General features: G+C 43.7%; 14 protein-coding genes and 1 long non-coding RNA gene across 29 annotated transcripts; 8 read left to right on the top strand and 7 right to left on the bottom strand.

The window, feature by feature from the left end:
* Positions 1-31881: 31881 nt before the first annotated feature.
* On the bottom strand, positions 31882-52488 carry SLC4A1AP (solute carrier family 4 member 1 adaptor protein). Its single transcript, XM_016209710.2, has 14 exons — positions 51797-52488; positions 51378-51573; positions 49897-50019; positions 49041-49101; positions 48556-48695; positions 46616-46776; positions 45744-45813; positions 45224-45410; positions 41520-41631; positions 39354-39579; positions 37519-37605; positions 36857-36903; positions 34907-34976; positions 31882-32833 (listed from the first exon to the last, which is right to left on the bottom strand). Exons 1-14 carry the CDS (start codon positions 52454-52456, stop codon positions 32784-32786), a joined length of 2190 nt encoding a protein of 729 aa, XP_016065196.2. The 5' UTR covers positions 52457-52488; the 3' UTR covers positions 31882-32783.
* A 178-nt stretch (positions 52489-52666) lies between these two features.
* Positions 52667-61049, top strand: SUPT7L (SPT7 like, STAGA complex subunit gamma). 4 transcript variants are annotated; one of them, XM_016209757.2, is made up of 6 exons: positions 52667-53010; positions 53730-53830; positions 54429-55038; positions 57958-58282; positions 58941-59178; positions 60369-61049. In XM_016209757.2, the coding sequence occupies exons 3-6, from the start codon at positions 54626-54628 to the stop codon at positions 60629-60631; spliced, it is 1239 nt and encodes a 412-aa protein (XP_016065243.1). In that variant the 5' UTR covers positions 52667-53010; positions 53730-53830; positions 54429-54625; the 3' UTR covers positions 60632-61049. The 4 variants fall into 4 exon arrangements, with proteins under 4 accessions (XP_016065243.1, XP_016065269.1, XP_016065252.1 ...); XM_016209783.2 differs by lacking the exon at positions 53730-53830 and having other exon boundaries at positions 52667-52952; XM_016209766.2 differs by lacking the exon at positions 53730-53830.
* Positions 61050-62271: 1222 nt separating this feature from the next.
* On the bottom strand, positions 62272-78664 carry GPN1 (GPN-loop GTPase 1). The gene is made up of 14 exons (XM_016209788.2): positions 78525-78664; positions 77026-77119; positions 75620-75659; positions 74740-74806; positions 73999-74036; positions 71990-72068; positions 71697-71791; positions 70741-70786; positions 70015-70161; positions 69229-69311; positions 67941-67980; positions 66940-67030; positions 65094-65201; positions 62272-63588 (listed from the first exon to the last, which is right to left on the bottom strand). The coding sequence occupies exons 1-14, from the start codon at positions 78633-78635 to the stop codon at positions 63503-63505; spliced, it is 1125 nt and encodes a 374-aa protein (XP_016065274.2). The 5' UTR covers positions 78636-78664; the 3' UTR covers positions 62272-63502.
* Positions 78665-78920: 256 nt separating this feature from the next.
* Positions 78921-89259, top strand: LOC107534634 (uncharacterized). Its single transcript, XR_001602953.2, has 3 exons — positions 78921-79134; positions 80214-80326; positions 87870-89259. It is a non-coding gene; the product is annotated as an uncharacterized LOC107534634 (long non-coding RNA).
* Positions 82380-102253, bottom strand: ZNF512 (zinc finger protein 512). 4 transcript variants are annotated; one of them, XM_016209722.2, is made up of 14 exons: positions 102143-102253; positions 101571-101629; positions 93665-93852; positions 92902-92997; positions 92526-92609; positions 91737-91861; positions 91109-91195; positions 90597-90695; positions 89825-89992; positions 87856-88044; positions 86923-87024; positions 85970-86032; positions 84740-84838; positions 82380-84029 (listed from the first exon to the last, which is right to left on the bottom strand). In XM_016209722.2, exons 1-14 carry the CDS (start codon positions 102170-102172, stop codon positions 83718-83720), a joined length of 1701 nt encoding a protein of 566 aa, XP_016065208.2. In that variant the 5' UTR covers positions 102173-102253; the 3' UTR covers positions 82380-83717. The 4 variants fall into 4 exon arrangements, with proteins under 4 accessions (XP_016065208.2, XP_016065214.2, XP_016065223.2 ...); XM_016209728.2 differs by having other exon boundaries at positions 93665-93849; XM_016209737.2 differs by lacking the exon at positions 102143-102253 and adding an exon at positions 101737-101766.
* Positions 102254-102701: 448 nt separating this feature from the next.
* On the bottom strand, positions 102702-126170 carry SPATA31H1 (SPATA31 subfamily H member 1). The gene is given in 10 exon segments (XM_087823906.1): positions 102702-103149; positions 103507-106356; positions 107041-107562; positions 107887-112340; positions 113190-113217; positions 113473-115268; positions 115668-115748; positions 115967-116021; positions 116888-116966; positions 126021-126170. Coding segments are annotated over 10 exon segments (10380 nt in total). The 3' UTR covers positions 102702-102784.
* A 12017-nt stretch (positions 126171-138187) lies between these two features.
* Positions 138188-141065, top strand: FNDC4 (fibronectin type III domain containing 4). Its single transcript, XM_016210259.2, has 7 exons — positions 138188-138428; positions 138616-138760; positions 138846-138961; positions 139206-139410; positions 139886-139975; positions 140307-140431; positions 140595-141065. The coding sequence occupies exons 2-7, from the start codon at positions 138640-138642 to the stop codon at positions 140628-140630; spliced, it is 693 nt and encodes a 230-aa protein (XP_016065745.2). The 5' UTR covers positions 138188-138428; positions 138616-138639; the 3' UTR covers positions 140631-141065.
* Positions 141066-143067: 2002 nt separating this feature from the next.
* On the top strand, positions 143068-171466 carry IFT172 (intraflagellar transport 172). The gene is made up of 48 exons (XM_016209673.2): positions 143068-143155; positions 145881-146024; positions 146228-146340; positions 146753-146792; positions 147108-147173; positions 147370-147449; positions 147667-147754; positions 148569-148783; positions 149695-149818; positions 150209-150304; positions 151192-151353; positions 151714-151767; positions 152013-152116; positions 152287-152372; positions 154397-154509; positions 155348-155515; positions 156224-156360; positions 156518-156625; positions 158261-158345; positions 158634-158726; positions 159437-159514; positions 159748-159996; positions 160174-160252; positions 160444-160564; positions 160748-160892; positions 161358-161447; positions 162040-162137; positions 162313-162448; positions 162534-162650; positions 162975-163117; positions 163908-164001; positions 164159-164223; positions 164405-164585; positions 164823-164932; positions 165032-165161; positions 166980-167078; positions 167281-167390; positions 167527-167590; positions 167706-167792; positions 168028-168144; positions 168718-168828; positions 169018-169137; positions 169663-169758; positions 169978-170037; positions 170123-170221; positions 170531-170684; positions 170848-170939; positions 171146-171466. The coding sequence occupies exons 1-48, from the start codon at positions 143117-143119 to the stop codon at positions 171233-171235; spliced, it is 5250 nt and encodes a 1749-aa protein (XP_016065159.1). The 5' UTR covers positions 143068-143116; the 3' UTR covers positions 171236-171466.
* KRTCAP3 (keratinocyte associated protein 3) lies at positions 171031-173092 on the bottom strand. Its single transcript, XM_016209693.2, has 6 exons — positions 172847-173092; positions 172700-172759; positions 172323-172529; positions 172065-172199; positions 171846-171958; positions 171031-171722 (listed from the first exon to the last, which is right to left on the bottom strand). The coding sequence occupies exons 1-5, from the start codon at positions 173003-173005 to the stop codon at positions 171851-171853; spliced, it is 669 nt and encodes a 222-aa protein (XP_016065179.2). The 5' UTR covers positions 173006-173092; the 3' UTR covers positions 171031-171722; positions 171846-171850.
* A 274-nt stretch (positions 173093-173366) lies between these two features.
* NRBP1 (nuclear receptor binding protein 1) lies at positions 173367-184154 on the bottom strand. Its single transcript, XM_016209682.2, has 18 exons — positions 184058-184154; positions 181127-181356; positions 180817-180939; positions 180526-180627; positions 179962-180051; positions 179778-179818; positions 179313-179407; positions 177740-177823; positions 177517-177575; positions 177268-177366; positions 175346-175478; positions 175063-175168; positions 174868-174918; positions 174638-174773; positions 174460-174513; positions 174313-174376; positions 173995-174050; positions 173367-173919 (listed from the first exon to the last, which is right to left on the bottom strand). The coding sequence occupies exons 2-18, from the start codon at positions 181334-181336 to the stop codon at positions 173815-173817; spliced, it is 1608 nt and encodes a 535-aa protein (XP_016065168.1). The 5' UTR covers positions 181337-181356; positions 184058-184154; the 3' UTR covers positions 173367-173814.
* Positions 184155-194529: 10375 nt separating this feature from the next.
* On the top strand, positions 194530-213338 carry PPM1G (protein phosphatase, Mg2+/Mn2+ dependent 1G). Of its 4 annotated transcripts, none has more exons than XM_016209637.2 (10): positions 194533-194810; positions 208073-208142; positions 208632-208717; positions 209037-209169; positions 209845-210257; positions 210818-210955; positions 211301-211535; positions 211897-212026; positions 212246-212426; positions 212722-213338. In XM_016209637.2, exons 1-10 carry the CDS (start codon positions 194691-194693, stop codon positions 212926-212928), a joined length of 1713 nt encoding a protein of 570 aa, XP_016065123.1. In that variant the 5' UTR covers positions 194533-194690; the 3' UTR covers positions 212929-213338. The 4 variants fall into 4 exon arrangements, with proteins under 4 accessions (XP_016065148.1, XP_016065123.1, XP_016065132.1 ...); XM_016209646.2 differs by having other exon boundaries at positions 194534-194810; positions 212324-212426; XM_016209662.2 differs by lacking the exon at positions 212246-212426 and having other exon boundaries at positions 194530-194810; positions 212722-212870.
* A 962-nt stretch (positions 213339-214300) lies between these two features.
* On the top strand, positions 214301-217364 carry ZNF513 (zinc finger protein 513). Its single transcript, XM_016210248.2, has 3 exons — positions 214301-214521; positions 215467-216054; positions 216141-217364. The coding sequence occupies exons 1-3, from the start codon at positions 214311-214313 to the stop codon at positions 216965-216967; spliced, it is 1626 nt and encodes a 541-aa protein (XP_016065734.2). The 5' UTR covers positions 214301-214310; the 3' UTR covers positions 216968-217364.
* A 53-nt stretch (positions 217365-217417) lies between these two features.
* On the bottom strand, positions 217418-223052 carry SNX17 (sorting nexin 17). Its single transcript, XM_016209628.2, has 15 exons — positions 222880-223052; positions 222362-222436; positions 221234-221351; positions 220655-220719; positions 220298-220408; positions 220104-220194; positions 219869-219956; positions 219554-219623; positions 219161-219253; positions 218869-219072; positions 218595-218726; positions 218359-218436; positions 218146-218220; positions 218019-218060; positions 217418-217923 (listed from the first exon to the last, which is right to left on the bottom strand). The coding sequence occupies exons 1-15, from the start codon at positions 222940-222942 to the stop codon at positions 217810-217812; spliced, it is 1419 nt and encodes a 472-aa protein (XP_016065114.1). The 5' UTR covers positions 222943-223052; the 3' UTR covers positions 217418-217809.
* A 255-nt stretch (positions 223053-223307) lies between these two features.
* On the top strand, positions 223308-227672 carry EIF2B4 (eukaryotic translation initiation factor 2B subunit delta). Of its 5 annotated transcripts, none has more exons than XM_016209602.2 (13): positions 223308-223357; positions 223728-223771; positions 224052-224187; positions 224387-224593; positions 224824-224906; positions 225107-225198; positions 225429-225543; positions 225707-225783; positions 225963-226065; positions 226333-226460; positions 226581-226758; positions 227131-227311; positions 227429-227672. In XM_016209602.2, exons 1-13 carry the CDS (start codon positions 223327-223329, stop codon positions 227626-227628), a joined length of 1575 nt encoding a protein of 524 aa, XP_016065088.1. In that variant the 5' UTR covers positions 223308-223326; the 3' UTR covers positions 227629-227672. The 5 variants fall into 5 exon arrangements, with proteins under 5 accessions (XP_016065088.1, XP_016065095.1, XP_016065079.1 ...); XM_016209609.2 differs by having other exon boundaries at positions 223312-223357; positions 224390-224593; XM_016209593.2 differs by lacking the exon at positions 223308-223357 and having other exon boundaries at positions 223634-223771; positions 224390-224593.
* Positions 227673-230659: 2987 nt separating this feature from the next.
* On the top strand, positions 230660-253561 carry GTF3C2 (general transcription factor IIIC subunit 2). 2 transcript variants are annotated; one of them, XR_001602947.2, is made up of 20 exons: positions 230660-230948; positions 239198-239468; positions 239630-239951; positions 240528-240807; positions 242584-242678; positions 243274-243351; positions 243498-243596; positions 244685-244912; positions 245102-245213; positions 245431-245539; positions 246618-246643; positions 246829-246958; positions 248682-248826; positions 248932-249093; positions 249290-249377; positions 249642-249770; positions 250045-250197; positions 250349-250456; positions 250744-251272; positions 252071-253561. XR_001602947.2 is itself a non-coding variant. In XM_016209569.2 (19 exons), exons 2-19 carry the CDS (start codon positions 239222-239224, stop codon positions 250960-250962), a joined length of 2730 nt encoding a protein of 909 aa, XP_016065055.1. In that variant the 5' UTR covers positions 230660-230948; positions 239198-239221; the 3' UTR covers positions 250963-253561. The 2 variants fall into 2 exon arrangements, 1 of the variants encoding a protein (XP_016065055.1); XM_016209569.2 differs by having other exon boundaries at positions 250744-253561.
* The last annotated feature ends 1112 nt before the right edge of the window (positions 253562-254673 follow it).

The following is a 254673-nucleotide window of genomic DNA, read 5'->3' as shown; positions in this document are numbered from 1 at the left end:
GAACTAAAAATTCTTTGCCCTTTCCTAGATGATCCATATTTGCCAATTGCTGCTCTGTCTGGCTCATAATGTTGTGAGAACCAAATAATACACATGAGCGCTGGCCGGGTAGCTCAGTTGGTTAGAGCATCACCTGATACACCAAGGTTGAGGTTCGATACCCGGTCAGGGCACATACAAGAAATGAATGCATAGATAAGTGGAACAACACATCATTTTCTCTCTCTCTCTCTCTCTCTCTCTCTTTCTCTCTATTTTCCTCCCTCTCTAGAAAGAATCAATAAGTAAAAAATTAAAAAAAGAAAATAAATCATGCATATCAATATACCCTGTCCCCTCCCCTCAACACCCTCCTTTGCCCCAGGATGAACTTTCTAAAATTTAAAAATCATACACATGAAAAATTAAAAACAAAACAAAACAAATCATGCACATGAATGCCCTACATAGCTGAGCCATTCTCACAAAGCAGTTACCCAGCTTCCCCCAATGCCCCTGAGCCTAGGTGCTGCCCCTCCGTTCATTCCTAGAAACTGCTAGAGTGCTGGGCAAGCCCATCCAGGAAAAGGGTCGGCGAGCCTTCCAGGAGAGCCGAACAACTATCAGAGGGAGCGCCTGGCTCGAGGACGCCGACTGACTGGGCTGTGTCGTGATTTACGGACGATGACGGTTCTGGCCATCAGTTTTCACCATGTGCAGAAAGGCCAAACAGAGGAAACTGCTGCCAGAGGGGACTGTTCCAGCGCAGGGAGAGAAGCCAGGAAGGAGACACCAGCTAGACTGGCCAGAGGTCAGTGCCCCACACCGGGGAGCCCGGGGCCTCTCATCCCCCTGAGTTTCCTGGGGGATCATTGATCGGCCACTGTCTGTTCTGTGCTTTTGCAGGAGTGTGGCCTCTGCAGGGCCTCAGCCCAGAGCTGTGCAGCCCCGCTCGGACTCCGCTGTGGCCTGCGAGGCCCCAGACCTGGGTGGCCAGAGGTTTTCATTTGGTGTCCACATCTGCAGTCCACCCACCTGCTGCGGGGAGTGCCAACTGTCTGAGCAGGAGGGAGCCGCTGGGAATGCCAAGACCGTGGACCTGGAGGCAGATTAGATGGAGGATCTCAGCTCTGCCTCTCCCTGGCGATGACCCTGGGCGAGGGCTACTGACCTCTCCCTTGCTTTCTTCATGTATAAAATGGGGTTCATGTTCCGGGCCTCACAGGGGGGTGGTGAGGCCTAAATGAGATCACATGTGCCCCTGGGGAGCAGGCAGGTAATGGAACCGGGAGAGAGCTTCCACAGGGCTGCCAAATCTTTTTGTTTGTCTGTCAAGAAAAATCAGAAACCTGGATTTTTATGTGAACTTTTCCCAATTTCAAAAGCCTGTGAGGACAGAATGGGCCTGTCTGCGGGCCATCCGAGCACGAACTCCACCATGATGTTGCTGCAGGTCTGTCCCCACATTACGCTCTCAAGGTGGCTTCCTTCCTCCTCTCCCTGCTCTGCTCCTTTCTGGCTGGCTCCCTAAGGCTCTGCCTTTCCCCTGGTGGGGAGGGAGGGAGGCAGGGAGGCAGGAAGGAAGGAAGGAAGGAAGGAAGGAAGGAAGGAAGGAAGGAAGGAAGGAAGGAAGGGAGGGAGGGAGGGAGGGAGGGAGGAGGGAGGGAGGGAGGGAGGAGGGAGGGAGGAGGGAGGGAGGGAGGAAGGAAGGAAGGAAGGAAGGAAGGAAGGAAGGAAGGAAGGAAGGAAGGAAGGAAGGAAGGAAGGAAGGAAGGAAGGGAGGGAGGGAGGAAGGGGGGAAGGGAGGAAGGAGGGAAGGAGGGAAGGAGGGAAGGAGGGAAGGAGGGAAGGGCGGGAAGGAAGGAGGGAGGAGGGAAGGAAGGAAGGAAGGAAGGAAGGAAGGAAGGAAGGAAGGAAGGAAGGAAGGAAGGAAGGAAGGGAGGAAGGGAGGAAGGGAGGAGAGGAGGGAGGAGGAAGGGAGGAAGGGAGGAAGGGAGGAAGGAGGGAAGGAGGGAAGGAGGGAAGGAGGGAAGGAGGGAAGGGCGGGAAGGAAGGAGGGAGGGCGGGAAGGAAGGAAGGAAGGGAGGAAGAGATGGAAGGGAGGAAGGAAGGATGGAAGGAAGGAAGGAAGGAAGGAAGGAAGGAAGGAGGAAGGAAGGAAGGAAGGAAGGAAGGAAGGAAGGAAGGAAGGAAGGAAGGAAGGAAGGAAGTTGGGAGGGAGGGAGGGAGGGAGGGAGCGACCACTGCTCCTCAGGCAGAACTTTGCTTGGGGCGCAGGGCGGGATCTAAGGTCTCTCCTCGGCGGTGCCCACGGGCGCCCGGAGGCCTCTCGCGGAGCTCGGCGGGGCCTTGGCCGGCGCCCTGGCCGGCGAGCGGGCGCAGGGCCAAGCGCAGCGAGAGCCTCCCATCCAGCTCCCGGCCTGCAGCTCGCGCCCCGGCGTCGGTCGGGCCGAGCCTCCTCCCCCAGCGCCTCCCGGCCTCGGTGGGGCTGAGCCTCCTCCCCCAGCGCCTCCGGGAGCGGGCTGGGGCCGCGGGAAGCAGGAGCGCAGGGCGCGGGGAGGGGGTTTGCATCAAAATGCTTCCCAGAAAGGGGCAGCGCCTTCCTAGCACCGCGCCCGCGGGTCTCCCCGCCGCCCTTTCCCGGATCCCGGAGTCTCCGCGCCGCGGGGGGGGGGGGGGGGGGAGCCCCGGTCCAGCCACAGCAGGAAGCCCTGGGCCCTGAAACACACCCTCCCTCCCTCTCGGCCGTTCCCGGGAAGGGTGTGGAAGAAGCCCCCACAGGCCTCTCTCTCGGCGCTGCCCGTCAGCCCTCCAGGTGGGGAATTTCCACGGCAGCTCCCCTCCCCGCGCCCGGGTTTGGTCCCTTCAGATTCAGAGAACGCCCCTGGGTCCTCCCCAGCGGAAGGGACCAGGTGTGTGCCCGCCAGGTCTCCTCTGGTCTGCAGCTGCACAGCCTGACCTTGACCCCACTGCCCACCAAATGGACCATGGAGACTCATCCGTCCGAACGCCAGATAAATGCAAACTGAGGGACAGGACGAAACTACAGAAAAATAGAGAAGGGCGGGGGAACTGACCCAGACCGGAGGAGGCTAGAGACGGGACAGCTGAATGCAGCGTGTGAGCCTGGACTGCATCTTAGACCGGAGGGGACGGGGGAGATGGCTGCAAAGGACGGAACTGGAAAAAGTTAAATATGGATTACATAATAGATAGTAATATTGTATCGATGTTAAGGTTCCTAAATTAGATCATTGAAATGTGGTTATGAAAAGGAATGTCCCTGGTTTGTTTTCTCGGAAATATTTAGGGATAAAGGGGTATGTCTGCAATTTACTCTCAAATGACTCAGTAATAATAATAAGTACATTATTATTCTCAAGCATTTAAGTATATGTCCAAGATATACTTAATTTCTTCCTAGGTACATGTCCAAGAGGAATGAAAACGCGCACACAGAAACTTGTACACTAATGTTCATAGCAGCATTATTCATAACAGCCAAAATGTAGAAACAACTCACATGTCCATCAACTGATGAACAGATAAGTAAAATGTCATCTATATCTATATCCTGGAGTGTTATTTGGCTATAAATGCTACATATGTGCTACATATGGATGAACCTTGAAAACATGCTAAGTGAAAGAAGTGGGCCCAAAAATGGCATATTATATGATTCCTTTTCTATGTGATGTGCAGAATGGGTGAATCTACAGAGACGGAGAGTAGAGTCCTAATTTAGAGCTGGAGTGAGTGGGGTGGGGAGGAGATCACTAAAGGGTACAGGGTTTCTTTTTGAGATGATGGAATGTTCTAAAATTGAGTGTGGTGATAGTTGCACATATCTGTGAACACACTAAAAACCACTGAATTGGCCTGGCCTGGCGTGGCTCGGCGGTTGAGCATCGACCTAGGATCCTAGAGATAGCAGTTCGATTCCTGGTCAGGGCACATGCAGGGTTGCGGGCTCAATCCCCAGGCAGGGGACATGCAGGAGGCAGCCGATCAATGAGGACTCTCTCATCATTGATGTTTCCATCTCTCTCTCTTCTTCTCCCTTCCTCTCTCTGAAATCAATAAAGATATATTTTTAAAAAACACAACAACCATTGAGTTGTACACCTTCAATGGATGAATCGTATGGGATGTGAATTATATCTCAATAAAACTGTTAAAAAATAATATGTATCTATGTCAAGAGAGATAGTGAGTGATAAACCCAATGTGGCAAAACATTAATGATGCTGCATCTAAGAGAAGGATATTCCGAAGTTCATTGTACAGTTCTCACATCTCTTCTGAGTTTGAAATTATTTCAAAATTAAAAGTCGATTTTTAAAAAAGAGAGACATTTACCCATCTCTCCACCTTCCACCTAGAGGCTGGATGCAGAGAGGTTGCAGTACAGGCTCTGGAGTCTGACAAGCTGGGCTCCAAGGTCAACTCCAGTCTACTAATTGTGTCACCTTGAGTGAGGTACTTGGCCTCTCTGGACCTGTTTCCTCATCTGTAAAATGGTAATGAAGCCAATAGTACTTACCAAAGATAAGTGTTGTGAGGATGAGGGACAGTGCACATAAAGCTCTGAATCTTTTATGTGGTTAGGGCTCCATAAATATTAGGTATTATTATTCATTCATAAACAAATTTTAAATAATGTATTTTTCTTTTGTATTACAAAAGTAATACAGTTTATTATGGAAATTTTGAAAATGCACATATACAAACAAAGAAAAAATCACCTGTAGCCCTCAAAAATCTGTGAAAATCACTACTAACATTTTGGGACATATATGGGTTGTGATATATTTACAGTATGCATAATAAAATATTTAACATGTTGTACATATTATCTTATAACATGCTTTGTTCACTGTATATAACAGATTTCTACCTGCTAAGTATTTACCACATTTCAAGTGGTGGGCTTAGTGCTGAGGATTCTGAAATGAATCAGACAGACACCCATCCTGTCTGAGGAGTGAAATCTAGAATCTAGAGAGACAACTTAGCCAATAATTACAGGACAATTTGGTAAGAGCCACACTGAAAAAAAAATGGAGAAGGTCCTGACTGACTCAGCCTACAGATGTTGGAAAGGCTTTTCAGAGGTTCTCAGTGGGTAAAGAGACAGTTCAGACACAGAGATAGGGAGTGCTATCTGGAAAGAAGAAACAGTACATACAGACCAGCTGGGCATGTTCCTGGCAGGCAGGAATAGCAGTGTAGCTGGGACCAGATCATAAGGGGCCTTGAATGCCATGCCAATGTCTCTGGACTAGAGCACAGCCTTCAGGGTTAGAATAGACTTCCAACCTTCTAACTCTCCCTCTTGTAACACAGTATTTAGAGTCCCGACTTAAAAGGCAGATTGGCTGAGTTCAAATTCTTGCTGTGTAGCTTACCAGCTGTGTAACCTTAGGCAACTTACTTAACTTCTCTGAACCTTGATTTCTCATGTTGATAATGGAAAAATAAACCAAGCTCACTCGATTGTTGTGAGGATTACGTGACTTTACAGTAAATTGCTTAGAGCAATGTCTGGCACAGAGTCACCACTAAGTAGGTATCTGTTATTATTTTTCACCTAACATCTCCTCAAGCCTCTCTTCTAGCAGCTAATTCTTCCCGAATTTAACTCCAAGAAAGTGTAATAAAGAGCAAGGTAGATGCCCGGGTTTCTGGGGATCATAGGAGCCGACTGTTTGCCAAAGCTGGAGGCAGGAGCTCCCTTCTAGCCCAGCCCTGAGAGTGGGGAGAGGTCAAGAAAGGAGCCTTCTCAGCCAATAGATGTTTCTCTCTCACATGGATGTTTCTCTCTCTCCCTTCCTCTCTCTCTAGAATCAATGAAAAACATATCCTTGGAGAAGGATTAAAAAAAAGAAAAAAGAAAGGAGCTTTCTTACTTTGGGACTTCTCACTAATGTCTGATTCCCCCCTGTCAGGAAGTTGGCTCATGGGTCTGGGCCTGGACCCACACAGCTGCCTCTTCTCTTAAGGGGAAAGCTGTGATGGGAACACTTTTCTCTAGGGAGGAAATGGACAGGGAATGACATTCGTGTCCCCACCAGTATGCAAATCATCTTGTGAGACAAATGATTTTGCAGGAAAACACATCCTGTTCCTTCCAGAACATTTCCCTTGATGTCTGGAGGGAGCCAGTGGGTCAGGCTGAGAGCAATTATTCAGGGAGCTCCTCACCACTGACCCACATTGCACAAGAGCCTGAGGGGTGGTGGAGGAGAGAGGCCTATAGGCTAGAAAGCTCCAGGGTTGGCAGCTGAACAGGAGACTGGACCAGGTCCCCTGCCCAGCCAGGTTCTCCCAACCAACGAGGAAGGGAGAGGAGGCCTGGTGGAACAGTGTCTAAGGAGCCAGTAGTCTTGGCTTCTAGGGCTGGCTTAGCCTCTAACCCACTGTGTAACATTGAACAAGTCATTTGTCTCTCTAGGTCTTTCCTGGTCTATAAAATGAGGTTAAATTAGATCAAGTGTTTGCAACTTTGGGGACATAGACCCTTAAATCATAAATAGGCTTCAGGAGATTGGTGCTGCCCTCAATCAAATGTTAATTTATGTACATGCGTGTATTTTTCTGGGGATGTGTGCAAAATTATCATCAGTTTACATAGGGGCCTATTACCCAAACAAAAGTTTTGATGATATCTGTGGTCCCTTGAGCTGGCTGCTGGGTAGATGGAAGCTTCTTGAAAACAAGAATGTGTCTTATAACAACAGCATAACATAGTATCTGGTACACAGTAGATTCTCAATAAATATTTGTTGAATGAATGAATAAGTGACACTCATCAAATTCTGGGTAATGACTACAGCAAAGGTGTTTGCTGGTGCTGAAGCTCAGCCATGGGAGTCCAGGTGGCCAGTGATGACAGGGCTGGTGAGGGGACAGGGTGGTGGGAAGTGAAGAAAAGTATCTGAAATGGAGCCTGGAATCTACTCAGTTCGTGGGCTGTCTGGGTTGGATTTCTAGGCTCCACAGGGCGCGTACACCTCTAGCTCCCTTTGGCTCCTTATTGAAGACTCAGCCAAGCCAAACCCAGCCCAGTGTTCAGCAGCTACATCGGTTTGGTTGCAACAATGAAAATTCTCAAGTTACTCCAAACAGAAAATCTATTAAACCTGAATAATGTGGACTCACTGCATGGGGGGGGGGGGGGGGGCAGAAGGGGTGTCACTGGAGGGAGTGCAGGAGTGAGAATAAAAGCAGAAGGCAATCTGCCTCCTCACCCAGGACATCTCCAGCCCTGACCGCCCCAGCACCCTCCCTTCTGGCCCTGGCCCCACTTGGACTCTTGGCTGAACTCCTTCGCCCTAGAGCATCTTTGAGATCCTCTCTCCACTCTCACCTTCTTCTTACCTACAAATATACACTGGTCTCCCCTGGACTTAATTAAAATACCTTCACAAATTTTTGATCATCTGGAAAAATGCTTATGGTTGGTATTACATGAAGAAGAAAAAAAGAGGGAGATACAAATTGTTTATCGTGTGCCATCGTTTCTCCATTGTGGCCGTCTCCCACAGCTGATTGGTGAGGCCGTGACACCAGCTAAGGGAGCATTTGCACACACACAGGAGCCTGGAAAGGAAGCACCGATTAATCATGACAGCTGTGAGTGACTGGGCTGAAGACACACCCCCTACCCAGCCCCACCCAGGTCACTGTCAAACTGTCCCAGGTGTGTGACATAGTGACTCCCTGGCCTTGGGAGGAGTCCGGAGCCGGCCACTTGACTTCCCCTTCCTATCTCCCTTCTACCCCTGCTGAGAGCACTGGGAGAAGTTGTCCTGTCAGCTGTCCTTTTGTAGATTTCTATGAAGTAATCAGAGACTGTAGTAGTGGCGTCTCCATTCATTCAATATCTATTAAGCTGAGCACCTGTTTTCATGGGTTCTGGGGCTATAGCGGGGAGCAGAACAAATCCTGATCCTATATAATAATAGAAATGTATTAAGCACAGTTTTCATCCTTGGATGACATGTGTATAAGCACATTTACTGGCCCAAATGCTTTCATTATAGAGGAGATTTATCGTTTCGTCTGCCCCCTTCTTTTGGGGAACTGCTCCTTCCCTACTCTCCCATGTAATGGTAGGAGCTGCCAATCATGTGCACTGTTCCAGTGCTCACGGGGGTGAGTGTGTAACAGGTGGGGCCAGTCATAGAATCCTAGGGGCCCCCTGGCCTCATGGGTTGGGCTAGGAATCGTCACATGACCCAAGATGAACCAATCAGAATGTTTCCATAGCTTTTTCCTTTAAAATTCTATTTTTTTAAAAAATATATCTTTATTGATTTCAGAGAGAGGAAAGGAGAGGGAGAGAGAGAAACATCAATGATGAGAAAGTCATTGATCAGCTGCAGCCCCCAACCTGGGCATGTTCCCTGACCGGGAATCATACCCCGATCGCCTGGATCCTAGGTCAACGCTCAACTGCTGAGCCACGCCCAGCCGAGCTAAAATTCTAATTCTAAATATGTAAGTTATACAAAAATATGTTTGCATTCACACAGAAACTCCATTCTTTAACATGACCCTTTCTCCTTTCTGTCCTCCCACTCCCTTCCTTAATCATGAAGCCCTTAGGACATCGGATTCTGGTCAGTATCAAACTGTCTCAGGTCTGTTGACCACAGAAGCAGAGTTTCGGTCAAGCTAAAGATAACATCTTGACTTCAGTTGTGTCTCAGCCCCAGGCTCAAGAAAGCAGAAATGACCGTAGGGAGCACACTGTCTCAAAACCAGGCTGACTTCAGGACCCGATACGATGATCAGCTAATCCCTATCCTGGCCCCAACCAATCAATAGAGCCCATGACCCAAGCTCTCTTAGCCACCATGATTAATGATGTTTCCGCTATAACTCATCTCCTGGAGCCATCGGGAGCCAGTCTTTAAGCACTAGCTTACTTGTGGCTCCAGGCCTGGCGCCATTTCCTCAACTAATAAACCCTTACTTTCTTGGCTGCAAACTCTCATTTGATTTTGATAAAATTCAATCCTGACAGTCTCCTTCAAACCGCACCCCTAATCTTAGCTGTTCACCAGAACTTTCTCTCTACATTTGGATACATTTAGAAGTATATGTTATAAACATACGCAGACATGTATATGATTATTTCAAGGTTTTGTTTTTGTTTAAGCTTGAGTGATACCATATTGTATGTATCATTTTGAAAATTACTTTTTTCATTAGCAACATGTCTTAAGGTTTATGTCAGTACATATTCATTCTTTTTAACACTTTCCATATTTTCATAGCATGAAATATACCATGGTTTAAAGTTGGACATTTAAGTTATTTCTAATTTTGTGCTACAAATAACATTTAGATAACATCTTTGCCTGTATTTACTTATACACATATGTAAAAGTTACTGGTCTGGTTTTGAGAAGCAGCATCACCAAATCAATAATACTTTTTCCCCCCTCACCTAAGGATATTTTTTATTGATTTTAGAAAGGGAGGGAATAAGAAACATCAATGTGAGAAACATCGATCAGCTGCCTCCTGCACGCCCCCTACTGGGGATGGAGCCCGCATCCATCCCAGGCGTGTGCCCTGACCAGGAATTGAACCAGGGACCTTTTGTTGCAGGGGACGATACTCAACCCATTGAGCCACACCAGCCATAGCATGCAATATCCACATTTAAAATCATAATAGGTAGTGCCAAATTTCTCTCCAAAGTGGCTGGGATGATTTGCACCCCCTCCAGCAGTGTACCAGAGCATTAGAGTTCCCATTTTCCCATTCCTTCACCAATAGCTGAGAGTATCAAAATCTAACTTTTTTTTTTAAATCTACAACTAAAAAAATGGTATATTGCTATTTGTTGAAGCCTTCTAACTAGAGCTAGCGGGAAGAGGTCTCTACTCTCTGGCATGGTCCTGAGACCTGTGGAGAACCAACACCCAAGAGGGGAGGGTGAGTCCCTCCCAGCTGCTGGCTCTCTGCAGTCTCCAGTCAGCTATGTGAGCCAACACCTTCCCCTTAAGGCTCAAGCTAGTTCAGGTAGTGTTTCTATTCCTTTCAGCCAAACAACTGAACTCTAATTAAAATGTGTAAGTGCCCGGTTTCTGCCATTCTTGTCCCTGAGCTCACGAAGTTGTGCCGATTCTGCAGCCCCTCTCATTGTTCCTTCCCTTTCTTGCCTTTCTCTCTCTTTCCCTGGCTCCCCTCACTCGCACATCTCTCCCCCAGCAGCTGCTCAGTGCTCCAGATCACACCTGAGGTCCTTCTGGGGGGCGCAGGGCAGAGCAGGGAAAAGGGCCCCTGGGAGAAAGGATGGAGGGGCACTTCTCCGCCGCCCCAGTAAGAGTTCACGGAGAGAACACAGACTCTGAGCACCCCATTTCTCTGCCTTGGCCACGCCAGAGATGGCCAAGGTCAACCCTGAGGGACAGGTCAGCATCTGTTTTAAAGGAAAATTTAGAGAAAAGGAGGCGAAAGAGCAAGAATGAGAAGATAAAGAAGGCGGGGAGCAGCCCCCCTTTCTGTTTTCAATGATCATACCCCCCAACACTGAGTGAAAACTCATTTTGTCCAAAGGAGAAGCCTACGTAGCAGTTGCAGCTTCTTAGAGACAGACACAACATAAACACATAAGCACAGGCTGTCGACGTTCTCTTGATGGTAGTGCGTGTTCCTTTCACTTTATTAACGAGACTGAGAACAAGGTGCTAAATGACATCCAATCCCGAGGAAAAGGAGCCGCTCAGCCTTGGCTCCCACGGGAAACCATCTTAGCGTGTAAACACGGAGCCGGTCGTCCCCTGGCTGACACGACAGAGCAGGACTGACAGGACCCGTGGCGAGAGAGAGTTCTGAGGACAGCTCTTTTCAGGTATGGGCTCCTTTCACCCAGGAATGATTCTGAGAAGTAGAAATGGGATAGGGGCGACATCCCCATGTCAGAAAGTAGGGGTGTTGCGGAAAGAGACTGTCCTTCAAGGCCAAGCAGTGAGAGAAAGATACAGAAGGTTGAATGTCTGTGAGAAAACTGCTGGAGGAAGGCTGGCCAGGCTGGCAGCTTGGCAGGGAGGTGGGGGGGGGGAGGTGCACCCCAGGATGGCTGCAGGGACCAGGGAGACTCGGCAGACCGGTCACCTACAGTGAGGATTCACAGAGTGAGAGGCTGTGAGAGAAGCGATACGGCCTCTCATCACGACCCAGTAAATCTTCAGTAAAATTAATGCCCTCCACCCACCCACCCCCACCCCAGCCCCCACTCCATGTGTGGTGGGAAAGGTTTTTTATCTGGAAGCTGGTAAAGGGGCTGAATTTTACATTATATTTGCTGGAGTCAAAACAATCAACTCACAAGCAAGAGAGGGCAATCTGTGAGGCATCTGTGAGGGCATTTGTTCTATCCCGTGGTATCCCCCATGTCTAGAATGGCAACTGGCACGTAAGGGATACTCAGAAAATATGTGTGGAATAAATATATAGACAACTCCTCACATATGCAATTTCGGCCACACACACTGCTGTGTCATCCCCATTCAAAGTCTGGTTCAACATTCAACAGACTCTGTGATTGACCCAGATCCTCCAGGAAGGGGGGCAGGCTGTCTACCCAAGATCTCCACTGCCAGCTCCACGTCTGGGAAGGGGTAGAGATAACAGCGTCCTGAGGAAGCTCTTCAGGTTCTGCCAGTGAGAGCTGCCAGCCCGTCTCTTTTGCCTATGGCCAGGGCAAGGCTGTGGACTTGTCCACCTGGTTCTCAAACCAAGGCTTCAGGTCTGCCCCCTACTGTGTAAATGGAGGGACTTCACCCAGAGTGTCATCCCCTGGCTCCTTGGAGAGCAGCACTATCACTTTTCCCTGTGCTGTTGTTAGGATCTGTGACTCTGGGCAAAGACTTAACCTCTCTCAGCACCCGCTCATTCATCCGAAAAGGAGGGAGCAGCTGAAAACACCCTCCCTGCTCCCCTGACAAGGACATGGTGAGGGTCAAACGAGGTCAGACATGAGAAAGCACCTTGGGCTCTGTAAAACCCAGGCCAGGCGTGGCACCGCTTTTTTCTAACAGTAGGCCTCTGAACACACACACACACACACACATGCATACACACGCCCTTCATTCCCCAGCCCCCCGCAGAGCTCGCATTTCCCTTTTCCTCTGGTCCTTAGCCTGAGCCCCTTAGTGAAAGGTGTCAGCTGGCTGAGGACTACGGGCTCCCAGGCCGTATACCAGGCCTGGATGTGACACCCTGGCCACAGCAGGAGAGCGCTGGTCGCCTCGTTTGTTGGGCCTCATGATCAGAGGCATCAGGCTGTCTACACAGATAGGGAGCCATTGGCCTGTGGGAGGCCACAGGAGCTTTGGCCCGAGCCAGAAGCTGGAAGGCCATCAGAGACAGGGCTTGTCTCCCCATGCAACCCTGAGACCTGCACGAGGCCCCAGGGCAGGCTGAAGGATGCAGAGGCTGGGTCTTACCATGGCCTCAGACAAAGGAAAAATCTCCAAGGCCCCGAGATGCAGGGGCAGTGAGGCACCCCCGCTATGGGTTGTAAAATTTAGCAAATAAAAATACAGGACAGATACCCAAATAGACTTGAATTTTCAGATAATCATGAAATACTTTTTAAATACAAGTATGTCTCATGGAGTGTTTGGGATATACTCATACTAAAAATTATTTTCTGTTTGTCTGAAATTCACATTTAACGGGATATCCCATATTTTATCTGGAAACCACACCCTCTCCAATACCCTCCCAGGGCTAAAAGGGCTCAGAGAGCCCAGCCCCTTCCCAGAGCCTGCAGGCAGCCCACTAGAGGTTCTAGGAAATTTCCTGAGACCACTTCCTGGCTGCCTGCCAAGGCTGTGGCCTCAATTCCTGGGTGGTGACCCATGCAATCCAACACTGGGTGGAAGGAGAAGAGGGACCACAACCCAGGGAAGAATCAGGGGTCACCTTAGGTCATTTTACCCCTGAGCCTCTCTAAGGCAAGAGTAATCCGTCTCCTTTGCAGGGCCTTGTCCACACGGGCGGTGCTTTAACGTTGTGACGTGCCCACTTCCTGTCATGCCACACTTGCCTTTGCCAGCTCTTCAGTGTTCGTGTCCCTAGTGACTCTCCCTCTTCCCTGAGCCATCTCACCCACAGCCTGACTCCAGTCACCATCTATAGGAAGCTCTGGCCCCCTTTATAGCATAATACTCAGGGGTGTCACCATCCCGGGAGCCACTGCACACAGGCAGACCATCCACCCTCATCTGAGCTGCAAAAAAGTCCTTCCAGCCAGCCCTGCCCCAGTTCCCTGCCATACCACACCGAGGACCCCTGCTTAAAACCCCTCAGTGATTTCCCATTGGTCTTGGGATAAAGTCAAACACCTTTTCTGTCTTCTGCCCCATGCAGCCATACTTCTTGTCAGGCCCTTTCCCCAGCCCACTGGCCAACCAAGTGCCTTGCAGGTGCCTGGCAGCTCTGTCCTGCCCCAGCAGGCTTCTGTCCACCTCAGCCCTCAATGCCTTTCATCGCTCCCTTTACTAGTTCCTTCACTTCTTTGGCCTCCCTCGCCCTTCCCTGTAGAACAGTGATATTTGCTACCCTGCCAGGTTTCCTAAGGTCTCAGAGAGAATCAAATGAGAAATGGGATATAAAACTATTTTGTAAACTGGAAAGTTTTGTGAGAAGAACAGAATGAAAGGCTGTCCAGGAGAGTTTTATAAGCCCCTTATAAGCTGACCTCACATGCCCACAGGAAGCTCAAGGAACAACCAAGTGAAGGAACCAAGGAAATTATGGCCTTGATCAGGGTGGTGGGTGGGAAGTGCCTGGGTGGAACCCTCAGTGGAGCAGCCAGATCTGGGACTGCACGGGAAACTCTGGGGAGGTAGGGGTGGTAATGGGGGGAGGGGAGGGCAAGGCAGAAAGCTCTGGCCTCTTCCTTCCAGTTCAGCAGGGTGAGTCATCCAGAGGTGCTGGCCCAAATTTCTCCCTCCTCCACTCAAGGCTGAGCTGAAATAATCCAGAAGATGTACCCAGAGCATGGAGATGCAATACGAGAGTGAGTCATGGAGCTGAGTCAGAGCCCACTCAGCCCTTTTCAGGGCTCTGACGAAGACTGTGCCAGCCGAGTGGCATTCTTCCAGGCTTGCCCCTATACACGCGCACACACACACACACACACACACACGCACACACACCCCCTCCAGATCAATGAATCGCAAAATGCTTTCCCTGACTACTAACTAGCCTCACTCATTCACAGGTACAGTGAAATCCTACTGGGTCTCCCATGTAATGGGCTTTCTTCCCTTACTCACTGACTCATTCATTGTTCATGTACCAGGGATAAAATCCCAGTCCTGTCTTCAAGGAGCTCTCCATCCGGCAGAGGAAACAGATTCCACCCAGGCCCTGCACTCTGCAGGAGTGGGCCAGCACAGCTACGGGACAGCGGGGGAGCTGTACACACCAGTGGCACCCAGGGTCAGTCCCAGACAAAGCCCCTCAATGTTGGGATGAGCTAGGAAGTCACTGCCCAAAAACCAGTGTGCCATGACTCCCAAGCCTGGGGCCCACCAATCCTCAGTGTTCCCACTGAGCCTAACGGTGTGTTTGCAGAACGTTGTGTTTTCTTCCTCAGATTAACACAGAGGCTTTGACACATATAAGCAGACCCTGAGCTAATGGTCACAAAACAGGATCCAGTCCGACCTGTCCACTTTCAGTGTGAAGACTGAATTTTGGCTTTAAGTCTGTAACAGGAAGAATCACCAGCTTGCATCAGAGAATATACACTATCAAAACTGGGATGACTTAGAAATCACCTACTTCTAGTCTCACTGCTTCATTTACAGACGTAGAAACTCAAATCCAGAGAGGGGAAAGGAAGCAGAGTCCTTTGATCATTTCAATCTATTTTACAGTCTTTGAACAAATATAACTTTTACTAAAAAAAAACCACATTACAGAAAGAATGACAAAGAAAAACCACATTAATCCCAACACGCTAACATAACCATTGATACAATTTTACTACCATTTCTTTATGGTTTCTTCTTATGCAATTGTAATTATATGTGCATATAGTTTTGCATATTACTTTTTCCATTTGATCTTACCTTCTAAGCATTTCCATCATGTTTCTAGAGTCTGCATAACCATCATTTTTAATGACAATATAGTATTCCAGCACAGAGATGGCTATAATTTCTGTATAACTTATTTAAGCATTCCCTCATTGGCCATTTCAGTTATGACCAATGTTTACCTATTATAATGCTAAACATCACCTTTTCATTTATTTGTTTCTTTGGATTAGACAGACTTCCATAAGTGGAGTGGCTTAAAAAGTAACAAGTGTGAACATTTTTAAAAGTCTCTTGATATCCATTAACAAATTGCTTTCTTTAAGACTGTACTAATTAAACTGCTGCCAGCGATACAAGGGCCTACTCCCATTGCATTCTTACATTCCATTGTAGACCATGGCTCAAAAATAACTTGTCCATTTCAACAAGTGACCAAAATATAAATGTTTATGCCTTCTGACCCACCACGCCCCCTGTGAGAGTTAAGAAAATAATCATTGAGAGTGTACTGATACATGCAGAAATATTCCCAGAGAAGATGATGTGGTTCCAGGGATTTTAAAATGTGTGTTAAAGTCCACGGAAAGGGTCATTATGGGGAATATTTTTACTTTACACACTTCTGGATTGTTTTAATTCTTCACAGTAAGCAGGTATTACTTTTATAATTAGCAAAATAATGAAGATATTTCCATATCAAAGAAGAAAACTTGCAGAAACCAGCACCCCCTTTTCATTTGCAGTCAGGGTGCCGGTTCATATCATCAGAACCCCAGACCTAAGCCTCACGTGATCTTGAGTTTTCTGTCAAATGGTGGTGATACTACTATTGTCATAGGGTTGTTGCATCACTTAAATGAGATCATTCCTGTAAAATGCTTAGCACAAAGTCTTGTAATTAGTAACTATTAAAAAATGTTAATTCTATTATTGTTTTATACTGATATTTCTTTTAGTCACCTACCTACAATATTAGCCACTATTTCTTACCACTTACTCTAATAACTCCCAGCCTGTAGGGAACAAAGCCTGTGTGAAGCCACATTAGCCACAAACCTTTTCTGTGAATTCTGTTTGGCAAATCATAAGCCATTAACCCCAGAGTGACACAAAGACATGGGAGGGAGCTAGTAGTGTGTGTGTGTGTGTGTGTGTGTGTGCTGCGCGCGCGTACGTACACGCAGTACACTTGAGCATAAATGAAAGCCCATTTTATTCCAGATGGTGATGCTGATGCGCATTAAAATTGGCAAAAATGAGGGCACTTGTTTTTAGTACAGCAACAGCTGGGGGAGGGGGGAGGGAACACCCAGAGAAGTAAAAATAAGAACATCTGATTTTTTAAAAACTGAAATCTCCAAGCACCCACAATAGAATCTCAAATACCTTATGCTTATTTTCAGGGGGGGAAAAACTGTAACAAAACAAAAATCAGCTCTGGCCGGGTAGGTCAGCTGCTCAAATTTTCACCCTGGCACACCAGGGCTGCAAGCTTCAATCCCGGGTGAGGGCAGGTATGGGAGTCAATCAATGAATGCATGAATAGGTGGAATGACAAATCGATGTCTCGCTCTCCCTTTCTCTCTCTCCCCCTTCCTCTTTCTCTAAAAATCAATAAATAAAAATACAATTTTTAAAAAAATCACTTTTTAGAAAGAAAAGCTGAGTGGAAAGGTACTAAGCTGAGGCACCAGCCTGTGAAATTCAGCAGTAGGGCCCTGCAGTCAGGCCACTGGAGCCCAAATCCTGGTCCTCCACCTGACTAGCTCTGTGTACATGGCCAAGTTAATCTATCTTCTTGTGTCTCCATTTTTGTCATCTGTAAAATGGGATGATGAAAAAACCTACTTTAGGGGTTTGTTGTGAGGACTGATTTAGTATGTAATGCTCTCAGTGCTGGCGGGTCCTATTTTTGTGGATGGCTGTTTGCTCTTAGCTGGCATGTGTGGCAGTAGGCACCTTGCTTGGCAAACCTCACAGCCAGTCAGAGGACCTTTCTGAGGGTCTCCCAGTAGCCACGGCCCTGGAAGGAGGGCCAGCCCAGGTCTGCAGGCAGAGCCTTTGATTGCTCTTAGCCTCTCTGGAGGCAGGGGCCCAGGTGGAGGAACCCCTGCCCTCTGGCCTTTCCTCAGGCCCTGGCTTAGGCAGGCTCACAGAGGGAGGACGGTGCCAGGGTCATGGGTGAGGGGTTACAGTCAGGCAGCGGGAGGCTGCCCTGAAGGTTGCTTCTCCTGGACTGTGATGCCTAGGAAGGCACCAAGGGTCTCCAGGCAGCTTCCCATTGGAGCCCAAGGTGCTTTGAATGGAAGGCTTAGAGCAGAGGGGGCAGGGCCTGGAGAGAGGGTAGAAACAGAGGTGCTGGGGAGGGGAAAAACAGAGGGGGGATGGGAGGGAGAAAGAAGTGAGGGTTATAGGGCAGGCAGGAGGCTCAAGGGGAAGCCAAAGGCCATGGGGACGGTGAGACCAAATTTGGGTAGGGAGGAAGGGAGAGCCGCTTAGGGAGGGGAGCTTGTGGGGAGGAGGAAGGTGAGGGGACAGAAGGGAGACCAGCAGGGCCGCTGGCCAGAAGAGCAGCCCCTCCCTCCCTCCGAGTGTGACTGTTTACCGAGCATCCCTCCTTCCCCAGCAGAAATGCAGCCTCGGCCTTCCTGGCCTTTCCTGGCCCCACTGAATCCACAGCCTCTGACGCGCTTGTCAGGCCGCCTCTGGGGAGGACGCCGCAGGAGCCTCAAATGCCACCTACTCCCGGCCTCTCTCCCAGTTGATGCTTCTATTTTAAGCACCACATTATTTCCTGCTGTGATTTTTTCAGCCTTCTAATTCGGGCTCTGAGGTAAGCCATGACATCCGCTCGCCTCCCCTCCCGCTCCTGGAAAGTGCGACTCGACCCTTCTCTGGGGAGGGGCACCTTTGAGGCTCAGCGCTGCAATCTGGGGACTTCAGAGGCCCCAAAAAAAGGCTTTTGGGGGAGGGACTGTGCCCCCTGTGCAGGGTGAATCTAGCTAGGATATATTTCTAGGCAAGGATTTAGAAAAAAATGACAGGGGCTAGGTATAAATTATACCACTGTGTCCCAGATCCACCAAGGGGGCTGTAGATGCTTCCAAATCAATGGTTTTTCCACTGTTTTTTGGACAAGGCCCCTTTGAGAATCTGAAGAAAGATCTGTACCCTCTCCCCAGAAAGTATCCACATGCCCCCCCCCCCCCCCAACACACACACACACTGCAATTCTGCTTATAATGTCAGGGTTGTGCATGGCACTCTAGGGGCAGAGGACTCCAGGGGCGGAGGACACCAGGTTAAAAGCCCCAGCACAAAGGTCCAGGGAATCCCATAGATCCACCTCCTACAGCCAGTTTCCTCCCAATCAGATCCAGTACTCTCTTCCTCTCCCCCCTCGCCTGTGATCAGCCTCATTATATTTAATCAATGTCTTTGTGCAAGGATTTCACCCCCAAATGGGTAAAACGGAAGTTAGACTTACTTGGGGTAGTGGGTGTGCCCCCGAGCCTCCTGTCCAGTTGTCACCTGAGTCCTGCCTGACTTTGATGCTGGAAAGGACATGCACTTGGACTCCAAAGACTTGGATTCAAATCTAACACTTAGTAGTTCTGGTACCTTGACCTCCCTGCACCCCCATTTCACTTGCACAGTGGAAATGATTATAAGGCTGATGATAAAGCTCCCTCCAGGACTAAGTGAGGTAGTGCAATCTGAGGCCCCTTTCACAGGTATTTCTGTGTCAAGGGAAGGGGCCAGTTTACTTCTGAATCACTCACACCTTGCCTGTTACCCCTCAGAGTGGACAGCACCCAACAGTTTTTGGGTGTTTTTTTTAAAAATCCAGATAGATAAAATAGGGAATAGTCTAAAATAGGAAAGCAATGTCAGCTGACAGATCTCCAGAATGATGAGAGGTCAAGAGCCCACTCCCAGACAAACACAGAGCAGCTAACACAGGAATCAAGCCTTTGAAATCTGGCTGATCTTCACTCAGGATCTCCCCGCTTTCCGCAGGTGTTAAAAAGGGGTCCTCCGTCTCCTCCGTTGACCTCTGCTCTCCCACCTTCCATGTTCTCTAGGGGACCCTATGCTTACTTTGTTCTTTCTCCAGCCCTGTGAGATGTCTCTAGAGTGCCTAAAGACGCATTCTCCGCGTGCTGCCCTAATTGTCCAGTTCAGGGACCTTTCTTGTCCCCCCTCTCTTGACTTCTGGGACATAATTTCTGATACTCTTTGAGACTGTAAAGGGCTCTTCTCAAGCTCTCTCCTCCTGAGCTTCTCCAGTGATACCCAAGTTGGCTCTCTCCCTCCCTGACTGCCCCTTCCCTATTGTGGGCTCCTCTCCCTCTCCGCCTCATTAAGGATGGCTATTACCCAGGGTCATCCCGTTGCCTTCAGTTCGCCGTCCCCTGCCCTTTGGGAGAGGGATCTCACTGACTTGGTGGTTTCAGCTATCACCTCTAGGTTATGAGCTCTGACCTCTCTTGAGTTCCAGTCCCAATTTGAACTGCCCACCTGGACAACTGTAAGCCCTGTTGTCATCTCAAATTCAATGTATCTTCTCCCAAACCAGCTTTCCCTTTTCTGTTTGGGACATGACCATTCCCCTGATCACCCAGGCTCAAAGGATCCATCAACTTTGACTCTTCTCTTTTCTTCTCTTCCCACCTCTGTCCAGACACCAAATCCTGTCCATCTCCCCTTTGGGATCTCTCCCTGGCATCCATCTCTTCCCTCCCTTTCCCACTGCCATTCACCTAACCCTAGCTCTCAGTTCTAATGGCCACAATAGCTTCCTGGCTGGTTTTTCTGCCCCTGATCTCTCCATCCTTTAATATAGGTTAATTTCTGGGTGAAGACCCACCTCCACTGTAACGTCCTCGACCACCTGAACTGCTTTAACACCTCTCACCTGTTCCATTCACTTAGCCAGTGCATCTTATCTTGCCAAGTGGTATCTCTCCTATTGCTATTTAGCTTTTCATATTTGTCACCTAAATGGGAGCTCCTAGAGCCCCTTCTCTGTCCTTGACCTGAGTGTACCCAAGGCCAGTCGGGATCCCTGGTGCTGCACCCTGGCATTTAACACAAGTGCTCCTGATTCCTCATTGTCTCCCCTACTTTTCATTTGGGTTCACTTCAGCCCTTCTATTTGATTAACCAAGGAACACCCTTCACCAGAAAGCAGAGAGCCCAAATCCCAATGCCTAGAGGGATCAGCAGGTCATGAAATGGGTGAGGAGGGCCAGCAGTGCAATGACAGGAGTAGTGGGACATGACATCAAGATCCCATGTCCTCAGTCCAGAGGGGCTGCTGCAACTCAGCTGTCCTTTATTGCCATTGGGCCCTGTATGGCCAGATTATCCATTCTTTCAAAAGAAATGCCAAATTTTGATTTTTATAGGAAATGTCTCAATTTTTAAAAACATGGTGCAGGCCAAACAAAACACTGCTGCAAAGCTAAATTCAGCCTGCAGGTAGCCCTGGACTCAGAGGTTTCCTGCTTTGTAAGTATTCTTGATGTGGCACAAAGCACTGTGGACTGGGAGTTTCTCCCTATGGTTGTGTCAGTCAGGAGCTGTGTAACCTTGGGTAAGTTACATCCCCTCTCTGGGCCTCAGTTTCCTCACTTATACATTGAAGCATCCTATTAAATGATCCCCAAAGCCTTTCAACTTGGTAATTCTATGGTTCTATGGCCTATCCTAAGTGGTGGGGGAAATCCTGTTTAACTGAAGCATCTGATTATTGAGATTTACCGTAAGTACACAGTGAACATAGATTACCACACGTTTCAAAGAACCAGAATACAGTAAGGCACTGGTTAACTGAAATTTTCCAGGGTTAACTGGAAAATCCCCTTTTAATCAAGCTTATTGTTGACGTTCTAAAATATTGGAGTTCAATTTCCTGCCTTTCTAAGCACAGGAGATACAGCAGCCGGGCTAAGGGAAAAGATGAGTCAATGTCTGGGGATGGTGCTGCCACCTGGGCTGAAAGGGGGGCAGCAGAGGGAGCTGGGTCCTCTCAGGCCACTCCCAGCCAGGGGGCTGCTCACAGCCAAGGACCACCTGGCTGGGCCAGAAGATAACTACACTAAGGCCTCACCAGCCTCTTTGCAGGACTCGGGACTCCCGGGCTTAACATCCACTTTGGGAGAACACCTCACTTATAAGCTGGGGATTAGCTGGAAACAGGCACTGCCTGGGAACTGTGTCAAGACTGTGTAGTGACACAACCTAGAGCTCCTTCCCACTGAAAGAGCAAGAGCCTTGGAGCCCAGTAGACCTCTGAGTCAGAATCCAGACCCTTCCGGACTCTAGCTGTATGACCTTAGGCAAAAGCCATACCACTCTGAGTCAATTTCCTCACCTATAAATTGAAGATAACAACACTCTCACAGAGAGGTTATGCAGACTAAGTGGAATCTTACCTGCTATATGGCCCCTGTGGGGCTTGGGATTTAGTAGTGCTAGGTAAGTGGGAACCAATATTCCATTAGGAAGTAACATCTAGCATTTAAAATCCAGTTGGATTCTTTTTTTTTTCTCTGTAAGGTTAGAAAGTCAATACCAGCCTTCCATGATAGACACTTCCGAAACAAACTGTTTACAGTTAGATGTTGTCTCTTGTTCCCTCTTCCCTTCCATCCTACCCTATCATCCTGAAAACCAGCCTTAAACTCAGAACCAAGTTCTCAATTTTGCAACTGTCATGCTAATAACTGGTTCACTCAAGAATCATCAATGGATGGAAGAGTTTGATGAGGATCGGATATTCTCAGGCTTAAAATACCTACCCCTACATTCCTCGTTAATTACAAAGGGTGAAAACAGTAACTTTACAGTGCAGAGACCTGGCAGACACCCCCTTAACCAAATGATTTCAGTCAATGTCACCAATAGTGGGGCAACACAGGCGTGGGGCTCTGGATAGGGTGCACTGTGTTGAAAAATTTCAATGTTATGAAAGAAAAAGAAAGACTGAGGAACTGTTCTGAATTAAAAACTAAAGAAATATGACAGTTAATGAAATGTGTGCTCCTGAATTGGATCCTGGACTAGAAAAAAGTGTCATTATAAAGAAAATTATTGGAATAATTGGACAAAATTTAATATGGGTTGTACATTAAATAATCGTATGATGTTGTTAAATTCCCTGGTTTTGATTTTATAAAAAAGAATGTACTTGCTTTTGAGAAATTCACACCAAAGTATTTAAGGGTAAAGAGTTATAATACCTGGAACTTATTCTAAAATAGTTCAAAAAAGAAAATAAGTATAATCACCTAAAAAGACACACACAAGGAGAAAAAGGAAATATTCAAGCAAATGTAGCACAACGTTAACAGAACCTGAGTGAAGAGGACACCGGATCTCACTGAACGTGTCTTGCAGCTTTACGAAGTTCAGACTCAGCCCTGCCAACTGCAAGATACTTAACATCCCTCGATATCTGTCTTTTCACTCTGAAATGTAGATGATGATAGTAATGCATCTCTCGTGGTTGTCAAAAGGACTAAATGAGGTAGTCTATGTAAAAAATCTGGCACATGCCAAAATATTTCACATATTCTACAAGGATATGCTGCTAAGCATCCAGAAGTGATAAATACAAGCAGAATTCTTGCCCTCACTCAGCTTATGTTCTAGTCAAAAAGATGGAAAATCAATGACTAACCAAACAGGCAGACATATCATGACAAAGTGCCATAAATTCCAAGAGGATAATGGAGTGTGACAGGGAAGATGGGAGCCCTACCACATGTAGGGTGATCAGGGAAAGCCTTACTGAGGAAATAACATGTAAGCTGAGACAGGAACGAGGCAGAGAGAGGGGTGGGGACAGCAGGCGGGCCAGAGCTTTATGCAAACAAGGAACTGTTACGTTCTCTCTTCTGCTAGAGCACTCACAACTTCTTGTATGCTCCTGGAGGGAGAGGGCAGCACAGAGACCAGCACAGATTGGGCAGTGTGCTTGATGACTTTGGTTTCAATACATGCCAGGAGATATCCCCTCTCCGGGCCCTTAGCCACACTATGTAGTGCAAAGGAAGACCTCTTCTGAACTGGCAGCTCTGGAGTTTTCCCCTCTATGGGCAACTTGCTTAGATCACAGAGCTGGAAGGGACCCCAAAACTCCCACAGTCCTACCTCTCATGTTCGAAGGAATAAGCAGAGGCCCGGGCTCAGGACGGACTTGTGGGAACCCATGGTTCTGGTCAGGGGCCCATGTCTGGTGCTTTCCTCAGCCCTGCAGGCTGCTCCGTTTCTTGGTTGAACATGTTTGTTTCAGCCATGGCACAGCCTGTTCTGACTGGAACATTTAAGAGATGAGCCAAAAAAATCACAGAAAAATGGTTTGTTCTTGGAGCCAAGGTATGGGGCAGCCAGGGTGGGAGACAGGTGTCAGGCCAGCTCTGGGACAGAGTTTTGGAGTGTCCTTTACTGTCTTTTTCCCTTCTGCTCTTGGGAATCAAAGGGACTCCAGTGGGATTTCCTGGACCTTGGTTTCTCCAGGACCATAACATGGAAAGACTAGGACATTCAACCATAAGATAACTGGTTCTCATCTCCACCCTCATCACCTCCATTCCAAACCCAGCTTCCACCCACTGCGTTCAAGCCACAGCCTGACCCACTTGATCAGCCCAGTAAAGGAGGTGTTGGGCTTAGCACATGTCCTGCCCCTCTGCCTATAGCGACCCCTTTCTCTCTGCTTGTGACCTCTTGCTTATTCCTCAAAACCCAGCTGTTATGTCACTACCTTGAGCTGACCCCCAGGTAGTCAGCCAGCAACTTTTCAAATTTTAAAAAGCCCGACAAGGATAAACAGGACAGCTAAAATGCTGAATTTCTTTGCTTTTGTCTGACTGGATACTAACTCAGTGTAGTAATGCCACTTGTTATGTTCATAATATGCACTTATTTGCAGTATACTTAAATATTTGATTATAAAAAACTTGGAAATGAATGATTAATAAATGCATTTTTTTGGCTGACAAAGTAATTTATATAAACCTAAGTCCAGGGTGGTAGAGGGAAGAAAGAAAGGATAACAAAAGGAATTCTGGTGGTAAAAACTGACTCTAAGGTCTTATGCAGCCTTTGACACACATGGCTGCCTCATTTTCCCAAAAGGCCTGGTACATAGTAGGTCCTCAGAGTATTCACTGGATACCCCTGAGTGTGTGAGGATGTAGGAGTATGTAATGATGATGACACTCCCTGGCCCTTGTCAACCCTAGTTGGCTGTCCCATGGGGTCCAGGCTAAGAACCAATTCAAGAACTTTCTTAGTCTCAGACGCTTTTTCCCCAGCTGGGTGACATGCTAATCCTTAGCCCTCATTCAAGTAACACTGACACTGGTGAGAACCTGGGGACAGGGCCATGTATTCTGGAGCCCCTCCTAGGAGCAGGGGCAGCAGCCTGGATTCCAATGCCCATTGCAGCCCCCATGCCCCTTGCTCCAGGCACCTCTACAGTTGGCCAGCTGTGGGAGGTGCTGTTCTCCTTCACTTCCAAGATTAACTGAGACCTTAAAAATCACAGCCTGGCGCCTGTTCCTCTCATGCCAAGGAAAACAGTAGATGTCAGAAGCCTCCTTAGGTATCTGGAATAGAACAGCTCCTCTGCTCCCTCCCTTCCTTGTATGAGGTCATTGACTCAGGATGACAAAGCAAACAGTGCCATGTGTTGGGACTTGTTCCCACACTGATTCCAGGCTCTCTCCAACCTCTATCTCCTACCCATTTTCGGAATGGCAGACCCAGATCTGGACAACAAACAGCTGGACTCCGTCCTTGGGATCCTGGGAAATGGGAGGCATCCACTGTAGCAATGAAGAGTAGGTCCTGGATAGGCCTTGGTAAAGGAGGGAATCAGATATTAGCACCACCGGACATTTGCAGAGATTTCCCAGGCTTCAGCTTATTCTCATGTGAGTTAAGGAGGGTGAGAATTCTTTTCCGTCTTCTCAGATGAGAAAACTGATGTTTATTTAAGGTCAGCAACTTATTCAGGGTTACATGGCTTAAGGGTCACAGAGACAGACTTGAAATTAGTTTTGTGACTCTAGTTACATCTTCCCACCTCACCACAGTTCCTTGAACTTGCCAATCTTGGCCCTCGTCCAAGGAGCACTAACACTGGTGAGAACCTGGGGACAGGGCCATGTATTCCAGAGGCCCTCCTAGGAGCAGGGGCAGCATCCTGGATTCCAGTGCCCATTGCAGCCCCCGTGCCCCTTGCTCCAGGGGCATACCTGCTTCATACTTTTGCCTTGTTGCATAGCAACCTACTATTATTTCCTTCGTGTTTTTCTTTCAATAAAGTCACTTTAAAAACTGACCTATTCCAAGCCACATATTGTGTAAGTAGTAATGCACGTATTTGTGTATCGTTGCTAAAACTAAACACTCCCATTCTTCTCCTGAGTCAACTCTCGCAACACCAGGGAGACTACTGCGCACTCTGAGAAACTGTCCATTGCCCTGCACCCATCCTGCATTACTGAGACTGGCTCTTCACAGGCTGGCAGTCACTAAGTGGCTGCCAGTGTTGAAATGCTCAGCCAGCAGGGTCGCTTGGGGCCACCACTGTCGTTGTTAGGGCTGTGCCTCCAGACCACAGAATTACTGAATCCTGGAGGATAAGAGAGAGACCACGGAATCCAACTCCTAAAGGACAAGGCCTCATACGACATACCCAGTCACAGTCCTGAAGATTAAGGGGGCACCATTCAAAGATATAAAATGAATCAGACGAGTCCTTGCTCTTAAGAACTCACAAAAATTACAAACGTAAACAACTGAAAACTAGAGGAATAAACAAAGGATCTGGAATCAGAGAAACTCTAGACCTGGTTCTACCACAAACTCGCCTTTGAGCAAGTACCTTCGTGTTTCTGAGCCACCGTGTCCTAAACAGAGATGATAATATCTCTTCTTTTTACCTTTTGAGACAATAGGAGATTCAGGTTTTTTAAATGGGTGTGATATATCAAAACATCAAGTTTTGCATCTTAATTCAGTACAATTTTTGTCAATTATACCTCAATAAAGATAAGGGGGGAAATGGGTGTGAAAAATCCTCTGTAAAAAAACATAAAACTATAATATAGTGTGTAAATACTAAATAAGCAATGCCCCAAACCCCTGCATAGCCTGTCTGCATTATGACTGGAGAATGCCTTTCTCCAGGTGAAAACAAAGTACCAGAAACAACAGGTTGGGAAGAGATTTGGGGAGCACCGCATGGATGTGATCAGTGTCCCTAGCTTGCTGCTTCCAGGCCTTGGGCCCGGGCAGACGGTGTGAGCTGAGCCAGCTTGCTGCTCTTCACTCCGTCAGAATCCCGCTCTTCTCTGATTCTTACTGGTCTTTCAGCTTTGAAACACATCTTGCAGCTTCCCACCCCATGGCCCAGTTGCAGCATAATGATGGGTCTCTCCTGCCCTCTTGTGATCACTCTCTGTAATAGCTACACTGACTTTTTAAGGGTGTGCGTGACAGCCTGAGGAAACCAGAGCCAACCCTCAAGATCAAGATTTTCCATGGCTGGCAGAGGACTTAAAAAGCCCAATTACAGCCAGCTGCTGGAATCCAGAGTTCCTTGACGGGAAGGGGCAGTTCCACCTGGTTTTGCCCCACGCAGGACAGGAATCCAGGCCTCTGTCTGCATTAACCTCGCTAAAACATTCAGTTCTTTGACTGTCCAGCTTGTCTGGAAATGAAGATGGCTCTTCTTCCCTCTCTGCCTGGAAAACTCAAGGGTAGGAGGGCCAGGACTAAAGCCTGCCCTCCAACCCCCGCCCATTTAAAGCAACAGTTAACTGAGCACCTGTTTTGTGAAATGGTAGGTGCCATGGGGTACAAGGCAGGTGGGGTACAAAATAAGATATATAGTTCCTGTCCCCAACTCATTTTACAAGCATAAGTAACCTAAGCACACATATAACTTAACAGACACCAGGCCACTGCAGTAAGGGCTATCACAGAAGTAGAAATAGTGTGCTACAGGGCTGGTGGGGAAGGACAGGTCAGTGACAACCATGGGGATCATGGTTTCCTGAAAGTACAGTCACTCAAGTTGGACTTTGAAAGATGAGGAGGGCCTTACCTAGCAGACACGAGCAAGGAAGACCACAATGATACTAACAATAACTACCTTTGGGGGGAACTGTTCATGTGTCAAGCATGGTTAAGGGTTTTATAGCTATATCAGTTATTTAATCTCCAAAACAATATTATGAGGTAGCTATTATTTTCTCTAGTTAATAGACAAGGAAACCAAGGCTCAAGGTCATGTATACAGCAAGGATTAATAGAAAACATAAAAAGTAAACGCAAAAGGTGTGTTTGGGGCAAATAATCTATTATTATTGGAGTATCAGGTACACCTGGTCAGGTGGCAGAAAGGAAGGGACAGGGCATATGGTAGGGGGTGGTCACGATGATCAAAAAGTACAGGAACCCAAACGGTGAAGGGATTAAGAAGTACAAATTGGCCGTCATGGAAATGTAAAGTACAGCATAGGGAATATAGTGAATTATGTTGTAATAACTATGTATAGTGTCAGATAGGTACTAGATTTATCAGTGTGATCACTTAGTAAGTTATATAGTATCCAGTCACTGGGTTATACACCTGAAACTAATATAATATTGTGTGTCAACTGTAACTGAAATATATAATTTTTTTTTAAGTACAGAAACCTTATGATAAGGGATTTGAATGTCTCAAGTGAATTTAGACCTCACTCTTTGGATAGTGAAATCCTTTGAGATTTCAGAACAAAAGATTCTGCTCAGAGATGTACTTTAGGCTGAGACGTGTGGAGGAGAGCCTGATGAGGCAGAAACAAAAGGAAAAGAGATCTGTGCCAGGTCAGAGTTGAGGGGAGCTTGGGTCAGGGCAGTGGGCAATGCAGAGAGATGAATCTTAAAATACTCTATACAGAGAAACTGTTAAGATTGACTTGGGGAATGCAGAGGTGGAGCTACCCTTAGTCGGAAGGACTGTCCCCTCACATGCTGAGCCATCCAACCTGCCTCATCGATGCCAGGTCTGATGGGGAAGACTTCTGGTCTCCTGCGGACTGGAAGTCTCACTCTCGCCCTACTATAGCTGTGCCAAACCTCTAACACCAAAGCAAGGCAAAGTCTGTTCAGATTGCAAAGAAGAAATCTTGAAAATTGTTCTCAATGCCCGCATCAAGTGAGGAATCTCAAGATCAAAAAGCAGCCTGTCACACAAAGACACCATACCAGTTTGATGCTGTGACCTGCCTCCCCCAAAGGTCAAGGAGAGTTTTATGTCATTTCCCAGCAGTCCATCAAACGTGGTTGGGTCCAAACCCTGTATGGGAATTTAGCCTGTGCAGGGGCTTGGATTCCTGCTTCTGACTGCCACAGGACTGGCAGGCTTCCCTCTGGCTCCCACTCTCAGAAGCGGGCCACAACTGCTGGTCACTTGTCACACCCTATCTGGGAGGTGGCAGTATTTCAATGGTAAAGCAACAGATCCCTAGGCTGTGGCTAACGGTTTCAAAATTTGTTAGGAATTGTGTCATATTTCCCAAAAGAGCTAACTCCAATGAAGTCAGTAATGGGTAAAGGCTTGGGTTACGAGGTGGGAGGGCTTTATACTTCCTATCCTAGATTAGGACAATTCCAGAGAAAATATTTATAGCAGGCTCTCAACAAGCATTCCCCCCCCCCATTGCTTTTTAGAGAGAGTGGAAGGAAGGAAGGAAGGAAGGAAGGAAGGAAGGAAGGAAGGAAGGAAGGAAGGAAGGAAGGAAGGAAGGAAGGAAGGAAGGGAGGAGGGAGGAGGGAGCAGGGAGACAGGGAGGAACAGGAAAATGGGAGAAGAGGGAGAGGGAGAGGGAGAGAGTCGGGAGAGGGAGAGGGAGAGGGAGAGGGAGAGGGAGAGGGAGAGGGAGAGGGAGACATTGATGTGAGAGAGACACATCAACTGGTTGCTTTCCACAGGAGGGGGAGGAGGAGGGGAGGGGGAGGGGGAGGGGGAGGGGGAGGGGGAGGGGGAGGGGGAGGGGGAGGGGGAGGAGGAGGGGGAGGGGGAGGGGAGGGGGAGGGGGAGGGAGACATCGATGTGAGAGAGACACATCAATTGGTTGCCTTCCACATGTGCCCCAACCAGGGCCAGAAATCCCAGGAACGTGCCCTTGACTGGGAATAGAACCCTCGGTACACCAGCTGATGTTCCAACCACTGAGCAACACCGGCCAAGGCTCAACAAGCATATTTTAATGTACCAGGCACTGTATAAAATTCTTACAAATTTCCTAAACTAGAGGCCTGTCTTTTTTTTTTTTTTAATATATCTGTATCGATTTCAGAGAGAGGAAGGGAGAGGGAGAGAGAGAGACAGAAACATCAATGATGAGAGTCATTGGTTGGCTGCAGCCCGCAACCCGGGCATGTGCCCTGACCGGGAATCGAACCTCGATCACCTGGATCCCAGGTCGACGCTCAACCGCTGAGCCACGCCCGGCTGGGAGAGGCCTGTCTTAATGTTAAATACATACCCCTCACCTTTCTCTGCAGAGTGCTGCTAACTGTGGTCCTTACTTTACCTTTTCCCTCCAATAAATGAGAACCTATAGCCAAGAAAAACTTTGTTCCCAATGCCAAAGATATGGAGATCAGCTGCCCAAGACTGTGGTCTGCCTGCAGAATTCCTGCCTCCACCTGGTCTTCAGCCTCACTTGCAGGTGCCCGACTCTTAGATTCATCTGGTCGAAGACTAACTGTTCTCTAGCCCTCTTCCGAGGTCCAGACCTCTATATTCGACTGCTTTCTGGACATCTTTACTCAGATGTTCTCAAAGGACATCCAGCTAGACTTGTCCAAACTTGAACTTACAATACCCTCTGCCTCCACTCCCTTCTCTTCCAACGTCCCCTCACCTCAGTGAATGACGCATCCCCTGGGAAGATGTACAAGCCGGAAATCTAGGAATCACCCCCCACCCTTCCCTTCCTCTTTACTCCCAGACAATCCCTCACTCAGTCTCAGGCATTCTACTTCTAAAAATATTGTTAAACACCCATTTACTTCTTCGCCTCTCAATCTCCACCTAATACAAGCTGCCATAATCTCTCACCGAGACTTTGGTAGCAGACTTCTGACTGGTCTTCCTGCATTCTCCCACTTCTATCCTTCCTCCATGCTGCAGCTTGAATGTTCTTTTAAAATCCCAAATCTGATTATTTCACTACGACTAACACCCCAGTTGCTCTTTAAATAGAGAGGCGGGTATGAAACAGGTCTCCTAGGGAGTCCAGGAGAGCTCACCAGGGACATCTTGCTTTTAGTTAACCTACTGTGTTCTTGCTGTAACAATTTTTTTTGTCATGGCTAACAACCTTACGCTTGTTTCTGAGGAAGAAGGCTGAATTACCTTGATTTCTGGTAACCATAAACTGCAACCAACATCGTTCAGGAAGGGATCATAAGCCTTTTAAACAAAAACTTTTCCAATACCCATGAAAGGAGGCACACATTACTTCCTAAAGATCCTGGAAGGTAGATCTTTAACCAGATGAGACCTTGAAGAATTAGCCTACAGCAGGGGTTGACCAACTCTGGCCTGCGGGCCAACTCTGGCCTGCCCCTGCTTTTATAAGTATATATTTGTTGGAACACAGCCACACTCATTTGTTTATGAATTGTCTGTGCTGTTTGTACTCGAACAGCAGAGTTGAGTAGCTGCAACAGAGACTGTGTGGTTTGCAAAGCCTAAAATACTTGGCCATTAACAGAAAACGTTTGTTGACCATGCTCTAGAGGTTTTCCATATGGGCTGCACATTAAAATCACCTCAAGTGCTTTTAAAAGGGATTCCCTCAGAGATTCTGATTAAAATTATCATGTGGATCCAAGCATTGGAAGTAAAAACTTAAAAACTTTCCCTAGGTGACTCTAATATGTAGCCACAGCTGAGAATGGCTGATCTAATCCGGTCTCCTCCAATGTCAAGGTGTCTCCTTTTGGTAATGAGTAGCAACTGTTAAATCTACAAAACCCTGTACAGCATATCCACCCACATTATTGTATTTGATCCTTAGAGCAAATCTGAGGTTCCAAGAGCAAGCAGGATTGCTGTCCCTGCTTCACACATGAAAGAATTGAGGCTCGGGGAACTTAAGTCATATCCCCAAAGTCCCCTGTTCAGTAAAGGGGAGCCAAGACTCACGTACAGGTCTTCTGAATCAAGTCCACCGCATGGGACCATGTCTACCTCCCCAGAACATTGAAAAATCTGCCTTCCTATAGCAGACTATGTTCTGTGGAGCCCTAGGATTCTTCAGGGTTATTTTGAGGGTAGAGTGAGGAGGAGAGGACGTGCGCATGTGGGTGTGTGCAGACCCAATCTCCATGCCCTCACTTCCACCACAGCAGGTATATTTTTACGTGTTCCAGTATTAAGATTCCACATACAATTTTGTTTGAGTAAAGAATTTCGCCTTTGAAGACCACTGATCTGGCTCAGACCCTGGTCCACTGCTTCCATACAAGATGGCATGGTAACTCTGTCCCCAAATTCCTGTTACTTCTTACATCATCATCAAGTTCTTCCCTGTTGTTCTAAATGAAGTTCAAAATAATAGCTTCTCACAATACCGATCTTGGTATTTTTTCTGAGAAATGAAAGACATCACTCTTAGCAGACCAGACCTTAACTGAAGTTTCTTACTACTGCTTCTTGCCTACCTCATGCATGCCGTATGATCCACGTGGGGAAAGCATCGTCCTCTCCACTCTTGCTGGGCCACAGCACTGCTCCTGCCTGCTCATTATGTCTGCCTCCAGCCCAGTCCATGGGCTCTCTACCTGCTTCCACTCTTAGGCTTTCCTTTCCTGTAGAAGTGAGGTATTCATGATGGGGGTGTGGTGGGGTGGGGTGAGATATCTTCTTGCATTTCTTCATGCTTCCAGAGAGAAAGGAACCTCTATTCCCCTTTCCAGAGAGGTGAGAAGCCCCACACTGGGCAAGACACATCCAGCTTTTCACTCAATGGCCTTACTTGCACCTTTCCACTGGAGAAGGAGTAACCAATCTGATTGGTCAGGGTCCAGGACATTCAGAGGGCTGAGTTTTTATTAGGACTGTGCATGAAGTATGCTATGGTCCTGAACTGGGTCCTGGTAAGTCAGGGTCTGTTCTCAGACCGGGGAGGAGCACTGCAGTGGGAGGGAGGAAGTAAGAAATCCCCATCGTGCATCTATTTTTTAGTTCCAAGAATGACAGGGACCTCCAGGGTCACACCCATAGCATGACCTCATATTTTAACACTCTTTGAGGAGGCAACATCACTGAATCCTAGGGCCTAACTGTCAGAAGCACCTGACCACTCAGGAAAAGCACAGTCCCTAAAACTTAATGAAAAACATGTAGCCTTAAACATAAGACATCTTCATCTTCTCGCTTTAACAGAGAGTCATGTCTCTTACTTTACTAATTCTCAAAATATATGGTTCCTTTTTACATACATACACAAAACACATTTAAATATAAATACCAAAGTCATGGACAGACAAATTTAGGAAGCCAACAGTATAGAAGAAAAGGCAAGTCACCAGATTTTACAAATGATCATCTGAATTCCTTCTCTGGATATTCAACTTGATATGTTATCCTAAATGTCCCATGTCACATGGTCCACAAGGTCTTCCTTTAGGGTTCTGAAGCAATCAATAGCCATACTTGTCATTAAGATGGGTCCTGCCATCTCCACTTTGACCTACATCAGAGTATAAAGAAAGAATTATATTCAGTTTTCCAAAGTCAGGAGGGAAAAGACATCAGTGGGCCAAAAAGTAAAACAGATAAAGGTTTCTTCTGTGATAGAAATTTGACTTTTTGCATATAATTTGAAAATATGGTCCTCTTTTCATTTATACCCTAACATTAGCAGACAAAAGAGCAAACATTTCTAGTAATTAAATTTCTATTAATAACTAATATGTTAGAAACCCAATCTATAGAAAAAGCAACCTGTGATAAGCATATGGGGAAACAAACATCTGCTATGTTGCCTTAAGGATATATATGAATGTAAACCAGCACAATGTCTATAGAATGTGATTTATAATATCTTTAAAATGTTCATAGCCTTTGATCCAGCATGTTAACTTTTACAAATATTTTTCTACACCTATACCTCTGCAATTGCAAAATTGTGTATGTTAGAAGTTACTCATTGCACAGTTGTTTGTAATGGCAAGAGTGGAAATACAGCAAATATTCATTGAGGAAACTGGTTAAATAAGTAAAGGTATATCCAGACCATAAAAAAGAATTATGCCATCACAAACACGTGCACACACACACACACACACACACACACACAGAGAAATCTATAAATAACTATGGAAGGGTCTCTATATCGTGTTAAGTGCAAAACAGCAAGGCATAGAATATGCTTCTAATTCTGCAAATTACATTATTTGACTTACCCGAAAAACATTTGACTTACAAGAAAAACATTTATATGAATAAATATTCAAAGTGACATAATTAGAAAACATTTTACTGTAGGAAACCCCAGGTAACACCCTTTTCTGCCTTATTTGGAAAACATCACAACATTTCCTAATATAAATTTTGCATAGTGTAAAAAGAGAGGGTTGATTACAAGGGTAAACTTATTTCTATGATATCCTACTTGAGAAAAAGGCAACTATTCTTATTTTGACTAATATATACTTCTCTTAAATACCAGAACTAATTAAACTCTTAATTCAGTTAACACACAAATTAACACAATATAATTAACTGAAACTGCAGTGCTATCATCAAGGTAAATACTTGTACTAGGTATGTACTTGTACTTGGGAAATAATAAATTCACAAAATGCATGCTGTGGGTTTCATTTGATGTCTTCTATAATAGAGCCTACTACAGTTATGAATTTAGTTATTTTGAATGATAGATAATGCTCTTAAAAAGCTCTACAAGGGGGAAAAATATGCTTCCATTTGTGTAAAAAAAGTGGTGAAATATTACGCATGTTATTGCTTATGTAGACATTTTATGCATTTTATATTATATATATATATAAAAAGTCATAAGAAACTGATACTTGGCTGTCATTAGAGGAAGTAGTAAACTGACTAGCTGAGGAATAGCCAGAAGACTTTTTTTTTCACTTTAAAGAAAACTGAAAATACAATAGTAAAGAGAAAAATACAATGAACCTCCTTGTGCCCATCACCCAGCTTTAACAATTATCAATATACAGCAAATCCTGCTTTCTCTATCACCCCTCCCCCGCTAGCCCCCTTCTTCCACCACTGGATTATTTTAAGGCAAATCCCAGATATCATTCCATCTGTGAACACTTCTGTACATATTCCTAGAAGGACTCTTCCTAAAAATGAACTCAACACCATTCACACTTAAAAAAAAATTAACAATAATTCCTAGTCTCATCAGATATCTAGCTAGTGTTCAAATTATCTGGCTTATAATTTTTTTTACAGTAGTTTGTTTGAATAAGGATCCAGAGTCTACAAATTATATTTTGTTGATGTGTATCTTTAGGTCTTTTAATTTACCTGTTCCCCCAGAAGGGAGATTATTCCACTACATACTCTTGTAACTTTCTTATCCTAAACCTGAAATATACAAAGGTTGACAAAAGTAGGTTTACAGTTAAGGGTACACAAAACAGAGTTTATTCTTGTATGATTATTATTGAATTATTTATTTGTATTGCTACTGTAAACCTACTTTTGCCCAGCTCTATATATTACATGTTCATAAATATATATAACTAAGTCTCAGAGGAAAAGAAAAGTAAAAACAACTTACCTTCAGGTGGGACCCACACACAGTAGTCTGGGTCATCGTCTGGATATTTGGAGGAAACTGTTGGTGGAAGCTGCAAGTAAAGATAAGTTATTTTATTCAAAAAAATTTTAACTCTAAGAATTATTGTCCCTATACCTGTCAGCAAACAAACACTAAGAGAGAACAGTTTCCACCCTGGCCAGTGTGGCTCAATGGATTGAGCACTGTCCCATGCACCAAAAGGTTGCTAGTTCAATTCTTCATCAGGGCACATGCCCATGTTTAGGGCCCAATCCCTGGTGGGGGCAGAGGGTGCATGAGGTAGCTGATCAATGCTTCTCTTCCACATCAATGTTTCTCTCTCTCTCCCTCTCCCTTCCTCTCTCCAAAATCAATAAAATTTTTTTTTAAAAGAGAGAACAGTTTCCATTAATGATCTTGATATAAGTAATCAAAAAATGGGGAAACATTCTTTTTTTCTATAAAGCCTCAACAAGCTGATTTCAGTCAGTGAGAGTGAAGTGATATTTTTTAAAAGGGGCAGTTAACACAGGTCTGAGTTCTTTCCCATAGAGGGAAATTTGGCATTTGCCTCTTGCTCTAGGTGCAGGAATAAGTTAGCACAGCAAGCCTGATCGCTATCCTTTGAAAGGCCTGTTTGCAAGTTGGCCCTTAGCTGGCACCGGGGAACTTGGGTTTTGGGAGGGTTCCCACTATCCTGACTGATAAGAGGGCTCACTGTGCCTAAACTGTTAGTAAAAACAATGTGATTTATGCTGAACACCTGCTTTTCTTCTGGGAGAATGGAATTTGGGTATATGCCAGGCAGGGGATATGCCTCTGTGATCTCAGTCCTCAATAAAAATCCTGGGCACTGAGGCTCTAATAAGCTTCCCTGGTTAGCAACATTTCACAAATTGTCACAACTCGTTGTCAGGGGAATTAAACATCCTATGTGACTCCACTGGAAAAGGACCTTTGGGAGCTTGTGCCCCAGACTTCACCCCATGTGCCTTTCCCTTGCTGACTGTGCTTGGTATATACTTTTGCTGCAGTAAATCACAGCTGTGAGTACAACCACCTGCTGAGTCCTGTGAGGCCTCCTTCCTGTGAATTACATAGCCTGAGGGTGGTCTTAAGGATCTCCTGACATAACCCAGCAATCTCATTTCTGGAAACTTACTGCATCCACACAAAATTATGTACATACAAGGTTATTTACAGCACTGTTGTAATAAAAGACTAGAAACAACCCAGTGCCTATCTATAAGGAACTGGTTAACAAGAGTACATCCATACAGTAGGAAGCGCTTGGTGTACTGATAAACAGTGATTTACACGATAGGTTAAAATATCAAGACATAGAATGCAGTATATTACATTCTACCTTCTGTGTAATAAATGGAGGAAAATAAGAATATATTACTCAAATGTCTTGTTATGGCATACTAGAATATGAAGGGGTTTTTTGTTTGTTTTTTTGTTGTTCTTTTTAAAGATCTTCCTCATTTATTTTTTTAATATGTCTTTATTGATTTCAGAGAGAGGAAGGGAGAGGGAGAGAGAGAGAAACATCAATGATGAGAGAGTAGTCATTGATCGGCTGCCTCCCACACGCCCCTGACTGGGAATCAAGCCCGCAGCCCAGGCATGTGCCCTGACCGGGAATCAAACCGTGATCTCCTGGATCCTAGGTCGATGCTCAACCACTGAGCCATGCCCGGCCAGACGAATATGAAATTTCACAAATTAATAAAAGAAGTATGTGAGCAGTTATATGGATAGAGAATTCAAAAGGTAAAACTTCAAAAATAAAAATGGAGCCCAGGCTTCCAGAAGCAGGGGGTGGGGGCAGGGAATAAGGTAGTTGAGAACTCTGCTAAGACAATCTCTAAAGATTCACTTGTGGTCCATGACAAGGGGAGTCACTTTTACTTCCAGAGAAGTGAAGATTATGACTAAAGTACTTACTTTGCCTGGACCAGGAGCTTTCTTTTTCTTCAATTCATCCTTTGATGCTAGTTTAAGAAAAAAAAAGAGGCAATAGCTATTTCAGAATAAGTAAAATAGAAAAGAAATTCCTCCTAAGAGAATATTACATTTATTAAAGAAAACATGTAACAATCAAATTCTCAAAAATTCCTTCCACTATTGTAAAGACTACATATTAAGAGAATTTTCCCTTCACTAACAACCCTAGTTTTCAAATCCTAAGGCTATTCTACAAGCTTGAGTATAATCACACCATTTGAATAGGTGAAGGAAAACGGGGCTGACTTTACCATACATTACAGTTAAAAGCAGTAGAAAACCAGAAAAAAAGTTCTTTGAATAGGCCGAACTTTCAACCTATTTAATAGTTTCGAAGTCACTCCCATGATGGGCACATATTCAACTCTTGGAAATGTAAAATTGTGGAGGGCTTTGCATGGCCAGAGGAATAAAAAAGGGCAAATGGGATGGCATTAAACATAAACCTCTCATACACTCCAGTTCTCTCCAGGGCCTGGCAGCAGCATCTCCCCAGCGTCTCAAAGGCCATTCTCTGCTGCTTCATGTCAGCCGCCATCCTCCTCTAGAACACCAGTTGGCTGCTTGTGCAGAGCAGCAATAGAGTCGGCTGTGCTACTTGCCTGAGGGTTCCTCATGTGATGCAGCTGTTTCACTAATCTGTTGATAATCTTTATTCTGTTCTACTTGGCTGAGTTGAGACCAGTTTTCTGTAAAACACAGAACCAAAGCATATTGTTATTACTTAATTCATGGTGGGGAACCAGGAAAACAAAAACAGAAGCAAGGAAAGCTAAAGACATACACAATCATCCAGTTTACTATCATTAGCTTCAACTAAAATGAAGTTTTCAATAAATGTGCCTCCAGCTGTCTAACAGAGAATCACCAACTTTCCACTTAAAAGCTAGCCACCTCTGAAGTAAAACTCTTAGCAATATTTACCAAAGCCTTAAAAATGTACATATTCCTTGAAATGTATATACTCCTAGAAATTCTACTTCCCAGGAACAAATTCAAAGAAAATAATCAGAGATGAACACCAAGATTTATTATATACAAATATATTTAAAATAGCCAAAATTTAAAAATAACTTACATGTCTAACAACAGGAAGTTGATTAAACAAGTTGCAGCACATGCACACGATGGACCACTATGTCCCTTATTAAATCACATTTTAAAAGAATATTTTAAAACATAAAAAAACAGGTTACAAAAAAGCATGTACAATATGATCCCAATGCTGTAAAACAAACAAACAAAAATGCCTGAAGTAATCCTAATCAGCTGCAGATTTACTAATTAATGTATCTTATAAGCCGAATTTTAAAGTCTGCTATTTTTATACACACATATTTGCTTTGGTTCCCTAAACAAAAAACAAAAAAAAAACAAAAAATACAGTACTAACTGCTCCCCTTCCTGCTGTATGGATCAAATGTATGAATCAAAAACCAGATTCAGAAAAAGTATGTATAAGTACCTTTTTTGAAAAGGCCAAGCATTTTGCCAGTAACTAAACAAAGGAGAATGCAAAAAACAAAAGCTTTACCTCTCCCAGAGAAGGAAATGGTGACTTTTTAACAACTAAAGGTGATTCAAGAGAAGGTCTATGTAGCAGGCCTGGTGTTTTATGCAGACAAGCCTGGTTTGTGTTGGAAGAAGACATGCATACATTCTCATACACATTTAATGTCAGTTGTTTTTTTCCTCTCTTGCTCCCTATTTTCTGTGCAGACTTAATTTGCTAAGTATTTTGGCCAACCTGTAGGAAAATAACCCCTGCAATTGACAAGGGATAAGATACTAAAAAGATAAACAATCATCTTTCGGGGTGGGATCATGGGCGATTTCTCTCTTCTTCTTTGGACTCTATAATTCAGTTTCTAAATGAGCATATATGCCTTTTATAATCAGAAGAAAATACACTTAAAAACCAATCAATTCCCTTTTTCATCAAACCTTTGTTGTAGTGGGTAAATATGATGTGCCAGGTTCTCTGCTAGGCACCATGAACAGAAAAATGAATGTCATGATGCTTCCTGAGCAGTAAGTCCAGCGGGTACAATTATGCTTAGCATCTGCTTTAGGATGGGGTAAAAATGAGTAAGGGGAGGCTTATTCTGAGACCACCTGATCAGGCCTCATCATCTACCATATTCCACTGCCCTCCAATCAAACAATGGCAACAGCTCAGGACTGGCCACAGTAGCTCGGGTTTCAGATTCCATAGCTTTGATTTTCCACAATTTTGGAACAGACTGGAAATACTCGTCCTTATTTTGCAGTGAGGATGAAAAATGACTGGCAGTTAAAGGACGGGTGTTTCCACAGAGTCAGTTGTATCACATGTCACGAAGTATTTCAAAGTCAAAAAATGCACAGGCAAGAACTGGCTTTTCTTTTTCAAAGCTCCACAGTTAATGCAAATGCATTATATAAAGCAATGCCTCACCAGGCTGTCCTGTTTCTTCAGGACACGGGAGGTCTGTGGGAGGACTCGCTTCCTGCACTGCTGCTCCTGGGCCTCTGTCCTGCTCTGGCCCACAGCTTCCGGCCTCCAGGGTGCTCTTTCCCTCCCCCTCCTCCTCCTCTTCCTCCTCCTCCTCCTCCTCCTCTTCAGGCTCGTCCTTCATTTTCATTAGAGCTGGAGGGAGTTCAGGACGCTTGGGGGGTAACTTCTGTAAGGGAAACAAAACCGTGAGCAAGTCGTTCTACATAATGAGAAAGAAACAAATCTCTTCCAGGGATTCGAGCTAAATGTGTAGGATGTCTAACCTCTATATGTTGATAAACCCTGCAGGGATTTGCTGGAAGTAGGACTTTCACGTGAAGTTTTATCCATTTATGGACCCTTAAGGAGTATCTTTATTAGTTTCTAGGGTCAACAGAATATTAAGTACAAAACAATGGAAACAGCATGTAAGGAACTAAAACATTTATTCCAAGTGAGTATCAGCTACAGGAATTCTGTTACCTCCTCATGAGGTTACAGGACCTTAATTCACTACAAAATCTTCTAGGAAGTAAATTAGACACACATTTTAAGAAATAAATCAAGTCCAGCCGGGTGTTGCTCAGCGGCTGAGCATTGACCTGGGATCCAGGAGATCGGGATTCAATTTCCGGTCGGGGCACATGCCCGGGTTGCGGACTTGATCCCCAGTAGGGGCTGTGCGGGATCAATGACTCTCATCACTGATGTTTCTCTCTCTCCCTCTCCTTTGCTCTCTCTGAAATTAATATATTTTTTTAAAAAAGTTTTTCTTCTAACTAAAGCATAAGTATCCCCTACCACACACACACACACACACAAAACATAGAAAACCTTCCATCTCAGGTAAACCATATCCTCACTCAGAACATATGGCTGGGACTTCAGGCCTCTGCCACGAGGGGGCAGTTTTCCCTAATTCAAGGTGTTGGTGAATTAGGTGCCCCCAAGATTCATGTTGAAGTCCCAATCCCCAGTACCTCAGAATGTAACCGTATTTGGAGATAAGATCTTTAAAGAGGCAACTAAGTAAAAATAAGGCTGTCAGGATGGGGCCCTAATCCAGTATGCACTCCTTTATATGAGGAGTGCAAATGCACAGAGGGATGACCATGTAAAGACACAGCAAGAAGACAGCCATCTATAAGCCAAGAAAAGAGGCCTCAGAGGAAACCAATATTGCTGGCACCTTGATGTTGGACTCCTAGCCTCCAGAATTGTGAGAAAATAAGTGTATGTTGTTTAAGCCACACAGACTGTGGTATTTTGTTATGGCAGCCCTCTTTGGGGTGATGAATGCCTTTTAAAAGCTCAAACTACAAATAGGAATGTCTTAAAGCAAAAACATACATCAGTGAATTATTAGAGAATAGTAGAAAGATCACAAAACTCAATAGAGAGAAGACCTGGATTTGACTGCCAGCCTACCTTACTGATGGTGTAATCTTATATTTAACCTCTCTGACCCGGTTTCCTCACCTGTGCAAGGTAATAATTCCCATACATCACAAGGTTTTGGAAGGATTAAATAAAGGAAAAACCACATACAGAGCCAGGTACACAGACTATAACTAACAAACGTTAGCTGAGTCTGAGCATTACAACATCTATCCACCAGGAGAAAAACATTTAATGCAGGAGACCCTTTCTTAAATGTAACATTCATCACATTGCAACATTCATCAGCTGGTAAGATTAATTACAAATGTAACATTCATCAAATGGTAGCATCCATCACAAATTAATCAACTGATATTCTAATTTACAAATTAATTACATGCAAATTGATTGGCATGAATCAATTCATTCTTTTTGTTTCCTCTTTTTTGTTGTTAAGTTTCTTTTTTTTTATGCCTTTTTTATTCTTTTTTTTTTCCTTTTTCTTTTTTTCTCCGCCCCCCCCCCCCCCCCCCCCATTAACTCTTGATAACTCTAAACTGAAGAGGAAAATCCAAGAACGAAGACCTGGGAAAGGTGTGATCATGCCACGCCCACAGCCCTTTTTCACATTACTATGAAAAAAATGACTCATCCTATGGAATGAGCTTTGAGCTTTGAAAAGAAAAGAAAAAAATTAGCTCAGATAAGTGAACTGCTAGAAGTTTAACAGCCTTACCCACCACTTACCCCTACTGTCCCAGTTTTTAATTTGAATTTGCTTCCTCCTTTCATGGCACCAAAGAGAGGCAATGTTAGCTTTTTAGCTTTGTTTTCAGCATCTACAACGTGACTTTCAGTCCTAGAAAGAAAGAATAATTATACACACCTATTCCAGCGAGGCCAAGAATTTATCTAAAAACACCATGACACTGACAAAGAAACTTTTAGCAAAACAAAAATTTCTACAAAATGAATATTAAGCACATACCCATATGAAGAGATATTCAGGCCAGCAGAGTTTGAATGGACATGACACTACGATTGTTACAGACATAGAGTTATTAAGGGCAAGACGAGGCTCCTACTTAGTCATTTACACCATGCTACAGGATTTCACATTCATAAAATGATGCTTACAGAACAAAGGCCACTGGCAATATGTAAGCATGACCCCCTCCCCACTAAGTGCAGGAGATGGATCCATGGTGTAAAGCCCCATTTTCACAAACATATGAAGAGGACTCAAAAGGCCTTATTTACCTGGAGTCCACACTTATAAACACACATAACAGCTCTGAGCAAAGAAGTTTAAAAAAAAGTGTGTGTGTGTGTGTCTGTGAGTGTATGTAGGGAGTAGTAGGCAGGATACCCTTTGTAGGGAGTAATGACAAAAACATAATAATAGACCCTACAATGATGAGTTTATCAATGTCCTCATTGGCTAGACAAAGTTATAAAAGCTAAGCCCACTAGGGTGAAGCTGAGGAAGGGCAAAATGAAGAGATTGTAGAAATTAGAAGAAAAAAAAGACACACAGAGAAAAAAAAAAAAGAATGGCAGTTGAGTGGACAAGGCACTCAGAGAGTACACAGAGGTGACAATGACATCACAGGACAGCCCTGGCACTCCTGACTCCAAGTAACCCTTTCAAGAAACTGACGACGCTGCTCTGCCCGTGAAGCCCCATTTGCCACTACTGTCTTCTTTCACCTAAGTCTTACCCCTTCAGTGGTACTCCTGGGTCTAGTCTCAAGCCCTTTCTCTCTACCAGAGACAGACCATTGCCTTACTAAGGCCACAGGTCCTGCCTGCCTGGCCCTAAAGACCCTTTGCCGAATCATTATCCTTCACAACCTCTCCCCAGGCCTCAGGAAGGTGCTGACATAGAAAGACAAAGGCAAGAGCAACAGTCATTTCATTTTGCAGCTCCATTAATTAGCTTGACTGGCCGGCCTGGAGGAGGTACAAAGATGCCCAAAGGAGATAGCAAAGCAGAAGGTGGAATCACAGTCAAGAGTTGTTCCTGTGGGGGAGGGTGGAGTTTGATAAAGTTTGGAAGTTCACCCTCAAGTGATAAGAGGAGGGGAAGATCCACAGCACCTGAGGGCCACCTCGGAAAGTAGAAAAGGGAGGGGAAACTAGAAAGACACAGACAGCAGGGGGAGGCCCTGGAGGAAGCCCACACAGTCTCCTAGTCTGAACAACTGACGGCTGACTTACCAAGTTAAAGGGTTACAGAGTTGTAATTAAAACTCACTGTTAATTTGTTCACCCTGGACTATGTCGCCTGAGTTTTTACCCTTTTTCCACAAAAGTGATGTTACAAATAGTTGCTAGGTGTTAAAGAAACAGTAAAAATTACAGCAATGATGGCAACAATAATACATGCCAGCACTTTAAGTGCTATTCATTTCATCTTTGCAACATCACTACTTCTAGTTTACTGATGAGGAAAGCAAAACCCAAAAAAGTTAATTTGCCTCAAAATGCCCAAAAAGTAATCGACAGAGCTGAGGATGAAACCCAAGAAGTCTAACTCTAGTGCGAACCCACCACCTCAATATCGGTAAGGTAACTCAAATATCATTTGGGTCAAGTAGAATTTTGTGAGCTGATCTATGAATCACTGTATTAAATATCCAAACAACACATAAATCTTTGAATAAACCTGCTAGTAATTTGAGGATAGGTTTTCTGTATACAGATAGACATCAAGGGCTCCAGAAACATTCTCTCTCTACATCTCTATAAGAAGAGGTGCCTCTCAATATCTAGATACTCTTCTATGCAATGCCCCTAGTGCCAAGTGCAGGTTTTGTGCTCAGGGTTGAGGGGCTGAATAAATGCTGACAATATAAAGCAGCACTGTCCAATACAGAACTTTCTGCACTGATGGGCATGTTCTGTATCTGTGCTGTCCAATATGGCAGCCACTAGTCACACACGGCTACTGAGCACATGAAAGGGGCCTCGTGTGACCGAGGAACTGAATTTTGAATCTTATTTAACTGAAATATCACATGTGACTATTGGGTGCTAACCAGATGGCACAGATCTAACTACCCTCATGAGTGAGTGAACCCACCTAGGCAATGCCACTTTCTGAGATGTCCACCTGGTTTCTGCGCACTAGGGGTTGCTATTTCTAAAACAACCTACTCAACATTTTGAATATTTGTTGAGACCACACAGAATAAATCTTTCAAAAATACTGTCAACTTGAAAGACTGGAACAGAGACTTGACTTGGGGTGGTGAACACACAATACAGTGTACAGATGATGTGTTGTAGAATTGTGCACCTGAAACCTATATAATTTTGTTAACCAGTGTCACCCCAATAAATTCAATAAAAAGAAAAAACAACAATAAAGAAAGACTGGATCTCTTTCACACACACACACACACAAGCCAACTCTGGGAAAAATTAGTCTCAATTATAATTACTCAAAAATCTTCTAGATGTCTGCAAATGGATTTGGATTAATATCTTCCAATAATCTCCAAAAAATCAAAGGTCATAATAGAATCAGCTTCAGGGGATTATGCTTTCTCCCTTTTTAAAGGAAGAAATTACCCTTTTAAAAAAGTATTTTTATTAAACAGTTTTCATCTGGTTCTTAGGAATGAGAGACACAGGTGTTAAAATGACAATCTGTGTGAGCACACAATGCATTAAACAGATGATGTGTAATAGAACTGTACACTTGAAACTTACATTAATTTAATTTAGAAATACATTTTTAATAACAGTCTGAATTCATATTTTTCATCTATGGTTTTAAAATCATAGATATGGCATTACATTATAGTATTTGCATCTCTTATATGAGTAAGGTTGAGCATCTTTTTATATAGTTAAGAGCTATTTGTGTTTCTTTTTCAGTGGCCTGTCAGTTGACATCCTTTGCCCATTTTTCTGTTGGGTGAATGGTTGTCTGCTTATCATTCATTAGTCTTTACATATTAGGGAAATTAGCCTTTTGTACATGTTGCTCTTTAAAGAAGTTTACACTAAATGATGAAGTATAAAATTCAGAGCCTTCCAATGAAATAGGTATCAATAGTTTCCTCTAAAAACCTGTAGGAGTCTGTATTTCACAAATGAAATGGGTTTTTAGTTACTCTATGAAACCACTGCCGTCTGTGCTTTAAAGGGTTTCTTATATTCTATTTCTATTCAAAAATGATTATCTAAAAAGTTAAAAATGTAATTCAAAATGTTATCTATGCAAACATGCTTACTTAAAATTCCAAGTACATACCGTGGTGATCACCTCATAAAGTATATAAATGTTTAATCACTATGTGGTACACCTGAAATTAACCTAATATTGCATGTCAAGTGTAACTGAAAAATAAAAAAAAATTTTAAAACACAAATAAATAAATAATGATTATACAGAAAAATAAATTTTTTTAAATAACATTTCAAGTATAACTAACACTTACTTTTTTAGTTCTGGAATCTCTGCTGGCTTTACAATTTTTATCAACCCTTTAAGTCTCTGTTGTTCTTTCCTCAGTTCAAAAGTTCTCAGGTGAAGTTTCTTCCGGGACACACCATCTAATGCACTCCCTGATTTCATTTCCGACATGAACGCATCTAAAGAGTCCTGAGATGGTGACTCTGACAGAGCTGCCAGGAAAGGGATAATATATGTTTAGAAAGATGGTTGCAAATGTTTTAAAATTCAGACAAAGTTTCCATAGAAAAGCCACTAACATAGAGCTGGACAAAGGACATTACTGATACTAGGAATAAGGAAACAGTGGAATGTCACCTTACCTCATTCCTCTCATCTATTAAATAAAGAGGTTACACCAATTAACTTATAATGTTCTTTCTAGCTCCTTATAAAAGCTCCATATTCTGATATATCTTATTAACCAATGTAGCCCAGCGGCTAGCATAGTGCACTACATATGGCTGATGCTCAATAAATAACTGTTTAATGAGTCATTGCTTTACCTTTGCTTGAGGCTTTCAGTCTGTCAGAAATGTCAGAGAGTTCCCTTTCAGCATCATTTAACTTTGCAACCTGTAACGCCCAAAGCAACAGTGTTAGCAAATGTCTTTCTTTTTTCAAAATATGGTAGCTTTCTCCTCTTTTCACTACTGTTATACATTTTAAGAGGATTAATTTGAAGTCCAGTTAAGTCTGTTCTTTATGGAGTTAACATTTTTCATCTGTTTATTTAATTCTAATTGAATTAATTTCTGAATTAAAGAACTCACAATTAAACAGAATATATGTACAGAACACAGACTTTATTTTACTCAAAAGAAACGGCTCAAGGTATTTGCTTTCAATAATAAATCAAAAGGATAGATGCTGGGTAATGTTTAAAGCTCTAAATACTACTTAATATAGTGAAAACACCTGCTACCTTATAATAATTTCATGAAGGATACACTGTTTAAGACTATTATCAAATTACAAAAAAAAAAAAGAAAAAGACTATTATCAAATTACACTCCTCAAAATTCCTTTCATGATTTTTGACTGCCAGAAGCCTAAAGTCAATTTCACCTCAGAATGTTACAATTTAAAACTTTTTCCTTTCTTTTGTGGAGGGTAACATCATTTCCAAAGAATGCTCACTAATGGACCAATATTCACGCAGAGGTGGAGAGAAACTAGCAGCAAGCCAATCTTTTTCCCAACTTGCATAAGACTGATTATTTGTAACCATCAAATTTGCAGATAACAAAAGTTATACCTCAGTACCAGATTTCAATGCTGTTGCTTTAAAAGTTATAGTTAGAAAAAATTTTTAAATAATACATTATTTTATTTAAAAAATTAAACTACTGCAGCTACTTCTATAAATAAAACTTGCCAGCGATTCAAAGGTCTCTGGCTTCTCATCGATCTTCCCAGCCTTCTTCATTCGGTTCAGACGCTTCTTCTCAACCAGGCCAGTCCGATCAAGAAATGTGTCATCATCACTGTCATAAAAGTCTTCATCTTCCCAGTTCTTTGCTTTCCTTTTCCGAGATACTAGAGGTAGATAAAATAAATGGAAATAAAATAAGTTTTTTAAAAAAAGAAAAGAAAGAAGGCAAGTAGGCAAGCAGTTTAAAATATCGCTATCAATTATGAAAAGACAGGGTTCAACAAGGTGCCAAACTACATATGAAAACAAAGGACTACACCTGGGAGACACTATGCTAAGTGAAATAAACCAGACCCAAAAGGCATATATTACATGATTCCACTTATACGAGGCACCTAGAATAGTCAAATTCATACGAATAGGAAACAGAACAGTGGTTATCAGGGGCCAAGGGGGATGAAAAATGGGAAGTTCTTGTTTATTGGATACAAAGATTCGATGTGGCCCTAGCCAGTCTGGCTCAGTGGTTGGAGTACTGGCCCATGGAATGAAGGGTCCAGGGTTCGATTCTGGCCAAGGGCATATACCTTGGTTGCAGGCTCAATTCCCAACCCCAGTCAGGCACACGAGAGAAGCAACCGATCAATGTGTCCCTCTCACGTCAATGTTTCTCTCTCTCTCTCTCTCCTTCCACACTGAAAAGCAATGGAAAAAATATCCTCGGTGAGGATATTAAAAAAAAAACAAATCAAAGATTCAATATGGGATGATGAAAAAGTTCTGGAGATGGATAGTAGTGACAGTTGTACAACGTGAATGTATTTAATGCCACTGAACTTTTACTTAAAAATGCTTAAAATGGTAAATTTTATGGTATTTATATTTTACCACAATAAAAAATTAAAACAAAGGGCTACTTACTAAGCAAAAGGCTCTTAAAAAGCAGTTGAGTAAAAATGGAAAAAGATAAATAAGGAAAAGACCAATAATCCAAAAGAAAATTTGAAAAAAAATAACAATAGCAGTTCATATTAAAAAAAATACAAATGGTCAAGAAACATTTAAAAAGATATTAAACTTTTAAAAAATAATTTTAAAAAATAAAAATTAAAACAATGAGATACCACTTCTCACATATTAGACTAGAAAACAACATTAAAAGGTTAATAACCAATTTGGCAAGGGTATGGGGAGATGGACTCTCGGTGGAAGTGTACACTGATATAACCTTTTTCATGTTCAATCTTACAACATCTGTCAACATTAAAAATACATTGGTTCAGTAATTCCACTTCTAGGAATTTATACTGTAGATATCAAGCATCATTATTTGTAACAGTGAAACTCTGGAAAGCCCATCAACAGGGGACTATGCTAGCTATTTTTTGTCTACTCTAAACCACCTTGCTCCCCTTGTTATGGTAAAAGTACCCCCTTTCCTCTAGAAAACTCCTTCCCCATCCCATCTGAATTATGGGTAGTCATGTGACCCAAGGATCAGTAAGAATCCTTCCCTCATACTTATATTTAGATATAGGGAAAAAGAGGCTCTCTTTCCAATGAGGTTATTAAAGTGAGAGAATATAAATCCATGGGTAAATCTGTCTGCAAAATAAAACCACACACTCCTGAGACAGACTTGCTTACAGATACACACACAGCTTATATGTGTCCTAGTGATACTGAGCTCTGATTTGGTAGGACTAAGTTCTGGTTCCAGAACTTAAGGTCCTGGTTCTGAACACACACCTGTGTGCATAGAAAATGTCTGCAAGAATATAAACAATGGCTACCTTAGAGTTTTGAGATAGGGAGTTTTTCTTTTCACTTCATTGAAGTCTGTACAATTTACATTTTCCCCCTAAAAAAAGTTTTATCTTTTATGTTAAAATTTCCTTCCTTTTTTTTATTTTTAAAGAAAAAAAGTGTTCCCACATACTCACCTGCCTCCTGCCGCAGCAATCCCAAAGTATCAAGGATTCGACAAGCTTCCAGGGAGCACTGGATCATTGCTTCCTTTTTCTTTCCTGAGTGAATGGCCTCAGCCACCAGTTGTTTTCCAGTTGAATCATCCACAGGTAATCTGCATTGGTTTAGAGGGAATTATAGCACAGTACTAAGCTCCAATTCTCATACAAAAAGATTAATCTGTTATGGTAACAGTCATGTTTTTTTAAGATGGTTTTTCAAGTCTCTCGGTTCATTTCATTCTATCTGCCAAGGTTAGATTTCAAATCTTTTCTTTCCACCTCTTACCTATTCCACCCCACCCTCAATAATATAAGTGTTACTAAACTATCAAGAGCCCTAATCAGGAACAACCTAAAATTAAAACTAAAGCTACTCTTTGGCTTGTTGTCTATAACCATAAATTAAACCTGAAATTGGCCACTTTCCAGAAATGGACATTAATGAGAAGAGAACGTACCTCACCCTGCAGAGCCAAGTGCTATGTCCCTGTTCATCAAATTCATACTCTAATTCTTCTCCTTTGGGGGGAAGAAAGACAAGACAATTTTAATAGGATCTAAAAATTACTAGTTGATACAAAGGAAAAAGAGAACAAAAGTTAAGTAAGAATATCAAGTTCCCCTACCAGACTGAAAACTAAATTTCAAGTTCTCATTCCTAGGGATTATCATCTGATAATAAAATGAGGATGAGCTCGAGGCAGGAAAAAAGCAAACTCAAATCAAAACAATCAACTCTCCATGCACAGCTTTGCCCAATGTATAACAGCTTCCACATTTTTTATAAGTTGTGGACTTAAGTTGTTAAATTGTCACAATTGCCTGTTTTTAGAAGCATAAATTTAAGCACAGAATGCAACCATTCATATATATATTCATGCACTCTCACACACACACATCTATGCATACACACATACACTTAGATGTTCCTCAATGACTCTCTAATGAAACAATCCTCTGTGGAATTATTTTTAAACCCTATAAAATCAAAATCCATGCTAAGAATTAAAAAAGATCAGGTGAATTACAAAGAAAAAATTACAAGAAGTTGGCTCAACCACCCACCACCAAAATCTAGGATCTTTCCAGAAGAATGAGGCACGTCAGTAAAAAGAACTTCCTTTTTTCCAAGATAGGAAAGACTAACAAGATGTTTACTATTTTCAAAATACACATGAAACAATTGACCACAAGGGCAAGTACTGAACAAGGAAGACAGCAGATAAAATATGGCATTTCTAAAAACCTGAAGATCTAGAAAACAACATTGCTATGGACACATTCTACCAGGAGGGTCAGAATCTGTTTGCATACCTTCTCGGTCAAAAAAACCTTGGAGAGCCTTTTTCGGGTCCTTTATATAAAAGGCCTCCCTTTCCTGCTGAAACTCTAAAACAATGGGGTTCTCTTCAGCCTCATCCTCTACAGCATCTTCTCCTACAAAATATGGGGAAATAAGAAAAGACAATCAGATATAAGAAGAGACCATCTGAAAGACACCCACTATCCTTTCTTCATAAATATATGGTTATCAATGATGAAAAGAAGAGGTAGGGGCAAACAACCAAAAAAACCACCAGTATTGACATCTTTAGGTTTTCTGAATTGTGTGACAAGTTAAAACTTGTTTTTATGGCACTCCCCCTACCCACCCCCATCTCTATATTTTAAAAGCAAAATTACCTACTACATTTTCTATGAGAGAAAAAAAATTTAAGCTCCAGGTCTCATACTTTTCCTCCAATATAATTTCCTAATACTTCTTATCTGTCACATAGACTTGTCTATTCATTACTCCCTTCAAATCACCAGACCCTGCCCTGAACACCACTCCCAATGTTGAGCCTCCTAAGGGCTTCTTTTTTTCCTTCAAGTCCCAGCTCAAAACTCTTCTGCTTATAAACTTTCCCAAAGAGCTAAGTCAGTGCTGCCCAACAGAAATATAATAAAAGCCATGTATGTAAATCTAATATTTTCTAGTATTCACATTAAAAAAGAGAAATATGTTATCAATATAAAAATATCCTCAATATTTTACATTCTTTTTTCACACTAAGTCTTTGCTATCCAGTGTATTTTCTACATTTGCAGCACATGTTGATTTTGACTAGCCACACTTTGAGTGTCCAATAACCACATGTGGCTAATGGCTACCATACTGGACAGTACAGGTCTAAGTCCTCAGTGATTGCTCCCTTCTCTGAACCCTTCCTTACTCTAGCACGATTTGTAGATTTTGCTTGGCACTTACCACAGTAATTTCATATTTAGCCTGTCCTCCCAACAACATATTAGGGCCTTTTCTTTTTATATTCCTAGCTCCTGAATACCATTTCCAGCTCCTCTAGCTAAAGGACCAGCTTTCTCTCATTAGATATTTCACATTTCAGGATATTTACACAATATACAAAAAATTCAAGGGACTATCCTATATTGAATAATATTCCATTTTATTTATTTAAGTATAGTTCCAGCCCTTTCAGCGATAATCAAGGTCAGTAATTAATTTTTAAAAAATTTTAATGCTAAAAATACCAAATTAATTGTATGCTGAGGAAGAATTTCCAGCAAGGGAGTGAACTGTAAAACAAATTAAAAGAAATCCGTAGTACCCATAATTCAATTTCTTTACTTCAGCAAAGTAAATGAATCTCTCCGGGTTTTGGAAACCTCATGTGAAAATTGTGTTTGTCCTGTCTCTAGAGTCATGAAAACTTGCTTGATAAAAACATTTGAGGGTAGCACTAGGAATGATTTTAAAATATTAACCTCTGGTAGCAATTTTCATGTCTTACCCATTCCCCAGGTGCAACCCATTTCATCATCCTGACTACTAGCGCCTCTCTTCCTCTCAGCGGTACCCATTTCCTCATCTTCATCCGAGTCTTCTCCTAGCATCTTCTTCTCCAACATCATTTGTTGCTTCTTGCGCAATTCCTTCAGTTCCGTTACCGTCAACTCGGATTCTGCCTCTCGGTCTTCCTCTGGTCCCTGAAGAACCAAGAGAAAGAATTCTTTTAGAGTTCAGGATCGCTGCAGTCACTTCCAGATACACAGCAATGTGCCCTGAGGTTTGGAGACGAGGGGCCAAGGTTCCTCCACTTTTGTAATCACTGCTAGGGGGATCCGCTTCCTCAGCGAAAGCTTCAGGAGCTCAGGAAGGAACCCAGCCCCGCGCGCTCCAGAGATTTCAATTCTAGGTTTTTCTACCTACCTGAAGAAGAAAGAGCCGGGTGCTGCAGCCGAAGCGAAGAACATGCCCGACATGGACCCGACAATAGGTGCGGGGCGGGATGCGGCTTTTGTTAAGAAAGGTGCCGTGAGTGCTGCCCAGATCGTAGAGGTAGAAGCCGGGCCCGTGGCCGTCGCGTTCTCCGTCGGGGCCGGACGCCCCGTGCTGCAGCACGGCGTGGAACCGGGACACCGACGGGTGCTCCAGGCACACGTCGCAGCTCGGCAGCCTCCCGAAAAGGCAGCAACTGGTCCCTTGCAAGCTACGAGTGCCGAGGATCGTGCCGCCCTTCAGGGTCTCTAGGCTGTAGGGGCCCGCGGCGGGGCCGGCCCACGGCGGCTCTCGGTAAGGGGGGGCCCGGGCCGCGCCGTCAGGAGCAGGAGCCGCTGTGGGGCGCCGCGGCTGCCCCTCCGCTGGACCCCGGGTCTCCGCACTTTCCGGCTGAGCCGGAGGGGCGTCAGGCTCCCCGGAGTCTGGGTCCAGCAGTGCTGTGGGCCTCTCCTTCACCTCCTCAGGGTCTGAAGGACTGGTGGCCGGGAACTTGCCCCGCACCGCGGGGGGCACCGGCAGGGCTGGCTTTTTGAAGTCGCCATTGAGTTCCTGCGAAGCAGTCGGCTCGGCGGGAGCGGGGCTGTCAGCCATCCTTAAGCGGGTGCGCTCTCGAAATCAGTCCTGGGAAACCTCACCCTGCGGTCCCCACGTTCCTACCCTCGCCTCTCTCCCCAGCTCCCGGAGCCCGCTCTGGGCAGCGACGGCGCAGTTGCGTGAAGAGAGCGCGGTGAAGAGGCGCGTACAACCGGAAGGTCATAATAAGAGAAAAACTAAATAAGGCGGTCGGGATGCTGTCGGAGCGGGGACGTGTTTAGGGGTTGCACACCGGGTTGTAATGACTTCCCATGGCACAGCCGGATTCCAAGAAGCGCTTCCGGCAGCCTTGGACCACTAGTCCCTGAACCTCAGGCCTCCGGGAGTGGATCGCCGCGCAGCCCCGCGCCCCCGGCGCGGCAGTGAGGAGTGGCGCCTTCTTGCCTCCGCCCGGGTGCAGAGCCCCGCATCTCCCAGATGGCCCCGACGTCAGGCGACTCCAGGACCCCGTGACCTGTGCCTGCACCTGCCGAAGAGCTCCCGAGGCGCCTGGGTATTCCTTGGGCTTGGTGCCTGTTCTTCGTACTACTTTCGGTGACGTTAGGGAAAAGGTCGACTTTTTTATTCCTTCGTTAATTCGTTCATCCTTTTGTTCTTTCCAACACCAGTTATTGGGGCTGCATAGTGAAGTGGTTAAGAGTGCAGACTCGAGCCTGTCTGGATTTTTCCCCCTTGGCCATTTGTGACAGTGGCCACGACAGTGGGCCTCAGCTTCCAAATATGAAAAATGGGATAATAATAGTATCTACTTCGTTGGGTAGTTGGGAAAATTGAATTAAGGCAAATCCTGGAACATAGTAAGCACTCAGTAAATTCCAGATGTTACTGCGAGCCAGACACTGTATCTACTGAGATCGTGGTTTTGAGAGAGAGATGGGAGGGTAAGATCAGTTGATGTAAGTACTAGTTTAAATCCAGGGGAAATGCTGTGATGGAACTGGCAAAGCGCCGTGAGAATATAATGGCTTGAGATGTACCAGGGACATTATGGAGTGTGGTGACTTAAGCTATACTTAAGAATGAATACAAGCCTACCAGGGATGTGATGGGTGCAGGGAATTGCTGGCAGAGAAATCCCTTAAAGAGTCAACTGTGGAAATTCCTGGCATTCTTGAGAAACTGAGTATGATATTGTTGGAACTGAGAAGGTCATTTCCTCCAGGAAGCTCCTCTGGACTTGCACTGCCACAATGTCTGTGCTTCCAGAACAGCACTTACCACACATTTTCATATTGAAATGGTCTTTTTATGTTTCTCTCCCTCACCTCAGGTCAGGGATCTTGCATTGGTCTTTGTCTCCTCCCATAATGCCTCGCATTTGATAAATGTTTGTTGAATTTGAAGAGACATATGAGCAATGAATCTGGAAAGGTGGGTTGAAGCGAGATTGTGAATTTTGTTGAATGGTAAGCCAAAGAATTCTGACTGGTTTTTTCCAATAGGCAATGGCAAGCCATTAATCTGAGTTTTTAACAGTAAGTCTAGCAGCACTAGAGAATAGATTAAGACACAAGGAGAGAATGGAGGAAGGGAATACCAGTTAGGATTCAGCAGAAATCGCTCAGATTCTTATGTGTATGTCAGAAACTGAACGCATTGAGACCATTTAGATTACTGGTTCATACATTTTCCACCAGGACCAGTTAAAAGGTTCCCATACCTGACACACAGAATGAGAACTACCTCTTTCTGTTTTTAACCATACTCCCTTTTCTCCTGCTGATCCAGAACATATGTGCCAATATACTCTGAGAAATATTCCAGGTCTCATTTAAGTAACTGGCTTTGCAAATTGTTCAGGATTGGGAATGATGATAATTCTAGTAGTGAGTTAGTAGAGTGAGACAGAAAATAGAGTCCCAGATACTATAACCCAAATTCTACCTTATGGTTCAGTCCAGTAGGAATTGTCATCATGTGTGATTTGATGACTGTCATCTAACAGTTGTATTTCTCTTAATTTCTTAAGGGAGAACATCTTTGGTCCTACAGTGTTGCTGACGCTGACATTTTTCTAAGTGGCCTTGAACAACCTACTTTTTATGTAAATACCAACTAGACTTCATATTTTTCACTTCAGAAGCCTATAATCTACAGTTGCCAGATACCCTACTTTTAGGATATCATTTACATTTAACTTGAAAGCTCTTATTTTCTTATTCCAAAATGTTGAGATACTGGGGAGAGATACCAATCTCATCAAGCCAGACCAACAGAAGTTCCTTTGATTTGCTGCCACGGGAGTTCCGTCTGGTGGAAGTCCATGACCCACCCCTGCACCAACCCTCAGCCAACAAGCCCAAGCCCCCCACTATGCTGGATATCCCCTCAGAGCCATGCAGCCTCACCATCCATACCATTCAGCTGATCCAGCACAACCGACGTCTGCGCAACCTCATTGCTACAGCTCAGGCCCAGAATCAACAACAGACAGAAGGTGTAAAGACCGAAGAGAGTGAACCTCTTCCCTCTTGTCCTGGGTCACCTCCTCTTCCTGATGACCTCCTGCCTTTAGATTGTAAGAATCCCAATGCACCATTCCAGATTCGGCACAGTGACCCAGAGAGTAACTTTTATCGGTAAGGCTTGTATCTTCCATTTCTCAAAAAAAAATCTTTCCAACATTGCTATTAAGCATGTAATAACATTTCCGTGAGGAAACTGAGAATAAGAGTTACTGACTCAGCCAAAGTTGCTCAGGTAGTTAATGAGAAGTCCAAGACTTTAACCCTGATCTTCAAAAATCCAAAGTCTGTATTTTCTTATTTTTCTGATGCAACAAATATTTATTGAGTGCCAACTATGTACCAAGCACTTTACTAAGAGCAAAGCACTACAGTGATTTTTAAAACAGACCACGGCCTCATAGTCCTCAGGATCTAGTCTTTCTCTTTCATTTAAAATGTATATTATGGGTTTAGCTCAGTGTCCTCCAATTGAGATTCATAGACTTATTCTGGTATTATTAGGAACCCACAAGTTCTGTAAGAGAATTTTTAAATTGTATATGCTCATTTTGATAACATAGTTTAAGAAATAATAATAGAAAACCATTCTTGATCCTTGCTACTCAAAATCTGGCTGAAGACCAGCAGCAGCAGCACCTGGGAGCTTGTTAGAAATGCAGTCTCAGGCCCCACCCAGACCCACTGAATTAGAATTTCATTTTAACAAGTCTCCAGGAGATTCATGTGTGTGTTTAAGTTTGAGGAGCCCTGCTCCAGATGCTCTGAATGACTTATAACCTAGTGCTACCACTAGATTTCAGTGTGTAAGTTTGCACCTGAAGCCAAATAACTATTTTTTTTTCATTTTGAAATTCATCAGACCTTCAGAAAAGTTTAAAAATTGTACAGTGAACACCCAGGTACCATTAACTTGGATTCACTAATTGTTAACATTTTGCCATATGTACTTTCTCCCATACGTGTGTATACACACAAAGATACATACACACACACACTTTTTTGGCCAAATATTTAAAGTTGCAGACGTCACAATATTTCATGTCTAAATTCTTCACTTTATCCTATGAATAAGGAAATTTTCCTGCATAATCCCAATGTCATTACACCAAAATAAATGAACACTAATTAAATGATATCATATAATAAGGCCATATTCAGATGTCTCCAGTTTTCCCCAAAATATCTTTTGTAGATAAATTTTTCCCCAGTCTAGGACCTAACAAAAGATTCATGCATTGCATTTGATTTTATGCCTTTTTAGTGTCGTAAGCCAAAATAGCTTCCTCCTTTTAAAAAAATGTATTAATCTCTTTTTAAGAGTTCAGGTCATTTGTTTTGTAAAATGTGCCACTTACTGGATTTGCTGGTATTTCCTCAAGATTAGATTCAGGTTAAATTTGGCAAAAATTCTATAAGTAATATTGTGTATCACTTATTGAATCTGCCTATTGATGATAATAGTTCTATTTTTATTGTCCCAAACTAATGAGAAAAGAACAGAAATAGACTTACTATGTAAAGTCGCAGTTGGGCTAAATGAAGGCCAGATGATCATGGTGAAGTCTTTGGACTAGTGAATGTGGGAGGAATAACTAATTACCATTTATGGCACATATTCTTATAGAGATGTCCAACTTAGAAACACTTGCTCTGTAGTCATCAGTACCATTTTTAGGGCAATCTAGTTGTAACAAAATAATATCATCCATCATATTAAATTGATGCTGTTTAGAATTTTGCAGTTTTGTATCAAATTTCTAATTGTTAGGAAGAGCTATAGACATCAAAAGTTCATATCTACTCTTTTATACATATTTAAGAAACTAACAAAAATAATGTGCATTAGTTATGGGAGTGCCAAAAGAATTATTTTCCTTTGAAAACATATAGGTCCATATAGTACTCAAGAAAAGCAATACTGGTTTAGCTCTGTTTATTAGGCACTTCTGAGGCCTACAGCTTTTGGCGCAGAGATACTTATGGCCTGGGAAATGATGATGGAAATAGTAAATGGAAAGTTATTTGGCACTTGGTTTTCTTCTTTTCCAGCTATTAGTGAATTGCAGTAGTTGGTACTGAGCAAATAACAGTAAAATGGGTGGACAGTTCCTCAAACACTCTATACAGCAAGTGGAAACACATGCCAAGTATGGAGCAGGGAAGAGTAAATTTCTGTATCCTATTTTATTTTTCTTTATTGCAACTAGCAGAAGACAGATAGGAAATTTCAGGAAACAGGTAAATTATTAGAGACTTGTTAAAAGTTATTTTTAGGAGATCAGACAGCTTTTTCAAGTTTTTTCTTGGGAAGATTAAGTTTCCTACAATAGCGATTAGGTGCAGTTTGGTGTATTATGAAGAGCACGGGATCTGGAGTCCAAAGCTCCACGTGGCACTTACTAATAATACCTAAATGACTTCTGGCAAGTCAGCCCCTCTGAACCTGTTTCCTCAACTGCCAAATGAGAGTAATTTTGGATGCTACCTGTTGCACAGCACAGGACAGGATAAACTGCCTCGTGGGCTGTGTATGTTTTGAATTGCTGCTATAAAATTGAGTCGCTTTCCCAACTTTACAAATGCTCTGTTGCAGTTATAAAAGAATCTCCTAATTGGGACTGTAAATTTCTGAAAGGTCGTATGTTGCCCAGCATGTGAGGAAGCTGTTCTATTGAAATAACCTGAGCACAGTTGAGCAGTATCTGAGTTATACTGTTAATCAGATCCTAAAAGTGATCAAAATTGAGCAGTTGATGTAAGAAGGAAACGTCCTTTTTACTATATATATATGCCCTTTTATACTTTCTGAAACACATGTATTGCCTATTCAAGCTTTATGTAATTGGAGGAGCTCAGAAATAGGACTGTGGGTTGCTTATACATGCCCCAACAACAGCAAAGGTGACACTGGGCTATGTAACCTGCATAGAATTTTCTTGGAAAGCTGGGCCAGTGGGTTGATTGGAGGGAGACAGGACAGGTCACCCTTTTGCAGGAGCACTAATAACACTACCATATCTCCGCTTTCAGTGGGAAAGGGGAACCTGTTACTGAACTCAGCTGGCACTCCTGCCGGCAGCTCCTCTACCAGGCAGTGGCCACCATCCTGGCCCATGCAGGCTTTGAGTGTGCAAATGAAAGTGTCTTGGAGACCCTAACCGATGTGGCACATGAGTATTGCCTTAAGTTCACCAAGTTGCTGCGCTTTGCTGTGGATCGGGAGGCCCGGCTGGGGCAGACTCCTTTCCCTGATGTTATGGAGCAGGTATTCCATGAAGTGGGCATTGGCAGTGTGCTCTCCCTCCAGAAGTTCTGGCAGCACCGCATCAAGGACTATCACAGTTACATGCTACAGGTGAGGTGACCCTGTGGAGAACGTAAAGATGTGTGGTCTGGGGTGTTCAGCAGAATCCCACAATGGCTATAGAATGCAGAGCACAGGATCTTGGAACAGAGTGGACATAATCTACTTTCCTCATGACCCTAGCAGAGATTTGTTTGGCCTCATCACTGACCTGGCCAAACAAAACAGAGTGAGGTGCAGGGAGAGACACCATTTTGGGTTAGAACCAGAAATATCTCATCTCTTAAACACTTGCTGCCTTACGCAAATCATTTGTTCACTGTTTTGGTTTCCCCAAATCTAAAATAACATATGGAATTTTTAACAACCAACAAAAAAGGATTTACTAAGTGATCCAGATTTCCTACACCATTCATTATCCACCTAGGATACACAATGTTAACTGTTAGTTTTTACAGCCAAAATGTGATCTTTGTGTCAGTTCTGATTTATCTTTTCACTTTATGTAACTTTTAATTGACACATACACACACTCTCTGCAAACATATTTTCTTTACGTCTGTCATTTACAGATGCAAACTCAGCACCTTAAGCAGATTCCTTCCATTGGCAGAGGGAGCTTTATTCATATTCATATTCTGTTGGCTTTTCCATGACTGTCCAACGTGTTTCTAACATTTCCTTGAAAAATTGTCTTGCTTGCCAACAGATTAGTAAGCAACTCTCTGAAGAGTATGAAAGGATTGTCAATCCTGAGAAGGCCACAGAGGACACTAAACCTGTGAAGATCAAGGAGGAACCTGTGAGCGACATCACCTTCCCTGTCAGTGAGGAACTGGAGGCTGACCTTGCTTCTGGAGACCAGTCTCTGCCCATGGGAGTCCTCGGGGCTCAGAGCGAGCGCTTCCCGTCTAACCTGGAGGTTGAGGCTTCACCACAGGCTTCAAGTAAGAGAAACCAACTTACTTTGATTCTGGGAGATCTGCCAATCTCAGTACTTTTTATATCATGAAATTATACGCTGAAGGTGGAAGAACAAAAGGGTGGGCAGGAGAATGAAAAGTCTAAAAACACAGCTTCACTGATCTAGAGATACCAACATTCTTCTTTTTGTAATTAGAGGACTAATACAGCTTTACAAGCATTCTTTACAATACTTCCTAGTTAGGATATACATGCAATATGGGTTGTCCTGTTGATTACAAGTTAATGCAACTGACCCAGCTGGGAGGGCAAATGTCCTCTCCTTCCCTTAGTATCTGTATTGGACCTTCCTGGTGCTTGTTCTCAGTTAATTAAGACAACTTCCAGATGGATGGAGGAGTGTTAATTGCTCAAGGATATTTGAATAGTTGGGCTTACTTGCTAGAGTAATGCAACAAAATGGAGCTAAAAGCGATTGAAAAAGGGCTACACAGAGGCAGCTGGCCTCTTCTTCCAGATGACTCTGCGAGCACCTTACAAACCAGGATGACTTGATCCTTAAGTCAGTCAGACTGCAAATTAGCCTAGACACTTGGTTCTTTACAAATATAAATTGTCATTTCATCAATGCACACACAAAGAATTAGCAAATCCTCCAATGTGGCCTAAACAGAATTAGGCCACAGTTTTAAACTGTTGGGCAGAGCCTTTCACTATTGAATAATAACCACAGAACAGTATTGCTAGAACACAGAGAGCCAGGAGAGCCTTGTTGAAGACTTAGGGGCCATGTCTCTCTTCAGCAGTCTGGGAACTGCCAGCATTTTGGAGTGAACGTTAACTTTTCATAATGTGAGATAGGACGAGGGACCCAAACAAAAGGCAGGGAAATAAGACAGCCCCATTAAAGGAAGGGCAGGCAGACATAACTGAGCAAGAGCCTGTAGGTGTGCCTGCCTTTGGGCCATGAGACAGGGAATCTTTCCATTGCACACAGTCTTACTTCCCTGGTTCACGAAATGGGGGTGGGAGGGTAAAGTGGAAAGGAAGATATTCAGAGTTGGTCTGATTTTTTGAAGTAGAGAATTACAACCATAATCTCCAGCCAAGAAGAGTCAGAATATAAGCTGATTGCAAAGGCCCTGGATAGTATATTCATTCTACTTTGTTCCAGCCTTGGCTTACCAGCAGTTACATGTCCTTCCATTTTTAGGTACAGAGGTAAATGCTTCCCCTCTTTGGAATCTGGCCCACGTGAAAATGGAGCCTCAGGAGAGCGAAGAGGGCAACGTCTCTGGGCATGGTGTGCTGGGAAGTGACGTCTTCGAGGAGCCCATGTCAGGCATGAGTGAAGCTGGGATCCCCCAGAGCCCTGATGACTCGGACAGCAGCTACGGTTCCCACTCCACTGACAGCCTCATGGGGTCCTCCCCCGTTTTCAACCAGCGCTGCAAGAAGAGGATGAGGAAAATATAAAAGGGGAAGAGTTTCTGTCCACTCCTGCAAGCCCAGCAGAAAACCCCATATATTCAGATTCCGTGGTGATCTGACTCTTAACAGTGGATTTTCCTGGTTTCAGTAGAACTGGACTTAACCAAACAAGTCTGTATATTATTTTTGCATCCAGTTTTTGTAGTTTTCCACAACCACCAAGCCCTTTCACCAGTATGTCATGACGCTGGGATGGTATTCAGGAGACCAAAGCACTGCCTCTGATGGCTGTCCTTACCGTGACTGGACAAGTTGCTTAGCTTTTTTAGTGCCATTTCTCTTGCACAACTGAGAAGTCATACCACTTTGACCCACATTGCAGGGCTGCTGTGAAGACTCAGACACTTTTAAACCTTAAAGCTGTGCTTGAACAGACTCACAAGTAAATGTTTATGGTATCAGATGTGTTTTTTCATTTAACTTCATTTTCGGTTGTCATTGGGAATCCAGCACTAATACCTAACAGGAAATAGCTAAACTCTGTACAGCTTACCCATCAGTAGTCTTTGAAACTTTGGTTGCCCATGACGTCTCAGAAAATCAGGTCAGTGGTAACACTGCCTTTTTGCTTCAGACAGCCCTCTCCTACCTCATCCACGTAGTTTCTTCTTGCTTCTTTAGATTTATTCCATCTATCCTCATCTTTGTCTTTTATTTCCACTTAGATTTTTAAAGTACTTTCAATATGTACATTTATGCAATTGTTTCTTTCATTTTCTCCTTTGTGAATGAAACATAGACCTGTCCAAGGACAGGCTTGTGCTTATTTCATTTGTAGCATCTGCTTGACCATCAGAACAGCAGCCCATCCCTTTGCCAGAATTCTACATCTGCACATTGATTCTACTGGATGGGCAGCCTCTTAAAAAAGACTTTCTACTCTCCATCTTGTCCTGACCAACTTTACTGTTTTCACTCATCCATCACAGTACTGCCTGCTTGGCATCTGATAGTCTCAATCAGTATTATGTAAATGATGCAGCATTGGAATAATTGGGAATAACTAGGAAACGTGTGCCTTATGCTTTGGTAATAGGTGCCAGCATGTTAAATTCTGCTAAAATTTGTTTTATAGGTGCAGGTTACAAGTCTTGTGAAATTTAGAGCACTCTTTTAATGAAGACCAAAATAAGGCACAGCTTTAATTAGTGCTTTAAATGTCCCAGGCATTAATAAAGATGAATGCAATAGCAGCAAGGTTATAACCTAAACTGTTATCACATCATTTATAAATTTGCTAATTATACATCCTCAGCACACTTAAACACTTCCTGTTCCAGGCTAAGCTTCGCTTTCCCTTATGAAAGTGGGCATCAGTCAGTTTCCATAAAGTAGCCATCTAATATTTAATTCATTCAGTTGGGAAACATTTATTGAGTACCTATTATGTGCTAGGTCTTTTGCAAGGGATACGAAGATGAATAAGACTTTGTGCCTGCCCTTGTGAAGCTTATAGTGTAGGCCATACAAGTTATTCTTTTAAGGAAAAGGTGTACAAAGGCACTAAGGGAAAAACCAGGTATGTTTAGAATTTTGCTGTGTAAATGGTTTCCTCTTAAATAGGTTCAAATTTTTAGACCAGTGGTTCCCACTAGGTATAGAATATTGAAATTAATACTTCATGGTAAAATAAAATACTTTTATTTTTAGAATGTTAAAGTTGGAGAATAGGCACCAGATGGTCAAAGTTAGGGTACTCTGATAAAGCAGGTCAGATGAGGACTGATACTGAGACTCACCTGGTCTGGAATTATCACAGGCTGTTTGAGTTGTTAGAGCAGTGGTTCAGATTGCTGGGCCCCACCCCCAGTTTCTGACTCAGGTCTTCAGAGTCACTTTCTAACGATTGTCCAGGTGATGCTCATGCTTCTGGCCCAGAGACCACACTTTCAGAACCCTTGGAGGACACATTAGGCAGGGATAAAATTCCTTAAGAGAAATGTGCTACACTTTAAGACACTGTGAAGAGTGGAGGCAGGTAAACCATGGCTCTTATATGTGGAATGTACACCTGACTCAGATCCATGGCCTTTGAGTAAATCACCAAGGATACTTTGCGTTAAGTTCAAAGTAGAATACAGGGCCTGGCTCTATAACCTGATTACTAGGTTTGTGTACAGGGGAAATGTTAGTTAACATCACCTCACTGAGACAGGTTTGGACATGTGGCTTTAAACCTCTGATGAACAGAAGTGAATCTATTTGTGATTATATAATTTTCTTAAATTATGACAGGCAGGCTTACAACAAAGTTAAAATTAAAAACTCTTCACCCAAGTCACCATCAAAAGCAGGATTCTTATTAATTATATGTTTTCCCCACTTTCTTCAACAAACCCAGTGTCTTATAATGAGCTACCAAGCATGAGGCACATTTCATACCAACAGATTGGTTGCTAAGGAGACTCCACTGCCACCCTGTACAAGCTCATGTTTCCCTCCCATTCTGCTAAAAGGAGGGGAACTCATGGCTCAAGGGCAAGATATTAGGGAAATAGAGGCTATAGACCCAGCCTAATAATAGAGATCTGAAGTAAACAATATGTTCTCTATTCCATCCATCAGCAGCAAAAGTACTTGAGTTCAATGATAAAATGTGAAGTTTTACACACAGAATACCAGCATCCAAGAACAGTCAGAACATCTGTCCTTGCAAAAATCCAAGAGAAAGCAAAGCGGAATCAGTGTCTACCTGCCAGGTCCAAATTTCTTCTATCCCTGTCTTCACTGGCATCAGGAGATTTCCCTAATGAGAGAAACTGCTATTCTGAACAAAACTGTTCTTAATTATAGTAACCCCAATCAGAGGTAAGGATAGTTCCTTCACAGAGTTCCAAACTTTTGGGCTTCCAGAAACTATTTGTTGTTTCTCTTCCAGTACTGTGCCATTGATTCTTGCATAAAATTCTGGAATGCTGGCTCTTCATGGCTTTCCTCTGTAACTGCAAGAAAAAAGAAGCCAATTCTTTTTAAACTCTCCCATTACACAGGTAGATCAGACTTGCTGCCACCCATCCATCACACAGTATTCTCTAAGAAATAAAGTGTTCACTTCCCCCAGCAAGGACACCTCCCAGAGCATGCTCTATTTACCATGTTGCCCAAAATGTATAATATCTTTTAAGTGGGGAAAAAACCTCCCTCATAAAGTAACTAAAATGAGGTTCCACTCCTAAGTATTTTTATCCAAGGTAAATGAAAGCATATGTCCACACAAAGACCTATTGATGAATGTTAACAGCAGCTTTATTTGTAATAGCTAAAATCTGGAAAAAACCCAAATGTCAATCAGGTAGTGAATGCATAAACAAAATGTGGTACATCCACATAACGGAGTATTACTCAACTATAAAAAACACTACTGATACATGCAGCAATACAAGTGGATCACAAAAACATTATACTGAGTGAAAAAAGTTGAATGCAAATTAAATACTGTGATTCCAATTATATGACATTCTGGAAAAGGCAAAGTTATAGAAACAGAATGAGATCAGTGACTGCCAGGAACTAGGCATGCAGGAAGGGACTATAAAGACGGGCATGATAGAACTTTTGGGGTAATGGAAGTGTTCTGTATCTTGATTATGATGGTGGTTACAAGACTGTATTTATGTGTTAAAACTCATCAAGGTATTCTCTCTCTGTAGAGCATGCCTGCGCCTTTCCCACCAGGTGGGTGGGAGGTGCGTGTTCTCCCCAGACTCGTTACTTTTGCTTTTCTCTCTCCTAAGTTCTAAGGGCCCTTCTTTTGCTTCTGTAACTCGTTTCCTGAGCCACACAGCCCAGCTGGCTCACTTCTACTACCTCTGTAACTTTCTAAATAAATTGTCTCTTATATTTTGAAAGAAGAAAAAAAACCACAACTCATCAAACTATAAACTTTTAAAAGATGGGTTTTACTCTATAAATTATACTTCAATAAATCTGATTAAATGAGGCACTTTACATGTTAGCATCCAGTGCACTGGAGTAAATAGAGGTTTGGCTTCTGGTCACAGCTAGGACCTAAACGGATTGTCTCAAGAAACAGATTCTATCCAGTCCATTAAACTACGCCAAGCTGACCCTTTTGGGTTTCCAAAGTCATTCTATTCTCAAAGTGTTACAGTCTCTTCTGACTAGTTCAAATCTGCTGAGGCCTCCTTGTGTATTCTTAAGACAATTACAATAAACAAGATCCTAGATTCCTCAAACTGAGTTAGGACCTTCAGGTGAGAAGAAGACTAATAAAAGGCCTGTAATCAGCTCAATAGTAACCATTCAGCAGGAAGGCCAGGAACTCCCGGTGCATGGCAATCTCCCGGAGCTGTACCCTGCACCGTCTCCTCTCTCCCCTATTGCTGGCTGCATACTTAAGGTCTCCTCTCAACAAGAAGCTCCCGACCACCCAGTGGGAGGGTAAGCAGCTAGTCTGTTTCCGTGAGCCCCCTCAGCCGCCTCTCACCTCTGTGGTCAATGTCGTCAGTGTCGCTGTCCGCTTCCTCGTCCTCTTCATCCAAGGTTCCCCGAGTCAGGATCAGGTCGGAAGGGTCCCGCACAGGAGATAAGCTGTCTACAGAGGAAACACCAGTAACGTGTCATGAGCACGTGCCTCCTCAGAAAGGTGATTTTGAATCAGTAACTACGATTTTGAATTTGGCGAGATGAAAGTGGTCATAATAAAATGCAGGACCCTACTTCTTCCAAATATATTGTTAATGCCACTTAACATTTCTATAGTATAGTTCACAAAGTGCTTTCACTATCCTCATTTTTAAACTGAGAAACATAATTCTCAAGTAGCTTATCTTAGTAGGAACATCATTCATTTTTAATGGCTCACAGCTTGGAATAGACTATGGTTTTTCTTATGAAGGCTCAAGACATTTGGGCAGATCCAGAGTGCTGGTGAGTCAAGGGTAAGTGTGGAGCACTAAGGAAGCTTCCTGATGGAAATTAAGTTCAGAGAGGGTCTGAAGAAAACACAGGGTGAAATGATCCAAAGTAGAGAAGCCTGCGTATTATTCAGAAATAAGAGGAAGGGCCTGTACGGCACGGCTCAGCAGTTGAGCATCGACCTCTGATCCAGGAGATCGCAGTTCGATTCTCAGTCAGGGCACATGCCTGGGTTGCGGGCTTGATCCCCAGTGAGGGGCGTGCAGGAGGCAGCTGATCAATGACTCTCATCATTGATGTTTCCATCTCTCTCAATCTCTCTCTCTGAAATCAATAAAGATATATTATTTAAAAAAAAAAAAAGAAAGAAAGAAAGAAATAAGAGAGAGGAGAAGAAATGGAAAACTGAATATAGTAAAAGAAGTAAATTCCCTAATCAGGGAAACTGAATAGGGCCGAGCTCCAATAATCAGGAAAAAGTCTAATCCGGTAATTCCTAGGCAGGGGATTTGGACTGCAGGAGTCGGGTTCCAGGAGAACCTAAAACCATGCCAAGTAACCTAAAGCTATGGGAGGACAGGACTACTCTCTCTTCAGGGGCCTAAGAGGTTAAGCAAGGTCAGCTGGGGAACAGGGTGGCAAACAGCAGCATCATGGAACACAAAGCTCCGGACTGTGGCCCTGAGAAAGGACGATGACATGGGTGCTGACAGTCAATGCTTCATTCTGTGCCCAACTCAGAATTACATGGCTATCCTTGTGACTATCCCCAAATAATTTACTAAAACTCTCCAACCTTTAATAGGTTATCGTAGTACAGCAGACCCTTTGCAACAGATTTAACAGTTGCCATTTCATGTATTCACGAGTGATTCCAAAGACCACAGCACAGAAATTTATGTTGCTGAGGTGTTAAACAAGGATGGCATAGGCGAGTTCACATATCCAGCGTCTGTTCCTCCAAGCGGCTTTGCTGTTCTCTACTAGGTGTATAGCCATAGCTTTCATGAATAGAATTTCACTCCTTTAAAGACCAGCCCATCAGTAAGTGTGGATGGGTGGGACTGTATACACTTAACTATGCGCACCAACCTAGAAACCCCTAGAGGATCAATGACAAAACTAACTCAATATAAAATGTCAGTAAAGCAGCACAATAAAAAGACTAATGTACAGAAATTAAAAGCCTTCATATACACAAACATAACTAGTTAGAACAGATGATGATTCAGAAAAACCCATTTTCAACATTAACAGAGAAGAAAAACTCCTTGGAATAACTATAATAAGAAATATGCAAACCCCACATAACAAAAACACCCTCCTTTTCTCTTTCCTCTCTTAAATATATCTTCCTGCTGCATAGAAATAACGTACCCCCTTTTAGTTCCTTACACCATGAGACCCTCCAATACCTGTAGCAGCTCCTGTGTCCAAGTCCACAGAACCCATATCTTTCCGAAGGCGCTCCAGTTGTTCTTTCTGCTGCTGGCTCTGTGCACTGGCCTGTATATACAGAGAAAAATACCATCCGATTCAAAAAGGAGCCCCAAGTTAGATGCCAGACTTCTGACTAGTGATGACCAATTATACAAATGCTAGAGACTACTTAAACATTGATGCAGATAAGGGATGGCTAATATGAGGACAGAAACACTGAGCAGTAAGGACCCAGACCAGGAGTTCAGGCTGGAGGGCTCTGGAGACTGAATCAGAAGTTTCAGAAACTAGACACAAAACACATCAAAAGACCCCCTCAAGTACATATAGCAGGAGGGCTTGGTGATATAGAGCACAGTGTGGACGATGGGGACAGGACATTGATCGTTTGGGATAAGAGCGGTGAACCACCTCCTCTGTTCCTAAACAAAATTCTACAGCTAGCCTTTAAATGGACCGGGGGGGGGGGGAGGGGGCACAATAAGGGCTTAGCACATGTAACAGGAAAGTCTGACTTTTTTTAGAAGTCCTCACCAGAAGGTATGTTCTACTGATTTTTTTAGAGAGAGAGGAAAGGAGGGAAGGAAAAAGAGAGAGAGAGAGAGACATCAATGTAAGAAACACTGATCAGTTACCTCCCATACATGCCCTGACTAGGGATCAAACCCACAATCTAGGTATGTGCCCTGACCAGGAATCAAACCCGAAACCTTTTGGTGTACGGGATAACGCTCCAACCAACTGAGCTGCCAGGGCAGGAAAAATCTAATTTTTAAAACTTCAAATAAAGAGAAAAATAATTAAGGGGCCTTTTTGTATCCAGACAGCACACATAGAAATTTACAAATTTAAATTAACAAGTATCTAAAAAACACACTGATGGCCAAAACAAAGTATTAAGGGCAAGAGGATAAGTAAATGATTTGAGGTTATGTTTTGGGGGGCCCAAAAATACACAAACAGCCTCCTCTCTTACCAGTGATTTCTTCAGACGTTCATATTCAGGACGATACTCCCTGGAAAAGAAACACTTTCTAAATTCCTGTGCTTAATAATCTGTCCTGCCTGCCCCCACCTCACTTCTATTTTCCTAGGGCTCTGACAATAAAAAAGATCTTACTTCACTAAATTTTAGGCATAACAAGTATTATTCACTGAAATTCTACCCCTATGGAATTAAAAGCCAAGGTGCCTGACCCTGAAACTAGAAAAAAGAAAAATGTCTGACTGCTGAGCTAGAAAGATTAACTCGAGAGATCATGACTGATGAGCTTATCATTCATTTGGATAAACATTTGAGATGAGTAGAAGAAGCCAGGCCTGTTGGGTTCAGGAAACCCAATACATAATTATGTGGTTTAACAGGACAACAACGAAATGATACAAAACAGAGTCTATCCTGAGGCCTTGATAACACACACACACACACACACACACAACACAAAACACCCTATCTGATGAATCAAAATAAAAATAATGTGTCTGAAAACCACAACATGGTTGTTAGGATCTTGCTAAGTATGAAGCCAAAGGAGCATGCTAGGAAGCAGCCAACTAACAGGCTACAGCCTAAGGAAAGTATCTATGTGCTCTGACTCCATGTTCCTTTAGGTAAATGGAATTCCAATATTAACCACAACAGTTATAACCACCATTTATTACGAAATGCACTTACTATATGTCAGCAATTGCACTGAGTGCTTCAGATGTTTTCTCAAATAATCCTCACAACGACCTTCGCAATAAATGCTATTATCCCTGATACAAATGACGTAAGTGGAGGAAACAGAAATCCAACTGAACTGTCTGACTCCAAAGTCTATGTTCTTAATCGGGGTCAGCCAATGTGGCAAACAGGCCAAATCAAGCTGCCTGCCTATTTCTGTAAATAAAATTTTACTGGAACATAGCCACGCTCATTCACTTACAAATTATCTATGATGCTTTTGTGCTACAATGACAGAGCTGAGCAGTTGCAAAAGAGATCACATGGCCCACAAAGCCTAAAATAATTATCTGGCTTTTTACAAAAAATCTGAAGACTCCTGCCTGCTCATTAAATACAGTGAAGAGTTTATACTCCTATTTTTTTAAAAAGTTATTGGGGACTTGTTACCCCTAAGTATGGTCAGAGCCAGTACACATATGCATGCCAAATATAATATGTACACTATGAAAACCAAAACGCTTTGCCTGGTAAAACTGCTATATCAGAATTGTGGGTTACACAGAATGTCATCAACAGAATTTTCCTTTGTGCTCACCTTTCATATTCTTCTGCAGCACTGGTGACTTGCATGAAGAGTTCATCTAAGCCTGTACCCAGGACAGCAGACACACCTACCACCTGACAAAAGCAACATTAAAGCGACTGAGGAAACACATGTATTTTTTAATGGTGGATATTATTTTGTTCAAATCTCATAAAATCTTCATAAAAGAAATTTAGATACTTAAAGAAGTCTCTGGCAAAGAATAAAGCTAAAACAAAACAAAGCAGCATGTCTACTAAAAAGTCGTGGAAACAAGTCTATGGAAAATAGAGAACTGAACAAGAAAAATAATTAGGGCTGAACAGGTAGCAGGAGTTTTTTATCTATTCTTTATCAAATCAAACCACTATCTGTATGTGTCTCTGCTTGGGCAATTAACATACGCTCTGCCACCCATACCCACTTTCACGCATACAGATATTACCCTTCCTTCAAAGCATACCTCTAATACTATATTCCCCCAAATTTCTCATTTCAAGTGATCTGCCCTCTCACCACCATCAGGTCCAACTTCCAATCTTTCTTAAGGCACTTACCACAATATATTATGTTTTAATTCTGTGTGTAGCCTTCTCTTCTAACTAGACCATAAACTCTCTGAGGGTAGGGTCTCTATCTTAATTATCGTTTAAACCTGCAGTTCTTAATAAGTTAACGCTTTAAAATTTACTTTTCAGAAGGTAATGAGTATCCTTCCTAAGATGGGTTCAAAGCCAACCCTATGGGTTAAGAGGTTATCTTCAGAGACTATGAGTATGAGCAGAAGAGAAAGTTTACCCTGAGTGAGCTGTAAAACTCATCTAACACCAAGCTCATTGAACGAGTCAGGTTACTGACGTACGTAGTCTCTTGATTCAAGGCATCTTGGAAAGCCTCAAAATCTTGCATCCATTCCACTGCAAAGCTGTGATCAATGATGTCAGTCTGTAGCAGAGAGAAGCCAACTATGAGCAACCAGAGATGAGTTTACACATCAAACAATGCCCCGCCCCCCAAATTTTAAAATTAAGTGATGACAGCAAAAAGCAATTATTCAGGGGTGAGGGGAGGTAGAAGGTGTAAGGGGGAAAATGGTGATAGGAGACTTGACTTGGGGTAAACACACAACACAATACACAGATGATGTATTACAGAATTGTACACCTGAAACCTATATGTTACTAACCAATGTCACCCCAACAAATTCAATAAAAATAAATAAAACAATTATTCATGTATGTTCTTTCTCCACTTTCCCCAGTTCCTTCCTCTTCCACTGCAACAAGCCACAAAGAATCAAGACTGCTGCATAGTGTAACTAATGAAATGAAGATCTATGTTCTCTTGGATGAAGCAAACCCTTCACTATCCACTGCCAAGTGCCCATGACTGTTTCAGTTAAGCTTGAATCTGCTCTCCAGCATCTGAAATAATCCTTCTCACCTATTCCAAATCTTCCAATAACACAACGTTCTAATGAAAAAGAAATACAGTATCGAATCACAACGTTAAGGATCCACTTACTTTGTTCATGACCACAATGAAAGGAAGCTTGGTTTTGTACAAGATGCTGAAAATCAAACATCAAGACATTATTAGTAAAAACACTTCAGCTCTTGTTTACCCAGCGTCAGTCTGCTGGACTGAGTAATGGGGAGTGAGTTCAGACTCGAAATATAAGGAATCCATTCTTATGAGGCACATACCCTCTGCTCCCAAGAGGAAAACCACCAACACCATCACGTAAACAACACACACACACTCTCTTTTTTTAAGATGCTTTGCTACTGATCCTATTTTCTGTGTGTGTGTTTCTGTTTGGTTTTTTACCAAATAACTGTCTTTTAAATAACTAATATAAAAATGAGCAAATGCCGTCAGTCATCAGATTTCTATTTAGACTAGGATTTCTTGCATCTAATAAGAGACAACCCCAGTCATACTAGAAGGGACAACTGTTGGTGACGGCTTTTGTTTACCCCCAAAACCAATTCTCTCCGCTTCAGTAATGGTCTTCCTTGCTCCTAGGTCTAATGCAATGACATAACCTAGTGAGGCATGTCCTTCCCCTCCTAATGGCACCACACTTGGGGCAAACCTGTGTATTTTAGAATTATGGATAAATCTTTTTTATTCATAATCTCTCCTCGTGTTATAATTTCACTCTACCTATCATATCACAGAAAAGGAGCTCTATTCTATTTAGACTTGGGTTTCACTGAACTAGGAGCAACTACCAGAAGATTCATAATCACACACTACCTCTTTCTGTAGCAAGCACAGAGGAATAAGAAGTTGCAGACAGAGAATGCCAACAGCACATGTGCCTCTTTTGTCTTCTGACTCCTGCCCAACTCACAACCCTAAACTGAGTAGCAAATCTGAATGAGCACAAATCTACGATTAAGCACTCAGGAGTCAAAGAAGAAAAGGAGGCCTCATACCTTAATGTACTATCACGCCCACCAATAATCAATTACCTGCAGGCATAGAGCATATTGGACATGAAGGTCACTGGGTTGGTACTTCTTGATGTGTCCATTACATAAATGACAATCGTCGGAAATGAGGATGCCTAAAGTCACAAAATAATCAAAGCTTTAGCCAGAGGGCTCATGATTTGTCCCCAAACTTTTCCTACCTTCTTTAGCAAGGGAGAACCACTTTAGGCAGGGTGTACAGAGCTTCTATAACTCCCTTCCACACAAGGTCCCCAGCAATAAAAAGATGCCTCACCAGGCTAGCTCTCAGTTACAAGTCCTACAGTACTCACCAGGGCCTCAGTGATGATTGTCCCAGAGGCTGACCAGGTGAATACTTCAATCTGCCCAGGTGTGTCAATCAAGACATACCTGTGTCAAGGAAAACCATTAAAGAAGTATTACACTTGCGCAATGCTGAAAATATTCCATTACACAAAACACCAAACTTCTAGTTTTCCAAGACTGGAATAACTTCTTCACATTGCCAAGTCTACCTTCCTCCTATTGCCTTTAAAATGCATACCACATTCCCCCGGGCTTTGTTCAATGTCCACTACTCATGCTAATGGAGAAGAGCAGCAGTACATAAGTTGCTGCAAATGATCACAGGGGACACTGAGATAGTTACAGAAACACATTGCATTATAAACGAGTAAGCCAAACCAGAATGTAAATCTCTTGGGAAACTATCCGGTTGCTTACGGGTGGGGTGGGGAAGGGGGGAGGAGAGGGAGGAATGAAGGGACAGGGGAGTGATAGCTAAAGAATACAGGGTTTAGCCCAGCTGGCACGGCTCAGCAGTTGAGCATCGACCTATGATCCAGGAGACTGAGGTTTGATTCCAGGTCAGGGTGCACGCCCAGGTTGCGGGTTCGATCCCCAGCAGGGGGCATGTGGGAGGCGGCCAACAAGTGGCTCTCTCTCATCACTGATGTTTCTGTCTCTCTATCCCTCCTCTCCCTTCCTCTCTCTGAAATCAATAAAAATATATTACAAAAAAAAAAAAAATACAGGGGTTCTTCTTTAGGTGATGAAAATGATCTAAATTGATTGTGGTGATGGTTGTGCAATTCTGTGACTATACTAAAAGTCACTGAATTGTACACTTTAAATGGGTGAATTGCATGGAATGTGAATTATATCTCAATAAAGCAAATAATTTGAAGAGACACGTCTCCATATATATACCAACGGCCAATAAGTACATGAAATGATGCTCAATATCATTAATCATTGAGGGAACACAAATCAAAACCACAACTCGATACCACCTCACACCCACTAAGATGACTATAATCAAAACCAAAGGTATAACAAGTATTGACAAAGATGTGCAGAAACGAACCCTCATGCACCGCTGATGGGAATGTAAAATGATGCAGCCACCAGGAGCTGGGGAAAAGAACAGGGAAGGACTGCCAACGTGCATGGGGTTTCTTCTGGGATAAGAAAAATGTTCTGAAATTAGATTGTAGGTATCAATCCACAATTTTGTGTGTATATAAAAAACCACTAAATTGTCTAACTCAAAGGAGTGCACTTTATGGTATGTGAATTTGTTATCTCAAGAAAGATATTTTTAAAAACTACCTCTAGTATGTTCCTATTTTTGTAAAACACCTTATCCCTCCATCCTTCTATCTATGTATGTATGCACAGAAATGTATGGAATGATAGTCACTGATAGTAATCATAATAACAATAGTTATTTCTAGTGGGAATCTAGTAGGTAATAATTGCATCTTCTAAATATTATGTATGGTTTGAATTCTTTTTAATGAGTATATATTCTTTTTAATAAAAATAATGAATTATCTTTTTTAAAAAAGCAAACCTATTAAAAACCTATTAACAGTTAACCATGGGTAATAATATGAACAAATATTGTTTTATTTTATATTTTGATACTTTTAAAATTAAAAAACTATTATTCTCTCTGAGTTACGTAAATTATATTCATTTAAACAAGGGTTAGAAAGGTGTTTCAAAGACTTTAATGCCAACGAGTATGGTTTCCCAAGAAAAAGCAGATAGAGAACTAAATTTGGACAAAGTTTCAAAATCTCTCCTAAGAAGTCATGGGCATATATCAAAGTGGTTGGGGATAGAATACTATTAAATTGAGTTCTACATTGGATAGTATCTCAATGACTTTCTTGTCTACCTTTTTTTCACTTCTAATGGTTTCATCTCAATCTAAACCCTTTCAAAACCTGACGCTATCCCAGAATCTTTCAAAAAAGCCTAGAAATGTATCAACTACAGGGTAATAAACAGGTGCTAAACTAAAATCACTTACTTAGACATGTTCTGAGCCTTCTCGATAAATTTCATCACCTAGAAGAAAAAGATGCCAATTAAAACAGGATCCAATTTCAGCATAAAACCACAGGGCCCTCCCCAGGTGGCCTGCTTCATAGGTACCATCAGCGAATCTCTGTGTTCTCAGTCTTAGGACACCAAATAAACACCCACTGAACGACAGAAACACAGCCATATCACATGCACTGCAACATGCAACATCCTGGAGCACAGGGCAAGGGTCTGAGAAGCTGAAGTCACTTCTCCTGATGCTTTAGCAAATTTAATAGCCTGTCTCAAGAAGTGACATCAGGGTAAAAAATCCAATTACAAAGCACTCTTAAAACACTCTTATAGACAGTGACAGAGAAAACCTAAATGATGACAATTATTTGTCACAAGTTAAAAGCCCCATTATTTTTCTGTTCCATGCCTACTAGCTTATCTCACCCCCACCCCTCTACTCCATCCTCAGGGTAACCCTACAAGCCAATAACAGATCAAAAAACAAGCCCACGTCTCCTGGATTTCTGTTTTATTAGCTGTCCCAAATATTAAATGTAAAGTGTTCATAAAACTGATCATCCTCTCACAGCCTACTTCTCTGTCTACCAAAATGCCTACTTTCTCTATTTATATCCAGGTTGACTGCTCTTCTTTCCCAATGTTATTAAGCTAAGGCACTTAAGAGTCATAGGTTTTTACACAGCCATGACTATATAAGTAAAAACAGACATACCTGATCGAATCTGGTAGCAAAGAGATTGAGTGAGGTCACTATGCCACCATTGGGACCAAGTCCATATCTGGACAGTAAGTTGAGGATTTAAACCGCTTACAGATAAATTCAGATGATAAAATTCATACCTAGATATCATTCACACAAATAACATTATAACAGCAGTCCATTAATGGATATTGGCAAGCTAATCCTTGCCTATTATGTATCACACAGCCTTAACTTCACAGGAAACATTCAAAATCAAGGTCTTCTTCATTTATTTGTTTTAGGGATGGCCAGACAAAATGAACAAACTAAAGGGACCAAAACGTAATAGATGCATCAGGTAGTGACAGCCTGTTGGCATTAACTGTTAAGATAATCTATATAACAATCCTTACTCTGATCCTCACTAATCAAGCAACCTACTGATTATAATTAGTTTTCCCACCTAGACTTACCTAGAGGGAAAGTACACATTTCACACAGCAATGTACTAAGAGTTGATCCTACTCAACTTAGTCATTTCTGGGTTTCCCAGTCTGTAAGAGGTGGTGACCAACGGATGTAGTTTCCAAGGCAATACTACTTTCTGGGACGCAGGCATGCTACCAGCTAGCCTCTCATTATCTATGCTCTCTAATTACAACAGCCTGTAGTCTGGGAAGTTGGTAAGAAAGCTGAAACTACAAACTGGAAGAATATTTCTGATCACCTACAATACCTCTTCCCACATTCATCTTTCCTCCTCCTAATAAAATGACTCGAAGGCATTCAAATGTTTTTGCTAGTATATTTCATTCACCAGGAAATGCAAAAGCACTCTTTCAAAGCCACAAAATACACACAGAGTAACCAGCCCGAGATGAGTCAACAGGAAAGATGTAAAAAAGAATACTGTTTCATGACTTCTTTATATTTCACAGTGTCACGAATATCTGGGGGAAGAGAGGGAAGAATTAATTAGAATTTAACACACAAGAAACAATACAGCTTGAGGCTCTCCACCAATAATATCCTAAGCCAAGAGGTCTCTCAAGTCATCTCTGTTTCCTCTGAGGAAAAAATAAGTTTCTCTCTTGGCATGAGTTACTTTTCAAATTTGCTTTCTAAATTTTTAAGCCAAGATCATTGAACTGCGATAGAAAAAGCAGCAAGATTGGGAGGAAAAGAATAGAAGGGCAGAAGATGCTCTGTGCTTTCTCTACCAGCAAGAAACTGAAACTAGCCTTTTAGGGTTCTCTTGTCAGCACTCTCTTGTACTAATTTCCCCAGCTTCGCATTGGTTTCTGTCCTTATAAAGGATAACTGTCAAGTAACCCATGCAGAATATCAGGCTAGGAGCTCTCAAGTTATAGTAGAGATGTTCTGAGACAAGGAGAAAAGTTTTATGCAACTTAAATACTGTCAGTAACCATATGCACAGAAAAAGGGAGCTAAATGAAGAAGAAAGGTTTATTTCTTACTAACTGCCTACTGATAACAATGGTAATACAATGATTTTTAAAAAGGAATTAATCTGACCAGTAATATTTAACTAAACCTATCTACCAGTCTATAAACCTACCTCATCAACTATTAGAATTCCATCCTTTCAGTGACAAGGTGGGTGATTTCCCCCCCTAAACTCATCCCAAAACGCTCTCTGCTTCTTAATACAAGGCCTTCATATATTAGTTTATTTGGGTTACAGGATTAAGGAGAGGATTAGCACACAGTGATAGCCTTGATCAGGCAGCCTAGATCTTATCAGGGTTCAGGACACTGGATCACATCCATTCTTAACCTTTTATAGTCACAGATTCCTCCTATGGTAACTGGGAACCTCTCCCCAAAACAATGCACATATGCATACATATGCACATTTTCCCATGTAACTGTGGGAGTGGAAGCAAAGTTCCTACAAATCAGTAAGTGAACTACCACAAAAGAACCCTTATAACTCTAACTAAACTTTGAGAAGAGAAACTAAATAAAAAGGTGTATATATCAGAGCCTGCAGAAGGGTTTATGGCCTAGAAGTGAGAGGACTGACTTTCTGTCACTTTATTTTCCCAAACACAATAGCCTGACACCCTAGGATCAGAAAGGAGAAGTTATACTGAGTGGAAAGGAAACAAATTTAGGAAAGGGAAAGAAGTAAACAAAGAGAAAATGTGAATAAGGCAGAAGCCTGTTTAGGGATTCTAACAAATCCAATGCAAATGAAAGTAGATAGTATAGGAAAAAATGAAAGCACTGAGAACTGGCAGACTGGAGGCTTTCCAAGGCACTTTATGGTACAGAATGGTACAGTTTACTCACCAATATTGGCAGGAAAGGGGACTTCATGCACAGCTGGGTCCAGATTGATCACGTAAGGTGGAGAGCCTTGGCTATGCAGGTGTCCTGTGAGCCTCTGTGGAGATACAGGGTGCGGGATGTAGTGAGACAAAGAGGGCATGATAAGAGGACAAAAAACATTTCTCTCTAACTGAAATATTTGCCTCCAACATTCAACTCTCAGTTGAAATACAATCATTCTTTATTACCACTTTAAAAGAGCCTCCCCCACTCTCCATCTCTTATTTACTTGCTCTGTGAAGGTTTTTTCTATCACCTCAAACAAACCAGTAGTTCCATGAAAGCAGGAACCTTGTCAACCTTGTCACTGTATCCCCAGTGCCTGTGTTTGAGTCAAACTGATGACAATTACCAGGCAGCAAGATCTCAAATGCTCCAGAGAATGACAGTTTTGCAGGGTTTTTTTATTTATGCATTTGAATTAACGAGGTAACATAAGGAAGAGTACGTAAAGTTAGAGAAGGAAAGGTGGGGACTGGATAATTAATATGATTGCATGCTCTCTTGAAAGAGGCATTTCAAAGGTGTGTTAACCTAGATGCACACATAAAATGAATAGGGCTTGCTTAAAGCAAATATAAACCTTTTACTAAAGAAGTTATATGCCTGGGGTGTGACTACCCACCAAGACCTGCCCAGTTAAGAATTTATGATCCATATAATCTCACTCATATATGGAGTCTAATGAACAAAATAGACTAACAAACAAAATAGAAAGAGACTCATAGTGAACAGACTGATAATTGTTAAAAGGAAGGGGGTTGCAGGGCTGGGTGAAGACGTTAAGCAAAAAACAAAGCAAAACAAAACTCAGACACAAACAACAGCAAGGTGACTACCAGAGGGGAAGGGAGGTGGGGGGAAGTAGGAGGGTAAAGGGGAGATAAACGGTGATGTAAGGAGACTTGACTTGGGGTGGTGAACACACAATACAATATACAGATGATGTGTTGTAGAACTAACTGTACACCTGCAACCTATATAGTTTTATTAACCAATGTCACCCCAATAAATTCATTGTTTTTAAAAAGAATATATGACCCAATCACCCTGTGAGGTTACTGTCGATTAGACTTACAGCACCCCTTTTTTGTCCACACCTGAAATATGATACGCGCACAGAAACACGTAATTCTTTAACAATCTACGTCGACAGCCTGTGTGCTAGCACTGTTACTTGTAAGCCTCTGCCTTCACGAAGTCAGCAATCTTATCGGTATGACAACTCCTGTACAACGTGGTAAGCTGTACCAACTAGGCACCGAAGGTACGCAAAAGGGAGCCTTAGTTAACCCAGGCTAGGGTCCAAGAAGGTCTCGCCGAGTAAGGAACCGGAGTTGCTGGCAAGTCCCCGAAAGCCACGCGGCGGTCCCCTCCAACTTCTCAGAAAGACCTCCGCCTCTTCCTGGCCTTCCACCACCTCTAGCGCACACCTACTACGCCCGCGCCATGTACGTCACCTGTACAAAGGTGGTTTTCCCAGACCCCGCCATTCCCAACACCAACAGGCACACTGGGGTCCGAAGACCCCCGGAAGCCTGGGGATCAACTGCAGCCGCGGGCGCCGCCATCTTCCTCCTGGCCCCGCCCACCCTACCATAGAGACACCACTTGGCTAGAAAGACTTCCGCTCCGGTCGGGGCCGCGAAACAGACCGGAACTGGCTCGAACCTGCACGGAGAGGGAGGAGCGAGGAGCTGCCAGAGCATCTTCCTGCCCCGACCTGAATCGGGAGCCAACTAGGGACGAGCGAGGGAAGTGGAGGCGCAGGGAGGGCTGGTGGGGAGCAGACAAAAAAAAGGAGCTCACCGTTGCAGGGTTGGGCCTGGGATGGGCAAGTGTGTGGTACCCGGCAGAAGCGGACGAGTTGAGATCCTGCGGGCAGGGCTCCCACGATACGAAAAACAGTGCATTTCACTTTAGGCCCCCAAGGAGCGAGCCCCCCGAGCCGCCGGAGGAACGACTGCTGGGGCTCAAATGGACGACTTTTTAGAGTCTTATGCCATCTATTTCCCTAGCAACATCCTAAATTCTAAGATGATAAGTAAAATTACTTAATGTCAAATATAAGTAAGTACTTTAGCTTTAGGTCACCTATTACATTTTATTATATGTGCTCTTAATGATACATGAAATGCCTTCTGTAATTGATAATGTGCCATAATTTAGGCTATTTAATAGAACTGGGAATAGTATTTTAAATTAGCAGACATTTAGGATAGTTTTGTTTTTTGTACTTACGATATATTGATGGTTAGATCAGTGGTTTATTTTAATACTGAATCCTAATGGAGGAATATAACCCCCCTTTTTTTTTTTAATGTATCTTTATTGATTTCATAGAGACGAAGGGAGAGGGAGAGAGAGTTGAAACATCAATGATGAGAAAGTCGTCATTGATCGGCTAGGAGCCCGCAACCTGGCCATGTGCCCTGACGGGGAATCAAACTGGGATCTCCTGGATCCTAGGTCAATGCTAAACCGCTGAGCCACGCCTGGCCAGGCTAACCCCATATTTAACATTGCTCCTCTAAGGGAAAATATAATCAACATTATTTTCCAGAAATCGTCAGTAATGAAAACTTCAAAATAATTTTCTTGAATTTAGTTTCATTCATATGTAAAATGAATGCCTTTAAATTGGATTTGAAAAAGGACTCTCCCTCAATGTACCTTTAACTTCTAGCTTTAACAATTTTTCTGCTAAATATGTAGTTCTTTATTAAGCAAGTTTTTGTTGTTAAAAAATAAGTCTACTTGGATTATATTCATTGATTTTATTATTGTTCCAATGTATTTTCTACTTCACTTTTCTCTCATTATTTCTGCATGTCTTATTAATACTAGTACATATGCAAATAATAAAGCTGCAATTTTAATGCAGAAGATAGGACTTTAGATAACATGCAGGTACCTTAACCCAAATACTTCAATTCATGAGCTGAAAATAAAGACTGCACTTGAAAAACATGGTCTCCAAGACAAATTCGAAGCCCTATTCTCTCTGGATCCAAAAATCCTAGGAAAATATATACCTAAGGCTGCTAAGATCTGAGACCCTTACTGTTCTGTTATTAATTCCCCTCCTGCCATCGCTGGACCAATTATCTAACTCAGGAGTGGATAACTTCAGTCTCATCTCAGTTTAGTTTTCATTCCTATCATTTCAGGTAATGGATCTGGTATACTGCTTATGGCTGTCCCTTTCAGAGTGAGGCTTCTGAGAGCTTGAAGACTTTAACGGATGAATCATCTGATAAAGGTACTTGAAATCTATACCTGCAAGTGAGCAGCAGCAGGTTGGCCAACTGAGATCTCAATCTACTTTCTGCTTTTAGCAGGTGAATGAGGTCTGATTTACAATTTTAGGAACTCACTACAACCTGTTGTGTGGAGTGTATCCAAGCCAGTAAAAAACAGAAGGAAACCAATTAGGAAGCTACTGTAGTCTAGGCGAGGTGATGATGGTTCCAACTGGGATGGTAGAAATAGAAGTGAAGGCATGGAGGAGAGTAGACTATAGGGTGAAGAGATCAAAAGTTAAGATGAGGCAGAAGAAAAATTTCCAAAGTGCTCCCTTTGAAGAAAGAGGTAAGCTAAGAATATATTTTGTTGATTTTTTAAAATGATATATAGACATACAAAAATATAAAATTATAACAAACTCACTATCCACCTTAAGAAATAATACTTCCAAATTCATTTGTAGTCCTCTGGGTCCCAGAAGCACTATACTAAATTTGGTGTTTATCAATTCTGTGCATGTTTTAATATTGTGTTAATATATGTATATATACTAAAATATAAACATAACCTAAATATTTATACATACTATATATAAGTACACATTTATCTTTATATATACCCATAAACAGTATTGAGCATTTTTGCATGTCTTTAAACCTTATATAAATGGTATACTTGATGAATTCTATAACTTGCTTTCTCCAGACATTATTTCTGAGATGTATTCATGATAAAAAAGCCCTAGTTGGTTTCATAGCTGTAAAATATTCTACTGTATGACTATGTCACAATTTATCCTTTCTCCTGAGGACGGACAATTAGGTTATACATTAGAGTAGGCTAACAAAGAGGCCCAAGAATGTAGGTCTCAAACTCACAGACATTTATTTCTTGCTCATATAGTAGTCTGATAGATGTTCCTGGTTGGCAAGCAGCCCTTCATGGGATTGAGGGAGTCAACCACCCTCCATTTTGTGCTCTACCGTCTCCTAGAGCCCCAGCATCACCTACACCTAACCCAAGGAAGGGGAAAGCATGAAGCTTCACTCACTCAAAGTTCTAGCCTGGAAGTGACACAAATCACTTCCACTCACATCCCACTGGAGAGAAGTTAGTTGGCTACTCCTTCCATACAGGAGAAGGAGTGTAAAGGGCTGGGAAATGTAGTCTAGCCATTTGTTTTATATAACCCTGTAACTTTACAAGTTGAGAGCAGATTTTGGTGGACAGCTAGTAGTCTTCCCTACACATTGTTCCCAGTTATCTATTACAAACTATACTGCAATAATCATTCTTGCTTGTGTCTCCTGGTACACCTGGACAAGAGGAGTTTCTCTGTCTATACCTAGGAGTAAAACAGCTGAGTCTTAGGGCATATCTTTAACTTTACTATATACCGCCAAATTGTTTTCAAAGTGATTGTACTGATTCGCATTCCAAACCATGCATGAGAGTTCACTGCTCCAAAACCTAGCTATATCTGATATTGTCAAACTTAATTTTATGTTATTCTAATGAATTTTTCAAATAAAAGTTAAAAACTCAAATAGTATGATCAGGATAATCTATACTGAGTCCTGCTGCTCTCTGGCCTCAAGAAGAAAGGAAAAAAAGGTGCCTTGGCTGGTGTGGCTCAGTTGGTTGAGTGTTTTCCAGTGCACCAAAGAGTCATGGGTTCAATACCCAATCAGGGCACATACCCAAGATGCATGTTCAATCCCGGTCCAGGCACATACAGGAGGCAACTGATCAATGTTTCTCTTTTCCCCTCCCTCCCTTCCTCTCTCTCTCTCTCTCTAAAATCAACTTTTTAAAAGAAGAAGAAGGAATAAAGGCATGCCTGTAAAGGCCCTGTATGAGACTGGGCAAGTTTCCTATACTTAATTCTCTTTAATATCAAATTATTCAGTTTAGCCAGCAGAATTTTGGGTCTAAAGAACAACTGAGACAACTGCATTTGGTACTTATTTCAGACTCATTCCCATCTCTAGCCATCTTTTTGCCCCCATACACTGTATCAGCAAGAGTCAAGTAGCAGGTCAGAGTCAATGAACAACTGGAAACATCACTCTAACTCAGAGTCATTTATTTCTTTTGTCATTGCCAAACATTTCCCAAGTCTTACTCACCAGAAATTAATATAGCTTCTTCATTTCTCCTCCCTGACAATCCTCATCTACTGAAAGTACACAACTGCAAATGAAAATGTAGAGTGGATATACCATGTCCTTCACTTGTTTCAAAACAATTATCTAACAGCCCAGTAGACATTATCAGGTAGGCATGAGGTACAGAAAAAGAATTTTTCTTTCTAACTCCAGCAAAAGGCTCAGGATTAAAGACGACAGAACACATATTAAAGAGGAGAGTCAGTCCCAGACAACTCAGACAGAGGTTGGTAGAGGGAGGGATCAGGACCCAGTGGGGTGCAGCCTAACAAGTGAGGTCAAGTCCAGAAGAGAAGGGACGAGTGCCTTGGCTACCAATCTTAGTGCCATTACCAGGAACACTAGGATTCTATGTCAAAAAATCAGGAGCAATCAATCTGATATTTCTCAGTCCTCAGAACTAAAGAGGCAAAACAAACTTCAGGATGACATTGATTGTAACAACAGATGAGGCCGCCAGCCCCAGAAAGTTGAGGCAGTATTTATTTATTGCTTCTCCTACTTTCTTCTTTCCAGTCATTTTAATATTTGGGACACACTACTCCTAAGGCTGCTTTTCATGCCTGTGGGTCTAGTCAGTCACTGCTACTTAGGACAAAGCATTTCCCAGTTGAATTAGTGCAGGGAAGTTCTAGCTTTTTCACCCTAAGTCCATTTTCTTTCTTTCAATCCTAAAACCACACTGAGAGAACAGACAGCCTCCATAAAGTTTGTTTCCCAAAGAGACAGGGTAACTTATTACATGAGTGACAACATTTCTAGCTTCTAGGCTTGTTATAGCACAAATACAAAATGATTGATCAGTATGGTTTTAAAAAGTTAATTTGGAATTGTTATATAAGCTTGATGATGGAGACTAATAAATCAATGGAGCTTCCAAGAACATTCTACACCCCAAGAAGGAAAGGACAACCAGTTTTCTTAGTCTTGTACAGGGCAAGAGAGGCCTATAGTTGGCCTTAAGAGGGAGCTCTTTGGGCAAGATAAGAGAAAAACAATAGACTCCAATGAGGAAAACCTACCCAAAAGGGTTGGGGGACAGGGGTTGTCAAAATGAATAAGTAGGGAAAACAGTGAAATTTATACAGGAGGAAAGAGCTAAGAAAGTCAGAGCTTTACACAAACAGCTGAAAGAGTACATTTCTCTTCACTCAGCCCCATGACTCAGTCCTCCCAGCACAGGTCCCCATGACAACAATATCACATCCACTCTCCTAGGAGCGCTTTCACACTGACTGCCTATTTCCTTCCTCGTTTATGATTAGCCCTCGGGGGCTTTGCTTTCTGGAACTGCGCTGGCACCGGCTCCTGCTCTGGTTCTTTACAGGAGGTCGACACCAGCAGTTCCTCCTTGCTCCTCCTCTGATCTTTCCCTGCTCTAAGACTCAGCTCTGCCGACTCAGGGAGCTCCATGCCAGCCTGCTGCCGCCTTCTCAGAGACCTTCTGCTCCTGTGCTGCTGCCTCCGCTTTTCTTCTTCTTGCTGCCGCTGCTTTATCTTCATCAGCTTTTCAAAGCTTTTGGTTGTTGCTGGGTTTACAACAAACCAATCCTACAAAGGCAAAATAGAAACACTATCCAGTCAAAACATAGTGGAAAACATAAAGAGGTGTGAGAAAAAATTTTTAAAGGCATGGTTAGGGCAGAACAAAGAATTTTTTATTTTTTTATTTTGAAAATTTACAAACCTTCAGAAAAGTTATTAGTTTAATGAATACCTAGATTTACCATTGTTCATCTCTCTCCTTCCCTTTTCCTTCCTTCCTTCTTTTTGCTGAACCATTTGCAAGTTAGTTGCAGACATCATGCTACTTCATCCCTAAATACATCAGCATGTACCTGCCTAAGAACAAGGGTGTTCTTCTGCATAATTACAGTGATCACATTTCAAAATAGTTACATGGACACATCACTACTTAATATATAGTCAATATTCAAATTTCCCCATTTGTCTCAATAATGTCCTTTGAACTTGTTTCTATGCAGTATTTTAAACAGCATTAAAAATAGGTTGCTCAAAGATGCAAGAATACTAGAAAACAGAAGTACAGAGATTGCTGTGAAATAAGAATTCCAAAGGTGTAAATTCAGCCTGGTTCCCAAGTGCCTGATTTAACTGGATTGAACTCCGATGTCTCTGGTAACCACTCTACTTTCCTTGATAGTCCTAGCCCATAAAAAGAGACACAAAACCCACCTCTCCTGTGGTGTATGTACAGGACTCACAGGGTTAGAAAAACACTGGGAAAGCAGGATCCTCACCTCGGCATGGACAGAGTTGATGTGATACTTGACACCACTCTCTGACACAAATTCTTTCTGACATAGAAGACACTTGTATTTTCCAGCCACAAAGTTTCCCTATTTTAAAGAAAAGAGAATTATTGGCAAATTCAGGAACACATGCCTGGGCCATGTGTAGGGATTGTTATTGATGAAAAGCAAAGGTCAGAAGGAAGAAAATCCAAAACAGCAATATATTTAGGAAAAACAGCTCGGGCAGACTATCACTACTATAAATCTATCCTAATGCAATTCTACACCAAACCCTCCCACCCCCTTCAATACAACCCGAAATCCTCCTACTTTGATTATGTGGCATGTCACATTTTTCTATCTTCCCTTGTTTCTTTCACTTCACTTCCAGGTTCTCTTGGTTCCTCCCCCAAAATGATCAAACTTCTGAACTTCACTGTAGGCACCAAAGTACAATTCTTCCCACTATAATCCACTGCTGCAAAGAGCGCCTTGGAAATCCAGAATTAGAAGAGTACCATCCATAATACAAAGTTTAAGGACTCGGAAACTAAGATCAAGATGACCAACTCTTAAGCATTCCTGGACAGATCTGGTCTGGATGCCTATAACCCTCTTGTTGCCTTTAACTGAGACTTATCTCCCCTCCTGAAGCTTTGGGTTTCCATGGGGCTCATTTTGTGTGAAGAGATACTTCTAAAAGGGATTGGAAAATGGCAACAATCCCTATGGCTGGTGGGTTGTAGGGCACCCAGGTCAACATGGAAAAGATTCAGTGAGGTGAATGGCTATTAGCCTGACACCCAGGGATCCCACCTCCCATCTCCAGAGGCTGGTATAGTTCAGATGGGTTTAGAGGATCTTCACTAATCCAGATAAGTGCATATAAGTTGACACTAGAAAATTTAAGGCCCAATAAGACAAGGCAGGTCCAATGTGGGAGAAGCTTGGGTAGAAGAAGTTAAGTCCCTGGTAGGGATTCCGAACTAATATAGTTTTCTCCAAATTCTTTAATTGATATGATACTTATGGCTATGTTGGCCTTTTCTGTACCTTGGACATACCCTGGCATCCCACCCAATAACACATCAAGATTCTTTGGGACATAAAAAACTAAACCAGCCTCTGAAGATAACAGAAAACAGGACAGTTAGCTGTTCACCTATACTGAATTCTCTTCTACGTCAGACTATTTCAGAAGTCATGTTAAGATAAATGGTTCAGAAAGTTACAAACCAAAGTACAAGAGCCCAGGTGAGCTTTAAGGCCAGATACACTACTGTAGACAGCCTCACAACCCTGAAAAAAAGAAGAAAAAATAACATGAAGTCTAATCAAAAGAGCATCCTTCTCTTAGCAATCTGGGTGTTGACACTGACCAACTCTACATTTGGAGAAAAAAGTCCAATAAATTTTACCACAACCAAACAGGGAAAGAATTCACATGCAAGCCACAAAAACAAGAAAGGGAACCAACAAAAGGTAAAAGAAAAAGAGGTAAACAAGTTGCTTACAAAAGCTTAACATATTCCCTTCCCTGGTACTTAAAGAAGCACAGAAAATTACATGGTTAGATTTTTTTTTAATTTGCTTTCTATCTCCTATTTCCGTATATCTACTCCGCCACAAAGTAGTGCCCATACAGCCAGGTTCAAGGTGGCTGGAAACACTGCCACTCTTCCCGTAAAGAGGTAGAGTCTGTGTACCCTCTCCTTGAATCTGGGTCAGCTCTGTGATTCCTTTGAACCAATAGAATGCCAAGGAAAGATGCTGAACAAATTCTAAAACTAGGCCTTAAGAGATCTTCAGCCTCTGCTTTCATGTTCTTGGGATACTCTCTGAAATCTCAATCACCATGTACCCTGCTGGTAATCTAACTATCTGCTGGAGAGAGAGGCCAGGGGGAGAGCCAAGCTCCCAGCTCAATTAGCTGTACAGAAGCCATCTTGGACATTCAAGTGGCATCTGAGTTTCCAGCTGAATGCAACCTATGAGTGATCCCAGCTGATGCCATGTACAGCAGGAGAACTATCCTGAGCCCTGACAAAATTATTTACAAAATTGTAAACAAATGAAATAATTGTTGTAGGCCACTAAGGTTCAGGTGCTTTGTCACAAAGAACAAATAACTGAAATAACGGCAGATGCCTCATAAAGATTTACTGAGTAAATGAATGAGAAAGAACCACCTGGTTAGGACACTGAATGCGATGATACTTCTTAATATCTGACTTCCATTTGTGTAGTACTTCTTGGCTGAAGGTAGGTAGCCCAGGGCGAGTGTATTTTAACTACAAGACAAGAAAGATTTTATTGAAGGAATCCAACTTCCAACACACCCCAAAAGTTTCACACCCAACCCTTCAGGTTATGTAATTCTGGAGTTCCACAAGTATATTTTCATATACCAAAAAAATTGTACTACATGAGACCCTTTAAAGTTCCTTAAACTGGTAAATATAATCATCTATTGTTTAGTCTTAGAATAGTTTCATTTTTAACAGAAGGCAGGAGACTTTCAGGTATAATACTTCATCTACAGTTAGGGGGGTAAAAAAGCTAGTGACAAAGCATTATACAGTTAAAATATCTGTTACAAAAAAGAGAGACGGAGATACAAAAATTCACTAAAAATAATATAAGTACATATATACACATATAGTCAATAGAAATATATGTAGATGGATAAATGGATAGAAGGCTATAAATCAAATTGTTAATAATAGTGCCCTGGCCTGTATGACTCAGTTGGTTGAGTCACAGGAGCTGATACTGTCAAACTGAAGTTTATGTTATTCTAATGAATCTTTAAAATAAAACTTAAAAACTCAAATAGTATGATCAGGATAGTCTGTACTGAGTCCTGCAAAAAACTAACTTGGGAATTTAGGTGCCTTCTGGGAATAGTTCAAAATTAAGAGGCTTAAGGAGCTTCTGAAACATACTGTTTCTCTAGGACCTACATGAATCAAAATACTAGAGCTGGATAAGATATACTCCATCTCTAAGGATAAAGAAGAAAAATATTATTTATCATGTACTCAAGTGCATTTACTTTTCTGTATGTAATAAGCACCGTATCAGACATAATCCTTCAAAATTAACACAAGTTTCTACCTTACCTTCCGATCATCAGGTATCAGGTCCTGAAGAACCTTCCTCTTAGGCCATTCCTTGGCCAGTTCCACAGAGGCCAGTTCCTGCAGGTGATATACAGCTATCTTGGCAGAACGCCTCTGAACTCGGCCCCCACTCTTTGACTCCAGGCTCATCTCTTTTAAGCACTCTGGCTGTCCTGACTCTGGAAAGATCTGCAAAAATGAAGCATAGCCTTTAGAAGCTGAGAACAACTCCTGGCCTATAGCAAGCATGGAAATGAGGTCCCACAACTGCATGAAACTGAATTCTTGAACAATCTTAAAGAGCCCAGAAACAGATTCTCCCCTCAAGCCTCCAGAAAGGCATGGCCCTAATTAAACTCTGATTCCAACCTGGTGAGGCTCTACGCAGGATAGCCAGGTAAACCAACTGTACCTGGACTTCTGGCCTGATGAACTGTGAGATAACATAGTTGTGTTGTTTAAGCCAATAGTTTTGCGGTGATATTTTTTACAGCAGCAACAAAAAATTATACATTGGGTTGGGCAAAAATATCTTAGATACAACAACAAAAGCATTATCCATAAAAGAAAAAAAAGATAAATTGAACTTGATCAAAATAAGAATTCTGCTCTTTAAAGAACAACATAAAAAAATGAAAAGACACTACAGACTGGGCAAAAATATTTGCAAAACATATCTGATAAAGGACTTGTGTCCAGAATATGTAAAAACTCTGAATATGTTCAAAACTTAATGGTAAGACAACAAAAACTCCAATAAAGAAATGAGCAAAGGATTTTAACAGACACTTCACAAATGAAGACACTTCACTAAAGACTAACGTTGCCAATAAGCACATGAAAAGGTGGTCATCAACATCACTAATCATCAGGGAAATGCAAATTTAAACAACAATAAAATACCATTACATACCTATCAAAATGGATTTTTTAAATGAAACTGACAATAGCAAGTGCTGAGAAGGATGCAAAGCAACTGGAATTCTCATCCTTCACTGGTGAGAAGACAAAATGGCACAGCCACATTGGAAAACAGTTTGGCAGTTACTTATAAAGCGAGACATACATTTATCATATCCCATATCCTAGTAATCCCATTCCTAAGTATTTACCCAAGAGAAATTAAAACATTTTCATTCAAAACTTTTAAGTGAATGTTTATAGCATCTTTATTCATAATTGCCCCAAAATGGAAATAACCAAACATTCTTCAACTGGTAAATGGATGAACAAATTGTGAGGCATGCATATAATGGAATCCTAGACAGAAATGAAAAGGAATAAACCTAATGGTGTATGCTAACACATATATGAATCTCAAATGCATTATGCTAAGTGAAAGAAGCCAGACTCAAAAGTTTACATACTACACTATTCCACTTACAAGACATTCTAAAAAAAGCAAAACTATAAAGACTGAAAATAGATCAGTGGTTGCCAGGGGTTGGGAATGGTGAGAAGAACTGATTACAAAGGGAATTAGGAGTATTATCAAATTGTTCTACATCTTGATTATGGTGGTGGTTACATGACTGTAGTAACTGTGAAAACTTTTATAACTATATACCAAAGGGTGAATATTCATTACCATATGTAAATTATATCTTGAAACTTAACTCTAAAGAACATGAGGTCGGGGGAATGTAGAAATGCAATTGGGGGGGGGAGGCAGGAGAAAAAAAATTGTAATACAGAAAACTGCTGGACAGAGTCCTGCAAAATTTCTAGCTAAGGGGGAATGCCTTAAGCTTTAAAAATATAATAATGAGTTTACTTCTACCAGACTGTACAATGAACTTTGATTTCTCTAAGCTAAGAATGTTCAAAAGGAAGAACAAGGAAGAGGGAACAAAAGCATTCAAAATTAAACAGAGATACAAGTGAGAACCAAGGATATCTGAGATGTAGCGCTAAGCAGCTACCACAGAATATATCCCCAAACAGGGTCTGGAAAGTAATCAGTACTCACAGGCCCATGCTCTGACCTCAGGTGATACGCAAGTCCAGCCTTCGATCTATATGGCTTTCCACAGTGGTGACACTTCAGGGTCATCTCCTCCAGCTCCGCAGCCCCTTTGCCACATTTTCTGACATGGTACAGATATCCCATGATGCTGGTGAAGCTACTAGAGCAACTCTAAACACAGGAGAGAAACCTAAACTATAGTCTTACATCTTTTGACATGATCTCTAAATTTCTATACAGCCACAAGGTATTCAACCACCACTCCACACAAATAGACCCTCTGATATCACTAGTCCCTCTCCAACATTTCCCACTGGCACAACCCCTCTTGTCCTTGGCTCAACGGCTATTCTGTCTACCACCAAGCATCACATTCAATGTTTAATCAATATTCAATAAACTAGGACTGGGCACCTCTTCTGTGTCAGAGCTTCCCCCCTAGTCTATGATCCAACTCCACCCCAATATCAAATACCCAGCAATATCAAAGTTCCTCAAGGTGAGGTTATAAGGATCCTCTTCATCACACCAAAGAAAGGATGGTAAACAAACCCCTTCAAACAAAAAATAAGGGGAGAAAACTAAATTTCTAAAGCCGAGAAAGAAAACAAAGACCTATTAATGAGTTCAGAAGACCTGGAAAAGTGGAGCCACTCTTATGCGGTAAGATGATACAGAACCAGGTCCAAAGAAAGGAGGAGAAATGGAAGAGAGTAACAGAAAGACATGGACCTAAGACTCCAGGCAGAAGGAGTGGCTGTCCTTGGGTTCTTACCTCACGCATGCACCTGAGCTTTCCCAGTCTCTTTAGAACTGTTCGGAGCCGTTCCCTCTCACTTGGCTCACCTATTTCATCTCCAGCCTTCAAAATGGGCTAGAAAGCAAGAGAAGCAAACAAGCAGATAATTCATGGAAAAGACAGATACAGAAAAAAATTATATCATAGAAGAATCAAGGACTACACTAGCACCTAAGCTGATGCCCATGACGTCTAAGTTATCTGACTCCTGGCTCTCTGTCTCCTAGACAGACAAGGCAGTGAATATAATGGAAATTAGAGTTCTAAGCCTCTACCTCCCAGGCTATGAACCTTTGGGACTAACCTAAACACACAAATACCTACGTATCCACCACAAAGTTTTCATTGTACATAAGTCTTCAATTGAAAGGGTCTTCTTATTCACCCTATAAAGTCCCAGAGCCTTAGCCATCTCCACTGAGTTATATATACTCATCTAAGACAGCCAAACACCACGTAGGCTCATATAGGACAGAAGACACTCTTACCAAACTATTATGATTTGCCATGACGTGATACTTCATCCCTGCCAGTGAACGAAGTTGTTTCCCACAATGATGGCAAGTAAACATTTCCTACAGAGAAAAAATACTGCTCAGTGCCAGACTATTCAACAGAGAAATAGAACATCACAAAGTCCCATTCAAATGCTCTTGTCTGATTCTCCTTTATTTCCCAAACTCAACAATCAGTGAATCTCAAAATCCCACAAGCTCAGTGTCACATCCTCAAGGGCAAAGAAGTAAAAGGCAATTCACTTCTTAAAAAATAGAAAGTACCATTTACTAAGTACCAATATTTGCCAAGTAATGGGGTGAGAACTTAGCATGTTTTCTTTCTTATCCTCTCATAGAGTACGCAAAGTAGTAATTATTTTATCTCTATTTTATAAATGAGGAAACCGAGGCTCAAACATAAAAAGCTAAATGATTCAACTAGTAAGTGGCTGAGTGAAGATTCAAACCCAAGTCTGTCACACTCCAAAGCCTATGTTTTCCCTACGACACAATGGTGCCTCTTCTCCACAGTAATCAGCATATCCAACACAGTGCCAGATGTCTAAAGTTTGGGTAAAAGATCATAATATAAGTCACAAAATGCCACAAAACATCTAACCTGTTTGCAGTTTTCCATGTGTTTCTTTAAGCCCTCTATGGTCTTTCTCCCCACTGCCTGGCAGGTAGGACAGGAGACACTGCCTTTATCCACAATTTCTAAGTACCACTGCTCCTCTAAACTGCCTACAAAGAAGATAAAAGAACATGATATAATCTGTAGTACTGTCCAGAAACAAAAAGCACAATTCTAGAACTTAGGAAAAGTATCACAAAATGGTTTTCCCCTTCCTGGGGAAGAGAGACTCCTGCTGTGTATAACTTCTAGAAATAATTTTTTTCAGATAGTGAGGAGTTTCTGACACTTCTACTCAGTTCCCCATGATAAAAAACATCTAAGAAACATCCAAATCCCAATAGCTTAAAGAACTAGGCAACATATTTTTCCAGCTTTATTGAAGAATGACTGACAACAGGCAACATTTTATAAAGCAGCACATAGTAGCAGGATACTGAGATATGGAAGAGCCAGTATGCTGAATGTTTCCTATGTGCCAGAGACTTTGTTAAATGTTTTATCTCATTTAATTTTCACAATTCTGACTGCCTTTATTATCCCTGTTTAGAGACAGGGAAATTGAAGCTTGCAGAGATTAAATAAATTGAGGCAGATGGGAAAATGAGTGAAAAGCCAAAACTTGGACAAGGGTCTGTCTAACCTTCAAACCCATGCTGTTAGTACCTGCCCTCCTTAAAGAAACGCTTTTCTCCATCATTCCTTTACCAGCAATAACAACCACAATCAGAATGAGAGAACTGGATCCCACAAAGCTTCCAACAGAAAGCATACCTGCTGCATAAGCTGGTGGTTCCTTCCGAATACGACGAGCCTGGGATTTGGGATTAGGCTGAGTTTTAGGCCGTTGCTTCCTCCCTGACGCAAGACAGAAACTTGAAGCCCAACGTATCACCTTAGCTAACCCCTCTCTAGCACCAAAATCTCTTCCCTCCTCTTCTCAACACCCTACACCCCAGTCCCTTAACCAACTCACTCCCTTAAATCATGACAGGAGGAGGGTAAAATAAGGCAGGATGGAGGCCATGCCTTGCCAAAAAATTCCAAGGGCTCAAAAGTGCTTTAAGAGCCAAACCATAAGGTCTCTCTCCCTCAAAGAACAAAGCCCAGGCACCCAGGGAAAAAAGAATTAGCAAAGTTACTCCCTTACCATACAGCTTATGCTTCTTCTGAGGAAATTCTCGATAATCTTCATCTTCTTCCTGCCTGGGTTTCCTTTTTCCTTTGGCTGATACTCCACCTGACCCTGAAATACCATACAAAAACAGAAAAAACCTAAGTATGGTATAGAAATGAATATCTGGGCCTGCCCTCAAAATATCACTCACAAGAACATCAAAGGGAATGACCATCAGCAAGCATAGGCCTCACAGAAGTGTTTGTGACACTGTTAGGGACGTTGACATAACTTTTTATTACCTGACTCGACCTCCCCTTTTCTTTTTGTATTGCTCCCCATCACAGGTGATCAATAGTTCCCTATGAATAGTAAGAGCCTTCAGGCAGTGTGCTTTGTTTCATCTTGATTTGAGACTAACACTGAAGCAGACATGTTCAAAATAACGGTCTACTAAGGACCCTTGAGACTATGACCACCAAGAAAATTTTACTCAGAATGATCCTTACACCAGCCCCTCAACCCTCAACTGAAGTTCAAACTAGAACAAGAGGAAAGAAGTTCAAATCATGAAGAGGAAACACTGATATAACCTAAAGGAGTAAGATCAGCAAATTTCACTCTGTAAAATACAGGGACGAAGCTAACAGTGATAGCCTAACACCTCAAAACAACTCATCACTAACAAGAAGCACATATGTGGTACTTAATACTTGAAGGGCCACTTACAGCAGCTACCTCAAAATATACCTTTAGCGAGTGCTCTGTCTTCGGAATAAGCTACTGAAAATGATACCTTCAACGTGGGGAGCAGCAGCTGGCTTGATCCGTCTCATCTTCATCCAGTAGGTGGACTTTCGGAAGGGTGCTGGAAAATCACTTACTGGTTCACACGACGAGGCAGATGATGAGCCACTTAAGGAATCATCGTGAGGAACAGTATACTGGAAACTGTTGTCCTTTATGGAGCACTTGGTCCTGCTACTGATGTGACACAAAGATATTACACCACAAACGAGAGTGTGGAATAAAGTTCCCATTATTCTATATCATAAGAAGATAACCAACTTGGTTGCCTTTGCAAAAGCAAAGGAGTCTGATGATAAAAACAATTTCGATTGTAATCTTCAAACGATTACAATGGTGGATCTAACACAACACATATAACTGGTATTATACTTGATCATCACCAGAAAGTGTAAGCTGTTCACATAAATGCATACTCTGCAGCCCAATAGGCATTCCTTCCTAGATTCGTCCAAGAAAAGAAAGCATTCTCAGTAGAAGGGGGTTCTGTGGCCAAAAGACCCCCAGATCTGTAACAAGGTATGTCCAGGTCTCCTCATTTCTTAGAGGGACAGTGACAAAGTAATCTCCCTGGGAATAAAGAAGGAAAAGAAGTTTGTAGGTCCTAGTTCGATCCAAGTTCCTTCTCCTTTAGCCTTCTCCCTAAGCCCTAATGCCGGAGCCACCCTATCTTACTTAGGCAATATGGTACTTAGCTCCTATAGCTAAAGGAAGGGTGCTATTTTGTCTAAGTTAAGCTGGCCAGAGAAATCTGGTATACAGTTGGATCCAAATTCCCAAATCCAAAACCAGTCAGTATGTCATTAACAAGCATTACTGAGAAACTACAAAGTATCTTCTAGGTGGGTCAGGATGTGGTAGAGCAACAGGTGCCAAAGTGTGAGGCCACTTTAGATTTATGGTTTAGAAAGGTCACTCTGGATGCTGTATAGAAGGTGATACATAGAGGAAAAGTGAATGAAGGAAGAAGTGGTAGCAGCTTTTGCAATCGTATGTATAAGAAATGATAAGCACCTGAACTAAGGTTTTGTAGTAAAGATAAACTGAGAGCCCGGCCAGCTTGGCTCAGCAGTTGAGCATCGACCTATAATACAGGAGATCGCGGTTCGATTCCCAGTCAGGGTACATGCCTGGGTTGTGGGCTCGATCCTCAGTAGGGGCCGTGCAGGAGGCAGCTGATCAATGACTCTCTCATCATTGATATTTCTCTCTCTCTCTCCCCCCCTCTCCCTTCCTCTCTCTGAAATCAATAAAGATATATTAAAAAAAAAAAAAAGATAAATTGACAGATTCAAGATAATGCTTTAGAGGTAGAGCTGATAAGAACTACACATAGCCCGGCCGGGCATGGCTCAGCGGTTGAGCGTCAACCTGGGATCCAGGCGATTAGGGTTCGATTCCTGGTCAGGGCACATGCCCGGGTTGTGGGCTCAGTCGATGACTCTCTCATCATTGATGTTCCTATCTCTCTCTCCCTCTCCTTTCCTCTCTCTGAAATCAACAAAGATATATTAAAAAAAAAAAAAAAAAGAATTACACATAGAAGTTTTAGAAGCAGAGAGTTGGAAGAAATACAGGGGACTATTGTTAAGAAACTATGTAAGTAAAATGTGATAGATGCCTACCATGGAATACTAGGTAGTTGTTAGAAGCAATAAACCATTTCACACAGAGACATGAACATAACTAAAAAGCATACTATTAAATGAAAAGAGAAACAGAACAAGATCTATAGTACAATGTCAATTCAGTAAATTAAAAACACACACACGTCAATAGCACTGGCTATTTTGTAAGAATTCATAAATACAGGGTAGACAAAAGTAGGTTTACAGTTGTTTGTATGGAAAACAATACAATAATAAATAATAATATAAAAATAAACTTTCACATACTCACAACTGTAAATCTACTTTTGCTCACCCCTGTATTTAAGGGTAAATATCAAACTTGTTAACATAGTTGTCTGTTGGGAAGAAGGGGATGGAAATGGGGATAAGAAAATATAACAGGGACTGATGATGTCAGTATGCTACAAAAAGGGAAGAATGATTTTCAGCTCTCTAAACATGAAGTCCAACATTACAAATTTAATACAAAGAAGTTCTGGTTCTGGCATAGTGGCGTAAGTCCAACACTCCTGATTAGAACAAAAAAACTCTAGACTCTGAAACGTAAACAAAATCAGAGGGATTGTGGAGAAGAGTCAAAAATGGGGGAAGTGACCCACATGGGAGCGTGTTTCCCAGTTTCCCCCCCTCACATGTGGCTTTGCAACTAGGGCAGAACCCACTTGCAGAGCATCACGGGTAGCCTAAATTCCAATAGAATCTACACCTTTCTGGCCAGAGAAATGAGGAAGAGTGATCCCTATAGACTAGAAAGTATGTATGTGGGGGGTGGAGGGTGGGGGAGAATCATGAAGAAGAGATAGGGAAAGAAGGGACCCTATAATTTTGTGTATGAATCCACACAAGTCACAGCTTAGCCTGAGCTATGTATGTATGGAGTATATCCAAACCAGCTTTTGTAAAGGCTTTGAAAAGTGAAATAAGATTTGAACAAATGCACAAGTCTCAGACTAACCCATGAGCTGCTAGTGTGAGACAGAACCAAACCAATGTATCAAAAGCTTTGAGAGAGAAAACAAGATTTGAAACACCTAGAAAAAAGTCTCAGACTAACCCATGAGTGATCTGTGTACAAAACAGACCTAAACCATCTCAGCAAAGACTGAAAGAATGGAACTGATATTGAGCCAATGCCCTCAGAAGGCAAAACAGAACTTATGGTCTGAACCTAAACAGGTTACCTGCTAAAATAAAAACATTAACATTTCCCAGAAGATCCTAAAAAGACCCAGAGTCCACATATATAACATTCACAATCTTGAGAATTCCAAAATTATGCAATACACAATCAGGAAAATGTGAACAATTCTCAAAGAAACAGATGATAAAGAGATGAAACCCCTCTAGATGTTGGAACTATCATAGACTTTAAAACAGCTATTATAACTATGCTCCATGAAATAGAACACATTTCAAATGAAGGGAAAGGTAAGAATTATCAGCAAAAAATAGAAACCACAAAAAAGAATGAAATGAAATTTTAGAACTGAAAAATACAGTATCTCAAAAACTCACTGGATGGATGGGCTCAGTGATAGAATGGAGATGACAGAGGAGTCTGTGAACTTGGTGACAGATCAATAGAAATGATGATCTAATCTGAATAAGAGAACAAGTTATTGAAAACAGTCAACAGAGCCCCAATATCCTTTGGGTCAATATCTAAAGGTCTAACCTAATTGTAATCCCAGAAGGAAAGAGACTGAGGCAGAAAAATACATTTGAAAAAAATAATGATGGGAAATCCCCCAGGTGTAATGAATTTACAGATTCAAGGAGCTCAATAAACACTCAATGAGATAAACTGAAAAAAAAAAACAAAAAAAACCTAGAGCTTTCAGCTTGGTGAACACAGGGAGATTTGGGGAGGATGGAGCACTCACAGAGCATGGAACCCCTGTACCCCCTTCTCACATACCTTGCCTTATGCATCTCTTCCATCTACCTATTCCTGAGTTATATTCTTCTATAAAAGATAGTAATTTAGTATTAAAAAAAAAGATAAAATACACCTAGAGACTTCTTAATGAAACTGTTCAAAGCCAAAGATTAAAAAAAAGTCTAGAAAGCAGCTAGAAAAAATGACATATTACATTCAGGCAACAACAATTCAAATTATCATGGATTTCTCAACAGAAACCATGGAGGACAGAAGGCAGGGCAACAACATCTTTAAAATCCTGACAGAAAAGATGCTGTGAAAATATCCTTTAGAAATATTTCTTCAGATGAAGAAAAACTAAGAAAATTTGTCAACTGACCTGCTCTATGAGAAATGCTAAAGAAAATTATCCCGGACCTAGTTGGTTTTGCTCAGTGATTAAGAGCATCGGCCCACGGACTGAAGGGTCTCGGGTTCGATTCCGGTCAAGGGCACATACCTCAGCTGCATTCGGGAGGCAACTAATCAATGTGTTTCTCTCACATCGATGTTTCTCTCCCTCTCTCTCTCTCTCTCTCTCTCTCTCTCTCCCTCCCTCCCTCCCTCCCTCCCTCCCTTCCACTCTTTCTGAAAAGCAATGGAAAAAATATCCTCGGGTAAGGATAAAAATAAAAATAAAAAAACAAGGAAAAAAACCCTCTTTATAGCAAAAATTTAACATCATCTGGCTAGGTTCTCAATATATATAAATACAATATATATGACAGCTATAACTTAACGGTCAGGGAGGGGGTTAAAGGAATCTCTATGGTTGTGAGCTTTCTACATTTAAGCAAAGTAGTAGGATGTGAACTCTAAGTAGACTGGAAAGACAGGCATGTATATTGTAATTCCTAGAGCAACCACTACCAAAAGAAAGAGACAAAAATCAAACAGATAAAATGGGACACTAAATACTCAAAAAAGAAGGTATAGAGGGAAAAGCAGGATACAGAGGACAGGTAATAAATCCAACTATGTCAATAATTAACTTAAATGTTTATGGTCTAAACACTCCAGTTAAAAATCAGACAGACAGGGTGAATAAAAAAGCAATACCCCAGTATATCCCGCTTATAAGATGCACACTTTAAATATAAAGACATACATAGATTAGAAGTAAATGGATGCAAAAATTATACCATGCAATCAGAAAATACAAGAAGGCTGGAGTGGCTATTTTAATATCAGATAAAACAGACTTTAAGACAAAGAGTATTGCTAGAAATAAAAAGAGACACTATAACAAATCATCAGGAAGACATAATTACCCATTGTATGTGTCTATAATAGAGGCTCAAAGTACACAAAGCAAAACTGATGGAATTAAAGGACAAAACAAGACTATTCTACTCTTAGCAGAAAATTTTAAGACCTCCTCCTCTCAGCAATTGACAGAACTATACAAAAATTCAGGGAAGTCCTGGACAGGTGACTCAGTTGGTTGGAGCACTGTCCTGTTCACCAAAAGGTTGCAGGTTAGATTCCTGGTCAGGGAACATACCTAGGTTGCGGGTTCGATCCCCAGTAGGGGCGAGTACCAAAGGCAACCAATAGAAAGAGAGAGAGAGAGAAACATCAATGTGAGAGAGAAACATCCACTGGCTACCTCCCATATGCACCCCAACAGGGGATCAAACCTGCAACCCAGGCATGTGCCCTAACTGGGAACTGAACCATGACCTCCTGGTTCATAGGTCGACCATCAACCACTGAGCAACGCCAGCCAGGCAATTTTTTATCATTTTTAATGATAAATTTAAAACTTCTGCATTTCAAAAGACACCATTAAGCAAATGAAATGCAAACAATAGACTGGAAGAAAGTAGTAAAGACAAAGGAATTGTATTCAGAATATATATTTTTTAAAATACTACAATTCAATAAGATAAAGAACTTTTTAAAAAAATAAACAAGATATTAACAGATACTTGCCAAAAGAGGACATATGAATGGCCAATAAGCATATGAACATATGTTCTATATCATCATTCATCAAGAAAATGCAAATTAAAACCACAATAATCCCAGACAACAAAAAGCTAAAGGAGTTCCTCACCACCAAACCAGTATTTCAAGAAATGTTAAAGGGGACTTAAGAAGGAGGAAGAAATAAATAAAAAATATAACTAATAAAATGGCAATAATTGCATAACTATCAACAATTACTTCAAATGTAAATGGATTGAATGCTCCAATTAAAAGACAGGGTGGCCCTGGCTGGCTGGCGCTCTGAACAAATCACAGGTTTAATTCCTGATCAAGGGCGTGTACCTGGGTTGGAGGTTCCATCCTCGGCTTCAGTCAGGGCTCAGCTCCAGTCAGGGCTCATGTGGGAGGCAATCCATCTGTCTCTATCACATGACGTTTCTCTCTCTTTCTCCCCCTCTCTCCCTCCCTTCCACTCTCTGGTGATGATTAACAGCAAAAATAAGACATAGGGCGGGTGAATGGATAAGGAAAGAAGACCCTTACATATACTGCCTACAGGAAGCTAACTTCAGATCCAAAGACACACACAGACTGAAAGGAAAGGTATGGAAAAAGATATTTAATGAAAATGGAAACAAACAAAAAAGCTGAGGTAGCAATACTTATACCAGACAAAATAGACTTTAAAACAAAGGCTATAACAAGAGACACAGAAGGACCCAGCAATCCCACTTCTGAGTATTTATGGGAAGAAACCCAAAATACTAATTCTAAAATATATATGAATCCATGCGTTTATTACAGCATTATTTACAATAGCCAAGATATGGAAGCAACCTAAGTGGTGTCCATCAATGGATAAATGGATAAAGAAGAAGTAGTACATAAATATAATGGGATATTACTCAACCATAAAAAAAGAGTGAAATCTTGTCATCTGCAACAACATGAATGGAACCTAGAAGGTATGATAAGTAACATAAGTCAGACAGAGAAAGACAAATACCATGTGTTTTCACTTATATGTGAAATCTAAAAAACAAAATAAACCAACAAAACAGAAACAAACTCATAGATTCAGAGAACATTTTGATGGTTGCCAGATGGGAGCAGGGTAGGGGAAATGGGTGAAAAAGGGGAAAGGATTAAGAAGTACAAACTGGTAGTCACAAAATAGTCATGGGCATGTGAAGCACAGCATAGGAAATGTAGTCAATAATATTGTAATACTCGGTATGGTGTCACATGGGTACTAGATTTATCAGGGTGATCACTTCATAAGCTATATGTCTAAGCACTATGTTGTACACCTGAAACTAATATAATATTGTATGTCAACTGTAACTGAAAAATAAAAACCTATTTTAAAATAACACAATGAAACACCATTATATACCCATTAAATTAGCTAAAATTAAAGACTTACTCTCATACACTGCTGGCAGAAATGTAACACAATACCACCATTTTGGAAAACAAGCAATGTCTTGTAAAGTTAAACACACTCCTGATATATGACCCAACCATCTTAATGTTAAATACCACCCTAGTAAATAAATACCATCTTAGATATTTATCAAGCTAAACAAAAACATTTTTCCACACAGAGACTTGTACATGAATGTTCATAGCAGCTTTATTGTAACACCCCCAAACTGAAAATAACCCAAATGTTCATCAAGGTAGACGGCTAAGCAAATTATGGTATATTCATAATGGAATTCTATTCAATAAAACTATTTTTCATTCAAAGAACTCATGCAAAAAGACAACATACTTTATAATTTCATTTATATAAAATCCTAGAACATGCAAACCAATGTACAGTGACAGAAAACTGGTCAGTGGTGTCTGGAACATAGCAGTTATTTAGTAAATGTTATTTGAATGAATTAATCCCCTCCAATGAGTACCTAGTTAACAATTTTTTGTATTAATATGGAAAAGCTTAGCACAATCGACATATAAAATAATACACCAGTCTGGAAGTCAAGTAGTTTGACAATACAAGGATTTCTTACAGTCATTTTTATTAGTCCTTCCGATGTTCATCAATGTATCCATGAGTACATAAGCGGAGGGCTACACTGAGTCCTCTGTTCCATTTTTATTAAATTCGTACTTTTTTTTTTCTTTTTTTTTGAAAGCTAAGTTGTTCTCTGGGTTTAGACCCGCACTTGTCCAATCAGGTAGACATTAGCTACAGGTGGCTATTTAAGTGAATTAAAATTAAATACAATTTAAAATTCAGTTTCTAACACTAGCCACATTTCAAGCGCTCAAAAGCCATACGCGGCTGGCAGCTACAGCACTGGACAGTACGAATACTGAACATTTTCACCATCACAGATCGTTCTCATGGGCCGCCCTGGCGACACAATCAAAAATGGACCTCAGAAAACCTCACTTACTTCTTAGTTCCCACGATCCTCGTGCTCCTCTGCTGCTTAAAGGATGTGGGTCCCGGAGTCTAGCAAACGCAAGCACAGAAGTGAATGCAGGGGGCCTCTGGTCCTTGACCACAAAAAGACAATCCCCCTGCGGCCAGAAGAAACGAAGCTCTCCCGGGGCAACTACCTCAAACGGAAGGAGGCAGGACTTTTTTAGGAAAAGCGTGCCGTCCTATCTTCCTACGGCAGGTGACAACACCAGAGCCTTCCTCTTCCCCATTCTTAAAACCCTGTCTGGATAGAGGCTCTAAAGGGAGGAGAAAAGAGAGGACAACGGATATGGGAGGCATTGGATATATAAAAAGAACAGAAACCAATGGCGATCTGGCGACGAACTGAGTCCAAGGAGGTGAGGAACAGGCAGCGGAGAAGTGGGGGGAAAAAAGGAGGCCAGGTAGACCTGACCTAGAAGGGTGGGGCCTGCGATGGGCTCTGATAAAACCAACAGTGAGTTGGGGACAAAAGCGAGGACCGCGTGCCGCGGGCTCGACAGCGCTCCCTCGGAAGCATAACGGTCAAACCGAGAAACTCACGGCGGGTACTGCACCGAGTCTGGAAGACATCACTCCCTCTCCACGCCTAACAAATCCACCCAGGGGCTCCGGCCAGACCAACGCCACTCCGGCTCTCCTCTCCGCTCCCGGATGTGGAGCCTGCGCAGTCCGCGCCGCCCAGCTCGGGTCTGAACGGCCACTTCCGCCTGGCGGCTTCCGAGGGGGCTGCTGCCCGAGTGAGTCACGTGACGAGCCACCCTCCCGGGCCCCTGAGACCCCGCCCCCGGACTGTGCTGTGGGACCCTGGGGACTGGGGGTGGGAGTGGAGCCTCAACCTGGCCTCAGGGCCCCCTCCCTCTCCTTTAATGTCCACCTTCCGTTCTCCACCCAGCACGACGAGTGGTCTTTCTAGATGCACAAGGAAATCAATCATTGCCCCTTTATTTATCGTAGAGAAACTGCAGCCCCCTCCCCGCCGTCCCAGCCCCCAGGTAGAGAGGCATAAGCCCTTTCACTGATGAGGGTGCAAGAATTGGAGTCGGTGGCTGAGCAGGAAAGACGCCAGGAAACGCCAGCTTGGTGAAGACGTGAGGGAATAAATGAACAATGGGGGGCGGAAATCTCTTCTACTTGCTTCAGGGCTCCAAACTTGCCCTGCTTTGGGGGTTTTTTGTGTGGTCCCTAGGAGACATTTGAGTGACTCTTGAAATCTTTAGACAAAGTATATCTTGGCCTCTCCCAAGGGGAGTTGCGTTTGAGTCTCTCCTTAGGGGGACTGTCAGGAGTTCTCTCAGAGAGACTTCCATGGGTTTTCGCAGATGGACTGTGTAGGCTCCTCTCAGAGCGACGGTGTCTGCTCCTCTCGGAATGACTGTGTCCTCTCCTCTGAGACGGGCTGTGGTATCTCCTCCTAGAGGGCCTGCGGTATCTCCGCTCAGAGAGTCTGCGGCATCTCCTCTCAGAGGGACTGCGGCATCTCCTCTCATAGGGACTTTGCTGGCTCCTCTCAGAGAGACTGCGATGTGTCCTCACAGATGGGCTGCGATGTCTCCTTTCAGATGGGCCGCGATGTCTCCCCTGAGAGAGGCTGCGATGTCTCCCCTGAGAGAGGCTGCGATGTCTCCCCTGAGAGAGGCTGCGACGTCTCCTCTGAGGTGGACTGCGACGTCTCCCCTGAGAGAGACTGCGACGTCTCCCCTGAGGTGGACTGCGACGTCTCCCCTGAGGTGGACTGCGACGTCTCCTCTGAGAGAGACTTCGACGGCTCCTCTGAGAGAGACTTCGACGGCTCCTCTGAGAACTTCGATGGCTCCTCTGAGAAGAACTTCGACGGCTCCTCTGAGAAGGACTTGGATGGATCCTCTGAGAAGAACTTCGATGGCTCCTCTGAGAAGAACTTTGATGGCTCCTGTCAGAGGAATTACCTAGGGCTCTTTCCCTATGGAAGCTCTGGGGGGTTGGTTTCTTAGGTGTGAGTTTCTCTTTGGAGTGACTGTATGAGGTTCTCTTGGTAGGGGTACCGTGTAGGATTCTCCCTTGGGCCTGGACTCTGATTTCTCTTTTGGAGTGCGTGGACTCTGGGCTAGAGATTTCTCTTCTGTGGAAGTCTTCCTTTGGTCTGCAGCCACTCTCATTTTGAACGGTACCCAAAGGATGGCTGATTGTGGTGGTACTTACTTGGGAAACACCGCCCCTGGGCAGTGGGAAAGGTCTGGGTTGGAAAGAGCCGTCTGGTTTTGGTTGTTGAGCTGAGTCGAATTGGTCTGCTTCTTGCCCCAACATACTCCCCTGTTTAGTGGTTGAGTCTGTTGGCTTTAGATTGACAACTGGGATCCTGTCGCTTTTGATCTCTCTTGGTAAACTATAGTCAGAGGCTTTTTGTTTTGGTTGGTAGTTTTTGCTTGACCGCAAATGGTCTGCCTTTGTCCTGTCCTCAGGCTTTGGCCCAACAGATGCTATAATTCTCTGTGCCGTTTGGAATGCCCTCCTTAGTCCCTGGAAAAGCAGTTGAATGAATTTGGGTTGGGAGGATTTCTTAGGGTGTCTTTTGAAAGAGGCAGTGGTTGTCTGAGATGCCCCCTTCCTTTTCCTTTTATGGGCTGGTAATTTCCTAGAGGGACTCTGTACAGGTCCACTGTTTGTAAAGAACTTTTTGTTTTGTGGTCTAAATCCCTTGGTGCTTCCTTTTGTTGAATATTTTGAATCATGGGTGTTTTTGGTTCTCACTTTAGTCCATTTTTCTTCCTGATTGCTTTCAGAGTCACTCTCTGATAAAGAATGAACTTCAGTCAATTTATAGTGCCCAGGCTCTCCAATATATGTCTTTCCTACTAGGTCAGGGCTGCCACATTGCTTTTGCCTAATGGGGATGCGCACAGAAGCAGAAGACTGAGAAGACTGAGATGAGAAATCTGTTGTAGATGTAGGACTCCTGGAAGCTCGAGTATGGATTTTAGCTTTCCTTAGTGATGTTGATATAGAGCTCCTCGGTGTGATGGATCTGCCTCTTCTATGATACTTCGAGACTTGGGACCTTTTTCTAACCCGTAACCTAAAGCCAAGACGCAATCTAATCTCTCCATGGCCTTCAGGAGTGCTTACAAGGTGAAGCTGTGGATAGATAAGAAGATAAGGTCCAAAAGTGGCCTGTGATTTATGACAACAATTAAATCCTGAACATCGGCCACACTGTAGGCAGATAGGGTATTTTAGGACCAGACCTGAAGCTAGTGGTGGAGGTGCATTGTGGGGTATTTGACTCCTTAACAGTTTTGCTGCTATTTTTAGCTGTAGATCTTTTAGCAGTTGGAACTGTTCTGAGTAGTCACCGTTGGCCTGGGAAAGATAACTTGGCTTGAGGGAGTGTTGGGACTCAAAAATCCTTGTCTGTGAATCACTCTGTGAGTTCTCACCCTCGTTCACTGGAACAGGATCTTTCACAGTAAAAAATATATTGAAGGAAGACTCTGACTCTACTGGGTCAGGAAGCTGCCCCCCTGTATATGGAAAAGGCATGTGCTGAATGAATTCCTGGGATGTATCACTGAGCTTTGAGTTTGTTTTCTTTATTTTCACTCTAGTTCCAGAGTACTGCTGTATTATGGAGGACATAGAACCACGTGTCCATATCCTTAAGGCCATTCTTTTCTCATGACCATGGCATGAAGTATGTCTCTGAATGTAGTTTTTGACCACTGAAGCCTGAAAAATAGTACCTTGACCTGTCAATAGCAGACCCTGTGAAAATTCCATCAATTCAGCAGGAACCCCAAATAAATTCTGAATAAATTGACGGGTATCAGCAGTGGCTCTTTCTGTTAAAGATGTTTGAGAACAAAGCTTCCTTTCCATAGTGGCCCCCAAGACATTCCCCAGCATTAGCATATTGGAGAGATATTTTCTAGGTAGTCTCTGCTTCCAGGAGTGACTTTCCCAGACATTCTGTTGTCTTCCCAGGACAGACCAGGTAAGGCCTCTTCGAGCCCCTGATCCTGCCTGGAAGGTCTTAGGTGGTGATCTCCAGCTTTGTGGTGGATGTTGGAAGAGGTCCTGGAGTGAGTTCTCTAACTCTGCCACCTGCCTTTTCTGAATCCTCTCCTTAGATATGTCATCCTCTCCTGGGATCTTAGAATGGGGTGTTTCTACAGTGTTAGCTGCCTTATCAGAGGGTTGGTTATGAAGGAACAAGGGAAAGGTTGAAGTAGGGTCTATAAAGGACTCTTCAGGCTGCAAAATATCTGTCCAAAGATTTTTTATATCCAAGGCTCTTGATACTTCTGTCATCTCAGAATCCCAAAGACCTCCTAATTCAGATTTTGTTTTGACAGAGCTTGGAATGACTGGGTTTGAAGAGTTGTGTAGAAACCTAGAGAAATAATTCCCTATTTGTAGCTTTTCTCCTGATGTTAACTCCTCAAATTCCCTCTTCTGATATACCTGTCTTAGATACAAATCCTCAGATTCCATAACTTGAGGAGACCTTATTTTTATCCCTATAGATTTCACAGCCTGAAGCCCTTGTTCATGAGTCAACACTGTAGGATCCTCGAATGGAGATGTTGGCTGTGAGGCTAATTCTGCAGATTTCACTTCAGTATTTGACCCTGGATTTAACCCCTCAGATTTCACTTTTTGCAGGACCTCACATTTTAAGTCCTGCAGCTCAGAGCCTGAAATCAATTTCACAGACTTTGCACCACAAAGCAACGGCTCTTTGTTTATCTTCTCAGATTCTACATCTTCCAGCAGTGGCTCTGGTAAAAATAACATGGATTTTGCACCATTTAACTGAGGACCCAAAACAAAGTGCCCAGCTTGTTGCTGTGACCCAAGGTGGTGCTGCAAAACTTGGACTTCTGGAAATTTTGTCCCTGGAGTTAACTTAGAAGATTTTACACCTTGCAGATGTGATCCAGGATTAATTAAAACAGACTTCATTCCTTGAGATTCTGGCCCAGGGTTCAATTCAGAAGGTTTCATGCCTTGTATCGGTGGCTCTGGATTAAACTTTATAGAATTTATACATTGAAGTTTTGGCCCTGAATTCAATTTAAAAGAATTCACACCTTGCAACTTTGGGCCAGAGTTAAACTCTGTTGTCGTTATACCTTGAAATTTTGTCCCTGAAGTCAACTCAAAAGATTTTACACCTTGCAAGAGTGGTCCAGGGTTACATCCAGTAGAATCTACAGATTGTAATTTTGGCACTGGATTCAACTCACAAGAATTTTCACACTGCATCTGTGGCCAAGGGTTGCTTTCCATAGGTGCTACACCTAGAAACTTTGACTCTGGAATCAATTTAGATTTCACACCTTGCAAATGTGGCCCAGGGTTGCATCCAGTAGAATTTACACACTGAAGTTTTGGTTCTGAAATTAATGAAGAATTCATACCTTGCAAATGTGGCCCAAGACAGAACACCTTAGCTTCTGTACCTTGAAGCTCTGGTCCAGGGTTCAATTCAGGAGATTCTAGACCTTGCAACTCTGGCACAGCATTGAATACCATAAAATTTATACATTGAAACTGTGGCCCTGGATTCAATCCAGAGGATTTCCCACCTTGCAGTTTAGGTTCATGCTTGAATTTCAGAAATGGTTCATCTGGAAGCTTCATGTTAGTGCTCAGCTCAGATCTTATCTCTTGTAATTGTGACCCAGCATCAAACTCTGCAGACTGTATACCTTGAAGCTTTGTTCCCAGGCACAATTCAGAAGATTTTACATCTTGCAGCTGTTGATGAGGATTGAAATCAATAGATTTCACATCTTGAAGTCTTGTCCCTTTACATAATTCTGAAGATTTTATATTTTCCAAGGCCAACTCAGAGGGGTTTGCAACCTGAAATTTTGGGCCATCATTGACCTCTGTAGAGTTCATTATTTGAAGGTTTATCAACTCAGAAGATTCCACACTTTGCAACTTTGCCCCAGAGTTGAATTCCATAGATTTCATACCTTGAAGGTGTGTGTCTCGTGTCAACATAGACAATTTCCTATTGTGCAGAGCTGAGTTGAACCCCAAAGACTTAACATCTTGTACTTTTTTACCTAGAGCTGATTCAGAAGATTTCATATCTTGACACATTGGTCTGGTGATGAACTCCTCAGATTCTTCACTTTGAAGCTTTGTCTCTGGTGTTAACTCAGATGTCACAACTTGAAACTGTGGAACAAGTTTTAACTCAACAGATTCCAAATCTTGAAGTCTCCACCCTTGTGTCAAATCAGATTTCTCACCTTGTTTCTGTGGTCCAGGGTTGAACTTCATGGATTTCACACCTTGAAGCTCCCTCTTCTGGGTTAAATCAGATTTTTCACCCTGTAACTTTGGACCATGGTTGAACCTTAAGGAATTCACATCTTGAAACTTTGTCCCTTGAATTGACTGAGATTTTTTACTTTGCATCTGTAATTCAGAATTGGAAAATGATTTCATTTCTTGAGGCTTTGTCCCTGGGATCACTTCAGAAGATTCCATACCTTGAAAGTGTGGTCTAGAATTGAGCCACACTTTTTCATCTTGAAGCTTGATACCCATGATCAAGTCAGAACATTTTATTTCTTGTAACTGTGGAGCTGAGTCCAACTCTACAAATTTCGCACCTGGAAACTTCCTCCCCAGGGTCAAATCCGATTTCTCATCTTGTAACTTTTTACTAGGTTTCAAATCTACAGATTTCACATCTTGAAGCTTTTCCCTTGGGATCATTTCAGAAGATTTCATACCCTGCAAATGTGGTCCAGAACTAAAATTCATAGGCTTTACATCTTGAAGCTTTATATCCATTATCAACCTAGAAGAATTTATATCATGCAACTGTGGGCCTGAATTGAATTCTGCTGAAATTGCTTTTTCAATTTTTGTCCCCATTATCAGCTCAGAAGATTTCACAACTTGCAACTGGGGGGCAGGGCTGAATTTTTTATGTTTTACACCTTGAAGGTGTGTCTTTGAGGTCCCTTCAGAAGATTTCATACCTTGTAACAATGACCCAGGTTTGAAATCTATAGATTTGACACCTGGAATCTTTGTTTCTATAGTTGATTTAGAAAAAGCTGTACCTTGCAACTGTGAGTTGGGATTTAACTCGGTAAGTTTCATATCTTGGGGCTTTACCTCTGGTTGCAACTTAGATTTTCGACTTTGCCACTGTGACCCAGAGTTGAAATCCTCAGATTTCACACACTGAAGCTTTTTTTGAAGAGCCAACTCAGATGACTTCATACTTTTCAAGTGTAGTGTGGAGCTCGACTCTATAGTTTTATCACTTTGTAATTGTGACCCTTGGCTTACTATCCCAGATTTCACCTCTGGAAGCTGTGGTTCTTGCATAAGCATTAGAGACTTTACACCTTGAAGCTGTGTTCCTGGAGGTGACTGTAAGAGTTTCACTTCCTGAAGCTGTAATTCTGGGGTCAGTTTAGGAGATTTCCCATCATGCAAGGGAAGCCTAGATTTGAACATCGTAGATTTTATATCACAAGGCTTTGACCTCAAAGTCAGGTCACCTGATTTCATACTTCTAAACTGTAAACAAGGTTTCAAATCAGAACCTTGGGGCTGATGTTCCTGGCATGATGCCAAAGACTGTATTCCTTGAAGCTCTGGCTTTGGAGTCAACATAGATGATTTATTATCTCTTAACTGTATCAAAGATTTCAACTCTGCTGGTTTGACACATTGAGATCGTAACCCAAGATTTAGCAGAGATTTTGTACATTGAAACTCTAGTGCAGGCATCCACTGAACAGATTTCGTACTTCCAAGCTGTGGCTCTTGGCTTAACTCTACACTTTTCATACCTTGATGCTGTGGTTCTGATGTTGATGCCAAAAATTTCCCTTTTTGCAGTTGTGGTCCTGGGGGCAACTCAGGGGTTTTCACACTCTGCAACTGTGGCCCACAGTTGAACTTCATATATGTTGCACCTTGAATTTTTGGCTCTAGAGTCAATTTAGATGACTTCACATCTCTGGACTGTATGAAAGATTTCAACTCTGCAGAATTGACACCTTGAGATTGTGACCCAAGATTTAACCCTATAGATTTCACACTTTGGAATTCAGGTCTTGGTAGCCACTGAATACATCTCATAGTTCGAAGCTGTGGCTCGTGTTTTAAATCAACAGTTTTTACCCCTTGAAGCTGTGGTTCTGAAGTTGACACCAAGGGTTTCACTTGGTGCAACTGTGGCCCTGGGGCTAACTTGGGAGATTTTATGCTTTGCAACTGTGGTTCAAGTTTAAACTCTTTAGATTTTACACCTTGAATATTTGATTCTGAAATCAATTCACATGATTTCATATCTTTCAACTGTAACTCAAAATTGAGGTCTACTAATTTTCCATCTTTAAAGTTCAGCTCTGGAATTAACTCCAAAGACAACCCATCTTCCGACTTAGACCCTCTCTTCAATTGCTCTGAATTTACACATTGCTGCTCTTGTGAGATTGCAGATATCTCCCCGTCCTGTTCTGGCTCAGGAGTTAAATTCCCAAGTGCCATCCCTTGAAACTCTTGCCTTGGTGCTGAATCCACAGATTTTACTCTCTGAAACTTTTGTATTCTGGTTACATTCACAGGTTTTACTACCTGCTTCTTTAGCCTTGGGGTCAATTTCACAGACTTTACACATTGCAGTGAATCTGAAGTCTCCTCTAACAATTTTAAACTTTGACATTTTAAACATGGAGTAATCTCCACAAATTTCATGTCTTGCATTTGTGGCTCTGATGTCAATTCCTCAGGTTTCACACATTGTAATTTAGGCTCTTGAAGAAATGGCCCTTGTGCAAAAGGCACAGAATTCTCACCTGGCACCTTTGACCCAAGTTTTAATTCCCCAGCTTTCACACCTTGCACTTGTGTTCTTGGGACCAAATTCATAGCTCTGAATTCATTTCTTCCTGACTGTAGAGTCAACTGAACAGATTTTATACCTTGAAGCTTGGGATCTGGGATGTTTTTTACAGATTTGACATCTATCTGTGGCCCTAAGCTTATCTCCACTGAATTCTCACCTTCCAGCTGTGGACTTGGACATTTTAGGCATTGTCCTGGAGTTAAGGCCACAGATTTGACACTATGAAACAATGATTCTGGGGTTTGTTCCCCAAATTTGACATCTTGAAGCTTTGGCCCTAGTTTCAGTTCCTCATATTTCATACCTTGAAATTGTATTTCTGGGGTCAATTTCACAGATTTCATGCTGGGAAATTGTGCTCCTTCAATAGGGGAAACAGATTTCATATTTTCAACCGGGAGTCCTTGGCTTAACTGCAAAGATGGCTCTGCTACAAACCCTAAAGACTTTATATCTTGAATCTGTGTTCCTGGTATACACTGCACATATTTGAAATCTTGATGCTTTGGTTCTGGGGTCAAATCAGAAAATCTAACATCTTTCAAGTATAGTCCTGAGTTTAGTTCCACAAATTTCATACCTTGAGGTTGTGGTTCAGGAGTTGACTGTATAGGTCTAACATTTTGATGCTTTGGCTGTAGGATAAAATCTGACATTTTGATATCTTGCATTGGGGAAGATGAGGTAAATTCATCAGATTTTACACCATGGTGTGAAGGCCCTGAGATTAAATCTACACATTTTCCGCCTTCAAAAAGTGGCCTTGGAGATAACTTTGAAAATATAACGCTTTGTGACTGTAGCCCTATGGTCAAGTCCTCTGATATCATACTATGTAGCACTGGCTCTTGTATCAGCTTCTCAGATTCTACCGCTCTGGTAGTAGTTGACTGTTGAGTTAAATTAACATATTTCATATCCTGTAACTGTGGCTCTGGATCCAACTGCTTGGACTTTACTTCCTTGGGCTGTGACTCTGGAGTCAACTCCATAACATGTGGTTTTGGTCTTGTAATAAACTCTTTAGATTCTATCACTAATGGGGCTGACTCAGGTTTTATACTTTGGGGCTGTGGTTCTGAAGTCAATGGAACAGGTCTCACACTTTGAAATTGTAGTTCTGAGATCAATTCTTCATAGTTCATAGCTTCTGAATATGGTCTTAGATTCAGAACAAACTTAATACCTTGGGAGTCTGGGATCAACACCTTTGATTTCATACTTTGCACCTCCGATTCTGGTACCAACTTCAGAGATTCTTGTGTTGTGTGTTGTGACACCAGAGTCTCCCCCATGGCTTTTACACTTTGGAGTTTTGTCTCAAGAGTATCTTGGGACGACATTGAGTTCATCTGCCTAGATTTTGAAGCATGACTCAGTGACCCTGGGGTATTTCCTAAAGATGATTGCATCAACCCCACAGATTCCTTCTTGTGGTGACAAGTGTCAGAGGTCAACTTTGTTTCTGTTTCTTGATATCCTGGCTCTGAAATCATCCCTAAAGATTCTGAAGCTTGATGCCATGGGGTCAATCCTTCAGGTTCTGTGACTTGATAATTTGGTTTGGGAACCAACTCTACAGATTTTACTGCTGGAATGTATATCCCTGGGATCAGCTCCTCATATTTCACACCTTCTACCTGTGTCTCAGGAATCCTTCTACATTCTACCATTTGAGTTTCCACATCTTTAAGCAATGGCACATGGACTGTCTCCTCAGGTCTTATACCTTGTAACCATGGCTTTGGGGCCAACTCCACAGATTTCATATCCTCCTGTTGTGGTCTTGGGGTCAACTCCACAGTTTTTATACCTGGAAACTCTGGTGGTAGGGTCAAATGAACGTATTTCATACCTTGCAACTGTGAACTGGAGGTCAAATCTATAGATTTCTTACTTTGGCACGGTAGTACTGGGGCTAACTCAGAAGATTTTTCACTTTTCTGTTGTGGTCCTAGGGTCAACTGGGTAGATTTCTCTCCTTGAAGCTGAGATCCTGGGTATGACTGCACAGATTTCCCACTTTGAAGGTGTGGTATGAGGGTCAACTTATCAGATTTTACACTCTGCTGTTGAAGTTCTATGGCCAATTCTATAGAGTTTGCATTTGGGGTCAGCTGTCCATATTTTACTATTTGTGGTATTGATCCTGTGGTTATATCTACAGATTTTATACTTTGCAACCCTGGTCCCATGATCTGTCTCTCAGGTTTTACATTTGGCAACCCTGGGGATAACTTCATAGAATCCATAACTTTAAGTTGTGGCATTGGCTTTGCCCCCATATTTTTCACATCTTGAAGCAATGATGTAGTAGTCATTACTGTGGATTCTGTAACTTGATGTGGTGGGTTTGGGCTCACTCCTATAGATCCTGTACCTTGACCCAGTGACTTCGGGATTGTCCCTAAAGATTCCATTATTTGATGATGTGACTTTGTCAACTCTACAGATTTCTTCATTTGTAGCCATATGTCAGAGGTCAGTTCCATAGTTTCTATAACTTGATGGCTTTGCCTTGGACTCATCTCTGAATATTCCAGGATTTGATACCATGGGGTCAACCTCAAGGATTCCATGTCTTGAGGTGGCACTGGAGTTAATATCATAGATTCTGTGCCTTGATGAAATGGTTGTGAAGTCATCCCTACAGAGTCTAGCACTTGAATACATGGCCCAGGAGTCGACTCCAGAGATTCCTTGACTTGAAATATTGGCCTTGGGGTCAAATCCTGAGCTTCTACAACTTGTGACTGTGGTTCTATGATCATTCCCATGGATGACCCCAGTGCTACTGGGGTTGTCTTTAGAGGATGTATGGATTGATATGATGGCATCCCTACTGATTCCATGGCTTTAGGTGGTGGTTTTGGAAGTACACTCACAGACTGTCTAATTCCAGGTGGATCAATAGTAGTAGGAGAACTAGAAGACATCAAATCATCTGGTTGAGTTGCCCTTGGGGTCAAATTTGAAATATGAGTCTGTGAATCTAGGATACCATCTGGCTGTGTTGGTGGAATTATTCCCATGCGATCCATAGCTTGTAATAGTGCCACTGGAGTTACTTTCATGATATCCATGACTCGATGCAATGGCCTGGGTATCATGTTCAATGACTTTGTGTTTTGACATACTGGCCCAGGAATAATTTTCATTGGTTCTACGACTTGACTTTGTGGCTTTGAAGTTATGCCTACTGATTCAATAACTTTATGCTGTGGCCCAGGGGTGATTTCCACAGTTTCCATGACTGTATGCTGTGGCCTTGGACTCGTCTTTCCTGGTTGTATGTCTTGGTGGTCCAAAATTGTGTTAATTTTCACTGACTCCTTGACTTGACATTGTGGTCTTGGGGTCGTTACCACTGGTTCTGTGATATGTGGGTGTGACTTTTTAATCATCCCCATGGAATCCATGACTTGAAGCAATGCTTCAGGAGTTACTTTCACATTATCTGTGACTTGATTCAGTGGTCTTGACGTCATCTTCTTTGAGTCCATAACTTGATGCTGAGGCCTTGGGGTTACCTCTGCTGATTCAATGATGTGACATGCTGGTTTTGAGCTTACACTCACTGTTTCCATTGGTTTCACAACTTCATTTGGCTGTGGAAATAAACCCATAGATTCTGTCAATTCTGAATGTGATTCTGGGATCATCCCCATTGAATCCACAACTTGAAGTAATGCCAATGGTGTTATCTTTATGCTATCTGTGACTTGATATGGTAGCCTTGGAGTTAACTCCACATTAGTCACTTGGGTCTCATGCTGCTGTATGCTTTTTTCTGGAAGAGTTCTTACCCTCTGCTCTATACTAAGTTCTAGTACATGTTTTAGGTCCTTCTGCAGCAAAGTGTTTTCCTTTTGAATTATGTCAACTCTTAAACTTTGGGGAGGTGGAGTGCCCATTGATGTAACTAACAGCTTGGATCCAAGGATTTGGGGGCCATCCCCAGGTTGTGACTTCTTACCCGGGATAAGTGATTGTGAAATTTTTGTTTCTGTTCTATTTAATCCAGATTCTACTCCAGTGTTCACATGGCGCTGAAATGATGGAAGGTCTGGGGATTTAGTGTTGATATTTTGCTCAGTGCTTTGATGAATGGGCATAGATAACTGGATTTGGGGTTTTTCTGGTTCAGGGATGCTTCCATGTACCTCAGTTAAATAATTCAGCATCGCCCATGATTTCCTCACAGGCTGAGGCACTGTTTGTTTAAGCAAAGTACAAACCTTCCAAGCCATATGTCCCTCTAACTCCCACCTAGCCAAAGGAGAGAGCCGGGTTGGAGCCCACCCTGGGACTTGTGGTCTCTCCTTGACAATAGAATTTGGCCGATGATCTGTCAAATGATTCTTGCTCCTTCTCTCATACTTTGTTTTCTCTTGTTTGCAGAAATATGGGAATTTAAAAATAGAGTTGATTAAAGAGCTTTGAGGTCTTAAAGGTGAAGGAGCTGCCAAATTCTGAAAGGTTTTTGATTTCCCAGGCTCTGAAAGCTGAAAAGGAGGCAAGGATGTGCTTTGGTTCTTGAAAACAGGTGGTTGCTTTTTAGATAAAATAGGTAAACTGTGGCTTCGGGATTGCCAGGTTGTTCCTTCAGAAAAGACAGAAGAGTGAGACAAACTGGAGCTGTTGCATGATGTTCCAGAGGGGGTGTTATGGATAGTAGAATGTTTTGCCATCTTACAGTCACAAAAGGGTAGAACAGGCTCCTGAGCCACAAAGCCAGAGGAGGTGGAGGAAGAAATATCCTGTGGTTCAGGCAAACGCGATTCCATAAGAGCTAATCTAAGGAATAAAGAGAAAAGTTTCATTTTGCTTTGAAACAGGAAAAGGAAAAGTAGAAAAAGGAAAAATAATGGCTATTTAAAATGCAAAATATTTTGGACTGAGGGAGAACAGCACCAACAAAAGGTTGCTTTCCCCGACATCAGTTACTTAGGAAAGAGTTCCTCCACCGAGACAAAGGGAGACAATTGTCCCATTCCAACCAAAAATGATCAACAGGCCAGTGGTTCTTAAAATTCCTTTAAACCAGAACTTTCCCCCACTGCCAAAACTAACTGACTGGCTCTTTTCTCTCTCTCTCCCTCCTTCCTCATCTCCCCCTCTCCTTCACTCCCTTCCTACGTCCCTCTTAAAAGCTCTACCGCCTTCAACCCCTACTCAGAAACTACATTTCCTGACCTTGCACTTTCCAGATGCTGGAAGATCTGTTGAAGACAGAGTATACATTCCTGGGTCCATCCCTCAGGGAGGCCTGAAATGCTGGATGAAAAAGAGTATGTGAGGGTAATGGAAGTGATATTAAAAGTACTGGTAAGGAAACTGATAAGAAGAGAGACTTAACTTAGAAAGGAGGCAGCTATGATAGGGTGAGAAGTAAAACAGAGTCCCAGGTATCTTACTCCTAACTTTTTATAGTTTGTCAGTAGGATAGGCTGAAGAGAGAAAAAATAGACACAGTGAAGATGGATTTTACTCACCATGTCAGGTTAGGTTTAATGCAACCCATCCTGAAATTTTCTTCCCACTGTTGAGCTGGGAATAGAGGCAAATAATCTATTAGTAACATGACTATTGACATCACCTAGTCCAAACCCCTTATATTGCAAATAAAGAAACAAAGATGAAGTCATGCCCAAGATCATAAAGCTAATTAGTGGTAGAACTCAGGTTTAACCTAGGTCTCAAGTTTGTTTTGTTTGTTTGTTTTAAATCCTAATCTGAGGATATTTTTTCCATTGCTTTTCAGGGGGGGGGGGGAGAAACATTGATGTGAGAGAGACACATTGATTGGTTGGCTGCCTCCCACTTGTGCTCCGACCAGGGCTGGGGATTGAGCCTATAACTGAGGTACATGCCCTGGCCAGAATTGAACCTGGGACCCTCGGGCCAACTCTCCAACTACTGAGCCAAACCAGCTAGGGCTCAAGTTTGTTTTTTAAACTATACTATGCTGTTTTCACCATATAGTATAGATGTAAGCCATTGGAAAGAGCAGGAATGATCATGGTAGTAGGGAGTTGGAGTGGGGGAAACATGATAATACATATCGTTTCCTCCAAAAGAGACTATCCAGTTTCTATGGTAGGTAAAAAAGGTCCTGACACTTTCCACAACAAACTCTTGGTAGTCATCCCTTCTCCACTCTCCCATCTCACCAAGTTTCTTTCCTGATACTTTGAGCATTACACAAAATGAGAGGAGGAAAGGAAGCACGGAAAGAATTATAGAGCCATTTACATCTCTTTGGAAGTGGAGATTCTAGAAAGAATAAGCACATTTCTTTCATTAACATAATCTTTTTCAACCTCCCACTCTCCACCAGCTGTTAAAAGCTAGAGTCTTAAAAACAAACAAACAAAAACCAAAAAACAACAACCCACAGTTGGTCTGTCATTAGCCTTGAGCTTAAGAATAAAGCATAGGATCTTTCTGACCTGTGAATTTCTGGATCTTTTTCAACCTATGCTCCTTTGAAGTCTAGAGAGGCACAAAAAGAAAAAAAGAAAAAAAAAGTCAGGTAATGTTCTAGGTTAGAGAATTTATTGACAGTGCATTTCATCTTAAAGATACAAATATTGATACAATTGACATCTATAACCACAGCAACAATTACCACCTCATTCATTTATTTATTTATTTATTTTTTTTAATATATCTTTATTGATTTCAGAGAGAGGAAAGGAGAGGGAGAGAGATAGAAACATCAATGATGAGAGAGTCATTGATCGAGCCCACAACCCGGGCATGTGCCCTAACCGGGAATCGAACCCTGATTGTCTGGATCCCAGGTCAATGCTCAACCGCTGAGCCACGCCACACCGGGCACCACCTCATTCATTTATTCACAAGCCATTTATTGAGTACTTGGTATTGGGTGGGGTGCCAGGACTACAAAAATAGATATGATCTCTGTATTCTAGGAACTTACACTAATAAGAAAAACAGATCTCTAAACAGATAAATTACAATAGTGTGTGGTAAATGCTGTAGCAGAAATGTAAGTGCTAGGGATACAGAGGACAGTTGTTAACTGCTGGGGAGAGAAAGAAAGAATTACTCAAGAAGTCATTTGTGTTGGAGTTTGGAAAATCAGCACAAGGTTTTTAGGTAAAGAAAGAGCATTTCAGGCAAGTGGGAACATCACCGAGATTAGAAGGCCATGCTAAGTAATGAAAGATGAAGCTGAAAAGGTAGGTAGAAGCCAGATTATGCCAACTGGAGCATTTTTATTTGGTCCTGTAGGTCAGAATTTCCCAACCAGTAGTTAGTAAACTCCCGGGTTTTTGCAAAGGCGTTCCACGTCATTTTAAGGGGAAAAATGATATTTGTTACCATTTCAAATCCTAAGATAATTTTTATTTCTTCCCTTTAAACTAGAACATCAGCCTCGGGAAGTATACTAAAAGAGCCTCCACAACAATTACTGAGGAATTCATGAATGTCCACATGATTCAGTCACTCAATTTATTACTCAGTTGAATACCCCTAACTCAGTGGTAGTTTTAACTTTTAAACAGTTTTACGCTGATTTTATACTTGGTCACGTATTATTTATGTCCATAATAGACCATTGATTAAAAACATCAAGCAATAGGAAAACTGATGTTGAAATACAGGTCAATATATTTACAAATTATCTTTTTATATATTTATCTCAAAATTACCTCTGCATGTCATAGACCCACATAATCCCCCACTACAAAAGCACTTGGAAATGCTGAATAAAATACAACAAATAGCCCAGCCAAGCATGGCTCAGCAGTTGAGCGTCAACCTAGGATCCAGGCGATTGGAGTTCGATTCCTGGTCAGGGCACATGCCCCAATTGCAGGCTTGATCCAGAGTCAGGGGCGTGCGGGAGGCAGCCAATCAATGACTCTCTCATCATTGATGTTTCTATCTCTCTTTCTCCCTCTCCTTTCCTCTCTCTGAAATCAATAAAGATATATTAAATATATATATATTTATATATTTATATAAAATATCCTTTAAAATCTGCTCACCAGACAATGAAGCTTGAGCTCAGGGGGGAGGGGGCACACAGGCTTCTCTAAGAATTTTAACCAAGAGTCTCTCCTCACACTCGCTTGGAATACTAATTTATGCTCACTGTGTATTCAGGGACCCTCAGAAGGAAAATAAAAGTGGTCCTGGGTTGGTAATGCCCCTAAGGCAAAAGGCAAAAATAAATATAAAATCTCTTTGGAAACTGGAGTAGAAGAGAAAGGAAAAGGAAAACAGTTTGAATAATTATACATTAATAAATGAGGAATACTTAATGAAATGATGAAATTCTTGGGGGGGAAAAATGTAAAATACCAAAAGTAGGCTTAAAGAAATATACCATTTGAGTAGACCAGTAAGTATGAAAGCAATCAAAATGCTAATCAAAGATATTCTCCATCAGACCTATTAAAAGAATTCCAGGTTTCTAAATACCAGAACTTATAAATATCAACAGCATTTCTCTACTGCAACAAAAAACTAGAAAAATACATAATTTTAAATAATAAAAGATATGTCCTTCATAATAGCAATAAAAATGATAGAGTATCAAGGTATTAAGTTAACCAAGACTACAGAAGACCTTCATGTAGAAAATTATGGAACTCTAATAAAGGACATAGAAGATGATCTGAATAAATGGAGAGACGTTCTAGGCTCTTGGTTGAATAATTTGAAATTATAAAGATATCAGTATTCCCCAAATTAAATTATACTTTAATGCATTCCCAATCTAAATTTCAGTTGGAATGTTTCAAGAACTTGTTAAACTCCCTAAAATTATACGGCAAAAGAAAGATCCACTAATAGCTGAGTCAACCTTAAAAAGAGGGGCAAAGAAGGGACCTGCTGTACCAAACACTAAAACACACTACAAATCTATGGCAGTAAACACAGGAACAAACAGACCAATGGGACAGAATAGAGAACTCAAAGACAGACCCATGAATGTGGTAAAGGGAGTTCCACGGATCAATGGGGGAAAGATTCTTTAGCAAATAGTGATAAGAACACTGGCTAACTATAAAGGGAAAAATAAAATTGGATCATTTCTTACTACTATATATAAAGGTGGAGTCCACGTGTATTAAACATTAAAATGTAAAAGGTAAGCCTGGAGCATCAAAAAAATGTAGAAGAAAATCTTTGTGACCTAGAACACAGAAGAATTTTTTAAAGAAAACTTCAAAAATACAAACCATAAGGGGGTGTTGGGGGAAATCCAGTAGAAGATCCTGCCATAATATTGAATGTCAACTGTAATTTAAAAAAAATTTTTTTTTAAATTGAAGCTCAGCCTCTGATGCGTTTCAGCTGGAACCTCATGACACTGAGAAGTTCAGAGGACTAAAGAGAAGTCCTTGGGAAGTTGTAACCACAGGTTGACTTTTGTGTAATTTGCAGCTCAAGTTCACATCATCTACATGGTCCCAAAAAACTTTCAAGCCATGAATTTAAAGTGATCCTAGATTGATGGTGCCATAGTCAGAAGCAAATTAAATACTCTAACAAAGATCTTTATCCTAGGCTTCAAAAAATCCATGAATATTGCATTTTATTGAATAGATTATTTCTGCAGAAAGAACAGAAAACCAAAACAAACTTACAGAGATGCCAGGTATTGGAATCATCAGATCTAGATTAGAAAACAACAATGTATATTACATTTAAAGAAATAAAAGACAAGCTTAAATATATTTGTAAGGAAAAGAAAACCATAAAAAGTGATCTGGCAGATTTGAAAGAGAATTCAATGTTACTTCTAGAAATTAAGAATGCAGTACTGAAATTAAAACCTCAATGGATGGGTTTGTTTTAGCAGTGTTAATAAAATACTTCTGAACAGAGAATTGATAAGGATGCATATTGAAATTCCTGGAGTAACCACTGGAAGAATAGGAACAAAGTGCATAACTTTTAAGCTACTGGAAGGGGGAAAATGGAGAGAGAGAAATTCAATCCAGGATTTCTGTTTCTAATTGTTTGAATCCTGCAAATGAAAACAACTGGAAAAGCTGGACCAAAAACAAATTTTTAAAAAATATGTATCTTTATTGATTTCAGAGAGAGTAAGGGAGAGGGAAAGAGAGAGAGGGAAACATCAATGATGAGTCATTGATCGGCTGCCTCCTGCACAACCCCTGGTGGGGATCTAGTCCACAACCCGGGCATGTGCCCTGACCAGGAATCGAACCTCGATCTCCTGGATCCTAGGTCAATGCTCAAGGCATGCCCAGCTAGGCTGGACCAAAAAAATTTTAAACATTTATTTGAAGTCATTGAAGATCTGTCAAGGCATCAAGGACCAGAGGAGATAAGATCCCAGAGAAAAAGGAACTGTAAGGAAGTGAGCCCAGATTCCCCCCTCAAAGCATTTGCCAACTCACGCCAGGGCTGAAAAGCTAAGCAAAATGTTCAATAGTTTTATGGAAATATATGGACAAAAAAAAAAAATACTTTAGGGACCAAGGAAGAGGGCCCCTAATAAATATCCCAGTCTTTCATTTGATACCCCTTAAGGGTTATACTTAGGAACAGGAATAAATCTGAAATAAACTAGGCTCAAAAATTAAAGCTCATATGGTTTCAGGTGGGTTCTAAATTTATCCAGGGGATCACTTCATAAGTTGCATAAATGTCTAATAACTATGCTGTACACTGGACACTAATATAATATTGAATGTCAACTGTAATTTAAATTTTTTTAAATTGAAGCTCAGCCTCTGATGTGTTTAATCCCTGGTTGGATGAAGATGAGTTTCTCTATTCTAAATGACTTCCAGAGGAAAAAATAACTCTAATGGCCCTAGCTGGTTTGGCTCAGTAGGTAGAGCATTGGCCCAAGGACTGAAGGGTCTCAGTTCAATTCCCAGTCAAGAGCATATATGTTGGTTGCAGGCTCAATCCCACCCCGGTCAGGGCATGTGCAGGAGGCAACCAATTGATGTGTCTCTTTCACATCAATATTTCTCCCTCTCTGTCTCTCCCCCTCAATTCCACTCTCTCTAAAAAATCAATGGAAAAAATATCCTCGGTTGAAGATTAACAAAAAAAGATAAAAATAAAAATAACTCTAATGTCTGGAGGAAAGTAACTTTACATATAACATGCCTGGTATTCAATAGAAAAATTGCCATGTATATGAAAAGATAATAGTGAATGGTTGAAAACTAAGAGACAAACATGGGCAATATAAACAAACTCACAGTCAATAGAGATATTGTTAAAAGACATGTACTTTAAAATACATATGATTTATATGTTCAATAAATTAGATTACAGGTCAGAGCTCCCAAAGAGGGACACAATGGGCAGGTATGGGTGTGACAGGGGTATGGACAACTTCAAGTGGTTGGAGCTGCTTCATACTCCAGAGGCCTAGTGTCTCATGGTGACCTCTAAAAATGGTTTACTATTCACTGGATCCAGAAAAACCCACAAAAACCATACAAATTGAGAGGCTCAAATCTTCAGGTTCACTTTAAGAACAATCGTGAAACTGTCCAGGCCATCAAGGGTATGCATATCCAAAAAGCCACCAAAAACCAGAAGGATGTCACTATACCGAAGTAATATGTGCCATCTGTCATTACAACGTGGAGTTGGTAGGTGCGCTCAGGCCAAACAGTGGGGCTGGACTCACGATTGGTGACCCAAAATGAGTGCTGAATTTTTGCTGCACATTCTTAAAAACACAGAGGGTAATGCTGAACTTAAGCATTTAGATGTAGATTCTGTGGTCATTGAGCACATCCAGGTGAACAAAGCTCCCAGGATGCGGCGTAGAATTTATAGAGCTCATGGGCAGATTAACCCATACATGAGCTCTCCCTGCCAAATTGACACAATTCTTACTGAAAAAGAGCAGAAGAGGTGCCTAAACCAGAAGAGGTGGTTGCACAGAAGAAAAAGATATCCCAGAAGAAACTGAAAAAACAAAAACTTATGGCCCAAATAAAATAAATGCTAATAAAAGTTAAGAGAAAAAGAAATTAGATGACAAGATGGAGAATTTTAGCCAAGAACTAGAAGCATTTTTTTAAAAAATCTAATGGAAATTCTAAAACAGAAAAAAAAAAAATTAAAAATGGGTAAACAGCAGATTAGACACAACTGAAGAGAAGTCTGAAGAAAATATCTATATTGAAGCAAGGAGAGAGAAAATAGGTATAGGGACTATGTAATAGGAGTCCCAGAAGAAAAGGAGAGAGAATAAAGCAGAAAAAAATTTGAAAAGTTAATAGTGCAAGGGGTATATGAGAATTCTCTGTACTTTCTGTTCAATTTTGCTGTGAACCTAAAAACTGCTCTAAAAACTAAAGTCTATTTTTAGGAGAGGGAAAAAAAAAAAAAAAAACACAACTAGGAACTTTCCAAAACTGAGAAAGCCTGAGATTCAAGTCTTAGATGCAAGAAATGTTATGAAGCAGGATAAAGAAAAGCCAAACTTAAGTACATAATAGAGTGCTGAAAACCAAAGACAGAATTTTTAAAAGAGTCAAAAATAAAAGGCACATTATATTCAAAGAAGCAGTAAGATTAACAGTTGATATAATTTTAGAAATAATGGAATCCAAAAAACAATAGAATAGCATCTTTAATGTGCTAAAACAAAATTACTGCTTACCTAGGTTTCTATATATAGTGAGACTATCATTAAAAATTGAAGGTGAAATAGAGAATTTTTCAGTCAAACAAAAACTGAAAGTATTCATAGTATGCCCAATTGCTCTAGCTAAAGAATGTTGAATGTCTTGAAAGCAAGATTTATCCCAAGAATGCTAGGGTGGCTCAACATAAGAAAATAAATCAATGTAATATATCACATTAATAATATTAAGGGGGAAAACTGACAATGATTATCTCAATTGATGCAGAAAAAGAACTTGACAGAATCCAACACCCATTTATGATTTTAAAAATACAACAAACTAGGAACAGATGGGAAATTCCTCAAAATGTAAAGGGCATTTATGAAAAACCCACAACTAATCCCATACCCAAAAGTGAAACACTCAAAGCTTTCTCTCTAAAATGAGGAACAAGGCAAAGATGACTGCCTTCACTGCTTCTCTTTAACATTGTACTGGAAGCTCTGACCAGAGCAGTTAAGTAAGAAAAAGAAATAAAAGGCATTTAAATTAGAAAGAAAAAAGGAAAACTATCTCTAGTTACAGATGACAATCTTATTTACAGAAAATCCTAATGAAAACACATGACACCCAAACTATTAGCGTTAATAAATGAGTTTAGCAAAGTTACAGGATGCAATATCAACAGGATACAAAATCAGTTACATTTCTACACGCATGCAGTGAACAATCAAAAATAATATTTACCTAATGTAATAATAATATTTACCTAATCATGTATTATGAAAAAGGGACAAAATTATTTTTAAATTCCTAAGGCAGTTGACAAATTATGACAATGAAAGAAGTTTGAGAGTCAGAAAAGGTTGGTAGGGGAGATAAATGGTATGGGGGGAAAAAGAGAAAAAAAGATTGGGAAATGCTGCTGTAGGCATTGGAATGCTGGGGGATTTTGTTTGTTTAGTTACTTTTAGCAGAAGGACACAATCAGCTTTGGGAGGTTTTGTGTGTGTTATGTTTTTGTTTCATAGAGCCAGGGTCTATACACCAGGCTGGAAAAAGTTTGTAGGAGACGAGTCAGGAGACTGTAAATAGTTCAAGAGATGAAGTCCTAGTTAAGACAATGATACTGGATCTTGATTGCTGTACTTGACTTTTTGAGAAAAAAACGAAAGAACCTTGTGGCCAAATATATCGATAGCCACATATATCTCCGATATCTAGAGTCTAGGCTAGCTCTGTCCAATAGAAATATGGAAATATTCTGTATCTTCTCTGTCCAATATAATAGCCTCTAGCCACTAGTGAGCATTTTAAATGTAGATTGTGCAATTAAAGAACTAAATTTTAAATTTTATTTAATTTTCATTAATTTAAATTTAAATGGACCACATATGGCCATTGAACACCAGATTGGACAGCACAGGTCTAGATCACTAATTGGGGCTGTTTGACAAATCTCTCCACAAACAATTTATAAGAACTTCAAATGTAATAATTCATTCTCTACCTTGACCACACACAGGACTTCTCCTATCTAATGTTTTCTATTGTTTCAAATGCCACCATCTTGTCAGTCATTCAGGGTTAAAGCTGGAAAGTCATTCATTCATTTCACAAACATATATAGAGCACTTACTTATGCCAGGCAGGATGCTAGGCCCAGGGGATACAAAGATGAGTGTGGTCCTCATAGGAAACAGGTGGTAATGTTTATAATTAACCCTTTGTATTTGAGTTTCAATCAGAAAAAGACTCAGCCCCTTCCCCCTTTTTCTACCTCACTTCCCACATCCAAACTTTCACCACAGTATATGCCTCCTCTTTCACATTTCTGAGGACAGAGTGTTTTGTCCCTGCTTCTCTGCTGAATCCATAGTGCCTAGAGGAGTGCCTTGTACACTGTGGCAGTGATGGGTGATAAACATTTGGAAGATGAATCCATGTCCTCTTTTCCACCTTACTGCGCATTCCATCATTTCCTTTTCCCTCCTTCACACTAAGTCATTAATATAGCCTCCTGTTGGCTCAGCTACGCCAGAGAACTAACATATACACTTCTGGAGCATGACCTGAGAGCTTGTTAGAAATGCAGAATTTCAGTTCCTACCTCACACCTAAATCAGAATCTGCTTTTTGAAAAAGACCCCCAGGTGATTCATATGCACATTAAAGTCTGAGGAGCACTGTTGTAAGGCACAGATCTAAGCACATTTTTACCTAGCCTTAAAATTTTTTATGTCTTTCAGTTGCATATAGAATAATATTTATACTACCAAGTATCCAGCCTGGCATTTGAAGACCTCTACAATGTGACCTCTATCAGTTTTCCAACCTTTTCTCTGAGTTCCCTACACTTCTACACTCTATTCAGATAGGTGTCTTCACCTGTCCTCAAGCACACCCAACACTCCTGCTTCCCATGCTTTTTCCCAATATACTCCTTCGATCTGCAGAACCTTCCACTACTCTCCTCCACCCACCCTATCCACCTTCAAAATCCTACCCTTTCTCTGAAGCACAACTCAAACTGAGCTCTCCCAGAAGGCATTTTATAGATCCCTCTAGTTCAAAATACTCTTTGCCTCACTTTAGCAATATTTATACCTCTATTACATCTTATCACTTTCTCTTTCTTTGAGTTGTGTATATATCTGTCTGCCTATCTCTGCCTCTTCATCTCAAGCTCCTAGAAGGTGGGGATGGTGTTTTATTCTTCTTCAATGGCTAGTATGCTGTCACATAAAAGGTACTCAAGGTTTGTTAAAAAAGTATTGAGAGTGACTTATATATAGGAAACCATCCAAAAGCACTATCTCAACTCCCCTCTTCCCCCATCCAATTTCCCCAATGGCCCAAGATGTAGGAGTTTCAATACGGCCGCAGGGGCAGGGGCAGGGAGCAGTGAGTTTCAAGAGAGTGTTGCATCACATACCTCTGAGTCTGAGTCTGTCTCTGCTGCCACCTGCTCCCTGTTCTGTTTCCCAGAAAACAGCACCCAAAGCGCCCAAACAAGGAGACCAAATAATAGTAGGAGACTGACATGTGATGGCAGTGGAAGGGCTGGCCCCCATGTCAGCGCCATTACTCAACCCCATGCCCTTCTCAGTCAAACAGTTTTCTTTCTCAAGGCTGTGACTCCATATGACATCACAATGGGCATTGCAAGGTCAACCTGACAGGTCACTGCATGCTGCTTGAGTTTCTTCTCTGAGCCGTGCCATCTGCTGCTTCTTTCAGCAGCTGCCCATGGTCTTTGCCCTGACAACCAACGCTTTTACAACACTTCTAGGATCAGGCTGGAAAACTTTTCATAAAATAGAGAGTATGGAGGCAAGGCTTCAAAGGAGCAGGACTCCCAAGTGGCCTGTCCTGCCCTATAAGCATCTTCTCTGGAGCCAGTTTTTCCCTAGAGGTCCAGGTATGGTGTCGCATGTTCCAAACTGCAAATTACAATGGGTCAAGTACATTTAAGAAAGCTAGGATATTTTAAGTAGGTGGCCTCAGAAAATGTGAGATATATGGTTTCCTAACTCTAAGGCTTGACATGTCTCCTAGTTGCTGTTGCACTGAGACAGACAAGAGGTGTCATATAGGGAAATTAAATGACCTTAGATTTCCCAAGTCTAGAACAATTATTTTGTCATTACACCCAGTTGACTGGATTCTCTAGGGTTAATTCACTGTAAACAAAATTTGCAAGGAATCAATCTGTGCTCTAACGAAGATAAATAAAACTGGCCAGGACATTTTTAATCTGGAAAATCAATTAAATTAAATAACTATTGACTAGCAGGCACTGTCTTAGAAAAAGACAGACACGGTCTCTTACCTCACAGAATTTTCAGTCCATTGGGGCAGCCGAAGTAATATTCTCAAAAAGCTCAACAAGGAAGTGGTTCAATAAATATGGTATCTCCATATTATGTAATACTCTGCAGCTACTATAAAGATTATAATTATAACAATAAAAATAAAGAAAAAATATTATAATTATAAAGAATGAGACCTGTCATATTGAGCACACATATATGGCAGGTACTAGTTATATGCCAGCCCAGAGTTCTAAGAAAAGATTCAGACCGGAGGTACAGTTTGGGCTCTTAAAATATATAGGTACAATTTGACAAGAACCTTTTTCTATATGTATATAAAAATGTATTCTTTGTGCCTTAAATATTTACTCACCATTATGAGAGTCTTTCCTGCTATTTTGTATAACTGATATTCATTTATGTTTATTATTTCATTGCATTATATAACCACGCCATAACTTATTTATCCATTATATTGACAAACATTTGGCTTGTTTTCTGTGTTTGGCTATTATAAACAATGCTTACATTCCTATTTCTCCATGGCAGTGTTTCTCAAGATTTAACATACATCAGAATCATCTGGGGGCTTGTAAAACACAGGTTGCTGGACCCTAGAGTTGCCCATTGAGTAACTTTGGAGTGGGCCCAGGAATTTGGTATTTCTAGTAAGTTTCCAGGTGATGCTCATGCTGATGCTGTTGGTACAGGGACCACACTTTGAAGATACCTGCTCTAGGATATCTATCTAGGAGTGGGATCATTAGGTTATAGAGTATATGTAACCTAAAGCTTAGTAGACAGTGCTAAACTATTTTTCCCAAATGGTTATGTTGATACTTCCACCAGTGGTGAATGGGAGGCAGTTCTTGCTCTCATGCCAACATGTGGTATTGTCAGGCTGTTTAACTTTAGCCAATCTGGTATATGTGGCAATGGTATTTCATTGTGGTTCTAACCTAAATTTTTCTGATTACTAATAATTACTAACTTGTGAACATATTTGCATAAGTTAATTGGGGATTTGTCTCTAAATATATTGCTGTATTCTTGCCCTGACCCGTGGTGCTCAGTGGTTAGAACATCAGCCCATGGCTTCAGTTCCTGGTCAAGGGCAATATGTAGGTTGCAGATTCGATCCCCTGCCTGGGTCGGGGCCTGTGTGGGAAGCAACCAATTAATGTGTCTCTCCCACACTGATGTTTCTCTCTCTCTCTCTCTCTCTCTCTCTCTCTCCCCCCCCTACTTCCCTTCCCCTCTCTCTAAAAATCAAGGGACAAACTATTCTCAGGTGAGGATTAAGAATAAATAAATAAAACCAAAATCTGTTCGACTACTTAGCAGTCACCTTCCCACCTAAAAAGATTTAAGTGAGCCTCAGAGAGGTTCTGTTCCCGGAGTTCCTGGGTGCCTCTTAGTTGGGTATCCCTCAGGCACAAGGGGGAGCCAGCTCTCTACTATCAGAGTGACATATCTTAGGCACTGAAGAGCTGGCGTGGGTCTGGGATGAGAGAGGGTGACCTGGATTTGTCAAAACAGGTGGCAGCTGAGGTCCAAAATGCACTCCCCTTAGGCAGAACTGACGACCACTTTTCTTAACCTCTGTAGTACCCTTTTCATGCTACTTGTCACAATCATGTCTCTCACAAGAACAGAGAGCTCCTTGGCAGGTTGTCACTGAGCTTTGTAAAACTAGTGCCAAGCAAAATTCCTGACACACTGAAAGTACTCAGTAAGTGTTTGCTGAGTGACTAGCAGTCGGCGGGATACCTGTTCCTTCTCATGTGCAACCTGGATGTGGACGGAGATGGGAGCAGGCCAAATATCATCTGACAGTGGCTGAGGGAAGGGGAACCCCTGGAGGAGGCTCTCCATGTACTGAGCCTTGGGCTGTCTAGAGGACCACTGTGGAAGAAGTGATAAGGTCAGTGTTGGGCCAGAAGGCCAGGTGAGCAGGAGAAGGGAAGGCTTGGATCCTGAAGACTGGCTGTAGAGGCTGTAGAGAGTTGATCCCTATAGGAAATCCCAAACTCATAATCCCCAAGTATGAAGAAAACTTTGGGTAAAGGGGTTGGTGGTGAGCCTTGACTAGCTAGCTTAAGCTGGAGAATTAATGGCAATTTTCAACCATGTCCCATCAACCCCATAGGCTGGTCATTTTAAATTGAACTCACTCCCTCCGGTTTCCTTCCTAATCATATCCATCCTTCGCACTGCTGTCAAGACTGTTCAACTGCAAACACTGTTCCTAATTTTTCACCACCCTCCCTTCTATCTAGCTCAGCACTGTCCAATAGAAATATAATGAACCACATATATAATTTTAAATTTTCGAGTACTGCATTGAAACAGGTGCAATAAATTTTAATTATTTTATTACACCCAATATATCCAAAATATTATGTCAATATTAAAAATTATCAGTGAGGTATTTTACAATATTTTTATACCATCCCTGTGAAATCCAGTTTGGGTGCTAAATTTGGGTGCTAAATTTTAATGTAAAAGTGACATATGGTTCTACTAAAACAATAAAGTTGCATTTAATGAAAAAATATTACGCCGCTTCAGTTTCAAAATAAAAGTTAAAAGTTGATTCTTCAGTCGCGATAGGCACATTTGGAAAGCACAGGTCTAGCTACATTTGGCAAGCCCAAGTTCCTGGCTGGCCTTCAGTCTTTCACAGTCTCTCTCCTTCCTGCTCCCTCATAATCCCTCACTACTCTGTGAAATGACACTTCACTGTAGTCAGACCTGTGTCCCCACATGTCATGCCTAGTCCCCCTTCTGGGCCTTGGCTAATGTTTTTTCTAATAAGGACATCCTACTGTATTTCACCTGTGCAAGCCACAGCCACCAGGCCCAGCTCAAATACCACCTCTTCCATGAAGACTTCTGTTTTGCTATAGAGCATACAGACCCCACCCTCTTTGAAGTTCTGTTGGACTTTGCGAAGGATCCTGTAGTTTGACACTTAATTGTCCTCTGTTTCAACTACTGGTTTTGTCTCTCCTCCATTGGATACATGGGCCACTCTGGGATGTCAAGGACCAGCTCAAACCCGTCTCTGGCTCCGCCTACCCACCCTGATCCCAGGAACTAGAAGAGTATAAAGCTTTTTTTTTTTTGCCCCCAGTTGGTTGGGTGGTTCTGCTCATTTGAGAAGGTTGCTTTGGGGCCCTGGTGGGTGCTCACTAAATGCTCACTGATTGATTCCTTTTATGTAGGGTTGCCAGATTTAGTGAGTAAAAACACAGGACACCCAGTTGAATAGGAATTTCAGATGAATAATGAAAAAGACAGTGGAAGGATGTCTCAAATATTGCATGGAACGTACACTAAAAAATTATTTTTACTTATCAAATTCAAATTTAACTGGTGTCCTTTATTTTATTTGCTAAATCTAGCAACCTTACTTTTATGACCGTCTGTTGAGCTATTTGCTCAGCATCATTCCTCCTCCACCACCTTGATTTTCTCTGGGGAAACACTGAGTACTGGAGAACATCATTTTGAGTATCTAGAACTAGCTACCCTGGAATTGTTCAGTTACACGAGCCCATCGTTGCCTTTTTGCACTTAAACCAGTATGAACTGGATTTCTATCACATACTTGTAATGGAAAGAATCCTGTCCAATCGATATAATTTCACAAACACACACCCAATGAGTGCACATATACCCTTTAAAGGGGAGGATGAGCCTGGTAGAAAGAGGAGAAGAGGCGAGGGAGAGAAGTCGGCTCTTATCCCCACACATCTCCATACCTCGGCTAAATGCCTTCCGATGGCAGCCTAGGCATTGAAGCCAGGCCCCACCCAGCCCCATCATGTCCTGCCTGCACATGGCCAGAGTCCGCCAGAGGAGTTCGGAGCTGCGAATGCAGAGGTCCAACATGCGATTTTGGTGGATCTTTCCAAGAAGCACATGGGCCCCTGTACTCACTGTATTCAGCATCCACTTGCTGCTTAGTGCATGCTGTAACTTCTAAATAGCGCAGTCACATAGGGGTATCAAAAATTAGAGGACAGCAGAGCAGCAGAGTGAGCAGGACCCTATTATTGGACAGGCATCTAGAGATCAAAATCCAGGGACCAAAAGGCAGGCATAATTTGTTTGACAGCCAGAGTTTAAATGTTAGGACAGTGGTTGTAAACTAGTACTGTCCCAGGCACACCTGATGGCTTCACACATTTGTGTTTTTGACTGATATCTTCTCTGTGGATTTCTATCACATACTTGTAACTTACTGTGGTAGACAGATATCGTCTCTAAGTCCTTTCACAGTAGGGTTTTGCTCTTACCAGAACTTTCCTTTAGCTTCACAGGTACCATACAGGGGAGAAGTCCTGGGATTCATTTCACTAAAACCAAAGGCCCCAGCCTTTCCGTGCGCTGACACATGATTACTGATCAATGTGTGTTTGTCGAAAGCATGTTTGTCGAAAAAATGAATTCGACTTAATCCTTATAACAACCCTATGAAATAGGTTTTCCTATCCCCATTTCTACATATGTAGAAACTAAAGGTCAGAAATAAATTAAGTGGAAAAAGCTCATATGACTCAGAATCCGAAGTTAAGTCCAGGTCTTCTGACTCAGTGATGAGGCCATTTCCTACTCTGCCACATCATCTCCTGTGTGGATGAGACAATGCATGTGAAAGCTCGCTGAAAACTAAAGTGTGTGCAAGCGCATGGTACCGTGAGAGAACTACCACCTGTCCGTGGCCCTCATATCTTGCACTTACAAGATCTATTATCACACTTTGAGGGCAACAGGGGTCCAGTAAAGGAATTGAGAGGATTAATTACGTGTGTGTGTGTGTGTGTGTGTGTGTGTGTGTGTGTGTGTGTGTGTGAACATATATATGTCCATTTTCTTTCTACTGAAAGGACTTAGAGGCAAGGACACACCAGTAGCAGTGAGCATACCTAGCACCTAGGTTTCTAAAAACCTATCTCCAGTAACAACTAGAGCTCCTTGGAAAATGGCTGATTCCAGGGCTGGAGCCAGGGAGAGCACAAGGTGAACCTGGGGCATTTTTGTGCTCCTACATAGGACATGACTGGGTAAACTACTGTACATGCACACATACGCGTAAGTAATAATAAAGAAGAGGTTTGTAAACCGAAGTGGAGTGATTTTCAGGATATCTTGTTGAGCAAAACACAAGGCAGAAAAGAATATAGTATGCTACCCTTTGCATAAGAGAAAAGGGGATTCCCCCCCCCAAAAAAAAAGAAACACAGCAAAGAGGGTTAAATACTAATGTGGATATGATATGTCACAAGGATACAGGGGCTAACTTGAACGAGCTCTCATTCTGAGCCTTAAAATGAATGATGACAGGAATGGATTAAAACGCACTTAACAACAGCAACAAAAATACATCAGTCTGTACCGATACTAAACAAATGCAGATGGGGTGGGGCGGGGGGAGAGAGGTTTTCTTTACAGAAGAATGCCAACTAATAGACGTAGACGGAAGGAGAATAGAAAAATCACCACTTTAAAATGACCAGAGTGATGACTGGTCCAACCAAGGACCATCAGTGGATGCTAAAACCATTGGATGAAAGACTGCTGAGGAACAGAACATGAGGAAGTATAGCAGACATCGTCTTGACCAAATGATCAAGCGTGGATCACCAAGAGGGGACAAACTGCTAGCAGGCGCCCCCTGGTAAAGGCACAGCCTCATCTGTGCAGTGCTGCTGCCAAAAAATTTAACCTGAGTACAGTGAAGAAAGCATCAGGCAAATTCAAGCTGAGGCACATTCTAGATAACGGTTGGTCTAGCCTTCTAAAATGTGACAGTCATGAGCGACGAACAGCCGGGGAACTCATCTAGATTAAAGGGAAATAAAGAGACCCGGTAACTAAATGCAATGTGTTATCCTCGACTGGATCTTGGATCTGGAAAATGATAACATTACAGAGGTAATTGGGGGAATCTGAATACGGTCTGTATATTAGATAATTATATTAGTGTGATAATTATATGTAGGCGAATGCCCTTGTTCATAGGGGCAAAATAACTTGTGGCAAGTGTCATCATATCTCCAATTATCTCTCATATAAGTCAATGGGGAAAGAGAGATGAAGCTGCTGTGGGAAAATGCTAATGACTGGTGAATCTGGGGAAAGCATATGGGTGTTCATCGTCTGATTCTAGCAATTTTTCTGTAGGTTTGAAATTTTTCAAAATGAAAGTGTGGGGGAGTTTACATAAAAAATATTTCTACAACTAAAGATTTATAAGCCCTCATGGAAGCCTCCTTATTTTAAACAATTCCAATACAATTACTTAGAAAGATAAAAACTTGAATCAAGTAAAAGACAAAACCACAAAAAAGATTGATAGATTTGACTACGTAAAAATGTCAGTAAAATGTCTCTACATAGAAAACATTTATAAAAACATAGAAAAAGAACAATAATAAACTGGGGAAAATATGGAACAGTATTTTTTAAAAAGGCTACTGTTCTTGTTATATGCATTCCTTCTTACAAATTAGTAAAAAAAAAAAACTTAAAAAAACCCCAAAAGAATAGATGAATATGTCCAGAAGATATGAAGCAGTACAATTAAAAAAAAAATCAATGGCTAATATGTATCTTTAAGTAGCCAACCTCCATAGTAATTAAATAAATATAAATTAAAACAACAATGACCTGTTTTACACTTTTTTGCTTTGCTTATTAGTGAAGATTAAAAAGAACAATGTTACCCAGTATTTTAAGGGTATAAGCAATTTTACACTTTGTTTATAAACCTCTTTGGAGGTTAATTTGACCATATTTATCAAAAAGCCTTAAAATTTTATATACCCTTTCACCCAGTGATTCCACTTTTGGAGGTTTATCCTTGGGTTTATCCTAAAAAAATAGTCATATGTGTGTATAAGGATGTTCAGTGCAGCATTTTATAAGAGCCATAATATTGAAACTATCTACAATATCTGACAAGTGGGGTTAGAGTAAACAAATTATGGTACATCCATAGCGTGGAATAATACACTTGCATTATAAATAATGAGGTAGATATATTTGTACAGAAAGGTGCTTATAATTTTAAATGAAGATAAACAAGTTAAAAACAGCAGGTCAAGTATGTTTCTATTTTTGTATAAATATATTTACATATGCATAAAAAAGAAGTCTAGAGGAACATTCTCCAAAAATTGTCTAAGTGGTTTTATGGAAAAAGGTGGGTTATGAATTATTTTTTCCTTCTTTTGATTTCTGCATTTTCTAAAGTATTTACAATACAAGTGATTACTATCATAAATACAATTTTCTTTAAAAATACAGTTTTTTAAAAGATCACAGACTAACATTCCCTAACTATATCCCCTATCCTGGGACAATCGGTGACATGTGATAGGTCCATAAAAAACATTCATTGGGTGAATGAATAAAGGAATCTGGCTGAACTCATGGATATGGGTGAAATTTATGTTGTCTGGTAAAATAAACCATGGACTTACAGTGACAAGACCTGGGTTCAAGTCCTGACTCCTGCCTTAGCTGTGTGGACATGATCACAATCCCTGAATATCTCAGTACCAGCTTCCTTATCTAGGAAATAGGAACATTATTCCAGACTACCCTTTCCAGACTGCTCAGGAATGGGTAGAAAGGGCTTCAGTAGGCAGAAAACTAAGAAGTAGACAGACAGGGCATCAAGAGAGTGCTGGAAGGAGGGTGGGCTCAGAGAGTTGATAGGGAGGTAAGTGAGCAGCCTGGAAGCTAGGCTAGAGACCCTGGCAAGGGACGGAGGCCCACAGCAGGATGAGCTCCACTCTGCATGACCTGGACCATGCCCAAATCAAAGACTCTCAGAAGTTTGGTTAACTTTGGTTAACTTAGCAAGGATTTGGCTAAAGTCAAAGGAAGGGCAGGCGACGCTAGGGAGATGTGTCCACAATCCAGAGGAAAAAGGAACAGGAGCGCTCGAGGCCTAGAGGGCCCACTTCAGTTTTGGGAGAGGCTTAGAATGGAAGAATGAAACTGCATCCCATCCCATTTTTATAAAAGTCCAAACGTAAAATTGAAACATATAATCAAGGCATAAAGCAATCCACGATTCTAGCAATCCACACTTTCTACACACAGATGCACAAAGCTGCTTTCAACAGAAACTAGCCCTGGCCGGCTTGGCTCGGAGCATCGTCCTGTACCCCAAAAGGCCACGGGTTCGATTTCTGGTCAGGCCACATACCTAGGTTGTGGGTTCAGTTCCCGGTTGGGGCGAGTAAGAGAGGCAACCCATCGATGTTTCTCTCTCTTTCTCTCCCCCCTTTCCTCTCTCTAAAATCAATAAACATATCCTCAGGTGAGGATTAAAAAATAAAAAACAAAAACTAGAAACTACCCTAGATCATGTAGGTGTTTTATAATTACTGATTCAAGAGAACTGTCTTAAATGGGTGGAAATAACACATTTTAAGATGAAAAAGCAAATGAGAAACTAGGATTTGATCTACAACATTTCAGTTGACACACAACGGCAGGAATTTAGACAAGATGTAACAGAACCTAAAATCAGAAGCCCCCACTGTGTTCCCCTTTCCTGAGTGCCCTGCGCCTCCAAATCACCTCCCTCTTATTCTCTCTCTAAATGGACACTTTGAGCTCAGAGAAGGAAGCACTATATATTAAACCAATAGTGCTTGGGGTGGTTCTGTGGATGAGCTGCCTTGGGAGTGTTAAAAAAAATAGGAAAGTAGATTCTAGCCCTGTGAGTGGGAGCCCTGATGTAGGTTGAGGTAAGGCCCTGAAATATCTATTTTTTGAAAGCATCCCTTGGAGATTCTGATGTACAGCCAGGCTTAGGAAACAGCTAAATAAACCATTGGAGTGAGCCACTTGATAAAGCTGAGGGCTTCCTATCGCTGGAGGCTTTCCAGAGAAGGCTTGTCGATCACTCAAGAGCAGCTTTGTGAATTCAGTGGTGGTCTTGGGGACAGGGATGAGCTGGGTTCCTTCTGAGGTACTTTTTTCAATTCCCAGATTCCAAGCCTGTAGTGCAATTCATACAAAAGTATAAATGAGTCTGAGGTACTCTTAATCCTGATCCTTTTAATGGAGGCCTCTCCTTCACCAAAAATATATCTGCTGCAGTGGATGCTAATTTCAGGCACCGTGACTAAGTGAAATGAAGGATTCCAGACAATATAGGCATGGAGATCTTCCAGCTGTTCCTTAAATCGGTGGCTTCCAGACTTGGCTGATCTTCAGAGTAGTCTGGGAAGCACTATAGAAAGATTTTTGAACACTACTGCAGAACTACCAAAGCTGACTCTTGGGTGAGCATGGTACCCAGAAATGGGTAGTTTTTAAAAAACTGTGTATATTTGGGCAAACTACTGAGGAGGGGAAGAGCAGAAACCCAAGGTGGAAAGAAGTCCTAATGAGAAATGATTCTAGGAATCAGTGCAAAAAGCCAACATGAAGAAGGGTCTCGCCTCCCATTTGCCAGGTTCTGGGACCTCAGTCACAAGTTGAAAGGGTTTTGTGACTGGCGTGGTCCCACACTGCAGACACACTGTCCTGCCTGCCTCTGCAGCCACACAAACCTGTCACACTGCCTCTGCTTCCAGCTGTCAGGGCCTTCCTGAGCCACAGTGATGATAAACCCAAGTACCCTGGCCCCTTTGAGCACCACCCCCTCTGAGCCCTTTCCTGTACCCTTTCCTGGTCTCCAGGCCATCTGATAACCCTGGGGGAGCTTATGGAGTGCCTTTTTATGTGCACCTAGACTTCCCAGCCCCTGCTTTGCCCCTGAAGAGGAAGACCCAACGTTCATTACTCTTGCCCTTAGGTACAATGACCTCATTCTGGATGGCCTAGAGCCTGGAAGTGCAGAACTATACCCAGGCCCAGGCCCAGGGCATCGAGAATCCCTAGGCAAGAGTACTCTGGGACCAGGAATGTATCAGGAAGCCAAAGATCAGGGTCCTCAGGGTCAGCACAGCTCAGAGGGCTGGGGCCATGGCTTGATCACATGCTCAACACACACAGTCATCCAGTCATCTGTGCCCCACTTGCCTTATTTCACTCTCTCAGAAGACAAGAGAAGCTTCAGAGCCCCAGGGGTGTGCACGCTGAACTGGATATTACAGGGGAAAGCGCACAGAAATAGAAATGCTGCAATAAGAATTAGAAACCAAAGTACCTGCCCTCAATACGTTAGCCAACATGTATTTACACTGAACAATGCACTTTTCCCATACAGTATCTTGTTTGCTAAGAGGACACTACTAATACCCTCCTATTTCAGATGATGAAATTGAAGCTCAGAAGTTGTCAGTTGCTGAAGATCACACATATCCAGGTTCTGACTCCAGATCTCATGCTCAGCCAAAGCATGAAAAAAAGTGAGGATTTTATTAGATGTTCAAACTGAATGAAGCAACTAACAAACTGGTGCAAATTAATAACCTTTCATTCACACAGTGTTGTAAGATTTGTAAAGATCGTCCCCCAGCATTGCCTCATTTGAGCCTCACTACAGCCCTGTGACGTTCTGGACTCTGATTTACAGGCGAGAAACCTGAGACTTAGATTAATCAGTTTCCCCAAGACCACATGAATTGAAAAGGTAAGTTGAAAAGGTACAAGACACATACATCGTTGCTCTTTAAATTTCCCCCTAAACACCCAGTGCTCTTAATAATCTCTATCGCAGGCTCTTAACATCCCGTGCACATAGGAGACCCTCCATAAATATTTGCTGAATAAATGAAAGAATGAATAAGAGGCTGAAAGGAGTAAATGTCACATGATGAACGGAGAAAGGACTTAAAAGCTGACGCAATCTACAAGTAGGAGACTGTTGAAAGACTTATCCCGGCCACGCAGGCCCCTCCCGCGCTGCTGGCTAATCCCACCCGGGGAGGGAGGGGACCCCCGCGCCCAGGACCCCGCACGGGCGCCGCTTCCCCTGTCGCCCCAGCCGGCGGGCTCCTGGGACCGCGCGGAGGGATCTGAAGGATTGGGACCGGGGGAGCCGCCAATGGGAGGGTCGTGGGAGGAGCCCCGAGAAGGGGGTCGGCGCGGGAGGTGGGGGGGGGGGGGATGACGGCAGCAGGAAACCCCGCGGAGCCGAGCGGAGCCGAGCGGGGGCCGGTACGTCCCGGCCGGGCTGCGGCGGAGCGCGCGGGGCCAGCGCTGCGGAAGGCGGCGGGCGGCTCGCCGGGACGGTCGCGCCCCGCTGCAGGCGCCCGAGGACACAGCCGCACAGCCTCCGCCGGGGGACCCAGGCCGCGGCCAGGCGGCGCCGGCACCGGGCAGTGCTCGCCGAGCGACTACGCCGCGGGTCCGAGCTCGGGGCCCCAGCAGCCCCGCAACCCGCGCCCGCTACGCCTCCGCTCTCTGCCTGCAGCTCGGCCCCGTGCTACCCGCCTCGACGGGCCCGAGCCGGGATGGGGTAGGGGCAGCACCACCAACTCGGGCGATGGGTCGCCCCCTGGGCACCGAGCAGCCCCCCGAGGCCTAACTGATCGCGAGGACCGGCTGAGGTGGGTTTGGGCCGGGCACAGCCGTGCACTGGGGGCTCCTGGGTGATGCGGGGACGGGAGGGCGTGGGAAAAGGGGGCGCTCTGGTGCTGCTGTGGGCTGTGGGGAGTCCGGGAGAGTTGCTGCCCCCACTTGCGTTCTGGACAGTCCTTGACAGCCCCCCCCCCCCCCAACTCCTGGCATCTCCAGGAGCGCCGCCTGGATGTCAAGCGGATGCCCCAGTGCCTCCCAGCGGACTCAGTGGGGACCATGGCTTCCCTGATGCCCCTCTCCCCTTACCTAAGTCCCACGGTCCTCCTGCTGGTCAGTTGTGACCTGGGCTTTGTGCGAGCAGGTGAGTAAAGGAGATGGGGTGGGGATTAACCAGAGCTAGTCTGTGGATGGAACCTGTTAACCTGTGACCGTACCCACACTCACAGACCGGCCTCCATCTCCTGTGAATGTGACAGTCACTCACCTAAGAGCCAACTCGGCCACTGTGTCCTGGGACGTCCCAGAAGGCAACATCGTCATTGGCTACTCCATTTCCCAGCAAGTATGAATCGCCCTTCTGCTCCCCTAATTTGTGTCCTTGGATCTCTGAATATTCCTTTGATAACCTCCCCCTCCCCCCCAAGCTCCCTCCCAGCGGGGGGGAGAATGTGGGAGCTGGTGTTTCCTGGCTCAAGCTGCCCTTTTCACCCTACTTCCTTGGCTTGGATGTTCAAGAGTGCTGGCTTGAGCCTGTAGCCTGGGACTGGGGTGAGGCTGCCCTTCTCTCCGTCATTGTCTCCCTGAAGCGACAGAATGGCCCTGGACAGCGTGTGATCCGGGAGGTGAACACCACCACCCGAGCCTGTGCCCTCTGGGGCCTGGCTGAAGACAGCGACTACACGGTGCAGGTCAGGAGCATTGGCCTTCGGGGAGAGAGCCCCCCAGGGCCCCGGGTGCACTTTCGAACTCTCAAGGGTTCTGACCGGCTACCTTCAAACAGCTCGAGCCCAGGTAAGGGTCTCAGTTATTCCCCACTCCCTAAAGCTTTGCATTCTCTGGCTTTTTATCTGGACTTTAGCCTCTTGTTTACTTCTCCAAAGCAAGTGACAGTCTAGCTTAGATGAATAGAAGGATGATTTAATTCGTTGTTACTGCCAGGAAAGGAAGGAAAGCATGTTGGCAGGCGATTGAGTATAGACAGGCTGGTAATGAATCTTTTGGAGGAAGGGCTTTTCAGCTTCCTTCTACCCAACCTCAGTTCACAGCCGCTGCAGCCTGCATGAGCAAGTACCTGACCTGTGGCCCTTCTGCTTTTTGACTTCTGACCACCTGTCCATCAACAGCTTCCCAGAGAGGGGCTACCAGGGTCAACGCTGGGATAGGTCTACCCTGACTCTGATCCCCAGCATCTCCATCCTTAACTGTCTGCATAGACATAGCTCTCTAGCTAGTCCCCACACCTGGAGTCTGTCTCCTTCCTTCTCAGGTGACATCACAGTGGAGGGTCTGGATGGAGAGCGACCACTGCAGACAGGGGAAGTGGTCATCATTGTGGTGGTGTTGCTCATGTGGGCTGGTGAGTAAGCAGCTGGACAGGGGACCAGTGATTGAGGGAATAGGGCTCAGTGAAGGTGGGAGGTGGTGAAGGTTGTTGGGAGAAAAGGGGGTGACAGAAATGGAGTGGGAAGATGCTTAGTTGAGAGGAATTAGCAGAAATTTGAAGCGAGGGAGAGGAGGCTGTGGGGAGCCCAGAGAGAAAGATTTAAGAGGGTGGTACTTGTGCATGGGCACTAGGAATTCAAGGATGTTCTTCTCAGATTCTCTATCTGACTGCGGGTATCACTGCCCTTTGAGGCTGTGAGTGGGGAGGCTGGGATCAAGGCTCAGACTGTTTTGTTGTGTTTCAGCTGTAATCGGGCTGTTCTGCCGTCAGTATGATATCATCAAGGACAATGACTCCAACAACAACCCCAAGGAGAAGGGGAAGGGGCCAGAGCAGAGTCCTCAGGGAAGGCCGGTGGGGACAAGACAGGTGATGTGGGGCCAACGAGGGAGGGAAGGGTGATTTTACTTCTAGGAGCAGCCAGGGAAAAGGGAGAAAGCCACGGAAGGGCAGGAAAAGGGAGAATGGAAATTTGGGATGGAGGAGGTACTGCCTTCCTGAAATTAGAGACTCAAGCCATTTTCATTCACAGAAAAAGTCACCGTCCATCAACACCATAGACGTATGAGTGAAGAACCGGAACCAGAAGAGAGATGCACTAACAACCTGGGGATGGGGATGGGGTCAGGGAGAGCCTAAGATGGTGATCTGCCCAAGACTGAAGGATCCCACAGTCTCCCAGAAGATAATGACACTCCCACAATCTCAGGCCTGGTACCCATCCTCTTTCCACTGTGAACAGGGCCAGAAGGTAGGTCTGTGAGGGTCTGTGTCCCTGCACCTGGGGAGTGGGTATCAGATGGGATATGTCTTTCCATCCCCCAGGTCCAGGGGAAAATCACTTGTTCAACCCTATCCCATTAGGTCCCAAATGGAGTCCCCATTTCACCTGTATCAGGACTCAGCATCCCCAGCTGCCCCCACATCTTGCCTCCAGGTCTCAGAGAGGGGTTTCTGTGGGTACTCCCCCTCTCCCAGCAAATAAAAAATGACAGACACTGCACTGCACTACTCCAATGTCTTCCATGGAGCCTCAGGTGCTCCCCCTCTCACTTGGCAGCACCCCCAGCTGCTGGTGATCTCACTCCTCGGACATTTTTCCAATAAAGGTTCTTGGACAAACTGGAGCTGACTGTAAAGTATGCTGAAGACTTTTCCCCGCCTTCTGTCCTCTGACTACAAGGGCCCCTCACACCACCACCAACTTGACAGGAGCAAACTCTCATTTTAAGGTGTTTGCTTTGATTCTCCAGCCTGGACTGGGTGGAGAGGGGCCAGAAAAGGGTAAAGAAAACTAGAGCCCTAGTTCCTTTTGCTTTGTTGGGTGAGAAAGGGGAAAAAGGATATAAATTCTTCCTGCACCAGTGGAAATGAAGGTTATGTCACATAAGAAGGTCAATAGCCTTTTTAACTTCACATCAGCAGCCCAGCTCCTCACCCTTTATTCCTTTGAATCCTCCATCAACCCTGAGCTAATTTTCAGAAAAGGAGTGAACAGAGAGTCTTGGAGAAAACGAAAGAACAGCTACACTAATGGATCCGTTGGTGCCACACGCTCCTCCTGTGTGTTCCTGTTCCTATTCTTCCCAGCCCTTGCTTTCCCTTTTGTCTCTGTCTCTGTCCATTCTGTCAAGGTCAATAATAATTGTAAAGCATAAATGACTTTATGTTCACTTCCTGCCACCATATCCAGAGGAGGATTCTGGAAATAAAACTGAAGTATTCAAACTCCCCTGTCAAAAGAATTATAATTTAGGCTCTGGGGCCTATTTGTTTCCTGTGAAAACAGGGGCAGTCCTCTACTCTTTCCTGAGTTCCAATTGGTTTGTGCCAGTGAAATACCAATTGACATTTGCAACCACAGTGGGGTAAAGGCTTCGGAACCCAGAATCTGTCTGGACATCATATGCTACACTTTCTGGAGGGTTACAGGTCTTCTCAACCTCAGATATTTCCAGAGAAGGCTTATGACTAACTCTGCTTTTCTGAATCTTGATCTCTCTGGTATGTTACAAGAAATTAAAGCAAGAATTCTGAAAGAGACCCTGACCCAAACAAAGCTCAGTAAGTCAATATCTTTTCTACTTAACCAAGCTCTAACCCCAGGTATCACAAGACAATCTTAATTTACAGATGAGCCAGTTTCTGATTTGCTCTCCACCCTGAACCATGAAAGTATCCTGATCTAATCAGCAGTCTTTAATCCACCATTACCCAATTTGGAAGCAGATTACCTGACCTCTCCCTGGCCACTGGTTCCAAAACACTCTTCTCTCAGACTGAGCACGTCATTTCTTGGGATGGGAGTGTCACAGGGTATAGTGTCATGGAGATAGGGAAGTAGGAGTTGAGAAGGAATATAAAGGGTGTTCAAATGGGCCAGCTCTGGGTTGAATCCCAGTTCCATCCTTAACTGACTGTTAGCTTGGGCTAAGGACCCCTCTAATCCTGAGTCTCCTGTTATGTAAAATGGGACTAATAATACTGTCCCCCTTCAAAATGTGGCTTTGGGCTTAAATTGAGATAATGCATGTGCAACACTTTGCACAGTAAACCTGGCAGACGCATACTGAGTATTCCCTGTTAGCTATCATTATTAGCCTGTGATCCCGGGCAAGTCCTAAAACTCATTTCGGTTCAATTCCGTCAACTGGTAAAGGTCTAGAATAGCAACTGCCCTGCTTTCCTTCAAGGCTGCGAGAATTAAAAGAATGCACTCAGCCACGCTTACGTAATCAAAGCTGGAAAGACCTCGATTGCATAGCCCCCGGGTTTGCAGCGGGCTGCGAGCTGGGCTCGCTCTGGAGTTTGCAGGCGGCCGCAGGGTTAGTCAGGGAGAGGGTTCCTCAGGTCCTGCCCTGGCCCCGCCCCCCGTCTCACTGCGCCTGCGCACGTCCCGGTCGCTCCGCCGCGAGCCTACGTGGCGACCTTGCGACTGGCGCAGCGCTCCGGCCGCGCCTGCGTCAGCCGCGCATCTGCGGCTGCGTGACGGGTTGTCCAGGTAACCGCGGGAGTTGTCGCCGTCGGGTGGCATCTGAGAGACAGGTGTTCGTCATGCAGCTGAAGCACCTGAGAACCCTGCTGAGCCCCCAGGTGAGGAGTTGCGCGCCTCGTCCCTCCCCCCGCCCGCCCTCACGTGCCGAGGGAAGTGGGGACTGAAGTGGAATCGTGTCGAGCGCCTACTGTGTGCAGGAGACTGGAGGCCATAGCGGTGATCGGGTCTCTGCGGCGTCAGTAGCGCCCAGCAGGCGAGATGGATCGCTACCCACCGCAGCTTTCATTGCGTTTCATTTAGCGGCAGGTCCGTACCAGGCCCCGTGCTGGGGCTCGGAGGGATCCAGAACCAGCTGCTATTTATTGCTCCTGCCTCCGAAAGGCTCGTACTGGAGGGAGAGGAGCGCGTGTAAAGACGAACGGAGACCTACACCGAACTCGAGAAGCGCTCTCAGCGCGAGCCCCAAAGAGGGGGTGCAGACGACGCCCCCGTTCGTTCCGATGGTGAAGACCTCTGATTGACAGGAGGCTGGGTACCGGGGCAGGAACCCTGAGCCATGGTGCAGAAAGGCTGGGTTTTGGAGTCAGGAAACCAGAATTCAAGTCCTAGCGGCACCGCTGCTTTAAGCAGACCTCATAGCTCAGACTTCATCCCTTTATCACACAGACTCTGTCAGCACTCGCTCTAATAGCAGCAGTGAATAGGGGATCTGGGAAGAGTTAAAGGAGGTCGTATACACAAAAGAACATGATAAACTGAAAAAAAAGTGTAAAAATCGGATAGACAAGAGAGGACATTCAAAATGCAAAACAAAATGGCACAAAACTAGTAAGAATAATGTCTGTCAGAGCTGAATGTTGTAAGAGTAAAGAAGTTAGGATTGTGGTTTATGAGGTCAGACATACGTGGATGTAAATCTTGGTCCTGTCTCTTACAAATTGTATATGTAAGCTTGAGCAAATTACTTAACCTTTCCATGCCTCAGTTTCCCCACCTGTGAAAGATGCATAATAATGGCATCTACCTCAGTGTTATGAGGTAGAACAAGATAAGGAATATCAAGCACTTATCAAAATGCCTAGTCTATGGTAAGCACCTGTTAAAGGTTAGCTATTATTTTTCTATTTCCTACCTCATTTAACCCTCACAACAGCCCTGTGAAGTACATATTGCAGAGAAAGGAGAATTGATTGATTGTGGGAATCAGGAAGGCTTAACAGAGGATATGGCATTAGGAGAATAGAAGGAAATTAGAATAAAAGATAGATGTGTCCATTGCTTAGTAAACTTTCCCCTGAGCCTGCAATTTAAAATTTTCTTTACCCTAATGGAATAATTGGAAGTGAAATCTTCCTTCAGTCTTTCAAAATAAGATGATGTCATGATGCAGGAAAGGGCTGAATGCCCAGGATTGGAAAAAATGATGAAGGAAGATGATCAGCAATGATTGTTAAGGAGCCCGCAGCCCTTCTGATATAATTTAATTAAGACCTGGAGGGTAAGACTGGTGGTGATGGGACTACTTTCTGACTCTGGAGTGAGGATTTTGACTTTTTAAAAAAGCCTTTTTAAACCTCTGACTTTGGAGGTAACCGGGTTAGGAGTGAAAAGTAACTGTTTTAAGCCAGCACTCTAGAGCCCAAGTAATTAATCAAACAATTGAAGCAGACACTAAATTTTTTTATTCCAAGGAGGGAAATCCCTAGTGCAGAACCACAGAGGACCAGGGCTGGTGGCAGGAGGGACAGACGTGGCAAGAATAATTCACTGGGAGATGATGCCTTCTAACTTAGACTTCTGTGAAGTGGACAGTTAAGGGGGAAAAACAAAAACAAGATGGCATTGTTCATCCTAAGCCTCAACTCTGATTACTTTACTCCCTATTCCAGAACTTTTACTGTCTCTCTCTTTCCTACCAAATAAACCCAAAGTCCTAGTTTCGAAGATCCTTCTTGAACTTGCCTCAGTCTGTTTTTCCTACCTTATCTCCTCTATTCTGCTATTTACAAGACAGTTCTGGCTAAATTAAATTACTGTTCCTTGATCCTACTTGCCTTTGCTCATGCCATTCCTTCTACCTAAGGTAATTTCCCCACTCAGCTGCATTCACTCCTCAAAGCTTATGTTGATCATATAAACATAAGTTATCTCAGGCTTCTACAAACTATTATAGTGCTTTATACATACTTCGCTTATGGGGATTTTCCCCTTTTTTGCACCATCTTAGTAGGTCAGGGGCAGGGACAGAGTGCCTTTCTCAGTGAGGTACTCAAAAAATGTTAATTGAATAAAAGGCTAAAGACCAAAACTTAGATCAATTGAATTTATCTTAGTAGCAGACCTGGGGTATGAGGAGACAAGGTCATTGCAGGGACACATTGGTACAGTTGACTAAGTATGTCACCTCTTAGTACATTTGCATTATGGGTTTCTAGAAGCACCTTATTCTCACAGTGTAGGGTTTTATGGCCTTGGAGACCAGATGGATCATGGGCATCCCTTTGTTTTAGGAAAATTGACAAAAGTCACACTAGAAGTAATGAAACTAGAAATGCTTTTGGCATTCTAGACTAGCACTTGAATTTATTTGTTTTTAATATGTTTTTATTGATTTTAGGGAGAAGGAGAGAGAGAGAGAGAGAGAAACATCAATTGGTTGCCTCCCTTAAGCACCCTGATCAGGGACCAAACCCACAACCCAGGCATGTGCCCTGACCTGGAATCGACCTGACAACCTTTCAGTTCATGGAACAATGCTTAACCAACTGAGCCACACCAGCCAGGGTGCACTTGGATTTATTTTTGCTCTCTTTGCCTCTGCAGGATGGAGCTGCAAAGGTGACCTGCATGGCTTGGTCCCAGAACAATGCCAAATTTGCTGTCTGCACAGTGGACCGAGTGGTATTGCTATATGATGAACATGGGGAGCGGAGAGATAAATTCTCCACTAAACCAGCTGACATGAAGGTGAAGAGTGTACCTTAACCTGTTGATGGAGCCTTAGGAACCTGAAAAACTTTCTAACGCACTTCTTAGCCACAGGCATAGGAAGTGGCCTGCTCCCCCATTTCTCAGACTAAATCCCTCAAGCTCATTACAGTCACACATGCACCTTTTCTTTTTTCTTTCACATATTCTCATTACTTTTTACTTCTTTTTTTAACTCTTAGTATGGCAGAAAGAGCTATATGGTGAAGGGCATGGCTTTTTCTCCTGATTCCACTAAAATTGCCATAGGACAGACTGACAACATCATCTATGTATACAAGATTGGAGAAGATTGGTAAGGGTAGAGATTGGGAGAAGGGGGTGTCCTGGAAAAGAAGGGGAAGGCAGGAGGAAATGCCCCACTGGGGAGGGAGAATCGAGAGGATGGGGAGCCAAGCTGGGGCACAGAAGGCAGAGTCTGTTTTTGCTTCCCTGCCTTTGCCTGCCCCATGTGTTCTGTGACCCTGTCCCTGGAGGAATCAGTCTAAGTCAACAAGGAGGCCCTGTGAGATCCTGGGGAGCCCCGGGCGATGTAGCCTCTTTGTTATTGTTCCAAAGCTACTCAGGCTCCCTCTTATGCCTCCTTTCAGGGCACCTATGGAGTGGTAGGAACACATCTGCTTTTTTTCCCCTTCCCCTAGCATTATTTGTGTCAATTTATCAATGAAAATGGTTTTTAATATGCTTTTCCTCCTTTTATTTGGCAGGGGTGACAAGAAAGTCATCTGTAACAAGTTCATCCAGACGGTAAAGTTCAGACCAGTCCCTGGGAGATTAGGGTGAACAAACATGCATCAATATACCTGCTTATAAATACAACCAGAGTTGCATTTTTTAACATCTGTATCTGACTTTTCCTCCTGCAAGGATGGTGCTCCCTGGCTGCTCATCCTCATCCGCTTCTGTCCTTAGAGCCCAGTTGTATCCCCGCCTCTCCTTCCCTGAAGGCGATTGGGGTGGTGGCATTTGAGGCAAGGTGTCCGGGTAGTTCAGATTTATGTTCTTATAAATGTGCTAACTCACTTAGAAGTGACATCCCTTTTCCTTCTTTCTGTCTTACAGAGTGCTGTGACTTGTCTGCAGTGGCCAGTGGAGTACATCATTGTTTTTGGACTGGCCGAAGGGAAGGTAAAGGAGGGAAAAGCTAGTGGGTGGGGATAATTGTTCTGGAGAAAGAAATATGGTTAATCTCCCTTAGGGTTGAGTTGTGTACTGAGGAACCATACAGAGGGACCAGTTTTGTTTTTTTCTTTTTCTTTCCTTAGGAACCAGGGTGAAATTGAAAGTACCCTAATCAGACTTGTGTCCATTCTCCCATTTTCAGGTTCGTTTAGCAAACACTAAAACTAATAAGTCTTCTACCATCTATGGGACAGATTCTTACGTGGTGTCACTGACGACAAAGTGAGTAAGGAGAATGGTGTCCCAAGAGTTTGGAAATGGTAGGAAAAAGCTTTGGGGAAGTCTGCACTGGGAGACCACAGTATGAAAGATGGGGAAGACTGGGAGCAGGCACCACGGGCAGGGTAGTGTTTGACAGAGAAAGGGGACTTCCTTGGTGAGACAGAACACCCTAATCTTTTTCTGTATTTCTCCTTTCCTTCTTTTCTCCCCTTTTCAGTTGCTCTGGGAAAGGAATTCTCTCTGGTCATGCCGATGGCACTATTGTTCGGTATTTCTTTGACGATGAAGGGTCTGGAGAGTCACAGGTATGAATAAAGGATGCTCCAGGATATGGGGTAAGGCTGTCCCAAGAGCCCTCCTAGAGGAGGCTGGACATTAAGGAATTTTGGTTGAGGTTCTGGGGAAGGAGGCTAGAGGAGTGAGACCTCAGAGAGGAGACAGTTGGATGTGGCCAGAGAGAAGATTTGTGTTTAGGAGGCCAGAGCTTAATATTTATGGGAAATGGTGAATCAAGTGGAAGGGACTTAGAGGCAAAGAAAAATAAAGACTCTGCGAGTAATGAAAAGTGAAAATTACTCTCATTATATAAAAAATATATTATGTACATAAACTTATAGAAGAAAGACTCATTTACTCTCTAGAGGAAAAAGATGTAGGATAAAAGGAATGTTCATGTTTTACTCTAGTTGTCTTTAGTTTGAATCATTTACATTAAGAACTACTTGTGTAATACTTAATTAAATGTATCCATCCTAAAAATAAAACATAAAAAAGGAACCATAGCTCCCTGTGGTTGGTTAATGTGCAGGACATCTCCTTTTGGGGGACCTTATTAGGTACCTAGTAAACATCTCCAACACATAAGTATTTTGAGGTTTCTTCTTGAACACAAGGTCAGTAAGTGTGTATATATGTCATATGTGTGTGTGTGTGTGTGTGTGTGTGTGTGTGTGAGTATAAGACAGAAAGATAATATGTGAAGTCTTCAGGATTAGGATGTGCTGGGAGAAAGATTTCTGCAGAGTAAGATGATCAGAGTGAGTGTGCCTGGTGCTATTAAAGAGAAATTTCCAGGGTGGAGTCCTCAGAGTCAGCATGATTGGAACTCTCTTCTTTTAGGGGAAGTTGGTTAACCATCCGTGCCCACCCTACGCCTTGGCTTGGGCTACCAACAGCATCGTGGCTGCAGGCTGCGATCGGAGGATTGTGGCCTATGGAAAGGAAGGCCATGTGCTACAAACTTTTGATTATAGCCGTGACCCTCAGGAGCGGGAGTTTACCACAGCTGCAGCAAGTCCTGGGGGCCAGTCTGTTGTGCTGGGGAGTTATGACAGGTGGGTCCCCTTTCCAGTGGCATCCTCTGCCTACTTGCCCTGTTTGCACTCTTTGCCTTAATCCATTTATTCTCAACCACAGTGGGAGACTGGATCAGAATCAAGTGTATGTTGAAAGAGATGCTCAGGTTTGATTAATGCACTTTCCTCTTCTGCTCCATCCTTTGGCACACTGGCACTTCCAAAATGCACATGCCCTGTTGCGCCTCCATGCCTCTCCCTGGGATTCCACAGTGGAATCCATCTCCATGTTCTTTGTGTTCCCATTGCCCCTTTTTAGACCACTGGCTTAGTGTTTATCACATTATGTTATACTTTAGAGTTTGTATCTATCTGGCTAAACTGAAGAGCCCTTGAGAGGAGGGCCTATTATTCATTGTTTTTATCTCCAGTGCCTAAGTTAGCATCTAATACATAATACATGCGCATCGTTTTGGTGAATGAGTCAATGAGTGAGTGATGGGACAGTAGATAAACAGCTAGTTTGGGTCCCTTCACTTTCCTGGGGTGCATTTAACCCCAGCTTTATCAGTCTGCCTTTCTATCCCCTTCAAACTTGTATGTGACTCTTCCTGTTCCATTTTTTCCTTCTGTGATTCCTCTCTCATTTCTCTCTTTTTTTCTTTCCATATTTCTCTACTGCTAACAGCTGATTTTTCTCACCAGCCATAATCGCCTTTGTTTTCTCTACTCCCATCACTCTTAATCCATTTTACTTTGGACCTGGTTCCCCAACTTATTTCGTTTGAACCTTTTTGTCCCTCCCTACTAGTCTCCCTAGCTTGTCTGTTCTCTTTCATTTCCTTCCCCCTCTAGTTTAGCAGGACCACTTTCCTTCAGATTCCAGCCCACCTTCACCCTTTTTCTCATCCTCCACTTCTTCATTCCATCCGCCACATCCTTTATTTCAGACTCCGGGTGCTCAACTGGAGCCCTCGGAGAAGCATCTGGGAAGAGGCGAAGCCCAAGGAGATTGCCAACTTATACACCGTCACAGCCTTGGCCTGGAAGCGGGATGGCTCACGACTCTGTGCGGTATGTTACTAGTTAGCCCCTTTCTGTGCTGGTGATGTTCTCCACACTGGGAAAGATCCTGCCTTGTCCTGTAGCACTCTCTCCTGATGCTAGAGAACCTCCTCCTCCCTTTTCACCCCAGCTGAGAAATCTGACATTACAGGCAGGAAAGAGAAATGTGTACTTTATTGGAGGCCAAAGGACAAGGAGTTGTATAGGTGGGGCTGATTTCTCCCTGACACCCCACCACTATGCCCTTGAGTCCTCAGTTGGCCACCTCTTTTCCTGCTGGTACTTCCCAAAACTACCCACTCTCCCCTAGATTCCAGAACCTAAGTTTTGGTGTCTCTAGATGCCTTCCCATGCCCGTGTGCCATGTGTTACCCTTTATGCTGTTGCTTTCCTCTCTAGGGCACGCTCTGTGGTGGAGTGGAACAATTTGACTGCTGCCTCCGAAGGAGCATCTATAAGAACAAGTTTGAGTTGACATACGTGGGACCTAGCCAGGTAAGCCACTGAAAGCCTCTGCCATGGCTCATTCATCCTTGGAATACTTCCCTGCCTTCTGGCCATAGCCACAGTGTCAAATTTAACCTCTGGCTGAGTTTTTCTGGGGAACAGAATGTGTCAGGGAAACTCTCTGGCAACTTTGCTGAAATAGTTCTTCCATTTTATTAAAAGAAAAGGTTTAGACACCAGGCCTTAGGGGTATGGAGACTGCCACTTAGATCTTCCCGGTTTAAAACTTCACTGCCTATCTGATGTCAACTGGTGAAGCTGATAAGTGGGATTACAAGGGTGAATTCTGTTGTTTTAAGGCCTCTGAACTCACCGTGTATGACATTGCAAGTTAGTTTCTTAGTTCCTGAGTCTGCTTTTCTCTAACTTTACCTTCCTTTTTTCTTTCATTTATTATTCACTGATTCCTTCATTCTTTCGTTGTCTCCAGAAACATTTACCCATTCTCAGTGTGTCAGCACCGTTAGTCATTGAGAATTCAAAGATAATCACCTGTAACACACTGTACCTTAATCGAGATCATTCCAGTAAAGGCACAGACATATCAAAAAATCATATAGTAACAGTAGTAAAAGTTAGAAAGGTTTTGACAAAGAGCTGTGGGCACATAGGGAGAGTGATTGGTTTTATCCAGTGGAACTTTCAGAATCATATATGTTATAAGCATCAAAAGAGATACTATATCAAAGCATTTCACAAATAGTAAAACACTAAGTAAATGTGATGTATTCTTATTACCAACAGTGTCCTGGGCCAGGTGAGGAAACAAGATATCAGCTTTATTTAGCACTGTGGAGGTGGGCAAAGGGCACAGCATGTTCACCCTTCTTTGGGGTTGGGGAAGCCTAGACATCTCAGACTTGTCCCCTACCAAGGTGATTGTGAAGAACCTATCATCGGGGACCCGAGTGGTACTCAAGTCACACTATGGCTATGAGGTGGAAGAAGTGAAAATCCTGGGAAAGGAACGTTACCTGGTGGCCCACACGTCAGACACACTGCTGCTGGGGGACCTGAACACTAATCGCCTTAGTGAGGTAGGAACCAAAATGGGGGAGGGGAAGACAGGAAGGGGGCTTCTTGAGCTGCTACTTCGGGGAGCCAGGTTCCCTGGAGGAAGATCTCCACAGGAAGCACTGACATTCTGGTATTGGGGAATCTAGTTTCAGGGAATGAGGCTCAGGACGTTTCAAGTCCTGGGATACAAATCACACCGTTAGGCTGTTTTTATGCCACCTCTCAGAAACATAAGGCCTGCACAAAATCTGACATAGCACCTCTTCTGTGCAATGTCAGAGCCTCCCAGACAGGATTTCTCTGCCTCCCCCTTTTCATTTTTTCAGCATTGTCTTGGATAGTTATCAACATTTTCCCTATGTCTTCTCTTCCTTTTACAGGTAGCTTGGCAGGGATCTGGTGGCCATGAAAAGTATTTCTTCGAAAATGAAAATGTGAGTAGAGCCTATTCACCATCACCATCTTGAGAAGCCTCCTTCCAGCTCCTGTGTCAAAAGGATGGCAAGTGGCAGTAGGCTGAGGAGACAGCAGATAAGGAAGGTAGAGGGTGAAATAGGCAGAAGAACAGAATAGAGAGAAATGTAGGGAGTCTCTTTGAACTGACAGTGCACCTCCCTCTACTGTTTTTCTCTTTCTTCATGCAACCTTTCCACCATATAACAGTTCCATTCATCCCCAGGTGTGCATGATCTTCAATGCTGGAGAGCTGACCCTGGTAGAGTATGGGAGTAATGATACCCTGGGTTCTGTACGTACTGAATTCATGAACCCCCACCTCATCAGGTAACCCCCAAGGATCTCTAAAATTTGAAACTCAAAAGAATTCCCTTTTGACTTCTAACTCCTATGTCCTCAGATTAACCTTAAAACTTCATCCCATATGGTACTTGAGCTCTTGACAGACATCCCAACTGCCTAAGCCCATTTTTCCTTACCTCACCTTCATGTTTCAGTGTCCGTATTAATGAGAGGTGTCAGCGGGGAATGGAAGAGAATAAGAAATTGGCTTATCTTGTGGATATTAAGACTATTGCTGTAGGTAAGACTTTTATAACTTTAACAACAAAATAGATGTTTATAGTGCACTTCCTTACCTCATATGAAAAGCACTTAGACTAGTGCTTGGCACATAAGTACTTAATGAATGTTAGCTATTAATAATATTAAGATTATTATTACTTGTGTATCCATACCCAGTTCTGTCAAATCCTCATTTCATTATGTTTCCTGTGGATCTTTTATCTCTCCTCTTACTGATGGACACTTAAGTTGTTACAGTGTTTCAGTTCGCTAAGATGTATACCTAGAGTGGAATCACTAAATCATAGAAGTATATCTTTAATTTTACTAAATATTTCCGAATTGCTCCCCAAAAAGATTGTACCAGTTTATACTCCTACCAGCAGTTAGAGTTCCCACTCTTCCACATCCTCTCCAGTCCTAGAAATTGCCTCCCTTCATAATTTGGCTCAGTCTGATGTATGTGAGATAACATCTCGTTATATTTTGTTGTCGTTCGTTTGGTTTATTGGCTGTTTGTGTTTCTTCTGTGAGTTGCCAGATCGTAGCCCTGGTCCGTTACTAGAATCAGGTCTTCCTTGTTTTAAGGATTTCTGTGTGTGCATTTATAGCCTTAGATGGTTATTCGCATCTCAGGTGTTTTATCTCAGCCTGTGGCTTGCCTTTTCTCTCCTTTTCAGCGTCTTTTTAGTGTTCAGACACTTTAAAGTTTAATGTCCATTGCATCACTTTTTAAGAAATAGTTTGGATTTTTGGGGTCTTATTTAAGAAATCCTTCCTTACTCCCTCCTATATTTTAACATTTTTAAATTTTGCTTTTCATCTGGAATTTATTTTTATGCATAACATGGGTTGGGATCTAATTTTATTTTTCTTGTAGTTTAACTATTTATTGAAAGGCCATTCTTCTCTACCCACTAATTTGTTCATGTCATCTCTCATAAATCAAGTTTCCATATACATATGGATCTGTTCCTAAGATATTTTTACATTTCATGAATTTTATATTTCACATCAGATTGCTGAGCTCAGAAATGTACATATCTATAATGGAAATAATAATATAGTCCAATGGCCTAAGTTCTAGTAGCAATAATGAGCTGTGAGACTCTGGACAAGTCACCTCACTCTTTAGATCTCATCTTCAGTGTATGTAAAACAGAGTCCCCACAGCTCTAGTATTCTATGACTCTACTTATAATTGGGGCATTAAAACATGGCTTTATCATTTTTGCTCCTTAATTAAAGGAAAATTCATTTTGGAGTTGATCTTCCAGTTGTAGATATTAGGGGGCATTTAGTCTTTAGTTTCAGCATATATAACAAAGGCAGGTACATTGCTTGTTAATAACGTATATCAATAAGAGTTGTGAATGGACTTTGTTCAGGAGACTCCCTGCAAGCATTGTAGGAATCCCTGAGTAGTCTGTTCTAAGTGTGACTGTTTCTTATATTCTTTACGAGATTCAGACCAAACTAAAATATTCATCCTCTGTCCTGACCAGCCTAGCGTTAGTTAGAGGTTCTTCTGATTTTGTTTGTGTGCCTTCACCAGTGTTTGCCCCTTAGTGTTCTTACATCATAGGCACTCAAATGTGCACATAACTCCTTGGAGCAAATCTGATCATCAAGGTCATTCTGTTCATTGACTTTCTCTCACGGGTGTGCTGTAACTGGGAGTGCATGCTTAATGTGCTCAGTGCTGCCTTCCAGAGGATTTTGTGAGTAATAGAAGCCAACTGCTCCATAGCTCTGATCTACTATGAGACAACTCCAAGAGTGCCAGAGAGGAATGACATTTTTGCTGGGTCTGGACTTTTTGAGTTAACTAGAGTTAAACAAAACCTCGACAATTTTCAAAGAAACCCAGCATCTTAAGCATCTTAGCAAACTTATGTTGTATTGGCCATTTGCATTCCTCAGGACATACTCTAGACTGAGCCCAACCTATGATTGTAAGGCCGGATTTTTGCAGGGTGCCTCATGCCCTGTATATGATTATGTAGAATGTCTCTTCTTAATCCTGTCTCCTTTACTCTCTAGTGGATCTGATTGGTGGCTACAACATTGGCACCATCAGCCATGAGAGCCGTGTGGATTGGCTGGAACTTAATGAGACTGGGCACAAGCTTCTCTTCAGGGACCGGAAACTTCGTGTGAGGAGGGTTACTAAGGCTTTAGCCATTGACTGGTCCATAGAGGATGTGGTATTGCTGCTACTGGGGATTGTGGGGAGCAGGATGGGACAAAATTTCTTGGTGCTATGTCATTAGCATAGCACACGGCCTAGAAGAATCAACATTCTTCCTATCTGATATCACAACCCATCCTATATTACCCTTAAGGAGATTGTTTCATGATGGCACCAAAGTCAGTAGGGGAATGTGAGAGTTGTTTCTCTCTTAGTATTCCCAAGTCTGTGCCCTTGTGAAACACCCTTACTCCTGCATTCTTCTTCCTTGTGCCTAGCTGGCCTTCACCCACACCTGCTGCTCTAGTGCGCCTCAGCTATGCTTGTCTGACAGCATTGCAGCTGGCTTGGGGACAGTCTCCTCCTAGCCATAGTTTCAATATGGTATCACCAGAGTTCAACCTCTGGGGCAAAGAGACTATCTGGTGATTTTTCATTTTGTTTTTATTGTTACGTGAAAGCCACATCACAAATTTCCAGACCATTTAATTTGTCTGGAGGTCTTCCTTTTGTAATTGAGACTGGTAACTTGCCCAGTTATTCTAAAAATAAAAGTCTGACCTTCACCTAACTTAATTCCTAGGGTGTAGGTCTTTGCTCTATAGGTCATCTCTTATTTGGCCAGAGTCAGAATATGCCAACTCAACATAAACTCCAATGGTTGCAGGTCAATAAGCTTTGACATTCAGCATGTACTTGACTGGTGGGTTAGTTCACCACATTTCACCATTAGGGAAACGGTCAAGATCCAAAGACAGCGCATATCCCCTTCTAATTGTGCTCTCTACCCCTTCCTTCTTCAGTTGCATCTGTACGATATTGAAAGCTGCTCTAAGACAATGATCCTCAACTTCTGCTCCTATGTGCAGTGGGTCCCAGGAAGTGATGTGCTAGTCGCTCAGAACAGAAACAGCTTGTGTGTGTGGTACAACATTGAGGCACCTGAGAGGGTCACCACGTCCTCTATAAGGGTATGTCAACAGCAGGGCTCCTCAGACATAGTGTCAGGCTCATTAATTAGAGCCCTGAGGAGGCTCTGAAGGTTACTCAGTTTTCTCTGCCCACTACCCATAATCTCTGTGTTGGAGTTGATAAGTAAAGCTTAGACTCTTTCCCCATAGTGGACCAGGCCCAGGACCACTCTTGTTCATATTCCCGAGATTATAGTAGACCCTCGGAATATGGGTCTCTATTACAGTGGCCCTGGGAATTCACCAAGTCCTAATGAGGAGTTCCCTCAGGCTGGAAGATCCCCACTGGGAGGGGCAGTTCTTAGGTCACTTCCTGTGTGCTGATTCTGTTATAAGCCCTTCAGAGTTCCAGTTCCTTTTCTCTCATACTGCAGATCAGACCTTCTCTTCTATCCTACCACAAGTTGTCTTTTAAGAGGCTAATCCTTAGGAATACCTATTCATGGAACTGCTGGAAGCAGAAGTGGATATCACATTTTGTCACCTTACCTGCAGGCATTATTGCCATCATAGCTACAAGTGTACTGTAATGCAAGGACAATACCATAGATAAGGGAATTTTATTTCCTTGAGAGAAACTAAATGTTAGGAAAACAAGGGTCACCCTATGAACATGAGGGTTGGGTTAGGGCAGGTTCTGTTCTGCAGTTGGCTCCTGGAAACACTAACTTAGAATTCGGGTGTTGTGGGGGATTGACTTTTTTACAGGGTGATGTTGTAGGTCTGGAGCGGGGTGGGGGAAAGACTGAGGTGATGGTGACCGAAGGTGTGACTACAGTTGCCTACACACTGGACGAGGGCCTTATTGAGTTTGGAACAGCCATTGATGATGGCAACTACACCCGGTAAGGAGCTGGGCTGATAAGCTGGAGTGGGTTGTAAAACTGGCCATATCTAAACAGGATATGGCTGGCCCTCCCCTGCCCCGCCCCATCACCAATATTCCTCATGTCTTCCTGACCCTAGACTCATTCCTTGTGCTTGGGTTCCTTCCCTCTCCAGGGCAACAGCCTTCTTGGAGACTCTGGAAATGACCCCAGAAACAGAGGCGATGTGGAAAACCTTGAGTAAACTGGCGCTAGAGGCGAGGCAGCTACACATTGCTGAGAGGTGAGAGGGCCAAGGTGCCGGCAGTGAGTAGGGCTGACCATGTGGGTGTTTTATGTGTGCGCTGCTTCTCCCCAGTGTTCGCTTCCTTCCCATGCCAACAAATGCCATAGAGCCCTTCATAGTAGGGCTCCCAACATCCCCCATCCTAGACTGTAAGAGTGTGTCTTTTATTGTTTTTCTTCCCCTTCTTGTAACTAGGTGCCCCTTCAAAGCTTTTAACACCCATGCCCTACAATCCATGCATTCATGTGTATATTCTGAGTATGGTATTGAGAGTGTAGTTATAGGACGAACTGGAACTCCAGACTCTTAGAGTTCAAATCTTGGCTCCATTTGCCAACTTCTGTAACCTTAGAGAGATTACATAACCTTTCCAAGCCTTGGTGTTTCGATTTCCACTGTGTAAATGGGGATTACAATAGAATTAACCTTGAAGGGTGGTAAAGAAGGATGGTAGTGGTTGTGAAGGACAGGTGAGAGCATCTGTGCCAGGAGCACAGATTATAGGTGCTCAATCAATGTCAACTGCGGCTATTTGGCTAGGAGTCATCCTTGATCCCCTTTTCCCCATACTCCCCACAGCTAGACTATCAGCAAGTCTGAGGGACTCTAATCCAGGCCCTTCAAAACGGATGCTGAGCCCTAGCTGGTTTGGCTCAGCAGTTAGAGTGTCGGCCTGCGGACTGAAGGGCCCTGGGCTCAATTCTGGCCAAGGGCACGTACCTCCGTTGCAGGCTCGATCCCCGTCGCCGATCGGGGGGCATGCAGGAGGCAACAATCAATGTGTCTCTCTCACATCAATGTTTCTCTCTCTCTCTCCCTTCCACTCTGTCTGAAAAGCAATGGAAAAAATATCCTCGGGTGAGGATTTAAAAAAACCAAAAAACCCAGATGCTGAATCTTATTAGTCTAACACCACCGTCTCCAGCCTAGAACTGGCCACCAGTGTTGCAAAAGCCTCTTAAGTAGTCTCACTGAGACTGTGCTTATACCCTTAGATCCATTCATCCCATAGCAGCTGAGGTAATTTTTTAAAAACATAAGTTAGATTTACTTGCTCAGCATCTACCAGCAGCTTACTGTTATACTTAGTGGAAAACCCAGACTCTTTGCCATGTCCTAAGGCCTCTTCTTCCTTCTCATATCAAGTACCTACTTGCCCATCCATCTCCAGCCTCACTGGTATCCTTTTAGCCCTTTGAGCATGCCAGGCTCACTCCTGCTGTGGGGCCTTTATGCTCACTGTTCCCTCTACCTAAAATAATTTTCTCCATCTTACATGACTGCTTCTTTCTTATAAAAAGGTCTCGGTTAAAACATCAGCACCTCAGACAGGCCTTCTCTGACTGCCAACTTAAGTAGTTCCCTCAGTTACTGTCTATAATATCACACATTTAATTTTGTTTTTCATTCTCTCACATTATCTCTGTTTTTTTGTTTACTAATTATTTGTTTCTACCAGAAAGTAAGTTCCCTGAGAGCAAGGCCCTCATCTGTCTTATCCTCTTTGTGTCTTCAGTTCTGGCATGAACAGTGCCTGGCACATAATAGATGCTTAGTATGCCTGCTGAACCAATGAATTAATGATGATCCTATAATAATATTACTATTGCTATTATTGCTTCCGTGCTGTAGGTGCTTTTCCGCTTTGGGCCATGTAGCAAAAGCTCGATTCCTGCATGAGACCAACGAGATTGCAGACCAGGTGTCTCGGGAATATGCAAGTATCCTCCTGACTCATTCAGCCTCTCCCCTGAGATTTCTCAGCTCCGGAATCCCAGTTTTCCCGCCATGACTAATTCCCTCTACCCTGCCCACCCTACCTGCACCCTCAAGTTGAATTGTTTTGGGATTTCTCGCCAAACCTCAATTCTCTTAGCCCATGAAGTTTTTCAGCCCTCCAGGTCTTTTAGCTTCCACACCTCTCTGGCCTTCCTGTCCCAGCCTGCATAGACAGAATGGCTCCTGCGCGCCGACAGACTAGCCAGAACCTCCCTTTTCCCCACAGGGTGGAGAAGGAGCAGACTTTTATCAGGTCCGAGCACGTCTAGCCATGCTTGAGAAGAACTACAAACTGGCTGAGATGATCTTCTTGGAACAGGCAATGGGAGAAGAGGGACCGGGTGGATGAGGGGATCAGAGGGGAAAGTGAGGCAGACTTGAGGGAGGAAAGAGCACTGGCTCCTGGGCTTCCAGAGGTTTGAGGAGAACTTATAGAAATGTTCACACCATTTATTTCACTCCTCGATTTCCTTCTCTGTGTTAGTCCTTACAATTACTCTCTTTCATAGAACGTTTCTCCCCCTGTACTTCCGAGCCTGTCTTTGTAATTCTTGTGCGTGGAGGTAGATCCAGGTTTTATGGGCCTGAAGCTTAACAATTCGAGGAGCCCTGTTTAAGAAAAACTCCCTAGGGTCCCGGCTGGGTGGCTCAGTTGGTTGGAGCATGGTCCCATATACCAAAAGGTTGTGGGTTTGATCCCCTGTCAGAAACATACTGATGGATGTTTCTCTCTCACATCAATGCTTCTCTCCTTTTCTCTCTCTTTCTCCCTTCCTTCCTCTCTAAAATCAATAAACATATCTTCAGGTGAGGATTTTAAAAAATGAAAAGAAAAACTGCCTTGGAAGGGGCCTGTCAAATAAGGGTCCCTGAAGCTTAAGCTTCTTTTAGTTCATAATAAATTCACCTCTGCTTGTATATAAGCAAAGGCCACATGGACTGGTATCTTAGCCAGGCTGAGGAGAGATGCTGGTTACGGATGCTCATATCTTCCTGGTGTCCCTCTTTCCTCCACCTGGGTTCCCCTAGAACGCTGTTGAGGAGGCCATGAACATGTACCAGGAGCTACACCGTTGGGACGAGTGTATCGCTGTGGCTGAGGCCAAGGTACTGGTTCTGTCTTCTCCACAATGGTTCAGAACTCGGTTCCACCAATATCAGAACCCTCCTCTTGTCAGGGAGACTGTAGGAACTAGAATGGGCTTGGGGCTGGGAGATGACATGGTGAGACGTTAGGACATTGGTGTCCAGGATTTTGTTGTTACAGTGGGATTGGAGAAGCAGGGAAAGCAGCAGTGCAGGAAGGAGGGATGTGACTCTCAGTTCTGTTGCGTGTCCAGGGGTACCCTGCCCTAGAGAAGCTGCGCCGGGGTTACTACCAGTGGCTAATGGACACACAACAAGAGGAGCGAGCAGGTGAACTTCAGGAGAGCCAAGGAGATGGGCTAGCAGCCATTAGCCTCTACCTCAAAGCAGGGCTCCCTGCCAGAGCTGCTCGGCTGGTGCTGACCCGAGAGGACCTGCTAGCCAACACTGAGCTGGTAGAACACATCACCGCAGCCCTGATCAAGGGGGAACTCTATGAAAGGGTATGGCTAGATTCCTACTCCTATTTCTTATCTCCAGGGCTCAGTGCCCCTCTCCTACCCAGACAAGTCTTGGAATGCATAGCCCTCCCTGACTGGTGGCTGATTCTCTTCTTTGGGGGGCTGATCCTGATTCTTTGTGTAGTAGGGGTATTGTAGTAATTTAGTATGTGTTAACAGGCAGGTGATCTTTTTGAGAAGATTCGAAACCCACAGCGGGCCCTGGAGTGCTACTGTAAAGGCAATGCCTTCATGAAAGGTACTAGTCATCCACCTCCCATCCTCCAAACAGCACCCCAGTCCCTATTTTGGCATTTCTGTTCAGGCTGACTGGCTCCACTTCTCTATCCCTCCACTTCTCACCTGTTTTACACACTTCATTTCCCTGTCTTACTTTTCCTGAGTCCCGTCCCTGGAAGTCTGAGCTGAGTGCCTCTCCATCTCTGGCAGCGGTGGAGTTGGCTCGATCGTCATTCCCGGTGGAGGTGGTGAGACTAGAGGAGGCGTGGGGGGACCACTTGGTGCAGCAGAAGCAGCTTGATGCAGCCATTAATCACTATATTGAAGCCAGGTATGGTGGTCTGGGGGTGCAGAGGAGATCAGATGTGAGGTGAGAAGAACTGGGGCAAGTAAGGGAAACAAGACCTGGAAGAGAGATCTCCAAATGTAGGATGGAGTACACCCAAGGAGTCCTTTACCTGCATCCATCTTCCTCTTTCCTATGACATATTTATGGCTTTCTCAACTATGCCAGGTGCTCCATTAAAGCAATTGAGGCTGCCCTGGGTGCCCGCCAGTGGAAGAAGGCAATTTATATATTAGATCTGCAGGACCGGAACACTGCGTCCAAATACTATCCTCGTGTGGCCCAACATTATGCGTCTCTGCAGGAGTACGAGGTGAGGAAGAGCCCCTTTCTGCAGCCTGAGGCAATGCAGTACAGGGTAACAGGAGAGAACCCAGAACAGGAAGTGGGGCCATCTCACCAAGTCCTTCTTTCTGGGGCCAGCATCACCACCCTGGGTGGAAAGAAATGGTTTACTGACCCTATTTCATTCCAGCATGACACAGACCCTCCTTCTGTGCTAGCATGAGTGATTCTTCATGAACAATTCCAACTCAGTTAAAATGTAAAAATCCCTTGCATTGCAGAAAGGTGAGGCTGTTTGAAACTCCCATTGTTTTTGGTCAGTCTTTTATTCAAAACAGTAGGTCTGAGACACCCATAGTCGTCTTTCCTCTGTTGTGGTACGATAGTGGTATCCCCGGCTCTACGCCAGCCCAGCTGAGGTTTGTTCTTTCATCCTACATGCTGCTTTAACTCTGCTGCTCTGACCTTTTGCATCTTCCCCTCTCAACCACAGATTGCGGAGGAACTCTACATTAAGGGAGACCAGACAAAAGATGCCATAGACATGTACACCCAGGCCGGTCGCTGGGAGCAGGCGCACAAGGTAGAGAAGGGGGTGGGGCTCTTGACAAGAGAATTGCACTTTTGTGGTTGTGGCAACACTCTCCTTAGTCTTTGATCTCCCATTTCCATGGGTTCCCAGAAAGCTCAGAAAGTAACCAAAATATAGTCTGGTGACTTTGATCCCTAGCCACAGAGAAAGGCAAGGATGAATGGAGACCTATGTTCCCAGACCAGTAATTCTGAAGAGCAGATGGGGCTTGGGAGCTGGGGTATCTAAAATACCACTCCTGACACCCTAGTGACATGGGCAACTGTGTTCTCACTTCTGCTCCAAGAACCTGGTGGGTATGGTAGGAGGATAGTAATGGGAACACATGTTCCCAGCACCCAGCACAGGGCGTCTCTGGCCCTCCTGCCATAGCAGAATATAGTTCTTCCTTTGCTTCTTACAGACTTGGAACTCCCTGAGCTGACTAGGAGAGGGGCAGCAACCACACCCCGTGGTTGACGGGAAAACACAGAGGTCCTGAGAAAATGGGTTCCCTTAAGCCCCGCTTCACTGACTACTCTGCACAGCCCTCTGTTTCTCTTGGGGACTGGCATCTGAGGCTGCTCTGGCTTTGTGTGCACAGCTGGCAATGAAGTGCATGAGACCAGAAGACGTGTCGGTGCTGTACATCACCCAGGCACAGGAGATGGAGAAGCAGGGCAAGTACCGTGAGGCAGAAAGGTGAGCTGAGGCCCCCCAGGAGGCGTGGAGGGAGATGAGGCTTCAGGGCTGGAGGGAGGGCTAGGGTCTGAGGGTGTTGCCCTCTGCTCAGAAGGCAGTGACAAGACCTCTTAGGAATGACTTCAGGAGCAGGAATGTGGGTCTAAGAGGCCCCAGGTGTATCTCCCATCCCCAGGCTGTATGTGACAGTGGAGGAGCCTGATCTGGCCATTACCATGTTCAAAAAGCACAAGTTATATGATGATATGATCCGCCTAGTAGGAAAGTACCACCCAGACCTCCTCAGTGACACACACCTACATCTGGGCAAGGTGAGCCCTTCTTCTGTCCCTGCTCATCTCCTCCTCAAACAAGCTCCATTTGCCCCTCTCTCCATCCTGACCCACCTTTCCCCAGGAGCTGGAGGCTGAAGGCCGCCTGCAGGAGGCTGAGTATCACTACCTGGAAGCCCAGGAGTGGAAGGCAACAGTGAACATGTACCGGTCCAATGGGCTTTGGGAAGAGGCCTACCGGGTAAGGAATCTAGGCCACACTGGGGGTACAACCATCCTTCCTTCCCACTCTCCAGTTACAGTCTAATCCTACAATGATTGTGGTTGTCTTTGAAAATGTCCACACCTATACACAGAATTTCCCGTGCAATTTTAAGGGTTTGTGGACTACCTGAAATCCATCCTTGGACCGTAAGCAGGCTAAGAGCCCCTGAAACTTAGCCTTCCTGTCATTCTAGCCCAGGTACCACCTGATCCTTGTCAAAGCTGAGGTCAGGTCAGAGATGAGAAGGGAGCAGCCATGTATCCCTGCTCTGGAGAATTGCCAAGTGGCTTTGCTTTCCAGGTGGCGAAGACTCATGGAGGAGCTAATGCCCACAAACACGTGGCCTATCTGTGGGCGAAGAGCTTGGGAGGAGAGGCTGCAGTGAGACTGCTTAATAAGCTGGGACTTCTGGAAGCTGCTATTGACCATGCTGCTGACAACTGGTGAGGCACTAAGCCTTCTCTCCACTGGCCCCATTCCAGACAGGGCCTCTACATAGAGAAAGAAAACTGATGTGTAACCCAAGAGCATTTCTAAAAGCCGAGGCAGAGTGGGAAAATGTGGTAAGGAGAGATCCTTGGAAGGACTTGATAGAGAGGCAAGAATGAATGGGTAACTCTTCCCCTAGTCCCTGGGTCTCAGAACAGTGTATCTTTGGCAGTTCTAAGGATAAAAGTGGAGAGGGAACAGCTTTTAAAGCTAAAATGCACTAAGCCAGTAACTTACTTCCGAGTAACAGAAGTGTGATTCCATTAAATGCATGGTGAGCTCTTCTTAAAATGTTATGAACGCCAGTAGTTAACCTGCATTGAGCCAGAGTGCTGAGGGTAGGTAGTCTTTTTGAGAGACTGCTTTTCTGCTAATATAGATGTGGCTCAGGAGGAGGAGGAGGTGGGAGCTCCAGGAACCCTCCCCACCCTGTCAGTGTAGTGCTGAGGCTCACGCCTCCTTCCCCTTCCTCCTGCATCCCACCCTTTCACACTCGGCTGGTCTCCGGAAGCACAGGCTCTTCCAAATGTGTCCTGATCCACCGTGACAGTGATGTGGCCATCATAGGGCTGCCTGTCTTTCTTTACATCTCTCTGTGCTTCTCTATCACTTCATATTGTCTTTCTCAATGTTTCCCTCCCCTCAATTCTTGCTTTTTCTGTTTTCTCTCACCTTCTCTTTCCCTTTTCCTCTTATAAAAGGAAGCATTGAGTAGGCAAACCTTATATGCACCTTCCCTTTCAGCTCCTTTGAGTTTGCTTTTGAACTCTCTCGGCTGGCGCTCAAGCACAAGACCCCCGAGATTCATCTCAAATACGCTATGTACCTGGAGGACGAGGTATGGCTGTGCTCTTTCTCCCTTGCTTTTGGCCCTGCCCGCAGAGCCCTCCTGTCCATCCCCTAGCCCACTGCTGCCGGTGTCCACACCTCCGGTCTCGTGGCTGCCTGTGATGCCAATCTCCTCGTCACGTGTGGCTGCCTTTCTCTCCCTACAGGGCAAATTTGAGGAGGCTGAAGCTGAATTCATCAGGGCTGGTAAACCCAAGGAAGCAGTCCTCATGTGAGTTACCCTAGAAATTCCTAAATCCTATCCTCCCAAGCCCAGCCCCAGGACCAACCTCACCTTCATCCAAACCTAGTATAAATAAATCTTCCACCCCCTCAGTTGCATGGCTATTTGTCTCCCACTGTTGAGGCCTCAGTCTTTTATTAACCTCTCCTGTGCCCTCATCTGGGAGCAGGTTTGTCCATAACCAGGACTGGGAGGCCGCTCAGCGTGTGGCCGAGGCCCACGACCCTGACAGCGTCGCCGAGGTGCTGGTGGGGCAGGCCCGGGGGGCCTTGGAGGAGAAGGACTTTCAAAAAGCAGAAGGACTGTTGCTTCGGGCCCAGCGACCAGGCCTGGCCCTCAATTACTACAAGGTGGGACACAGAATTCAGGGCCATGAGGGGAGGGTGAGGTCATATGTGAGCCCACAGAGCGCTACACTGACCTCTAGTACTGAGAAAGATCAGGTTAGCATTGGGGAGGGGAAGGAGAGAAAGGGGAAGGAGAAGAGAGGTCCAAAGACCCAGGAATCAGTGGACCATACCATGTGTGCAGCAGTGAGAGGCTGTCACGCCTTCCTCTGCGCTCCTGATACCTGGAAATCTGAGCAGGAAGCTGGGTTATGGAGCGATGCCCTGCGGATCTGCAAGGACTATGTGCCTGGCCAGCTGGAGGCTCTTCAGGAAGAGTATGAGCGGGAAGCTACCAAGAAGGGTGCCAGGTATGAAGCCAAGGGGCCAGGAAATGTGGGCTGGGGGTGGGTCAAACAGTATAGGCTGCCCCTCCCCATTCCCGGTCACAGACACTGCCATCTCCACAGGGGCATGGAGGGGCTGGTGGAACAGGCTCGACAGTGGGAGCAGGCTGGAGAGTATAGCCGCGCAGTGGACTGTTACCTCAAAGTGCAGGACACAGGAAGCCCTGGCCCGGTGGAGAAGTGCTGGATGAAGGTGAGGCCCGCCACACCCTCCCTGGCCTCTGCCTCCCCAGGCCTCCATTTATACCCAGCATTCCTTCTCAGACATTTGTCTTTTTTCTGCTATGTCTTTTTGTTTTCAGTCAAGTAGCAGGTATCTATTGAGTGCTTGCCAGATGATCCAGAACCTACAAAGGCTGTAAAAGGGGATATAAGATAGAACCCTGACAGTCAGAAATTGGGGGAAGTTAAATTAACATGTGGCTCACTTAACTAATACTGCATCTGAGTGAAGTGATCACCTCAGTGACCACTAAAGTGTGTGATTCAAAGTGAAGTTCAGAGAAGGTTGAGATCTTTGTGGGCTGGAAGGGTCAGGAAGGCTTTGTGAGGGAGTAGGGAGGCCTGGGACCAGAGCTAGAAGGACAAATTTCAGACCCTGGAGCTGGAGCCAGATGGAGGCCATGAAGAATGCAGAGACTTCTCTACCCAACAGCCCCTGAAAAGAAGCTTCTAGCAGATTAAGCCAAGCCAATATGTTTCATCAATTCTAAGACATATAAATAATCACATTTTAGTATCTTTGAAATTGGGATACATGTACAGTTTAAATGATGTGGCTTAGATTCAGGGAAATATGGTACTAGGAGTTACGAGAGGGCGAGATTCATCAGCCCCCTAAATAAAATGTTGGTGGATGATGCCCTTCAGAATTTCCCTTAGGCTTCTGAGGCCTTGTAATCGAATAGCCCCTAGAAGTTGGAGAAGAAGGAAGTAGAAAGAAGGACTGATATCTGGTTGTGAGAGTTTAGCAGATTTAATCAGCAAGTATTTATTAAGCATCTGCTGTGTCTTACTCTGAGGTGTTGTTTACTGGGGTCTGTGCGTGACTATACCCTCTGCAGGTAAGTCAGAGGATGGCTTCCTGGATGAGGCACTTTAAATTTGAAGGGTTTGGTAGGTAAAGAAAGAGAGGCAAGAATAAGTTGGGGAAAGACCAGGAGGATTAGCATAGTCTACAGCTAAATTAGACCATGTGGAAATTAAAGTCTGGTGAGGCTGTCAGCATCACAGTGGAAACAGAGTAAGTTCATAGAACACTTGGGTCTGTAGACTTACTGAGTTTGAGGGTTGGAAGGTGTCTCTAAGATCATCTAGACCAGCACTGTCCAAGAGAAATATAATGCAAGTCATAAAGGTAAATCACACATGTAATTTAAATTTTTTTAGTAGCCACATTCAAATAAGTAAAAAGAAACTAATTATAACATTTTATCTAACCCAATATATTCAAACTATTATTTAACATATAATTGATATAAACATGTATTGAGATTTTATACATTCCTTTTTTTGTACTAAGTCTCTGAAAACCAGTGTGCATTTAAGCTTACGGCACATCTCGGTTGGGCCCAGCCACAGATGACTAGTGGCTGCCGTTCTGGGCAGTACATGTCTAAACAAACCATCACTTTTATGATGAAGAAACTGAGGCTCAGAAAAGCCCAACACAAATATTTACAAAATGTCCTGGGCTCCTATTTTAGGGTTTCTTTCCCTATACCATGCTACCAAGATTCTGTTTGTGGCAAAGAACTTGTCAAAGGTGGCAGGGCCAAATGACAGCAACAAGTGTCTGAAAGACGATGAGCTGAGAGGTACTAGGTAGGTCCTCTGATCGTCACTTACAGGCTCTGATGGGCCATGAGACAGGCTTTTCCTAGGAGGGCAGAAGGTCAGGGAGGGTTTAAAAGAGAAAGTTGGCAACTGGAGGGAAAAAATAGATCAGCCTGAGGACCCCCAGCAGTATTTGTCTCTCCTACCCATTTCCACCTTCTGCTCCACCACTCAGGCAGCTGAACTCTCCATCAAGTTTCTGCCTCCCCAACGCAGTCTGGAAGTCGTTCGGGCTATAGGACCCCAGCTGATTGGAATTGGAAAGCACAGTGCAGTAAGTAGGGTGCTGGGACTGAAAAGACAGATTCCACAGAGATGGGTGGAATGGTGACATCTACACCTAGGAAAGTGCGTGCAGTGGCCTGTTGGCAGGCGTGGCATGCAGTGCTGGGGAAACAGAGGAAAGAGTTCACAGAGGGGAACCTGAGGAGTGGAGGGGAAAGATGGTCTCCAGTCTCTGATTTCCCACCATGAAGGCTGCAGAGCTCTATCTGAACCTGGACCTAGTCAAGGAAGCCATCGATGCTTTCATTGAGGGTGAGGAGTGGAACAAGGCCAAGCGTGTAGCCAAGGAGTTAGATCCCCGGTAAGCTCACTCCCCCTTCTCTGTGGGAAATTATCTTACTTCCTTTTGTTAAAACTGGGAAAGTTCTCATGGGAAGGGTGTGACCATGAGACCATCCCAGGACCATGAAGTGTGAGATCTCTGCACATCTTCACAGGTATGAAGACTATGTGGACCAGCATTATAAAGATTTCCTGAAGAACCAGGGCAAAGTGGACTCGGTGAGACTTGTAGAGGGAGCAGGAGGCAGAACACACAGAGACTCAAGAGATTCTCTCCCTGTTCTCCCCTTCACATCATCTCTCTCCTAACTCTGTCTTTTCCATTGATCCACAGCTGGTGGGTGTGGATGTGGTGGCTGCTTTGGACCTGTATGTGGAGCAGGGCCAGTGGGACAAGTGCATTGAAACAGCTACCAAGCAGGTACTGCTCTCTTCCTCCTGTTCCCAGCTCTCCTGTGCATGTTCAGATGCCTAATCAGCATCAGAGAGCTTAGTCTTCCACACTGTGAATTCGGGGTCAGAGGCCCAATTGGGTCTGACTTGCATATACCTTTTGCCTCCCAAACAAATCCACTGTCTCAAGTCACCACCACCCCTTCCAGCCTGGTCTTACTGATCCTGACTTCCTCCATGCTTTTCCTCCACCCCTGGAACAGAACTACAAGATTCTGCACAAGTATGTGGCTTTATATGCAACTCACCTGATCCGAGAGGGTGGCTATGCCCAGGCACTGGCCCTGTATGTGCAACACGGAGCCCCTGCTAACCCACAGGTACCAGCTTGCTCCTTAGGATGAATGTTTCCTCAAGGAAATTTTCCTTCTCCTGGAGAACCACCCTCCCCTCAGGAACTGTCTTTGTTAAGGATCCTTTGATCAGTGTCATGCTCAGAGACCCCACCCAGTCTCTTCCAAAATGTACAACCTCTCTGGAGGATTTACCCACCATAGGAACACCAACCTTCCAAGCTCTTAGCCCACACACAGGGAACAGTCTCTCAGAAGTGAATCCTGCACACATCTCTAGGGCCTTGGCCTTCCCCAGTATGAATGCTGCTGCATTCCTATCTGAGCATCGCAGCTCCCTGGAGTATTAGCCCATTCACACTGACTGCATTCTCAGTCACGCATTTGCCCCCAGTCACAGAGCACCAGTTAGTGAGAAACAGTTATATACTTACTCTTCTTCATTCTCTTCCCTAAAAAATAATCAGCACTTTCTCCATCGCTGTCCCGAGCTCCTCCACACACATTTATAGCCCGTTTTCCTCTCTTTGGCCCCAACTTCCAGACTGTTCCTCTAGTTGTCCACTTCTCACTCAGCTCTTCTTACCCCTCTACCTTCAGAACTTCAACATCTACAAAAGGATCTTCACTGACATGGTGAGCTCACCCGGGACCAACAGTGCTGAGGCCTACCACAGCTGGGCTGACCTCCGGGATGTCCTCTTCAACCTGGTGAGGAAGTCGGGTCGAGAACAGTGGCAAGGCTACTCTGCCTGTCCCTGTCCTCGTCTCTTCATTCATGCACATAAATCTTTACCCTCTGATGTACCTTTTTCTGTCCAGGTGGCTATCAGTTGACTACTCTATGACCCTGGTACTCCTCTGACCCCTGACCCAGGCTATGCTCTCTGCCCACTCTAGTGTGAAAACCTGGTGAAGTCCAGTGAGGCAAACTCTCCAGCCCATGAGGAGTTTGAGACAATGCTGCTGATTGCTCATTACTATGCCACTCGCTCTGCAGCCCAGAGTGTCAAACAGCTGGTGAGATGGAGGGTAGAGGAGCACTCAGTCTATGGACACATCTTCAAATGTATGAAGTTGAATGAATTCAAGTTCTGGATTCTCAAGCTTGGTCCACTTCTCTCCTAGCTTCTCTTCTGTTAAATCTTTAACCCTTGCTGAGATGGTTTTCTCCCTGCCTCCTTTGACCTTCTTAGGGCTCTGTGCCCACACAGCTCCAGCCTATTATGCGTAAACATTCAAATCCCATGATTTCTGTACTGACCTCTTATACACATACCTTTGCCTTATTCATGATAGTACATTGTATCATTATTTCATGGACTTAGATGATAGAATTCTAGAAGTGGAAGGAAATTTAGAAATACTCTATGCCCGGTTCTCTGCAGATGAAAATAACTAAGACCCAGAATGGCTTGAGATGCAGAGCAGTTTAACATTGATGTTGGTTCTCTGGTTCTGTGGCCACCTCAGGCGTAGGTTCATCAGTCTGGTAGCTCAGTCACTGAAGTGCCAGGATCACAATGCTTTGACTTTAATCCACAGGAAACTGTGGCTGCCAAGCTTTCTGTTTCACTTTTACGTCACACCCAGCTACTTCCTGCAGACAAAGCCTTCTATGAAGCAGGCATTGCTGCCAAGGTAAGCTAGGACGAGGAAGGGTGGGGTTGAGGAGATAAGGAAATTGAAAGTTGGAAGGTGGACTATTCCATTTGCTCAGGTAGCGCAAAGCTGAGTGTGGGGCTGATGTTATGGAACATATCGGTTTCCCGTGTCTTCCTGGATTCTTCCCCCTGCATCCGGAGAAGCAGCATCCAGGCCCAGCTGCTCACTCCCACTTGCTACTTTTCTCTGTTGCAGGCAATTGGCTGGGAGAACATGGCATTCATCTTCCTCAACCGCTTTTTGGACCTGTCGGATGTGAGAAGGGAGGTTGTGCCCCGGGGTCGGGAGGTTTTGCCTGTTACAAGCTATGCCTATTTCATGGCTGCTCACTCTGCCACAGGCAATCGAGGAAGGGACTCTGGATGCCCTTGACCACTCTGACTTTCAAGATACAGACATTCCCTTTGAAGTGCCACTCCCAGCCAAGCAGCACATACCCGTAAGGACACAGGATTGGAGAATGGGAGGCTTGCCAGTATGAGTGCATTGAGAAGGGAGGATGTTTAGGGATGGTGCTTCCAACACTTTGTACTGGCTATCAATCAATCACATCTTTGGAACTGCCTCAGTCCTCACTATTTCTTCAGTGAAAGTAGAAGCAGAGGAAAAAGCTAAGGGTGTGACTGTGAACCTCAATTCAAGGAAGACCATTTATGGGTGAAAGGATGGTGGCTTAGCAAACCGCCCCCCCAACTTGCCATCCCATGTGCCCTGCCCTGCGTGAAGCTGTGCTCTGTGTCCTTCCCAGGAGGCTCAGAGAGAAGAGGTGCGAGACTGGGTGCTTACAGTCTCAATGGACCAGCGGCTAGAGCAGGTTCTACCTCGGGATGAGCGTGGTGCCTACGAGGCTTCCCTGGTGGCGGCAAGCACTGGAGTTCGGGCACTGCCCTGCCTCATTACAGGTACAGAACCCTACAGCACCCTGTATTCTGTGGTGGGTAGAAAGGAGGGGAAGTGAGCAGGAGCAATCAACTATTTTACTGTGATTCAGTAAAGGATGCAGAAGACAAGAACATCCTTACCCCTAAATTACCATTTTCCCCCTCTTTTTTTCTTCCCCTATAGGATACCCCATTCTGAGGAACAAAATTGAATTTAAGCGGCCAGGGAAGGCAGCTAACAAGGACAACTGGAATAAGTTCCTGATGGCTATCAAGGTTAGAGTGGGAGACTTGAAGGATGGGGCAGGAAGAGCAGCACTGAAGAAAAACAAAACTACTAGGAGGCTGGGTGGGATTGTCAAGAAGGCAGGTGCAGGCCCTGAACCCTGCTGCCTATACTGATGGAGCTGATTTTCTTTATAGCAGTAATGTTTTTCTCAGCACTGACAAGTTCCTCTGATGTTCTTTCTGTTTGCTTACAGACCTCCCACAGCCCAGTGTGCCAGGATGTGCTGAAATTCATCAGTCAGTGGTGTGGAGGGCTACCCAGCACCAGCTTTTCCTTTCAGTAACTGGTAGAGCTCAGGAAAGAAAATTTCTTTGCTTCATTAAACTCTTGTAACTAACAGAGACCACTGTATTTTTTATTTATTAAGGTCACTTTTAACACCAGCCCAGTGCTTTTTTTACCCCCAAATCAGAATCAAGTAGTTCTTTTATTACAGTATTTATTTTTTTATTTTGTTAATCCTCACCTGAGGATATTTTTTCCATTGATTTTTTAGAGAGTGGAAGGGAGGGAGGGGGAGAGAGAAAGAGGAGAGAGAGAGAAACATCAATGTGAGAGAGACAGATCCACTGGTTGCCTCCTGCATGTGCCCTGACGGGGCTAGGGATCCAACCTGCAACCCAGGCAGGTGCCCGTGACTGGGAATTGAACCGGAGACTCTTTGGTGCATGGGCTCTAACCACTGAGCAACACCCGCAGGGCATATACAGTATTTCTATCTTCCCAGGGGTAGGTGGAAAGCCCTGTGGATCGAGCCTCTGGATCAGCACCTGCTTGGCAGAAGGCAGAGCCTGGGTCAGAGGGCAAGCAGCATAGCAAGGGATAAGACCCACTTCTAAGAGCAATTCCCTGCCCCTAGCCTTTCCCAGGCCACAATCCTCACAGCCCATTACCTGTCCTAAGCCCAACTTTTCTGTGATGCCTGGATTTCTTGGTTTTGACCCAGCAGCTGCTCATTATCCTGCCTTTTGCATTTAGGATGATCAAGCTCCGTCAGTTCCTCCAGCTGCAGAAGAGGGTGGAGTTAGTACTCTGGCCCTGAATTGTAGTTCAGCATCTTTTCAACACAGCCAATCCGTACTGGGTGAACCCTTCCTGTTCATCTTCCTTACCTGCCCCTGTAGCCCTTCCTTCCTGCAGGGCCCCACCCCACGGAGCGTGAGTGCTGCCACACAGCAGTAACCAGACAGAGCAGCCTCTGCTGCAGACATGAGCATAGAAGGAATCCAGAGAGCCAAGGCTGTATCCTAAAAGGTGAAGAGGAAGGATGGGGGGGACTAGGAGGGAGCAGGGCAGGAGTGGCAAGTTGGGGTGATTTAAGGGGCAGACCAAGGCTTTGGGGACTGCAAAAAAGCTGAGAACACACTCACATAGATTCTTGTGGGGTCAAAGGGGCAGTCAGCGTGTCCAGGCCCCTGATCCAGCGGTAGCAAAGGATCCAGCAGTCCTGGATGGCAGTCAGCAATAAGCCGGCGGCCACCATTGGCCACAGTGAGTGACACGGCAAGGAGGAGGCCCAGGGAGCAGGCAGTGGACAAGAGCAGGTTCACCAGAGCTACTGCCAGCAGGGCCCAGTGCTAGCAGGGTCAGAAGATCAGGTGAGCAACCTGGGGTAACTGACTCTCCCACTGACTAGACACCTGGGTTTCTCTATTTGGGTCTTCTCCCCACTTAAAGATGAAGCTGCGTCACCCCGCATTTCCCTGACTCAACCCCCCTCATTAAAGCTCCAGAAAACACCCCTCACCAGTTGTGGGCGAAGAGGATTCCTGGACGCCACGAGGGCCACAAGTCCCAAGGAAACACTCTGGAAGACACAAAGCCCGCGTGAGGCCCAGACTGCTCTCGCACGCCCGCCCGCCCACAACCTGGCCCGCCCGCCGGCCGCACTCACCAACAACCCGGAGCCCACGGAGATGACATTGGCAGTGGTGTACTCGGGGGTGACGGCACCGCGGGGATTAGCTACGTGCCGCAGCACGGTCCCGTGCAGCACAGCCCCCAGCAGCAAGTTCACGTGGCCCACCAGGATCAGCGCGAGGCCCACGCGCATAAGCCGCCGAGGGCCCCGGACAGCGTCTGCGGAGCACGGGGGGAGGGGCAGGCCTGAGCCCGGAGAGGAACTGGGAAGCCTGCGCGGCCGCCCCAAGCTAACCAGAGGTCGTCGGACCGGTTGAGGGTGGGTGCAGGAAAACGAGACCACAGGGGTCCCAATTACCGAATCTGCAGAAGCGGCAGCACCTCATCGCCTCTCTCCGCGCCCGCCGCGGGGCAGCTCTACCTGGCCGCGGCCCCCCCTCGCTCGCAGCCCAGTTCCGCCCCATCACCACTACCTGAAGGCCCAACCTCCGCGCCCCGGGCGGGGCTCCGAGCCCTGCTCCCCCTAGCGGGGAAGGTGCAAACACACAGGACGCTTTTAGCAAAAAGTAGACTTTTATTACAGCAGCAACTGAGGCGAATTGAATGGCCCCCCTGGGCCACCACTGCAGCACCACCCTTCTCTCCCGCCCCCTCCGCCCCAGCGGGATTGTAGATTTCAGCTCCCCCAGCGCCCATGGGCCTCCTTTCCACACAGGCTGGGCAGGAGCCGGCAGATCAGCGACTAGCCCCCAACTAGAAGGCGGCTGCTGAGAAGGCCCAGGCCCACGTCTGTGCAAAACAAGTAAACAAAGTGCAGAGGGGAGGAAGAGAAGGGGAAGGGGTAGGGTGATGCTCAGAACCAGGGAGCCCCAAAGCCCTCCTAAGTCATAAAGGAGAGAAGGAGCTTCACAGGGTAATACTGACTGGGGGGAAGGGGCAGGAAGGCTGCAGCACGTCTAGTGACAGCCACAGCTCAGATAAGGGGCCTGGCCCAAGTAAGCTCTAAGAGGAGACGGTGACAGCAGCTGGGTTGAGGGTGCTGTTCCTGGCAAAATTGAACTTGTTCAGGGTCTCCTCTAGCAGAGAAGTCAGCCGGCTCTGGTCAGCCTGAGGGAGAAAGCTGAGTGAGACCGGCTGAGAGAAGAACCGAGGTAGCCCCGCAGCTGAAGGCAGAAACCTTACCTCACTAATGAAGCCCAGCTGCACCAGCTCAGCTGCCAACTCAGGGATGTTCTCATCTGACAGAGAAACAGGAGAGCGTGAGTACAGGGTGGAAGTGAGGGGCATGGAGCCCTTCCAATAGCCCCAGTCAGGTTACCCTGGCTGGAAAGAATGATATAAGCAAAATTGTCAGATCCACCCTTAAATTTTAGGGGCTAATGTATTCATTTTACGTTGAGTCAGTATGTTAATGCCCTGTCACCTTCCCCACCCCTGAATATGTCCCTCACAGATAAGGCTCATAGACTCTCCATCCTTGGAGGGAAAGGAGATACTCACTTGGCATCAGGTCACAGCTCAGGTGCCGGTTCAATTTGTCCTCCAGCTTCAGCAGAAGTGTCAGCTGGAGGACAGGTCAGAAAATGAGGCTCCTCTTCCCCACCCTCTAGCCACCCAACCCTATGCAGCCCTGGCCCTGAGCCTTACATGATGTTTGACTCCCTCCTCCACTGACTCAATGTTGCATTGCATGAGTACCACCTAGGGAAAGGGGACAGAGGGTTACTAGAGTAGGGACCAGTGAGTGACTTGGTTGCCTTATTTGAGATGTCCTCTTGCCCCTTCCACCAGGACCATACCAACATCCACACCCACATAGCCCCACCTTTCGGGTCTCCACCTCAGCTGGTTCAGGTGTAGGAGTCTTGACAGAGGGGGGCACCACAGGTGATGTCACCTCCTCCTGCTGTGGCTGCTGGGGCCGAGGTAGCCCAAAGGCTGTCAGGGGATAGATCCCATTCCTAAAGGGAAATTAGCCAAGTCTTGTGGGCTCTGTGAATGCCGTAGGACCCCCACCCCTGCTTCCTCAAAAAAGCGTTCTCACTCTTTTCTCACCTGACATCTTCAAGGAATTTATCCAATTCCAGAGCTGGTGACTGAGAATACCTGGAGAAGAAAAGAGAGAGATGGAAGGAAGGAAACAAACAAAACAACAGATTCAACCATTCCCAGAGAATGGACAACTGACAGATTCCTCAGGATGGTAGTGACCAATCTGTCCCTTTCAGACCTTCTCAGTTAGTTACTCACAAAGTCTGAACTGGTTCTCTTCCTGGTCCTGCAGGGATTTCAGCCAGTACAGCACTGGTATCCATGTTTTTGGTGATCTCTTCCAATGCATTCTCTGGGATCATGTCTGGAGAGCATGACAGAATGAGAAGTTATGCAGGGATAGTCAGAGTAATGTCAAAGAAGGCACAGAGGTCCTGGGGGGTTAAGTATCCCTTTAGAAGTAGGAGAAAGACAGCATGCCAGTGATAGTTACAAGGTTCCAGAGAGAAAGAAAATTCCTAGGAGGGCCAACAGGACTCACGTTGGTGTCCCACAATGCAATGGGCAGCAAGGAGTTTGAGGGAGGGCACTTCAAACAGTGCTGGGTGGAATAGAAGTTCTCTGGCTGTTGGTCTGCGAGCAGGTTCAGACTGCAGGCACTTTTGAATGAACTCCTGGAAAAGGGAACAAGGAAGTGGAACAGGCATTTGGCACCCCATTGTGTTCATCTTTATCTCTCATTATATTTAGAACAGGGCTTTGTACATACTAGGTGCTCAACATTAGTGAGGGAACAAATTGCTAAATGTTTTTGAAAGGGCTTTGAAAACTGTAAGATATTATATAAAAGGTATCGTTCACTGCCCTTCCGGTTTTTGTTTTTTTGAATCCTCACCCAACAATATTTTTTCCATTGCTTTCAGAGAGTGGAAAAGAGGGAAGGGGAAGGGAGAGGGAGAGAAACAGGAAAGGAGAGAAAGAGAGAGAAAGAGAAACATCAATGTGAGAGACACATCAATTGGTTGCTTCCCGCATGTGCCCCGACCAGGGCCAGGGATAAAGCCTCCAACCAAGGTACATGCCCTTGACCAGTAATCGAACCAGAGACCCTTTAGTCCATGGGCCCACACTCTTACCACTGAGCCAAACTGGCTAGGACCCTTCTGGTTTTAATAATTATTTTTCTGCTTTCTTTTTATTGTTCAAACTTATTTTTTCCCTTATTTTCTCTCTGCTTGATTAGCCCACTCACTGCCTACCTTTCTCCAACCCTCGCCAAATTTGTCTTCTCTCTTCCCAGACATATTCCTTGTGGTCAATAATATTCACCATCCTTTTATTTCCTGAGCCTAGTACCACAATGTCCTTTGTCCACTACAATCATTTACTAAATGCACTGGATTTCCTGATGCTTCTTCTAAATCACCCATTTTCCACCTCCATGATAATTAACCTTTCTTCCTTTCGATCTTGAATGCCCACAATATCATATACCTAATCTTTCCCTTGAACATCTCACCTTAACACTGAACTGGAATCATTCCACACTAGCCTCAAGACTTCCCACTAGTCTTCTTTCACGCTTAATCTAATGAGTTACAAACTATCCTTATTTGGACACTCCTGTCCTAACTCCCCTAAATGCAGTTTATATACTGACTCATAACTCTTATATCCTTTAAATACTAGCTCATTATTTAAGGTCACCTTCCCTAACTAAAACTAAAGTTTACATGGGTCCACTTACATGTAGATTTGTTTCAATAAATACCTGTACTGTTTTCAATCCCTGGTTGGGGAGGGCTGACAGTATGCATTGATCTATGCCATTTAACAGGGGACTTGAGCATCCCCAAAGTTTGGTATCCGCAGGGGGTCCTGAACCAATCCCCTGCAGATACTGAGGGACAACTTAAGCTTTAGGGGAGTCAAAAGTTATATGCGGCTTTTTGACTGCGCAGGGGGTTGGGATCCCAGCCTCTGCACTGTTCAAGGATCGAGAGAGAGAGAGAGAGAGAGAGAGAGAGAGAGAGAGACAGAGAGACAGAGAGAGAGAGAGAGAGAGAGAGAGAGAGTGTGTGTGTGTGTGTGTGTGTGTGTGTCCCCAAATGACTGACTTGATTAACTCAAACTGATTTATTTACAAATATCAAGAGAGATGTCTAAGAGTGTATACCAGTTACCTAAGGTAACCATCAAATTAGTTTTCTTCCATGCAGAAACACCTAAATTAACACATAACCTTTAACCCCAATATTACCCACTTAGACCCTGAACCTGTGTGCATATACAAAACACATGGTAGGCACCACGTAAGGAAATGTTCACTGCTTTTCCTTGCTCTTTCTGCTTATGTTCTCTTGCTCTTAGAACAGAGCAGCACATTCCCAGTAGACAGAATGGAAGAAAAATGTAAGACATTTCAATGTCTGTTAAGGAGGGAGTGATCCCAAAGATTCTTACCCTCTGTAACGGGTCTTCTAGAAGCTGGATGGCACTGCTGATGGCTTCCTGTGGCACATATGAGGATTCTCCATTGCCCTGAATCTCCAGCACTGCCATCTGCAGTGAGGGGGAATAAAAAGGGAAGCAGAGATCTAAGAACCTCAGTGTTCCCAGTCGCTCCCTCAAGACCAGTACTCATCCCCCCTCCAATCTTCTAATTTGACCCCTTTCCATCACCGCCACCCCTCCTCGATGTGGTTTCCTCACCTCTAGTGCACACATGCCAAAGGAGTAGATGTCCACTGCCGTTGTCACATTAGTGACTTCTAAGGAAAACAGAAGGCTTTGGTGAATCAGAGGATGTGAGCAGGGCGTGGTAGAAATGCCTTTAAAAAACCTTTTGTATGCCAGTAGAGAAGGACTAGTAGTTTCAGTTATGTTACTTCTGTGGAAACCTGGGGAAGAGTGCAGAAAAACTGGGATGCCTCACCTCCATACTCTGGTGCAAAGAAGTGTAGATTCTTCTGCTCTTCTCGACAAGTCTTCACATGATTGTTGATAGTGTCAGGAGCCACTGGGAGTAGGGGAGATACCCACAATCTGACCACCATCAACAAAGCAGGTGCACTCCAGAGAGGCCCCCAAAAGCCAAATTCTCTCCTGAAGTCTCTAACCCTCAAAAGGCACAAACCCTTTCCCATCAACTACAGACTAAACATGAGCACCACCTACCTCCCCTTTCTCAGGTCTACCACTTCTCATCAAAGGTCCCTAATTCAGTTGCAACAAAGGCTCCACACTAAACTAACAGGTATGCAGGGGCTTTGGGCTAGTCAAGGAGAAATACAGGCTAAGGAAAAACTTTCACTTGTGACCTGTTCACCTTCCCCATAGCCCAGGTCCATCTAATCCCTGATCACAGGAAAATGTTTGATGTAGTTCTTTCATCCACCCTGCAAACAGCATAAAATAACAGGCAGCCCTGCCTAATCTAAGACAATTTGAGACCTCAGACACTTGGGTAAAGGGTGAGGAGGGTACACCCAGGGAGACAGCCTCCTCCTTACCCAGCCCTGCTGACTGCATTCAGGATTAGCTCAAAATGGAAGCAATGCCTTGAGTCACTTTCATTTGTAATCACCAAAAATTTTAGACCCCTGCTCTATCCCTAATCCCTCAACATTACCTGCCAAAGGGCTGAACGAGGAACCAGGGCCAGGCCCAATTTGGACTCACTCAAATCATAAACAATGACTACAAGTCACAGAGTCTGGGAGCACAGTATGGTTTAGGGAACCAGCCTGATGACGACAGGGAATAAGACTCTAGAATATAAGTGGCCGGCCAGGCAAATCCACAGGAAACAAGCAGGTTATGGAGGGGCAAGCAGGTGGACGGCTGGTAGGGCAGAAGCCAAGCAGGCATGATTAGGCAGGGGGGTAGGGGAACAGGGATTGCTCCCACGACTGCATGCACTGGGCAGCCGCAAAGGGGAGCAGAAGGAGCACAAACAGAGCCCCATGTGGGGCAGAGGGAGCTCTCACCATTAGCAAAAATCCTATGAAAGACTGTTGGGAACAAAGCAGCCCGTAAGCGGGAGGGAGGAAAACAGAGAAAAGTTGTGAGCGATGGAGCAGCCAAGCCCCAGACAAATGGCCACACAAACACCACACAGACACGGCACACAGGGATGTTAGACACTGCACACAACACAGCAAATGAAAGCACTCACAGCAGGCACAGCCTGGAAACTCCTTTGGTAGGGTCCGGCCCAAGAGGCTCAAGTTAAACCTTACACCCATCTCTTGCCCTTTCCAACCTCCTATCAAGATCTCTGTTATTCTCTGTATTTACCCACTTCCCTCCAAAAAGGTGCACAATTAGACCCTATACCCTTTCCACTAACTGACTGGCCTTTCTCTATGAATTATCCTAGAAAGGTCCTTTCTCTTATCGCCAGCCCACACCTCATAATTTTGCTGTTCTCCCCATTCCTTTCATCTTACCCCCATGGTTCCCAAAATCCCGAGGCTCCCCTGCCCAGAACCTCTCCCTCCCCTCACCAGAGCCAATCTTGATGAGTCCGTTGTGCTGGATGAAGATGGTGTCACAGGTCAGGTTCCCATGGATGATGGGAGGGTCACAGGAGTGCAGGTAGCTGTGGGGGCACTGGGCTGTTAGAGGGGCCACTGGGAAATTAAGGGCAAGGGGAACCCAAGGGTTAAGAGGAGCAAGGGCCTGGTGGTCTCCTGCTGGTCACCACAAAGATAATCTCCACACTCTGAATCTCCACTATGCCTGATGAGTTAAATAGCTGGATAAGCACTGGGAGACAGAGTTGGGAGACAGTATCGTGTTTAGGGCATTAGGATGGACCCTTTAAAAGACCAATGGGGGTCTAGTTTTGACAGGATATGACTCAAAGAAAGTGGGGTGAGGCAGAAAGAACAGCAGAATAGTGCTCTGAAATCTGTTTGGAGGAACTAAATCAGGAGACATGGGAAAGACACTAACCAGATCCTACTTACCTTAGGGCAGAGAGGATTTGTGTGCACCAGCGCTTCCAAGCCTGGAAAAGAGTGGGCAAGGGGCAACAATAGTCCCCTCTTAACCCTCTTCACAGTTCCCTCCATCCCCTCCTGATCAATTTTATAATTAACATAATCTTTTTTAAACCCCAAACCAGCTTAAGACTTTGCTCTCCCTCCATACCTTTTCATTCATAGTCTTATGGTTCTTTTTGGTCTTCTTCAAAAATTGCTTAAGACTGCCAGATGACATATATTCTGTGATAAAAATGACCTGGAGAGGCAAAGCACAAAAATAAGGCCTTAGCAGAAAGATCCCCTGCCTAGTGACATATACACCACATGTATTTTAAATTTGGAAGCTTGGTTTTGTTTTTTAAGTTTCTCTCCTTTTGTTGTTAGTACCACTTCCTTATGTGCCCTGACCAGGAATCGAACCAGTGACCCTTTAGTGCAGGAAACAAGGCTCAACCAACTGAGCCACACCCGAAAGGGCCAATTCCTAGACTTAACAGGACAATGGAAACTACTGAGCTATGTATGGGAAGGAGAAAACAGAAGTTCACTCACTTCTGCCCTGTCTATAACCAGACAAAAGGTATAGGCAGTAGTCAAAGCCCTACTCTCATCACCACACCAGTTGCTTCCAGTTCTGTTTCAAAACTATCTTGTTTTTTTAATATCTGGATGTAAAGGAAAAATAAATGTAGCTAGTCTCTTTGCAGTAAGCGCAGGAAAAAGTTCTTACCCTGGCCTTGTTCTCTTTAATGTCAGCCCAATACTTGTGAAACTTAACAATGTTGAGATGTTCCAACTGAATCAGATTATCAAACACAGCACGGACCTTTTCCTGGAAGCAGGGGAGACAGTGGGATTACAGGGTTAGAACTCATTATAATCCTGAAAAATCATTCCCTATCCCTCCCCAGAAATGATCTAGCCCCAATATACTCTCCTTAGTCAGCTTCCCAACACCAATTCCTCTTTAACAACCAGCAATCCAACACCCCACAGGTGATACCATTTCACCATTACCTACCTCCTGCAGCTTGTAGTTCTTGCGCTCAGAAAACTGTACCTCATTCCACACAACCTCTACACCCTCTTCTGTATCCATGGCCAGGTATGCACTGTCAATACCTGGTACATTCCGCTGATTCACCTAAGAAAAAATTCAAATAAAAGATAATTAAAGTTACCTCAGGAACCCTCAATTTTAATACTCCCTATGATCATCTTCTCCTAGGCTCTGACCTACTGAAGTTTGGTCTGCACCTTTAAGAATTTGCCCCTCTACTTCTCACCTCTTAGAATTCACTCTACCAAAAGTGACACTACCATCACTTTACCTCTTCTCGCCTCTTCTGCCAGCGCCCACAGGGTGACTCTTCCAAAATTTCAGACTCATCTTCACTTTCTTCTTCTTCCTCTGGGGAAGCAGCTGAAGTCGTGGAAGTCACAGGAGGTGACACTGACGTCAGGCCAGGAGCTGAGGATGAAGATTCTACCTTTGGGTCTGAGCCACCGCTGAGTATTGTCTGGGACTCCCCGTCCGACATGCTGGAACAAACACTCAGGCCTGCATTGGTTGGGGCAAGGACGGAGGAAGAAGGCAGAAGGGTCAAGATACATCTACAAAGATTTAATCCGAAAAATCTCTTCTGAGATTAAAAAGAAAATAAAACATACCTTCTTTGTTTCCTTAAAATTCAAAAGCAGAAACAGTCCTGTCTGAACACTGAAACATTAACTATTCTCCTAATCTAGAGAAAAGTACTCTTCTAATCTAGAGAAGAGAAGCTATTTTGGTTGAAGATGACCCACCCAAGAGTAGCAAACACAAGATTTATGGCAGTATAACCCATCCTTAGTAAAGTCCAAGTGAACAGCAAAACCAGGTGCCTCATTCCTTCTTGGCAAATATACACCCAATAGCCTTCCCTTTGAATCCTCATCTACCCCTATTTGCACTGTGCTCAAGAACTAAGCTACCTGGGAACTCACTGTTCAGGTGACTCCAGATCCCAAAATGTACCATTAATCTAGCCCAAAGGCTGGACCTGTAGCACTCTCAGTCAGTTTATCCCCATGAGCCCTCAGCTGATTTACTCCATTAGAACTAACCTTTGCATTCACTATCTATCCCTCCTACACACAGAAGGAGCCTGCCAGACCATGATGAGGCCACCCTTGGGCCTGGTGACAGGCAGTGGTTAATGACTTCGTTCCTGATGACCTCACCTTCCCTGTGATGTGAGTGTGGCAAGTGGGTATGGTTAGCAACATTTTTTTCTCATTCATTCATTCAACAAATGTTTATTAAGCACTTATTATGGGCCAAGCACTGAGGTAGGTGCTTGAGATACAATAGTGAATAAAATGAAGAAATGTTCATACTCATAGAGTAAGAACAAACTTAAGGCAGATCTCAGCCTTCCATGGCTCAAAGGCACCAAACCCTGGGTAGTCCTTTCAAGTACAAATAGTATAGGAACAAGTACTAAAGTATTATACAGTATAACATTTTTTTCAAGGGCATGGCTACCTGGAAAAAAAAAATTCTCAAAAGCTAAAAGTCACTAACTTGTCCAGAGAGTCACAGGACAACCATAGACTGTTATTCCATTTCTCCAAGAACAAGGGTTCTGAAGGAGTTGGCTTCTGTGTGTGCTGGATTCAAGGGAGTGCTCTACAGTGTGAAAATGATATCCTGGAAAGTAGAGTTGTTCCTCTAAGTCAGTTCAGAATACAGATCTCTGATCAACACCAATATTTTGAAAAACATTCATTTCTTTTTAGAACTCAAGGATGCCCCCTTCTGCCCATCTCTGCTCCCAACCTACACTACTTTTAACTCAAGTTGAGATTTTTATTAGATAACATTCTAGTAAAGCACTACAAAGAAAATCTGGCAAGACAGTCTTTCTCTATGTTTTTTCTAGGTTCTTGACTATCATAAATTTTGTTCAACCAGCCAGGAAAGCTACAATCTGCATGTGTTAGTAATCCACCAGAAAATGAGTTAATTTTCCTCCTTCTTACCCTGAAAAGTTGCTAAGAAAATAGTGATAAAGTTCATATGAATTACTTTCTAGAGCTGCTATAATATAGAATGTATTCTGAATCCAAACAGCTAAGTAAAATTTCCAGCTAGATTAAAATAGGAAATACTAGTGTAATTCTAATACTAGAAGCCTGTAGCCAATGGACTCTAAAGAAACCTCTAGACCCAGGACGCAGACAGTCCACAGTAGGGCACCACAAAAAAAGCCAAACTTTCATCAGTCATAGGGATGCCCTTGGGATGTGCTTGTCCTCTATCTCCCCAATCTTTCCTCAGTAGGCAAAATAAAGGCAATGCCCAAGATCTCCCAGCATTCCCCCTATTGATGAAAAATTCTTTGCAACACTGGGAGTTTGGTCCAGGGTCGTTATAGTTTTAAACAGACTACATACGTAAAAGGTCATTTACGCCCCTAAAGGGAATCTTCTCGCCGCCTCCAGCCACCCCGAGATGCACAGTGTGTTTATTTCTGAGCAATGTAGGTAAATCATCCTGCAAAGTTTTTCTCCGAGACTTGCATTTCTTGGACTGCAAGCCCCTCTGCAATGCAACTCCTCGGTAACAGCTCTGCAGGCCACAGGCCTCTTGGCTGCGCTCACCCAGATCAGACCAAAGAGGGCCTCTGAGACCTACTGGGCTCTGCGGTCAGATACACAGTAAGCTCAGGGAAGGAATTTCACTCCAACAGGTCGCCCTGCCAGGTATCTGCAAGTGAACGCCGGCCCCGCACGCAGGCCGGGGGAGCGAGCGGCCGCCACCTCATCACTGGAGGGCCCCGCGGCGCCACCGGAGGCACAGGCCACGCCCCCGCGCTGTCGGCGCGTCGACCCCAAGAGCAGGCGCAGCCGAGACGCTGCGCTTCCGCAGGCCGCCGGGCCTGCGACCGCCGCCCCCGCCCCCGCGGCCAGCCCCGCCTCTCGCCAGCCCGAGTTGGACAGGAACGCCGGGACCTCGCGCCCAGCGCCGGCAGAATTCTGGACCGCCGTCGCTGCCACTCGGGGGAGCTGGCGGAGGGCCCAGCAGTGACTGGGGCCCAGGCTCAGCCCGTTGGCTCCGGCAGGCCGGGCCTGGGCCGCCGAGTAAGCAGGGCCGCCGAGTAAGCAGGGCCGCCTCCAGACACCCGCCTGCCGGGGTCCCACCGCCCCAGGCCGCGGAGGCCGATACTTCCATCCTCTAGCCGGACCCCTCCCTGCCCCTCATTCCCCTCGGCGCTCACCTCCCGATTCTGCTTCCCGCAGCCTGTGCTTCAGCTCCAACTCGGGTTCCGGGGCCGCAGATCTGAGAGACTCCCTCACAGCTGCGCTCCGCGGCGCAACCGAACTGTGGGCCCCGCCCTCTCCGCGTCCCGACCAACAGATGGGCGGTGCCGCATTGCCGTTGGGTTTCCATTGGACAAGGGGGCCGGAGTGGGCGGTGCCTCGGGGAGACTGTTGCTCGCTGCGGTCGCTTTCAACCTGGTCTCCTCCCCTTGAGCTTGTCCGGCGGAGACCTCTCCGAGGCTTCGATATTTTCGGTCTCAACTGGGACTCATCTCTCTGTCCACCCCTCGGTCCCTTCCAGGTGCCCCCGATGATTCCGCTGGGCGAGAGGAAGGCCTTCTTCTTCCTGAAGGCGCCATGACAGTTTTTGCCCGACTGAAAGACAAAAGGAGCCAAAGACGTAGCTTCAATCCTAGAGGAGCACCCACCCACTTTTATTATTTGGAGCGAGACTGCGCAGAGCACCAATTATTCAGAAAGCTTAAAAAAATTACTGAACACACTAACACTGAAAATTGTTGATGCTTCGTGATTGCATAGCGCTGATATTTGCCAAAACTTTGCAAGAGGTTTTTCACAGACATTATCTCATTTGATCGTCATAAGAAATTGAAATTATCATTCAATGAGTTGACAAATGCAAAAAACTGGATCAGAAGCATTAAGCTATTTACCGAAAATTGATAATAGCCAAATCTAAAATCCAAAACAGTAAGACTCATCAAATAAGACTTCCTTGAAAAGGTGTTTGGGAAGAATAGATTCTGGCTGAGCCCGTTAATCTGCGAAAACCGAACACGGAGCCTGAAGGATGGAAGTTCACGCAGCCATTAGACGTGTGTTGCGGAGGGAGGAAAACCCCATCATCAGAACTTGGTAACGTCGTAATCACCAAATTTCGAAATTTCATTGCCCTTAAAGGGAATCTCTAATCCTATTTAACTGATTTAAAAAAAAAAAAAGAAAAGTTATCTGGCAAAGCCTCTCATTTTCTCATCTCTTCAACTCAAAATACTTATTTTAAAAACCAATCTTTCATACTTCCTTGATTCTTTTACCTTTGAAAGAGAAGGCTCAGCCCTAGCCGGTTTGTCTCAGTGATTACAACACCGGCCCTCAGACTGAAAGGTCCCAGGTCTCCTGGCCGAGGCTAACGTCGTGTCTCTCACTCTCCCTCCCTCCCTCCCTTCCCCTCCCCCCTCCCCTCCCCCCTCCTCTCCCCCCTCCTCCCTCCCCTCCCCTCCCCCCTCCCTCCCCTCCCCTCCCCTCCCCCTCCCTCCCCTTCCCCTCCCCCCTCCCTCCCTTCCCCTCCCCCCTCCCTCCGTTTTAGAGAGAGTGGAGGGAGGGAGGGAAGAAGGGAGAGAGAGAGAGAGAAATCAATTGGTTGCCTCCCACCTGTGCTCCAACTGGGGTGGGGATTGAGCTTGCAACCGAGGTATGTGCCTCTGATCTGGAATGGAACCTGAGACCCTTCAGCCTGCCGGCCAGCGCTCTAACCACTGACCCACACTGGCCAGCGCTCTCCTCTATAATTTTTGTTCCCTCCTCCTAATTATTTATGTGCCCAAAGTTGTATTCTTGTTCTCTCTACACCATCCCTTAGGAAATATATCTATTGATGAGCTTCCAATATATCACCTGAATAATATTTATATTTATCTCTACCACTTATTTCTTGCCCAAACTCCAAAATAATAGTGGATGTTCCACTGTCATTTCAGTTTGCCTAAAGATTTCCATTGCAGGTTGGTAATCCACCATAAGAACCAATTTATTGGGAATAAAAGCCAGATGGCTGGATGACAGAGCAGGAGGAAGACTGCTTATATACCCATTTTTGCCTTTTGAATATTCTGCCATATGTTTTTTTTATTCAAAAAAGAATTCTTACCAAAGAAATAATTTATTAAATGATTGTAAAGAAAGTCAATGCCTTAAAACTACCCATGTTTATTTGTCTAAGTTTCCCAAGTGACCTGCTGCCCTCATCTCCCAAGTGGACTATAGCTTTGCATTGTGACATGCTGGTTGTACAAATCTATAAATTTACTAAAAATCACTGAATTCACAGTGAGTAGATATTTTTTTCTTCTTTGTTTTAATCCTCACCTGAGGATTTTTTTCCATTGCTTTTCAGACAGAGTGGAAGGGAGAGAGAGACACACGCACATCGATGTGAGAGAGACACATCGATTGATTGCCTCCCATATGCGCCCTGACCAGGACCCGAGTCAAGCCTGCTACCCAGGTATGTGCCCTTGGCTGGAATCATACCTGGGACCCTTCAGTCCGAGGACTGACATTCTAACCACTGAGCCAAACCAGCTAGGGCATGACTGAATCTTATGGTGTGAAAGTTATACCTCAATAAAACTGTCCAGAATCTTTTAAGATTTTGGTTTCTATAGATCAAGGCAATTGGATAATTTGTTGGATTTCTGCTCTAAGCTTTTCTTCCTCAATATGAGACTTGCTAATCATGCCTCCAATCTGATCATTCCTCTAGGAATGTAATGTGGATCCTTCCCTCCAAAAGAGCCTCTTTTCAAAATGAAGGCATAATCAAAGGAACAGAAATGCTCCTTTGCCTCAAGCTTGTCATTTACATTTCTGCAGAGCCTCAAACAAAGAGAATCCTAGATTTTTTGATAATTGTGAATTATCTGAGGTGCTTTAAAACATGCACATTCCCAGGATCTTCCCTGGATCAACCAAATCTGAACCTGCTGGGGGCAGGGAGGTCTTGAGTATCTGTATGTCTAAGAATCTTCCAAGGTGATTCTGATGCAGGTAGCCTGGCCTACAACCATCACCCCAGTTCACACCTTATCCCTGTCTAGGAATGATTCCTTGCGACACTGCCTCATAAGTTGGGCCTCTAAGTTTCATTATTTATATTATGAAATGGAAACATTATTTAGCTCTATACCTCTATCATGTCATAAGAAATTGAGTCAACTTCTCTAAAATAAACTTAATAAATAGGGCCACTGGGGAATAAAAAAAACGAACAGCCCACATAAATTAAGAATTCATCTGAGATTTGATTTCCATAACTGCATTCAATTATGTTAAAAATCAAATTTATTATTTCTTTTGTTCTGTGTTTTACTGACATAAAGGTAATATCTATCTTATTTCGCAGGGATGTTGTGCGTTTAAAATAATTATCAGGTAATTCTACAGCTTTTCCTGGGCTAAAAACCCTAATATAAATATTTTGTTTGATTTCATGTAGTTTACCTTTGTTGTAGTAATAAAGACAACTTCCCTAAATCTAAAGTTATTTCCTGTAAAAACAGATCAGATTATAAAGAAAGGTTTTGGAGATCCTTTTTATCACTAGTGGTCTAAGACTCCCTTATTTCACATCTTACAGCTATACTTGAAGCTTGAATCAGAGAGCAAAATTCAATTCAATTAAACAAGTACTTATTTAGTGCCAACTACGTGCCAGATACCAGGCTAGGCAGTAGGGTAACAAATGAATAAGACAAAGTTCTTGTCCTCAAAGAGTTTATATTTATTTGGGAAGCTACCTGTGCAAACAAAAAAGTTGTAATACCCAACAACAACCAAAAAAAAAAAAACCCAGACAAAAAAGAAACAAAACAAAAAAAGGTTTTTAAAAAGTACACTTAACAAGTACAACAACAGAATTATATATAAAGTTCCATAAGATGAATAGAGAAGGAAGTGATTGACTTTTTTAGACGAAAGTTCCCTGGGAAGATGTGGTAGACCGACTAATGGACCCCAAAGATATGCACATCCTAATCTCTGAAATTTGTCAATGCTACCTCATATCGAAAAAGCGACTTTGCGTATGATTAAGGATTTTGAGACAGAGAGATTATCCTGGATTATCAGGATAGGCCCTAAATGTAATCACAAGTACCCATAAAAGAGGGAGGCAGAGGGAGATTTGACTACAGTAGAGAAAGAAATGTAACCACAAAAGCAAGAGACTGGAGTGATACCAAGTAATGCGGGTAACCTCCCGATGCTAGAAAAGGCCAGGAAATGGATTGTTCCCGAGATTCCTCAGGAGGAACCAGGACTGCTGACACCTTAACTTTAAACCACTAAAACTGATTTCAGGCATCTGGTATTCAGAACTGTAAGAGAATAAATTTGTGGTGTTTTAAGCCACCAAGTTTGTGCTAATTTGTTACAACAGACATAGGAAACTAGTTCATAAGTTTTCTCAGACAACAAGACTGATGCCTGTCTGACCTGGGTTTTAAAGGATAAAAACTGAATAGTAATTAAACTAGTAGTGAAGGGAGTTCAGAGAGGACTGAATTGTCCTTTTCTCTGACTCTCCAGTTGCAGAAGATAGGAAATTGGACCATGAATCCTATGATTTTCCATTCTAAGTTATGTCACTTTTTAACAGTAAGAGTTGAAGATTTCTAACAGGTGTTATTTTTCTTTCTTTTAACCTCACCTCTGACTTTTCAGTTTGAAATTTAATCTTTGTTTTTACAAAGTTTCTTACTTTTGGAAGAGAAGAGTAGACTCTCCAGGGAAAATATTCTTAAGAGAGTAAATGAGAAAACTAAGAGAGAATCTGATAACGCTTTTTTATTTTTTGGAGTAAGCCTGGGAAGAGAGTGACAAAGCCCTCTCCAAAACAAGTAAAGGAACTTTTTGCCTGATTTGTGTGGGACTAAGAGAAACAAAATAGTGAAAATAAAAAGTTAGTAAGAACTCTAAACTGGGTATAACTGCAGAGAAATACAAGGATGTATAGTATATAGCTAGGAGAGTGGGATGATAGAGTGAGAGCTCCAACATATACGAAACTTCTAGAAGAAAATAAAGAGAAAATAGTTTGAAAACATAAGAGATACGATTTTTTTAAGTATTGATGAATGACACTAGTCCTCAAATAATAAAAATAAGCTTTTAGTATTAAAACATGTGCTAAGGTACATCATAGTGATATTTGCATAACATCAAGGATAAAGAGAAAATTATAAAAGATACCAGAGATGGGAGAAAAAACAGATTACCTATGAAACAGCAGTCAGATTGATAAAAGACTTCCTTGTAAACCAAGAATTCAAGAGTGAGGGCAAAATACATTTGATGTAGCAGAAACAGTTAAGAGATTTTTTTAAAAGCACCCACACAATCTCACTGAAAGACCTATTTATAAATAACAATTTATAAAACTGATTGGGAAAACTTACACTCTGGCCATGATGGTATAACTGGGATGAAATTTACCCTCCTGCCTTAATCATCCAGAAAACTGGACAAAATATATGAAGCAATAGTTTTCAGATATTGGATAACAGGTAGCACAGGATAGTGATCTCTGAGAGAAGGGAAACAAGCGTATCCTAAGAGTACTGTCTAGAAGGAGTTTTCAGTCCACTTTGTAGAGAGAGGAAACCCAAACAAAGCCTGCAATCTCACTGCATTGAGAAGAGTTTGGAGTTTAGGGAGGCCAACGTGGCGAACATTTTCAAGGCAGAGTACCAGAAAGGATAGAGCTACACACAGAGAGCAATGGAGCTCTGCAGAAAGATCCTCTCAAGATTTTAGCTGAGCACTGAGCTAAAACATACACAAGAAACTATCAAGGTTGAGGAAAGAACCATTTGAGAGGAGTAGGAGGAACAGTCTTCCAGTGGAGAGAAAGCCATTTTGGTAGACAAGGCAGCAGGATTCCATTGGCAGATTTCCTTTTATTGTTCCTTTTGTTCTTCAGTCCCCAGCAGATTGTAGAGCCAGGTGATTACAAATGTGAAGTCATTTGTTACTTTGAATGTGAGCCTCAGTTAAGAACTTTTGCCCTCCTGATAACTACAAGCAGCAGCAGGACTTTTCTAAGTAACACTATGGTTCTCTTGGGCCAGTCTGTCAGACTCCACTTGTGTGTCCTCAGTTCTTAGCAGCCAATATGGCAAAGGAGTTCTCTTACCAATGGACTTTGAGGAATCCCTACGGAATGGTTAAGTGTTCCATAGATCCTCCTTGGAAATTATTATTGCTTTTGTCAGCTATCCTTGCTCTAAACCACTGTTGCTCTTAAACTTTGCCAACACCTCCTTCAGGCTCTGCACATGGGCCCATACCAATGGACATAGATCTCCTCACTTTATTCTCCAAAGCTCAGCTCAGTCCAGGCTATTTAACAAGGCACAGAGGCACAGACATTAAAAACAAAGAAAAGTCCACAACTGCCACTGTAAGTGGCTATACTTCAAATTCCTCATAAGGCAGAGCCAGCTCAGCCTGTCCATGTCCCTCAACAGGAATCTCTAGACTGTACCACATCTTGGAATCCTAATGCTGGCAACAGGCATGGGACCAAAGAGAATCTTTTCCAGTTTAAGGCCTGCTTATTTCTATTCTAGAATGTATGACTGAGAGACTCTCTTTTCCTTAGAGGGGAAGAAAACTCACCTCCACTTTGGCCTGCTTGATGCAATCCCAGGAGTTACTGACACTCTCCAGACCTGGGATAATTTGGCTTTTACATAACACCACTTTATGAGATACCAGTGACTCAGGCCAGTCTGGGGACTTATGTGAGGTGTGAAGATAGGATTGGTACACACTCTTCAGGGTGGCTCCAGTTTTGTGATCACCTGTGAACAAATACTTGGATAAAAACATATATAGGTTTCCTAAAAACAAATACGGATTTTAAGAGACATTCCAGTGTATATTCTCATTTAGGGAAAAGAAAAGATCTCTTTTCATGCAAGGGCACAGTTCTGCGAAAGAAACAATTTACATTACTAATAAATAAATTAACCCCAGCATCTCAGTCTGAAACACCTGAATTTTTGTTAGTGGTCATTTTACAATTATCTGTAGGATAAAAATGACTATTTCTTTTACGTAAGTGTAGAGGGCCCATTCTAGAGATTTCCTTGAGAAAAGAAAAATTGCTTCAAAATGAATTTATGTCTTGCCTTCTAGAAATATAAAACTGCAACTTTTTAAAAAGTTTCATTTATTGGGCACCCTTTGAAATTTAAGAGGAGTATGGCCTACTCTAGAACTTCAGAAATGGAAGTTTTGAAGTTCTTTCCCCTCTCTTCTGATAACTTCAAAATATCTGTATTCCTTTTCTCTTAACTCTAAATCTCACCTCCACAATTTTCCCCCCTCCAGGGACCAATCTTTCACCTTTAATCACAAACAGGAAGGAACATAGAATCAAAACTGCTGTGCTTCCAAGGTAATATTTTATGACTAGTATAATGTCATCAGAAACAGGATGTGAAGGAAGTATATGAAGGGTCAAAAACAGAATTAGGAACCCCAGGAAAAGTTTGGGGTGGAGGAGTCTGGGAGGACCTACTTTCCAACTTCTCTTTTCTCATTTTCTCCTTACTGAACATCTTCTATATGCAGACTGAGTTTCTCAGCCTGGGGTCTGTTACCCTCTGTTACCCAAGGCACTATGAGTCTTCTATGAGAATTTTAAAGTTTTGTGCTTTAAGTTTTACAATATAAGCATATTTTGGATTATCTAGATTTGCACCTTTATATTTTTGAGTGATCTTGTGTTTAAGTTTACAACTGAATTGGGGTCACATTATACTCTGAAGTTAGCATGTAACTTTTAAGGCATTGTTGCCTGGCCTGGAGTCCCTTGAATCCATTGGGATCTGCAGTAGTATGTCTCGGTGGTTCACAATTTCTCGTTTGAAAAGCACTGGCTTAAAATCACCTTCTCCTATTTTCTCCTTTCATGGAAGGTAACCAGAAAGAGGCTCATGAGCAGCTAATAGAAACAGACAAAAAAGGTTTTAAAAATGACTAGTCTTTTCCAGTTTATCTTCAATTGTTGACCAATTTGAGAGACAAGAAAATATAAGCAATCTAGTGACTTGTTTAAATAAAGCAAAGGTAATAATGGGATATATGATTGTGATTGTGTGTAAGAATTGCCAAATGCTTAGAATTAGTTGTTTTCTATCCACAACAAATCAAACCCATGCCTTTATCTAAACTTGTTTTAGAATAAACTTGGTGTATATTTTAGAGACTTTTTTTTTTTTTTTTTTCATTCAGAACAGCTCCTAAAGCACATGTTCAGGAGCTGCTTCTTATACTGGGTTCGATTAATTATATTTTGAAACTCATAAAGACAGATTCAGGAAAAGCAATTTGTGAATATGATGATGTTTGGGTTTTTGTTTTTAGTTTAAAAAATTGGTTTTGCTCCCTATCAAAGGATGAAAACTTTGTGTCCTTGGAAGTGTACTGTAGTGTTTTGGGTGGAAATGGGGATGGACTAGGAAGAAGGTAATCTTCATAGTCTTGTCTCTTTTCCCATCTCTTTCCATGAGCCCCTTAGTGTCTTCATTTCCCCTCCCTGTGACACCCCTGCCCTCCCAGTGCCTTTTTCCTTCAGTCATTCCCCCCCCCCCCACATTGTTTTCCTTGTCTATTTTTCTTCCATTTTGTTTCAGGCAATCTCCTATTTTTTGTGTGAACAGAATTTAATAATTTAATGTTATTTCCATCTCTTATTTACTACAGTATGTGTTTATGGATACTTAATAAATGGTTGTCCTTTGGTTGAATAACAATACAACAGAGCAGATTTGGCACTTTACATCCAGCTCCTCTTATCTTTAAAGCATTCTGGAAAAGTCGATATTGTATGACTGTCTGATAGATGAGGAACTGAGCCTGAGAGAAAGTGACTCGTGAAAGACCACGTAGGTAATATATGTCAAAATTCACGCTTTTTTCGTTCTTAGGGGAAAAAAAAAAAGAGGCTCTTCTTTGTCAGAGACCTCATTCAAGTTCATGTCAGAGATCTCATGTAAGTCACTACAGGCCTAATATCATCTACCCCCATAGTCTATCTTCAATCCAATATTTTCAACGTTTGTATATCCAGTTGTCACCTTAAACTGAACCCACTGTTTTTTCCCAAGACTAGCACCCTCCCACCACCACACCCATTTTCTGTTAATGGCTCCACTATTTTTGTCATTCAGGGTCAAAACCTTGGTGTTCATTCAACAAATACTTAAATTACTGTTAAGCACATAAATGTGCTAGGGATACTGAGATATACAATAAATTTGATGGGGTTTCTGCCTTCATAAAGGCTTATAGTCTGTCAGGAAAGACAAACAAGTGGGGACCCCAGTGTAGGGATTTTACAGAAGACCTCCTGGAGGTCAAGGGGGTGGGTGGGGAGGTTTGTTCTATGGGTGAAAGCATAGAAAGAGGAGGCGTCGCCTTGGAGGAACCCAAAGATATATTGCTGAAGTATTGAGTTGCAGTGGAAATGGAAAGTGCGAGAGACATGCTAGGATTGGTTCAAGCCTGAAGGGTTTGGTAGACCATGTTAAGGAATTTGGAGTCGGTCTCCGAAGAGCAGGAGGGAGCCATTAGTTTTGTATTTTAAAAGAACCAACCTGCTCCTAGTTTGGAGCATTTTTCCCTTCCATCCCTGAATCCAGCCTATTGCTAAATCCTGTCGATTTCTTGTCTAGTTTGTTCCTTCATCTCTACTCCCACTGCCACGGCCCTAGTCCCTGCCCTTCTCACCCCATGCTTAAATTAAATTAGTTATTCTCCAGGACTTTCTGCCCTCAATCCACACTGCACACGAAGACTAGACCAACAGTCCTGAAATGCTATACCAGGCTAAGGGTGAAGTCCAAGTCGCCCATCTTGGCACTTACGACCCTCTATCCTGTTACTACTTAAAATCACTTTCCAACGAGGCTAAACAGCTTCCTCAAAAGTCCCCCCAAATTCAGCCTACAGCCTTTCCTCGTCCCTGCAGCCTCGTAACAGTCCCTCCTCCCCGTCACAATGCGCTCCGGAGGCAGCCTGAGCCCTCAGGCAGCAGCGCACCCTCCTCTCCTAGGATTTCTTCTCACCCAGCCTAAAACGTGCTGAACGTCTCTGCACTGTATTAACTCGCTTGAAGGCGTAGATAGAGGTCTTTATTTTCTTTTGTCAGAATAGACTCTCTTACATTCTACTCGTACAAGCCTCAGAAAAGCCCGGCCAGGTGCTTTTAACTAGTCAACTTGAACTGAACCGAATCCGCCGGGGGTTGCGGAGTCTGAAGGCGCGGTGGGGAGAGACGGAGATGACACACTGGAGGACAGACTGGAAGCACCGGGTCCCACACAAAAGAGCTTCAGAGAAACACGCGAGAGGCCGGGGTAGGGCAGCAAAAAAGAGCGACAGCGAAGAACAGGTACAGCCGACGACCCGCCCCTGGGGTCGCGAGAGGCAGTCCGCGGCCGTTGGTGGGCGTGGCCGCGCCAGTCTCGCGGGAGCGGCGGTTGGGCGGGCGGTTGTCTCCTCGGGCGGGGCGAGTTGCTAAGGAAATGACTGCCCGCAGCGCCGAGCCGGGCCGCGCCGCGCCGGCCGGGCGGGGTCTGGAGCGGCGGCGTTTCCGCTTCCGCTCCCTCCTCAGCAGTCCCGTTACCGCCTCCTGGCCGGCCTCGCGCCTTTCACCGGCACCTTGCGTCGCAGCGCCGCCGGCCCGCTCCTGCCACGCGCGCCCCCGGGGTTCCCGGCTCCGGCGCCGGCGCGGGTCGCGCTCTGTTCTGCCTCCGAGGCCGCCGGCCAGCCGCCGCCATGGGTGCCTACCTTTCCCAGCCCAACACGGTGAAGTGCTCCGGGGACGGGGCCGGCGCAGCGCGCCTGCCGCTACCCTACGGCTTCTCCGCCATGCAAGGCTGGCGTGTCTCCATGGAGGTGAGGCCGGAGGAGCCCATGGAGTGGTCTCTGGAGGGCGGGAACCCGAAGGAAAAAAAGGGAGCGTGGGGGATGGGGTCGTCCCTGGGGAAGGGTCCTAATGGTGAGCCCGAGTTCCCAGCGGCAGTTTGGGGGGCGGCACCAAAAGCGGGCCTGGGGCCGAGAGGGAACTGGGGTGCTTGGGGACCGTATGCCGGTGGTCAGCCTGGCGACGAGGGCTTTGCCATGTGGAGAGAGGCACCTTCCGCCCACTGACCGCCCTCTCCCCGTGCCTTCGCGCCATCCTCTCGTGCCAACACAACTCTCCAGGCTCATAAACCTTGTGAGGTTTAGTGTGGGAGTAAAGATGAAAAGAGGGATTATTCATTTACTTTTGCGAGGAAGAGGCGAATAGATGAGAATGTTAATTTTTTAAATTTTATTTTAAATATGTGAGAGGCCTCTTTGGGCTAGGAGTTTGACAGTGAAAAGAAGCCTGGGCAAATACTGTTTCAAGTTCTTATCACGTCTAGTTGCCTGGCCCTGGACACCGCATGTTAATTTCAGAGGCTCGACCCGACCTCCAAGAATTGTCACTCGTTTGTATCCTCTTCAGGGCCTTTTATGGCCTTTGGAAAACTTGAATTATGACAGTATTATTCCTTTTTAAAAATTATGCTTAATATTTTTTTTCATTTGGTATTTTTTGAAAACTTAATAATTGTCGTTTGCCTGTGCCTGTTGTTAGTCTCCTGATTTTTAATAATTTCATTATTAGTTTTTTGTCTTAACATACAGCGAACTGACTTCCTATTTCTAGAAAACTTCACTCTGGGTAAAAGGGGAAAAGTCTGGATATAAAGGAGCACTATTAGGCAAAATGGATTTGAAACTACAAAGGAAAACAAGGAAAACTATGGTAGGAAGGAAAGGGAGAAAGACCTGTGTAAGATGTGTCTTTGTGAAGAGTATAGTGAGATCTAGGCAGAGGGGCCAGGGAAATGCTCTAATTATGTCTATGATTGAGGGTTTATCCACCTACTAGGTGGGCTTCAGGTAACAGCCAAATACTGTCTCCCTTGGGAATTTCTTTAAATCCCTCGCTCCTCCCTGTGGTTAGCTCTGGAATGACAGTGTAAACTTAAAGGTTTGTTCTCAGACTCAAATATTATACCCACGGCTGACTTTAAACAGTTCTGTCATTAGGTATAAATTTCAAGAATGGAGGGGATCCTATAGTTCATCACATCTAGTTTGGCTCCCACATTTTACAGCTCAGAAATTGAGGCTCAGAAAGGTTAGGGCACTTGTGCCTTGATAGAAAGAATCTGTGGGATGAAATTGTTCAAGACACTAGACATCATCTGTGTCAACCTGAAGTATAACATTCATATTTCACTATGGTGCACAGTATTGAGCTTACTGAGTGCTTAGTAAGTGTAATTGTCTGGCTGTTAAAAATACCTGAATATAGTTTCCAAAGGAAAACATTTCTATAAGGCTGGGGTTTGGGTTAGTTGGTATTTTGGAGGTTCCATTTCTAGGGCATTTTCTTTTATAAGATTTGAGCTGACCCTCTCATTGCACAGGAAGGCTTTTCCTTCAGGTTTCTCATTCCATGCTTACCATTTTACTCTATGCTGTGGTTTTTCCATTTCTTAGTACTCTTCTTTCTTGTTTTCTTTATGAATTGGATATTCAGTTTTCCAAGTTATTTGCTCAGTGATTCTGTGCTGTTGGCTTCCTCTCTACAGGACATTTCCCTTTATTTTTGGTTTCTACTCTGCTAATTATAAAATGACTTTTTTCATCAGGGGCTGTTTGATTTGTAGGAGATCTTGTTAGACTATTCCTTGGATCCTAATCTTCCTTTTGAGAGATAACTACTTAGAGTTTTTAAATCCTCCTTTTATGCTGTTTCTGACCTTACTTTTTTTAAATAGTTAAATAAATCTAATCAAATCCTCGCGAGGTCCTGTTTGGGATCCTTTTCTGCTTCCTTGATACTTTTCCTTTTGGCTTGGTTTTGCCTTTCTCCCCACAGTACAATGTAGTTTCTTTGGTATGACAAGGAAATAACTGACATCTAGTCTCTTGAGTGAACCTTATCTTTTCACAAAGTGTACTCCTGTTCCTCTTAGCCTTTAGGGCTTAATTCTATCAATTAAGTCTGTTTACCTTATTTGTTTGGTTCTAATGCTTCTCAGTTGAGGTAAGTTTATCATACCAATACACATTACAAAGGTTGCTAAAATCCTAACTCACAGATTCAGCATTAGAGAGTACTATTTTACCCTTTCTCTTGGGTCAAGGATGGCAACTATCAATAGTTGGCATTTTACACTCTCTGCCTCTCTCCAGCCCCTCTTGCTCTGGCACCACAGTGTTTTGAGAAGGGGTAATTGAAATACCACAGTTGATGTTCCCTTCTTTTCTTCGTTCTCCATGGTTTGGAGGGACCCTTAAGCTGGTTGAGGTTTGTGTTTTGGGGGTTAAGGGGTAGGTCGTGAAATGGTGCCTGAGAAATATATGTGGAAAGTGCTGAGTTTTTGGTGGCTAATGAGAAGTCCAATCTGAAATGTAGTTTTAAAGGGACAAAGGTACTTGTGATTTTTGGTTGCGAGGTTCTCTGAAAGTGATAAAATTGCTTTCTGTGGGGAGGTAGGATTAAAAAATATATATTTTTATAAATTATATTTGCCCTTTTTTAAAAGCAGTATTATCAATATCTAGAGTATAATTTTGAGTATGCTAATTGTTCACTGCTGGGCTATTAATAGTCGTAGAGGGTCATCTTGAATTGAATGTAGATAATGTTGAGTAGAAAATTCTTAAGATATGTGAAAGTTTCAGTTATATTAATGGGCAAAAATATAAAATAAGCTACCTTAAGCATGCTGTGGGGTTCCATTTGAGAGAGGGCATCTGAAGCTGAAGAGCATTTATGTCTGATCCTTAGATTAGTGTCTCATCTCTAGTTTAAAGCACTTTTTACTTACTGAACCAGATCAGAATTCCTTTGTCTAGGATGTAGTTAAGCAACTTTTATAAAAGGGCATTCTTTTCATTTGATTAGCATGCAGTACCTCTTCACCTTTCAGAGATAGTATGAAATGATATCAAAGGTATGCCCATAAATATGGAGAAATTGTTTTCTACAATACTATTCCTTTATAAGTTCTCAAGTGACTGGCTTGAGGCACAATCAGAACTTATTCCTCAAGATTTCAAGAATATTTTACATAAATTATTTATATTGCCCAATCTCCTAGCAGTTGTTACTACTGCTTCTGTTGGGTTATTAATTTGGAATTATACTTTGAGAGGTAAGGACTTGAATTTGAGTGTAGAAATTTAACAGATTTGATCAGTAGCCCTTCTCATTTTAAGCTGCTATTATGCTTTCTGGGAAGCACAAATCTTTAGAACGGAATTTAATCTAGTTGGATGGAAACATTAACTTTTAATCATATATAGTATCTGAAAATGTACCTACAGGTCACTTTTAAAATAACTTTGAGTTATAATTTACATACCATATACATTTAAAGTATGCATTTCATGGTTAACTTATTCAGAGTTTGTAGCCATCACCATTATCAATTTTTGAATATTTTCATAACCTCCGAAAGAAACTTTGTAACCATTACTAAGTAACTCCCTATTCTCCCTCCTCTAACCTCTGGCAGCCACTAATTTATGTTATGTCTATGGATTTGCCTATTCTGAACATTTCATATAAATGGAATTATAAATATGTCACTTTTTGTCTGGCTTCTTTTACTAAACATACTAAAGGTCATCCATGTTATATCATTAATCAGTCAGTAGTTCATACATTTTTATGGCTGAATAACACAATATTCCATTGTATGGCCATTTTGTTTATCCATCAATTGATGGATGTTTAGATTTCCACATTTTGACTATTATGGATAATGATGCTATGAGTTTTTGTGTTGAAATAAGTTTTATTTCTCTTGAGTATATATCTAGGAGTGGAGTTGCTGGGTCATGTAATAACTCCATGTTTAACACTTTGAGGAACTGCCTAACTATTTTCCAAAGTGGTTGCAACATTTTATATTTTTACCAGCAATATATGAGGGTGTCAATTTCTCCATATCCTCCCTCCTTTGTTATTATCTATCTTTTTATTATAATGTATGTGAAATGGTATCTTGTTGTTTTGATTGTATTTCTCTGATGGCTGATGATGTGTCAGGTAGGATGTGCAAGTATTTTCTCCCTCTCTGCCTTTCTGCTTTCTTGTTGGTGTCCTTTGAAGTGTTAAATTTTGAAGTCTAGTTTATCAAGAGTTTTATAGTTTTAGCTCTTAGATTTATGTTTGTGATCCATTTGAAGTTATTTTTGTGTATAGGGCTCCAGCTTCATACTTCTTGGCATGCGAATATCTAGTTGTCTCAGCACCATTTGTTAAAAAGCCTGTTCTTTCCCCTCATTGAATTATCTTGGCGTCATTGTTAAAGATCAGGTGACCATAAATATGTGGGTTTATTTATGGACTCTTAATGCCATTCCATTGATTTATATACCTGTTGTTATGCCAGTACCACATTGTCTTGGTTGCTATAGCTTTGTTGGTAAGTTTTGTATCTTCCAACTTTGTTCTTTTACTTGTTTTTTCTTTTCTGGGTCCCTTGCATTTCCTTATGAATTTTAGTGTCATTTTGTTAATTACTGTACAAAGACACCTGGGATTTTGGTAGGGATTGTGCTAATCTGTAGATCAACTGAGGAGCATTATTTTAACATTATTAAGTCTGTAATTTTGTTGTGGTATCTGCTGGTTTTGTTATCAGGATAATATTGGCCTCATAGAATTAGTTGGGAAATGTTACCGCCTCTTCTATGTTTTGAAAGATTTTATGGAGAATTGATATTAATTCTTTAGATAGGTGGTAGAATTCACCAGTGGGGATCTGAGACTGGTCATTTCTTTGTGGGAAGTTTTTGTGTTTTTTTGTTTTTTTTTTAATTTTTGTTAATTCTCACCTGAGGATATTTTTTCCATTGATTTTCTTTTTTTTTAGAGAGAGTGGAGGGAGGAGAGGAGAGAGAAACATCGATGTGAGAGAGACACATCCATTGGTTGCCTCCTGTTTGCTCCCTGGCCAGGCAGGGGATTGAACCCTAGACCCTTTGGTGCACAGGCTGATGCTGTAACCACTGAGCAACACCCGCTAGGGCTGCTGATATTTTTATTTATTTATTTATTTACTATTTATTTAAGTCCTCACTTGAGGATATTTTTTCCATTGCTTTTCAGAAAGAGTAGAGGGGAGGGATAGAGAGAGAGAAACATTGATGTGAGAGAGACACATACGACTGGTTGCTAGTTGCGTCCCACAGGGACTTCGGTCTGGGCCGAGCCTGCAACGGAGGTACATGCCCTTGGCCGGAATAGAATCTGGGACCCTACAGTCTACTGAGCCAAACTGTGGTAAAATACACACAACAAAATTTACCATCTTAACTGTTTTTAAGTGTACCGTAGTGTGAATTACATTCACATTGTTGTGCAACCAATCTCCTGAACTCTTTTCATTTTGCAAATCTGAAACTCTTATACCCATTAAACAGCTCCTCATCCCCCTCTTTTTCCAGTCCCTGGCAACCACCGTTCTACTTTCCATGAAATTTGACTGACTTTTAAAATTATATGAATGTATTTCCACTGTGTGATAGACTTTGTTTTGCATCACCTAAAATTCATATGTTGAAACATAATCCCCATATAAAATCTCATATAAAGACAGATTTGTGTTTTTGTGAATTGCTAATTTTACCTAGCATAATGTCTTCAAGGTTTGTCCTTATTGTAGCTTGTGTCAGAATTTCCTTCCTCTTTAAGGCTGAATAATATTCTATTGTATGTATATACCCCATTTTGTTTATCCATTCATCTGTTGATGGACATGGGTTATTTCTACCTTTTTTGGCTATTGTGAATAAAGCTGCTGTGAACTTGGGTGTACAAATAGCTCTTTGAGACTCTTGTGGAAAGCCCAAGATCAAGGTGTCTGATGAGGGCCCACTTCCTGGTTCATCAACGGCTGTCTTCTAGCTGTGTCCTTATAAGGCAAGGGAGCTCTCTGGAGTTTCTTTTATAATCTCATTTATTGGTTTTTAGAGAGAGGGAGGGAAGGAGAGAGAGAGAGAGAATCATCGATTTGTTGTTCCACTTATTTATGCATTCATTGGTTGGTTGTTGTATGTGTGCCCTGACCGGGTTTTGAACCCACAGCCTTGGCGTATTGGGACAACACTCTAACCAACTGAGCTACCCGGCCAGGGCTAGCTAGGCCTTTTTGATCAATAAGCCTTTCCTTAGTCTTAAGAAAAAAAGAAAAAGTAATTCCCTTCCCAACTACCTTCAAATTTTTAAAATTAACTTGTAAAGATTAAGATAAATTTATATATTGTGAATCCAAATTGTTGACCCAGTGACACAGGAATGTTTGAGATTGACATCAGATAGATAACTATGGCTTTATTAGTACAGATCCATTGATTGTCTAGACTCTAGAAAGTCAGAAGGGGTTTGTGATATATGATTTAGTAAGGCAAAGCCTAAGAGCCCTGACTCAGGTGACCTGTGTATTCTGTCATCTCTTCCAGACCATCTCAATGGTGGCTGTGTTATGATATGATACATCTCTGGGTTTGAGATAGGAAATGAAGGAGGAGTTATCCTTAATGTATTTGTCCTGAGGCATCTAGGAGCTCACCGTTCTGAGCAAACGTGGAAGTCCTGCTGTGTTGTAGAACATCCTGTTAGGCCCCTGAACTATAAAGAAATTTAAGACAGTCTTTGCTTTCATGTTGGTTTACAATCTAGTTAGGACCTAGGACTCCATTTCCGCCTGTGGAATGTTGGATAACAGTACAAGATAGCATATGCTGAATGCCAAAATTATTGGTAGAGACAGTAAATATTAAGAGTTTAGAGAGGGAAGTGATCATAGAATATTGGTGTGGTTGAGAAAGATCTCTTGGAGGAGGTGAGACTAACTGGACTTTAAAGAAAGAATATAACAGACGAATGAGGTGGAAGAAAGTGGGAGGAGAAAAAGTATTAGATAGAAGGAGGGGTAGGAGGAAAGACTCTGAGATAAGCATGCTTACTCTGCTGGGCTTGGGTGGTCAGTATCAAGAGTGTCTTGGGGAATAGTTATGAGAGGTAAGAGATTAGGTATAGAGATGGGTTGGAATGGTGTTGAGTGCTTTAAATTTCCAGTAATTTGTAGGGAATCAATCTTATATTCAGTAGAATCCACTGAAAGCTCTAGCAAAAAAAAATGTTATATTAGGAAGATTAATTTGGCAGCTGGGTGTATGTAGGTTGGATTACAGGGTCCAGAGAGTAGAGATAGAGGAGTTAAACTAATTCAGAGTAAAGTAATTCTAAGAGAAACAGTAGCACTGAGTGATGGAAGGTGGAAGACAGCCAGGAAATCAAAGAGGACCTGTATTAGATGTTGCCTGGGAGAGTTAAGATTTCATTGACAGCCTGGCTGCTGTGTCTCAGTGGTTGAGCGTTGGACTAGGAACTAAGAGGTCACTGGTTCAATTCCCAGTTAGGGCACATGCCCAGGTTGTGGGCTTGATCCCCAGGAGGGGGCATGCTGGAGGCAGCCTTATGATAAGGTGATGTTTCTATCTCTCCCTTTCCCTTTCCCTCTCTCTAAAAATCAATAAAAACATATTTTAAAAAAAAGATTTCATTGACAGAAATAAGACTACAGGTGAAGCTCTAATTTTTTTGAGACTCTTGAGTTCCTTTTACATATGTTAAGTTTGAGGTGGAGAAGGGATGTCTGATATTAACAGGCATTTAGAAGTATAGAACTACAGTTCTTCACAGAACCCAAGAGCTCTTTCAAGAAACCTGACGTGGTTTGTACTATTTGATTATATACAATGGCTGGGGTGAATGAAGCCTGCAAAACAGCTCTTTGGATTGCTATTAAGGTTATTGTCTGCTTTGTGAAGTAAGATCTTGGAGGAGAAAGGTTTGAAGATTAGGAGTTTAAGAGGAATGTTAATCTACAAAGAGGAGAAATACTGCTTTTGAGGCAAAATGAAGGAGAGATTAGATAAAGCTGGAGAAATTTTGAGGTAGAATAGGGAAGATGTTAATATATTTGAGTCAATGGAGAATACAGGAAAAAATGATAAGTGGAAGTAGTGACTACAATCAACATAATTTCATGACATCTTATGAGCACAATACTTAATGCCTCTGATTCAGGGGTAAAGAAAGCAGTTGGTCAGGTTGTACAAGGTTGGATGAGGTTTTCTAGCTTGCTAAGAGACTGTTGAAATACTTGGCCCTGGCTCAGAAAGGGACAAAGAGAAAGAAAGGCAAGGCTATAGGTAGGAAGGCTGTGATCAAAGGTGTAAAGGGGGAAATTGAAGTGCTTAGAGAAGGCAGAACAGTTCCAAGTGATGATAAAGATTCAGAGCCTCATGAAGAAGTAGAGGAGAAGGTAACGTGGAGTAGTTCTAGGAACTGAGACCTCAAGGCATAAGATGAAGCTTTATGGTGGGCATTCTTTTTGAGAATAAGGATAGAGAAGAAAAATGTGAGCCAGGTGCTGAATTTCAGAGCAGAAATATATATGTATTTATATGTTAAATTCCAGTTTATAGTACTGTGATGGTATGGGCAAGATAAATATTCCATTTTATAAATGATGAAATTAAGGCAAGAGATAGCTAGCCAGAGATCATGTAGTGTATGGTAACATAGCTACTCAAGGCCAATTCATAGGTTTTTGTGGGGTTTGGGGGAGGGTCATTACTCAGAATGGAACAATATTACTTAATGTGCAAAAATTAAAAATGTAGAAAATAATTATTATCCAAAGCTTACTCTCCACTAAGTCTGATACATGATCTTCCAGACTTCTAGCATATACATACAGGTACTTTTCTTTTTTTATCACTTAATATATTGTGAACTCATTTCCACATTAACTCATATTCATCATTTCTTTTTCTTTCTTTTTTAATATATCTTTATTGATTTCAGAGAGAGGAGAGAGAGAGTTAAAACATCAATGATGAGAGAGTGGTCATTGATCGGCTGCCTCCTGCACACCCCCTACTGGGGATCGAGCCCGTAACCTGGGCATGTGCCCTGACCGGAATCAAACCGCTACCTCCTGGATCCTAGGTCAATGCTCAACTGCTATACTAATTTATATTCCTATTGATAAGGATATGAGAATGTGTCTTTACTTCACTCTTACTACCACTGGGTATTATTAATCTTTTTCATCCCAATTTGCACAAAGGGGTATTTTCTTTTCAGTGTTTGTTTCTTTGTTATTGAGGTTAAATATTTTTTCTTATATTCACTGAGGCTAGATCTTCTGCTTCAAGATCACATGCTCTTGCCCAGCGGGTTGGGTGTTGTCCCATGCACCAAGAGGTCACTGGTTCGATTCCTGGTCAGGGCATATGCTGGGTTGCCAGCTCAGTCCCCATTAGGGGAGTGAAGGAGGCAGCTGATCACTATTTCTCTCTCATTGATGTTTCTGTCTTACTCCATCTCCCTTCCTCTCTATCTAAAATCAATAAAAACATTAAAAAAAGAAATAATTAAAAAATAAAATACAGAAAAAAACTTATTAAAAATTGTTATAAATTTTAAAAGATCACATGCTCTTGTGCGGAATAGATGAGGAAGTAAAATAGATGGTTGAAATAGAGGTGTCAGTTCAAAATAGATGGTACAGATGTGATCTGGAGTGACATTGCAAGACAGAGAAAGACCAGTTGATTCTCTTGTTCCACTGGGAAAGGGTGGACAGGAAGACTGCTCCTCTCTCCTCTACCAAAAATGTGGAATTAGTTGGACTAGTTTCTCAAATTGTACTAATACATTTTAAAAACATTTAATGTACTTTTGAACAAGCTAAACATTCCCATTCATTCTTTTTTTTTTTTTTTTAATTTTATTATTGTTTAAAATATTACAGATGTCCCTTTTTCTCCCCAGTGACCCGTTCCACCCCGTTCCTTCCCCCTCCCCAGTCCCTCTCCCCACCATTGTCCATGTCCTTGGGTTGTGTATATATGCACGCAAATTCTTTGGTTACTCTCTCCCCCTCCACCCACCTGCCCTCCTCCATCCCTCTGACATTCATCAGTCTCATCTATGCTCCCATGTCATTGAATCTATTCTGTTCATCAGTTTATTAAGTTCTTTAGATTCCACGTATAAGCGAGATCATGTGATATTTGTCTTTCGCTGCCTGGCTTATTTCACTTAGCATAATATTCTCCACGTCCATCCACACTGTCCCAAAGGGTACGAGATTATTCTTCTTTACAGCTGCGTAGTATTCCATGGTGTAATGTCCCACAGCTTTTTTATCCACTCATCTACTGATGGGCACTTGGGCTGTTTCCAGATCTTAGCTATTGTAAACTGTGCTGCTATGAACATCGGGGTACATATATCCTTTCTGATGAATATTTCAGGATTCTTAGGATACATTCCTAGGAGTGGAATCACTGGGTCAAACGGCAGCTCCATTTTTAATTTTTTGAGGAACCTCCATACTATTTTCCATAGTGGCTGCACCAGTCTGCATTCCCACCAGCAGTGTACTAGGGTTCCCCTGTCTCCACACCCTCGCCAGCACATGTTGTTTGTTGATTTGTTGATGGAGCCATTCTGACAGGTGTGAAGTGATACCTCATTGTGGTTTTAATTTGCATCTCTCTGATGATTAGCGAGGTGGAGCATTTTCTCATGTGTCTCTTGGCCAACCGTATGTCCTCTTTGGAGAAGTGTCTATTTAAGTCCTTTGCCCATTTCTTAATTGGGTTGTTTGTCTTGCTCTTGCTGAGTGCTATGATTTCTTTGTACACTTTGGAAATTAGCCCCTTATCAGATTCATCCTTGGCAAATATGTTTTCCCAGACTGTGGGGGCCACGATTCATTCTTATTTCCATCCCTTCACACTCTGATGCCCTCCTGTAGGTAACTGCTTTTATTAGTTTTCTGTGTAACCTTGTAGTATTACAATATGGAAAGACATATTCCTATGCTTCCTCTTAAATAAAAAGCAGCTTACTAAATATATCTCTTTACAGTTTGCTTTATTTAAGAAAATATCTTGGAGCTCCTCCATGGGTTTGGTTTTTTGTTTTTGTTTTTTAAAGGAAAGCAGTACTTGTGGAACTCTAGTATTTACTAAAATAATTTTAATTTAATGTTACTTAAATGTGTAAAAATACAGAAGTGATATAAATTCCATGCCAATAAACCACAATACAAACCAACAGAATTAAATTAATGTTAATATGACACAACCTTTTTGTTGAAGTTAATTAGACACAGCATGACTTAGGTAGTGACTGCTGAGGCACAGTTCCTGATGAATTTAGCATGCCTGTATTATACCTGTGCCCTGTGCTGATTCTCCCACTGTTTTTCTGTAATCCAACCCAGTCCTTCCTTTGTTCAACTTTTTCTTTATTCCATGTCACTACCATCTTTCCATATGAGTTGTACCATCATTCTATATGATTTACTTATTTATTGTGTTTATTGTGCATACCCCTAACTAGAATATAACTTCTTTATGAAATGTGGGTGTTTATTTGATTCACCAATATTTATCCTAAGCACTCAGAACTCATCCTGGCACATAATGGATACTCAAATATTTGATGAATGAATGAACAAAGGAATTCTTAAGTACATTAAAGTCTGAGAACTATTGGTAGAGGATGGTGAGGAAGTAGACAATCATAAAAGCAGGCAATAAGGTGCTGAGATGGTGGTGAGAGGAGAGGAAGGCCCAGTAAGATAAACTCTGGCTTAGAGGGAAGGGAGACCACCATGATGGCTGGTGGTAGAGTGGTTGGAAGAGGGAGAAGGTGACCGACCTTTGGTCTACGGTGTTCTGCAGATCCTGGGGATGAGGCTAAGAGACAGTTGATGATGACCATAGGTAGGCCATCAAGGGCCTCCATGGCAGCCCATTAGCTTTGGGGGCACTTTTCTCCTGGAGGCAATCAGAGGGATATACAAAACTAGGTATTTTTCCATGCTCTCCTTTCCTACCTTAAAATAACTTTATTTTCTGGACTTAAGTGAAGGCATAGTCTTATTTCAGGGATAACTTAAGAACCACTGCACTCAGATTTCCGAAATTAATCCAATTAGAAGTTTTTAATTAATACAATTAGAAATTTTATAATGTTGGTGCCTGAAAGAGGAAGGAGAACTATTTACACAAGGATAATAATCAAAAATATACATAGTGTATTAAAACCTTGTTTTTAGAAAGCACCTGAAAGGAAAGTTGGGTGGTTTTTCAAGATGGGGCAGAGTAAGCTGTGGTATACTTTTACTGAGGTCTGACAGTCTTGGTTGAACTATAGCTTAACCTGGAATATTTGGGTGGCAGAGTTTTGCTATTAGAATAATTTGATTAGGCCCAGCCTTTCAACTGAAATGTTGGTGTGGCAGGACCATTACAAACTTCTCTTCAGGTGTGCTAATGCAGTCAGGGGCCTGGGGGGTAGGAGACGGAAAGGCTGATTATATGGGGCATTTTAAGTTCCAGGTAACAAGTACTAAACACAGCATAGTTTAATAACATTATTTATTGGGAAGATAGTCTTTTGTAAATATATCCTGTGCCTAGCCTGACGGTAACTTCTTGAATGAGTTAAAACTTTGAAGAAAAAATGTTTAGGTGGTGTTTTGTTGGGGAGGGCAGAGTTTAAATGTATATAGTTTTGCAAATTTCTAGCGCTTTCACTCAGGCTGTCTTGGGATTCTTCTAGAAACTTTTTAGGTTGGTAATGCCATCTGGTCTCATTGTGCCATCTTTTCTAGCATTTTCTTCCTTGAAGTTCACTGATTGATGGAATGGGTCTGGAAGTAATTTAAAAGATTCTTTATTCTGATTCTTCCATAGTTACACAAATCCAAAAAGTTCAGGTCTAGAGTTCTAACAGCCAAACATTCTGCCATCTGGACTGGTATCTCCTAGGCTGATGCCGTTAGACTGCAGAGGTAGTGACCTGATTCATCTCTCTCTCTTCTTCCCTCCTTCCTTTCATTCCTTTCTTTTCTTAGTTTTTATCACTCTATCTTCCTTTCTTATTTCTAGGCCATGTGAGTCAGCTAGGGAAGGGTTAGTGAGATTAAAGTGTGAACACAATCCTCAGGACTTGAGGAAGAATATCCTTTGACCTTGAGAAATGCTAATTATGCTCTTTTTCCTAGGACGCTCACAATTGTATTCCTGAGCTGGACAGTGAGACAGCCATGTTTTCTGTCTACGATGGACATGGAGGTAACTTTAACAGATCATGTTGGTAACATTCTGACACTCTAATTCCAGACTTTATAGGGCAAGAACAAGTCCTTTGTTCTTTTACTTTCCAAAGTTCTGGTCCTCAGCTACCATTTTCTGCCTGGTGCTCTTTTTCTCTAGTCTGCCAGTCTTTTTTCCTAATAGGATATTGTATTGGTTCATCATCTCAATCTCACCAGGCGTTGTTTTAATCCAAAGAAGCCTCTTCCTACATTAGCTCCCCCCCGCACCACAGAAAACTAAGTATGTAAGTGAAAAAGGGATATATTAATACAACCCCAAGAGAGGTGATAGTGAAGTCCATTTTCTGAGTCAGAACTTCTCAAAGACTGTCTTTCAAACAGTTTTGAGTTGTGTGCGGTATTCATCTCCTCAACCCTTGGGGTTTACTCCAGTGTAGCAGATAGATATTGTATTATTTTCTGTGTGTGGGAAGCAGTGCTCTGGGTGACCTTACTTTTCTTCTAGGGGAGGAAGTTGCCTTGTATTGTGCCAAATATCTTCCTGATATCATCAAAGATCAGAAGGCCTACAAAGAAGGCAAGCTACAGAAGGTCTGTCTTCCCACAATGTTCATTCTTCCCTTCTCTGTAGGCTTTCCCATTTTCCAATCCTTGGCTTTTCCTTTCTCATTGCCACCCTACTTCTTCTTAAAGAATCCTTTGCCTAAAATGAGTTCATTCCCACTTGGGCCTTTTTAGAGCTGCCTTATCATTCCCAGCTCTCTGAACTATATACGAGTGTCTCCTAGTGTGGTGGATCACACTCTAATTTGCACCCCATCCTTTTGACCAGGGTTCTGTAGAGGCAGTTTATTTTATACCTGCTGTACTTTTTCCTACACTTGCCTCATACTGTTTTGCTTATATTCAGGCTTTGGAAGATGCCTTCTTGGCTATTGATGCCAAACTGACCACTGAGGAAGTCATCAAGGAGCTGGCACAGATTGCAGGGCGACCCACTGAGGATGAAGATGAAAAAGAAAAAGTAGCTGATGAAGATGATGGTGAGTGTGGCATTTCTTGTTTGAGAGGAAATCAGTACTTTAAAGTACTATTATTTAGTATATATTATTTCTGTATCAATTCTAAGGGAGGATGACTTCCTAGGGACCTGGAGAGTCCTCAAAGAAATCTTTGTTCTCCTGTATTACATGTGATTATGAAAAGGAGAAATAGAATTAACCTTTGTCGAGGGCCTAGTGTTGCAATTGTAAGCATTTTTATATGCATTATCTTTTGTCATTGTGATGGGGTCTTTCTGGTTACTGTTAATGTTTATGTGACTTTTTTTTCAAGACCGGAGCTGTCATTAGCCCAGCAGCCAGTTATGAAACCTAGGCCATAGGCCTAGACTGGCACTGTGGGCTTCCTGGGTCCTCGGTCAGAATGCGGTTTCCAACTTACTGATAAAAATGAGAGGTGATAAGGAAAATATAGTACCTAGTGTTCCTTTGAAAGGGGGTGAAAGACAAAGACCAAAGGAAGTCTGTGGAGGCAGATGTTACTTGAGAAGGAAGCAAAAGGGTGTTTTTCAGAGACTTGATAAATGAGAGGACCCTTAGGAGTAGGAAGTGGTGGGGAAATTGGAACTCAGGCTGCAAGGGCAATGGATATAGTGAGAGGAACTAATCCCATGAGGAGTCTGGCATCAGGGCGCTGATTTAGCCTCTTACCTGCAGTGGACAATGAGGAGGCTGCACTGCTGCATGAAGAGGCTACCATGACTATTGAAGAGCTGCTGACACGCTACGGGCAGAACTGTCACAAGGGTGCTCCCCACAACAAATCTGGAACTGGGACAGGCGAGGAACCAGGGTCCCAGGGCCTCAATGGGGAGGCAGGATCTGAGGACCCATCTAGGGAATCTTCTTCAGAGGAAAATGGCCCCACAGCCAAGGCCCACACAGGCCTTTCCTCCAACTCGGAACGTACAGAGGCAGGCCAAGGTGGTGAGCCTGGCGCTCCCACTGGTGAGGCTGGGCCTTCCTGCTCTTCAGCCTCTGACAAGCTGCCTCGAGTTGCTAAGTCCAAGTTCTTTGAGGACAGTGAGGATGAGTCAGATGAGGCGGAGGAGGAAGAGGAAGACAGCGAGGTAAGGGCCTGTAGGGACTGACAGATGCTGAAGCTGCAGAGAGGGCCTGTTTGGTTGCCACCCGTAGCTGTTTGAGTCTTTTCCTCCTATTTTGACATCAGCCCCCAAGACCCACTATATTTTAAGCTCTTGAATTCATTATCTCCACCAACACAGGTACCATTAGGCCTCTTATCTCTTCCTTTGTTGATACACTAACAAAAAGATCTAGTTCTGGCCTTTTAGAGTCTATCTCCTTGAGGGAATAGAAAGATGGTGGTTGTTGCTTTGGCTATTTGGGTATTTCCTTTTCTGGGCAACCTATTTTCTGGTCATGTTGCCTAAAAGGTGTTTTTTGTCTGACTGCCTTGGCCTTCCCCAGGGCTTCTTGCTAGGGACTGTTGAGCCCAGATCAGGATATGAGTTATACCCATGCTAGCCCTCTCCCTTCCCCCCTAATTCTCACCGTGATCATATAGTTGCATTTGTGTTCAGCAGGGCCTCTTTGTTTTGAGTAGGAGTTCGGGGAGTGGGTAGGAAGTTATCCCCATCTCAGTGGCCTGGGGTCATCCCTCCGGCAGGAATGCAGTGAGGAAGAGGATGGCTACAGCAGTGAAGAAGCAGAGAATGAGGAAGATGAGGATGACACCGAGGAGGCTGAAGAAGACGAGGAAGAAGAGGAGGAGATGATGGTCCCTGGGATGGAAGGCAAAGAGGAGGTCTGTGGGGAAGGGGAACAGTGAGTTTAGAAAAACCAAGGGGCAGGTGTGAATCTTCTGATTTTGATTTTGGGAGAGGGGGTCCCCTTGCTATCTTAGTACTGAAGTCATGGACATGGGATTTTTTTTTCTGCAAGGGGAACTAGGTCATCTGGGTAGAATTGTTTCAGAAAAGGGGGGGGAGCATGCCATATTCTTGGAAAGAGTAAATCTGTGCTCCTTCTGTTTGTTAGAGCTCTCTTGGTGGTCCTAGTGAGAGGAGAAAGCATAGAGGAATGGTCAGGGGAGACTGATGAGAAGCTTGTGTCCAGAAGCTCCCATGATGCTTTCTTTCTTCCTCTTAAGCCTGGCTCTGACAGTGGTACAACAGCAGTAGTGGCTCTGATACGAGGGAAGCAGTTGATTGTAGCCAATGCAGGAGACTCTCGCTGTGTCGTGTCTGAGGCTGGCAAAGCTTTAGACATGTCCTATGACCACAAGCCAGAGGATGAAGTGGAGCTAGCACGCATCAAGAATGCTGGTGGCAAGGTCACCATGGATGGTCGAGTCAATGGGGGCCTCAACCTCTCCAGAGCCATTGGTAAGAACTAGGGAACTATGGGAAAGCTTTTGGGGTCTTGTTCTGTTTTATACTATGTAGTAGCAAGTTTTAATCTTCATAGCCCTTGTACCTTTCCAAATATTTTTGTACCTACCACCTATATCCTTAAATTTCTCTATGAGATAGGTAATATGGGTAGCACTTCTGGATGATGAAAAAGACAGGTTAGTGATTTCCTAAGGTTCAACAACCTAAAGCCAGGGCTGTAACTAGAAAAACTAGAAATCAGTTCTCTTGTCCACTATATTATGGAGAGAAGGGAAATGAATGACAAGGCTTCAGACACAAGTCTGTGGGAAGTGCCCAAACTATTTGCTAACTAACTATTCCTTTACTTCAGGAGACCACTTCTACAAGAGAAACAAGAACTTGCCACCTGAGGAACAGATGATTTCAGCCCTTCCTGACATCAAAGTGCTGACTCTCACTGACGACCACGAATTCATGGTCATTGCCTGTGATGGCATCTGGTGAGCACTAGCAGAATGCCTTAAAATTCCCTTTTTTCCTGCAGCATTACTTCTCATGTAGGGCTCTGAGCTGCTTTGGCTTTATTATCCCTTGAATGGCTGCATTCAACACCTTTTCTCAAGCTGCTCTAGGATTAGAGCTTAGGCAGACAGCTTGGTGTCAAGACCCCCAAGCCCAAGGCAGAGCTCAGGACAATCTCTGTGTTTACGTTGGCCCAGGCTGTCACCTCTCTCCATACTCCTCTACTCTGCTTTGGTGGGACTAAAGAAGATTCTGACTATTGTTTCTGATCCCAGGAATGTGATGAGCAGCCAGGAAGTTATAGACTTTATTCAGTCAAAGATTAGCCAGCGTGATGAAAATGGGGAGCTTCGGTTATTGTCGTCCATCGTGGAAGAGGTGAGTCCCAGGCTGCAGGAGAGTGTCTGGTCAGCATAGCCAAGGTTTTCTCTAAGATCGGAGCATGGGAGTATCATTCATTAGTGATAGATGCCAAACCCTAGAAAGTTCCACCTTCCCTCATTTCCCTGACTCTTACGCCTTCGTTGACTATCAAATCGGCTGTTTTGTAATACCTGTTGCCCATTTCTCTCCTTCTGCCACCTTGTCTGGCAGGACCAGCCCTCTAGTGGGACTTTAGGCTCCCAGGAAGGTGTTCAAACCCTAAAACTGTGATACCCCATCCATTTTGTAGCTGCTGGATCAGTGCCTGGCACCAGACACGTCTGGGGATGGTACAGGCTGTGACAACATGACCTGCATCATCATTTGCTTCAAGCCCCGAAACACAGCAGAGCTTCAGCCAGAGAGTGGCAAGCGGAAACTGGATGAGGTGCTTTCTACTGAGGGAGCTGAAGAAAATGGCAACAGTGACAACAACAAGAAGGCCAAGCGGGACTAGTGGATTTGTTTGTCCAGACTTCTGCCCCCCTAGACTGTTTTCTGAGCCCTCTGGACCTGAGACTGAGTTTTGTCTTTTTCCTTTAGCCTTAGCAGTGGTTGTGAGGTGTGCAGGGGGAACTGGGTGGCTTTACTCAGCCCATTCCAAAGAGGGCTCTCCCTCCACACAGCAGCCCAGGAGCCTCTGCTGTTCTCCCCAGCCTCCTCTTGGCTCCTTGGGGCTCATCACTGGTTCTGTGCCTGTGCTCTGTTGTGTTGGAGGGAAGGACTGGAGGTTCTGGTTTTTATTCTGTGAACTTTATTTAAGGACATTCTTTTTTATTGGCGGCTCTATGGCCCCAGCCGCTTGCACCCGCTCTCTGTTGTACACTTTCAATCAAACACTTTTTCAGACTAAAGGCCAAAACCTAATCGCGCCCATGGTGTCCTTTTTTTCTTTGCTGCTGTCCTGTACGGGCCACCCGGGTTGCCAGGGCGCTTCAGACTTCCCCCATCAGTAGCATCTACCTAGCCATTGTGCGTGCGTGTGTGTCTGTGTGTGTGTCTCCTGTGTCTCCCACGCGAGCCTGTGTGCCGGGTAGAGGGGGCCCAGATACTTTAACTCCCTGAGTTGCTGGCAGGCTGGCCTTACGTCGCGTCTCACCCTCACCCCCTTCTACATTGAAGAATAATTTAGTCGTTCCTTCAGGGAGGGGTCCTGACAGGCCAGGAGGCCCTTAAGATGAAACCGGGGGCTGGGCTTAAGCCCTTGCCAGCCGTTTTCTATTTGATCTCTGATTGGCTTTCCCACTTCATTCGTCACAATCACTTCCTGGTCACGCTGTGAAGGCCTTACTGCCTCTCTTTTCCGTGGACTACGCGTTCCGTGAGGCTCTGCGGTAGCGGAAGCGGAAGCGAGTACGGAGGTACCAGCTGGTCTCCGTAGGGGGGGGTAGGGGGCTCCATGAATGGACGCGGCGGCGGCGGCGGGAGCGGCCTGAGCTGGGCGCCGGGGCCAGGGCGGGGGGCTGCCCGGGGCCCGCGCCGCTGCATGGGGGCGGCCCGCGGGCCCTGAGAAGAAGAGCGGGTGGTGCGCCGACTTGGGAGGGGCGGGGCCGGGCGACCGCAGGCCAGAGGCGCGTCGGGCTGGAGCCGGTCACGATGCCCCGAAGGAAGCAAAGCCACCCACAGCCCGTGAAATGCGAGGGGGTCAAAGGTCAGGGGTCAGGGGCCGCGGTGGGGGGAGGAGCGGGGGTGGGGTCAGTGGAGTGGGTTCAGGTCGGGCTGGAGGGGGACTTCTGAGGGATGGGGTGGGCGCTTCCCACCCAGGTATTAAGGGAACCCGGGAGGGTCCACAAGTCTGGGCAGTACGGTCCACGAGGTCAGGTCCCCGGGGTGCGGATAATGGGCACAGGTCCTGAGGGAAAATCTACAAGCCCTCTCCTCTCCTCAGTGGATACGGAAGACTCCCTCGATGAAGGACCTGGGGCCCTAGTATTGGAGAGTGATTTGCTGTTAGGCCAGGATCTGGAGTTTGAGGAGGAAGAGGAAGAGGAAGAGGAGGAAGGTGACGGCAACAGCGACCAGCTCATGGGCTTCGAAAGAGACTCTGAAGGTGGGTTTGGGGGACTTGGTTAAGGATTAGTGATCGCTGGAACCCCAGCCCTTCAGGAGGTGGGTTAAGGTTTAGTGCCAGTGAGCAAAACACCGTTTCCTGCCTGTTTAGTTTAGATTTGAGCTAGATTTCTCCACTTGCCTAATCGTCTAAACAGCTCCATCACTTTGCTGAGGTGAAGTTCTGGGGCCTGATCCAAAGGTGGTATGAATAGGACAGTGGAAGTCACTGGTTAAAAGTAAATGTCCTTTTTATAACCTTGTCCCCACTCCATAGCCCATTCCTTATGTGAGTTTACTTCTGAGAGGACAGGGAAGCAACTTCTCATTTCACCCGCAGCTTAAACTCCTTTTGTACTGAGGTTTTCATCTTTACCTTCAAGTATCCTTCCACATTCTCTTCCCTGTAATCTTAGCAACACCCCATCCTAATTTGCTGCACTACCTACTCCGTGCCACTTAGGAAGGATGTTTTTGAAAGTCATTGAGGGAACCCATGTAAAATCATCCTTTAGGCTGAGAAGTAGCATTATACTTGGATTTTCTACTTCCCAGTTTTGTCTCATTCTTGAGAGTTTTTATTTTATAATCAGGTCCATATTTAAAAGGACCTTACTAATATAGAGCTTAGGAAAAGCTCTCAGGCCTCTACCTGGTATATTTTTACTTTCTTATCCTAAGAATCAGTTAATTACATTATTGATTCATTTCAGTCTTTGGTCCACTGTGAGCCCTTGATCTTTTTCCATTAAGTAGAACTATGCACAACTCTGTTTTCACTAGGCTAGTCCAGACACAACAGTAGACAATTCATATTTAATTTTTGGGATCACGAAAGGGAAGAGAAGGGTGGGGCCAAGCAAATAGGAAGACCACAAGTGAGAAAGGGTGTTTGGAATCTAGTCCTACGCAATATTGATGTCTCTTCTCATGTCTGTCTCACCAGGAGACTCTCTGGGGGCCAGGCCTGGGCTTCCCTACGGGCTGAGCGACGACGAGTCTGGGGGCGGCCGGGCACTAAGTGCCGAGAGTGAAGTTGAGGAGCCAGCCAGGGGTCCAGGGGAGGCCAGGGGTGAGAGGCCAGGCCCTGCCTGCCAGCTGTGTGGGGGGCCCACAGGTGAGGGGCCGTGTTGTGGGGCAGGAGGGCCGGGTGGGGGGGCCCCGCTGCCCCCACGGCTACTATACTCATGCCGCCTCTGCGCCTTCGTGTCCCACTACTCGAGCCACCTGAAGCGGCACATGCAGACACACAGCGGGGAGAAGCCGTTCCGCTGTGGCCGCTGCCCCTACGCCTCAGCCCAGCTCGTCAACCTGACACGACATACTCGCACCCACACTGGCGAGAAGCCCTACCGCTGTCCCCACTGCCCCTTTGCCTGCAGCAGCCTGGGCAACCTGAGGCGACATCAACGCACCCATGCAGGGCCCCCCACTCCTCCCTGCCCAACCTGTGGCTTCCGCTGCTGTGCTCCTCGTCCAACCCGGCCTCCCAGTCCCACAGAGCAGGAAGGAACTGTGCCCCGGCGACCTGAAGGTAAAACACTAAGGACCAAAGAACCTGGAACACAGGTGGGTGGCCTTAGGGATACTTGGATTCACCAGGTCTCATTGTCCCCACAGATGCTCTGCTGCTTCCAGATTTGAGCCTCCACATGCCGCCAGGTGGTGCCAGTTTCCTGCCGGATTGTGGGCAGCTGCGGGGTGAAGGGGAGGGCCTATGTGGGACTGGATCAGAACCACTGCCAGAGCTGCTGTTCCCTTGGACTTGCCGAAACTGTGGACAAGAGCTGGAGGAGGGGGAGGGTAGTCGGCTGGGAGCTGCCATGTGTGGGCGTTGTATGCGAGGAGAGGCTGGAGGAGGTGCTAGTGGGGGGCCCCAGGGCCCCAGTGACAAAGGCTTTGCCTGTAGCCTCTGCCCCTTTGCCACTCACTATCCCAACCACCTGGCCCGGCACATGAAGACACACAGTGGTGAAAAACCCTTCCGCTGTGCCCGCTGTCCCTATGCCTCTGCTCATCTGGATAACCTGAAGCGGCACCAGCGTGTTCACACGGGAGAGAAGCCCTACAAATGCCCCCTCTGCCCCTATGCCTGTGGCAACCTGGCCAACCTCAAGCGTCATGGTCGCATCCACTCTGGGGACAAACCTTTTCGGTGTAGCCTTTGCAACTACAGCTGCAACCAGAGCATGAACCTCAAACGTCACATGCTGCGGCACACAGGCGAGAAGCCCTTCCGTTGTGCCACCTGCGCCTACACCACGGGCCACTGGGACAACTACAAACGCCACCAGAAGGTGCATGGGCATGGCGGCACAGGAGGACCTGGTCTCTCTGCCTCTGAGGGCTGGGCGCCACCTCACAGCCCCACCTCTGTTTTGAGCTCTCGGGGTCCTACAACCCTGGGTACCACTGGTAGCCGGGCTCTCCATACAGACTCACCCTGAACTAGGTCCTTCACTCCCTGGGCTGTATGGATTAGCCCTGACTCTCCTGTATGTTTTATAGAGATGGACCAGAAGCCACCTTCTCCTTCCCCCGCTGGCCAGGGGCTCCAACAGACTAACCTAGGCACTATATGGACCAGCCCAAACCCCATGGGCGGGGGGGGGGCCCATATGGACCACGGGGCCTTGCCTTGACTGATGCACTTCATGAGCTCAGAGAAGGGCCCTGTATTCACCTCCACTGCTCCCAGGGGCAGTGGAGAAACTGGCTGGGGGACTGCCCAGCCTCCCACCTGTTTATTTAACTTATTTCAGTACTTTATAATAAAGGAAACACTAACAAAGCCATGTCTATGCTGAATTGGCAGTGGCAAGCACAGCTTAGCCTCACCCTTAGCACAGCAGTCCATGCTGTGATGGGAGAAGCAGGGGCAGAAAGGGAACAAGAGGTAGGCAGTAATCAGGCTGAGTTTAATGATGGGAAGTTGGGCCGGGCCAGACCATACATAGACCTCTGCCCATCCCCTTGGCCCATGGCCCTGAGGAGCCAAAAGCTGCTGGGGGGCGCTGTGGTTCCTCCCCAAGGCAGGTAACCATGGTCCCGTGGACTTTGTGCAAAATACTAAATGCTAATTTGGCATTGAAGGCCAGCTCTGAAAAGGGGATAATCCTTTGTGCAGCCAGCCCAAGGGGGAAGGGAAGGTAGGTTAGGAGGCCCCTGGCCAAGAAGAGAAAAGGGGGAAATAGGAAGGAAAAGACCCCATAGGCTTGGGGGATACAGGCACAGGGCAAGTTTTTGAACATTCCTCTGGGGTAGAGGGCAGACATCCTAGCACTGGAGATCACAGATCCTCATCTCCAATGCCCTCGAAGGCGAAATTGCCATGGACATCACTGGCACTGGCATCTGTGCTGGGACTGCCAATTCCCCGCAAGCTCACGGCACTCAGCTTGCTCTGTAACAAAGGCAGCGTTGGGTCAGACATAGGGCTTGAGGCTCCCTGAGATCCCCTACAAACACGTATTTCACCAACCCTTGTGGGAAACTCACTGAGAGTTTGACCATGGACTCCCGGCTGGCATCAGGTGACTCCTGGAGAAGAGGCAGAAGTGTCAGAGACTTCACTGGGGTACATGAGGAAAGCCTGGGGGCCAGGGTACTGACACTTAACACTTACAAGCAGCGGTGGGGATTTCACTGCTTGCTGGCTGTCTGAGCGTCTCAGGGTGCCCCCTACCCGTCGGCGCAGCATCTGGGGATGGAGATAAGGCACTGATAAGGGCAGGACCACTTCCTTTGGAATCCCCATCACTTCCCCTCCCTCACACCTGGTACAAAAGGCAAGGGAGAACACAGCCACTTAACTACCTGGTCCACACTTGCTACTTACCTTCCTGATACTGCCACCAGATTTCTTCACCATTAGTTCATCTACCATGGACTGCAAACAGATGCTCATCATGATGGCCTGAAGGCAAGAGGAGAGCTCAGCCTACAGTTCTCATCCTGAGCCCATAACCCCTAAGACAAGGGCTCCCACTCACATGGAGTCCTGGAAGCCCTAGACTTGGGTATCTAAAGAGAGGCGGCGCAATGGGGTCCAGAGGCCTGAGGGCGGGCTCACACCTGGGGGCTAGTGATGGTGACCCACTGGAGCCGGTCCTTGCTCATGAGGTATTCGAAAGCCAGTTCCAGGCGCACCTCACCCCGGCCCCGGCCCGGGCCCGGACTGCTTGTGCCTCCACTGGGCAATGGCACCTGGGAGAGAGAGGAATTAAGCTGAGTTCATTCTGACCAATCTGCCATGCTCTCTGACCCACTGCAGCCCAGCCCGTTTCTAAAGCTCAAGGTTTGCCAGGCCTCCCCCCCCCAAAGGCCTCTCCTTCCTATCCCAACTCACAGACGAGGTGACCCGCCAGCACCGCATGCGGGTAACCCGGAAGGAGCCTTCGCGGAGCTGCTGGCCAGGCAGGCGGAGCTGGAGGCTGAGCTCACTGTTGCCTGCGCTCACCACTACCGGACAGTCCTTCTCTGGGAAGTCGGCCACACAGGCATCAAAGCGCAAGTAGCCATAGTGCCGCAGCGTCTGAGCCAGCCGCAGGAACTGAAACCGGCACCACATGGGGTGGGTCAGGAGGAAGCAGGGCAGCCCAGAGAAAACAGCCCCTTGGAGGGAGGCAGGCAGAGCTCACCTCCTTCTTGGAGACCTTCTCTTGCAGAGATTTGAGCTGCCGGTGCTGCTCCTTGGTGACCAGAATCCACCCACGCTCAATATCTGATACTGTCTACAGTGGAGACAAGAGGTCAGGGGATTCATGGCTTCCAGTCAGAGGTACAAGAAAAAGTGTCCAGTTACCTCTATCCAGCCTGACCCCTGGCCCCACACTTGAATGACCTTTTTGCAGTAAGTCCTTGACCATAACCAGCTTATAAAGTAGGGAGAGCAGATATTGTGCCAGGTACCCTGATAATATTCTAGGAACTTCCCCATGAATTGGGAGAAAAGACATGAAAGTAGTTTTCTTGGCAGAGTGGGAGACCAGAGTCATTTTCAGGAGGAGGTTCTGAGGCAGCTCCAAGCTCACCTGAGCATAAAGCAGGTTCAGGCCAACTCGGTTCTCCATGACATCGTCATCATAGGCAGAGTCCCAATAACTGTGGGGCCAAGGGGTGGAAAGGGTTAATGGGGCTAAGCTGGGGTAAGGTAAGAGGTAGAATGGAAAATAGGGGCAAAACAGGAAAAATCTAGAACTATCAGGCTAATGGTGGTATAGTGGAAGAAAGCTTGGGAGGCCTAGTACAAACACCCAGTGTTGCCCCCTTGTCCAGATTATTCCCTCTCAATACATGGCCCAATAATTCAATTTAGCACCTCCTCCTCCTCCAAGCCCAGCCCTGACCTCTTTCTTAGCACAATCTTATACTCTTGACTCCGAAGACTGGTAACTGACACATAAGGCAGCTCGAACTCTTGCAACTTCCGTACAACTATGAGTTAAAACAAAAAAGGGAAAAATGTCACGAGACTCAAGGGGAGGGAAATCAAGAGGGAAGCCCTGAGGAAATGCCAGGGGGGAGAGGAGGCAAATTCACTACTAGAAGCACAGGGTAGCAGTAAAGTACAGAGAAACTCACAAGAAAAGGCTCCATCCTCTTTTTCTCGAACTAGAAAGAGACTAAAGTATCCAATCAAGTCATCTGGAAGGTCCAGCTTTGCAGCCACAGCCTGGGGGTCAAGAGGGAAGTACAGCTCATCATACTGGCTGGTTCCAATCACCCCCAAAACCTGGGACCCTGGGGAGTAGGGGAGTGCAGAATAAGCGCCTCACCTCTAAGACATCTTCAGTCTGATCTGAAGTTAGCACATTAACCAGAACTTTCTGCCCGTTGCTGAGCAGCACTTCCAAGGAGACCTCTTCTGTGGGGACCTGCTGTGTCTCCTGGGAATGGAAGGCACCACTTTGTTAACCCCTGCCCAAGTCTCTCTGTCTAGGTTCCTCTGGTATCTTTTATTCTCAGCTGCTTAATTACATTAATTACATGTTTTCTTGATTTCATTGGTATAGCAGAAGCCCCATTCCATAAAAAATGCTGCCAGGATGAATCCTCTGTAGCCACCTCATTAAAGTGATGTAGCCCTACAGGAAGGTCTTTCCCTTAAATCTTGGTTCTACCCAAAGCCTCACCTGTTGTGCTCGACGCAGGAAACTATTGAAGGTCTCACTGCTCCCAAGTAATGGGTCTTGCCGAACTGTGGGGGCAAGAGAATGATGTTCCAGTAACTTAAGACTCCTCCGTGGCTCCTCCCAGTTCTCTTCTTGGTAAGTCATCCCCTCCCTCCCAAGACCTCATTTCCTAAGCTGATGGTGGCCTGTCACATCCCAAGCTGGCCTTATCTCACTCACTGTTTGTATAAATTCGTCACCTGCCCCACCCTTGGCTGCCATCTAGTTGAGTCCAGTCTATAGAACTAGAGAAATAACAATGATGTCAATTAAAAGCACATCAGATACAAATTAAGCTCTCCCCACTGATCTAAATTGCTTTAAGACTATTTAGTGTTATATTAGTATTTCTCATATATGTTCGTGCCCAAGTTGCTTTGTTAGTATCTAGAGCATGCTACTTCCTCTTGCTTATAATTAAATACAGATCAAACAAGAGGCTTCCCATGTCTAGAACTCAGGACCTTTACAGAACCAGCTGTCTGGTCTCTCCCCATAGTCCTCAACACAGCCAGCCTAAAGTTCCCTCCAAGCACTCACCAGCTTGCATGTACTTCTCTAACTGCTCTCTCCTCTGTTCTACCTCAGCAGGTGTCAAAGAGAAAAGCTTCTTTGGGGGAAATGCAGGAAGCACATTGGCCCCATACTCCTTCCGAAGCTATTTAGAGAAAGAGATACAACCCTTCACATAAACATAGCAAACAAGAATAGACAATCCATGCTCACAATGTTGTTCTGGGCTTCCTTTCCCTTCCCTCAGTCCTTGCTTCCCAATCTGTCCTGCTCATCCATGTAACAATTCCTTGGGAAGAGGTAGCGTTCAAATAAAGCCGTTCCCCTGTCCTACATATAAGTTCTTTCCTATCTTACTGTGTACAAGTCAACCCCTTCACAGTACAAGGAGGCTTTATATGGGGCCAGGGCCTAGGGAACCCCTTGATTATCTAGAAAGACTGTGTTCACTGAATCCTCACAGGAAACAAAGGGTTTTAAAAGGAAACTTTATGTGCACAAATTGTTAAGTAATAGCTAAATATGTTCACAAAGCATCTTGGGACTCATAGAGACTTTACAGATCAACAAGTCCCATTTTTGTTGTAGAAACTGAAGTCCAAAGAAATTAAGTAAGTTGCTCAGGGTAGCACTAGTTAGTAGAACCAGAGGTCTGAACTGAGTTAAATAGAGTCCACAATCTGGTGAGAACAACAGAGGAACATTGCGTCACAGATACATAAAGATAGCTGGAACAGCTACTCACACTGAGATAAGCCACAGAACAGAAAGTAATCAGTTAATAGTTTGTATGAGCAGGGAGAAGAATTTCCAATTGCAGTTCAGATGACAGAAGGAATGTGCTTTGGCAGCTGAAGGGGGGGGGGGCGAGAGGTCATTTTTCATGCACTGGCCGAAACCTGAAGTAAGCCAGGGGTCAGAGAAGCAGGAAGGAGGATGTGAATATAGGGAGGAAAACAGAGGACAGACATTAAGCTTCTCAGGGAGTTCCCCAGAAATGTCAAACGATAAGGTAAAGTCTCAGGTCCTCGCTGTAGCAGTGATTCCAGAGGAACTACAGCCTACAGGAAAGCGATGAGGGGGGAAATGGAGACATTGACGCCCAGGTGTAGGGATGGGCTTGAAGCTGCCTCAAGGCAGGGGTGCTAGTCCCACCTGCTCGTGCAGTCCCAGAAGCTGACTGTAGCGCACCCGACAGTGCAGGACTCCATTCACGTGAATGTTATAGGCCTGAGGACACAAAAGCAGGCAAGCATTTTAGGGTCGCGATCCGGGCGACCCCCTTGAGAACCCTGGCCGGAAGTTGCCTGGCACAGCTCCACTTGAGTAACGCGCCGAGACCTTCCGAAGGTTTGTCAGTCTGTTTTCCCCAGGGCCAGGTCCCAAAGCAGAAGGACCAGTCCTGGGGAAATTCGAGCGCTCGTGTCGCAGTCTCCATCCCCAAGAGGCCAGTGACGCCCACCAGAGTAGCCGCTGCAGAACAAAGGACCTACAGGAGCGGGGGCGACCTCTGGACGAATCTGAGACGTGACATAAACTCCCAGCAAGGCCGTCGGGAGTCGGCGGCCTGGGAATAGACCCGAAGGTTGGCGGCCAGGCGTCGGAGGCCGCTCGAAGAGGTCTCTGGCCCGTTATCCCCGCCCCTGCCCGGCCCGGCTCCAGCGGCTCCTCACCACGTAGGCGGAGCCACCGCTGTCCCCGCTGCGGGACTCGGTTTCAGGAATGGAAAAGTGCATGTTCCCTGCACCAGGGCCCGGCCAGGCACCGGACCGTGAGGGCCGCAGCGGCTTTGCACGCTCGCCTCCGCTGCTCAGCGCGTCCCCGCAGCTTCACTCGCCATTTTGGGGGCGGGGGTCTGAGATCGGATGTGGGTAGGGCGGTGGGACGTTCGCTCCTGGGCGCCGCGCCTGGCATGCTGGGAACTGTAGTCTGCAGGGCAGGAGAGACGGCCGGAACTGGAAGACCCAAGTCGAGATGGCCCTCATCGCCACCCGTAGGCCGGGTGGCGCGCCAGTGTACGTCGGAGATTGTAGTCGGCTTGGGGCTGGGCGCCGCGGGTGTCGGCTGAGAGGCGCTGTAGTCCCTGTGACCGCGGGGGGCGGAGCCTAGGACCCAGGGCGATGGCTGCCGTGGCTGTGGCTGTTCGCAAGGGTGAGTCAAGGGCCGGGGCACACAAATAGGTACGCGAGCCGACTGGCTCCAGACCGCTACCGCTGGGTCTTGAGGCTCCCTGGGCACTGTTGTTCAGTTCGGGCGACGCTGGTCTGCCCTGCCTCGGCGCAGCCGGAGCCGCGGACCGGCTGGTTCCCGTGAGAAGCGTGGGTACCTCTCCTTCCTCCCTCCCCCGCCTACCCTTTGATCCTGCCGCGCTCTGCGTCCCCACGCGAATCCTTGGCTCGCCTCCCGCCTGCCGGCGGAGCCTTGGACATGCCGACCCGTCAGCCAGCTGCTCCCTGTACGAGTCCCCTCAAATCCTCTCGGAGCCTCTCTGGGTCACTTTGTGCTCTGTTTTCTGATGCAGACTCGGGATCTGGGATGAAGGCGGAGCTTTCTCCTCGGCCTGGGGTAAGTGAGGGTGCCCTCTCAAGCCTCCTGTCAAGCGCTACTCAAAAGGCTGTGTCAGCTTCATTCCGCCCCAACTTCACGTCATTTCTCAGTAAAGCCAGATTTTAGAGTTCTTATCACCCTAACGGGATGTGACTCTGATCCTGGAATAGAAGCTTTGATCCCTGTGGGGTGAGAGGGAGGTTCAGGGACTTTACCTTCTGGGTATCTTGTGAGCGTCCGGTAGTGTTTATTTACCTTTGGAAATGTTGGGGAAAGAGCAGTATTGTCTGTGTCTTAGGTAGCAGGGAGGGAGATGACCCAAGAAGAGAAGCTGCAGCTTCGGAAGGAAAAGAAACAGCAGAAGAAGAAGCGGAAGGAGGAAAAAGGGGCAGAACCAGAAACTGGTTCTGCTGTATCTGCAACCCAATGTCAAGGTGCGGGGGCTTTTTAAAAAGGGCTGGGTGTGGAGCTGGTAGAGGGATGTGTGGCAGAGAAGAGGGGGAGACAGGACAGAGTGGGTTTGAGCAAATGAAGATGGGAGAAGGTTAGATAGACAGGGAGAGAAGGTTTTTTGGTAATAAAGCATAGATATCACCTGCCTGGGGCTTGGGCATCTCTTCCTTCGATCTTTAGTAGGTCCAACCAAAGAACTGCCAGGACCCGGCAGTCAGTTGGGCACTGGTGGGGAGAAAGTTCCAGCTGGTCGGAGTAAAGCTGAACTTCGTGCTGAACGGAGAGCCAAGCAGGAGGCTGAGCGGGCCCTGAAACAGGCAAGAAAGGGTGAACAAGGAGGACCACCTCCTCAGTCCTGCCCCAGCACAGCTGGAGAAACCCCCTCAGGTATTTTCTTTCACTTTAAGACCTCTGTTTGTTTCTGATTCTTGTGTGAGCCTAGGCTTCCAGAGTTCAGAATTCTCCCGTCAACCTCATCCTGCCCCTATTTCTTCTTCTACTCTTTCCCCCGCTTTTTTACCTTTTCTGTCCAGTTTTTCTTGATGTCTCTTATGCCCTAAAAGCAAATTTCTCAATGTCACCTACAGAGTCTTAAAAACATGATCATTATTTTTTAGGAGTGAAACGAATCCCTGAGCACACTCAGGTTGATGATCCCACACTTCTGAGAAGGCTTGTTAAAAAACCAGAGCGACAACAGGTAGGAAGTGGGTTTAGAGCATGGCCAGGAAGATCCTAGGGAGATGAGATAGAGGGAGGAAAGGTGCTTAGGGCAAAAATGAGACCCTGGAGAAGGATGGGTATTTGGGACAAAGTAGTTTCACTTTTTACTTCTTTTCCAGCTTCATCTCATAAGTTTTAAACTCTAGGCCATTGATTCTATTCCCCTATTTTGTCAAGGTTCCTACACGAAAAGATTATGGATCCAAAGTCAGTCTCTTCTCCCACCTACCCCAGTACAGCAGACAAAACTCTCTGACCCAGAATATGAGGTAGGATCTTCTGCTGTAACTTTTTAAGTCTGAGGAGTTTTGGTAATTATGTATTGAAAGTGACTGGAAATTTGAGATTGGATCTGTGGGGAGAAGCATGAACACAAGGCAGAACTCTAATGGAAATGGGGGTGTTTGTGCTAGTGAAGGAAGTTCCTTTTCATTAGGGGCAGGTGGGCAGTAAGTGCTCAAGCTCCCTTGCAAAGTGTGTGACACCGCCATCCTATCAGCATTCCATCCTCTGTGATCCACCCAGCCATGGTGCGACTCGGCCTGCAGTACTCCCAGGGCCTGGTCAGTGGCTCCAATGCCCGGTGTATTGCCCTGCTTCGTGCCTTGCAGCAGGTACGCCCCGTCCTTTTCCCTCTTAGGACCCAGCCCCACCTTCCCCAACACTACCCCAGCTTCTCTTGCCCTCAGAACCCTTTCTTCAGTGAAGCTTACCCTATCCCCCTTTCAGAGACCTTTATTAGGGAGCATTTTGTTGATCACTTTGTGTACATGACAGGTAATTCAGGATTACACGACACCACCCAATGAGGAACTCTCAAGGGATCTAGTGAATAAGCTAAAGCCCTACTTCAGGTAAGGACAACCACTACAAGCTACTCCCAGCTCACCTAGTCGTTTTCCTGGACCTTTTCTCTTGCTCTGCCTTTTTTCCATCTTTCTGTTCTCTGTGTTCTTTTAAAGGTGTTTTTTTTAAACGTGAAAGCTTTGTAAATTGTGAAGAGTCATACAAATATAAGGCGTTCTTGTTTTAGCTTCCTGACTCAGTGCCGTCCCCTGTCAGCAAGCATGCACAACGCTATCAAGTTCCTTAACAAGGAGATCACGGGTGTGAGCAGTTCCAAGCGGGAAGAGGAGGTGATGAGTATGAGAAATGAGCAAGGCATGCACCTGGGGGTAGAGTGGAGAAACACTCAGGACTCCTAGGAGGGACAGTGTGACCATTCTGCCCTGGTCAGGGGTTGAGGAAGTGGTTGGGCTCTCTGACTTGTGCCACCTTTGGCTCCCCTTTAGACAACCTTGTCCTCCTTGAGCCTATCGTTATACACATATTCAAGCATCTGGCATGATCATCAGGAAGAAATGTGTCCATTTCTTGTTCCCTAAGCATCTTACTCCATTTAGGCCAAATCAGAACTTCAAGCAGCCATTGATCGGTATGTGCAAGAGAAGATTGTGCTTGCAGCTCAGGCAATTTCACGCTTTGCTTATAAGAAGATCAGTAATGGAGATGTGATCCTGGTATATGGATGGTATGGTCCAGATGCTATGACTGAGAAAATTGGGGGGATGCTACCCTTTCTGCCCTTTAGGAATGAGCTGGCCATCAGCTAGTAACGTTGTAACTGAATCATCCTCTCCATTCACACCAGCTCTTCTCTGGTTTCACGAATTCTTCAGGAGGCTTGGGCTAAGGACCGTCGATTTCGGGTGGTAGTGGTGGACAGCCGGCCTCGGCTAGAGGGAAAGCACATGCTCCGCTCTCTGGTCCGTACTGGGGTCCCTGCCTCCTACCTGCTGATTCCTGCAGCCTCCTATGTACTCCCAGAGGTGAGGGCAGAGAAAAAGGACTCCAAAGTTGGAGTAAAAGGGTTTAGTAGTATAGACTACCTTCCAAGGGACAATTATTTAGAAATATTAGAATTGTATAGTCCTGCTTATATTTAATGGGAAAAATACCTATAGCATGTTAAGGAACGTTATATTAAACTAGCAACCACCAAGAGGGAACAGGACAAAAGTAACTTCAGAGTTTAGTTTTCCTGTGGGAGATGGCAGTGAGTCATTGGTTAGGTGTTTTCCAAGAGCCATCATTAAGATTTGATAGTCATTGTCTTAATATTGTTGTCCTGGGCAGGACTGGGGAACCTTATTCTACATTGATCACAGATGATATTTCCCCACCTCTCCTCTCCAAAACAGGTTTCTAAGGTGCTATTGGGAGCTCATGCACTCTTGGCCAATGGATCTGTGATGTCACGGGTAGGGACAGCACAGCTGGCCCTGGTGGCACGAGCCCATAATGTGCCCGTCCTGGTCTGCTGTGAAACATACAAATTCTGTGAGCGTGTACAAACCGATGCCTTTGTTTCTAATGAGCTAGGTAAGGAGGCCCAAGAGGGCAGAAGAGAAGGTTCCAGGGATTGAGATTTGGGAGAGGGGAGGTTGAACTACAACTTGTTTTCTAAAAGGACATAAATGGGTACATCTCCTATTGCAGATGACCCCGATGATCTGCTGTGTGAGCGAGAAGAACATGTGGCCCTGGCTAACTGGCAGAACCACCTGTCCCTACGGTTGTTGAATCTGGTCTATGATGTGACTCCCCCAGAGCTCGTGGATCTGGTGATCACAGAGCTGGGGATGATCCCTTGCAGTTCTGTACCTGTTGTCCTACGAGTCAAAAGTAGTGACCAGTGAGGGAACAGAAGGTCAATAAAGGACATACTCCCTACACTCAGCAACTCTGCTGCCTTTTGTCTCTTTTAGCATCGCCACCAGTTAGGAGTCTAGACTCCCCAACCCCTCTTAGCACCTGCTACCAACATCAGACCTTTATGGAGACCACCTCAGGTGACTAGCTCCATGTCTGTGTAAGGGCCAAAGTGAAGGTCAGTAAGGGGACCAAACACTATCCAAGTCTTAAGTCTTTTATGAAGCATCTAAATGCCAGACACTGAGCTAGATATGAGGAGGAATATAAGGACAGGTAACATCTCACCTAGTCCTTGCAGGATAAGAAGTTTCTCAGTTGGAAAGAATGGGAAAGAGAAAATAGCTTGGACACAAAGACAGACTAGACCTTAAAAATGACTGGCTAATTCCAGTGTCCAGTAGTGTGGTGAGGCTAGAACTGAGAATGAGTGATAAAGCTGCAATGGTTGGGTTGGGGCCAGATTGTGAGAGTCTGATCATTGTGGTTAGCTTTAAAAAAACAGTTATCCATTTTTTGTATGTATGTGCGTTTTATTGAAAAATTTCAAGCAGCACAGAAGCAGAGTGAACTATACAAAGAATCCCCATCAGCAGAAGCAATAATTATCTAGATTTGCCACATTTGCTTTCTTTTTTCCCCTTACTGAAGTTACTTAGAGCAAATCCCAGACATTATATCATTTCACTCCTACAAACTGCAGTCTCTAAAAACTATGGAAGTTTACCATATTATTACACTTAAATTCTTTCCTTTGTTGTCCAATCCATAATCAAATTTCTATTATCTCAAAATGGCTTTTTACAGTTGGTTCCTTTGAATTGGGGTCCAAACAAATCCACACATCATATTTGGTTATTGTGTTAAGTTTCTGGAAGCAGTCTTCCCCACCCCTCTTATTTTCTCTTGACATTGACTTGTTCCATAAACCAGGTTGACTGCTTCATACTGCCTCACATCAGGAGGCAAATAAATGGTTGCTTGTTCTATTTTCAGTGATGAGTGGGTCCTGGCATTTTGAAATTTCCCATCCATTAATGATTGTTGCTTGAATTATGTTACCAGGGGATGGGAAATGGTGACACCCCCCCCCCCCCAATTCTCCCATTCTTTCCACATTACTAGCTGATAATCTATAAAGAATTCCCTCTCATCAGCTTATTTTTTTCATTAGTTATTATGAATTACAGTTCCTACTGGAAAGGCAGGCTAAATGCTTACCTCTTATGTGCCAGTTTTCAGGAACCGATTACTAGTTACTTCCAGTGGTGTACAATGACTAACTGATTTTGTAGCTTTTTAGCTCTTCTTTAAAAAAGATCATTATGAACTTTTTTTTTTTATTTTTTATTGAGCATCCCACTGAATCATCAAAGTTAAGCAGAAGTTCAACAGGGTCAGCTAGGTGCTTTTTAAAAATTTTTTAATTGATTTCAGAGAGGAGAGGGGGAGAGAGAGAGAAACAATGATGAGAGAGTCATTGACCCACTGCTTCTTGCACATACCCTACTGGGGATCCAGCCCACAACCCCAGGCATGTGCCTTGATGGTGACAGGGCTGCTAGGTGCTTTAGAAAGATAACTAGCAGAGATTAGAAGCAGACACACAGATCAGTTAAGACTGCCTGTCAATCAAAATTACAAATGCACCTAAATTTTGGTTCAGTAATTCTACTTCTGGGAATTTGTTATCCATATACTCATTTGAAGTAACTTAAGATACAAGGTTATTTATAGCAGCACTTTATAATTTCAAGAGACTGAAAACCACCTAAATACCCATTAGTATTAATAAGGAACTAATTGAATTTTACTACATTCATATAATTAAATACTAAGCAATCATAACAAAAAATGAAATTTTTATGTATGGAAATGGAACAATTTCCAAGGTAGACTCAGTTAAAAGCAGCAAAGTGTGTGTAGTTGCTGTTTGAATTGAATAGGGGAAAGATATATGTATTTACATATGTATATAACTACATAAATATCTTGGACTTGTAACAAGAAACTGATTGCCTGTGTGGATGTGGTCTGGGAAGCTGGAGACAGAGGTGGGATTATTCACTTTATTCACCTTTTCTAGCTTGAATTTTGAGCCATGTGAATATCTTATTACGAAAACAAATATATTAATATAAAAAGATTTTGCAATTGTTCAGTCAAAGATAGCCTAATCTGAGGCAACAGGAATGAAGAGACCGATCTGTTCACTACAAAAGCATTTAAGATCTGATGTATTGGGGAACCAATCCTCAACTGCACAAACTTTGCGCTCACAAAGGAGTTGGTCCTAAGCCACAGAGGGGGTGGGTGAGAGACCCTTTATTCCAGTTTACAAAAACCTTAGCTCCTCCCATTCTTAAATGTTTTGGTAAGCAAGGGAGTTTAATGAAATTGGGAAGAGAAAGGTTTTACCACACCCCTCCCACGTATTTATAACATCCTAAACTCTCCTATTCGGTTTGTGGAGACGCGTGAAATTTATAAGACTTCTTTAAGTGTTTCAGGAAAGGCAGAATTTATTACATTCTTTCTTCACCGCATCCCACCTCCCAGTGAGGGAGTGGAGCACATCCGAACAGGGCCAGGGTGCAAGCCAGAGTCTCCCGAGAGTAGGGTCCCCACTCCTCCTGCTCCTTTCTTGTCCTGTTCCCAAGTTCCCTTTCATTGCCTTCTGTCTCGCGTTCATCCCTGACTTCACTAGAGGTTGGATCCGCTGGGATGGGCAGGGCGGGGTAATGCCCCGCGGCAGAGGCCGGAGTCACCTCCTGGCGGCTTGTAGCAATGATTCCTTTGTCTCCCAGTCTGTCTTTGGCTCAAGCGGCGCCAGGCTTGCAGGTAAAGACTCACATCCGGCCTGGCACTGCCCGCCACAGGCCCAGTAGTCTTGAAGAAAATCCTGGATTCAGCGCTCCGGAAAACCAGCACACTCGAGTATCGCGTAGAGGCCGCGTGGGAACCCATGGGGGCGCGGCGACCATCACCGCGCAGGCGTCGATCTTACCTTCCCGACACTGCAATTCCCATGAGGCCAAGCAGCGTCCTCCGCGCCGCTAAGCCCAGGAGCTTCGTCCGCTCCGAAAGGGCTCGGGAACTCTCGCCGCATTGCATTATGGAATACATAGTGTAATAGAAAACTTCGGGCACAAACTCCCGACCAAACTCACGTGTTTACCTTGTGCACTGGCAGCGGCGGCCGGGGTTGGGCGTCAATTAGGAGTAGCTACAGGATTACGTCATAAAGCCGCGACCAGACGGGCGGCGCCATCTTCGAACTTGGACTTCCGGAAGGACTTTGGTGAGGGTGAGTGTTCAGCCGTGGGGTGTGCGGGGGCCCCCAAGATTACTCCTCCTCCCTTTTAGGTAGCTCTAAAATGTTGGCTCCGCAGTTCCCTCTCTGCAGAGCATTGCGACCTCCAGCCCTGGGCTGCTATAGAACCATCATGCTCCCCATTTTCTTACCCACCGTTGCAAGAGCGCATCCCCCACCTCTGCTAACCACGGTCTTGTCTTCTTCCCCGACGCGGTGTCCGTACCACGACGTCCTGTGTCCGGGCCTCGGCGCCGCTTACATTATCTCCCTTGACTCTGCGAACCTACCGTAGTCGACTCTTCAACCTCAGAAAGCTCAGGGCTGGCCTCAGGCACGGGCTAGCAGTGAAAGCTGCTCCCATGCCCGGGACTGAGGGAGGGCAGGTGGGCACCCCTACAGTAGTTGGGGGTCAACCACCTCCTCCTGCTGTGGCCCAGCCTCTTCCTCGCTGAGGTTCTTCTAACCCTGGGGCTTGTGCCCCGCGCGCTGCAACCTCATTGGAGCAGTCAAGGGCCAGTTACGTTTCCCTGTCTAGCCCTTTTCTCCCGTGGCAAGTTGGCTGGGGAAGGTAGAGATGACGACTTCAACCCCACCCAGCGCTTGGCTAGAGTGGTGTAGGGTATGGCCAAGCCTCTTCGCCACAGCGGCATATTGCTACACAGACTTAAGTCATTCCTGTGCTATTACCACTTTTTGCCGTCCATTGTTATCAACTGGACTATTGTTTTCTTAATAGTTTTATTTAAATTTATTTATATTCTCTAAGAAATATAGATGAACTTATGATATCATATTTCATGGGCTTGTTACATATTTTTTTATGCAATTTAAAAACAGTCGCCCGGCCGGGCATGGCTCAGTGGTTGAGCATCGAGCTAGGATTCAGGCGATCAGGTTCAATTCCTCGTCAGGGCACATGCCCGGGTTGCGGGCTTGATCCCCAGTCGGGGGCGTGCAGGAGGCAGCCGATCAGTGACTCATTGATGTTTCTATCTTTCTTTCCCTTTCCTCTCTCTGAAATCAATAAAAATACATTTTAAAAAACAACCAAAAAAAAACCAGTCAAATAAAATTGTTCATTTTTATACCACTAAAATCATTTTGCATGCCATCAGTTGTACCATAGGAACACTTTGGGAAACAACATGTTAGACCAAACAGTGAGTTTAAAGTAATTCCATATTTAAGGAACAGTGTTATTTATTTTCCTTGGCTGAGGTCAGTTGGTGAAGTGTCTTGGAAACCAGACAAGTCGGGGTGCAAATGTAAAATTTTATAAACTCTAGTCCAAATTTACTAAACATCCTTTAGGTCCAAAATTTGTTTTGTGAAATCATAAATGGAATTAACCACTAACCCTTCTATAAGAAGTGAATCTTTAAAAGGGATTTTGTACCTTGAGAAGTTAGTCATTCAGTCAACAAGGTTAATTATTACACTTACCATGTAGCAGGTTCTGGATACAAAGTGAATCAGATAGTCAAGATTTTTATGAAACTTTCAGGGACGGTAGATATGAAATAAATAAATACAAATATTTCTTATCATAAGAAAATTCCAGATGGACTAAAAAGCTACATGTGATATTCAAATTTAGAAAAAAGTATTAGAAGAAAATAAAATAGGATATGTTTATGTCAATGGGATAGAAAATGCCTTTCTTTTTTTTTTTTAATCCTCACCGAGTATATTTTTTCCATTGCTTTTTCAGAGAGAGTGGAAAGGGGAGAGAGAGAAACATCTGTGTGAGAGAGACACATCGATTGGTTGCCTCCCACACTCGCCTGACTGGGGCAGGGGATTGAGCCTGCAGCTGAGGTTTGTGCCCTTGGCAGTAATCAAACCCAGGACCCTTCAGTCCACTGGTCAACACTAACCACTGAGCGAAACTGGCTAAGGCAAAAATGCCTTTTTAAGACACAAAACAAGCCATAAGGGAGAAGTTTGAGAACTTATAAAATTTAATTTCAGTTTAGGAAGAACATTATAAGCAAAAGTTAAAAGTAGGTACAAAGAGAAAATATTTGCAACGTAAATAACTCCACAGATCAATAAGGAAAAGATCAAGTTGCCCTATAGAAATATGGACAAATTTTATGTACAGGCAGTTCATAAAAGACATATAGATATCCAACATATAAAAGAAATTCAATTATTATTAGGTCAATAAAAATTAAAAAAGGAGGAATTCTTTCACCCATCAGATTGGCAAAAATTAAAGATTGGCAAGGGTGTGGTAAAATGGCTATGTATACTTAGTGGGAATATAAATTGGTTTTTGTTTTGGTGAACTGTTTGGCAGTATCTATTTTAAAATATGCATACCCTTCAACCTGATACAGAATTTCACTTTAGATGATCATTCTAGAAAAATAATTTCTCATTAATGAAGAGGCCTGTACTAGAATATACATTGCAGTATTGTTTGTAATAGTATTGTAACCCAGTTGTCCTTAAATGGGAAATATCTAAATAAACTATTAATTCTATAGAACACCATACCATATAGTAACCAAGAAGAATGAGATAAATATATGCGTACTGATACGGAAAATTTTAAGACATATAGTATTGAAGTTCTCTTGACTGATCTCCATTTAACTTTCTTATGTTAATTGACATTCTCCATTTTATTTGTAAAGCATACAGGCTGATGCCCATGGCACACTAAATGCTGGAAGCTGCATAGGCTTTTCTCCTATAGGCCTGATCACTCTACTTGCCAAGTGTCATTGTATTGGTTCCCAAATCTGTTTATGTCAGTTGGTTTGTCATTACATTTGGTGTTATATATTTAAATTTTAAAGAAATTTGAGTACGAAGAAATTGTTGTCTCTATTAAAACTAAGTTGAAACATGGGAGATACACAAATATTTTGTTGTTCTTTGTAGTCTACTTATATTTATAAGTATTTGGTATCAATTAAAAGTTCTATAAAAACAATTCAAAGAAAGAAAAGAACGCAAACTAAGTTGAATGCTTTGGAAACACAAAAGAGGTGAGTTTGCAAACAGGCAAAAAAGTTGCCAAATAGGTGTGAGTGAGACATTGTAAAAGACTGAGGAACATTTGTAAAAAATCTGGAAGGCTATTGCACTTGAATTGCTTCTCAAGAAAAGAGAATGTTTTTAAGAAAGTAATGGTAAGTACCCTCAGTGCTGCTGAGAGGTCAAGTTAAACAAGACTGAGAAGTGTCAGTTGGATTAATTGACAGCAATTACTGATGATTTTAGCTTCAGGGATGAGTTGGGGACAATATCCTAGTTAGGAGGAAGCAGATTTATTAAAATGTAAGGGCAGACCACTCTTTCAAAAGTTTGACTGTGAGATGGAGGAGGAAGTTACTAGTTGGAGGAGGAATGTAGGTTGAAGGCTAATTGTATGTGTGGTAAGATGAGAACTGTAAACATGTAGATGTTCATGGAAAGGACTAGGATAAATGACTCTGGTTTCCTTACGGGGGAAATAGAGCTAGAACGCTAGTGGAAGGTGTGACCTTAGAAAGTGGGTGAGGGTTTAGATGCAGAGAGGGTTAGGCTACTTGACAAGAAATCGAAATAGTTCCCATCTAATGGCTTTGGGTTTTGTTTCAGAAAACAGGCAAAGTCCTCTGCTGAGAACCAGGGATCAGACATTGGAAGAGAGAAGGCGTGGGAGTGACTAAGAGAAAAAGTGTGATTGCTAGCACTTGGGCAGTTTAGATGTACATAGTGGAGAAGATCCATGATTGGTTCACCCAGGACTCAAATTTTGCCAGACGTGTGGAACAAAAGACAGAAAGAAAGGAAGTTCATGATGTCAGTAAGAGTCTGAGTAAAATAAAGAAATCTAAGCTCAATTGCATGTGGCCGCTGCCATAGGGAGAAATTGGAGAGATCAATGAGTAGTGGCTAGATACGAAGAATAGATACAGTGGTAGTAGTTGAGCCGTCTAGCTGTAATGATGGGAGGTTGTGATCAGATAGTGGATGTCTAAGTGATTTTGGAGGTTAAAAGGTTTAATGTGACGGTAGGGTCCAGGGTGTGACAGAAGAGTGACTAGCAGTACTTTAGCTAAATGTTACAAGCTTCAAAGGAAAAGGTGTTTACAAGAGCGGAAGGACTATTTGTCAAGATGTGGCATTGGAGAGGAACTGAGAAGACACTAATCCCACTTTCTACCCTGGGGTAAGTGGGATGTGAGAGAATGAGCAGCCTCCACTTGAGAGCCCAAAAAGCTAGACATTTCATTTCCTGGAAATTTACCATCCAGGATTCTGAATATGATTTAGGTCTTGCTGATCAAATGCGCTCTTGAAGAGCTCAAGTTTAGACCTGAGGCTAAAGAGGAGAGGGGCAGGCCAGCAAGTATGCATTTTGCTGGTGCAGATTGTGGTAGTGGAATGGTTCTGGATTTGGGAGCCAGAGAAGGGTCTTCCCCACTTACTCTGTCACATTCTTCTTTTTTTTTAATCCTCACCTGAGGATATTTTTTCCATTGCTTTTTAGCGAGAGTAGAAGGAAGGGAGAGAGAGAGAAACATCAATGTGAGAGAGACACATCAATTGGTTGCCTCCCACATGGACCCCAACAGGGGATCGAGCCTGCAACCCAGGTACATGCCCTTGGCCAGAATCGAACCCCGGGACCCTTCAGCTGGCGTGCTGACGCTCTAACCATTGAGCCAAACTGGCTAGGGCTACTCAGTCACATTCTGATTGCAGAAGCTGTTCTATGCAACCGAACCTTGGCCAATAGAGAGGGCAATAATCATTTTATTCACATTCTCTTTGTTGTTACCTGCTGGAACTGCCCATGATTAAAGGAAGTAGTTCTGTATTTTCTGAAGATTTTGCTTTATATATTTTGATGCTATGTTATTTGATTTCTAAAGGTTTATGATATTTATACCTTTTATATGACTTGAAGTTTTATTCATTATAAAGTGCTTCCCTTTTTGTCCCATTTAATACTTTTTTCCCTGAATTCAGCTTTGCTATTACCATCAAAACTCCTTTTTTCTTTTTGCTTATATTTGCCCTGTATATTTTAATTCATCTTTTTGCTTTCAGCGTTTTGAGTTCCTTTGTTTTAGATATCTCTTTAAAAGCATATAGTTTGTTTGGCTTTTAAAATCAGTCTGAATCCTCTTTCTTTTAATGGCTGAATTTATCAGATATATGTTTATTATTTAATAAATATGTTTTATCTTCTGTTATCTTTATGGGTGTGTGTGTGTGTGTGTGTGTGTGTGTGTGTGTGTATGTATGTATGTGTCTTTTATTTTTAATCTTTTATTGTGCGGTCTTTTAAAAAAATTCCTTCTGGTTCTTGTGGCCTACAGGGTATTTTGGAAGCAATATGGTGTACTCTTTTTAGTTCTATTAAACATCCAAATGGTATTAATAGCAACTATATGCTTTTAATTTACCAAACTTAGAAACAAAATTAGGATACTTCTTCTTTTTTCTTAGTCCACTACACCTAGAATACTAATATTTTTACATTGTGGGGCTTTTAAAAATGTTAAGTTAGAGTCTATTTTATAGGTGTATTTACCATGGTTGTTTAAACTCAGTTGATGTGCCCGGCCGGGCGTGGCTCAGCGGTTGAGCATCGACCTAGGATCCAAGCGATCAGGGTTCGATTCCCGGTCGGGGCACACGCCCGGGTTGCGGGCTGCAGCCGATCAATGACTCTCTCATCATTGATGTTTTTCTCTCTCTCTCTCTCTCTCTGTCTCCCTCTCTCCCTCTCTCCTTTCCTCTCTCTGAAATCAATAAAGATATATTTAAAAAATAAATAAACTCAGTTGATGTGCCACTGTGTTAAATGCTTACTATCAATCTTAATACCACAACTTCTCCATTAGAAAGTTCTTTATATTGACTTATCTTTCATTGGCTAAAGCAGGTCTTCAAGTAGATTTTTAAAAAATTAAGGGTGCATCAATTATAAATTCCTAGAAACTTGCATATTGAGAATGTCATCCAGTTACTTCTACATGACTGATATCCCCGTTAGTAAAGAATTCTCTTGATCCTCTTTCTGTTTCTTTATCTTCTAGAATCAGTTGTTTTTGAGAGCCCTGAGGCTGACCTGATTTTCCCCCTTTGTAGGAGAAATTTAGTATTTTCACTAAGATATTTCTTGATGATTATTGGTTTTTGTTGCCCTTTTACACTGTAAGCCCTTGGGATCTGTAGACTGAGGTCTTCCTTTATTACATGAAAGTATTCTTTTTTTTTTTAATTTCAGGAAATTTTCCTCTGTTAAATTTTTGTAGGGTTTTTTTGTTTCCATTTTTCTTCTCTCTTTAGGAACATCAATTATTCCTATGTTGGCTTCCCACTTTTTTCTGTCTATACCACCTTCTCGTCACCTTTATCTCTTTGTAAGCTATGTGGTTTCTTTTTTTTTTTTTTTTTTTAATATGTCTTTATTGTTTTCAGAGAGAGAAAGGGAGAGGGAGAGAGAGAGATAGAAACATCAATGATGAGAGAGTCTTCATTGATTGGCTGCCTCCTGCATGCCCCCGACTGCCAGGAATTGAACCTCGATCTCCTGGATCCTAGGTTGATGCTTAACCACTGAGCCACGCCAGCCGGGCATACGTGGTTTTCCCCAAACCTATCCTTCATATTACTCATTTTCTTTTCAGCATGTATAGTTTCAACATTTTACTTCTCTGGTTTTCGTTTTTATGATTTTATTCTTTTACTCAGTTTCTTTCCTTATGACTGCCAGTTTACTTGTTACCTTGCCATTGTTTTGTCTCTACCTTGATCTCTTGTTTCTTGAATTTCATAGTCTGGGTTATTTTGAAAATGTAGAAGCTTTTGTTAGAACATTTTTTTCAGTTTTCTGGAGCCTTTCTTTGAATGGGTGCTTTTGTGTATTTTTTTCATGTGTTTGTGTCTCTCCCCCCTCCCCAATAGTATCTATGTTTAGATTCCATTTAGTTCCTTTTCGTTTATTACTAATTTTGAATGGAGCAGTTCTGTCAGGGCTTGCTATTTACCAGAGGACAATGTAGGTAGATTGTCATTCACCTCCATTTACTTTGGCATTGTTATATTCTATCTTTAGCACATGATATTATATTGTGTCCTTAGTACCTGAGTTAGAGGGTTGGCTGTTATAGTTCATAATCTGCTTTGACTGTAGCTTCTTCAAGAGAGACAGTTGTGAACTTTAATTTGTATGATATTTCTTATGGTATTTGCATGAGGAAACTTTTCTACTGAGGCTGATGATTTCTTTATCCTTAAGACATATGCAGACCTATGAGGAGTTCCCTCCCCAGATCTGAGCTGTTTCTCCCCCTTTGTAACAGACGAGAAGGTTTTTGTGGCCGAAAACTGTGCCTTTGCAGAGTTCTTTGTTGCTCAGGTTTTTGGTTTGGGAGTCAGAGCTTTGCTTATCTCTGTCAGTTTACTTTGGTTTGGATACACATCTGATTTCCTGGGTTTGAAGAAAATGAAGATTCATGACCATTTTTTAGCCCATTCTTTAATGTGAGAATAGTCTCTCTTTTTTTCCCTTTTTAAAATTAATTTATTGATTTGAGAAAGAAAGAGAGAGAGAGAGATTTGTTGTTCACTTATTTATGCATTCCTTGGTTGATTCTTGTATGTGTCCTGACCTGCAGGTAACAAACCCAAACCCACAACCTTGGCGCATCAGGACAACGCTCTAACCAACTGAGCTACCTGGCCAGGACAGGGAAAAGTCTGTTAATGTAGTAGGATGTTCCTGAATTGTCTGAAAGCCTAGCACCTCCCCCCAGGTGAAAGATTGATGACAGGGCACTAGAGAACTGTTTTACTTATTTTTAAATCTGTTCTTTGACTAATATTTGCAAAGATAGATTTTAGCTTTAGGCATTCACTGCAATATTATTACAAGAAACTTTATGAGCTTTAAATTAAATAATGTAATTAAAGCACTTAGTCCAATGCTTGCACATAGCAAGTGTTTAATAAATGGTGGCTTTTTTATTATTTGTTCATTATCAGCTCTACTAGCATGTAAATTCCATGAGGGCAGGTACCTTGTCTATCTTGCTTACTGTCATATTACCAATTCCTAGAACAGAGCCTGACATATAGAAGATGTTTAGTAATTACCGTTGAATGAATGAATGATCAGGGAGCTTAGGTTTCTCGTTGCGAGAGGGGCGGTGAGGGGAGGAAAGTAGAAAAATCTGAGCCAGTACAAATAGCTTTTGCCTTCTTCTCATTTGTATGTGTCTGTGCAGGAGCAGCCATTTTAGGGGGTGCTGATGGATACCTGCGGGGTCGGCTATGTCGCCCTGGGGGAGGCCGGCCCCGTGGGGAATATGACTGTAGTAGACTCTCCCGGACAAGGGGTGCTAAACCAACTTGATGTCAAGACCACTTCAGAAACAACCAGTACAGAGGCTTCCACAGAGGTGTCTTTGCCTACCACTTTGTCTGGATTTGAAGATTCTTTTGATGATAAAAAGCTTCTTCCAGAGCAGGAAAGCCCCGCCAGGCTGGAACAGCAAGGTATGTACCTTGTCTTTTCATCTTTTTCTCTCCCTGTGCTTAGCTTAAAATGAAAGAGAACAGGTTGAGCCAAAGGTCTTAAAAACCTAGGTATGATGTAGTCTGTTCTAAAGAGGCTTGAGCTCTGGTCCCATCTCATAGACCCGTATTCTTCTCTACAGATCTTTCTTCAGAGATGTCAAAGGTCTCAAAGCCTAGGGCCTCAAAGCCTGGCCGGAAGAGAGGTGGTAGGACACGGAAAGGCCCAAAAAGGCCCCAACAGCCTAATCCTCCATCAGCCCCTCTGGTTCCTGGTCACTTAGATCAATCCAACCCTCTATCCACCCCCATGCCTAAGAAACGAGGTCGAAAGCCCAAGGCAGAGCTGCTACTGCTGAAGTTGTCAAAAGGCCTAGATCAGCCAGAGTCTCCACCTCCAAAGAGGCCCCCTGAGGACTTTGAGACCCCACCTGGGCAACGACCCCGCCGAAGGGCTGCCCAAGTGTAAGGATTGGGGCACATCTTGGTGGAGGGGGGTTGCGGTAAAGGAATCAGGGTGGGTCGGTTGTTGGGAGATCAGAAGACTATGATGAGGCATCAGGTAAGCCGGGGTGGTGTCAGGGTTCTGGGGACTTGAGCAATCTTCTGGCTTTTACCACAGCAACTTGAATCTTCCTAACTTGGTCTGTCAGGAGGTTTCTTCCTGTACTTTGTATCCTATCACACTTTTCACAGTTTCCTCCAGGTCTTCACTGCAATTTCCACCCGATATACATGCCTTTCCATTATTTTCCATTGCCATCAGTGACTTTTGACTGTGGTAGAGTGAAAAGTGCTTGGGACTTCGAGTCAGAAGACCTGGTTTAGATCCCACATATGTTATCTGAATCATCTTGGCTAAGTCACTTAACTTTCTTGGATTTCTGTTTCTTCATCTATCAAAAGGGAAGGGGAAATTAATAGCTGCTTCACAGGGTCACTGGGAGGATCCAGTGAAATAAGAATCAGCCAAGTGTCTGGAAAAGTGGGCTCTTAGTTAAGTGTTTGTGAGTATGGCTCTGACTCTGCCTTATCCCACAGGGCACTTCTGTATCTTCAGGAACTGGCTGAAGAGCTCTCAACAACCCTGCCTACTCCAGTGTCCCGTCCTGAGAGCCCCAAGGTGAGCAGCCCCACCAAACCAAAGAAAACCCGGCAACAGTCAGCCTGTCAAGGTGAAGAGGATGACACCGCACGAGATGAAGATTTTGTTCTCAAGGTTGAAACTGAAGATGGAGACGAAAGTGAGGTCCCAAGTGAGAGCTCATCTGACCCTGAGCCTGCCGTGCCCCGAAGCACCCCACGAGGATCCACTGCAGGGGTAACGTGAATGGACAAGAAAGTGAATGGAGGAAATAGTAGGATTATTAGGGGACCAAGAGGGTGCCCAGAGGAAAGCTTTGGCCTAGTAACTGTGATGGCCAAGAGAGGTAAAAGAAGAAAGGGAAAGCTTCAAATACAGTTGAGACTGCAAATAAGATTATTTATTCATATATTGAGCATCTGTTCTGTGTTAGGAAACATAAATGTGAATAAGGCAGAGTCCTGCCTCACATAGTTCAGTGTGATAAGTGCTAAACCAGGAGTGAACAGAATGTTTTAGGCATATACGGGAGGGGTGTTTAACTGCTTAAGGCTTCACAGAGGAATGATAGTTCAACTAGGTCTTGGAAGGCAAATTGATTAGGCTGCAGTATGAGGCCTGAGGTAAAGTGGTGGGGAGGTAGAACTAGAGAGGACAAAAGGACTAAGATTGGTAGGAGCCAACAAAGGCGTGTGTTTAATTGTGGTAAAATATGCATCACTGAAAACTCATCATTTAAAAATGTACAGTTCGCTGGCATTTAGCGCACTCTCGATGTTGTGCAACTGTCATCACTATCCATTTCCAAGACCTTTTCGTCATCCCAGATAGAAACTATACAACAGAGGTTTTTAGGTAGAAAAATAACATGGTCAGTTAGGAAAATAGGTCAATTTGCAGTTGACAGTTAAAAGACAGCCTCAGTGATCTAGGTGAGAGATACTGAGAGCCTGACTCCAGCAATGACAGAAGAGAAGGCGAGGGCAGGGGTGGGAGGGGACAGATTCCAGAGGACTATAAGAGAATTAACAGCACTTGAGAGTTGTAGGAAAGGAAGGAGCAGGAGTTTCCAGCCTCGATGGTATTCTCATACACTGAACTTGCGAGCACAGGAAGTGTGAGGAACGCAGGAGGGGTGAAGATGGCCAGGGCAGGTGATGCGCTCACTTTCTGACTGTTGACTTGGAGGTGCCTGTGGTCCATGGGCCATCCTGGGGACATCTGGTCACCAGTCATGTGGTATATGGGACCAGTGCCTTACTTGTCTTAAATGCAACATTTAAGGGAGCACCAAATACCTCAGAAATAAAGATAAATATTTGATACAACATTTTAAAAAATCTAAACTAATTTAAGAAATCTATAATGACCAAAGTACCAAATTTTAAGTAAAGACAGGAACTGTATTACCGATTTTCCTTTTGCCTCAGGCTCTAATATTACTTGACACCACTGTATGGGCCTAGAGTCTGTAGAAAAGTTGAAACCTAGTAAAGTTTGTGTTTACTAAAATGTAAACTTGATAAACAGGTGATGGTAGTCAAACTTGATAATCAGGTATAATGATGGAATATGGGGTGAAATTACCAGAAGTGCATGTGTAGAGGGTTGAGAAGAAGTCAGAACGTTTCTGGGAAATATCATCATGGACCAACTCTATGAGGAGGGAGAGTGAGCAAAGGAATATTAGGAAGGTGGGAGGAGTAAGGAGAGACCGCTCCGTAGAGCAGGAGTGTCAAGAAGTAAGTGGAAGTCCTCTGAATTCAGTGCAGAGATGTCAAGGAAAGTGATCAAAAAATAGATAACAGATTTTGCAGTTTTGGTGGAGGAGTAGGAGCAGAAGGTGGAGAAGTCATTGTAATGGTTGAAACGTAAATCTTTTAAGATTCTGGTAGGGCCAAGGTTAGAGAGGAAGTGGTGCCAAGAAAAGTAAAAGCTCGCAAAGCTGTGTCCTGGGGACTTTCTCTGGCCTATAAAATTCTCTCCCTTACACTTTCTTCATTTGATCCCTAGAAGCAGAAGTCACACTGCCGGGGAATGGCTCCCAATGGCTTATCAAATCACATCATGGCTCCTGTTTGGAAGTGCCTCCATCTCACCAAGGACCTGTGAGGCTTGGGGAATGGGGCCCCGGGGGTGAAAGGGTGGTGGTGGAGTGCAAAGTATGATCTAGAAGCAGGGCTGTGGGAAAGACAGAAGGCACTCTCAGGGCAGAACACTGAAGACATTCATAAACGGCACTACTCCAGAGGCAAGAGCGCTAGAGCTGTGCTGTCCCATATGGTAGTCACTAGCTGCATGTGGCCATTTAAAATTAAAAGTCCAGTTTCTTCTGTGCACTAGCCCCACTTCAAGTTGCCAGCTAGCAGCTCGTGTATTGGACAGATAATAGATCACTTCCATTATCACAGAAGATTTTTTTTTAATTGATTTTTTTTCCCCCAGGGAGAGAGAGAGAGAAAAACATCGACTTGAAAGCAAAACATTGATCAGCTGCCTCCTGCACACCCCCTACGGGGGATCAAGCCTGCAACCTGGGCATGTGCCCTGAGCGGGAATCAAACCAACAACCTTTTGGTGCATGGGATGACACTCAGCCAACTGAGCCACACCAGTCAGGGCCATCATCACAGAAAGTTTTATTGGGTAGCACTATTCTAGAATTTATCTCCTCTTTTATTAATGCTTCCTTTGTTTCTCTAGCCGGGAACAGAAGCATTCATACTGGGAGTTTGCAGAATGGATTCCTTTAGCCTGGAAGTGGCACCTGTTATCTGAACTGTAAGTTGAAGGGACATCTTTGAAGCAGAGGGGGCAATACCACTGGAGACAGAAGGATGACAGAGGACTCTAGATCTAAGATGGGAATCCTGGGATGGGAGAAACTCTTCCAGATTCAGGCTGTTGTTCCCTTTGCCTTCCCCTAGTGAGGCAGCTCCCTACCTGCCCCAGGAGGAGAAGTCGCCACTGTTTTCTGTACAACGTGAAGGACTTCCTGAAGATGGCACACTCTATCGAATTAACAGGTGAAGACTGCATCAAAAGGGATTGCTTCGCTTTTTCTGATTCTAGGAGACAGAAATAGGAAAAGTGAATGTTGAAAGGGAAGACAGATTGGCCCTATTCTTCCCTTGATGCTGGTCCATTTGATTCCAAGGATTGGAGTCCTGGGTAGATCTGGTCGGTCCACTCTAATTTGTAGTGCTTGTTGCTGCTGGCGACTGAGGGAAGCTTGGGAGATTGAGGGTCAAACCTGTTTACAAGGTCATATCCACTCAGATAGACCCTGATAGACTGGCCCTAGAAAGAACTCTGTAGTAACCAGAATGCACAGCCTGACATCTTTGAAGGTGAGCTAGAACTAGAATGACTTTGGGAGGGAAAGGAGGAAGATACAATCGATGGCTAGGACTGTTCTCACCTGTACACTGTTCTTGATATTCTGGCCCTTGCTGAAGCCAGTTCATACTAGTTCCCAGTGGAGCTCCCATTCTGTCCTCATTATCTTTTGTTTTTTACTTAACTTTTTAGAGCAATTTAAGTTCACAGAAAAATTGAGAGGAAGAGACAGAGATTTATCATATACCTCCTGCCCCCACACATGCATAGCTTCCCACACTCTCAACATCCTCCAGCAGAATTGATGACCTACACTGACATATAATCATTCAAAGTCCATAGTTTACATTAGAGTTTACTCTTGGTGTGTACATTCTGTGGGCTTGGACAAATATCTAATGGCATGTATTTATCATCATGGAATCACACAGAGTATTTTCACTGCCCTGAAAGTCCTCTGTGCTCCACCTATTCATCCCTTTCACCCCTACCTCTGGCTATCACTGATCTTTTTATTGTCTCCATAATTTTGCCTTTTCCAGAATGTCATATATTTGGAATCATATAGTATTAGCCTTTTAAGATGGGCTTCTTTCACTTAGTAATATGCTTTTAAGGTTCTTCCATGTCTTTTCATGGGTTGATAAGTCATTTCTTTTTAGTGAAAAATAACACTTCATTTGTCTGGATGTGTCATAGTTTATCCATTCACCTATGAAGCTCTTATTACCTTTTATTAACTCCTTTTTTCATCCCATCTTTGATTTTTCCCTAGATTTAGTTCGATCACAGCACATCCAGAGCGCTGGGACGTGTCCTTCTTCACAGGGGGACCTCTCTGGGCTCTGGACTGGTGCCCAGTGCCAGAGGGGGCAGCAGCCTCGCAGTACGTGGCCCTTTTCTCCAGCCCTGACATGAATGAGACACATCCACTCAGCCAAGTTCATTCGGGTCCTGGGCTACTCCAGCTCTGGGGCCTTGGGACCTTGCAGCAAGAAAGCTGGTGAGGTGGGGGCTGGGACACTGCCATGGGAGGGTGTTTGAGAAGGAGAGAAGGAGGGGGCTGGGCAGGGGCAGGGTTGGGGTTGGTGGAAAGGGCTTGGATTGGGTAGAAATAAGGGGAGCACATAGGCTCTGGCAGCCCTAGACCCCTTCTTCCTACCCATTCTCCTCGCATGGTTTCTCTCCTCAGTCCTGGCAACAGGGCTCACTTTGTCTATGGGATTGCTTGTGACCACGGCAGCATCTGGGACCTCAAGTTCTGCCCCAGTGGAGCATGGGAACTTCCAGGAACCCCTCGGAAGGTACCTCCCAGTTGATTGTGTGATGGCCCTGGGACTCAGCGGCAGAACAAAGAGACCCTGGGTATTCCCAGAGTTGGAGGAATGGAGTTTGGAGAGTGGTGGATGGCATTTTTTCTAGTAACTCCATATCATATTTTCAGAGACCAGAACCTCAGAAGTTTTCTGAGAGGCTCCTGAAGGCAGCAAGCCTCAGCGCAGATCTGGTCTCACCCTCTAGGCTCCTCTCCTGCCTCGGTTGGGTCTCTTGGCTCTTGCCTGCTCAGACGGGAAGGTGCTGCTGTTCAGTCTGCCCCATCCTGAGGCCCTGCTAGCACAGCAGCCCCCAGGTGAGTAGCCCAGCAAGGAGAATGGGGCTGCTGTTGCCATGGCCAGAGCTTTATAGGACCTGTTCATCTCCCCTGGCACTCCTCTAGGCCCAGTCTCTCTAGTACAAAGCCTTACACAGTCACAGCTCCCATTCTGACTTCACATGTTTTGTTCTTGACCTCTCTCTTCAGCAGCCCACAAGTAGTACTCTTCTGCAGAGTTACAACTGCGCTCTTAGCACATTACCTCTATCTCCCTCTCTTCCCTCTTCCCCTGTACTCTCAGGCCTCTTTGGTTGCCACAGTTAATTGGCTGTGTAAAGAGCTGCTAAAGGCTGAGGCTGACAGATGGAGCCACTCTCCCCTGCCATACTCTTTTCCTCCCTAATCTTGTCCTCAGCCTCTCCTGTCCCCACCGCTCCACATACATAGAAACACACTCTCTCTGTTGTGAAGTGAAGGAGAGACTGTAGAGCTAAAGATGAGCAAGAAGAGGAGGGGGTCAGGGAAAGCAGCTCCTATTTGTTGAATTTACTTGTTTTTCAGCTGTACTGAGTAAAGAAGAGGGCACCTAGGTTTGAACCCTGAGAAGGCCCATATTTGGTGATCAGGTGGAGGAGTGGCTTGAGGGGTGGGAGGTGAGGAAGAAAAGATAGAATGGATAGACAATTCTTTCAGGAAGTTTGGTTGTGAAGGGGAACATGTAACAGAGTAGTGGCTGGAGGTAAAGGAAGGGTTTTGTTTGGTTGCTTTAGATAGGAGATAATAGTGTGTGTTTATGTGTGAATGTGAGAATAACCTAGTAGGGAGAGAGAAAGTGAATGGGTAACCAAAGAGCAAAGTTTTGGAAAAGGTGGGAGACGATGAGAAGGGAGCAGAGTGGAGGGATTAGCCATTCTGATAAGCAGGATACTATCAGGTATAATAGGAGGAAAGAAGATGGGGCAGAGAGAGGTGGACTTGTACATTTGATGGTAGAAAGATAAGAGTGTAAGGGAAGGTCATTATTGAAAGGGCAGGGTGCTGATCTAAGAGCAGGGCTTTTAGAACCTCAGTCCTCTGGATCCAGAGTGTCATTTCTGCTCTTTTTCCCTCACAGATGCAATGAAGCCTGCCATCTATAAGGTAAGTATGGAACCTGCTGCCTTACCCGAGACTCCATCTTCTAGAGCCTCCCTTATTGATGCCATAACAAGTTTCTTTCTAACTCTGAGAGATCTTCCTTTCCTGCTGAATTGAACATTGATTTGAGTTTTTGTTCCAAACAGTAAGTATCCCTAACCCTAGTCCCATCTCTTCTGTCCCTGCAGGCACAATGTGTGGCAACCCTTCAGGTGGGGTCTGTGCAAGCATCAGACCCCTCTGAGTGTGGTCAGTGCCTTAGCCTGGCCTGGATGCCCACCCGACCCCATCACCACCTGGCTGCTGGATACTATAATGGTAAAAACAAAACAAAACCTAAAGAATTATTGCTCTTTAGGCTTGTTTTAAGTTGTTTCCTTTTTGGCTCAGTGTTGGGCATTACATAGTTATAAATATTCAGGCAATGTAAAAAAAATACAAAGAAGGAAAAAAGTAGAATTTTTCTGTTCAGAAAAATGAGTAGATGAACATGATTTCTTGCAGTTCTTTATGCATATATAAAGATAAAAAGAAATGGGATCATACTCCATGGTGATTTTAATGAAAAGGTGTTACATTTAATTATACTTTAATTTTATAGAAAAAAAGACGAGTGAAGCTGAAAGATTAGCTAAGCTCCCAATAAATGTTCCTTTACCATAGAAACATTAGTTCCTTAAAGATACTTTTAAGATTAGAAAGGAAAATAAAAGATTACAAATAACATTAAGTAGTTGGAGGTTTTAGGTTGTTTTTAAGGGGAGGTAAGAAAATTAGCACTCTTATATTTCTTCTTATCATTTCTCCCACCATCTTCTTATTGTGTTTCTTTTGGTGATATTATTCTTACATTATCAAGGTACATGAAACTTGATACTGTTTTGCTGTCTTAATTCCCAAGTTATTTAATCTTGATTTTTTCTTGAAATGATCACAGGTCTCTACCAGTCCTTTCATCTGTCTCCTCCTCCATTGCTGAATTACTAACGTTGATTAGCTGTAATTCACTATCAATACAGTTTCTTCAAGAAAAGTTCATAAGTGCTACATTTCCTGAGTATATGTATAAAAGAGGTTTTAGCTACCTATCTTTTTCCCAAATTTTATTTATTAAATTCTATTGTTCTTTAGTTTGTCTTTTATTTTTATCACAGTTACATTTTTTATTACCACCTCCACAGCTAGCCTGGTCAGGGGTCAACTTGTTTTGGGTCAGCCAAGTTAGTTTGTTTTCTGTTTCTCTACATTTTGTTGCTTTTGGCTCCTTGCCTGCTCTCTCTGTCTTAGAGCAGAGTTGACAAATATTTCTGTAAAGGTCCAGATACTGAATATTTTATGCTATTTGGGTTTTTGGCTATTGTTGGAACTATTCAACTCCACCATTATAAAGTGAAAGCAGCCATAGACATTAGGTAAATGAATGAGTGTGGCTGTGTTCCAGTCAAACTTTATTTACCAAACCAGGCATCAGGCTATGTTTGGCACATGGGCTATAGTTTGCCAACCCTGTCCTAGAGGGTTTATGTTCTTTTAAAATCTCTTTACTTTTATTTAGTAGGAAGTAGAGGCTACTGAGTGCATTCAACCTACCTTTCAACTGCAGATCCCAGACTAAGATATTACTTTTTTGTTACTTAGAATTGGAACTAAAAATATCAGGTTGAGCCCGGCCAGCCGTGGCTCAGTGGTTGAGCATCAACCCAGGTTCCAGGAGATTGTGGTTGGATTCCCAGTCAGGGCACATGCCCAGGTTTCGAGCTTGGTCCCATCAGGGGCATGCGGGAGGTAGCTGATCATTGATGGGTGGCTCATCATTGATGTTTCTGTCTCTCTCCCTCTCCCTTCCTCTCTCTCAAATCAATAAAGATATATTAAAAAGAAAATCAGGTTGAGTCTTTAAACTGTGGAGGGAATGTTGACTAGCTAATCATGATCCTTATGTCATTTCATAGGGGATTAGGTCTGAGGGTAGAAGAGAAAGTAATTAGAGCAAGGAAGAGACAACCTACCTTAATACCTACACATTCTGCCCCTACCTCAGGCATGGTGGTTTTCTGGAACCTTCCCACTAACTCACCACTGCAGCGGATACGGCTCTCCGATGGCTCCTTGAAGCTCTACCCCTTCCAGTGTTTCCTAGCCCATGACCAGGCTGTGCGTACCCTTCAGTGGTGCAAAGCCAACAGGTTGGAATAGGAGAGTTGTGGAGGTGGGGGGTGAAGCTGGGACAAGCTGATTCTTTCAGACTTGTTTAGATTTGATCTTCTCCCTCACCTTCCATCTTTCCACAGTCATTTCATAGTGTCTGCAGGGAGCGACCGGAAAATCAAATTCTGGGACCTTCGACGACCTTATGAACCAATAAACTCTATCAAGCGCTTCTTGAGTACAGAGCTGGCCTGGCTGCTCCCCTACAATGGTGTCACTGTGGCTCAGGACAACTGCTATGCCTCGTATGACAGGGTGGAGATAGGAGAAGCTCAGGGGACAGACCCTAGGGGTTGGGGTGCAAAGTGTGCCAGATTATTGTGGGGAGAGGAGGGTTGAGGCTTGTTTCACAGAGGTAGTTTGAATTCTGGAAGGACATGGGGAGAAGAAATGAATCTAATCTTAGAAAAAGGAAGGTTTCATTTTCTCTTTCTCTTATAGTTATGGACTCTGTGGAATTCATTATATTGATGCTGGTTACCTTGGTTTCAAGGCCTACTTCACTGCTCCTCGGAAAGGCACTGTCTGGGTGAGCCTCTCCGAAATCTTCATTACACAGGAAAGTGATTCATTTACTCACCTAGTGGTGGTCAGGAAGAGACTGTAGTTTTGGATAAAAGAAGATAGGTGTGTGGTAGCTGTATCATCAGGGATGTGGGTTATGATAAACTCATTTTTGTTTGTGTGTGTGTCTCTTCCCCCTGAGACTGCAGTTATTACTGGTTCACAGAATTGGATGGATGGATGGATGGATGGATGGATGGATGAATGAAAGAAATCTGTCTCTTATTAGAGTCTTTCAGGATCCGACTGGCTTGGGACAATAGCCGCAGGAGATACATCGGGGGAGCTCATTGCAGCTATATTGCCTGATATGGCACTGAACCCAATAACTGTCAAGCGACCTGTAGAGCGAAGATTTGTATGTATATGAATATTTAATGCAGTACCATCTGTTAGGTCCTAATCCACATGACCTCCCAAATTAGTACTGTAAATCTCCCAGCCCTGATATTATCCCTGGGAGTCTTGGTACAGAGTTGCACATAATATTCCCTACCCTAGTTCATCTGCACATACGTTTAAACATACTGCTTTATTCATCTTTAAGTCTGTCCTGCCACAAACCAATTTTCTCTCTTTTACTTTCGTTCTATCTAGTCTTATAAAACCTAATCTCATGGTCTCCTTTCTAGCCTATCTATAAAGCAGATTTGATGCCATATCAGGATAGTCCTGAAGGTCGAGACCATTCTGCTGCTTCATCTGGAGCCCTCAACCCTCCCAAGGCTCGAACTTACGCCGAAACGGTCAATCATCACTACTTGCTCTTTCAAGATACAGATTTGGTAAATTGGGGCCAGGAGAATGGGTGTGGCACTAGAAAACGTAGAAAACCTTATTCCTTATATAATAGGGAATCCTAAAGAGTTCCAGCACAAAGATGCAAAACTAAGAAGCTGCTCACTGTCTCTCTCCTATTATACTTCCCCTCCCCAGGGTTCATTCCACGATCTGCTCCATAGAGAACCAATGCTGCGTATGCAGGAGGGAGAGGGGCACTCTCAGCTCTGCCTGGACAGGCTGCAGCTGGAGGCTATTCATAAAGTAAGAACCTTGCTGCTTCTCCACCCTTCACTCTCCTTTTCTTCCAACTCTGGACCTGTGATCAATGAAATGGGAGATGAAAAGCAACAGAGAGGGCTAGGAGGAAAAATAGCTCTGGCAACTCATCTTTAAGACCTTAACTTTGTTCATTGTCTTCTCATTCCTACCTCTCACCCACTCCTGGTCCTATCCTTTCAGATTCTGGCACGTGTTTTTCGCTCTCAAGCTAGGACTCATCCTAAAACACCAACTATGAGCACCTCTTTTGTTTTCTATTCTCTTCACAGGTACGTTTCAGCCCAAACCTGGACTCCTATGGATGGCTCGTATCTGGGGGGCAGTCAGGGCTGGTTCGGATCCATTTTGTCCGTGGACTCACCTCCCCACTGGGCCACCGTATGCAACTTGAAAGCCGAGCCCACTTCAGTGCTGTGTTCCAACCGTCCTCCCCTACTAAAGGGCCTGGTTTCCCTCCAACCAGCCATCGTCTTCTGCCCAGTCCCTAGTCGTGCTCCACACAGGACCCTTGGAATGAAGTCTGCCAAGAACAAATGGCCCCCATGCACAGACCATAGGAACCGGGGCCTTCTTGGACAGTGATGCTGCCAGGCCTGGACCTTTAGACCTGCCTGTCCAGGACTCCTTAGATACCTCTCCTTCCATTGACTTCAGCTGTCATCACAGCCCCCTGTGGGCAGGGGGGGGCTTGCCCTCCACAAGCTCTCAAGGTTCCTTCGCCTAAAACTGGCCCACAAGAAGCGCTCGGGCCTGACCTAGGCTTGGGAGTCAAATTGCTCATATTGAGCATATTGTGAAGTGAGTAAAGCTAAGTAAAGGTACTGGGTGTTTTTGAGACCACATGTGAGTGGGTGTTTGGAAAACTGGAAAGAGTATCTGCATGAAGGCGTCTGTCTGACTATATTCCAGGATCCAATATTACTGCCTTCCCAGCTTCCTGTTTAGAGTAACCAACATGCAAGCCCATGGGGGAGGGGTGATGGTGGTAGTAATTTATTGGACTGAAGATGCTTATAATAGTTCTTCAACTGAGGAACACCAGAAACACAGTACCAATAGAACAGTGGCTCAGATCTTACTTGCTCCTGCGTAGGAAATATTCCTGATCATTGGTCATCTGACCTTACTTGAACACTCCTAGACAGTCATGTTTTAAAACATCTTCCTTTATATCCAGTCAGAGAGTATACCTCTATAGATTTTACCATGGGTATTAGTAAATCTAGTCATTCTAACCTGTGATTGCCCTTTTAAGTGTTTAAAATAGCTATCGTGTTTCCCAAGTCTTTTCTTCTCTAGATTAAATATCTTCAGTTACCTTAACCATTCTTTTACACGTCATGATTTTTGATCCTTCATGATACTTTCACATTGTTAACTTATTAAACATTTTAGCTACTTTATTTCAACCCTATATATAGGAGATATTTAGAACCCAAGAACAGTAATGTATAGTAAGTCCACACTTAATATCATCAGTAGGTTGTGCGGCTTTTTTTTTTTATGTATTGATTTTTAGAGAGAGAGAAAATTTATTTCTTTGTTCTACTTACGCATGCATTCATTGGTTGCTGCTTGTATGTGCATTGACTATAGAGATCAAACCTGCAACCGTGATGTATCTGGGTGACACTAACCAACGGAGCAACCCAACCAGGAAAAGGTTTTGTGACTTTAAACGACATATAATGAAACCAGTTTTATCATAGGTGAGTTGATATAAATAAGATTTAAGTTCCTATGGCATCTTACAATGTTATAATGAAATGTTATTTGAGGACCTGCTGTATTGTTACAGCTCATCTTGTTAAAATCCTTTTTTGGGGTGCTTCAGACTCAGTGACTGCAATACTGCTCCCTAAGCAAGGATGTATCCCAGCAATGAGAAATAGGCAAACCATAGTTTTGGAATGTATAATAGTACAATCTGAGGTTTGGGGTAAGTAATCAGATGACTTCAGGAACTATTACAGAGAAAAAGTCATAGCCAGCTGCTATTGAAGGGAGTAGAGAGTAGTGCCTACCTGGAACAAAGCCCTCTGGCACTCTCGACTGATTAGCCAGATATCTGGGAATAGCTTTCTGCCTCTTAAGTGTAGGGAATTTATCATGTCAGAAAACCTCCTTTAAGAAAGGAATCAAGTACTTCAGTTTCCTTCCTGTGCAGAAGAGGAAGCAGACCTGGAGGCAACCCAGACCATTAGCAGAGGAACCACAACCCACGTCAGTGCAAAGGAGCCAAGTATTGCACCATCCTATTGTGATCCAGCTCAGGTTGTTCCAGTTCTCTTTTTGAACTGATTGATAGGGAAGTGCCCTCCATTGCAGAGAAGTTTTGCTCATTCTACACAGTAGTCCCTTGACATTGAGTGAATTGAAATCCCACTTTTAGTGGTAAAAAAGATGGGACCTGAGGACCCATGCTGTTGAGGCTGTAAGTGGGTGCTGGCAACCCTGCTCCTGCTGCTGTCAGCCCCAATCTTGGCCTCCAAAAGAAAATCAGGGAGATGTTTTCAGCCCTTGATCTCTTTCTCTAAGATAAACCCTTTCTCTCCAGGCCACTCCCTTTCTAACCTTCCTTCCCAGTATATCTACTTTATACTATCCATGGGTTTCTGCACTTTTCCTTTGTGCCTTTTCTCACACTAGTCCCTCCTCTGGGAGTGTCCTTTTCTAGCATCACCCAAGTCCTATTCATCATTCAAGGTTCCAGCTCAAATTCCACCTTCACCAAGGAGCTTCCCAGATTTCTCCAGTAAAAATTATTCTCCCGTGTGTTCCCAAGAGGGAAGAAAGGATAAACAAGTGTTTTTTAAGCACTTGATCTAATTCAGGTTACTTTGCATATGTTGCTTAATCATATGATGTAGGTATTGCTTCATTTTACTTGATAAAGGTAAGAATCTGAGTGGTTAACCAGTCTGAATAAGATCATATAACTAAGTGATGGTGCTGGGATTTTAACCTAGACAGTCTGACTTCAGAGTACAACTTTCCAATCTGCCACATTTGGTCTATTTACTAGTGTAAATCCACTCTATTGTGGTGTTTTGCTTGTAAAAGCTTTTAAAGGTTTGTGACATTGAATTCTCTTGCTTCCTTACTGTGTTTCTCCAGTATCTGTGACAGGATTCTCCCTGCCTTAATCATATAAAAGTTGAGTAAATTTGGGGCTGGAGCTAGCCAGGTAGAGAGCCTGAAAAAAAATCAGGTATGGCTGTCTCCTGAAGTGTGGGCTCCCTGGATATAGTTAGTAAAGGCTGCCAGGCTGACAAATCTATTGCCAAGGATCTTGTAGGAGTTTCTACCTCCCTAAGGAGGATATTGCAGTATATTCACAAAATTTTAGAATGTTGGAGCAGTAAAAGGTAATTAGGAAATCACCTAATCCATTGGTTTACAAACTTTTGTTGTTAATCCTCACCTGAGGATATTTTTCCATTGATTTTTAGAAAGAGTGGAAGGGAGGGATGGATGGGGAGAGAGAAACATCAGTGTGAGAGAGATACACTGACTGGTTGTCTCCTGCAGGTGGATCAAACCTGAGACCCAGGTATGTGCCCTTGACTGGGAGTCGAACCTGAGACCTTTTGGTGCTGTGGCCAGTGCTCTAACCACTGAGCAACACCAGCCAGGGCTACAAACACTTTTAGTTGTGCACCCTTCTGTTTAAAAGTCGCTCGTTCTATAAGTACACAGTTTTTAACAAGTTGAGATGAAGAATCTGTAGTGATACCCACCCTCACAAACATAAACCGTAAAACTGGATCCCAGTTTGTTAAACAGAGCCAACCCCCTTATTTCACAGATGAGGAGCCTTAAGTCTAGTGATGACCAAGGTTGTCCAGCTCCCTAGTTAAGAAACCAGTACCTAAGCTTCCTGAGGCTCTAATCCCAATGCTTTATATTGGGGAGTCATCTTTATGCAGCATTCCTAAAGGTTAATGTGGATAAAGCACTGAACTAGTTGCTATGAGGACGACAAGTATGAACAAGACCCAATTCCACCCACTCAGGAACTCACAGTTGAGGCTAGTGAAGAACCTAGAGACAAATAACACGCACACCTAATGCTTATAGTTTCCATACTGATCCTGAGACCGAAGAGAAGTCAGGACCTTGGCCAGCTCCGGGACGCGGGAACAACAAGGGTCCATCCAGGCTGAGAAGCATCGGGGCAAAGGGGCAGAAGGCGACCG

This window comes from Miniopterus natalensis, chromosome 13 (genome assembly GCF_054644295.1).
Source record: "Miniopterus natalensis isolate mMinNat1 chromosome 13, mMinNat1.hap1, whole genome shotgun sequence".
In the NCBI taxonomy this organism is placed as follows: Eukaryota; Metazoa; Chordata; class Mammalia; order Chiroptera; family Miniopteridae; genus Miniopterus; species Miniopterus natalensis.
This window is presented reverse-complemented; position numbering and strand designations above follow the sequence as displayed.

What these genes read in the sequence shown, in the direction of transcription:
- GPN1 (XM_016209788.2), bottom strand. Translation starts at nt 78,635, where the DNA reads ATGGCGGCGCCCGCGGCTGCAGTTGATCCCCAGGCTTCCGGGGGTCTT. An exon ending in AGTTTTACAGCTCACTCAGG is followed by an intron (nt 69,312 to 70,014) that starts GTAAACTTTCTC and finishes TGCTTTTGTCAG; the next exon opens with GTGGTAGGTGTGTCTGCTGT. An exon ending in TGACGACATTGACCACAGAG is followed by an intron (nt 63,589 to 65,093) that starts GTGAGAGGCGGC and finishes TTTTTCTTGCAG; the next exon opens with TTACAGAGGAAAGCCATGAA.
- ZNF513 (XM_016210248.2), top strand. Translation starts at nt 214,311, where the DNA reads ATGGGCACAGGTCCTGAGGGAAAATCTACAAGCCCTCTCCTCTCCTCA. An exon ending in CTTCGAAAGAGACTCTGAAG is followed by an intron (nt 214,522 to 215,466) that starts GTGGGTTTGGGG and finishes CTGTCTCACCAG; the next exon opens with GAGACTCTCTGGGGGCCAGG. An exon ending in TGTGCCCCGGCGACCTGAAG is followed by an intron (nt 216,055 to 216,140) that starts GTAAAACACTAA and finishes TTGTCCCCACAG; the next exon opens with ATGCTCTGCTGCTTCCAGAT.
- IFT172 (XM_016209673.2), top strand. Translation starts at nt 143,117, where the DNA reads ATGCAGCTGAAGCACCTGAGAACCCTGCTGAGCCCCCAG. An exon ending in TCAGGGACCGGAAACTTCGT is followed by an intron (nt 154,510 to 155,347) that starts GTGAGGAGGGTT and finishes TTCCTTCTTCAG; the next exon opens with TTGCATCTGTACGATATTGA. An exon ending in GATGATGGCAACTACACCCG is followed by an intron (nt 156,361 to 156,517) that starts GTAAGGAGCTGG and finishes TTCCCTCTCCAG; the next exon opens with GGCAACAGCCTTCTTGGAGA.
- FNDC4 (XM_016210259.2), top strand. Translation starts at nt 138,640, where the DNA reads ATGCCCCAGTGCCTCCCAGCGGACTCAGTGGGGACCATGGCTTCCCTG. An exon ending in GCTACTCCATTTCCCAGCAA is followed by an intron (nt 138,962 to 139,205) that starts GTATGAATCGCC and finishes GTCTCCCTGAAG; the next exon opens with CGACAGAATGGCCCTGGACA. An exon ending in GGCCGGTGGGGACAAGACAG is followed by an intron (nt 140,432 to 140,594) that starts GTGATGTGGGGC and finishes TTTCATTCACAG; the next exon opens with AAAAAGTCACCGTCCATCAA.
- SLC4A1AP (XM_016209710.2), bottom strand. Translation starts at nt 52,456, where the DNA reads ATGGCTGACAGCCCCGCTCCCGCCGAGCCGACTGCTTCGCAGGAACTC. An exon ending in ATCACATGAGGAACCCTCAG is followed by an intron (nt 36,904 to 37,518) that starts GCAAGTAGCACA and finishes TTCTTAAACTAG; the next exon opens with CATCAAAGGATGAATTGAAG. An exon ending in AAGCTCCTGGTCCAGGCAAA is followed by an intron (nt 34,977 to 36,856) that starts GTAAGTACTTTA and finishes CTTTACTTGCAG; the next exon opens with CTTCCACCAACAGTTTCCTC.
- EIF2B4 (XM_016209584.2), top strand. Translation starts at nt 223,634, where the DNA reads ATGCCGACCCGTCAGCCAGCTGCTCCCTGTACGAGTCCCCTCAAATCC. An exon ending in AAAAACCAGAGCGACAACAG is followed by an intron (nt 224,907 to 225,106) that starts GTAGGAAGTGGG and finishes TATTTTGTCAAG; the next exon opens with GTTCCTACACGAAAAGATTA. An exon ending in GTGATCCTGGTATATGGATG is followed by an intron (nt 226,461 to 226,580) that starts GTATGGTCCAGA and finishes CATTCACACCAG; the next exon opens with CTCTTCTCTGGTTTCACGAA.
- GTF3C2 (XM_016209569.2), top strand. Translation starts at nt 239,222, where the DNA reads ATGGATACCTGCGGGGTCGGCTATGTCGCCCTGGGGGAGGCCGGCCCC. An exon ending in CGCCAGGCTGGAACAGCAAG is followed by an intron (nt 239,469 to 239,629) that starts GTATGTACCTTG and finishes TCTTCTCTACAG; the next exon opens with ATCTTTCTTCAGAGATGTCA. An exon ending in GACCTGTAGAGCGAAGATTT is followed by an intron (nt 249,771 to 250,044) that starts GTATGTATATGA and finishes TCTCCTTTCTAG; the next exon opens with CCTATCTATAAAGCAGATTT.
- PPM1G (XM_016209637.2), top strand. Translation starts at nt 194,691, where the DNA reads ATGGGTGCCTACCTTTCCCAGCCCAACACGGTGAAGTGCTCCGGGGAC. An exon ending in TGTCTACGATGGACATGGAG is followed by an intron (nt 208,143 to 208,631) that starts GTAACTTTAACA and finishes CTTTTCTTCTAG; the next exon opens with GGGAGGAAGTTGCCTTGTAT. An exon ending in GGATGGAAGGCAAAGAGGAG is followed by an intron (nt 210,956 to 211,300) that starts GTCTGTGGGGAA and finishes CTTCCTCTTAAG; the next exon opens with CCTGGCTCTGACAGTGGTAC.
- NRBP1 (XM_016209682.2), bottom strand. Translation starts at nt 181,336, where the DNA reads ATGTCGGACGGGGAGTCCCAGACAATACTCAGCGGTGGCTCAGACCCA. An exon ending in CAAATCCTCTCTGCCCTAAG is followed by an intron (nt 179,408 to 179,777) that starts GTAAGTAGGATC and finishes GTGCCCCCACAG; the next exon opens with CTACCTGCACTCCTGTGACC. An exon ending in TTGGCATGTGTGCACTAGAG is followed by an intron (nt 177,367 to 177,516) that starts GTGAGGAAACCA and finishes CCCTCACTGCAG; the next exon opens with ATGGCAGTGCTGGAGATTCA.
- KRTCAP3 (XM_016209693.2), bottom strand. Translation starts at nt 173,005, where the DNA reads ATGCGCGTGGGCCTCGCGCTGATCCTGGTGGGCCACGTGAACTTGCTG. An exon ending in TTGACCCCACAAGAATCTAT is followed by an intron (nt 172,200 to 172,322) that starts GTGAGTGTGTTC and finishes TTCACCTTTTAG; the next exon opens with GATACAGCCTTGGCTCTCTG. An exon ending in AGGAAGGGCTACAGGGGCAG is followed by an intron (nt 171,959 to 172,064) that starts GTAAGGAAGATG and finishes CCTCTTCTGCAG; the next exon opens with CTGGAGGAACTGACGGAGCT.
- SNX17 (XM_016209628.2), bottom strand. Translation starts at nt 222,942, where the DNA reads ATGCACTTTTCCATTCCTGAAACCGAGTCCCGCAGCGGGGACAGCGGT. An exon ending in GCGGTGGCTCCGCCTACGTG is followed by an intron (nt 222,437 to 222,879) that starts GTGAGGAGCCGC and finishes TTGTGTCCTCAG; the next exon opens with GCCTATAACATTCACGTGAA. An exon ending in CTGGTGGCAGTATCAGGAAG is followed by an intron (nt 218,221 to 218,358) that starts GTAAGTAGCAAG and finishes CTCCATCCCCAG; the next exon opens with ATGCTGCGCCGACGGGTAGG.
- ZNF512 (XM_016209722.2), bottom strand. Translation starts at nt 102,172, where the DNA reads ATGTCTTCCAGACTCGGTGCAGTACCCGCC. An exon ending in TGATACCTGATGATCGGAAG is followed by an intron (nt 87,025 to 87,855) that starts GTAAGGTAGAAA and finishes CTTGTCTTGTAG; the next exon opens with TTAAAATACACTCGCCCTGG. An exon ending in GCATTCAGTGTCCTAACCAG is followed by an intron (nt 86,033 to 86,922) that starts GTGGTTCTTTCT and finishes TCTTTTTTTCAG; the next exon opens with GGTTGTGAGGCTGTCTACAG.
- SUPT7L (XM_016209783.2), top strand. Translation starts at nt 54,626, where the DNA reads ATGTTGAGATACTGGGGAGAGATACCAATCTCATCAAGCCAGACCAAC. An exon ending in ATCACAGTTACATGCTACAG is followed by an intron (nt 58,283 to 58,940) that starts GTGAGGTGACCC and finishes GCTTGCCAACAG; the next exon opens with ATTAGTAAGCAACTCTCTGA. An exon ending in GGCTTCACCACAGGCTTCAA is followed by an intron (nt 59,179 to 60,368) that starts GTAAGAGAAACC and finishes TTCCATTTTTAG; the next exon opens with GTACAGAGGTAAATGCTTCC.